This window comes from Callithrix jacchus, chromosome 14 (genome assembly GCF_049354715.1).
Source record: "Callithrix jacchus isolate 240 chromosome 14, calJac240_pri, whole genome shotgun sequence".
Taxonomy (NCBI): Eukaryota; Metazoa; Chordata; class Mammalia; order Primates; family Cebidae; genus Callithrix; species Callithrix jacchus.
Window position 1 is genome coordinate 36,750,993 of NC_133515.1, and position 288,358 is coordinate 37,039,350.

The 288,358-nt window shown below is 36.4% G+C and overlaps 1 protein-coding gene, 2 long non-coding RNA genes and 1 pseudogene across 4 annotated transcripts; 1 reads left to right on the forward strand and 3 right to left on the reverse strand.

Annotated features, from left to right (window-relative positions):
* Positions 1-16,414: 16,414 nt before the first annotated feature.
* Positions 16,415-17,019, reverse strand: LOC100412417 (ATP synthase F(0) complex subunit C2, mitochondrial). Its single transcript, XM_008980434.5, has one exon. It carries the CDS (start codon positions 16,996-16,998, stop codon positions 16,573-16,575), a length of 426 nt encoding a protein of 141 aa, XP_008978682.1. The 5' UTR covers positions 16,999-17,019; the 3' UTR covers positions 16,415-16,572.
* Positions 17,020-33,838: 16,819 nt separating this feature from the next.
* LOC108588125 (uncharacterized) lies at positions 33,839-42,962 on the reverse strand. Its single transcript, XR_001906935.4, has 3 exons — positions 41,289-42,962; positions 40,842-40,897; positions 33,839-34,898 (listed from the first exon to the last, which is right to left on the reverse strand). It is a non-coding gene; the product is annotated as an uncharacterized LOC108588125 (long non-coding RNA).
* A 45-nt stretch (positions 42,963-43,007) lies between these two features.
* LOC118147262 (uncharacterized) lies at positions 43,008-187,161 on the reverse strand. Of its 2 annotated transcripts, XR_004733472.3 has the most exons (6): positions 187,107-187,161; positions 165,876-165,966; positions 68,429-68,551; positions 57,579-57,654; positions 55,072-57,491; positions 43,008-53,627 (listed from the first exon to the last, which is right to left on the reverse strand). It is a non-coding gene; the product is annotated as an uncharacterized LOC118147262 (long non-coding RNA). The 2 variants fall into 2 exon arrangements; XR_013526073.1 differs by lacking the exons at positions 43,008-53,627; positions 55,072-57,491; positions 57,579-57,654 and adding an exon at positions 61,748-66,052.
* On the forward strand, positions 127,140-127,614 carry LOC128929599 (coiled-coil-helix-coiled-coil-helix domain-containing protein 2 pseudogene; annotated as a pseudogene).
* Positions 187,162-288,358: the final 101,197 nt, after the last annotated feature.

Below are 288,358 nucleotides of genomic sequence, written 5' to 3' on the forward strand. Positions count from 1 at the left end.
TCCAAGAGCTCTTCTTTGTTCTTTCATTGTTCAATATCCTTTTGGTTGGTCCTCTGAGGAAACTAATTAAGGAATATTAATGTTTATTTTTTTCAATTTCCTGAATTTTTTACCACACTCTCTGAGGTTTATGTTTTGTCCTTTTATAATTTTATTTTCAGTTGCAAGTTTTTTTTAAATGTTTGGTGATTCTTGCATATTGACTAATATTAATATTTGACACATATTTTAAATATTTGAAAACTTTGATTATATAGCTGAGACCTGTCATTTAGAAAACTTCAGGATGGTGTATTGGTCAGGGTTCCACCACAGAAACCAAACCTGAGAGACAGCTAGACACAAAGGATAAAATTGTCACATCAGAGACACAGAGAGAGAACGATTGCAAAGAATTGGCTTACACAGTTGTTGAGGCTGGCTATGCAAATCTGAAATGTGTAAGAGAGATCAACCAGAAGTATAAGCTAGAAACTCTCACACAGAAGAAGCTTCATTCCACTGATAAAATTTTCCCTTCTTCAGGGGAACCTCCATTCTGCTTTTAAATTTTTTAACCGATTGAACCAGGCTCACCTAGGTTATCAAAGATAACTCCCTTTTCCCCAAATCAACTGATTGTATATGTTAATCGCATCTACAAAATATCTTCACAGCAATACCTAGATTTATGATTGAATGAATAACTGGGGACTATAGCCTAAGGACAGTTTGGTTTGGATTACAGGGCACCCAGTTTGATGTCCACCTTTTTGGCTAGAGACTCAAATATTGCAGTAGTTAAGAACATGAAGTCTAGAGTCAAATTACCTAGGTTTAAATTCTAGTTATTCATGGTATTGGTTACAATGTGTAACTTGTTTGTGCTTCTGTTTCTGGAACTGTAGGAATATCTCATAATAATGCCTCCCTTAGAAGCATATGTGAAGATAAAATTTAACATATATAAAGCATTGGAATGTGACCTGTGTGGTCGGCAATACATGACACTTTGCTGCTGTCACTGATGTTGCCTTTCCTAGTGGCTTCTCAGGATTCTGTGGATGGTATGGAGAAGAGTGAAAAAGAGAATCAACTGTTCCATATATAAATTCTCAAATAACATCCACATAACACCAGTGCTTTCACAGTCCAAGTCTCCCTGACATTTTAGATGTAAAACTAGCCTTTGCTATAACTCATTCCACAGGTATCCTGTGTGTCAGAATCTCTGGTTCTTTCTCCACTCCACTATAAGTTTTCTGTCTTTCAGAAATGTACTTCTGTTCCTCATCTGAAGACAGCTCATCTCTGTTCACTTTGTTATTATCCATTTATCTGTATCTTAGAAATGGGAAAAGCCAACCAAATTGCTTTTCCTCCTCTCACTCACTTATCATACAGCACACTCTGACACCAGATTTATAGAGGTTTTTACCCAAACACCAAGAAATTTGCCTGTGGACACCAACTTGGTGCCCTGTAATCCAATTCAATTCGGACATTATGTACTTGGAGATAACATCAGAACACACAGGTTATGTACTCAGTCCCACCAGACTGCCCCCACTCAGCTGGCAATCACAAGCTCCAGCTTATGACCTTTGCTTCTGATCAATCCCCTATGAACTGGGGTTCTTGAGATCCCCTCAAGAAATTCAGTCAGCACTTACATTGACTGATTTATTACAAAGCATATTACGAAGGATACAGATTAACAGCCAGATGGAAGAGAAGCTTAGGGCCTGGTAAGAGCAGGGGTGGCAGAGCCTCATACCTTTTTCAGGTGTACCACCCTCTAAGAACTGCCACATGTTCAGCTATCAGGAAGCTCCCTGAATTCTCTCCTTTTAGGATATTATGGAGGCTTTATGACATAGGCATGATTGATTCATATCATTTGCCATCAGTGATTAATTCAACCTTCAGCCACTCTACACTCCCTGGAGGTTGGGACTGAATGTTCTAACCCTCTACTCACATGGTTGGTTCCCCTGACTAGCAACTTCTGTCCTGGTCCCATCCAGGAGTCTCCAGCCACCAAGTATCTCACTATCATACAAAAAAGTATCTCTTAACAGATACCAAAAGTTTTAGAAGGTAGGTTCCAGGAAATGGGGACAAGAGCAAATATTTTTAAAAAGATTCTCCTAGCATCCTATCTACAAGTATATTAGGAGCTCTGTCTCAGGAACGGGGGACTAAGAGCAAATACATATTTCACAGTATCACACTATGTTTTATGCCTTTTATATTGTTTTAATAAAATCACAGAGTAAGCTAAACACAAAGGATAAAACTGTCACATCATATTCACAAAAATCAGTTTACCCAGTATCAATCTTTACTAATAATTTAGGATATAGACAAACTAGAGGCAAACAAAGCAGCCAGAGAATTTCACAGCGTTTCGCAAATTCTTAGTTGTCACATCAGACACATTCTCTGTGTCTCAGAATAAAACATTAGGTTTTATAGGATTCCTCATATCCAAATGTTACTAGTGGAAGTTATCTGGGTTACTCCGAGTTACTGGTAGCATATCTGTATGCACCTGGAGCAACTTCATGTTTTGCCTCCTCAGAAGAAGGAACTGAAGTTGCTGTAGAACCACACAGTTGCATAAGGCAGAAGAAGAGACTGAAACAAGTCCCAGAGCAGGAGAGGAAGTTTATTTTAAAAGACTTTCACTCATAGGTGGGTATTGAACAATAAGAACACATGGATACAGGGAGGGGAGCGTCACACACTGGGGTCTGTCAAGGAGGGGAAATAGGGGAGGGACAGCGGGGGGCGGGGAGTTGGGGAAAGATAGCATGGGGAGAAATGCCAGATATAGGTGATGGGGAGGAAGGCAGCAAATCACACTGCCATGTGTGAACCTGTGCAACAATCTTGCATATTCTTCACATGTACCCCAAAACCTAAAATGCAATTTAAAGAAAATTATTTGGCATTCACAAAAATAAATAAATAAAAGAAAATAAAAAGTAAAAGGCTTTAGAAAAGTTAAGAAAGAAAAATTCACTATGAAGAGACCCATATGGGCGCCTGAGGTCAAATGCCTGAAAGTCAAGTTCCCTGTTTAACCCCAATCCAAAGACTTTATAGGTTCACCTCTTTCCCATGGTTCTTCCCTTAGGGTGAGCTTCCCATATGCACAGAATCCTCCTTGCCCTTGGGAAATGAGCATGCTGCAGCGTGTTCAGGAAGTTATAGTCCTGCCCACCTGAGGCTTTCTTCCGTTCCCATAGAATATTCCTGGAAGGTCATGCCTCGCCAACTTGTCTCTTAATGCTGTGTGCCCAGGAAGTTTCTTCTCCGTGGTATCTGCATTTAATTAACACTTTAATATTAATACCTGTGGATCATAAGGAGATTGTCTTTCCATGGCTTTAAAGAGGTAGTGTGATAATTGTCACACCTTTACCTGACATTCCTAGTGAGTGGGGGGATGAGCCCTCTCCTGCCCTGCCTATCCTATCTAACTGCCTGTAACGCAAGGAGCATTTAAGTGATAAAATACCTCCATTTTATAACCCAGATATTATATAGTTAATGTGACATTCAGAAGGAAAACATACTTCATAGATCCTCTACTTATTTACTATAGATAATCTTTTTTGCCAAAGCTATCCTGTTAAGGGCCCTTTGTGGATAAAGTGTTTTTCTCTCAACAAATATAGTTAATTTAGTTACTTGGAAATCCAGTTGACAAGATTAGATTGAATCATTTGTCTACTTTTCTTCCCCTAGTAAAGTGGTGATAAACAATATCAAAATACATAATAGCAAAAAATATTTACCATTATGACATGAACAAATATAGTTTATCATGACATCTCCTCAGAGTATAAAACCTTTCAGTTCAATTGGATACATTTTAAAAGAAAGACAATAGAATAAAAAATAATTTCCAAAAATATGTTTTTAGGAAAACAATGATAGAGTGGTATATACTTAATATGACAAAAAAGAACTATTTTATGTTAACCAGTAAACATCACTATTAACATCAAAACAACACTCCCATTAAAATCAGCCATAATAGAAAACTATCTTCTTATAAATATTTGATACTACTGCAAAATTATGTCAAAGTAAGTTTTTATCCTGTAATAGCATTATATGGGATTTGAAATATAGCACAATAGTTTAATATATGGCCTGACAAATTCATTTAAAAACAAGAAGGCGGCCGGGCGCGGTGGCTTAAGCCTGTAATCCCAGCACTTTGGGAGGCCGAGGCGGGTGGATCACAAGGTCAAGAGATCCAGACCATCCTGGTCAACATGGTGAAACCCCATCTCTACTAAAAATACAAACAATTAGCTGGGCATGGTGGCACATGCTTGTAATCCCAGCTACTCAGGAGGCTGAGGCAGGAGAATTGCCTGAACCCAGGAGGCGCAGGTTGCAGTGAGCCAAGATCACGCCATTGCACTTCAGCCTGGGTAACAAGAGCGAAACTCCATCTCAAATAAATAAATATGAATAAAATAAATAAAAATACAATAAAATAAAAACGAAGGTATATTTTGTTGATATATTTGGTAAAAATCTTTTAAAGCTAGTACACTGATATAATCATACTTAGATTGATAATGACTAAAACTTACTGGTTTGTCTTGTCTTTTTTATTTCCCTTTTCTTTATTGTATTTCATGCACTTTAAAAATTTCCATACAGAGAAATGTGCTCTTTTTATTGTAGTGTTCTCTGAATTTAGCCATGCATGTAATCAGGTAACTTAACACAATCAGCATAAACAAGAGTCTCATTATTTCTCCAATTCCCTAGTTTTGACCCAATGTAGTTAACCCCTTCCAGCATTTTAGCATCTGTTAACTACTCATCTGTTTTTGATACCCTAATTTTTGTCTTGCTAAAATGTCCTATAAATAAAATTATCTGTGTATAATTATAATTATGTATAATTATACATGTAATAAATATGTATCTTTTGAGCCTGACTTCTTTCATTTAGTATTATAACACATTTATAGTGCTACAGCTTTCATCAGTATACTCCATTTCATTGCTGAATGGTATTCATTATATGGATGTATCACAGTTTTCTTATCCTTTTCTAAGTTTAAAGGTATTTGGAATTTGGTTTTACTTTTTGTCATTACAAACAAAATCACTACTAATATTTACATAAAGGTTTTTGTGTGGCAGTAACTTCTCATTTCTCTTTAGTAATTACCAGGGTGCAGAATGGCTGGCTTAGTCATAGAGCAAGTGTATATTTAACTTTGTAAGAAACAGTCAAATGGTTTTCCAAAGTGGCTATACCATTTTGCATTCCCATCCATGATATATGAGGGTTGCAAATGCTCTACATCCTCAGCAGCACTTTGTATTGTCAGTTTCTTGTTTTGCTTAGTTCAGCCGTTCCAATGGGTATGCAGTGATATCTCATCGTAATTTTTTATTTGCATTTTCCTACTATTTGAGCATCTTTTCATGTGCTAGTTTGCCATTTGTATATCTTATTTGGTTAAGTGTCTGTTCAAACCAGTAGCCCATTTTCCAATCAGCTGTTTGTTTGAAAGAATTTGTATATATGTTCTCTTTGTAGCTTGTTTTTTATTCTCTCAGCAGCATCTTTCACAGAGAAGTTTTCTCAATTCTGAAGACCTTAAATGTTTCACTATTTTGTTTTAGAGGGCATGCTTAACTTTTTGGTTATATGGAATGTGTTTTGGCTCTATACCTATGAAACCTTTGCCTAACCCAGTGACTCAGATTTTCTTCTATGTTTTTATCCAATAGTTTTATAATTTTAAATCTTACATTTAGGTTTATGATCCAATTTGAGTTGATTATTGTTTAATGTTTGAAGTACAGGGAAAAGTTCAACTGTTTTTTAAATGTTCTAGCACCATTTCTTTGACTATCATTTATCTTTGCAATTTTGCCAAATATTATCTGATACAATTCATATAGGCCTTTCTCTGTGCCTACTATTCTCTTTTATTAATCTTAATTATATTAATTTTGATTTCTTCAAAAATACCAGTTTTGATTGCTGTAGTTTTATAGTGTTCAGAAATTACATATTATTAGCCTTCTAATCTTGTTCTTCTTGTTCAAAATCATTTTAGTTATTTTGTCTTTTTATATACATTTAAAAATCCGCTTGTCATTAAAATAGTTTTCTGTGGTTTTGATTGAATTCTGTTAAATTTATAGATTAATATGGGGAGAATTGACATTGTTAGCAATATTAAGTGTTCCAATTAATAAACACAGTATACCTTTCCATTTATAAAATTTTTATTTCATTTTTATCAGTGTTTTATAATTTTCAGCATGTATGTGCTGTTATTACTCTTATTCTATCAATAGTGTTTTTTTATTTCAATTTCCAATTAGTCATTGTACAGAGAAATACACTTGATTTTTTTATTGTTGGCCTTATGCATTTTGATACAGCTAGACTCACTTTTTGGTTCTAGGAGGTTTTTTGTAAATCCCTTGGGGTTTCTGTGAAGACAATCATATGCGTGAATGGGTGTTTAATTGCTTATTTTACAGTCAATATCCACTTATTTATTTATTTATTTTGCCTTCTTATACTGGCCAAGAGCTTCGTAAAAGGTGTCCAGTAAGAGGATAAGAGAGGAACTCATTTATCTTTTCCATTCTTATGGTAAAATAATTTAGTCTTTCAGCCTTAAGTATGATGGTAGATATGTGGTTTTCATACATGCCTTTATCAGATTGAAGAAGTAGCCTCTATTCTTAGTTTATTGAGGATTTTTATCATAAATAGATACTGAATTTTGTTGAAGGCTCTTTCTGTATCTCTTCAGATGATCATACAGTTTTTCCTTTTTTGGTCTGCTGAGATGATGAGATACATTGAGAGATTTTTGAATGCTATACTAGCTTTGCATTCCTGGGATAAATTTCACATTTTATTGATATATTATCCTTTTTATATATTGCTAGATTGTTTTCGCTGATATTTTGTTGAAATTTTTTGCATTTAGGTTTAAGAGAGCTCCCATCCTGTGGCTTTAATTTCTCAAATGCCTTCATCTGATTTAGGTATTACAATAAATCTGGTCTCACAATATAAACTAAGAAGCCTTTTCATTTTTTCTATTTTTTTAAGAAATATCTATTGAATTGATATTAATTCCTCCTTAAATATTTGTAAAATAAAACAGTAAAGTCATCCAGCCCTAGAGTGTTCTTTCTTGGAGACAGTGGGTGGGGAGGGGTGTGGGGTCAGGTTTGAATCAGACTAATTGTGCTAACTTTGACCAAGAGCCAAGAGGTTTCACAATGACTCAGTGGTAAATTAAGTGCTTTCAAATTGGTAGTTTATTGCCAGCCTTTCACATACTAAGAACCATGCAATACATTCAACACACACACACACACACACACACACACACACACACACACACGATAAGAGAAAAGAAGGAAAACACCATGGTGAATAACTTGGGAGACCAGACAGGTTTAGATTTCTCTGGAAACCACAGCCTATGTAAGAGGAGGCCTCAGAGTTTTCAAGGGCAGAGCTCCTGCAGGTGTCTTGACCTGGTAAGTTCCTCTGCTGCTTTTACACCCCTTCACAGGAGTGTCCATGGTGTTTCCCTCAGCCACCTTTTGGCTTCACTTGCTGTGGGGTCACGGGAGTACCTGGCCATAGCAAGTGTTATCAACTCAGTCCCTTATACATACGTTTATCACTTTGAGGGGTAAGCAGTTTCATTATGGACTGAGTCACTTGTCATAAGTGACTCTCATTTTGAGATATTTGGGATTACAAAATTATAAATGAGAGTTTTCAATAAAAATTCAACTTAGATAGATAAACAGATAGATGTGTGGATAGATACATAGAGATTGATAGGTTAAGAAGATATATTTATTCTCCTTTCTTCATTTTCCTTTTTTCTTATATTTCAATAATAAGAATGTATTGCTTTTCAAAAACAAAAGTAATGTTTAACTGTAATGCAAGTAAGGGAACCTAACTATATTCAAGGGTTCATCTGGACCAATAAAGGAATGAGAATAGTAAAACTCAAGAAATGTTTGAAAAACATAACGAGAAATACTTTTAAGAGTTACACTACAATAAAAATTAAAACAAGGTAGTAGTTCCACAGGAATTAACAGATCAATTAAGTAAAAGAAAAGTAAGAAATAAATGTATGTATGAGAAAGATTAAATTTAGATATGCTACAAAAACTAATGATTTAGATAAATGACATTTATAACAGTAAAGAAATTCTGGGTGGTTCAGCTACAGATATAGGGAAAAAAAATTAACTTCTTAACTAAGGCATTGCAAATAAGAATCAATCCTCAGGTAGATTAAATATTGAAATTTAAGATATTGAAGCCAAAACTGCTATTAGAATATACAAATGGATGTATGTGTGCTTTAGATTCAATCACGTTGAAACATTTATATGGTGAAGCCCTAACCCTAATGTGACTGCATTTGAAGATAAGGCTTTTAAAGCGTTAGCTTTACTTAAGGTTAAATGAGATCATATGGGTGGACCTTAATCTGCTAGGACTGGTGTCTTCATAAGAAAAGGAAGAAACACTCTGCACACAAAGGAAAGGCCATATGAGATCACAGCAAGGAGGCAGTCTCTACAAGACAGGAAAAGCAGTCTCACCAGAAACCAGCCCTACTGGTACCTCAGTGTGGAATTATCATCCTCCACAACTGTGGGAATATAAATTTCTGCTTCTGCTGGTTAATCCATCTGGTTGGTGGCATTTTGTTATGGCAGCCAAAGCAGACTAGTACAATGTGCAAGCGAAAGATGGAGGAAGCTAGCCTAAACCTATGCCCAAGCTTGCAGTCAGGTGAGAAATGGGAACCCCAAAAGTAAACAGCCAGATTTCACAAAAATAAAGTTTAAATATTGACTAGGTAAAACAAACAAACGAACGAAAACCTACCAAGAACATTAAAGACAGACAACATGCCCCAAAATATTAGCAACATATTCCTTAAGTAGAACAAACTGAAAACAAAAAACAAATTATGTAGTGATTGAACAGACAATTTCTGAAAGACCATAAACTACCAGCAAGCCTGTATAAAACTGTTCCATCTTGGCCAGGTGCAGAGGCTCATGCCTGCAACCCCAGAACTTTTGGAGGTCAAGGCAGGCAGATCACGAGGTCTGGAGATTGAGACCATCCTGGCTAACACAGTGAAACCCTGTCTCTACTAAAAATACAAAAAATTAGTCAGGCATGGTGGCATATGCCTATAGTCCCAGTTACTCAGGAGGCTGAGGCAGGGGAATTGCTTGAACCCAGGAGGTGGAGGTTGCAGTGAACCAGGATCGCACCACTGTACTCTAGCCTGAGAAACAGAGCAAGAATCTATCTAAAAAAAAAAGGAGGGGGTCCATCTCAAAAGCAATCAAATAAAAATTATGATAAGAAGAAAATTTCTTGATGGGGATAGCCCTGAATCTATAAATTAATTTGGGCAGTATGGCCATTTTTACAATATTGATTCTTCCTAACTACGAGCATGGAATATTTTACCATCTGTTTGTGTCCTCTCTGATTTCCTTGAGCAGTGGTTTGTGGTTCTCTTTGAAGAGGTCCTTTACATCCTTTGTTAGTTGTATTCCTTGGTATTTTATTCTCTCTGTAGCAATTGTGAATGGCAGTTTCCTGTTGATTTGGCTCTCTTTTAATCTGTTATTGGTGTATAAGAATGCTTGTGATTTCTGCATATTGATTTTGTAACCGGAGACTTTGCTGAAGTTGCTTATGAGTTTAAGGAGATTCTGGGATGAGATGAAGGGGTCTTCTAAATATACAATCATGTCATCTACAAATGGAGACAATTTGACTTCCCTCTTTCATATTTGAATACCCTTTATTTCTTTTCCTTCACTGATTTATCTGTCTAGAACTTCCAATATTATATTGAATAGGAGTGGTGAGGGAGGACATCCTTTTCTAGTGCCAGATTTCAAAGAGAATGGAAAAACCACCTTAAACTTCATATGGAACCAAAAGAGAGCCCACATAGCCAAGACAATCCTAAACCAAAAGAACAAAGCTGGAGGCATCATGCTACCTGACTTCAAACTATACTACAATACAGTCATCAAAACAGCATGGTACTGGTACCACAACAGAGATATAGACCAATAGAAGAGAACAGAGGCATTGGAGGCAATGCTACACATCTATGGCCATCTGATCTTTGACAAACCTGACAAAGGCAATGGGGAAAGGACTCCCTGTTTAATAAATGGTGTTGGGAAAACTGGCTAGCCATGTGCAGAAAGCAGAAACTGGACTCTTTCCTGACACCTTACACTAAAATTAACTACAGATGGATTAAAGATCTAAACATAAGACCTAACACCATAAAAACCCTAGAAGAAAACCTAGGCAAAACTATTCAGGACATGAGCATCGGCAAGGACTTCATGACTAAAACACAAAAAGCATTGGCAACAATAGACAAATGGGACCTAATTAAACTCCAGAGCTTCTGTACAGCAAAAGAAACAATCATTAGAGTGAATCAACAAGCAAAAGAATGAGAAAAAATTTTAGAAATCTGCCCATCTGACAAAAGGCTAATATCCATAATCTACAAATAACTAAAACAGATTTACAAGAAAAAACAAACAACCCCATTCAAAAGTGGGCAATGCATATGAACAGACACTTTTCAAAAGAAGACATATATGGGGCCAACAAACATGAAAAAATGCTCATCACTGGTCATTAGAGAAATGCAAATCAAAACCACATTGAGGTACCATTTTACGACAGTTAGAATGGGGATCATTAAAAAATCTGGAGACAACAGATGCTGGAGAGGATGTGGAGAAATAGGAACACTTTTACACTGTTGGTGGGAGTATAAATTAGCTCAACCATTGTGGAAGACAGTGTGGCAATTCCTCAAGGACCTAGAAATAGAGGAAAGTGACAGTATATAAAACAAATAAAATGTATAAAGCCAGAGGATATGTGTTTCAAAGAAAATTAAAGCAGTTTAAGGAAGACAGAGGGAAGCAGGGGCTGTGAATTGGCCCTGGTGGGGGTGGGGTGATGTGATTGGAGATGTGTCTCTGATGAAGGAAAGGACTGGGGAGTGAGCCTCATGAGAATCTGGGCAAAGTTCCCAAGCACAGGAAATGTAAATGCAATGCTTTTTGTTTAGCCTCTTCAAAAGTCAGCAAGGAGGCCTATGTAAGGACAGTAACAGACTGGAGAGAGAGGGAGAGAATAGGATGTGACCTAAAAGAGACAGATGGAGGGAAAGTAGACTACACTCTTGGACAAGATCATACATACTTTGTTTTTTTCACTGCAATAAAATAACTATCTTATCAGATGACTATATAATGATTAACTGGCAGTTTGAGGTGTAGTTTAAAATAAAGAAACTTAGTGATTTGTTTACTGCAAATGTAGAAGGCTCTATCAAAAAACTATTCTCAAATTCAAAAGTAAAATATGTGATTAAAATGTTAAGTATTTTTGAGAAAAATATAACAAATACAGATTAAAGGAATCTAGACAAGAATAAAAAATGTGCATGAGCAACAGAAAACTAAAGGCAATGCCATTTCACTTTACATTTCTTGGGAAGCACATGGTATTTTTGTATGATTTCTATAAAAATTTTGTGAGGAGCTTAGTATTCTACATCCTTAAACGTGCAATTTTATAACAATATATTTTATGTACCAGAAACACAGTGTAGAATGACAATAAACTTATCTAAAATAATTTTATTAAAAAATAGTTTTTCCTCACCAATTACTAGGCGAATAATTCTTGATGAAAAATCATACTATAGTTCTTAGGAGGATGCTTCTCCAAACACTTAAGCTATTTTACTTTACATAAATGGAAAATTTCAGAAAGCAGAGAATTTTGACAGAATTCACCTTTATGGGTCTCAACAAAGAATATTATTTTTCCTTTCCTTTAACTGTAAAACAAAATTCTGCTTTTTATTCCATGTGAAGCTTTATTTACTTATTTGTTCTTTTTCTGGATGGTTTGCTTGCCATGAGAAAAGAAAAACACAAAATAAAAAGAACTAACAAATAACTTTTCTCTTTTGTGGATTTGCATCTCCTGATACATTAAAAATAAAATAAAATAAAATACTTGACTTCGCCACCTTTTCTAGAACACAAAAGTATAAGTTAACTGGGAGGCAGAATTAATGAGGAGAAAATGAATGTATTTCAAATTGTTCTTTCACTGAAAAATATCACCTTGAGCAAAAGTGTTGTCAAAAGCAGTTAGTGCAAATAATAGTCTTTTGAACCTAATTTTTCATGCATATTTCTGCTATTTTTTCCTTTGTCATAACTGTTATTAAAAATTACTTTTTAAAACCTAAAATAAACTGTATTCCATTTATAATGTAATTTTATATCATATTAAAACATCAAGTTATAAAATTATAACCTGTGTTCCAAATCCACTCCATTGACATGCTGTAGAGGTACCACTTTGTAGCCAAATGTTCTACACTTGTCTGTATCCCCAAGGTACCACTTTGGATTATTCTTGTTCTGATTTTCTTGAGGCTTACTTTTACTTTTACAATATGATTTTCACAGATAGCTTGATTTCTTCTAATTAAACAATCTCTATTGACACCATGCTGTGCATAATGAAAAATCTGTCCTATACACCACCTCTACCTTTCTAAAATTTTAGATAGATGATGATGTTAATATTGATGCAGGATAGGCAAGCCCCCAAATTGAGGCTTAACTTTGGAGGGTTCTTGGTTTCATCTAGGAAAGAATTTGAGGATGAGATGGTGGTGTTAAACAGCAACTTTTATTGAAGTGGCAATGCACAGTAGAAGCAGATGTACTGCTCCTTGTGAGCAGGGATACTTCACAGGCAACATGCCCAGAATAGCAGCTTAGATGCAGTTCTGCATTCGGATTTATAACTACTTTTAACTATATGTAAATTAAGGAGTGGTTAATGTCTAGGATGAGGATGATAACTTCCAGGTCAACTGGTCATTGACATGGAAAGGGAAAGTAACTTTCAGATGTTGCCATGGAAATGGTAAACTGACATGGCACACTAGTAGGCATGTCTTATGGAAAGCTACATCCACCCCAGAATTGTTTTAGCTAGTCCTCAATTTGGTCTGGTGTCCCAGTCCCGCCTCTTACCTCAATATTGTAGATAGATATAGAGGTAGATATAAATAGTTGATAGATAGATAGACAGATGGACAGATAGATAGATGATAGATAGATAGATAGTTTTAATAAGTTACCAAAACATTTATGTCTTGATCCAACAATTTTAAACATTATTTCCCCCTGCACAATGAAATACAAACTCTATAATTTTCCCTATTCCTTTCTTTTCTTGATCTTTTACTCTCAAAATCTCTCAAATAGTTTTGCTTTTTTTATTGCCAAAGTTATATTTGCTTTTGTGTGTAACTATGACTTTTCCATGTTCTTTTTGGTTCGAAAACTGAAAACCAGTGTCATTTGCAGTCTTATAACAATAGAAATATTTCTACAAAGCCAAGAATTATGGTTGAATCCATACATAAGATGCTATCATCTAAAGTCACCAACCTTCTGACAATAAAAAGATAATATTCCAAGGCTCAAGATCAAATACAATCATAACATTATCTGAGTCAAATCACATTTTGTTTGCCTTCTATGTAGACTATGACCTTTCTCTCATTTGCTCATTCACTAGAGAATTACATTTGTCCTTTGTCATTCACGTTTGATTATGCTGTCTGTTGATGAATTTATTGTGTGGAGACCTCTTTGTGGGGATCGCTCCTGCGAAGGGCCCTTGACTGGACCCTCGCCATCTTGAGCTTGAGCCCGTACACGTTTCTCCTCTCCTGGAGGCTGTTGAGCTAAGGGAAAGGAGGAAGTCTAGTTGCACTGATTTTATAAACATCAATCTTTGCCTCTGACATTTGCAACAGAATGGCTGAGATCAAGCCTTATGGTCTAATGAGACATTGTATGGGTAGATATTGTGTGCATCCTAGTTCCTTCTCTGCACAATAACTGTATGACTTCATTTACCTCTGCTAACTCAATCATATTGTTTGCATATGATCCTATATGAATAGGCAAGGTTAGAATGACATTTAGAAAGGTCCAGCTATACCTTGTTAACAATCTTACTTGCTAGCTTAACTGATTTTAGAAAAACACATGTTTAGATTTATGATCCCCTTTTTTGCAAGCTTTATTGTCCCTTTGCTGTACACCCTTTGATTAAGAGTCATACTTTCTGTACCTCTTTTCTTGTAATTTTTGTTCTTGATTTTATTTCAAGATACAATGGAATGTACGTCACTCCTCAAACACTGAAAGGTATATAACCTGTAGTTTGCACAAATAAACTAGCTGTCTTGGCACTTCTTGCTCCGGCATTGCCTGGCAGTCCTCCAGACCCCGCTCTCTATCTATCTTTTCTTCCGCGCACTCCCTCTTCCAGGTTAAGAACACTTGAGTGGGGCTGAGGCTCTCCGCTGGTCGGAAGTCCCCCGGCAGACGTGCCAGACCCCCACACCTCTTCATAAGTCTTGATGGTTATGAAGAAATCCGAGTGTCTCTTGGATTTCTTTGTTATCTTTTATTTATTATTTATTTATTTATTTGAGACAGAGTCTCACCTTGTTGCCCAGGATGGAGTTCAGTGGCACAATCTCGGCTCACTGCAACCTCCACCTCCTGGGTTCAAGCAATTCTCCTGCCTCAGACTCCAGAGTAGCTGGGACTACAAATGCATGCCACCACACCCAGATAATTTTTGTATTTTTAGTAATACAAAAATACAGGGTTTCAGCATATTGGCCAGGCTGGTCTTGAACTCATGAGCTCAAGTGATTTGCCCATCTAGACCTCCCAAAGTGCTGGAATTAGAGGCATGAGCCTGGCCCAGATGCCTTTGTTATCTTAGAGTAAATGCCATTATTTTTCTGACCTCTTCCTTGGTAGATTGCGTTTTAGTTTTGTTGTGATCCAAAAATCATATCGTTGTTGGTTTTCTTTACTTATCCCAGTAAGACTGCTAGGGGGTAAAATTTCTATAATCCTCTATCTAAAAATTTAACTTTTGCCCTTACAATTTCAGTAGGTAAAAGATTACAGGCCTGGTGCAACAGCTCACACATAATCCCAACACTTTCGAAGGCCACGGCAGGCGGATAACTTGAAGTCAGGAGTTCAAAACCAGTCTGGTCAACATGGTGAAACCTTGTCTCTACTAAAAATACAAAAATTAGCTGGGCAAGGTGGCTCACTCTGGTAATCCCCACTACTCGTGAGGCTGAGGTGCAAGAATTGTTTGAACCCTGGAGGCTGAGGTTGCAGTGAGCCAAGATCAGGCTACTGCACTTTAGTCTGGGTGACAGAGCAAGACTGTCTCAAAAAAAAAAGCTGGGTGCAGTGGCTCATGCCTGTAATTCCAGCACTTTGGAAGTCCCAGGCTGGCGGATCGCCTAAGGTCAAGAGTTTGAGAACAGCCTGGCCAACATGGTGAAACCCTGTCTCTACTAAAAATACAAATATTAGCCAGGTTTGGGGGCAGGTGCCAATAATCCCAGCTACTAGGGAGACTGAGGCAGGAGAATCACTTGAACCTAGGAGGCAGAGGCTGCAATGAGCCAAGATCAAGCCATTACACTCCAGTCTGGGCAACAAGAGCAAAACTCCATCTCAAAATATTTTCCAGGTGCGACACTCAAAAATTGGAAGTCTTTGCTTCATTGAATTCTAGGTTTCAGAATCCCTGTCCAATGTCAATCTGATCCTGTTTCTTTGGAAATTTTTCATGACATATCTAGACAGGGTTCTTTAAATTTATCATTATTAGCACATAGTCTTTCCTCGGTTCTGGAAAATTTTATTTTTTATTTCTTCAATTATTTTTTCAATTCATGTAATTTTCTTCTAAAATTTATTTTTGAAAATGGTGATATTATTTGAGTATTTCTGTCTTAACGTTTTTCCTACTAGTAGTATGTATCACTATTCTCTTCTCCTTTTTTTAAAAACAAGTCTTGTTCTGTCTTCTGGGGTAGAGTGTAGTGGTGTGATCACAGCTCCTTGCAGCTCAAGCGATCCTCCCACCTCAGTCTCCCCCATAGCTAGGACTACAGGTTGTGTCACCATGCTCAGCTATGTTTTGTAATTTTTATAGAGGTGGAGTCTTGCCATGCTACCCAGGCTGATCTTGGAGTCCTGGGCTCAAGCAATCCATCTGCCTTGGCCTCTCGAAGTGCTGGGATTACAGGCATGAGCCACTGCAGCCAGCTAACCATGGTTCTTTTTAAGTGTGGCAAAATACACATAAGAAAATTTACCACTTTAATAATTTTTAAGCATTAAGTACATTTACGTCATGAACAATAATTAACATCACCCATTTTTTTTTTTCTTATTAATACAGTATTTATTTGTCTTTTCTCTGTCAAACTCTGAGCCAACCACGTTCCCCAGGGTACCTGGGGAGGTATAGGAAAAGGAACACACAGGGCTGACCATACATGGGAGAAGGAACTATGGGATATGGAGACGGCTCCTTCACATGGCGAAGAGGATGAGAAAGGCCACCATCAGGCAAAAGAGCCCCATGGCCTCCGAGAGGGCAAAGCCCAGAATGGCGTAGGAGAAGAGCTGTTGCTTCAGAGAAGGGTTCCTGGCATAACCAATGATGAGGCTCCCAAACACAGTCCCAATCCCAGCCCCAGAGCCGGCCACCCCAACTGTGGCAGCCCCAGCCCCAATGAACTTGGCTGCTGTGTCGATGTCCCTTGAAATGGTGCTGGTTTGGAAGCTGCGGCTAGAGACAAATGAGGTAAGGGGACGTGAGACTGCCAATCTGCTGGGGCTCTCATCTGTCAGTGTCTCTGGTCTTTTCAGCAAAACTGTAGATAGTGGACGGCTCAGCAGCTGTGAGGTGCTCTTGACCAAGGAGGAAGTGGAGATGAACTTGGAGCAGACAAACATTTTCAGAGGGTGAGGGGCTGTTTAATCTGTCCAGACTAAAACTCTATACCCACTAAACAGTAACACCCTATTTCCCTATCCCATCAGGCCTTGGCAACTACCATTCTACTTTCTGTTTTTATGATTTTAACTACTCAAGTATCTCATATAAGCGAAATCATAAAATAGTTGTTCTTTTTTGATAGCTTACATCACTTACCATAATGCTTTCAGGGAGCATACACATTAAGTATATGTCAGAATGTCCTTCCTTTCTAAGGCTGAACAATATTGCATTGTGTATAGATACTACATTTTGTTTATGCATTCATTCATCAATGGACACTTGATTTGCTTCCGTTTTTGACTATTGTGAGTAATGCTACACAAACATAGTTAGATAAATGTAGACTCATTTTCAAACTTCAATTCTTTTGGGTAAAAACCTTGAAGCAAAATAGCTGGATCTCTATCATGGTTTTTAGCCATACATTCTGAGAAAAACTTCAACAATTATTCCAGCCCTGTGGAATGTTATTTTAGCAATTATACTAAGTTTTAAAATGTCTGACAATTATCGCAATCTATCCTATCATGAATAGATTTAAAACAAAAATTAAATAAAGGCATTGTAGCAAAGCCAAAGCTGAAAGAAATCAAAAGACAGTATTAAAGGTCATAAAGAGAAAGTACTTCAGGCTAAAGGAAAATGACCTCACATGAAACCTTTGTAATTTTAAAAAGATGAAAGAAAAGAAAGAAGAAAGGGTAATAAAAGGACTGAATATATAGGGTAATTATAAGTGGATACACACTATACAAGACAGTTATAATAATACCTTGTGGGTTTAAACATACAGGGTATAAAAACACTCAGCAAACAATAGTAGTAAAAGTCAAAATCTGAGTAATTGGTGTTAATGGAATTAAGGGCCCTTTAATTGTTTGTGAAATGACATTCTAATTTACATTGGACTTTGAAAAGACACAGATCCATTATGTAATCTCTGGTAAATCCACTAAAACAACATAACTAATCAGTAAAAGGAAAACAGAATATTTAATGTTAAAAATTTTAAACAAGTAAAATAAAGCAACATAAACATAAAATAAGTGAGAGAATGATATTCATACCAGATTAAAGGATATTTTCTACTACACTCTATGTATAAGAGACATACTTGAAGCATAAGAATTTAGAAAAGTTGCAAATAAAAAAATGTAAAAAAGATGTACAGTACAAACAATAAAACAAGAAAGTTTGTTTCATCTAAAGTAGACGTTACAAAATGAAGCATTGATTACATTTACCTTTGTTTAATGATAAAAAGGTCAATTTTCCAAGAAGTTATACTTTTAGTAAATGTGAATTTATCTAACAATGTGGCCGTAAAACATTGATGCAGTCCTTATTTTGCATTGCTTTAATATGCACAAATTTTAGTTTTTACAGTTTCGTTAAATAACAGCATTCTCCCAAAATGACCCTTCAATTTTCAGTTACCATATTAACCGTGAGTAATTACATAAAGTGCAAACTTTGCTAGTACAGCTCTTTAGTCCAAGAATCACTGCTTAAATAGTCGCACATCATAATCAGTGAAAAATACATCACATCACTTTTTTGAAGGTCTGTTGATGACTGGTCAGCATGTATCTGGTTTTCAGTTTATGCACACAAAGCAGTGTGCAGTTGCATCACCTCCTTGTCCTCCAGTGATAAAGTTATGTGACATTTTACAAAAACAGATAGCTGAAGGAAAGAATTGGTCCACAAAGATGAAGTACAGCAAAGGAAGAAGAAGTGATAAGACTGAAGTAATATTTGAACGGACAGTAAATGGGGTTATAGAGGAAATGGCCAACTGTGGGAATGTTGGCACGCTTCTGTTTGAATCCAGATATTCAGCTACAGGAACTTAGTGAATGCCAACTTAACAGAGTAAGGAAAGTGGTCATGATTAAAGGAATGAAGCTATCCCAGAGAAGTAATAATAGCAACATACATTGAGTTGTTTTTCAACTTACACTTGGTTGAATTTTCAATAAATTGTTCTCGGTGATAGGGATGGTCATATGGAAAAATAAAGTAAATTTGGACCCTACCTTAACTGTATCCCACGATGAAGTCCAAATAGAATATAAATTTAAATATGAAGAGTAAAAATAAAGTTTATAGAAGATAAAATGGGAGGATACCTTTCTATATTTGACATAGGCAAAACCTTATTTAAGTAACACCTTTTAGGGTTGTACATAACCACACTAACCTTAAAGGAAAGATTATAAAGTACACTGCCCTGAAACTGAAAATGGTGTTCTCCAAAAGCACCATTAAAGAGAATGAAAAGACGTGCCACAGGATAAAAAAAAAAAGTTGTAATATGTATAATCAACAATTGGCTTATTCAAAGTATAAAAAATAAGCCACAAATGTGTAAGAAAATGACAATACCATAGAAAGATGGGTAAAATATTTGAACAGGAGCCTCACACAAGAATATATCCAAAGAGAGAAGTCAAAAAAAAAAAAAAAAGGTGTTCAACTTAAATAGTATTTAAAGAAAGGAAAAATAAAATTATACTAAGATACTACTAAGCACAGCTTTGGGTAGCTAAAATGAAAAAAAGATGAACAATAGTAATATTAACAAAGATATGGGCTAACTAACAATCTCAAATCCTCCTGGTAGGAGGATAAATTTTAAAAGCGTTTTAGAAAATTGTTTGGTAGTTTATACTAAGTTGAAGGTATTCAGTAGTCCCTATAACCTAGAAATCCTAGTACAATGACCCAAAAGATATGCATGCAGCCACGCAGAAAAACATATTTACAGTAATATGAATAGTAGCATCGTTTGCAATAGCTGATTACTGAAGACAGTTGAAATCTATTACTGGGAAAAATTGAAATGCCTGTCAACCGTAGGATAGATAAATAAATTGCTATATATTTAATCTCTAGACTATTACACAGCAAGAAAAATGAATAAACTCTTACTACATAAAACAACATGATGAGGAAAAAATTACACCCTAATACATAGAAACATATTGTGTGATGTTCTTTTTTTTTTTTTTGAGATGGAGTTTCACTCTTGTTACCCAGGCTGGAGTGCAATGGCACAATCTCAGCTCACTGCAACCTTCGCCTCCTGGGTTCAGGCAATTCTCCTGCCTCAGCCTCCCGAGTAGCTGGGATTATAGGCATGTGCCACCATGCCCAGCTAATTTTTTTTTTTTTTTTTGTATTTTTAGTAGAGACGGGGTTTCACCATGTTGACCAGGGTGGTCTCAATCTCTTGACCTCGTGATCCACCTGCCTTGGCCTCCCAAAGTGCTGGGATTACAGGCGTGAGCCACCACGCCCGGCCGTGATTTTCTTTAAGTTCAAATCAGGGCAAGTCTGGAGAGAAGGAGCTAGGGTTTGTTACTGAAGGCAGCACAAGCTGTATTTCTAGGCTATTGTAATTATTATTACTATTACTTTACCTGGGTGGTGACTACCCAAATATATTTACTTTGTGATAATTTTGAGTTATATACTTATCAGCGTACTCTTTTGTGTTTGTGTTACATTCAAGATAGTATTAACTGGCAGGTTAAACTCATCTTTTCAGGCCTCTAATCTGTTGGAATGAAGTTTCATGAGAAAATTATAAAACTCATAAGGATAGTAAATATTTTAAAAACATTTTAAACAAATTTGAAATTTATGTTTAAAACAATTTTAATATAAATCAACATTAGATGTAAAGGACTATCTAACCTATATTATATTATTATATTGTCTACTCATATTACCTCTTCTATTAGCACTGCTTTTATAAATATACATTTTCCTTTCTCTACTCTCATCTTGAGAGATTCTTATTAAAAGTGGAAGGTAAATATGAGTTTACTTCCATCTAAAAAACCACTTAGAACCTAAGTTCTCTTCTAGTTCTCTATGTTATTCATTTTGAATTGTTTTCTAGTGCTTATTAAATGTGGTGTTGCCATTTAAACTAGATTACAATAGCAACACTGCTTTTTATTTTCCTACTTCTAAAAATTTGCAGAGTTCCTTTCTGTTAGGACCTTCACTCTAAACATGTACTCTCCTCTGCCTGGAATGTTCCCTTCTCCCTCCCGCTAGCTGGGTGCTCATCAGTTTGCAGGTATCAATTTTTGCTTTATGCACCTTTAATACTCCTATGTATTTGTCTAAATATGCCTAAAATTATAAATAAGTTCTATTAATAATCATAACAAACATAGAGGCAAGCAAATTGCTTTGCACCTTGTAGACGCTCAAATATTTATTGAATACATGAATGTTGAGGAAGGTTATCAATTAGGACAGTGTTTACAGGTAAAGAATAAAAATGAGTTGTGGCTTAAACAGTTTCTCTTATCACATAAAAATGTCTGGGGTTAGACAACGTTGTACATGGTTTGGTGGCACAGTAGAGCTCTAAGGGTGTAGGTTTACACCACTTTTCCTCTCTGACATCCTTAGCCTTATAGATTTTATTCCTCATATGTGTCTCTTCACATAATATTTCGAGATATTTTCCACGAACTCACACATCATGCTGTTTTTACACATGGATGAGGACTGTATATAACCAGAAAAAAATAATTTTTTAGAAACTTACAGAAAATATCACGGTCCGGAACTGGATCATGTTATCACCCTTAGGTACAAAAGAAAAGAAAACGAGAAAGTCCCTGTTTCACTCTTCATACTGTATATTGTGTGAGATGGCCAAGAAAAATTAAAAGTGGGAATGCCTTTTGGGTAAACCTACAATCCTGGTCTTCTACAAAGTCCAAAATGTAGATTTCCATATATCAATGTGGATGTATAGTAGAGTTTAGTGAGTACATATCAGTGAATTGATAGATTTTCAGCACTTCTATTAACATTTATTCAAAACAGCATCAAACCTTCTTGAAATTCTTTAAAGACAAGATCACCATTGGACAACGTTCCAACCCATTTCATTACATGAATATATCTGAAATGGTGAACCATGAAGAAGGGATAACAATCTCTATGAAAATATAAATTAAAAAACAAAAGTAATAAAGCAGAGTATAGCAAACATATCCCATGATTTGTGCCTGGAATTCATTAACCTTGATAATTCTTTTTCTCTCTGATATACATATCATTCAATTTTTATTCAGCACAGGCAAACTGAGCTATCAGACATTAAATAACAACAATAATTTTAAATCACCTCATAGTTCACAACTTCAAAAGGTAATATTATGACAGAATCAAATTAATCTCTAGCTTTTTAAATAATAAGCCAGTCCATTTTTGTGTTTGTCTATTGCTGCACACATACTACCCTTTTATTTTGATAATATCCAGATTTCAAAAGTCTAGTCTTAAATAATTACGTGCATCACTCTGGAATTCAAGGTTAGACAAATTATTAAATAATTTGAGAGATTTCTGCATATTACGCCACTGGAATCCAATATGATTTTCTTGACATTGAAAGACCTCTGCTTAGAATTACTGAGAGTACTAATGCATTAGTTTAATAATTCAAAATTATACTACTGAATGACTCACTAATTTCAGCCTTGTCATCACTCTTTCGTAAAAATGAAGTGTAAAAAAAAAAAATCAAGGATATGTATATAGAATACATTTGCTGCCTAGATAATACTAGATTGTTAATAAGTAGTGACCCTGCCTATCTAAATATATATAATTAGCTTTTCAAAACACAAACAGTAAATTTAAAAACGAAGAAAATAAGTTTTTCAACTTTGGCTATTTACTATGCATTTATTGAGAAAAAATAAACCAACAGACTATATAGTTAATGAACAAACAAATCCGTAATTCCACCAGTGGTAGGCAATGCCAGGTAGGTTTTTGTCACAATCCTACAGCAATGTGTTTTCCAGAGCCATTTTCTGTTTCTGAAACTCTGTGTGTATGTGTGTTAAGGTCATATGTATACTAAACTGCTATTTCTATCTATATGAATAAAGACAATAATATATTTCTAAAAGTTATTTAATGAATGTATTATACAGTTATTATATAATTTATTTTATTTTCTAGGATTCATTTCCAAAATAAAAATGGCTTTAAACTATGTTGAATAATATTACCAAATTGCAGGCCAAGAAGTCTTTACCAAAATATGCTCCCACTGAGTGGCAACCACCTTTGGACTTTATGAGCTGTTCCTATTTGTTCCCAAATTCCATTTTTAAAAAAGAGGCATAGAATTGATATGATTTTGATATAATGGAATTTAGGTATGGCTAAAGATTTACACTTAAGGTTAGTGATTTAGTAAACTGCATCAGGTCAGGGAACCTGAGTGTATTCCGCTATGCATTTCACAATCCAAAACAGTGCAAAGCAAGTAGTGAACACTTAATACATATTTACTAAATAAATTATTAAATGCATAATTGAATTTGTTTTTCCTCTAATTGCTTATTTATATTCTAAGCCCACTCTGCTATTTTGAGATATTTATCAATGCTTTTTCTTTTTGAAATAAAATATGCTATTATATATTTCCAATCTATTCTTTTTATATGCTATAAATATTATAAACAGACTAATTGAGTTTTATATTATTTACATAATTTAATTCTAAGTTAGCGTAACATTTTCTAAGATTAAAGATAACAATGTAATTACAAAAATAAAACATTTGTGAACATTTGTATAACTTTAGTAAAGCGATGACCCAAGGACAGAAACAATAAAAGAATGTATTACTTGGTGTGACTATATTTTTAAAAAATGGGCAAAAAACGCCACCATAAACATGAGATAAAGTTTCAAAAGCAGAAAAGCATATTTTGAATACATAAGAAGATCATTGTTGCAGATTTTATATAAATGTATTTCTTAATTTTTTTTTAGAACAACCACTAAAAAAAGAGCATAGGATGAAAGAAGGACTTAGCAAAATATTTAATAGCCAATGAATTAGAAGATTTACTATTAAGTCAATAATTGCAACTGAAAGAGAGGTGTGATAAGTTCATTCCCAACAATCTTTCTCATTGCCAAAGTCTAAACGTGTTTCAAAATTACTATGGGTGTGGAGAAATAAAATGAACACACCGTTTCCTATTGCTGGAAGAAAAAGGCAGTAATAGCAAAGTTTGCTGATCACCTTATTTTAAATATATAGCCCAGAGGTGGTTGTAGTTGCGATACGTAAATAAGTAATTTGCCTTCACAGCAAACTCACACAAAGCTAGAGAAATGCATGTCTTGCATTAAGGTAAGGGGAAATGAAAGAACGTACATGAAACATATAATCCACAGGTAAGGGTAGATGAGAAAACTTTTGAGTTCTTCCTACAGGTATGAATCAGATATATCAACTGGGTTTTGTCTACTAAGCATCCAGCTCCTAACTATTAAGTTCCTAGGGACAAATAATAATTATCAAAAGAAAGTACAGTCATCCCATAGATGAAAGAAAACGTTTTCCTAATTAAGCAGTGGTTTGTAAGGCCATTCTGCTCACAGGAGAGACAGCAGTATACTACTCACTATACACAGAGCTCTAGTTTCTACTCCCCTGATAGAGGAAATAGAAAACTGTTGTTCCTCTTGACAACTACTCCCTTAGCTATCCAAACTGTGGAAGCTTGGAAATTACAATTTTCATGGGACTAATTAAGCTTTAAATACATCATCATCTGCCTCTGGAGCGGTGGATCTGAATTTTGGCTGTGCATTTGAATTCATCTGGGCAGCTCTTGCAAACTGGAATATCTAGGGCCCTCCTCAGACAACTGTGTCAGAATCTCTGGGAGTTGGAGGAGAGAGGCACCCAAGTTTTGTGTGTATGTTTTTTTTCAGTTCAGCAGGTAATAATGATACAAGATAGACATAAATAATATTTCTATATTGTAAAGGGAAGCAGCAATGTTCTTTAAGATTATCTACCTATGTTTATCTATCATCAATTTCCTTTCACTATCTAAACAACAGCAAAGCGTACTCATCATTTTTATCAGGAGATTGCAGTTGCCTTTCACTTCTTTTTAAATCTCTCTCCTATTTCAATCAGGATCTTGTTGATGCTGTCTAGCCAAAAACTACCTGTATTTGAACAAAGTTAATTTTATGGATTCATTGATATAGAGCAGAAAATATACCAGGAGAAGTCACGAAGCGTCTCAATAAGAAGGTATTAGGATATTGTGTTGCATCAGGATTTTGAAGAGTTTTTAAGGAAGCATGGCATTGTTCTAGGTCAGAAGCTATAAGAAAGTCCGGGTTGGTTCTACAATAGGGTAGCTAAATGATTCTTACCAAGGAGGCAGAAGCAACAAGACAGTGCAAAGTATAATGAGCAGAAAAGCAGCATATTAGCCAGGAAATAGGGATGTGGGCCATTGTTTTGTGAACTGGACAGTATTCTTTTTTATGATCTGTGATCAGGCATAATTACGGATGATCTTGTTTCTGTCTGGCTTCACTTATGGTCACAGAGTTACCGTGTTTGATGTTGGTTCTCCGTGAAATTGTTTATGATCAACAGAAGGACACTACAGCCTAGTGGTAAGTTCCAGGCCAGCTCCCACCTTTAGGAGAGCTCCCACTGATGATCTCATCTTTCCTCATTCCCTCAATCTCAGTATTCCAGTAAAACTGATACACTTGCTGGCCACTCAGCATGGAAAGTGTTCTTTCTCTCAAGGCCTTCCTTGTTATCACTCCTGCATGGGACATTACTTCATCAGACCTTTACATGACTGCCTATTCCCCACGTGATTGCAAGTCAAATATCACTTCTTTAGAGACACCTTCTCTGACTATCTTAGTGAAAGCATCGCTAACCCCAACCATCTCTATCTCAATTATTCAGTTTATTTTCTGCAGTGCTCTTAATTCAGACTGCAGCTTTGACAACAGCCCACATGTATTGATGTATAATAGAAAATTATCATTGTTTCTAAATGACCTTCATATAATAGATTTCCTCTAATTCAAGAGTTATTTCAGATAGTCTTGGCAAGAATTACCAGCATTAGCCCCATCGAATCTTCTTGACTCTGACTCCTTGCCTAATGTGCAACCAGAGATAATACAATATTCTGATGAGTTTAAGCCTGGACCACGTGGACTCTAAAGCCTACCTCCACTCATGCACCTAACTCCCTCCAGCTTAGGAGATAGTAATTCCACTGAACTATGTAAAGGAAGAATGACAAAATGATAGAAATACAAAATAATTATTAGAGAATGACTGGTGGAATATTTTAGTTAAAAGTAATATGATTTGTTGGATTTTTACATTGATGAAACATGCTTTAAACTATGACACAAATGAAATAGAAGTGATATTTTTACATCATTGGCAAGGTGACTGACTTAAAGCTGGCATTATGGTTGATTGTACAATCAATGCCATCTCTGCAAGTTTAAAAACTGTTTTTTCACCTCTTTTATAAACTCTCACACTCATTCTATTTACACACTGGTATAGAACTTTGTACATCTGATTGCCATTTGCCATTTTCTCCTTTCTTTTATGCGTTGAAATAAGCCCTGAATACAAATAAAACCAAGGTTAAATTCTATGTCACATTATGTTTCCTGGTGTTCTCTTTTTCTATTCTTGAAACAACAAAGGTCTCTTGATATTCTCTCATTCGTTTAAATTTCATGCCTCTTTGGGCGATCCTGGGGTAGAATGGATGCTCTCAGATCACTTTGCCTGACTCTAATCTCTCTCTTTCCCTATCTCTCTCTCTCTCTCTCTCTCTCTCTCTCTCTCTCTCTCTCTCTCTCTCTCTCTCCCCTTCTCTCTCTCTCTCTCTCTCTCTCTCATACACACACACACACACACACACACACTCTCTCTCTATCTCTTCATGAGGTATCATGATATTTCTGCATTTTCACAAGCAAAACACATGCATAGTCTCTTTATGTGCTTGGTTGATGTTTTGTTAGTAAATAATAAATCCTGGACACAGAAAATCTAACCTGATCAAGTCTGACATTTACTTTATTAGTCACAAGATGATATCTCTTTCCTCATCATCTTTACATGCCCAAATATGCCAAAACCCATCCTTTTTGTTTTCTAAACTATTGCTGATACTAATCATGCATTATTAAACAGAAGAATCCTATTTTTATAATGGAAAAACATCCTTTCTGAGGTTGAAAAGAACAGAAGAGAAGCTAATCATCACCCATAATTTATGTATTCACTGGATGTCTCGATGTTAATAGTATGGAGTCCAAACAAGAAGGAGATTTCTGTACATAGGTGTGACTTCCTCTATAGAGAAAGTACAGATTAATGGGAAATGGCTAAAAACCCAAGTTCTAGAACCAGATGTCAGTGTTTGAACACAGTCCCCACTATTAACAAATTCTGTTCCCTAATCTGTAAAACTGCAATGAAAACATTACCTGTCACATAGCATTAATGTATGGATTAAAAAATGTACATGCATACAAACATTTTGAATTTTTACTCAATAAATCTTGGCCATATTATCACCAGTTATTTATCACTGTGGCAGAAGGATGTGTGGAGTATTCTATATTTTCATATATTTAATTCTGGGATCTGCCCTCATTTGACATGAGCTGTGAATCTGCTCCATATTGGGCAGCTATCAAGCAAATGCTTATCTTTCAAATATTATAATTTCAGTCCAAATGCAATACAGAAAAACTTTGTTTCTCTCCTGTAACTTAATCACATTCTAGATAAATAGACCTCTGGAGCTTTTCTTCTATTGAAGGCTAGAAACTAGTGTGTGAAGGACAATTGAGCATAAACATTAATTTCAGGAAGTATACACTCTTCCACCCTATCCCACTCCCAGTTAAATATCTGGGGAGAGACATGTAACCAAAAAGAGTGTGGAGATCCTGCACCTATGGACTGCAGCCCAGAAAGCATCCAGCATGGCCCCTCACAGTGGAAACACAGCTGTATAAAGTACCTAGGCAAAGTGATCTGAGAGCATCCATTCTACCCCAGGATCCCCCAAAGAGGCATGAAATTTAAACGAATGAGAGAATATCAAGAGACCTTTGTTGTTTCAAGAATAGAAAAAGAGAACACCGGGAAACATAATGTGACATAGAATTTAACCTTGAATTAGAAGGAAGAGATATTTACATTTTAATGAACATCATCAGGATGGGAGAGACTACTCTAGAATGAAATGATGATTTCCCTAAAAAATGCTATAGGATGGTCATGCCTAAAGATAAAATGGGGTGACTCACATTTCAACAAAAAGCAGAATAGTTAACTTTGAAGAAGGAAGACTTATTCAAAGTAATCCCAGATAGGAAATAACTTCTATGTCCATCACCTGCTGAAAGGATAAACAAATTGTGGTTTATCTATACAAGGAAGTATTAATCAGCAATAACAATGAATGAGCAATTGTATATACAACATGTGAATGCATCTCTGCAAGGGCCATATAAACCTGGGTGACTCTGTGTCTTACAACATAAAGATATCTATAAGGCTCCAGGCCTAATTTTTCTTTGAAATGTCAGCACATAGCTCCAGAGTTAGGTAAATTCCTCTGGTGCTCTCACACTATCTATACAGCTGAATGTTAACTTCCCAAGCCGTGCTTCTAGCCAATGATTCCATGTTTTTAGAAAAATTTACTCAGTAAGTACAATTTTTCCATAAATAAAAATGTATGTTCTCTACATACCACAAAACTGTAGCCCATTATTCCACATGAACATAGACACAAAAATCTTTGAGGAAATATTTAAAAATTAAGTCTAGCAATATAGAGAGAGGATAATAGACAATGACCAAGAAAGGTTTATCTGAAGAATGCAAGGCTGGCTGAATATACAAAAACCAATCAATGTAATTCCATTATATTACCAGTTTAAAGAAGAAAAACTACTTGATTATCTCAATTATTTCAGAAAAAGCAGCTGACAAAATTCAACATCCATTCACAATTAAAACTCTGAGCAGATTACAAACAGAAAGTTATCTTCCTCAATATGATAAGGAGTGTCTCCAAAAAATCTACAGCTGATATTACATTTAATAGTGAAAAAGTGAATGCTTTACTCCTAAAATTGAGAATAAGGAAAGGATGTCTCACCACCACTATTGAATATAATATTGGAAGTTTTAGCCAGTGCAATAAGGCAATAAAAACAAAAACCATTAAAAAAGCATACAGATTAGAAAAGAAGAGATAAAATCATACCTATTCACAGATGACAAGATTTTGGACATAGGCAATCCAAAGAAATACATAAAACATCACCTATACTTAATAAATACATTTTGTAAAGGCATAGACTATAAGGTGAACTTTAAAAATGTATATACTAGCATTGAACAGTTAGAAAGTGAAATTTAAAACAAAGCAATAATAATTAATTACAGTAGCTCCTCCCCCAAAATAAATATGCAGGTATAAATTGAATAAAATGTGTAGTTTCTATCTGCTCAAGACTACAGAATGCATACTAAAGAAATCCAGGTATACCTAAAAAAAAAGGGACATACCCTACTTAAAATAAGAGTCAATAAGTAGAGATGTAAATTTTCCTTAAATTTATCTATATGCCTCATGCAATCCCAATCAAAATCCCAGCACAAGTTTTGTAGATACTGACAAGCTGATTTGATGATTTGCATAGAAAGGCAAAGAATCTAGAAGAGAAAAATCATTTTGAAAAAGGAAAATAAAGGTTGGAGAAGCCACACACTTTCTGATTTTAAGATTTACAAAAGAGTTGCTATAATCAAAATGTGGAAGTGCCACAAAAGTAGATGCAAAGATGAATGGTATAGCATAGAGTGATATGGTAAGGCTTTGTTCCCCTACCAAATCTCATCTTGAATTCTAATCCTCATAGTCACCATGTGTCACAGGAGAGACCAAGTGGAGGTAAGTGAATCATGAAGACAGTGTCCCCAGTTCCGTTCTCGTGATGGTGAGTGAATTCTCATGTGATCTGATGGTTTTATGAAGGGCTCTTCCCAATTCGCTCTGCACTTCTTTCTGTTGCCTTTGTGAAGAAGATGCCTTGTTTCTTCTTCACCTTCTGCCATGATTGTAAGTTTCCTCAGGCCTTTCCAGTCACACTGAACTGTGGATCAACTAAATGTCTTTCCTTCATAAATTACCCAGTCTTGGGCAGTTCTTTACTGCAGTATGAAAATGGACTAATACACAGAGTCTGAAGTAGAAGCACATAAAAATATCAGTTTATTTTGTACAAGTTAAAAGGCAAGTGATGATTCAACAGAGAAAGAATAATCCCAACAAAGATTAATAAAACACTTAAACATTCATATGACAAAAATAATTTTTTTAATTTTGAACTCAGTCTCATACCTTGCACACCACTTAATTAAAAATGAATCCTAGATCAAAATGTAAAATAACAACAATAAAACATTTAGAATAAAACACATTACCTGAGTTTAGGCAAAAATTATTAGATATAGCACATAAGAGCATAGAATAAAAACAAGTTAATTGAACATTGGCAAAATATAAGCTCTAGCTCTGCAAGAGACACAGTTAAGAAAATGAAAAGACAACACAATAATTGCCAAAAAACATTTGCAAGTTTCACATCTGATAGAGGATTTGTATTCAAGACATAATAATAACTCTATTCACAATTGCTTAAAACACACATAATCCAAATGTCCATCAGTGGATACACGGGTAAACAAACTGTGATACATCCATACAATGAAATATTACTCAGCCATTAAAAAGAACAAACTATTGACACACAACATGGATCTCAAATGTATTGATCTAAAAAGCCAGTCTTGAAAAGTTATACACTAGATGATTCCACTTAAATAAGATTCTAAAAAGCATAAAATTATAGTTATTGAACACAGATTATTTGTTCTTAAAGTTAGGAATGGTAGGAGGATGTGAATATAGAAGGATACCTTGAGAAATGGTTTTTCTAGGGTGATGTACCTGTTCTGTATCCTGATTGTGGCATTGCTTACACAAATCTATTCATGGATATTTTTATGCATTTAACATAAATAGTCAAAAAGTTAACTTAAAATCTTCTTACTCTTTTTAAGACGGTTCTCAAAACATTCATGACTTTAATGTCAATGCTTTGTGATTTCTCTCAAATTTCTACCCCTTTAAATATATTTTCAATTTATCAATCTACTCATAACATTATTAAATATCTATTTTGTGACAAGCACCTTTCTAGATTCTTGGTGATATTACCAGAGTGATGATCTCTTTGGACATGCTTTTTCCAATTGGTAACTTAGAAGCTCATTTTTATCACTTTGGCCTCTGGCAACAAGTCAAAATTCTTAGCTTTTTTTCCCTCTCTTTGGCATTTTTCTCTAAGACATTCTCCCAGTTAACTGACATACTGGCAGCAAATAAATTTGTATGTGCCTTCCTTCCATGCACTCCCTATTTCCCAAGTACTTTTGAGACTCCCTCTAACTTCATCTAATTCAATTCAATAGTTATTGGCAACCACTGGTTACATGAACTAACTGGGTTTAAAATGTTTCCACACTGCTGGAAAATAAATAAGCATTGCCTCATGAAATGGAAACGTCACAACTATATAATAAAATGTCAAGTTTTTCTTATTATGAGTATTTATTATTGAAACAGAGACATAAAGTTTAAGAGGTCACGGAAGAGGAAATCTTCCTTTCTTTCTTATTCTTTTAGTTTCTTTTTTTTCTTTCTTTCTTTCTTTCTTTCTTTCTTTCTTTCTTTCTTTCTTCCTTTCTTTCTTCTTTCTTTCCTTTCTTTCTTTTTTTGAGACGGAGTTTCACTCTTGTTACCCAGGCTGGAGTGCAATTGCATGATCCGGCTCACTGCAACCTCCGCCTCCTGGATTCAGGAAATTCTCCTGCCTCAGCCTCCTGCGTAGCTGGGAATACAGGCACGCACCACCATGCCCAGCTAATTTTTTTTTTGTATTTTTAGTAGAGACAGGGTTTCATCATGTTGACCAGTATGGTCTCGATCTCTTGACCTCGTGATCCACCCGCCTCGGCCTCCCAAAGTGCTGGGATTACAGGCGTGAGCCACCGGGCCCGCCCCCACCTCTTTTTTTTTTTTTTGAGACAGAGTCCACTCTGTCACCCAGGCTGGAGTGCAATGGCATGTCCTTGGCTCACTGCAGTCTCAACCTTTCAAACTCAATTGATCCAGCTCTGCTTCCCCAATAGCTGAGACAACAGGAGCATTACCACCATGCCTGGCTAATTTTCTTATTTTCTGTAAAGATGATGTCTCACTGTGTTGCTGGGCCCAAGTGATCCTCATGTCTTGGCCTCCCAAAGTGCTGGGAATACAGATGGGATCTGCTATGCCCAGCCTAATCCTTGTTTCTAAATGTCCATGGACTCTACTTCAGAATACAATACACTTCTTTTGTTTCCAACCATATTAACTAATATTTTATGACATTTAAAGAATTAATGTTCAGTTATTTAGGTGAGTCAATAGTATTGTGAGTTTTTAAAAATGTTTTATTGCTAAGATAGGCTGCTAAAATCTTTACTAATGAAATACAATAATATTTGAAATTTGCTTCAAAATTGTTAGTAAGAGGAGAGAAGTTGCAATGAGTGTAGATCCAACAGGAGTGGAAATGGGTTCTTGGAGATGATATATAAGATTCATAACACCATTTGAATCCACAATACCCACTTTTGTTTACAGTTGGTATTATCTATAATAAAAACATGTTTAAAAATGAATAAAGGAAAAAGTTAAAACTTTTCTTCTGTAAGAAAGCCTCTTTCACACCATATCAGAGTTACATTCAGCTTGCCAAAGCAGACCCAAATTTAATTCAGTTCAGCAAATACTTAATGTATGGTATTTTGTAGCCACTAAAGAGTTCTTGCTATGAGGAAGGAGATGCAAATAGCCTTGATCTCAGAATTGTATTTTATCCAGAGATAATCAACAGTTTAGACACACAGGATTTGAAGCAAACTGTGTCTTTACTGCTGCCATCCCTAAACCAAGCCTGTACAAAGCTGGTCTGCTATATGTTCCTTCTCATACCAAAGTCAACTCATAGAAAAGAGATTTCCTCACCCACAAAGTGTCAAAGGTACTGATCTGCTAGTGGACATAGGTCCCTAGACAGACTATTGTTCCCAGAATGATTGGTGGTCCTCATAGCATCACTTGATCTCCATAGGTATGTCTCTAGACCATCCAGACAAGCCACAAGTACATGGCTGTAAGGTGTCTCAAAAGGTATAAGAATAAGGTGATGTAACATGAGAGAAACACACAAAAATGTTTGAGCTATGACTACTTTATTTGAGTTCTAGGTGTAAATAAAAAGTCATAGTTACTTGGGCTTCTTTGAACTATGGAACCCCCCTACAAAGTACTTCATGGTAAAGCATTAGGTAAATGGCTTCTACAAGACATCTTGGACCACTTCTTTTAAGCCTTAGCATACATGCAATATCATTCCCTCTTTCAGTGCTCTTCCACTTAGCTGCAGCTTTAGCATTAATCGAAAGATGTTCTGTCTGATGTTTTAATTAAACATAAAGTTATTTAACTCATGTGAAAGTAAATAAAACAAGCACAAAGACACTTTTGATATTTTAATCTTTAGCTTTATATTTTGAGCCCAAAGCTTCCAATTTCAATATCTGAAAATATTTTGTTGGCATCATTCCTTCTGAAATGGAAGTCTGTGTCTTCCTAATTCCTTAAGCATTTATTGGGCAGTTCCTTTGTGTCAGGATCTGTTTTACATCCTTATAAACAAAACAGATGAGCCTCTGCCCGCATAGCTCTTATATTATAATTTAAATAATTGCAGAACTAACATAAGTAGGGGAGAAGCACAGTGATGTGAATGAAAAGCGGTGTGTGTGTGTGTGCATGTGTATGTGTATGTGCATGTGTGTATACAAAAAGAAAGAATACTAGCCTTTAAAAAGGGCTTTGAGGGAAACACTCTCCAAAAGACAAAGCTTTACCAAGACCCGAAATGTGAGAAGCCAGCCATGAGCAGCACTAAAGGACAAGCTCTCTAGATAGAGGAAACAGCATGCTCCAAAGTCCTAAGACAGTAAAGAGCTGCATTGTTCAAGGATCAGAAAAAAAGGCTTGTGTGGAAAGAGCTTAGTGACAATGGGGGACAGTCACAACAGGCCAGATCACAAGGGCCTCGTCGGCTACAGCAGTGAATCTGGATTTTATCTTTTGTGCCAAGGTAAGTTCTCAAAGGTGTTTAAGCAGGATTGTGAGGTCATACGGTTAAGGTTATATAAGATCACTCTGGCAGTGTCACCAGAAGGCATTACAGAGGGGCCACAGTGAACTCAGCAACACCCCAGTATGAAGCTATCAAAGAAGAAATAGGAGACAGGCTTGGATTAGGTGGGCACCAGACACAATGGAGGAGACAGGCTTGGATTAGGTGGGCACCAGACACAATGGAGGAGACAGGCTTGGATTAGGTGGGCACCAGACACAATGGAGAAGTTGAACCTAAAAGATATACTTTAGATATGGACAAGATTGCCAATTAATTGCGTGTGAGGAATTAAGAACTGGGAGGAATCAAAGATAACTTTTAGGTTTCTGATTACGACCGATAGTAATGCCAATGATATATGCTATATGTTCCTTCTCATACCAAAGTCAACTCATAGAAAAAAGATTCCCTCACCCACAAAGTGAGGGCATGGCAAGGTTTTGGGGAAAGGGACATTAAGGCTTACTAAGACTATAATGTAATGATTTGCAACTAGATATATTAATAGGATAGTTGTATATATACTTACATGTTATTGAGGTGAATCCAAGTGTAAAAATACAAAATAGTTGATCTTTAGCACACAAACAATTTTTAAAGTTATAGAAATGAATGCTGCCACTTAGAGAAATAGTAGAACCTGAAAAATAACAATTTTCAACAGAAAATTAGTACAGGAAAAAGACTCAGGAAAGACACTGAGGAGGTGACACCAGAGAGGTGGGAGGAAAGTGACATCGTGAAAACCAATGGGAAAGTGGTTCAGTTCAGGTCCAGAGAGTCACATGTTGCTTCATTTTTACTTGGCCAACAATGTCCTTGGATAATACATTGTTCACACAGAGGAAAATGAAATTTTGTCTTTGCCCCTCTTCTAAATCTCATTCAATAGAGTTTTCCATTGGCGTTCTTCTTAACACCATGCTATAGGAGTTCTCCGCTAGTTTGAGTTAGCCTCGCCATCTTCCTTTACTCCATAATGTTATTTCTATGGTTATTTCTTTCTTTCTTTTGGAGACAGGGTATCCTTCTGTCACTTCTGTCACCCAGGATGGAGTGCAGTGGTGCAATCATAGCTCACTGCAACCCCAAAGTCCTGTGCTCAAGTGATTCTCCTGCTTCACTCTCTTAAAAAAAAAATGGACATGCACTACCATGCATAGCTAATTTTTTATTTATTACTCCTTTTTTTTGAGAGATGGGATCTCACTGTGTTGTCCAGGCTAACTTTTTCTTATTTTTGTTCTTCTACTTGAAATTTCACTTCTACAACTTTTTAAACTTTGTTACATCTCAATCACTCCTTAATAAGTGCCCATTGACAAATTAGGATGCTTGGCTTTAAAAAAAACTGCTCTGAAATATTACTTTTTTAAAAGAGTGAATATTTCCAGGGAGCTCGTATCTCTGGCCCTCTGACTTTGTGTAATTCGGACACTGTCATTAAGGTACCAGCATTGCAGAGCTTCTGTGCTGGGAGAGCATACAGATCAATATCAACATCCCTGTGTTTCTCTCAAATAGACCATGTCATCTTTCATTAACTACCAATCTCATTACATTAGTAATCAACAGCCTAACCTTGAATACTCCTCTCAACACTAAACCCCACCTACATTCCTCTCTCATACCCAGATCATTACTCGTCAGATTACAAGTCACTATACTATCACATTCACTATCATTATCACAACCAGATCTTGTTCCTACCCACTCTCTAAGAGCATGTTCTTCTACTCTTGAAACTTGCCTCCTGTGCTCTGTTTCCCTGCCTATGAACAGGTGCATTCAGCTGGATGATTTCTAAGGTCCCTTCCAGCTCTGACATTCATGTGTGTAATTAGATCACTGCACTGTGACCTGTCTATAAATACCCCAGGAGTTCAGAGAGGGTTAGAGTAATTGAAGAAAGTTTCCTAGAGGAAATGTGGAGATTGAATAGGGTCTTGAGTAATGGGAAGAATTTAAACTGGCAAAAGGATTGTCCCATGTTGGAGAAATTGCATGACTCAAAGCAGAAAGGGGGCAAGAAAAGATGTGTGCGGAGTGACTGATGAGAGATAAACTCGACTGGTATAGCACTGTGTGGATTGCCGGATAGTGAAAAATGAACCTGAATCAAAAGCAAATAATAATAAAATAGAAAATAAACAAGCACCTGAAGGTGACTGAAATGAAATCTGAGTTCAGTAATGACAACAATATTCTGCCCTGTGCTTTTAAAAAGTGTTTGGAGGCTAAAGGAAAGTCCAGATTGGGGAATTTAAAATGAATTTGTAACTCTACTATAAACTCATTTTATGGCAGTGAAGAATCACTTTAGTGAGTTTCAATATACCTAACTATGAAGTATAGATAAAACAATTTATATAAATTGTTTTGGGGGCTTGACCCATACCTAGGAGATGACCCTTAACTGGTGGTGTTATGCCAGCAAAAGTACAAAAGTGGCACTATCATTCAATCATCATCGTTCTTATGCTAAAGGACCTGGAAACAAGCAGCCTTCCTTGTTTAGATCTTCCTTGCTTAAATCAGCTTAAATCTTTATCTAGACTGGTAAGCAGGTAGGAAAAAAGGGAGGAAGGAAGGAGAAAGGGAAGGAAAGAAAAAAGGAGAGAGGGATAGAGAGAGAGAAGACAGAAGGGAGGAAAGAAAAAGGAGGGAAAGAAAGGGACAGGAAAGAAATGGAAGGGGAAAGGAGGGGAGGAAAAGAAAAAGGAAAAAATCTTTCTTAGTCATGCCATACCCCTAAATCCTAACCATTTGTATCACAGAAATGTGACATGTTTAAAACTTGTAACTAAGTATAGAAAAATAAGACACTTTTAACCTAGATATCATCACCACATGAAATAACTGAATAAAATTTAAGAATGTGTATGCTTTCCTTAACTTGAAGAATGGAGATAAGTAATATCTAACGTGAACTATATGCATGGCACAGTTCTGGGTGTCTAACATCATACCTTTTGTACAACAAATCTCAGGAATGGGTATAGTACTCATAAACAAGAAAGCTGATGTTCAAAGAGTTTAAGTGATTTCCCAATGTATCATCAGTTGAAAAATGGCTGATCTGGGATATTAATTTTATGAGTACGGTCCTCTCTACCCTTTATGGCCATCAAACACACATGCACTCTCTACCCCATAACAGGCCAAGATAACTTCTTTACAGCAAAGCTGGACTTTTAAAGTATGGTCAGAAAACTACCTGCATCCAAATCACCTGGGAGGTTTCTTAAAACTAAGATCCCAGACCCTTCCTCGGACATACATTATTGTAACATGTTCTCCAAATGATTCTGGTGCACACTAAAACTTTGAAGCAATGCAAAAACCAAACTGCTTTCCATAGTTCAGATAATATAAATGCCACATGAACTTTTAAAACTAATTCTTCTAAACCACATTCTTGGTACTTGAGTCTCTATTTGTATCAAAACCTAATATCTCAGAATTTAAACTGAAGCCATTTGACCACTATATTTGACTTTCCAAAATGAGGTTTTAAAGGCAGGCCAAAATAGTATCTGTGAACTGAAAGACTGAGAGTGGCCAATAATAACTAAAGCAGCAAATAAATCAAAATTTCAAAAATGGAAAAGTTTTTAATTGTATGGGAGACTATGATGACATGACTAAGTCAGAAACGGGTGACTGAAGTCTAGGGCTGGTCAAGAAAGGACTTGGGTAACTCAAGCCATGAACATATTAATGTTTTTAAAAGCCAAATTTATTGAGGTATAATTTATATAGAAATAAAACAAATGCATATAAATGCAGAGTTTGATGACATTTGCCAATTGCAAACAGTCAGGCAATCCCAAATATAAACACTATATAGAATATTTCCACTACCCCAAAAGATTCTCTTAAGCCTCTTTGCAGGTAATACCCCTCACCCCTAGCTCCAAGCAACCACCAATCTGTTTAATCATGCCACTTCTAAAACATCATATGAATGAGATCAAACAGTATGTAAAATCTTTGAGTACAGCTTTCTTCTTAAGGCTTATTTTTGAGACACATTCATGATGTTACATATTTCAGTAATTTGTTCTTTTTCGCTGATGAATGTTTTGGGGCTCTTTTAACATGATAGTCGAGTGTCCACAAGACAGGCACAGGAAAAAAAATCCTTATACTCACAGGTCCTAGAGGGAGAGTCACTGCATCTCAAGTGGGGGCCACATGAGAGGGAACAGCAAAGGAGCAGGCTCAACCCAGCAGATAGAAAGCCGAGAGAGAATAAGGATGCATGGGCAAATGACCTCTATTGGAGGTCAGGGTGGAGAACACCAGCAAAATGTGTGAGGGGATTTGACTGGTGACTTTAATTATCACCAGATGTCAGTCAGGGGAAGGCAATTCGGAGAACTCGTGGTAGGTTCTGATCTCATCATACTTGTGTACCTGGTTACCTGGGAGGGGCATTGCTCATGGCTTATTTGTGGAGATGTTGAGGCAGCAAGAAAATGCAAAGTTTTAAAATGTATAATACAATGAGTAGTATTCCCTTGGAAGATACACCATAATTTATTCATCAGTTCAACTCTTGATGACTGGATATTTTTTTCAGTTTGGAGATATTATTAATAAAGCTTCTATGAGCATTTTAGTCAAAGTCTTTGACTTTGTATGGACATATATTTTCATTTCTTTTGGGCAAATTTATGGAATTGTTTTATGATGGGTGTATTTTTACTATATAAAAAACTGTCTAACTGCTTTCCAGAATGGTCTTACAATTTAACAATCCTATCAGAAATGTATGAGAATTCCTGTTGCTACAAATCTTCACCAACACTTGGCATTGTCATTATTTAATTATTCTAGTGGTTGTGTAGTGCCCATATTTTAATTTGTATTTCCTTGATGATTAATGATATTGAGTATTTCTATGTTCTTATTGGCCATTCATAAATTTCTTTTTTAGAAGTAAATGTTCAAAATGTTCACCATTTAAAAAATTGTCTTCTAATTATTGAAAGAGTTTTTAAAATAAAAAAATGTATATACTCTCCTTATCAAGCTTGTCTTGTAAATTATTTCTAGTCAATCACTTACCTTTTCATTTTCTTAATAGTTTCTTTCAAAGAGTTAAGGTTTTGATTTTCACAACTTACTAATTTTTTATGTTTTTTTTGCATCCTATGTAAGTAATTTTTGATTATGCGAATTGGTAAAGATTTTCTCCTGCTTTTTTTCTAAAAAAATTTTATTGCTAAGGATTCTACATTGGGATGGATCCTTTAACTGAGGAGATCAATAGAGCTGGAGCTCTGAACCAGCAATCCTTGTTTTTGTAACAGTGAGCAAATAATTGCAAACTAACACCAACATGCAAGTTTAAAGCCAAGTTTACTGAAGCACAGTAATCCACTCTCAGAAAGAGTGGGCTGATTTCACTTCATTTCCCTTCTGCTTTACAGAGCTCAGGGTGTGTTTATGGGGTTTGTGGAAAAGTTGAGGCTCGGGCTGCTTGATTAACAGGATGATGTCATTTGACTGGCAATTTGAGGTTATGTAACTGAAGTTAAACAGTGCATGTTTACCCATAATTTGTTAAGAAAAGCCCTCTGAGCTGGGGCGACAAAACCACATGTAAATTTTATTATAATGGCTTTATAAAGAGGATGAGATTTTCCAGGGTGATGGCCTAGATAGACTGGGCATGCCCTACGTTAGGGGATTTTTATCTGTGCCTCAGATTTTCTTTTTCCAGGATGTGCTAGTTACAAACTTTACCATAAACTCCATCTTTTAGGTGGAGTTAGGCATGTTAGGGCTGAACTTAGGTGGGTCAGGGTCTGTCTTAGTGACAGGCCTTCTGCTTTCTTCTCTCACCCTCTCCTTGCTGCTAATGTCTACCTACCTAACAGGCTTATTGTTTCTGTGTTTACATTAGGACTATGATCCATTTTAAGTGTAATGAATAGTATAAAGTAAGAGATACTTTTTCCCCCCCACATATATAGCCAGTTATTCAGCTAAATTTTTTGAAATTCTCTATTGAGTTTAACACATTTGTTAAATATATATATATATATATATAAATAGAATCAAATTTATAAGTAGCACTAATGCTGGACATTATCCTCTTCCATCGACCTACATATCTGTCCTATGATAAAATTGTTACCAACAAAGCTGATCTTCCAAAATATGAGATCTTTCCCTGTCAGAGCTGTCAGTGTTGTGAAGCCAATATGTGAAATGGAAAGAGAGTGTCAAGCAGCGCAGGCTTAATCAATGGCCATGGAACTGAGAAGCAAGAGTGTGACTCACAGGTCAACTTCTCAGCCTTGAGACCAGGAAGTTCACAGATACAGATCATCTTTCATGAAGGCGTTGGGCATTACAAGCAATGGGAGAAATATTCATGCATTTCCTGAGAATGGGTGGACAACTTGTTGGAACTGGAGTGCCACCTTCCTGTTTGCCTTTGTATGGTTTCTTCCAGTCATTGTCATGGTGACTGTCAACTGTCACGGTGCTGGTGAGAGTGTTATTTAGCACGGAAATTAGATAATAATGAAGTTAGTCATAGTTAAGTGAGCTGTCATCTTGGACTCACCAGTTTTCAGCCAATTTGGTCACGAAGAATAATTTCTGACCACAGTCATCCTGCGTCTTAAAGATAGATAAGCAGGGTTAAGGTGGAGTATAAATTTGTCTAGATCACATAGTAATTACACTGGATAAAAAAAATTACATTGCCTTGCTTAGTATGGATTTATAGTACATCTGAAAATCAGTTGAAGTAAAGCTCATTTTGTTCTTTTTCCTCAATTTTGTTTTGGTTATTCTAATTTTTTTCCATTTCAAAATATTGTAGAAAGATATTGGCAATATTTATGGAAAATATTTGCTAGAATTTTAGATTGAATTGCATCATACACTCTTTTTCTATGTGTTGGCATTTTAGTGATCACCTTTAATAATTTTATCTTAAATGTGCACACAAGACGTGCTACAGTAGAGGCAAATTATCATTATTTACTTTAAAGTAAGTAATAACTACCTGGCTTCCCACATTCCAACTCGCTTCCAGTAGAAGGTGTCCAAGTACTGACAGTGAATTCCAATGGGTCTGCAGCAACCTCAATTCATGCCTCCTCAGAAGATAGAATTCAACTGATGGGCATGAGGCAGAAAAAGAGACAGAGGCAAGTTTCAGAGAAGGCGTGGAAGATTATTTTAAAAAGCTTTAGAACAGGAAAACAAATAAGGTATGCTTGGGAGTGACCCAAGCAGGAAACCTGTAGAACAAATGTGGTGTTTAACCTTGATCCTAGGACTTTATAGGCTGGCCTCTTTCCCATGATTCTTCCCTTAGTGTGGGCTGCCTGAATGCACAGTGCCCTCCTTAACCTTGGGAAGTGAGCACAGCAGTAATTTTTGGGAAGTCGTAGGCATGCACATCTGAGACTTTCTTCCCTTTTTCCAGTGGAGCACCTCCAGAAGATCATACTCCACCATTTTGCCTTTTAATACGCATGCCAGGGCTCAACCGGCCAATTCCCAAGATTTTATTGGAAACCCCTTTTTTCTTCTCCCTGGCACCAAAATTCAATTAAAACTTCAATGAAACAGGTGTGGACCATCATTAAATGGCCTCTGCCTGGTGCCAGCTGCCAATTTATCACTTTTAGAGAAGCAATGTGATAGTTGATGAAACATCAGCTGACATTCCTAGTGGGTGGGGGATAGTCCTCTCCTTTACCGCTGGTGCCTAACTATCAGCAACAAATTCTTATCTCAGAACCAACTGGTTGAAATCCAGGTAAAATCTGCTATGCATATTAAGTCCGTATCTTAAATGCAAAACAGAAGAAAATTGATTTTCTTTCTTTTTAAATATACATATATCTTATGGAGAAAAAAACAGCTGCCTTTGTTTCCCTTATAAAAAGAGGGAGAACTTTTGCTTCCTGAAGATGCAATAGATCTTGGGTTCTCACTCGAACCTTTTGAAATATAAATACATCTTTCCAAGGGCCAGAATAAGCCCTACCCCATCCCCAACTTGCTGTCTTTTTGGATTTTACAACCTGGAAGGTGTTTCAAGGTCCTGTGCTTCATTTTTTTCTTAAAATGTAATAGCACATCTCCAGAATTAAGTTGATCTTTCTATCTATACAATTGTCTCATTATATATCCAGTTGTAAATTAATTACATAAGGGTTACTTTTAGCCCAGGATCCCAATTTACAGAAAAATTTGTTCATTAAGCCCTAACTCTGTAGAAACAGACACACGCACACGCACACGCACATGCACACACACACACACAGAAAGTTATCTACAGTCCACAAGTTTTACAAATCTTAAAATCTTCATCTGGTTTTTATATAAAGGTAATACTAGCCTTATGAAATGTTTTTAGGAGTATTCAATGCTAGGCCAGGTCTCGTGGCTCACACTTGTAATCCTAGCACTTTGGGAGGCTGAGGTGGGTAGACCGCTTGAGGCCAGGAGTTTGAGACCAGCCTGGCCAACATGGTGAAACCCCATCTCTACTAAAAATACAAAAATTAGCTGGGTGTGGTGGCACAGGCCTGCAATCCCAGCTATTTGGGAAGCTGAGGCATGAGAAACATTTGGACCTAGGAGGTGAAGGTTGCAGTGAGCCAAGATTATGCCACTACACTCCAGCCTGTACAACAAAGTGAGACCCTGTCTCAAAACAAACAGACAGACACGCAAAAAAAAAAAAAAACCAACACTATTTAATCCTCTATTAACCAAAAGATTGTGAAAAATTGGTCTTATTCTTGAAATATTTGGTTGGATTTGAGTGAAAATATCTGGGCCTGGAGATATTGTTTCCAGAATAGATTTTAAACATGATTTAATGTCATTAAAGGAAAACAGTGATCCAAACACTTGTTAAAAATGGTGAGTCAGACTTTATTAAGGGGGCCATGATGATAGATATAGGGACCACTGCAATGCAGTCTCACTGTAGGGAAGAGATATTGAAACCCACTTTGACTCCCAAGAGGGACAAGTGAGGATTTATAACCAAAGAGAAGAGAGGGGGCAGTAGATAGAAAATTACTAGGAGGAAACATCCAGCATAAGAGCTTCCTGGCTTAGGATTATTACTTAATAGGATTATTGCTGAAGGCAAGCCAGGGTGATAAGATAAGGGTGGTCAAATGTCAAGCCTGTGAGATCCTCTCTAAGCTGATTTAGCAGAATTCTTACTAAAACTGTATTCTATACAGAGAGGGAAGTCCAAGTTCACACACAGTTAAGCAGAGGACTCAGAGAAGGCTTACGAAAGTTCTAGTCAAAGGAGAGAGACTTTGTCAATATTTTCACAAGTTTTAGGACTCTTCAGGGTATCTATTTCAACCTGTGTGAGTTTTATTTGTGTGATTTTTAAGAAATTGATCCATTTTGAATAAATTTTCAATTGTATATGTGAATAGATTTTATAATATTCTCTTACCTTCTTAATGTCTGCTGGGTCCATAGTATTATCTCCTATTTCAATCCTAATATTGACAATTTGTATCTTCTCTAGTTTTATTCATCACCTCAAAAAATAAGCTTTTAGTTTCAAAGATTTTCTCCATGGTTTTCCTATTTTAATTTTCTTGAGCTCTGTGCTTATATTTATGATTTCCTCCCCTCTGCTTGCATTTGGTTTGTTGTTCTTTTCTATAGTTTCTTAAGTTGGAATTTAAGTTATTAGTCTGATACCTTAACTGTCTTTTAATATTAGCAATTAATGATATAAAGTTTCCTCTAGCGCTATTTTAGCTGCATTCCACATATGGCAGCTGTATTTTTATCCAGTTTAAAATATTTTCTAATTTCCCTTGAGACTATCTCTTTAATCCCAGTATTTTCTAGAAGTGTATTACTTGAAATCCAAGTGTTTGTGGATTTTCCTTTTATCTTTTATTGATTTCTACTTTAATTCCTTTAGGACCATGCACGAATTCAAATATTTAAATGAGTCTGTAATGTTACCCAGAATATGATCTATCTTGGTGTCTTTTCAATGTACACTTGAAATGAATATGCATTTTGCTATTGCTGAGCGGTGTACTCTATGCCAATTAGACCAAGTTGGTTAATGTTCTAGCTAACTTTTGATATATCCTTGCTGGTTTTATGCCTATCCATTGCTGAAATCAGTCCTGAATCTCTAATTATAATCCTGGATCTATTTCTCCTGTAAATTCTCTGTTTTTGCTTCATATATTTTGAGGCTCTCATATTACATACATACTCCTTTAGTATTGTCAACTCCCCTTGATAAATTTACCCTTATTTATTATGTAATAGCCTTCCTTATTTCTAGAAGTTTTTAAGTCTTTTGATATTTTTTAATTTAACCATTCCAACATTCATTTGATGTATGTTTTCTCACTAGATCTGCTTTTTTTGGAACAGGGTTTTGCTCTGTCACTCAGGCTGGAGTGCAGTGGTGGGATCATGGCTCACTACAAGCTCCACTTCCCAGGCTCAAGCGATTCTCCCACCTCAGCCTCCTGAGTAACTGGGACTACAGGCACATGCCAACACATCTGGCTAATTTTCTGTAGAGCATAGGTCTCTCCATGTATGTCTTTTTGTTACTGAAACACCAGGGATTCGGTCTAGGTCTTGCTGCTCACCACAAGGAAAGCCAGTCACTGAGACAACAATTGTCAGAAAAGAAGGCTTTAATCGAAGGCTGCAGCCAAGGAAACAAACAAACAAAAAAATCAGATGGATCACAAATCCATCTCCCTGGCTAACCAAATTAGGGGTTTATATAGCAGGGAAGAAATGTAACTATGTGCAGGAAAACAGGAACTCAGGAGGGCTAAGAAGGCAATGAGAATGAATAAGGGACCTAATGTCTCATTGTCTGGATGTGGTGGTCTGGTGTGTTTCAGTTCCTTGATATCTTTTGAGAGGGCTGGGGGGTTCTTTTCTTAGGAAAAAACTCAGATAAAACAAATATAATTTTCAAAATTTAAGACCAGGAGGGTAAATTTTTATGTTTATCCCCCCAAAAATTTGCCTATGAGACTACTGAGTCAGTTTCAGTGCCCCCTTTCTATATATCAACTCCTCAATCATGGGGAATCCAGTTGTCAATCTTTTTGTCTGCTTCATGCTGTAGAGGGACATAGTAGGCAGCTCTATAACATGGGCGACTACATGGCCATTCAGGAATCAAAGGTTAATCTAATACTATAGTTTTCTACTGAAACACAATCATTCTCTCTCCAGTCCCAGACTTCTACCAATGACAAATCACAGCAGGACCAATCTACCAGCAAAATAAGCTTCAGTCCTATATGCTTCGCCTGATTACCCACACAAAGTGCAGCAAGAATCACTGTCTACGTAGGCTGTCCTAAATTGCCCTTACTGGAACCTCTCACAAGGCTATTTCAATCAAAGCCCTGGGACAATAATCAGTTCCTCCAACTATGTCCCATTATAAATGAAGACAGATTCTTATTGAACTTACGTAAACAAACACATTGGCATGAATTAACACTATTTAGAAATAGTTTACAAATTCTGAAGAAATTAAGCAGAGAAAGAGAAATATGCCTTAAATTCCATTTATGAAAGTATACACTATTCATTATACTTAAAGTATACTTAAGAGCTGTACAGGCCAGGCGCGGTGGCTCACGCCTGTAATCCCAACTCTTTGGGAGGCTGAAGTGGGCAGATCACAAAGTCAGGAGTTAGAGACCAGCCTGGCCAAGATAGTAAAACGCCATCTCTACTAAAAACACAAAAAAATTAGCCAGGCATGGTGGTGCACACCTGTAGTCCCAGCTGCTCAGAGGCTGAGGCAGAAAAATCACCTGAACCCAGGAGGTGGAGGTTGCAGTGAGCCGAGATCATGCCACTGCACTCCAGCCTGGGCAAGAGAGTTAAAAAAAAAAAAAAAATGAAATATACATAGCTTAATAGAAAAAAAATCTCCAGACTAAAAAACAAAAAGAATCATCAATATTTCAAACAAAAAAAGGCATAAAAATTGTTTCAGTCCCCTGTTCGTCAGTTCATGCAATCAACTATTGCTCTGTTTCATATAAGGTTAGCAATCTTTATGAACATACCAGCGTTTCAATTAGTGCCCTGGAAGTTTTACCTCTAGTCCAATTGCACAATCTCCAAAATAATCACAAACTTGCATTTAGGAGTCATTTTTATGAAGTCCGTCAAAGAAACAATCCTGGACTGTGGCTGACTATAAGTCACATTTTGAGATGAAAGCAAAACGATTGTGGATGACAAAATTCTTAACACAGTCATAGCTGAAAACACAGTTGACAGGAAATTTGGTTATTTCTGTGGCATACAACAAGCTAACATAATAATGATAATTATTACTGACAACATATATTAAGACACAGCAGAATTTTAGGAATCTTATACAATCCTGGAACACATGTTAACAACACAACTATATAAATATAAACACAACTGAAAGGAAGCTGTATTGGTCCATTTTCATGCTGCTGATAAAGACATACCTGACACTGAGCAATTTACAAAAGAAGCGGTTTATTGGACTTACAGTTCCACATGGCTGGGGGGGGCTCACAATCATGGTGGAAGGCGAAAGGCATGTCTCACATGGCAGCAGAGAAAATAACAGAGCTTGTGCAGGGAAACTCCCAATTTTAAAACCATCAGATCTTGTGAAACTCATTCCCTACCATGAGAACTGCATAGGAAAGGCCAGTCCTGTAATCCAATCACATCACACTGGGTTTCTCCCACAGCATGTAGGAACTGTGGGAGTTACAGTTCAAGGTGAGATATGGATGGGAAAACAGCCAAACCATATCATTCCTCCCTGTTCCCTCTTAAATCTCAAGTCCTCACATTTCAAAACTAATCATGTCTTCCCAACAGTGCCCCAAAGTCTTAACTCATTTCAGCATTAACTCAAAAGTCCACAGTCCAATATCATATCTGACACAAGGCAAGTCCCTTCCATCTATGAATCAGTAAATCCAAAGCAAGTTAGTTACTTCCAAGCTACAATTGGGGCACAGGAATTGGGAAGATACAGCCACTTCAAATGGTCAAAACCAAGGGGCTACATGCAAAAAGTGCAAAAGCCAGTGGGGCAGTCAAATCTTAAAGTTTCAAAATGATCTCTTTGACTCCATGTCTTGCATCCAGGTCATGCTGATGCAAAAGATGGGTTCCCATGATCGTGGGCAGCTCCGCCCCTGTGTTTTTGCAGGGTGTAGTCTCCCTCCCAGCTGCTTTCATGGGCTTTTGTTGAAGGTCTGTGGCTTTTCCAGGCACACAGTGCAAGTTGTCAGTGGATCTACAATTCTGGGATCTGGAGGACGGTAGCCCTCTTCTCACAATCCCACTAGGCAGTTCCACAGTAGGGACTCTGTATGGGGTCTCCAACACCACATTTCCCTTCTTCACTGGAGCAGAGGTTCTCCATAAGAGCCCCACCCCTACAGCAAACTCACTACTGGACATCTAGGCATTTCCATACATTCTGTGAAATCTAGGTGGAGGTTCCCAAACCTCCATTCTTGACTTCTGTGCATTTGCAGGCTCAATACCATGTGGAAGCCGCCGACTTTGGGGCTCATACTCTCAGAGCCCAAGCTCTGTGTTGGCCCCTTTCAGCCATGGCTGGAGAGGCTAAGACACAGAGCACCAAGTCCCTAGGCTGCACACAGCACAGGGACACTGGGCCTGGCCCACAAAACCACTTTTTCCTCCTAGATCTTCAGGCCTGTGATGGGAGGGGCTGCCATGAAGACCTCTGGCATGCCCTGGAGACATTTTCCCCATTGTCTTGGGGATTAACATTTGGCTCCTCATTATTTATGCAAATTTCTGCAGCTGGCTTGAATTTCACCTCAGAAAATGGGATTTTCTTTTCCACTACATCATCAGGATGCAAATTTTCCAAACTTTTATTTTGTTTCCTTTTTAAAACTGAATGTCTATAACAGCAATCAAATCACTTCTTGAACGCTTTGCTACTTAAGAAATTTCTTCTGCCAGATACCCTAACTTATCTTTCTCAAATTCAAAGTTCCACAAATTTCTAGGGCAGGGGTAAAATGCTGCCAGTCTCCTTGCTAAAACATAACAGAAGTCATCTTTGCTCCAGTTCCCAGTAAGTTCTTCATCTCTATCTGAAATTACCTCAGCCTGGACCTTATTGCTCATATTGCTATTGGCATTTTTCTGAAAGCCAGTCAACAAGTCTCTAGGGAGTTCTGAACTTTTCCACATTTTCCTATCTTCCTGTGAGCCCTCCAAACTGTTCCAACTTCTGCCTGTCACCTACTTCCAAAGTTGCTTCCATATTTTCTGCCACACCTCACCGTACTGGTACCAATTTACTGTTTTAGTCTGTTTTTATGCTGCTAATAAAGGCACACCTGAGACTGGGCAATTTACAAAAGAAAAAGGTTTATGGAACTTATACTTCAATGTGCCTGGGGAGGCCTCACAGTGATGGTGGAAGGTGAAAGGCATGTCTGACATGGCAGCAGATTAAGAGAAGAGAGCTTATGCAGGGAATCTCCCCTTATTAAAACCATCAGACCTCGTGAGACTCATTCACTATCATAAGAACAGCACAGGAAGGACCCACCCCCATAATTCAATTACCTCACTCTGAGTTCCTCTCACAACACGTGGGAATTGTAGGATTTATGATTGAAGATGAGATTTGGATGGGGACACAGCCAAACCATATCAGAAGCTAAACACCACCTCAGATTTAACAATACTTTCTGCATAATCATAACATAACAAACAAGCCTAATAAGCCTAATATGTCTCTCTCAGACTTCAGAGACCCTAACATTCATAAAAGTTAGTTTGAGGTCAAAAAGACAGAAAGTACAACTTGAAATTTTGCTTTCAGGAAGTCTGTCAAATATCAAAGATTTAAGACACTTGGTATCATAAAATAGGATTACAAGTTACTATAGTCATTCATTTAGCCAAAATAAAAATACAAACATGTTTACCTTTGATAGTGAGGAGAATCAGTTTCTCAAACAGTAAGTCCTTATAAAAATAGTATGAGGCCAACTAAATCTGTCTCTCCAACTCCCCCTAGCCCACAAATTTTTTCATCTGTACTTTTAAACAAACAAAAAAAAACTCTTAACTCTTCCATAAAAAACAACTTCAAAACAGAAAACCAATACTACCTTTATAAGGTATAGTATTAATGTTAAAGATATTTTTTACAAAATTTTATAAACTAATTTATCTAGTTGTAATCAATTTGACCATAAAATTTTCATAAACATTTTATAAGCTTTTATAATTTTCTATTAAAGAAGAGAGAAGTCTGACACATGGGTTCAGATGCTAGCCTTGCATCGGTGTGCTTTTGATATTAATGTTTATAGAAAAACTCTGAACTAATCTTAACCCTCAAAATTGGCTCTTACAATCTCATGCACTCACCTCTTCTTCAATAGTACCTGTGTGACAAGATCCTTCCAGTGTTGCTTCATTAGCTGGAAACTTCTGTGGCCAGCAGCACCTCTGCTTGAGTTTTTCTCATGCCCGCTGGGCTCATTCTGCTCACTCAGCCTGGTAGGCTGTGCTTGGCTTGTGCTCCTGGTCCAGGTCCCACAACTGCCAAGGATAGGCCAGGTGTGGAGTGGTGAGAGGTGTATAGGCAAGCAAGTGTGGCATTCGGCCACTGTGCACAGACAGACATGCTGGCTATGGTGGGGAAAGCAACTCGAGGTGCCTGTATGGCTCCATACAAGGCTGCAGCTGGACCAGGCATACTCCAAATAGCTTCCACTGAGGGTGCTGATGTCTTGAAGAGAGACACACGATGGTGCCTAAAAACTTGGAGACACTAGTAACCATAGAGTCCCAGTGCAGGGGGCATGCTACAGATCTCTTATTCCTATCACTGCAGCAAGGTGAATGAGGAGGGTTTGTTTCATCTCTTTTAGTCCAACCACTTCCCTTTCTCCCATAGTTCCCAGGCTAGCCTAGCTCTGAAGCTGCTTCCCATCATATGGGGCAGTTGCCCAATGCTGGAAGAGGGTTGGATGGCTATAATGTCACAGTTGTGGTCAGGGGAATCTCAAGGTCTGGGTTCTCAGAACGTTACTACTCTTCACTCCTGCAATCTGGTGAACAGGAGCATGTCACAGCTTGGTGAGCTAGTTGGAAATATATTACAGATCCTTTTCCTCCCTCTCATAGTTCAGCACTCAGCAAGCTGGCTGGGAACATATTATAGCCCTTTTTATGCCTGCCATTTTGCAGGTCCTGAGTTCTTGTCCAGTGTCCAGGAAGAATGAAGGTACACGGACAACTGGAGGTTGAGCAAGGTGGAAAATAGTTTCACTGAGTTTTAATCAGCTCTCAGTGGAGAGGAGACCTGAAATGGGTAGTTCCTACCTGTGGACAGGTAGTCCTGACATGTGGCTGAGTCTGGGGTTTTTATGGACTCAGAACAGAGAAAGTGAATGCTAATTGGTTCATGGGTAGACCTGGGAAAAGTACCATTTGATGAACTGAAAGAGATCAAGGAACTTTACACTCCAGGTAGTGGATTCTACCTGGAGTGGCAGCTTGGTTTTCAGGCTTCAAGCTGTCACTAGCTTGAAGGTCGGGTTTCATCAGGGACCTGCCCCTAGCTGCCTAGGAATTTGTCTACTTCCTGCAACTATCACCTGGTCCTAGAGAAATTCTATAGTTTTAATTTCTGGCCCTGTGTCTCACAAAACAGTTTTTGATTATCACCAAAACTCATCTGAAGACAAGGCTTTGACTGGTATCAATGCTCAAGATTAAGCAGGACTTCGTGCCTTCCACAGAACCAGGAGTCAAAGCACTGTAACTTAACAGCACAAGGATGAGTTAATGAAATACTTATACTACAGAAAGTTCTACCATTCTCTCCAACATATCACAAATTAAAACACTGTGATTTGGTGTTTAGGAGTTACTTACTGAAGCACTTCAAACCACTGTATTAAAGTAGTTAGGTAACTCATTACATATGCCTAATTACAGGCATTCTAGGGACAAAATTGTGACCAAAAGCACAAAAACTGTGATAGGTCCTATGCCAAACTTACCAAACCAAAACAAAACAAAACCACTAATGTTTATCTCCATTATTAAAAAATCCCAAATCCTGAAGTCTTGGACACCTCCTGAAGAAAGTCATAGGACCTCCACTCCACAGCCTGAAGTTCCAGGAGACAACCCTCCATAGCCCTGTGAGCCATTAGAAGATCTACATCTGCTTTTCCAACAAGATCCTCAGGGAAGTAACCACTCATAAGTGTAATTTATATCCTGCCTTAACAGGGTTATAACCCTCAACTTTGATATCTCTCGAACTCCAAGTATCCTTTTCATAGTGGAAGGGAAACCTATCTCTTTCTAGGAAAAATGCTGCTACTTTGTAAACCAGTTAAGTATTGTTTTGAACATAAAACTGAAGAATCAATCAAACACAGGGCTAAAAATCTTTCAGAAACAGTATTGTAAGGCTTATTTAACAACTGGCTGTCCTGGCTCTGTTCTCCTAGGCTTGTTTATAACCATTGTATATTTGTTGGCCTCTGGGCCTGTCATCTTTAACCACATCGTCACATCATTTCTTATAGAACCATAAGGTCACAAATAATCCAGCCACCAGAACCCTGGATGTCCTTGGCTCATGAGCTCTATCACAGACCTCTAGATCAACCTGCACGCCTGAAAGACTTCCCTCTGGAGGAAACATCAACTGCAGGGCCCCTTCTATACCCCATTTCAGCAGGAAGTATCTAAAGAGCGATCAATGCCTGTGTTCCAACAGAAGTTGGGCTTTCCTATTCAGAGGGGGGAATGAGGAAATGTGTGCTCTTTCCGGGTCCACACGGAGGTCTAGTTTTAAGGGCAAGAACTTCCAGGCACCATGCCCCACTCTCATCTCTCTCCATCCGGGAGATTTAACAGTTTATGTTTAAATTTCACAGGTGTGGGATGAATCAAAAGTCAATCACTCCAGCAGAATTTCTAAGGAACTCTTTTCATTGGCCTGCGGGGCTTGGAGAAGAAGGGAATTTCTCCCAGGTTAAAAGTCCTTGTCCCCACACCCAGCTGGATTTCCCCTCTGGAGTCCCCTTCCACACTCTTCATGGAAGTTTTCTCTCTTCTCCTTTTTCTCTTTCTCTACCTAATAAAATCACTCTCTGTAAACTCTGTTTGGGGTCTGGTATTTTACTTTATGAGTGCACCTGCTATGGTAACCTCTCTCATTCTTGAGAGAACAGGAGACCAAAAACCTTGGAGAAACATCCTCTCAGAGGAACTGAGGGCTCCCCTGAACCCCAACACTACCTACCTATTTGCTTTATTTCTAATACCAAGTTTTGGTAACTTTTCTTAACTATGGAAGAAAGGTGTCTATGTTACTGGCTGGTTAAGAAACATAAGAAATTCTGCATAATCACATACAAGAAAGTCCAGAGTCTACAAAATTTTGAGCACATAAAGTGTGAGTATTTTCTAGTTATGCTGAGTAGCCATGGTAAGGGTTTGACTACACATCAGCTGTACCCACAGACACCTTAAGAGTCAGGGAAGATTGGATTCCACTTTTTACAACTACTGGAAATTCCAAGGCCTTTTATGAGATTTCTGAGAACTCTGAAAGAACTTGTATTATCATATCCTTCTCTGACTCTGAGCTCTTCCTTTTGCCGTATTTGTTCAATATAGGAGTTCTCTCATTTTCTTGCTATTATTGTCACCAGCAGAAAATGTGTCCCTTTTTTTTAATTTGCACAACACAAAAATAAGATAAAACCTACTCACATAGGCATTTATGTGGACTTCACTGGAAAGTTTGGGAAGATGAAAAAATTTACATTTCAAATGAAAACAACTTAGGCATTGGCAATTCCTGTTCCCAAAATGGTGCTTCTCCTTCTGTTCTCTTATCAGATTTTCCTCCTCTATTATTTTTTTTTATCTCTGATTGAACAACCTGTTTAATTACCTTTTTTAGAAAAATCATCAGGGTTACTGATAATGTAGATATTCAGAGTTTTATCTTCACATTAAGTGGTTTATTAAAAAGTGGTCATCAATAAAATTTGATCCTCCCTCTCAGAAAATGTCTAGTGCTAGCCAATAAAGGAAAATTTCATAGATTTTTATAAGAAAGAAATAAATTGTTTCCCTTCTGTCGCTCAAAACATTTTTCATTCTGCCCATGCTGTCATTTTCCAATGACTTAACCTGTTTCTCATCATGACAGGAGCCTCCTGCTGTTTCCACATGTCCTCACTTAGGAGATGCCGCAGTCAGGGTCAGCATCAGGATAAGACAAGAGATGCACTTTTTCTAGGCTCTAAAACCAAAGAGATCGCCAAGAAATTCACCGATCAAAATAAACAACATTTAAATGCATCATTTATTTGCAATATTTAATACACTAAATTGAGGCCAAAAAAGAAAATTTTATGAGGAATAAAGCATCAAAATTTCAAATAAAGATAGGACACATATTATTGATTATTGTTTTGCCTCCGTTTTTATTATTACTTCACAAAGCACTGTTATTTATTTTTAGTTTTGTTTAATTGTTTTCTATTTTATTTATCATTACCTTTTGCAATTAACTTTTATTTCAAAACTTGTTCTTCTAAATAGTATTAATTACTGAACATTACAATATACTCCCAAATTCCATAACCTGGGCAAGCTCTCCCCGCTTTCTACCTCAGGCCTCTAATCAAGGTGAAAAATAAGGTTGGGTTCTTTGTGAGAAATAAATACACATGTCATAAAAAGAGCAAGCTCTGCAAAATATTTAAAGAGGTTTAAATATTTTCAGAAGCCAAATATGAGTGACTAATGCTTGGGACACAGCCCCAGAAGGTCCTAAGAACATGTGCCCAAGATGGTTGGGTTACAGCTTGATTTTATACATTTTAAGAAGACAGAAGTTATAAGCAGCCATCAATCAATACATATAAGGTATACATTCATTCAGTCTGAAAAAGCAGGACAACTCAAAATGGGGTTTTTTCAGATCACAAGTTGATTCAAAGATTTTCTGATTGGCAATTGGTTGAAAGAGTTAAAGGATTATGGAAGAACCTGAACTCAATAGAAAGGAGTGTCTGGGTTGAGAAAAGGAGCTGTGGAGATCAAAGTTCTTATTATGCATCCCCAATGGTTTGCAGATGAAACCTCCAGGTAGTAGCCTCAGAAAGAACGGATGGTAAATGTCTCTAATCAGATCCAAAAAGGTGCCAGACTCTTAAGTAATCTCTCCTGGATCAAGGAAACACTTGTAAAGGGAAAAGGATTCTCTATAAAATGTAAATTTTCCCCACAAGAGATAGCTTCGCAGAGTATTTCAAAATATGTAAAAGAAATATATCTTGGAGTAAAATATTTCTTTCAAGGCCTGCAATCTGTCATGTGATGCTATACTATAGTCAGGTTGAAACTTGATATCTTATTGTTACAAAGAGTCTTAAGATATCTGTTTTAATCTTAATGCTGGTCACTTGTGCCTGAATTCCAAAGGGAAGAAGGTATAATGAAACGTGTCTGGTTCCCCTTTCCCATCACAGACTGCACTTGTTTTCCAGGTTTACTTTGGAATGCTCTTGGCCAAAAGGGGAATCCATTCAGTCATCTGGGGATCTTAGACTTTTATTTTTGGTTTATGCACAAATATAAGAGAAGTTTCTAAGAAACAGAAGAAGATAGAAAGTTGGAGTGGAACACAGGAATTAAAATTGGGTAAGCCCAGAAAACAACTGATAGGAAATACTACTCACAATCTAGGTGGCAGAGAAAGCTGATGGGGTAAAACCTGTTGAGCTTCAGTGTTCTTTTCTGAAAGCTAAGTGGGCAACACTTGATCAACTGTTCTTGTTCCTGGCTGGTGATGAGAATGTGTTATGGAAGTGAACAGGGGTCCACTTACTTGGAGCAGTAAGTAGCATGGATATCTGTATCCATGCTGACCTTTGCAGCAGGAAAAAGGAAAGTATTTATTTGCAGGGTACCAAGCAAATGGAATCAGGTAATTTAAACTTATGTTCCAACCTTCCCAATGGCTTGCAGACAAGGGATAAATCAAAGTCAGGGTAAATTTCAGGAAAGTGGAAGTTAGGGAAAAATTTAAAAATCAGTACGTGGAGGTTACACAGTGGTATTGGTCTAAAAATGTGGGATGACTTGAAGAGGGAACTTACAGGTCATAGGTAGATTAAGAGATTTTCTAATATGCAATAGGTTAAGGAAGAAAACTTTGTTTAAAAATTTGGAGTCTGCAGGCCGGGCATGGTGGCTCATGCCTATATTCTTAGCACTTTGGGAGGCCGAGGCGGGTAGATCACGAGGTCAAGAGATCGAGACCATCCTGGTCAACATGGTGAAACACTGTCTCTACTAAAAACACAAAAATTAGCTGGGCATGGTGGCACGCACTTATAGTCCCAGCTACTTGGGAGACTGAGGCAGGAGAATTGCTTGAACCCAGGAGGTAGAGGTTGTGGTGAGCCAGGATCGTGTCATTGCACTCCAGTCTGGGTAACGAGTGAAACTCTGTCTCAAAGAAAAAAAAAATTGGGGGTCTGCAAAGAAGAATGTTAGCTCTGGCTTGTGGAGATGAGATTCTCCAGGCCTGGTGGGAAGAAATTTATAACAAGGAGTGGTGGTCAGAGGTCAGTCTGCAATTCCTCCTTGTCAGAGGCCTACTTGTCGTGCTGGCAGATCCTCTTGGTTGGAATCCAGGTTTCTGAAAAACAACTCAGAAACATATGTTAAGATGTTATCGTTAGTTTCCATAGGAGAACCAAACATTCTGTGATTGTAGCTTCCGTGGCTATTATTTTAGGCTACTCTTTACTTGTGGCTTTATAAGTTGCTTATTTACTTATTAGAGATAGTTAGGTACCTAAAATTATCCTTAAAGGAACTCAAGATTTTCATTTATTTCCAGGCTTGGCAGGGGACAGGGGGCACTGGTCCCTAAGGGAATATCTCTGTCCTGTCCCAAATGGTCTGAGTAGATTCTTTTAAAACACTTGTTCCTGTAGCCCTACCCACAGATCATTACATTATAACCTCCAAGCTTGCAGCCCAGACACCAGCATTGTCAGCACTGCACACACCTCCTTGGAAACTGCCCATGTGATATCCATACAATTCAATTTCAAGGACCCACAGCCCCTTCTACATCCTCAAGAAGCCGTATATTGACCCTGAATTTAAAATACCTGATCTATGCCATGAGGTTTTGCTTTCGCTGTTACTTTATTTCTCAGTCCTAAAATTTATATTTGGATCTTCTTCACTTTGGCTCATATTCTACTTTGTTTCTAATATTTTCTCTAATTCTATTTATTTAAATTATGTCTGTGATTGCTTGCTGAAGCATCTTATAATCACTGATTTAAATTCTTTATCACAGAATTCCAACATCTATAACATCTTGGCTGTGCTGTCTGTTCAATGCCTTTTATCCTGCATGTAGAGACATTTTCTTAATTCTTTATATCCTCAATAATTAGGGCTTGTACCCTAGACATTTTGAATATTATGCTATGAAACCCTATGCCTTGTTTAAATGATACTTAATGTTGATATTTGTGTTTCAGCAGATTATCAGCATAGTTGGGTGTACAAAACAAATTTCAATTGGTTTTATGTTTATTGTGGTGTTAATTCAGTTCTATTGCCACTGCCTTTACCATTCAGATCTGTCCCATGTGTACACGGGCCAGTGGCCAGTCTGGGACCTAGGCAGTAGTCTTATCTCTTAGTTTAGTTTTCAAAAATATGGTATGTTGTTTAGTTTAGGATCCATGTATGATGAGGTCAAGGGTGAGCCCATGAGTTCATACACAGCTTTAAAAAGTCACAGTTCTGAGTTCTTCCCTATCTGGAATTATCCCTATACTTCTCAGTTTTCTGGGGCTTTCCTTTTTGGTCCTTTAACAAGAAAGCTGAAGGTTTATTTATCCTGCTGTGCCACACACTTCCTGTGAGTGTGACCACCTCTGGGATTAAGCCGGATGATGATAAACAGGGACCGAAATAGTGGCATTTATCCCACTTTCTTAGGACCCCAGCTGCCTCAACCGGAACAGAAAGCATGGCTCACTCTGAGGTTTAGGTGCCTGCAGGCCACCTTGCTTCTGCTGTGGATCTCTGCTCCTCTGCCATCTCTGCAAGTGGATCTGCCTGGGAACTGGATTGCATGAAAGAGAACTTTAAGTAGGAGGGAGAAAAGAAGTAGAAGAAGGAAAAAAAAAATTTAAAACAGGAGTTTTCCTACCATCTCAGAATGTGAGGAAATCACATTTCCATTCCTCAAGTCAGAACTGGTGGTCCTCTCCTGGAGTGTTTTCTGCCTACAAAAATATGCACATCCAGATTTTAGGCAACCTCAAGGTCAGGGAGGTGAAAAGGGGGGAAAATGTATAATTACCACAGCGTGGTAGAACTTTAACTTCTGGCCTTTCCAAATCTGCCTACCACAAATTACTTTTCTGTGTCCTCATAGAGCTTTGCCATGCATTCAATTCAGGTTGTGTAACTGTACTGAGTAAGAAAGATAACATACACTTTACCTTACCCAAAAACCAGTATCTGTTCAGGAACTTGAAATGCTTTTGAATAGCAATTGCTTAAATGGTTCTGCTTAAATATTTTTCAAATGGTTATTTGGTCAAAATAAGTTTTATTAAAATCTAATATTACTACTTTATCAGTAGTATGTCTGATTTTCTCATCATGATGGCTTTATATGTTTTATACCATATCTCCTGCCCTTTATTTAATTATAAAAATATCTAAAATTGAATTGCATAGTGAATCTCTACACTGAGATTGGTACTTTTAAAGCACTTTACATGTATTAACTTATTAGTCTACAGAATAAGCCTTTGAAATAACTATTGCTCCTGTTAAAAATTAACAGAGGCACAATAAAATTCTAAAGAGCTTATTTGAGCAAACAGCAATTCACAGGTGTTGTTTTGAGGCTCTGCCTGAGGAACTGGAGGGCAAGGCTCTTATAGGATTAACACAGAATTATAGCAAAAAAAAAAAATCTTTGATTGGTTACAGTTATGCAGTTGCCTCATTTGTCTATCCTGCTGTAAAGTGCTTAGTTACATAAATTGGTTGGTAGCTTCTGATAAACTAGCCTTAAGTCTTGTTTTCTTTAATGTGTGTGTTTATAAGAAATAGCTCAAGCTAAGTTTGCTTATGTTTGCAAACCAAAAAAGTTTAAGGTCAGTTATGAGGCCTACCTGTCTTTGTCTGCTCAGAAATTCTCCAGGTCTGGTATCATTTTAATTTACTTTAACACCCCAAATTTGTAGATAAGGGCTCTGAAGCGTAGAATGGTTAAAGATTAAAAAAGAAAGAAAGAAAACTTGCTGAGAGTAACTCAGCTAGGAAGCAGAGTCAGATCGAGGATTCAGATATTGGCAGGTGGATTCACAGCCTTTTCTCAACCAATAAACTATGCCACCTTTCATATATACAATAAGTAATAGGTGGTGTGAGCTGAATTATGTCTTCTTAAAATTTATATGTTGAAGTCTTATCCCCCAGTACTTCAGAATGTAACTGCACTTGGAGATAGGGTCTTTATAGAGTTAAAGTTGCAATGGGGTCACTAAGGTAAGTCCTGATCCAATGTGAATGATGTTCTCATAAAAAGAAGAAATTTGGACACAGATATGGACAATTGGAAGACAATGTGAAGACACAGGGGGAAATGGCCATGTGCAAAGAAAAAATCCTGGAACATATTCTTTCCTCGCAGCCCTTGGAAGAAACCAACACTGTTGGTGTCTTAACCTCTAATATCTAACTTCCAGAAATGTGAGAAAATGAATTTCTGTTGTTAGAGCCAACCACTCTGTAGTACTTTACTGTGAAAGCTCTAGCAAACTAATACAGTGGTAGAAACTTCATTCTCAAAGCACCTAACTGTACCTTAAATGTCAAAAGTACTGAATAAATATGTGTTTATCCATGAAGACTTGACTCATTTTAAAAAGTTGAGACTGTCAAATAGTTAATTCAATTTGTAGCTCCAGAAAGTATTTGCCAATGTAATTTTTATATCTCTAGTTTGAGCTAGTTTTCTAGCTTGTAGAAACCAAGATATGTAGATCTCAGTTTAGAACTCGTTTTTACAGAGAACTACATAAGAAGAAAACATTTAAAGAGAACAGATCCTACCAGAATAAGAAAAGAGACACAAGCTAAAGAGATAAAGGAACTGCAAAGACAAATTCTCAACATTTAAATTTGGGACAGAGCCATCATTTTTTCTCTGGCATTTAAACCATTTGTGCTGAAAATCCAAGTGCATGTTACAATATATTGATTTTTTTCCCCACAATTTAAACATACTGACATTTTGTTAGCACTTTTTACATAGTTTGTGATCTACTGCATTTGTCACTTAAAATTTAACTGATTTCTATAAAACTAAATGCTTCTAGTAACACTTTGGTGTGGCTGATTGCTCCTAAAAGACATGGCTAGGGGAAATGGGACATAAGATTGGGAATTTTAGAATAAATCTTTGAATTATTGACTGCTTTCAGTGAGTAACTGAAGCTCAAGGAGAACATTGGCTACATGGGATAAAGGTTAGCTCTGGATCCTTGCTTTAATGTGATGAAGCAAACCTTGCAAGCTTTGTATCTTTTTTCTTTTATATTTCTGTGACAAGTAGCTATTATTCAAGAAGATAATAAAAATAAAAAGACAAGGAAGCTCTGTAAAAGACAAAATCTTGAGCCTACCATCCCTATCACTATCATAGATGCTGACTGAAATCAACACAGAAACATAAACAGAGAGGGAACATGCATAACAAACATAGAAACTAGGAAATAGTGCCATCAAATATGTCAGTCGAAGAATTGTTATTGGATATAGTATATATAAAGACATATTAGAAGAAAATCCTGATAATAGATCTCAAAAGAAAAGAAAATTTTGCTTTCCTGAAGGAAAAAAAAGCAGCATGATGTTGTAATATTGCAAGAAGTGATCCAAAATGTAGCCCAGAAAGACAAAAATCCAGAGACTCAAGGTATGTAAGAAACATGGGAAGATCACAAAAGAAATGAACAGCACATAATGTTAAGCCACTTTGTCTGCTCAAGAAGAAGAGAACATGAATCCAGATGCTATAAAATGGCAATGGCAAGTGAGGTCACGCCAGTGGGGCAGCAGGTGCACAAGTGCCTCTGAATACAGCTGAGTTCTTCTCAGATGTAATGTACAGGGGTATAAAAAGGAACAGCTCATAGTCACTACTAATACTAGGAATCTGAAGTCTCTATAAACCAAAATTTAAAATGTGCATTCAATAAAAGAATAACATGAAAGAAAGAGAAGAAAATTTATCAAGAATGAATTCTTTTTTGAATACAGCTCAGGACTCGGGTTTTCTTCCTACAGCAATCCATCTCATTTTATTCCGAATGGATGGTCATATCAATAAACTGGTTATATAAAAGTCTACCTACACATCAGTTTAACCACAGAAGGAGAATTTCAAGAGCATCTTGGAAGAAAGATAGGGGACAAAATAAAAATCAGTTCACTCTATTTGAGAACATGCCAGTCACGAAAAGGATTTTCACTCAAAGAAGACATAATAAAAAAAAGATACCAATGACGGATCTGCTAAAACATTCTGAAAAAAAAATAGGGATATTATCACATAGGATGAAAGTCTGAAGAAGGCTTTTTTTTTTCTTTTTCTTGAGATGGAGTCTCGCTTATGTTGCCCAAGTTGGAGTGCAGTGGTGCTATCTTGGCTTGCTGCAACCTCTGCTTTCCAAATTTAAGAAATTCTCCACCTCAGCCTCCCAGATAGCTGGGATTACAGGCACGTGCAACCACACCTGGCTAATTTTTTGCAGTTTTAGTAAAGTCAGGGTTTCACTATCTTGGCCAGGCTGGTCTTGAACTCCTGACCTTGTGATCCACCCACCTCGGCCTCCCAAAGTTCTGGGATTACAGATGTGAGCAAACACGCCAGTTGGTGGTACTTTCTTAAAACAAAAATATGGTCGAAGGAATAAAAGTGAAGTATATAGACTATCTACTTTGTTTGACTTTACAAAATAAGATTCATAGGAATAGATAACACTACAAATACAATAGACAATTGTGTAAGACAGAAAATGTAATGCAATTAATAATGCATTGTTCAAAATTATTACAACAGAAACAGTAAAATAACTGACAAATTTAATTAAATTATGATCAGAAACATTGTCAACATTGATCAGAGATATAAAATATGAACAATGAATATTACTAAAGAAATTTCCAAAGAGATGAAAGAAATGCCAAAAAAAAAAAAAATTGTGAAGCCAATAAACCTGAGCTGAAGAATGGCCTGAAGATGATGCTCAGCAGAATAACATAAACTAGAAAAAAAGAAAGATAAGAGTCATTTAATTTTTACCCAGTAATTTTTATTTTAAAAAAAAATAAAGAATTCACTACGGACCCCAAAATAAGAGGCTGAAGCATAATTCTAATTCGTTAAATTTGCTTATCAATAGACAATTAAGTGTCTTGTCTTCTATCAGTTATTTGATGGTCCGTTCAGCACAGAGGATATTTGCTGAAGAAGACAGTTAGTACAGGTAAGAGAGCCAGGTACAGAAGGGGGCAACTAATTTTAGTGGCTACAACAAACACAGAGAACAAAATAAACAAGAAGTCTCATCGTGAACTAGCAATTAATTTCACTGAACTCCTTACTGTCATTAATTCCTTTGAATTATTCACTGAGACTGTCGACTCTTGCATATAGGTAGCAGCAAAAGCAATCCAGCAGTGGCTGGAAAAGCCTGCTGGGGAACAACTGATGGTAGTTAAATTAAAGAACTTAGGGAATCACACCAGGACCCTTCAATTAGAGAAGTAGCCACTGGATTCAGCCCAACTCTGAATGTGGCAGAATTTTTGTAGTGGCAGTGCTAATCTTGGAAACTGGCAGTCTTTGAGTGTCTTTGAAGAAGTCCCTTCCTTGACATCTGCTCTTGGCCTTTGAACTCCAGAGATAAGTTTGCCTATTGACAAAACCAAAACCGTTTATTCTCATGGGAGTGTCTTTTCCACGTGCCCCTATGTTAATTTATAATGCTCAGAATAAACGAGGGAAAGAAAGTTTCCATGAAAAATAAAATCTGGGTAACTGCTATACAGTAAGCACCACTAGTGACTTTTAAGAATTATGACTGCAAAGGGTATCTGGAGTTGAGTGAGTTGAATGGCAGTATTATCTGAAGAAGAAATATACATGCACTTTCACTACTAATGAAACCAGAGATACCCAAGATCCTGGAATATTATACCTTTGATTTCATGAGCTCATCCAGTGGCATTGCATAAATCCTTCCTTACATAAATTAGCATCAGTTTCTGCAGCTTCCAATCAAACCAATCTTGCATATCCTGAATAAAAGACATTGGTAACAGGTTCATAAGTGCAGATACTTGGTGTAGATGCTAGTGAATTACATTATCAACTGTGTCCATTTGTGACTATAGGGATAAAGAGGAAAGCTTCCCAGAAACGTGGAATTGTAGAACCATTAAAATATTTTTCTTTGATCTTTCATAGTATTGATTTGCAATTCTCTGCAAGTCCCTCTGAAAGGGTAAAATTGGTTCTTTCCTACCCTGATGCTGCATTTCAAATTTCAGATTATTTAAATTAAAGAACTTAGGGAATTTGAATCTTGGTGTTAGTGATTAAGGGACAATGTAAAATTGAAAATAAAATTTTTCATGTTTTTTGCAGTAATGATAGATAAAATAAGATGTGATAAAGTCACATCTAAAAATTATCAGCTAAATATGAAGAAAAATCTGAGAACTTGCATGACACAGCTGATTAAATTCTCTAGGATTCTTATAGGAACATTAAGCGCATTATAAGGAAAGATTTGGATCCTTCAAAATAAATAAAACAGTAATAACAAAGATAAGCCAGTAAATTTCAAGAATCAAATCCCCTAATAGCAGGTTTAAAATATGACACCTAAATCTTTTGACATTTCTTTTTTTCCTTTTTTTTTTCTTTTTTCTTTTTTTTGAGATAGAGTTTCACTCTTTTTGCCCAGGCTGGAGTTCAATGGCCCAATCTCAGCTCGGCAACCTCTGCCTCCCAGGTTCAAGTGATTTTCCTGCCTCAGCCTCCTTAGAATATGGGATTACAGGCACCTGACACCATGCCCAGCTAATTTTGTATTTTGTAGAGGCAGGGTTTCACCATGTTGGTCAGGCTGGTCTCTAACTCCTGATCTCAAGGGATCCACCCACCTTGGCTTTCCAAAATGCTGGGATTACAGATGTGAGACATTGCACCCTGGCTTTTTTGATATTTCTACCACTGAGACACGTAGGTCACCTATTCCCTTCCACTAATCAGGAGCTTGAAAATACCTAACTTGAATATGACAGAAGTTACACTATGTAAATTTCAAGGCTTCGGCCTCAAGAAACTTGTAGCTTCTGTTTCCACCCTCCCCTACTCCCCTTGGGATACTGATTCTGGAACACAACTACCACACCACAAGGAAGCCCAAACTAGCCCAAGTAAGAGCTAGCCATAGAATGGCCTTGTGTAGGTGTTCTGGCCCTAAGCTATCAACTCACAGACAAGTAAGTGAAGATAAATCCATGTGATTCCAACTCCAAAATGTTGAATCATTTCCAGCCTTCACTTTGCCCTGCTAAGACTTCAGAGACCACAAATCAGAGATGATGCGTCCTCACTATGACTTTTCCAATTTTCTAACCCACAGCATCTGTGAGTCTAATCAAGTGATTTTTTTTATGTCACAAAACTTTTGAGTGGTATGTTATTCAGCTAAAACCTTTTAGTGGTATGTTAACTGGCACATACCTACGAACATTTTTTATGTGGTATCCTCCTGCAATCTTACAATGAACATTCTGGCCATAAGTAACAATCCATTAGAAAATGTATATATTTGTTCATAGGTTATGAAAGCTCTCAAGACAATCTGAAAGTGTTTAATCAATAATAGCAAATTAGAAATGTGGAGCAGACAGAATTTGTTGCAATGAAATATTGTAATCTGTATGATAGTTTACCAACCAGCTACAAGTCTATGCTGAATTAACTATACAAACCTGATCTAGCAGTGGCCAAAGCTAGCTTACAATTAAAGGTCTAACAAATCCCTTGTCATTATGCAGAGGACAGGATTTAAAAACACTAGGAGGCATGAATTTTATGAATTCTGTGCTATGCATGTATTTTGCCTATCTACTGCTTCATGCTTCATTCTTGTATGATACTAAAATCCGCTAGACACTTTTTTTGTCCTTGTCAAGGGAATATGTTGGAATCTTCCAAAAGTGCTTTACCCTTTTTATTTCTTCATCAGCAAAGTTTGAATTTTCTAATTTAGCCTGAAAGGAAGACTGAAGGAACTAACAGAACAATTTTATATTACCATAAATATAATTGGGTAGTGGCCTTAATTATAACTATTGTTCCACTTATGCTCCTTGGCACTTGATATACAGTAATTGATCTAGCTAACACATTGTTCTCCCTTCTAGAACAGGAAGACACCCAAAGCCAACCTCTTGCATCTGGTATGAGAACTTCATACCAATAAGGCTCTGACACTTTGTTCTTGCCACAGTCTATAAACTGTAAAACAAGCTTGTCCAACCCACAGCCTGCAGGCTTCATGTAACCCAGGATGGCTTTGAGTGCAACCCAACACAAATTTGCAAAGTTTCTTAAAACATTATGAGGTACTTTGCAATTGTTTTTAACTTATCAGCTATCATCAGTGTTACTGTATATTATGTGTGGTTCAAGACAATTCTTCTTCTTCTTCTTCCAATGTGGCCCAGGGAAGCCAAAAGATTGGACACCCCTTCTCTAGAGTCTCTGGTCTTTTGAAGCCTACCAAGTCATCAGACTGGTTTATTACATGAATGATGAAATTCTGACAGGATCTGGTAGGTATAAGTAAGAAGTTCCCTACAAATGTGCAAAAATATGTGGATGATGGTGTATACGAGACAAATTTCACAACAAATACAGAATACTACAACCTCAGTGAAGTTCTTGAGAATATATTGGTCTGGACTGATCTGAGATTTGCGCTTCAAATTGAAGACACAGCCTATAACTTATTTGACTAAAGATATTTAATATCTGCTGTTCAATTTTACAGATGACATATGCCATATTTAAACACCCTTCTTCCATTCATCAGATGGACAAAAGTGTTTTATTCTTAAAGCGGAGGCCTTTCATAATAGCGTCTAAGATGGCTCCCAACGATTTCCTACCTCCCTGTATTCAAGTCCTTTTTAATTCCATTATCTTGAGTATGAAGTGGACCTACTGGTATTTGGCAAATAGAATATAGTGAAATTAAAGATATTTCACTTCTATAATAGAGTTACAATACAACACTCTGGCTTCCTTTATCCTTTCTCAACTGCTCACTCTGAAGAGGCCAACCATAATGTTATGAACTGTGGCATGAAAAGGTTTACATGTCAAAGGACTAAAGCAAGTCCCTGGCCAACAGTGAGGAAAAGAGCCAAGACCCTCGGCCCAGTAGTCTTCAAGGAACTGAATGTTGCCAACAGCCACATGAATGAGCTTGGAAGCAGATTCCACCTCTCTTCTCCATTGAAGCCTTCAAATAAGACATCAGCCTTGGCCAACACTTCAATTCAGGCCTATGAAAAAAACTGAACCAGAGGACTCAATTAAGCTGTGCCCAGATTCCTCATCCACAAAAACTGTAAAAGAATAAATATTTGTTTCAAATCACTAAGTTTTCAGGGTAATTTTTCTTTAATACAGAAATAGGTAACAAATACAACACTTAAGATGTGTTAAAGATCTGGTGCTTCCACGCCAAATTCCTTATTAGCAAGTTAATGTTCAATATATCTGCAGCAAACTGAAGTGATATGTGGTACGTGATGCAACCATATATAAGAGTAGTGGAATAGAGGATTCTTAGGTCAGGATCTATTTAGTGTGAAACCATTGTTTTGTTGAAGCTCCTGATTATAGCAAAGCATATAACCACTGGACTTGAATGGAAGTGTGAACCAGAAGATTTCCAATATTTCTAGCTAAGCACATGCAACAGCATTTCATCAGAGACTAGTTCCAAACAGAACTTGAAATCATAAATAGTTATACAACTACAGCTATGGTGCATCATCACTCATTATATAATGACTTTACAGTATAATGACTAGTTGATGAAGATGAAAAATGAGCCTGATTTAAAGAGACCGTCACACAACATAGCAGAACCAGCCAGATCCATTTTGGAGCAGTGTTAAAACTCTTCTAGGAGATTGTCAGATAACAAAGAAAAGAAATATTCCCATTGGCAGATCTTCAAAAAAGATACCTTGTTTTTCACTTTGCTTCAACGGGGTAGATGGCCTCAGGTCACAATACATACTAATTCTTAGACAGTGACAAATAGTCTGGTCATATATCTAATAAAGGAATATTAATATGAGAGGATTTTGTGGCAAGAAGTTTAGGTGAAAGAGTATGTGTCTAACGATCTAAGAATAGACTAAGAGCAGTTCTAGAAAATTGTTGGTTTGTGACAAATTAGATGTTTAAACAAACAACCCCACAAATCTTCCACAACAGATGTCCTCAAAAGTGCTGGCTTACAGTCTGAAAATATATGTATCCTATGGGAATATGCACCAGAAGACCACCATTGCAAAACAGTCTCTCATAATCAGAAGGACATGGTGAGCCTCTGTGGATGTCCATTAGCCTCCTTTCCCATCGAAGCCAGGGTTCATACAATGAGCTCAAGAAACAAAGTAGTTAAAGGGAAGACATGGGACAGATTCATGCATTTAACCATATGAAAATTTCCCTTATCGGCTTTGGCTTGGCTATTCCTCTTGCTGAGGCCAACTCCAAATCCATTATGTGACACCATGCATTAGTGGACCAGCCAGCTCTCTGATAGTAGGTTGATTACATGTGACCCCTTCTATCATGAAGGGGGCAAAGATTTGTCCGCACCAAATAGACACTTAATCTAGATTTCAAGTTACTTTCCCTGCTGCTGTCAATATCATTCATCCATGAAATTACTCAATGCTTTATACTCTGCATCCAACCAAGAAACCAATTCAAAATAAAAGAAATAAAGAGGGGGCTGTTTGTGAAACTCACTGACCTTATTTTCTATCAATCGGCTGTAAGTGATTGTTTCCCTAAACCATAGCAAAGTCCACTGAAAGCTGGGGAACAATGCATCTCAATGGTAAGATGCTGTTTCTCCCATAGAGATAATCTGTCACTTTATCATACAGATAAACCCAGTGCCATGAACAAAGGAGTAATGGTAGAGGAGTTAAACATGTCTGTCAGGACTGTAGCTAATAGCCCACTTTGAAAATTTTAACTTCTCTGAGTAGTATCAGCCTAGAGGGCTTATTGCAAGGGAATAGGCTTCTAATCATGGTTTCATTAAACCATAAACTGTATTTAAAAGCATAACCTTTATGAAAATCTTAATATAAATGGGGAAATTATGGAAAAGGATTTTTGTATTTTAGATTATTGGATCTGATCTTCCAGAACAAATATGATGGGTATTTAGGAGTATCCAGGAAAGAGAAATGGTTCTTGTTGGCTGCCTTTTATTCTGCCATCAATGTGGACAGGCTTTTTTTTTCTTAAGATTGAGAATTTTCCTTGCTTCTCCATGCGAGTAAAGGTGCAAAGTGAATTCAAGTAGAATATAGAAGAGGTAGGGGAAGAAGTAACTATATTTCAGTTGCAAATTCAAGGGCACTGGTCTCTCTATAATTTTACAGTTGCCATTATAATGTATTATGTATTTTAATATACATGTTTCTTTCACTCCTCTATCATACATAGGAAGTTTTTACAAGGGGAAAATAACTACTATTTTTCTCTAATAAATATAGAAAACTGAGATATGATAACACATATATAGAGGAAGAATAAGCATCACCAAGATATTTTGAGTTAGAAGTTAGCGAATAAATTAGAGTCCTTTGGGCTGCAAGTATAATCAAACTAAACTCAAACTATAAGTCACATACCTGAAAATTCAGAAGTAGAGCAGGCTTTGCTTCATTTTCCTCAGATTTTTTCTCATTTATTCTCTCTGCATTGTCTTGCTACTCGAGTAGAAGCCAGTGTTCTGGGCAGAATGGACCATGAATCTGGGCACAAAACATCCACAAGTCAAACAGACTATTTCTTGCTTCCTATTTCTCTTAAAAGACAGAATTTTTTTCCCAAGAAATCTCCAAAGCTGTTTTTCTCAAAACTCACTAGTCAGAATTAAGGTATAAGATTTGTTCTAAACAGTATCTGACAAGGGAGTGTTACTGCACTAAAACATTTGAAGCTGTGATGGTCATTCGTGAAGTATAAGTGTTTGTGAAGAGTGAAAATACATGAATGAAAATTGGAGTGATATTTAAAAAGGTGAAAGGGAGACAGATACCAAATAGGCCATCAACCATGTATACTACAACAGAGACCATGAAACTTGAATGCAGGAACTGGGAATAAAAATGTGTTATCTTGGCCAGGCACAGTGGCTCACACCTGTGATCCCAACACTTTGGGAGGCCAAGGCAGGTGGATCACGAGGTCAAGACCATCCTGGCCAACATGGTGAAATGTCTCTACTAAAAATACAAAAATTATCTGGGCATGGTGGTGCACATCTGTAGTCCCAGCCACTCGGGAGGCTGAGGCAGAAGAATCCCTTGAACCTGGGAGGTGGAGGTTGCAGTGAGCTGAGATCATGCCAGTGCTCTCCAGCCTGGTGACAGAGCGAGACTCTGTTTCAAAAAAAAAAAAGGTGTTGTCTCCTATTGGACAGAATGTGAGTGACTTTATGACAGTATTATGAAAATAGAAGGATCACACCAGAATTATATTAGATTGGGCATGTTTGAGTGTAGGGAATTATTAACAGTTTTGTTTGCATTTTCACAGGGGTGGATCTCCAAAGGTAAATCTGTGCTACAAGATTCTGTACCCTTGGTCAACAGCTGTATCACATAATGATAGACTTTTGACCCACTAGAGCCTACGTAGATTCTTTCTCTAGAATTTTATGTCTGAATGGAATAAACCAAAGACCAAAGATCCCTGAGGCTGTCATCCTCATTGCAGTAACAGGAACAAAAAAGATCTACAAACTCCAGCTACTAAGAATTTCCAAGCTTCCTTTATCCATGCCTCTCCTTCAGTTTGGTTATGTAGCTTCTATTAATGCTGTGATCAAATCGAATCACCAAGTAAAACCTAATTTTTGCTAAAGTTATCTGATTTCTGTTACTCACAGCCTTATATACCATTAAAAACTACAAGTATGCTGTCAAGTTGAAAAATACCGATATAGTTCAAACTTTTAAATTTAACAATGAAGAAAATGAATTCTAGAAAGTCTAAGTTGGTTTATACAAGGGCATTCAGTTTCTTAGAAATTTAACTGTAATCAGAATCACATCCCCTAATTCTGCCCATTGATTTTTAGGGATAAATATAAAAATTATGACAAGACAGCCACAGCTCTAGCTTAGAACATTTTTTAAAGAAAGTTTCTACCAGTGTTTTGTAGGCACCCTGGGAGATTGCTGACCTTACTGTAAGTGCTATGACCCACTTCCTGACATTTTCAGGGATTTAGTAGCCTCCTCTTCTTCTACTAGACACATTTTATTTTGAGACCTCCACCCTCTGCCATCAAAAGTTTTTTCCATTTTAACCTTGAGACATCTGAGGAATAAAGAAAAAAGTTACTGATTGTAAACCACATGGGTGAACTTCCTTTATGGTGTAGTCTTGTAATGTGTTGTAACAATAACTGTAAGTTTTTTTTCAGATATAGTTATGAAGGAAGCCTGAAAATACCCTTAAAGGCACACATAACACAACAAAAAGAATAAATAAGAGTATAGCTTGGGCATACATTTTTTACATTGTTTAGTAAAATAATCAGACTAATAGTTCTTAAAATGTAAGTTCAGTCCTGAATTATTAATAGTTTGGATTCTAATGGCATGCTGACCTTCAATCGATTTGTTTTATTTCCTTGAAATAACAGTATCTGATCTTTGTCAGGTCTCATTCTCTTCTGTTCACCTTGGCCGTAAAATATGTCAAACATTTAAGAAACGTAGTACGAATGTTGATGTCTGTTGTTCTTTTAGATTAAAGAATCTGAAGAAAAGTTTGTGCTCTTATTCTATCATTCCAATTCTCACCAAGGACACACATTTATAAATATAAGTTAAACTGTCTCAAAAGTACCAATATGATGTCTATTTCATAGGTAAATAATATATTTTGTGGGCCAATCATATTTCTGTTATCTGAAAAATGGAAATAATTTTTCAAATTACTAATAAAGCTGTAAAATATACTAATAAAGCTGTAAGAATTGTGGAAAAAACAGTTGCTCTATAAAACATTTTAAGAGTTTCAAGTAGTATTTAACTTTATCTAATAGATATGAATGAGACAGAGGGATTGATGTTCATGTGATCAGCAATTGCCCCCTAGATTACATAGAGTCTGTGTTACCTCCAGGCATGAGTTTTTAGCTGGTATTTCTCTTATGTTTTAAGCACTCACCTTTCACCTCTCTGTGCCCTAGAGGACACTTCTAAATACTTGACTATTCAGGGCTACTGTTCTACTGTATCCCAATTTTAAGCAATTTTCTTCATATACCTCTGAGTATTGGTAGTTCCTCTTGTCAATACTAAGAGTTGGATTGCAATGAAGCTAGCAGAGAACTTCATGCCAATGTGTTAACTGGCAAAGGGAAATTTTTGTGTCACCCAGGTCTTATAATGCCTGTTTTAACAGGTAGTTCCTAGTATAGTGCTTCAGGTCAAATAGGGTTTGAGATGATGCAAAGTTTTGGCCCTCAGAAGGCTCAAAAGTGTGCCCACAGTTCTTGACTCTCCTCTGGTCACATGCTGTGCTTTTGAGACACTCTGTGTGATTGATGAGAATGAGAGGGATAGCCCAATCAAAGCATGATATACAGGGTGAAGACTATATTAAATGAAGCATCTACATGCTTTAGTTCAGCCCATGTGTATATCACATTATCAATATCGCTGTGTCTTCATTTCTGAAAAAATGGGCAACAGACTAATTGAGTCTTTGAGAAAGAACTAGCCCTTTCTTAGATTCTTAAACTGTGGCAGCAAAAAGGGCAAACATTTGTCTGCCTACTATGATTCGGAGAATAATTGATTTGTGATCCTGAGCAATAAGCAGAGCACATTTCCTACAGGTATTTGGTAGGGAGAAAAAAGGTGTTTTATTGATGTGGTTGAACACTGATTGAGCTTGATCAACAATACAGAACAATCTGCTTTCTAGGTAATGGTCAGAGAAAATGGCTGCAGGCTCTGTGCCTGTCTGCCTTCTTAGTATCCTCTGGAGCAGATCATGTTCTCAGTCAAGGGAATTTAAAGAGTCATATTCAATAATTCTGACAACTCACAATAAACCTCTCTGATTTGTACCACTGCTCAGGCTATTAGGACCATGTGCATTTTTAATCAATCCCTGTTTTAAGTTCCAGTTATAATAACTGAATTCTTGTCCTATTTTCCCTGTTTCTGTCTTAATTCCCTGGAGTTTCATTGCAGTAGATCTAGTAGCTACAAGAGATAAACCCTAATCCAGAGACAAAATCTAGATCATCACTTGTCTTTGTAAACAAATTTTATTAAACAATCATGTCCATTTGTTTATGGATTGTCTGTGGCTACCATTATCTTACAATGGCAGAATTGAGTATTTACAGTGACTACATGGCCTGCAAAGCTAAAAATACATACTCACTGTCCCTTTACAGAAAACATTTCCCAATTCCTGACCAAAACCCCATTTGAGTTTTTGCCAATTCCCCTGGCATCAGTCTCAAAGTTTTCATCTTTATTCCATAACTTCATCTCTCTGATGTCTGCCTGAGTATCTTTCCTAATTTCTTTTCATTATTTCATTAAATAATTATTAATAAACTTTTTATATTAGAATAATTTTAGATCTACAGAAAAGTTACAATAATAGTACAGAATTCTTATACCTGCACTTATTTTCTTTTCATACCTTTGTTACAACTATTAAAGATATATTGATACACTAAGTAATGCTCATACTTTAGTCCAGTTTTCTTAGTTTTTGCCTAACATCCTTTTTCTGTTCTAGGATTTCATTGAGAATACTATGCTACATTTGGTCTACATGTCTTTTAGGTTCGTTCCTTTAGACTATAATTGTTTCTGAGACTTCATGTGGTTTTAATAATTCTTACTTTGTGATGACTTTGAACGTTTTGAGGAGTACTGGTCATGTATGTTATATAATATTTTTAAATTTGGGTTGTCTGATGTTTTTCTCATAGTTAGACAATGGTTAAGAGAAAGGCCACTACTCTGGTTTAAATGTGTCCCTTCCAAAATTTACATGTTAAAACTTAATGGATGATAGTATTGAAAGGTGAGGCCTTTAAGAGTTGATTAGGCCATGAGGGTTTCTCCCTTCATAAATGAAATTAAAGCCCTTATAAAAGAAGCTTCTCATAGATTTAGCCCTTTTTCAACCCTTCTGTACCTTCTGTCATGTGAAGAAACAGTGTTCTTTCCCTTCAGAGGATCAGCAAAGTACCAATTTGGAAGCAAAAGCCCTCAGCAGACAAGTGAACCTGCCAATGCCTTGATCTTGGAAATCCCTGCCTCCAGAACTATGAGAAAATTAATTTATCTTCTTTGTGAATTACTCAATCTATGGCATTTTGCTATAGCAGCACAAATGGATGAAGACAACCACAGAGGTAAGTGCCGTTCTCATCAGATCACATCAAGTGTATGTGTAATCAAGATGACTTATCCCTCTTGATGTTGACCTTCATTACTTGGATAAGGTAGTGTTTGCCAGATTTCTTCACTGTAAAATTGTACTCCCCCTTTTCATGCAGTACTCTTTAGAAGGAAATAATTATGCACCATCCTTTGCATTTTTAGCAGTTTCTCTGTAGCCACATACTATTTTTATACCTTGTCACTTCTAAAACCCTAGCTGATTTTTTGCTAATGCCTGCATAGGTTTGTGTTTATTTTCTGTCACCCTACACTGGATAGCATGCACTACCATCCCACAGTCCTCTGGCTCACACCTAAGTGCCCGTATCCACATGGTTGTCCCATTCTGCTGAACGTCTCCACTTACCGTATGCTATTTTTCTCTGCTTTAAATTATGATCTTGCCAACTATAGTTAATTATAGACAAATAAATTGAGGTATGAAAGTTGAAAGATATGAAAGAATATCTCTGAATTTTTACCACTAGCACTTATGACATGAAAAATCTGACAGTGATCCCAAATATGTTGAGTTGGTGGAGAGAGAAGGACATTAAAATTACTCTACTTAGCAAGCACATGAAAGCATATGACTGAAAGCCATTGAGAAAAGTAGGTTTTTACAATTCTTGAGAAAAGATAGGCTCTTAGGTCAGATAATGGATATTAATAGTGTATAATTACATATAAAATATAGCACAGGCATATGTTTATCTAATTTCAGAAAAGGTAAAAATTTAACAAAGCTTACAGCACATTGGGACAAGAGATGCTGTAAGGATGCATAAGCAGAGCATCAGGGACTATCTCACAAAAAACATGCTTTTTACCAATTTGAAATTGTAAGTTGATTGTCAAAAATAAAAAAGTGAAGATAAGTGAGGAATCTACGCAAATAAGAAAGCTACTTGATTCTGGACATGTTAGAATATAAGGTAAGTTTCATGAAAATCACATTGGGGATCAAGTATCTGCTCTTAAGAACTGGAGATTATAACAGTGCAGGAAAGCATTTTAGCTGCTACAGAGCTGAAGTTTGGAAATAAAAATACAGCCTGCCCTTGGATATATTCACAAAAATGGTAATGTTTATTAGTATGTGAGAGTCAGCCATTAGGTGTTACTGCTTTAATCTGTATAAAAAATGCATAAGAAATAATTGAATTGGGTATTCATTTCTCAAGTTAAAATTTTTTTCTTTTTCTAATTTGATCTTCAACCAATTTGAGATTCACGAACAATTTCTTTTTTGGTAGCTCAAGTCCATTAACTCAAACTTCTAACATACAAAGCATCTCAATTTTAGTGACTATATTTTTTTCTCAAATGTGTTTGTTAGTTTTGTGTGAAATTCTATTTAGAAAAAAAAACAAATTATGTTGATAAATACTGCAGTTAAGTGTGTTGAGGATTCCAGCTGTGTGTTTTCTCCTCTATGAAGAGGTTTGAGAAGGAAAGTTAACCTTGTTCTTTCTGTTGTTTGTGAGTGAAGCTCTTGCCTTTGGGATAAGTGATAATCAGAAAAAAGAGTGAGTATTTAACCAAGCACTGACTACATAATTTGATAGCCTTAGTTTTGTTTAGATTGCAAAAAGAATGTTTCAGTCTCCCTGAAAGCAGTGGACAGACTCCTCAAGCCTCCCTCGGGGAAGTTCTTTGGTAGGAACCTTGCCTAAGAAAGGACTGCAGAGTGGGCTTCACTGACACTGGTGGCATCCGGGGGATCGTGCAATGCCTGGGAAGGAAGGATGTGGCTTCTCTTGCTGTCAGATTTTGTTTTCATCTTCTGGCTTTGTCTCTGACTACATCCAGATTTTTTTTCTTCCATAAAACACAGTGTTTTTAACAAGAATTCAGAGTGAAAATCTAAGGCTATAATTTGCTTTAGTGAAATATACAAGATGAATGCCTAAAGTATTTCCTCAGAGGCAAGTCTGAATTCTTCTGCCTAAAATATTAGAAAGGATGGTTGGTACATATTATTTACCCGTCTGACTTAACTTTATTAAAAAAGGTACATTGATACATATATTTGCATATTTTATATTACCTGAATATTCACAACCTATGCTTATAGTTTTATTAATATAATTTATCTTTCACTGGTCTTTTAATTCTTGACTTCTACCACCTTTAACTTCTATATTATTGGCACATTTTATAGCTCTAGCCTTAGGGTCATGGTGTTCTCATAATTATCTATGTCATCAACTCCTTATTGATTGAGAAATAAGAGTATTGGAACACTGGTCATCCTTGTAAACAGCATGTTTCTTGGATTAATTTCAACTGATTTTTCATCAGACTAAAAAAAGTATACTAGATTGAAATGAAGATAATTCTCAAGCAAAATCATTCATTTATCATCATCTGTTTAAGAATTTGAAATACAAAGCATGAGGATACAAAGACACATACTTCATCTTAGTCTAAAAACCTTAGCTGTGTTTTCATTTGCATATGTTTTATTCCACCCACCTTTCCTCCCTCTACATCTCCTCCCCACCCATAGATTAATGATGCCATAATATGTATGCCTATACTTAGAATAGTGTTGCTGTGATGGATGGACACAGATATGTACTGCGCAGATTCTAGCTTGAAAGAATTACTTGTTACCTCAACTACTGGAAGATTTGTCAGCTCCTTTAGGGATTGCCATAGCTGTGGAAAGTATGATAACCTTGCTCAAGGGTGATTCACATCCAGTGGCTGACTGAGGCCAGGTTACAAAGGCCTGGTCATTTTGGCTTAGTGTGGCATAACACTGTTGAATTAGTTTTGCTCCAGCAGTGCCCAGCTGACTATGGAGAAAGCCGAGATGCACTGTGTCCTATATCACAGCTCTACTCCTCCTATTTAACCTTTCCTCTCCTTTTCCTCTCTCTTCCTACAACTAAACTCCATGTACTCCATGCTGGTGTCCAGCAAAGTAATAAATAGGCCTTTCCAAACAAGCATTCCAGGACTAGCTGTTATCTGTACTACTTAGAGATCTTACGTAGTACACTCCATGCAGATAGCACTACATATATCTTATGCACCTTAAAGAATGGTGACAATTCTAACATTCCCTTAAGATTTGTAGCACTTAAAAGATGACAACAAAGACAGAAGGTGTGACAATGTTGTGTAGTGGTAGAAGCAATAATTCATAATGCTTAACAAAAGAAGAAAGTCAAAACTAGAATTATTTTATTCCTTTGCTGTGATAAAAATCACGTTGCAAATATTCTTGGTATAAAACAAAAGGTTCCTAAGTACTGCAGAATAGTGAGAAGGTAGATGTGGTCATTGAGGGCTTCTCTGTACAGATGATGATTTAAGGAGGTGAAATAAAAATGATGTAAGACTATCAAGCTGTAGGAAACAGCTGCTTATTTCATCACTATTGAAGAATCAACACACTAAGATGATCTTGTAAAGACTGGGGAAAGGGTCTCTTGTTTATGTTAGAATCATCTGAAGTTTGAACCAACACCTAAAGGACTTCTTGAATTAAACTAGGCCTCAGCTATTCCTTTAGAGTTAAAATTGGAGCAAAAAAATTTTCTAGATACAAGTGTTTCAGATTTACTTCTAATGAGAAGACTAAGGTAAGATTTGCTACCAAAGCTGGAGAATGAAGAGATGTGTGACAAGAAATAACCCTGCTACTGCAGATACATCCTTCTCTGAGGCTTGGTTGGCCCACAAGCACAGGGCAATGATTGCAGAATACAGAGAGAGCTAAAAAGTGACAGGAAGGAGGACAGAATTTCAGACTTTCACCAGGAAACAATTTTATTTAAAAAATGAAAATGGTATTTATGATTTGCTCAATTAATATTAATTAAGAACATTTGCAGGGTTTTAAATTATAGAGTTATACAATTATAACAATAATAAGCCACTTATTCTAAACCTGAGACTGACAATTTATGTTAAAGTACTTTATAAATTTAAAGAAGAACAAAATGTTACTTAGCACCAACACACTCAACAAATATATTAATGGCATGGTGAGTGGAGCTACTGGAAACATTATCATTTTTATTAGTAGTAGTATGAAAAGGTCTTTTTGTCTTTGGTATATACCAGTTTTACGTGCAGTCATAAATATTATAATTAGGTATATATAAATACACATTTGTATGTGTATATGTTGATTTCTGAATCAATATTTCATACGTAATGTAGGCAAAATCATACTTCTGGTTAATCTCAAAAAAAAAGGAATGCTGTTTTCAGATATTCATTATAAAAATCTAGTCAAGAGCAATGGTTTATTTTATTATCTAATATTGTACAGAAAGCTATCAATTTACCACCTGCTTTTATAGTTGCTAAAGCATAAGGAAACTTGGAGAACATTTTTAAATCCTCAAACTAAATCTACTCGGTCTAATTTTAACTACTGCTGGATTTTAAGGGTTCTCTAACACAATCACTCTCCCAGAAGAAAGCCTCTCACCACCTCCAGTTTTAAACATAATTCTAAAAGTTAGCAGCATAGTAATACAATAACAAAAACAAAACACAAAATTTGTAGAATACATTTTGGTAAGATAGAAATTAAAAAATTTTATTGTTGCTAAAAATATGATAGTTTCTCCAGAGAATAACCTAAAGAAGAATTTAAATAAAAAATTTTAGTTAAGTGATCAATTACAAATTACAAACTAAGTATACAAACCAGTGTGACATGGTTTGACTGTGCCCCTATTCAAATCTCAGCTTGAATTGTATCTTCCAGAATTCCCACGTGTTGTAAGATGGACCCAGGGAAAGGTAATGGGATCACCAGTCTTCCCCTGCTATTCTCGTGATAGTGAGTAAGTCTCAGGAGATCTGATGGGTTTATCAGGGGTTTCTGCTTTTGGTTCTCCCTCATTTTCTCTTGCTGCCAACATGTAAGAAATGTCTTTGCCTACTGCCATTATTCTGAGACCTCTCCAGCCATGTGGAACTGTAAGTCCAATTAAAACTCTTTTTCTTCCCAGTCTCAGGTATATCTTTATCAGCAGCATGAAAACAGACTAATACACAGTGTTTCATACACATTAACAAAAATTACTTGACAGTATAATGAGGTAAAGTTTCTCCTCAAAAAAATAATTTTTATTTAATAAGAATTATACAAAAAAATTAATGGACAATATTTTAAAAGTTGCATAAATGAAAGGAACATATTTTTGTATGGTAGATTCCTAATTATTCTAACTAAGATGACTTTAGTGACTGTAAAAAAGATTTGTTGGAACTTGATACAATAATTTTATCATAGTAATTTATGAAGGTAGTAATGTAATAGGATTTGTTTTACTAGATGCTAAAATGTTTCAGAAAATTAGAATGTAAGAAACATACAATTTTTACACAAACAAATAGAATATGTACAGATATATTTATTATTAAAATGAAAAGTTAATGTCAACCCTATCATTTAACAAATAATGTAAAATGTACAAATTTAGATTTTCATATCACATATTACCCCAAAATAAGTTCTATATGAATAAAGATGTAAATAAAATTAATATTAGCTTGGACAACATGACAAAACCCCATCTCTGCTATAAATTCAAAAATTAGCCAGGCATGGTGGCAGGGGCCTGCAGTCCTAGCTAGGAGGTCAAGGCTGCAGTGAGCTGTGTTCACACTACTGCACTCCAGTGAAAATTCAACCTTTAAGCCCAGGACAGTCTAAAACCTGAAAATCAAGTTTCAAATTCAAAGTAAAATCTATGGATCAAATTCAGAATAAAATTCATGGACCAGATTGAGAACTTTCATTTCTGTTTGGTGCACTCTCTCCTGATTGGGCCTTATCCTTCACCTATTTACATAAACTCAACCTCCCCTGATTGGTCTTTTACACTGTCATCCTGAAAAATGCTTACACTATCTCTTTGAATGGTGCTTTTTCCAAGCCTACCCACAAACTAGTAAGCATGCACTTCCCCATGCCAAGCCCATAAAAACTCCTTGGCCTCAGCCTCATTTCTGGCAACCCACTTTCGGGTCCCCTCTTACTGCCAAGAGCTTTTCTGTCACTCAATAATTTCTACTCTGCCTTACCCATTCTTTGGTGTGTGCATATCTCATTCTTCTCAGTTGTGGGACAAGAATTCAGAACTCACAGAACTGCAAGAGTAAAAGAGCTTAACATTCCTATTTGCCAGACTATGAGAGTAAAAGAGCTGTAACAGTAGCTGGTCAAGTCCAAACGGTTTGTCCATCTATGAGAGGAGATACTATAGTTAATAAACCAGCAGAAAGATAATGCATATTTGTCCAGAATTTTTAAGAACAGATAGGGTCTCTTTTGGTTGGGACTGTTTATTCATAGATCCACTGGAAACAAGGAAATTGTACTTTCTTCATAGAATAGACCATGGAAGGCTGTTGATATTATTTTTATTCATGTATTGATATATTGCTTCATTTAATATGTATTGAGGATTATCCAAATACCTAAAATTGCACCAGCAACTACCAAAAATTTAAAATATATATATTAGAAATTACTTCTAGAGACTAAAAGCATTACTCAATATTAATGTGTCAAATTTCATTCCTGATCATTGTACTAATGGTTCTCTTCTCTAAAAGATTCAATTAACACAGAGGATTCATTTTATGTTTTTCTGATATAAGGCAGTGCAAATGTATATGTAGATGGATCCATTAAATTCAACCTCAGGCAAGAAAGACATCTTTTGTTCAAACAGCCCTTCTGACTGCTGCCTTGTGCCTCCCACTGCCCTATGATATGATATTCCTACAATTGTCTGGCTCCAGGTTATGGCTTTGCATCTTCCATCTTTGCTTCCTCACATAAACAAACACCATCCTCCTGAGCTATGTTCTTAACTAGTTCTGTTAAGTTCTATGCTGTTGAGTTCAATAAATGCCTCTCTACAAAGAAGCTGCAGTTGGGAAACATAATAAATCTAGTTTTTTAAAAAAATCAAGTTTACACATTCCAACAATCAAGTGGATCCAATCAATTATGTCACTTAGGCTGACAAAAATCTCAGGATCAACTGATTCAGTGGTTTATATATTAACATCGAAATGAACTGTCATTCCTTATTTATGACTTTTCTATTGACAAGCCACTTAATTGTTATGTATTACAGTCAAAAAATATATCACATTATTAAAAAAAAGTATTTTTCCGAAGTGAAGGGATAATAAAATTCAAAAAACACACTTGTGAAAAATCTGACACAACCATACAAGTAATTATTCTTGTTACTTCTTGTTTTCATTAATTTGCCTTATATCTTTTTCTTCAACTCTTGGCAATTAAGATGTATTTATCTTATATACTTTTGATTTTAATAAGAAAGTAGATAGAGGGGTGTGTGTGTGTATTTTAGCACCTGAGATTTTAATATAAATACAAGCTGTGTTTTCCAATAATGTTTAATTAATTGTTGGATTATAAAATATATGGAAAAGTTATTTATTATGAGTGACAACACTTTTTTTTTTTTGAGATGGAGTCTCACTCGGTTGCCAGGCTGGAGTGCAGTGATGCAATCTTGGCTCACTGCAATCTCTGCCTCCCGGGTTCAAGTGATTCTTCTGCGTCAGCCTCCAGAGTAGCTGGGACTAGAGGCACGTGCCACCATGCCCAGCTAATTTTTTGCATTTTTTAGTAGAGATGGGGTTTGGCCAGGATGGACTTGATCTCCTGACCTCGTGATCTGCCTGCCTCAGCCTCCCAAAGTGCTGGGATTACAGGCACGAGCCACCGCACCTGGCCTAGGATGGACAATACTTACTTTCTACTTGCCATGTTTCCGACTAGATTCTAAGATGATCTGTATCTCTTATATACCTCTTACACTTCCTCACAGAAAGTAAGTGAATAAGCAAACACTTAAAAGTCCACCTGTCTGCTTCTATTTCTCTGTCAATTGATTCCAAACTTGGGCAAACAAATAGACACACTATCTATCGATGTCTTATCACCTCAACAGTGTTAATAAACTATTTGTTGACTACTCATTCCCTGACTAACTGGAGCTAATGATTTCTAGTTTTATGTAGGGACAGCTCTGTGTAACTTCAGAACTACAAAGATCCATCCAGACAGGACACAAACAGCATCTATAAATAGGATGTTACTTCACTACTTTTGGAATCCAGAAGAACTAATTTACTTATACAGGATTTTTTCCCAAGGTTTCTTTGCCCCACTTACTGTTTTCAATTAGCTCCTTCTTCACACTATTAATTTTATTAATATTATTGTGCAATTTTTTCTTTATTTTTCTTTATTTTTTCTTTTTTGAGACAGGGTCTCACTCTGTTGCCCAGGCTGGAGTACTATGGTGTGATCTTGGCTCACTGCAACCTCTGCCTCCCCAGGTTCAAGCAATCCTCTTGCCTCAACCTTCCAAGTAGGTGGGATTACAGGCAATCACTATCACACCCAGCTAATTTTTGTATTTTTAGTAGAGACGGGGTTTTACCACATTGGTCGGGCTGGCTTCAAACTCTTAACCTTGTGATCCACCCACCTTGGCCTCCCAAAGTGCTGGGATTACAGGCATGAGCCATGGCACCCAACCTTTTCTTTATTTTTCTGCAAAGGTATCCAGGAATAACAACATGAGTCGTAGCTTCAGACATCCATTTTGTTTTCATTTTAAAAATTTCAATGGGATAATATTGTATAATTATAATATAAGTATAATTCCTTATAAGCATAATTCCTTAATAAACCCAAGTTTATTTTAGCCTGTGATCCAGTATTCTTCTTCAGTTACTTACCTGGTTTTGTCCACAATATAAATACAGCAAATAAAGCATATGGAAATGCTCAGAATTTTTATTTGACACCAATTTTACTGAGTGACCCTATATATGAGGTTGTTCAGCATGGAAAAATATAAAACATTTTGTAATGGCTAAAGTAAGTTTTTACTCTAAAATGATTGTTTTGCTATTTAGAGCACATCCTAAGACAAGTATTTTTCTAGGTCATTCTGTTTCTGTTTGTCACTCTTATTTTAAATTAGAATCAAATCTTTTATCAATATGGCACTGGTTCAAGTGTAGGACAATTGAGCTCAAAAAGTTCTGTCAATTGCAGTCCTCAAACTTATTTACCTGACAAAAAGAAACCAATTTATATCTGAAAGAAATATCAATTTCCTCTCACAAACAAACTAGGCAAGGTTGACCCTGCTGAATAAAGATAGAAATTACCAGATGAAGTCAGCTATTTGGACTTAAAGAGTTATCAGCAGCAGTAGAGAAAGTTTAGCAAATAGGAGAGTAGTAAAAGTTTTTTTGTTTTTTTATTCCACGAGGGATGTAATAAAATAAATCATTTGTTTTGTAAAACTGCTTAGTTTTTGAAAATTCTAGCACAATTCATAAGCCACAGCTGGCTTAAAGGAATTAAATCAGGATAACAAATGTTAAAATTGGTGAACAATATTATCTGTTATTCTATTGATAGATAGTTGATACATGTGTCACAAATAAAGGATAGATAGAAAGATACTCATAGACAGATAAGTATGTAGAGATATTTATTGGTATTTCTCTATAATGTTGTTTTTAATAGAGTATTCAGTTGCATTTAACAGAAGAAAAACTTGCAGTGAATCTCAAGTAAAATTGAATGATTTACAAATTCATTTTTCAAATGTCTTTTTCTCAAAACAATATTTCTTTGAAACTTGGGAAGATATTTTTGAAAACAGGAAAATTAGGTTACTTTTTGTGACAGTACATTAGATATTAACAAAGAAAATCACTTTTTCATAGAAACTTCTAATAGGCTAACATATCCCTTACTTCCCATATTTGTTATCTCATTATCCTGATTTAATTGCTTTAAGACATTTATCACCATGGAATATTATGCAGCAATCAGAAATGATGAGTTTGTGTCGTTTGCAGGGGCATGGATGAATCTGGAGAACATCATTATCAGCAAACTGACACAAGAACCAAAAATGAAATACTGCATATTCTCACTCATAGGCGGGTGATGAAAAATGAGAACACATGGACACAGGGAGGGGAGTACTAAACACTGGGGTCTATTGGGGGGAAAAGGGGAGGGCCAGTTGGGGGGGAGCTGGGGAGGGATAGCCTGGGGAGAAATGCCAAATGTGGGTGAAGGGGAGAAAGGAAGCAAAACACACTGCCATGTGTGTACCTATGCAACTGTCTTGCATGTTCTGCACATGTACCCCAAAACCTAAAATGCAATAAAAAATTAAAAAAAAATTTTTCAAATAAAATATTCCAACTGAAAAAAAAATCTTTATTGTGCTTTCTGTCTTTATTAACTAGAGTGTAATATTCATGAAGACAGCAACTTTACAGCACCATTTTTAGATGCAAGTATTTGTTGACTATATTCCATAAAGGATGAGGTCATCAGTACTCACATACTTCCTCTCACTTCTCCTCCCCTCCTGCCAAAATTTATTATTACATTCCTATTTTTACATTTTCAAGATATAATACAACTATATTTTGTTTCATAATCTTAACTCCCACATGTACTTAGTCTTAATTCTGCGTGTAAATTAGTTAAGTGCTCAACATCATCCTCCTTGCTGCCATTTCTCATTTTCAGGTCTTGGCATTCTGATTCAACTGAATTAGCAGCAACTGGCCACTGAGAAGATTTTCCAAGATGAGTGACTGAATGTTACTTCCCTGAATTCTGATGTTTGAGGCTCTCTGTCCATTGCCCTCATACTTGAAACTCATATCAGCTGGTATATTATTATTGAGTCACATTTATTTTCTGCACAACTGTACATGCATCATTTTTTTCTCTTTGGGAATTTATCTTGCAGGAGAAAAGTCTGTATCAGTCAAAACCCTTCACCCTTACGGATTATGTGTCTTTGTACCCAAATACATGAGTACTTCTCCTGGTGCTCTAGAAATTTAATAATTTGCCAGGCCATGTATTATTGTTGATCATTCCAGATTTTTTTTCAAGCACTCAGTGCTCTTTTCATCTTCAGATTATTATTATTATTATTATTGCTTTTTTCAAAAGAACTTTTCTTCATGACAACTTTGAATACATTTTTTTCTCTCCGATTAGTTGGCTTCTTCTCTACTTCAAGAAAACACATGACAGTTACATCTTCTTCATTGACCTCTCTTCACATTAAGTGTCTTTCACTTTGTTTCCAGCATGTCATCTATGATTTGTTAAGCCTTTCCCATACATTACATGGGAGATAGTCATTAAACAACACATAAATAAATATTATGAAATTATAACTTTTACTTACCAAATTGCAAATTTGGTAAGTGCTGCAAAGGAATAAATTCAGTCTTGATGGAATTACAGGGGTCCCCAATTTATATCAGGTAGTCAAGAAAGAGTTATCAGAAGTGACATTTAAGCTGTGACACAAAGGCTAAGTCAGAGTTCATCAGATGAAAAATTAGGAGAGAATCATTTCATTCAGCAAGAATAGCATGTGCAAATTCTCCCCATGAGAAACTGAGAAATCGTATGATATGCTTGACGAACTGAAAGATATAACCAAGATAGCTGAACTGCAGTGAATGCCAGCGATAAGTAAAATGATTTGAAATGATTTTTGAGAGATAGGAAATGTCATGTAGGATATGGTAAAGGGTTCTAATTTCAATCTATATCTGATTATGATCCAATCAAGTGTTTGTTTTAAAAGAGGGAGATGAGGAATGTGTAATGATAAAATATCACTTTGGCAATTGTATGGAATTTGAGAAGGACAAAAAACTGAATAAATAGATTAATAGTGGTGATATTTTGGCTGAGTGATGATGTTTACATAATGATGAGAGCAATGGACATTAAAAGGAATGGATAAATGTAAGACATCTTTTACAGTTAGTATTGACAAGATTTTCTAATGAGTTCAGTGTTGTATATGTGGAAAAGAAAAAGAATGGCAAGAAAAAAGTCTTTATGTTTCTGACTTATATAAGGATAGGTAAAGGCATCATTTACCAAGTCAGGGAAAATTAATAATGTTGTTTGTTTAGCACTGGAATTTGGAACATGAAAGTTTTTCTGTATATATGTTAAATTTGTAGTGTTAATTGGAAAGCAAAGTAAAATGTGAAGTGGCAGCTGTGTATGTGGGTTTACTGCTTAGTAGAGTGATCACAGCTGATAGACATAAGGCTAAAGCTCATCTTAAGTATGACTTAAAATGGTATTTAATTACATGGTATGATCACATAATACAATCATGGTTTGATTATATCCTATCATTCAGGGAATGTACAAAGAAGAGAGAAACATAGTAAAATATTTGCTAAATACTTATAAGCCAGACATTTTTTAAAACACTTTACTTGCATTAACTCAATTCTTCCAACAACCATGTGGAGTAGGCTACTCTTATCACTTCAGTTTTATTGATGAGCATTCTGAGATAAAGGAAAGTAATAACATGTTCAAGGTATAATTAATTACATTTCTGGAATAAAGAATATTAAAGGAAATAGCAGAGGAGAGGAAAGGTGAGAAGGTGTGAAAGAGCAGAAGATGAAGAGGAGAGGAGAGAAGAGGGAAGAGAAGAATAATACTTGAACAAGGAACACTCTCACTGTCAACAATAAAACATGATAAAGTGGCAGAAGAAAATTACAGCAGAGTTCCTTCAAAATAACTACAGTTAAATTGACCCATGACTTATTCAGAACAATTAAGTCAGGAAAATAAAGAGTAAGGTGGCCAGTGTGCTGAAAGGGAACTGTAAAACTAATATTTATATGAAGCAAATTATCCTTTAATAATGATAAGCAATGAAGATGTTCAGAGAAACACTTGCACATGGATATTCTGTAGCTATATTAGTAGTACACATGATAAATACTAAAGCAAAAAGTCTTTGTATAAATCTCATGATAATGATAAAAGAATAAATTCATCAGGAAGAAGATACAGCAATCCTGAATCTGTACATACCTAATTATGTGACTTCAAAATATACAGCAATAACTGACGGGCCTACAGAGGAACAGACAAATTCACCACCATAGTGAGACATGTAACACACCTCTCTTATTAGTTGATAGAACAGACAAAAATAATCAGCAAGGAGATAAATCGTTTGAACATCTCTAGTGGAAAATTAAACTCAGAGACATAGAATCCTGCTTTAAATTTCTGTAAAATACACATTCTCTCTAAGCTTGCACTAAAATTTATTTTTAAAAAGTGATCATATCAACTACATAGGAACCCATTAAGCAAAAATGCATTATTGTAATGAAGTACTTAGTTCAGCAAGCTGTTGAGAAGTGTCTAGAAGCTTTGAGATGACAGAAGATGCCGTCACATAAATTTTTTTACAAAGTGTGATATCAAAAATAACCAGAGGAAGATGGTATATTTCCAAAAGTAGTGAATTTTCAGTTTGCAGTCATGCAACTAAAACATAACTAGCTGTTTGCTTTTCTCCTTCGAACTCCAGCTTCTCTCCTGTAGGTTCAGAAAAGATGGATAGTTTGCATAAACTAGTCTGAGATTTGGCCAAGGAATAGGACAGAAGTATATAATACCCATTGCTTTAAATAATAATGGAATTGAAACTGATAAAGAGGAAAAGAGAGGATTGTAGGGAGTGATATATGATTAACTTATACTGGTGTTTAACATACACACACACACACACACACACAAATGAACAGAGCTACGCCTTGAAGAGGAGAGAAAGAAATAAATATTTTTGTCTAAGGATTCTTCTCATGCTTTATGGTCTTCTGATTCATCCCACATCATCTCTTACTGTATTAGGGTTCTCTAGAGGGACAGAACTGATAGGATATATGTATATTGTTATGGGAGTTAATTAAGGAGAATTGACTCACACCATCACAAAATTAAGTCCCTCAATAGGCCGTCTGCAATTTGAAGAGCAAGGAAGCCAGTGGTGGATTAGTCCGAATTCCAAAACCTCAAAAGTAGGGAAGCCGACAGTGCAGCCTTCAGTGTGTGGCCAAAGGTCCGGGAGCCCCTGGCAAAGCACGATGTAACTCCAGAGTCCAAAAGCTGAAGAACTTGGAATATGATGTTTGAGGGCAGGAAGTATTCAGCATGAGAGAAGGATGGAGGCTGGAAGTCTCAGCAAGTCTGCTTTTCCATATTCTCCTGCCTGCTTTATTCTAGCTGCATTGGTAGCTGATTAGATGGTAGCCCACCCAAATTTAGGGTGGGTCTGTCTCTTCCAGTCCACTGACTCAAATGTTAATCTCCTTTGGCAACACCCTCACAGACAAACCCAGGAATAATACTTTGCATTCTTCAGTACAATCAAGTTGACACTCAGTATTAACAATCACACCTGCATTCACCCACACATACCTATTATTCTCTGGGGAACACAAGGGAGACTTGAAAAAAAATACAAGTGGAACAAACTGGGTCATCTAAAACATGGAAAAAGATTTAATAAAAGAATTGGAGGAAAAGGGAAAAAAAACTTTTTTTGTCCCTTATATTTCAATCACTTAAAGCAGCTTCTGTTTATCCTTCTAGTTTTCAGATCATTAAATTGAAATTTATCAAAATATAATTTCATTATGGTATACACATTTAGCATCCAAAATAAAATGATGGAGAGAAGATATATTTTTCATCTTTACTTGGTTGCTATAAAGAGTCAATGTAGTCAGAAACTGTTAAAGGATTTTGTATAATATTCAATTCAATAGAACATGCACTTCAAATTAATGTGAAGAAAATAAATATTCTGTATCCTAAATGCACATAATTTCCTTCCCACATTCCAATAGAATCATTGATTTCAATAACCTAGATGCTTTCTACTTGGTACCTGTACCCAGATTTCCTATTTCCTTATTTTCTCTCCTTAGAGAATGTTCTTTCATGAAGCTATTCCACAGCGTCAACTTTAAACCAGCTACTTTGAGATTTACTATTTTCTCTCAAGTCTCTCTTTTCTGACTTTCATCAAAATGGTTTTAATAAACATCAAAGAATGAACGACATGTATGCCAGCAAAAAGACTTGTATTCAGAGTCCATCAAAAACCAGCAAATGATCTGAGGAGATACTTCATAAAAGAATACATACAAATGATCAATAAGCATTTGAATAGATACTGAACATTAGTAATCATTATGAAAATGCAAATTAAAACTGCATGATATACACCCATTGGAATAAAAAAGTTGACTTCGTGTTGGAAGGTTGTGGTCTAACTAGAATGCACATACATTGCTGGTAGAAATACAAAATGGCAAAGCCACTTTTGCTAACAGTTGGTTTCAAAATAAGCTAAACACACACATTCTCTACCACCCATTCATTACAATTCTAGATGCTTACCCAAAATAAAAAAATATATGTATATTGTACATATACATACATTATATATATCCACAAAAAGATTTGAACAAGAATGATTATAGAAATGTGGCTACATTTTGGGAAACAACTCAAATATCTTTCAATGGATGAATAACAAATTGTGGTATATCCATAATAGACTTACTATTTACTTACTACTTAGCTACAAAAAGGAACACACTACTTATACATGCAGTGGCATAAATAAGTCTCAAAATCATGCTGAGTGAAATAAAGAGTACACACTATGATGTCATTTATATAAAATTTTAGAAAAATGAAGCTAAACCATGTTGACAGTGAGCAGATCAGTGGTTGTCTAGGAGCGGGGTAGGGAGGAAAAGATGAATTGCCAAGGGGTACAAGTGTCCACTTTGGTGGTAATGGAAGTATTTATTATCTTGAATGTGTTAACACAAATGTATCAAAACTGATCAGATTGATGATCGAAATACATGCAACTGTTTTTCAATTATACCTCTTTCTGTGAAAAAAAGTCAAAGAATGCTCTTCTTTGCCTTATTTGTATTGTGAAAGCTATATGAAGCCTCCTTCCTAAATGTCCCACATACTTGGTTTTTCACCTTCTTTTCTGCAATTGCATAAATCTGCATTCACATCTGTCGTAGAAATCATCACAGAGACAAAACAGCTTTTGAATAATGTTTAAAGTTCTTGCATGGATATTGTCTATTAGAATTTACTACCTATTCCTGATTCAATATTTGTAATTGTATTAACATATCTGTTCCTCTTCTCCCACCAGGTTGTGAAATCCTTGAGAAAAATCATCCTTGACTTGTCAGCCGTTCCAGCACCCAGCACACAGACAGTCACACAGTAGGGTTGTAATCAGCACTTGCAGGCTGAATAGATAACATTTATAATATTTACAAGACATTTTGGTGGTTTTCTGATATGTTTTTAGGCTCTTGACTTTCCTATACCACTGAGATTGCTTTATAATTGAGGTGTTGATTTTAACAATTTTCTTAACTCATAGAATTTACAATTCCCTGGAAACATTTGGAGGAAATAATATCAGGGAGTTATTTCAATCAGCACCTTCAGTGTTTACATGATAGGTTTTATCTGCTGTGATGCCCATCTTCCATAAAGATAATCATTTCTTCTTAAGTTTTCTTTTTGTTTGTAAAAATCATCTTACTTCTGTTGTCCCCAATTGCAGTTATTTCTGATTCTGCCATCTGAACTGCAGCATTTGCACACATAATCTCTATTCAAAATAATATAGTACACTTTCTAAGCCATTATCTACCACTGGAGGTATGTTTGTTATTGCTTTCTGTGCCTCTATTGTCTCCTCAACTAGGAATCTATAACACAAAATCCTGCAAAGCTTTTGTCAGAAATGTCATAAAGGAATGTGTTACTACAGAAGATGTGAAAATTCCATTTGGGCTTATTTACCAATTGAGAGAGATATTCAACACAGGGACAATATTATCAGCAAAGACTACATTGCAAATAGTAACAGGAATTTTTTGTTGGTTCTTTCTTCAAAAAGAGAGAAATCTAATAGAAAACATTTTTGCAAGTGCATAAAAGTAACCAGTTTTGTGCTAGATTTTCCACTGCTATTACAATATTGCCCATTAACTGTATTTATAAAGTACTCAGTGACAAAAAAAATTGTTTGACAGACATATCCCACATGAGATTTTTTTCTGAGATTGTAGTTTTACTTCAAATAAAAGTCTGGAAATATCTATAACAATATTTCTAGATGAAAGGAGTGAATCTAAGGGAATTAATGGTGATTCATTTAACCTTTAACATCCCAAGAAGTAACAGCATTTTGGAGGGAAAAAAAGAAGAAAATTAATCCAAAATTAATGACCATTATCATTTAGAAATATACATACATAGAATTTTGGCAAATAGAGCATCCCAGAAGTTATTATGCTACCTGGCTAAAACCTTTAAAATTTCTTCATTCGTGGTAAATTTAAGTAAAGGCTTGAACATATCTATCTATCTATCTATCTATCTATCTATCTAGCCATCTCCTAAATCCTAAGTGAAATGACTAAAAGATATATAAAATAAGAGGAAATCTGTATCACACATTCAGTCAACTCCAGTCTAATCTGCCTCTACATCTCAAATAAAATTGAGCCTATCAAGGTCTCAAAGCACTTCCATGATTCTAGACTCAAGGTCTACAGTCTTTCTTTTCTAGTTCATCTATTCTGCAGTTTTAGACACAAATGTCTCCTCCTCTTACTGCCTGCTTACTCATTATGTTCTTTTCAGACTTCTTTGCAGGTACCTCTCTTCTTTAAATCTTATGTCAAAGTATCACTGGACTCAGTTCCTCCTTATTCATGTCTCCATGGGCACACACTTCTGATATGATTTTATACAGTCCCTTGGCTTTACATAAAATCTATTTGCTGATGAATTCCAAATCCATGACTTTAAATCTGACACCTTCCTTAAGCATTCCCAACTCTTTCTCACCTCTGACAGTCTACAGTGCTGAAATCTACTCTTGCAGTTTGGACTACTCTTCTGCCATACAGTTCTCAAATAAAATCTTACCTCTTCAAGAGGCTTTCTCTGACCACCTTATCTCAATTAAAAAACCCAATCCCTTTACTCTAGTATCAATCTATCCTCTATCATAGCAACATTACTCATACAATTAGTCGATCTTTTTTATATCTTATTAACCAGTTTATTATTTGATTCCAATACTGTAGCATAAATTCCAGGAGAACAAAACCATATTTTGTTATTGCTGCTGCTGTTCTCTCATACCAGCAATATAGTAAATATATTAAATATTTGTTAAATAAATGACATGATTTAAAAATAATATTTGCAGGATTTCTGCAGGTAAAACCAAGGTTAAGGAAGAAGCCAAAGACTAAGGAAGGGGAAGGAAGAAATCAAAAAACATCTTTGTGGTGAAAAAACGTATTTTATTAGGAAGTGGAGAATTCCGGCAGAAACCCAACAATATCATTGAGAGACGCTGGTTGAAGGTAAGAGATAGACATAGAAGGAAACAGAAAAACTACATGTAATTTACCTCTTCTACTTCTACATTATAATCATACAGAAAGAAATATATCCCATAATCTGGAGGATAAGTAAAGCCATTGAGAGTATTCTGTGCATTATAATTTTAATAACAAAAATACAATAAGGTATTAGTTAAAATTTTAGGAGAACTTTCTATTCTAAGCACTTAACTATATTAACTCAGTTCTAAAAATAACACTGCATTTTTCCTATTTTAGATTGCAAATCAAAAGTTAAAACTAATACCTATTTTTCATCTAAAATGAGACAGAAATAGCTCAGTTGGTTAAAGCATGGTGCTAATGAAATAAAAACAATGTTTTTAAGATCACATACATCTAGTAAGTAGTAGTACTAAAATTTGAAATGACATTTTCTGACTCAGCATCTTAAATACTGTTCTTTTCTCTATGATGTGTGTCCTTAAACATTGTCTTGTCTTGGATGTGATCTCAAGTTGGATCTGTTTAGTAACTTGGAAGAACATACGTGGACTGGGGGTGGAAAGAGCTTCTCTTTCTGCGCCACCAGTGTATCCCATTGCCTCCTACCAGGTTCCTCCCTCAACAAGGAGGGATTATAATTCAAAATGAAATTTGGGTGGGGACACAGAGCCAAACCATATCATTCTGCCCCTGGCTCCTCCCATGTCTCATGTCCTTTCCACATTTTAAAACCATCCCAATAGTCTGCCAAAGTCTTAACTCATTCCAGTATTAACTCAAAAGTCCAAGTCTAATGTCTTATCTGAGAAAAGGCAAGTCCCTTCAACCTATGAGGCTGTAACATTAAAAACAAGTTATTTACCTCCAAGATATGATGGAGGTGCAGCATTGGGTAAATGTTACCCTTCCAAGTGGGAGAAATTGGCCAAAACAAATAGGCCACAGACCTCATGTAAGTCACAAAACTGGCAGGGCAGTTATTAAATCTTAAAGCTCCATAATACTCTCCTTTGACTCCATGTCTCACATCCAGGAAATACTGATGCAAAAGGTGAGCTCCCAAGGCCTTGGGCAGCTCTGCCCCTGTGGCTTACAGGGTTCAGCCCCTGTGGCTGCTTTCATGGGCTGGCATTGTGTGCTGGTGGCCTTTCCAGGTACACAGTGCAAGCTGTTGGTGTATCTACCATTCTGGGGTCTGGAGGAGGATGGCTCTCTGCTCAAAGCTCCACCAGGCAGTGCCCCAGTGGGGACTTTGTGTGGGGCCTTCAACACCACATTTCTCCTTTGCACTGCCCTAGGAGAGGTTCTCCAAGAGGGTTCTGTCCCTATAGCAGACTTCTGCCTGGACATCCATGTGTTTCCATACATCCTCTGAAATCCAGGTGGGGGTTCTCTAACCTCAACTCTTGTCTTCTGCATATGCAAGCCACCTTGAAATCCAGGTGCATATGCAAGCCATCCTCTGAAATCCAGGTGGGGGTTCTCTAACCTCAACTCTTGTCTTCAACACCATATGCAAGCCACCAAGGCTTGGGGCTTACACCCTCTGAAGCGATAGCCTGAGGTGTGCCCTGGACCCTTTTAGCCATAACTGGAGTTGGAGGAACCGAGATGCAGGGTGCAATGTCCCAGGGCTGCACAGAGCATCAGGGCCCTGTGCTTGGCCCATTTTTCCCTCCTAGGCTTCCAGGCCTGTGATGGGAGGGGTTGCCAGGAAGGTCTCTGACAGGTCTTGGAGACATTTTCCCCATTGTCTTGGCTATTAACATTCTTGTTACTTATGCAAATTTCTGCAACCAGCTTGATTTCCTCCCCAGAAAATGGGTTTCTCTTTTCTACCACACGGTTAGGCTATACTTTTTCCACACTTTCTGCTTCCCTTTTAAATATAAGTTCCAATTTCAAACCATCTCTTTTGTGAATGCATATAACTGAAGGCCCTCAGAATCAGCCAGTTTATCTCTTGAATGCTTTTCTGCTTAAAAGTTTCTTCCCCAGATACCCTAAATCACCTCTCTCAAGTTTGAATTTCCACAGATCTCAAAGGCAAAGGCAAAATGCTGCCAGTCTTTTTGCTAAAGCATAGCATTAGCTACCTTTATTCCAGTTCCCAATAAGTGCCTCATCTCCAACTGAAACCACATCAGCCTGGACTTCCTTGCCTATATCAGTATCGGCATTTTGGTCAAAACCATTCAAAAGATCTCTAGAAATTCTAAACTTTCTCTCATCTTCCTGTGTTCTGAGTTCTCCAAGTTGTTCCAACCTCTGCTGGTTACCCAGTTCTAAAGTCATATCCACATTTTCAGGTTATCCTTACAGCAGTATCCCACTACTAGAACCAATTTCCTGTATTAGTCCATTTTCATACTGCTATAAGGATACTACATGAGACTGGGTAATTTATAGACAAAAGATGTTTAATTGACTCAGAGTTCCACATGGCTGGGGAGTCCCCAGGAAACTGATGATCATGGCCAAAGGGAAAGCAAGTCACATCTTACATGGTGGCAGAGAGAGAGAGAGATCACAGGGAAAACTGCCACTTTTAAACAATCAGATCTTGTGAGAACTCTCTCACTATCATAAGAACAGCATAGGGAAAACTGCCCATGATCCAATTACCTCCCACCAGGTCTATCCCTCAACATGCAGGGTTTACAACTTAAGATGAGATTTGGGTGAGGACACAGAGAAAACCATATCAACCAGCAACCCTCTAAGTTGGCTTAGAAGGCTCATTAACATCCTAAGGCATTGAGATAGTGCTTGTCCCCAAGACTCAGAAATATTTCAATGCTGTGGACAGTCAGTAGGTAATACGGTGGGTGTTGTTGATGGAATGTCTTTATTCAATGTCAGTGAGCAGAGGACTAACAGAGCTTTGTATCCTTAGTGATATAGGCTGCTCTTTTAAATAAAGACTAAAAAAAACACAGATGCAGACTTAAGTACTTGATGCAGACTACCACCACTTATCTCACACACACAGACACACACAGAAAGAGAGGCAGACAAAGATGAGAAAGAAAGGAGGGAAAGAGACACGCAGAGACAGAAAGACACAAAGACTACTTTTCCTTTACTTGTCAATCAATTTTTCATAAAGGATCGTAATAGCTTTAAGACGTTGAACACATTTTCTCAAGAGAGGTATTAAGGAATTGTCCATTTTTAAGTATTATTTTATTTCAATTTCTTTTTTCCAATTAAAAACTTAAGATTCATTTGGAAAAACTTCATTTATTCCCTACATTATGATTGATAATCTACTCTCACATGTTCATGTATTACTTATCTGTTTTATATCAAGATTATGTTAATTTCATAACATAAATGGAAAAGCCTTCCATTGCTTTCAAAACTCTGTAGCCATATATAAAGGAGGAAAATTTTGTGTTTCCTAAAAGTTTATGAAAAAAGAGACCCTAAAATCGTCTCAATCCAATTCTTTTCACTGAATTAATAATTTTCCCATTATAGTTTTTTATGCTTTTATATCCTTTGAAAACTTATATATTCCTAAAACGTCACACTTTACCTTTGGATTTTTATAGTAAAAAATTGACATTAGTTTTCTCTCATATTTAAAATCTGACCTACAATAATCCAACAAAGATATATTGAGGCCTATTATCTGCTGGACTGATCTGAGATCTGGATATATAACAGCAAATGAAATAAAAATTCTCACAGTTATGGGGCACAAATTTCAATGTAATTTAACTCTCATTGCTAATATTCATGATTTAGGTATTTCATTTTTAATTAGCTAAAATCAAGATTTGTCAGTGTTTATTGACATATTGATATGCTGAACCTTGTAAATAATTTATGGAGCCTTTCTGTTTCTAACTCATGAAGGTGTAATTGTTATTGATAATAACACATTCGTCTGTATACTTGAGCTTGTTCCATTGTTTCTTGTTTTCCTAACTGAAACAAAAGGCCAGTCCTTCCTTCCACCTTTCTCTTTTACTATTTTTCCTCTCTCTCTCTCTGGCTTCATTCTTTGCTTCCTTCTTGCTATATTTGTAGGTAAAAGCATACTAATGGCTTCTTATTTTCCTCTTACATTAAAAAAAATTATTATTTAAATAACAATTTGTTTCTTTAAAAAAAGGCTGTAGCAAAAATGACAAAGATGAACATCTATTAGTTAATAATGATGGCGGAGATTTAAATTATTTAGATCTTTAAATAAGAAAGATTTTTTTATTTAAAGATTTAAATAAGAAAATTTGAAAGAAAGATTATTTTTAAATAAGAAAGATTTAAAAAGAAAATAAGGAGGCCATTAGTATGCTTTTATATGCAAATATAGCTCTACTACAAATATTTTAACCTGGAGTTGTACCCATTAACTTGATATTTTAGAGTTTATAATTCACAATTTGTTTTCCCCCTTTCCCTCAAAATTTTGTTATGATTCATCTTGTTTTTGTGGGAGAAATATTTACAATTTTCTGAAGGATTAGATTTGTAAATTGCTGTTTCTAGCAGGGTCATTCTTTTTATATTTTATTGGCATTTTTCTAAGAAGATGTAATCTGTACTATTTTAACTCAGAATGTACTAAAGATTTTCATTGTGAATAAACCATAAACATATTAAAAGACTTTTATAAATTAAGAGTTTTCTATTATTTTTAAAAACGAAATCTTTATTTTTTTCCCTTGGATATTTTTAACATTGAGGGTTCGATGTAAAATTTGAGGATTTTCTCATATCTCTATTAACTTTTCTTTCCATCTTATATGCATTTTGTTTTGCAAAAAATCGCAAATATATATTATAGATTATATCTCAGTACTTCAATCTCTGCCATCATTATTAATTAATAGATGTTAATCTTCGTCATTTTTGCGAAAAGCCTTTTTTAAAGAAACAAAACACTTCAGTTAAGTGTGTTTTTCCATAAGGGAAATCCCCTTTAGGCACCTACCTGCGCCTTCACCTTCTCCCCACCCGCAAGGTCTCTTCTGCTGCTCTCTGAGTTAGTCAATCACTACTAACATATTGGTTGGTATACTTGTGGCCCATCTTTTTGTGTGTGCCTTGCAGACATATTTATGTAAACTTGGATTAATATTTTAAATTGACATAAATGCTGTCATACTCTATTATCATTCTGCACCTTGCTTTATTCACTTAATTTTATAATTTCTGAGTTTTATTTTTGTATACACATACACACACATCTCATTGTTTTAACTTTCTCTAGTATTTCCCAACTTTTTTCACATTCCCACTCTTATACTCAATTATCACATACCACTCTTTTTCAAATACCCAATGCTTTTTCTTTTTTTACTTGCTGAAAATTGAAATGAGAAAAGATTCCCCATAAGCTCTCACCACAGTTACCACACTATTAGCCCCTAAAACCTCTTAAAAGTAAAACCTTAGCCAAATTAAATTTAACACAGTTTAATTCAGCAAAGGATTTGCAAATCATGCACCCCCCACCCCCAGAGCCAGATTAGGCTCAGAGAGACCAGCACAGCCATGTGGTAGAAGACTTATGGACAGAAAAAGGAAAGTGACTTACAGAAAATGGAAGTGAGGAACAGAAACAGCTGGATTCCTTACAGCTTTGGCATTTGCCTTAAGGGAACATGATTGGAACAGTTACTCCCTTTGATTGGCCAAAACTTGGTGATTGGCACAAGAGTAGATTACATTTACTTTACACTATCACTTAGATTATAGTTCACTCTGTGCAGAGAAACTCTTAGGCCCAATTTAAAATACATGAGGAGGTAGCTTTAGGCTAAACTTGAGTTTTAGCAAGCTCTACACTCAGATTTCCCCCACATACAATGAATGAACTGCCCACAAGCCTCCTAAAGTCCAGAATCTCCACATATATACTAGATTGTATCTTTTTTCCCTTGTCAGAAACATTTTTTCCCACTATTTCCCTTTCTCTCTTGAATCACCTTGTTTATCCTTTATCAGTGGATTGTCCACATGAGTCTTCTTTTGATGCCATTTTACCTCCTGCTACCACTACATTGGTCTAATCCCCTTTCTGGTAGAATTCTAAACACCAGCGATGGACATTTTTGTATCCATTCATTGGTAAAGAGCCCTTTAGTTTATTCTTGCCTCTCTTGCAGTACATCTTGCATGTATTTTCCTTTCCTACAATTCTGGCACACCAGTGGCATACTTCTTTAGTTGCTTTCCAGGAAGGAAGCTTCGTGTTATTTCTAGACTTATTTGGGTCATATTTCAATGCTCAATTTATTATTAACATGAAGTTAAATAATATTTTGAAGAATACAAGGTGTATAAATGAAACAAGTAAGCTAATAACCTTGAAAAATTGAAATGGAAATGTGTTCTACTGTGTGTTGTTAATGCTTAGAATTTAGTGGCAAAGTCAAAGTATCAGTAGCAATTAATATAATGTGTTAGATGAAAGAGATATTTGGTTAAAGGCTTGATGACCACCCACTCATTATAAGCCAGAGGGAAACAAATGTTCTATTCAGTTTTCTTTCATCTCAGCTATTTGCTACAGTGTTCAAATCTCTAGAATAATTTGCCCAAGGCATAATTTTCATGAAGCACTGCTGGTAGTACAGAAAAATTACTTATAAAGTTAAATTAGATTTGCAGAACTTTAAATACTATAACTTCTCTTATTTTCTCTCTTTTCTGTCTGGCTACCTAGGAAACCTCTATCAGAAGGGTCTTATAACTTGGGATGATTGTTTCTGAGGTCCCATAGTATCCAAATTATAAGAAACTGTTGGTCAAAACAAAGAGAGATGAGAAAAAGCCTCCTAATGGGAAGAGAAACAGGCTTTTGTGCATTCAGAAACAAGACTTTCACTTGGATCAGAGAATTCTTGCTATTTGGCAATCTACTAACACAATCCTTTACCCTACTTCTTCTAACAGTATTCAGCTTACTTTTCTACTTTTACAAACATCACCATTTCTCCATTTCATTTTTTTGGAATATAATCTTTAAAAACGTTTCACCAGAAACTACGAAGTAAAGATGACTTTTCCAACTATCCAACATGTTCTTAATTCTATTAATAGTCCTCTCTCTTTCAATTCACTACAAACTGATTAATCCATAATCATTCAGCTGGATGGCTGCGCTGTAACAGGCACTGGGGTCTGGATTACACATCAGCTTTTCCTCGTGGAGTTTATGTTCCAGCATGAAAGAAATAATTAAAAATGTGAGGAGAGTTTATAAAAGGTCATATAATATGTAAGTGTATGGTAAGGAGGTCAAGGAATAATCTTGGGAAGCAAAATTTAAGCTGAGATTTAAAAAACATGTAAGAATTAGCCAAGCAGGGAGATTCAGGCACATTTGCTACAGAATCTGAAATGGAGCTAATGAAAGCAGCATATCTGGCTAGAGTATAAAAATACAAGTAGGAGGTATTTTTTACAAGTATAAAAAGGGAAGCAAGGCAATATTACAAATTCTATTTTCAACAATGTGTAAAGATGTAAATAATATATTATCTGATATAGTTTGGCTCTGTGTCCTCACCCAAATTTCATGTTGAATTGTGATCTTGAGTGTTGGGACTTGTGACGGGGGAATGGTGGGAGGTAAGGGATCTTGAGGGTAGTTTCTAATGGTTTAGCACCATGCCCCCGGTACTGTCTTATGAATGTGTTCTTACAAGATCTGATTGTTTAGAAGGAGGTAGCACTTCCCCTTAGCTCTTTTTCTCCTGGTACCATGTGAAGACATGTTGCTTCCCCTTTGCCTTCCACCATGCTTCCTGTACAACCTGCAGAACTGTGAGTCAGTTAAACCCCCTTCTCATAAACTGCCCCGTCTCAGGTGCTCTTTAGAGCAGAGTGAGAATGGACTAATACACTACCTCACTAGTACCAAAGTGCCTTCGGGAGAAAAAGAAAACACTATCTTTGTTCGGAGATGACCCTTGATTAGCCACTTGGTATAAAGATATAGTCACTGAAGGCAGAGGTGTTTGCAGTTCTGTTCCACCTGAGACTGGGAGAAAGTTGGGTAATTTTCTTTCTTTCTCTTTTCCATCTGGTCTCGAGGATAAGAGATTAGCAGGAAATGTGTAGAGAAATAATAAGGGACAGAGTGTCTTAATTTGCATTTCCCAAAGCATAGCTCTTTCTTCTCTCCGCTTTTGACATGATCTTAGACATAGAAGTTTATTTGGGAGGTGATCTCAGGAAGCAGAGTCAGGGCATCAGGAGGGAGAAACAGAAAAGAAAGAAAAGCCAATAAAGGGAGTGTTGTTGAGCTGGTAGCTATGATGGGTAATTATGTTCCATACTGCTGGAGACCTCTGAGAAACCTGGAAGACTCTGCTTCACACTGTCACTTTTAAAGCTTCACTCAGCCAGCCTTTGCCTGCTTCTGCACACAGGCTTGGCAGTCTCCTATGGTGCTGCAGACAGTCCTAAGGCAGAAGAGGTAACCACTTGAAATCAGGTGCCATGATGAAATGGGGCATAGAATACAAAGAATCACCAAATGATATAATGCTGGGTACTACAGGGGAATACAGTCATAAGAACCCTCAAGTGTAAAGTGGAGATACAACTTTTGATAATTCAGAAGCCTAATATACACCATCAGTTTGATTTGCTGCAATATAAACCTTGATCCACATCACACGTCTCAGATTTATTCATGAAAATCTTCATCTAGCTCTTACTCCCTCTTTCAAACACACATACATGTATACATACATCTCACACTCAACCTCATGTCCTATAATGGATAAATAGGATGCTTGGTAGAAATTAATAAAAGGCTTAATCTTTACATGTTGGTGTCCTGAAGTAAAGAAGATGACAGCCCCTGCCAGAGCTAGAGGCTAGAGTCCACTTGACTCTGACAGCATACACACATTCTCCAAACTGGGACGTTTTCAATAATCATAAAATGTTTGAATTCTCAGGGGGTAAAGAATTGTGATATGATCTCCAGATTCATTGGGGCAGGAGACTTCAAGTGCTATCAATTTTTTATATTGAAAAGCTGAACTTGCATTTTTTCATATGATTGTTGGCCTCATATATGTCTTCTTTCGTAAAGTATCTGTTCATATCCTTTGCCCACTTTTGAATGGGCTTGTTTGTTTTTTTCCTGTAAATCCGTTTGAGCTCATCATCACTGGTCATCAGAGAGATGCAAATCAAAACCACATTGAGATACCATCTCACGCCAGTTAGAATGGCGATCATTAAAAAATCTGGAAACAACAGATGCTGGAGAGGATGTGGAGAAAAAGGAACACTTTTACACTGTTGGTGGGAGTGTAAATTAGTTCAACCATTGTGGAAGACAGTGTGGCGATTCCTCAAGGCCTTAGAAATAGAAATTCCATTTGACCCAGCAATCCCATTACTGGGTATATATCCAAAGGACTATAAATCATTCTACTATAAGGACACATGCACACGAATGTTTATTGCAGCACTGTTTACAATAGCAAAGACCTGGAATCAACCCAAATGCCCATTTATAATAGACTGGATTGGAAAAATGTGGCACATATACACCATGGAATATTATGCAGCAATCAGAAATGATGAGGTTGTGTCGTTTGTAGGGACATGGATGAATCTGGAGAACATCATCCTCAGCAAACTGACACAAGAACAGAAAATGAAATACCGCATATTCTCACTCATAGGCGGGTGATGAAAAATGAGAACACATGGACACAGAAAGGGGAGTACTAAACACAGGGGTCTATTGGGGGGAAAAGGGGAGGGCCAGTGGGAGGGGGAGCTGGGGAGGGATAGCCTGGGAAGAAATGCCAAATGTGGGTGAAGGGGAGAAGAAAAGCAAAGCACACTGCCATGTGTGTATCTACGCAACTGTCTTGCATACTCTGCTCATGTACCCCAAAACCTAAAATCCAATAAAAAATAAAAAATAAAAAAAAGAAAAGCTGAACTTGCAAGTTCTTAATGGATTTTGAGGAAAAACACATAGGATCCAATTGGAATTTCTGGTTACAGGGTAGAGATTCAATTAAATGAGGTTAAAAGTAGGTATACGGAGAAAAATTAGCAAATACGTTGCCACAGTCTCACCAAGAGACAAAATCATTAAAGCCTGGCTATTGAAAGATAAGGGTACAAATGAGTGAAAATGGTAAGCATTTCAATTTGAAGAAATAGGAAATTAAGGTGCAATTTTTTAAAATTGGGAATACTGATGAATGAAACAGTTTTAGGGACTAGGTATATTTGATTTGGAGCATGTTTGAATACTTTGTGAAGGGAAAAAAATGAATCTATACATATCGAGTGAGATTTACAAATTTGAAATTCAAAAAAGACATTGGGTTAGAGATAATAATGTGGAATAATAATCACCTTCATAAACTATATCTAAAATTATGGGAGTGGGTAAGATCTTCCAGGATTAGACTGAGCTATGGAGAGAGAAAGACAGAGAAAGAAATAGAGGCAGAAAGTAAGAAGGAAAAACCCTAAAATTATAAATATATAAGGGCTGGGAGAGGAGGAGGAGACATTAAAGAAGACTAAGAAGGCATATTCAGATATATAGAAAAAGCAAGATAATAAGCTCACAAATTCAAAAGGAAAGGGTCTCTTCAGGAGATACTGAGTGCTACCGAGTGTTCAAACACAATAAAGATTGAAATATGTCCACTTATTTTAACACTCTGAAGGGCAGTGCGACTCTGGTGAAGAGTGTTTTAGAAATGTTAAATATAATAAAGAGTGGAATATATCCATTGACTTTCAACCTGGAGAACTGGGTGACCTTGGTGGGGAGAATTTCAGCGTAGTGGTGGGTTGAGACATATTGGAGTGAGTGAGAAATGAAGAAATGTAGACATCAAGGAGCAGCAACTGGTTTAAGGCATTTGGTTGAAGATGTTTAGTTTTCACAAAAAACAAAGGATGTAGGTATTATTCCTATCATCTTAGGGATGGCCAAACTGAGTTTTATAGAGGTTGCAATTTCAAAAGCCACATAGTAAACACCAGAGCAAAAATTCAAAGATCTGCTGCTTCATTCAAAGATCCAAAATCTATGCTAAATTTACTTAAATCCTTACACCATATCATCATGTCAGCTTAAAAATTTATACTGAAGACAATGTACGCTGAAGATGAAGCCATTTTATCACATGTAAATGATTTCTCAATAAAAATTAAATTAGCATTAAAATATACAGAAATAAACATGCAAACAATTAAGCCTCCCTAGTATCAAACAAAAGGTAATCAAAGCATTGAGTTTTTTATAACATATTACTTTGACATAGATGTAAAAAGATGTAAATTGGTTTAGCCATTATAAAAAACCGTATTGAAGTTTCCAAAGAAATTAAAAATAGTACTACCTTATGACCCAGTAATTCCTTTTCTTGTCATATACCCAAAGGAAATGAAATTATCATTTTATAAAAATATCTGCCCTCTCATGTTCTGATGTAGAAACAACCTAAGTGTCTGTTGATGGATCAATGAATAAAGAAACTGTGAAACAGATATTAGTGGATGTGCATACATACATATAAGAATGTATATGAATGTAGTTGACCATTGGACAACATGGGTTTGAACTGGTGGGGCGGGGAGTATACACAGGATTTTTTTTCAATAAAAGTGTGCCTTCCTCTCCTGCCTCCCCTTCTTCCACCTCCTCCACATCTTCAGCTCTGCCACCCCTCCCCATCTCATGCTCAACTTGAACACAATGATAATGAAAAGCTTAAAGGTTATCCAATTCCATTTAATGGATAGTAAATATATTTTCTCCTGCTTATGATTTTCTAATAACATTTCCTTTTCTCTAGCTTACTTGATTGTGATAATACAGTATACAATATGTGTAACATACAAAATATGTGTTATCAACAATTTTTTTCTTTGGTAAGGCTTCTGGTCAACAGTACTCTTTTATTAGTTCAGTTTTAGGGAGTCAAAAGCTATAAGTGGATTTTTGACTGCAAGGGGCATCAGTGCTCCTAATCCCCCGTTTGCTGAAGGGTCAACTGTATACACACACACACACACACACACACACACACTATACATTCAGGAATATCATTCAGCCTTTACAAAGAAGGAGATCCTGTGGCAACATGAATGAATCTGGAGGATATTATACTATGAGAAATAAGTCAGACACACAAGGAGGAATATTGTATAATCTCACTTATATGTGAAATATTAAAAGAAAAATCAAAAAGTGAAATATACAGATGTAGAGAATAAATCAGTGGTCACCCAGGGTTGGGGGGAGGGGAGAAAATGGAGAGCCATAGATCAACGTGCACAAAGTAGCAGGTATGAAAAACGAACAAGTCTAGAGATCTAATGTACAACATGAAGACTAGGTCATAAAATTGTGCTGTATTTGGCATTCCTATGAAATGAGTAGATTTTAGCTATTCTTGCCTCAAAAACAAAAATGAGTAACTATGTGAGATGATGGATATGCTAATTTGCTTCACTACAGTAACCATTTTATTGTCTCTATATATCCCATAACATCATATTGTATACCTTAAATATGCACAATAAACGTTTTTAAAAATGAATGGGTTAGAAAGGATGTTGTGAAGGATGGAATTTTTAATGTGCTTCTGGGAAAGCATTTGATATTCTCTCATGAGACTAAGCTCCTTTAGGGCAGTTTTCATGTCTTAATCATCTTTGTTTTCTGCTTCCTTTTACAATTTCTGAAACAATATTCCCTTATGAAATATTTATTGTCTTTTATTTTATTGAGCTGCACTGAATTGAATAAATAAGAATGTAAATTCTTGTTCTAAGATATGAATAATTGTAAAGCTATTTAAGAATACCTTGAGTATCATTCTGATTGTATGTGATTTACTTCTGAATTACTTCACTTCCAAGAAGCATATTTCTATTAACGAAAAACTTATGTGTATCGTGTGTCTGTGAGTGAGGTTATGAGTGTGTATTGTATGTGTTTTTGATTGATAGATCCAGTAAATTAAAAACCAGTCAATTATTCCTACGCCTTTGTAAATAGCATTTGATTATTAATAGCTCTTCGAGGAAAATTTTACCTGTTATTTCCCCATTAAAATTGGCTGGTTATAAACTGAGAGGTCAAAAATTACTCTAAAGCTTTAATTAGAGTGCCTGCTAAGCTGCTACAACAAAGAAACACAAAATTCTGGTAGCTCAAGCAAAATGGAAATTTGCCTCTCAGGTAAGAGTGGGCAGACTATGGAGGAGAGGTGGCTCTGCTTCATAAAGTCATCTAGAGTCATCATTCTACTTTGCTGCTCTGTTAAGCCCTAAAGAAGTAATTCTCAAACTTTGTGTGCATCAGAATCTTCTGAAGAGCGTGTCAAAACAGATTGCTGAATCTACCCTTGGAGTTCTGACTCAGTTGGTCTGGAATGGGGCCTGAAAACTTGCATTCTTAACAAATTTTCATGTGTTAGTGGGAATCAGCTGATGCTACCGAGCTAGGGACTACATTTTATAAACCACTGCCCTAAAATGTTGGCTTGCTCTGCCTGGTTCAAGCTAATCACCAGCATGATCCTTCATATTCAGTTTTGAAAAGGGATAAAAAGAAAGGGAGATCTGCCCAGTTATTTTAGTAGAATGGCTTAGAAAAAATACATATATTTTTTCTCCTAGCTCTTATTTGAGAACTTAGTCACAAGGCAGGAAAAAAAATAGCAATTGAACTTAATTGCCAAGAAAATGGTAAATGTATTCTCTAGCTGGGCATATATATGTCCAAATAAAACTCAAGAAGTTCTATTATCAAAAAAAAAAAAATATATATATATATCAATGCTAGGAGAACTTTAGCAGGCTTCACTATAGATAAGCATGTATAGAACTGCTAAGACCAAAAAGAAAATTATCTATATAAGGACATGAGAATAACAGCAGTAATAATAATAGCTAAGATTTCAGTGTTCATTTTATTCAATCTCTGTGCCAAACACTGTACATATGATATGTTCCTTATTTTTCATGGGTATTCTATGAGAAGATCATACAATGTCCTCCATCTCTCTAATTTTCAAGAAGAAATATTAATTTATTATTGTAACTTTATTAGTTATTTGATTTTGAGATTTGCCTAACAATGCTAAAATATACACAAAAGTTACTCAACTTCTTAAGCACAATATTGGCTTGGGTCAGTGTCTCACACCTGTAATCCTGGCACTTTAGGAGGCCTAAGCAATGGATCACATGAGACCAGGAGTTTGAGACAGCCTGTCCAACATGGTGAAAACCTGTCTCTACTAAATACAAAAATTAGCTGGGCATGGTGGCATATGTCTGTGGTCCCAGTCACTCGTGTGGCTGAGGTGTGAGAATTACTTGAATCTTGGAGGCTGAGATTGCAATGAGCAGAGATTTCACCACTGCACACCAGCCTGGGTGACAGAGTGAGACTCTGTCTCAAAACAGAAAAAAGTGCAATATTTAAAATTATTTCAGTTCTACTTTAAATATTTTGCAGTCTAGTTTACCTTTTATTCCTTTGCCAATTTATTATGTATAGATACCTTCACTTAAAAAACTTACCGATAATAATAGCTAACAAATATCAACTATTTATTACATGCCAGAACCTTTTCCAGTTTTTAAAAAATGTATTCACATCCATTATGGCAGACAGAAAACTGGACGAGATTGCAGCTCTGAGTCAGACGGACAGAGCAGCATGTGGAGGCCCACATCATGAACTTTTAGCTCCAGAACAACTGCAGTAATAAATCAGGAAACCCAAGATGACCCACAGACTCTCTGAAAGAAGCAGATTGCTCCAGCAGGACCTAAGAGACATCCCAAATACTCTGAGTGCCCAAGCTGCAGAAGTGGGAAAGGAGAGATCCTCTGCTCCGGAACACCACTGCCCCCAACCCCCCACCCCCACCCCGCACTGGGAAAACTGAAGGTCTAGTTTGCAGGAGAAGATTTCGACCTTACCCGGAGCTGAGTGAATTTAGAGAGCCCAGCAAAATACAGGGGTAGAGGAAGCAACAGGAAAGGACCTGTGAACTTGCCAGGTCCCAAGCAGGCCATTCCTGCCTGGCATCACAGGGTTCCTTTGGAAGGGCGGCCAGCAATGTGGGGAAAATGCCACAGGAGGAAGGAAGTCTCCAGCTGAACTTTGTAACAATTTGAACTCATTGAGAAGCCTCCTGGACAGAACTGGTAGGAGGGTGAGAATCTGACTTGCAGACTCCACAGGCCAGGGAACTAAAGGCAGGTATCTTGGGGCAAGTTCTCAACCCTGCTTGCACTCACCTGGAAAAAGACTCCGTGCTGTCAGAGGGGAGGGATATGGTGGGAGTGAGAATGGCCCTTCAGATTGCCTGGGAGCTGAGTGAGGCCTGTGACTGCCTGACTGCCTGCTTTCCCCTACTTCCCTGACAACCTACATGACTCAGCACAGGCAGCCATAATCCTCCTAGGTACATAACTCCAATGACCTGGGAATCTCATCCCCATCCCCCACAGCAGCCACAGCATGACCCAGTCAAAAAGAGTCTTAGTTCAGACACATCTAGTCCTGCCCCCACCTGACAGTCCTTCCCTACCCACCCTGGTAACTGACCACAAAGGGCATATACTCTTGGGAGTTCTAGGGTCCCTCCCACAGCTGATTACTCTCCAGACTACCACATCTGATGTTCTCTGGAAAGTGCCACCTCCTGGCAGGAGGCCAACCAGCACAAAACTTGTGTAGTAAACCACCAATGCTAGAACCCTCACAGAGTCCATTTCACCCCCTTGCCATCTCTACCAGCACTGGTGCTGGTATCCACACCTGGGAGATCCACAGATGGTTCAGATCACAGGACTCTGTGCAGACAACCCCCAGTACCAGCCAGAGCCTGGTAGACTTGCTGTGTGGCTAGATCCTGAAGAGAGAGAAAACAATCACTATAGCTCACCTCTCAGGAAGCCACATCCATAGGAAAAGGGGGAGAGTACTACATCAAGGTAACACCTCATGAGACAAAAGAGTCTGAACAGCAGCCTTCAGCTCTGGACCTTTCCTCTGACAAAGCCTACCAAAATGAAAAGAAACCAGTAAACCTATTCTAATATGATAAAACAAGGCTCTTTAACATCAACCCCCTCCCTCCGACACAAACCCTACTAGCTCACCAGCAATAGATCCAAATCAAGAAGAAATCCCTGATTAACCTGAAAAAGAATTCAGGAGGTTATTGGAGGTTAGCTAATCAGGGAGGTACCAGATAAAGGTGAAGCCCAAAGCAAGGAAAACCAAAAAACGATAGAAGAAGTAAAGGGAGAAATATTCAATTAAATAGATAACATAAACAAAAAACAATCACAACTTCAAGAAACACTGGACACACTTATAGAAATGCAAAATTATCTGGAAAATCCCAGTAATAGAATTAAACAAGAAAGAAATTCGGAGCTTGAAGGCAAGTCCTCTGAATTAACCCAATCCAGCAAAGACAAAGAAAAAGAATAAGAAAATATGAAAAAAACCCTCTAAGAAATCTAGGATTATGTTAAATGATCAAACCTAAGAATAGTTCCAGTTCTTGAGAAAGAAGAGAAATCTAAAAGTTTGAAAAACATAATTGGGGGAATAACTGAGGAACACTTTCCAGCCTTGCTGGTCTAGAAATGGTCTAGAGACCTAGACATTCAAATACAAGAAGCACACAGAACACCTGGGAAATTCATCGCAAAAATATTATTGCCCAGGCACATTGTCATCAGGTTATCTAAAGTTAAGCAAAGGAAGGAATGCTAAGAGCTGTGAGACAAAGCACCAGATAACCTATAAATATCTACTAAGCCACCACTAAAAGAACTGCTAAAAGGAGCTCTAAGTCTTGCAACAAATCCTGGAAAAATGTGAAAACAGAATGTCTTTAAACCACAAATCTCAAGGATCTATAAAACAAAAATACAATTTAATAAACAAATAAACCAAGGTACGCAGGCAACAAATAGCATGATGATATCTCACATCTCAATAATAACATTGAATGTAAATGGCCTAAATGCTCCACTTAAAAGATACAGAACCTCAAAATGGACGAGAATTTGCCAACCAACTACATGCTGCCTTTGAGAAACTGCTTAACACTTAAGGACTCGTAGAAACTTAAAGTAAAGGGGTGGAAAAAGGCATTTCATGCAAACAGACAGCAAAAGCGAGCAGGAGTAGCTATTCTTCTATCAGACAAAACAAACTTTAAAGAAACAACAGTTAAAATAGACAAAGAGGGACATCATATAGTGGTAAAGGGCCTTGTTCAACAGGAAAATACCACAATCCTAAGCATATATGCACCTAACACTGGAGCTCCCAAATTAATAGAACATTTACTAGTACACCTAAGAAATGAGATAGAAAGCAAGACAGTAATAGTAGGGGACTTCAGCAATCCACTGACAGAACTAGACAGATCATCAGAACAGAAAGTCAACAAAGAAATAATGGATTTAAACTACACCTTGGAACAAAGGGACTTAACAGAAGATACCTACAGAACATTCCATCCAACAATTGCAAAATACACATTCTATTCAACAGCACATGGAACTTTCTCCAGGATAGACCATATGATAGGCCATAAAACAAGCCTCGATAAATTTAAGAAAACTGAAACAATTTCAAGCACTCTCTCAGGCCACAGTGTAATAAAACTGGAAATCAACTCCAAAAAGAAACTTAAAAACCATTCAAATACATGGAAATTAAATAACCTGCTTCCAAATGATCATTGGGTCAAAAATGAAATCAAGATGGAAGTTAAACAATTCTTCGAACTGAATGACAATAATGACACAACCTTTCAAAACCTCTGGGATATAGCAAAGGTTATGCTAAGAGGAAAGTTCATAGCCCTAAATGCCTGCATCACAAAGACTGAAAGAGCAGAAACTGACAATTTAATGTCACACCTCAAGGAACTAGAGAAATAAGAAGAAACCAAACCAAAATCCAGCAGAGGAAAGGAAATAACCAAGATCAGAGTAGAACTAAATGAAATTAAAGCAAAAAAATACAAAAAATAAATAAAACAAAAAGCTATTTATTTGAAAAGATAAATAAAATTGATAGACCATTAGGAAGATTAACCAAGAAAAGATGAGAGAAAATCCAAATAACCTCAATAAGAAATGAAACATAAGATATTACAATTGACACCACTGAAATACAAATTATCATTCATTGCTACTATGAAGACCTTTACTCACATAAACTAGAAAACCTAAAAGAGATAGAAAAATTCCTGGAAAAATACAGCCCTCCTAGCTTAAATCAGGAATTAGATACCCTGAACAGACCAATAACAAGCAGCGAGATTAAAATGGTAATTTAAAAATTACCAACAAAAAAAGTCCAGGGCCAGATTCACAACAGAATTCTACCAGTCATTAAGAATTGGTACCAATACTATTAACACTAGTCCACAAGATAGAGAAAGAGAGAACTCTCCCTAATTCATTCTATAAAGCCAGCATTACCCTAATACCTAAACAAGAAAAGAACATAACCAAAAATGAAAACTACACATCAATATCCCTGATGAACCATAGATGCAAAAATCCTTAGCAAAATACTACCTAACTGGATCCAACCAAATATCAAAAAGATAATCCACCATGACCAAGTGGGTTTCATACCAGGGATGCAGGGATGGTTTAACATATGCAAGTCAATAAATGTGATACACCACATAAACAGAATTAAAAACAAAAATCACATGATCATCTCAATAGAGACAATTGCAAAATTCTGGAATCAACCCAAATGCCCATTAATCAATGAGTGGATAAAGAAACTGTGGTGTATATATACGATGGAATACTACTCAGTCATAAAAAGGAAGAATTAACAGCATTTGCAGTGGCCTGGATAAGACTGGAACCTATTATTCCAAGTGAAGTAACTTAGGAATGAAAAACCAAACATTGCATGTTCTCACTGATACGTGGGAGCTAAGCTATGAGGATGCATAAGAATGATATAATGGACTTTGGAGACTTGGGGGGAATAGTGGGAGGGGGACAAAGGATAAAAGACTACAAATATGGTGCTGTGTATACTACTTGGTGATGGGTACACCAAAATCTCAGAAATCACCACTAAAGAACTACTCATGTAACCGAATACCACCTTTACTGCAATAACCTATGGAAAATTTTAACAAAAAGTATTAACCTATTAATTTATGATATAATTGGGAAAACATACTATCAGTAGGCACTCTAATTATCTTCATTTATTTAATGAGATAATTTGGGAACAAACTTACTCAAGATCCCAGAGCTCACAGAAGCTGTTCTGTGCTCTTAACCACTATGAAATGAATCTATAAATAGTAAAGTGAATATTAAACTGCTGTAACTGGATAGTGAAGGAATGTTGCATAATTTTTCCACCATATAAAATACATAAAAAACATATTTTTCACTTTGGTAAGATTGTCATGAAATGTATATTTTCAGACATGTTACTAGGGAGTCATAATGGAGCTCAATGGAACTAAAATGGATCTTCAAATGAGTAGACAGCATCCATCTGGTCTGTTACCATTTCTAAAATGTCTGTGCTTTTGTTGCACATTAGCATAAGCCCACTAAGATCATTTGCACTGTAGTCATTGAAGTTTTAATGAAAGAACACATAGAACTCAAAAGCATTGTCTATATTCTCTGTGTCAGTTCCTTGCCTTTCATTCTCTCAATGTCTCTCTATGAGAGACAGTCATCCAGACTGAAATGCAATGTATCTTAGCTCAGTGCAACCACATCCTCCTGGGTTCATGTGAACCTTAGCAGCCTTCTGAATAGCTGGGATTAACAGGCGTGCACCACCACACCAGGGTAATTTTTGTATTTTTAGCAGAGATGGGTTTCATTATGCTGCCTAGGATGGTCTCAAACTCCTAGCCTCAAGTGATCCTCCTGCCTCAGCCTCCCAAAGTGCTGGGATTACAGGTGTGAGCCACCACGCCTGGCCTCTCATTCTCTCTTTATCTCACTCATTCCAGTAAGGCTTTCATTTTATTTTGTTTAACAAGGAATAACATTTAATAAAGAGACTGGACATAATAGGATTTTAGTTCATACTTAGTTATTCCAGAGCTATATGATTTTAACAGATTAACCTATTGAAATGTTGATTCCTTTATATGAGAAATAGTAACAGCAAAAATAGAAAAAGCACCTGTTATAAAATATGCATTGTCCTCAGCAATTAACAGAGATTAATTCACTTAATTCTCACAACAAACATATGGAGTAGGTTTGTTATGAATACATAAGGGTTAAATAAACTGATTGGGGTCCTGTAGTAGGTAAAAAGCAGAGCATGGACTTGAATCCAGCTGTTCTGCCTCAAGGGTCTTTTACCATTTTTTTCTTTTTAAATTATAGATGCACAGAACATTGCAATATTTGTACAAAGAGGTCCATTCACCCAGCTTCCCCCATGAATAAATAAAACCAGGAAACCTATCCTTATATTTACATGTTTAGATGTACATTTATATGTTTAAACTATGTATGTATATAATGCATATATGTCATTTTATTACACACATTTACATTGTCATTTCTGCAATATTGATAAATATTCCATCATCACAAAAATCATTTTTGTCACTCCTGTGTACTCAAACCGCTACATCTCTTGCCCCTTCCATTCAGGCTTTTGCTACACTGCACTGAGACTGTTCTTGTCAAGGTTACTCATAAATCCATTACCTAAGTCCTTATGTTATTCAGGCAGCCATCAGCATTGGACATGGTGAATCACTCCCTCTATTTTGAAGCCATTTTTTATCTTGTCTTCTGCCTCACTATTCTCTTGATTCTCTGCAAACCTCATATGCTGCTCCTTCTCAGTGTCTTTTGCTGGTTCCTCTTCCTCTGTTCTGAATCCTGACACCTGCATATTAACTCAGTTCTCAGACCTGTATTCTGAGAAAAAAAAAAAAATCTATTTTTTTTTTCTTGAAAGAAAGAAAGAGAAAGGGGGAGAGAGAAAAGGAGTCTTGCTCTATTGCCCAGGCTGGAATGCAATCTAAAAATAGGTATTAAACCTCTTTTATGCCAATAATTGTGCTTAACAGCGGAGACAGGAAGGAATAAGGAAAGAAAATAACAAACAGCCAACCAATATTTCATTTAAGTCTGTGAAACGCTATGCAAATGCTGAAGAGTGATTTACTTCCAATTATGTGGTCACTTTCAAAATAGGTGTAATGTGATACTGAGAAAAATGTATGTTTTGTGGACCTGGGGTGAAGAAGTCTATAAATATTCACTGAGTTTTCTTGTTCCAGGTCTGAATTCAAATCATAGATGTCCCTGTTAATTTTCTATCTCATTGATCCATTGAATATTAACAATGTGGTGTCAAAGTCTCCCGCTATTATTGTGCGGGAGTCCAAGTCTCTTTATAAGTCATTAAGAACTTGTCTTATGTATCTGAGTGTTCCTATACTGGGTGCATATATATTTATGATCATTGACTCCTGTTGTTGCATTGATCCTTTTACCATTACGTAATGTCCTTCTTTGTTTCTTTTAGTCTTTGTTACTGTTAAAGTCTATTTTGTCAGAGATGAAAGTTACAACTCCTGTTTTTTTTTTAATTTTGTTTTTGCTCTCCATTTGATTAGTAAGTCTCCCACCAACCCTTTGTTTTGAGTCTTTGTGTGTCCTTGCTTATGAGATGGATCTGGATACAGTGAACTGATGGGTTTTGACTTTTTATTCAATTTGCCTGTCTGTGTCTTTGGTTGGGGCATTTAATCCATTTAAATTTAGAATTAATATTGATATTTGTGAGTTTAATATTGTCATTTAATGTAGCTGGCTATTTTGCCCATTAATTGATATAGATTCTTCATTATGGAGATATTCTTTCCCTTTTGGTAAGTTTTTGGGATGACTGATACCGGTTATTCCTTTCTGTGTATAGTGCTTCTTTCAGAAGCTCTTGTAAAGCAGGCCTGGTGGTGATGAAATCTCTGAGTGCTTGCTTGTTCGTGAAAAATTTTATATTTCCTTCATTTATAAAACTTAATTTGGCTGGATATGAGATTCTGGGTTGAAAATTCTTTTCTTTGAGGATATTGAATATTGACCCCCACTCTCTTCTAGTTTGTAGGGTTTCAGCTGAGAGATCTGCTGTGAGTCTGATAGGCTTCCCTTTATGGGTAACCTGACCTATCTCTCTAGCTGCCCTTAGAATTTTATCCTTTATTTCAACCATGGTGAATCTAATGATTGTGTGTCTTGGGGTTGCCCTACTTGAGGAATATCTTTGTGGTGTTCTTTGTATTACCTGAAGTTGAGTATTGTCCTGCCTTACTAAGTTAGGAAAGTTTTCCTGAATACTATCCTGAAGAATATTTTCCAGCTTGGATTTATTCTCTTCATGAAAATCGGGTACACCTATCAAATATAAATTAGGTCTTTTCACATAGTCCCATATTTCTTGGAGACTTTGCTCATTCCTTTTTACTGTTTCTTCTCTAATCTTGTCTTCTCATTTCATTTCATTAAGTCGGTCTTTGACCTCTGATATTCTTTCTTCTGTTTCATCAATTTGATTGTTTAAACCTGTGCATACTTGGAGGAGTTCTCTTATTGTATTCTTCAGTTCCATTAATTCACTTATATTCCTCTCTAGATTGTCTATTCTCGTTAGGATTTCATCAAACCTTTTTTCAAGGTTCTTAGTTTCTTTACATTGGGCTAGAACATGTTCTTTTAACTCACAGAAGTTTCTTATTATCCACCTGCTGAAGCCTAAATCTGTTAATGGAATGCACTCGTTCTCCATCAGGCCTTGCTCCCTTGTTGAACTGTGATCCCCATGTAGAGGATCACAGGGGAGGCATTCTGATTTTGGGTATTCTCAGCCTTTTTACGCTGGTTTCTTCCCATCATTGTAAATTTATCCACCTGTTGTCTTTTTAATTACCGACGTTCAAATTCGGTCTCTGAATCCATTACCTAAGTCCTTATGTTATTCAGGCAGCCATCAGCATCGGACATGGTTAATCACTCCAACTTGTTGATTACCAGCACCAGAATCTGAGCAACTCTCTGCACTGGCTAAAACAGCTGAGTTAAGATTCGTGGTGTTTTTCTGCCTGGGAATCTCTGGTCTGGCTTCCTTCTTGAGTCCCTTTTTCAATAAGCTGAATAGGCAACTCTGCCTTCCCGGAGCTCCAAAGATCGGCCAAAAGGCCATAATCCCAGCTACCAGTCCCGTTTACTCTGCACCAAGAACTGCTACGTCAGGGCACGGGCAAAACTGCTGCACCAGTGACAAGAGTCACGCTGGCGACCTGTGGGGCTCCTCCTGGGAATCTCCTGGTCCGTGAGCAACAAAAATTCGTCTGAAAGTGTGGTGTCCTCTCATTCTCTGCACTTCCACTGGGAGCTACAATCCTGAGCTGCTAGTAATCAGCCATCTTGGATCTCTTTCTTAAGCACAATCTTAAATACAATACGATTCCAAATGTGTATCACTCATTTGAGGTTCTTCCAAAGACTTTATTCATTTTCCCAATTGTTCACTAGACAATTCACTTGAATTTAACATTCCATTATAAACTTAACATTTCCAGAAACAAATTCCTGATTTACCCTTCCCAAATCTATTTTTATGACATATTACTCATTTTAACTAATAAAGATTCTATCCTTCCAATGGTTTAACTCCAAAACATGTGCTTTTAATCACGTTCTGCAGTTATCATAAATCTCTTCCACAAAAACAAATAAGTACATAAGTAAATAAATAAATAGTGAGAGAATTATATTTAAACTGGTACCTTGATCTCGTTCTACTCCAAAAACTGACAATAAAGAAAAATGTATTTTGGTTGGGTGCTGTGGCTTATGCTGTAATCCCAGCACTTTGGGAGGCCAAAGAGTGTATTGCCTGAGCTCAGGAGTTAAAGACCAGCCTGGCAAAAATGGTGAAACCCCATCTCTACCAAATATGCAAAAAGATTAGCTGGCCGTGGTGGTGGGTGCCTGTAATCCCAGCTACTCAGGAGGCTGAAACACGAGAATAGCTTGAACTGGGAGGCAGAAGTTGCAGTGAGCCAACATAGCAACACTGCACTCCCGCCTGGGCAACAGAGAGACCTTGGCTCAAAATAATTAAATTAAATTTAATTAAAATATTCTATCTACATAAACCATTTCAAAGTAAACTCAATGTGCCAGTTAAACTCATGATTCAAAAACAATACTTTTGTGTCACAAAGCAAAGCAGGCCGGGCGCGGTGGCTCACGCCTGTAATCTCAGCACTTTGGGAGGCCGAGGCAGGTGGATCACGAGGTCAACAGATCGAGACCATCCTGGTCGACATGGTGAAACCGCGTCTCTACTAAAAAAAATACAAAAAATTAGCTGGGCATGGTGGCACGTGCCTGTAATCCCAGCTGCTCAGGAGGCTGAAGCAGCAGAATTGCCTGAACCCAGGAGGCGGAGGTTGCGGAGAGCCGAGATCGCGCCATTGCACTCCAGCCTGGGTAACAAGAGCGAAACTCCGTCTCAAAAAAAAAAAAGCAAAGCAGAACATGTAACCAGTTGTCTCAGGTTGACATTTCACATTTCAATCTATTTCCATAACAATGCAAGTTACTAAAAAGCAGAGACTGTGTTTTCCTCATATACAGATTATCAGCAGCTAGTAAAGCGTCTCACACATGACTGGTACAAAATAAGTGTTCATCAAATAAATAAAAAATAATTAGAACTAAAAGAAAATAGATTTGAGGGTAAGAAGAAGCAATGGTTAATGCCATATGCTACATAAATACATTAATAAATTTTATCTTATGAAATTGATATGCAGATAATATTTTAAATAATATAGAAATCAGCTTGCAATTTCTTAATTTAAATATAATGCATTAATAAATTAAATGTATTAATTTCCAGTATCTATTTTACCACTGTACAATTAATTGGATTAAAATAGTGCTACCACAAAATCTAACAACTTTAATGGAATGTTTTAGTGATAATTCAGTTGTGAGCTATTAGTAACAACCAAGTACATGCCACAACTCAACATCCACACATCGGAATTGATACCTCTTAATATGCATAAACAGCTGCTTTCTATGAGCTGATGGGAATTTGACTCTACAAAAAAAAAAAAAATCAGGGGAATAATACTTTTAGTTGTTTTTTTTTGTTTTTTGTTTTTTGTTTTTTTTTTTTTGTAGGTAAGAGTAAAGGCTTAAGGACAGAGAACCAGTTGTTTTGTTATTTTAATACACCTCTTGCCTTTCTCTTCACTGTTAATGGCAAACTTTGACACAGTCAATGTCAGGCTTTGGAATATTCTGCAGGTTTTCCCCACTGCCATATGTGACATAAAGTGCCCAACTTACGTGAGAGTTTTTCCCACTCAGCATCATGTTGAGTACTTTACAGATTCGCTGAGCTCAAAATGATTAAGGGTACATGCAAGTGAGCTGCAGATAGGAGGAATAATGCGGGTTCCACACAGTCATTGGCACTAACATATGTTGAATACATAGGAGCATCTTCATTGAAAACATGATGCTACTTGCTGAGTGTTTCAGTTGATTTACACAGACAGTACAACATACTGTTTTTGATGTCCAGTAGCATAAAAACAGTATGTATAAGCCTGAGTATATTTAGCTGTCTGTTAACTTATATATAAAAAATATTGGATTTTATTCAGGATCATCAAATGGGAAAATCAAAGTACAATCACCTTATTTTTTTCTGTAGGTTGAAAGTACTACAAATTAAATGACTCTTCCAAGTTCCCAACAGGAGGAGAGAAAAATATCAGCTTTGCTGTTTGTTGTTAAATGTCAGCAAAAGTCACATTTAAAAAATGTTTTTAAAAAAATTTTAAGCTTTAAGGTCAATGATCTCTTGTATTAATAAAGGATTTCATCCAGAGGAAAAGAGCAAAGATGAAATGTGCATGTGGATTCATAATCAACTTGAAACACCAAGGAAGCAACTCAATCCCAATTAAATAAAAAATATTTGCCCAATGCTTTCTTGAAGTTTTCCCAAATTCTTCTTAGTACAAGTTGTTCCTATGATAAGTACTTAAAATTGGATTCTCAATAATAAACCATAGACTAATGAAGCAAACTGACTTTGAAACTAATTTAACTATTGCCTAATTTGTTTTGCTGTTGCTCAGTTGGGTTTTTTTTTTATTATTATTATTTCATTAAAAAACATTCAGGTTCTAAACCTTTTTACTTTGCTAGCTTTGAAAATTCTCTCAGAGTCTCATGGCATTTTCTTGATAATAAAAAAAATAGGCTGTAATGTCAAAAATAAAAACCTAAACTGAATAGAGCTTATATCTATATACAAATTCTCAGAAAGGGGTATGCTTTGCTGAATTCATACTGATGCTTTTTTTGGGGTTCATGCTGCATTTTAAAAGTTTTCTTAAAGCCACAAACTTTTCATAAAAGAATACATCTAATATTTAGGGTGAAGTGTATGGAATTCTAGCTTGATCTTTTACCTCTTTCATGTGACAATCCCCTTTGTCTGGCTTATCATAGTTAATTAAAAATTAGCTCCTTTTTCTATGTCTCTTAAAATTGGTGGTGAAAGACTAAAGAAGTTAGACCTCATTAATGTTTTTATTCTGTTTTATTTCACATGCACTTATCATCATTCCATATCTATGTGCAGCTGTATTACAGTGAGTTAATATCAGAACTCAAATTTAACTTACAACTAGTACCAAGACAACTGAGCATCTATATTCCTTGCCTTCCTGTATTGTGCAGATGACCTTACATTGGATATACATCTCTCCCTTCCAGCACTTGGAGATTATAAACAAGGATAATATCAAGCAGGGAATCTTCTATAACAGCAGGAAAATCTAAGCATTCCTCTTGTGGCCTCTGCACACTGCCTTGTCCCGGATACATGAACCGCTTGCTGAGGCTTACACTGGTACCAGTGTCCCACTGGTCTCACATTCTGTCCCATACCTTTCAGGAAGTGTTCAAATATATTCTTGTCTCTAACTCTTCAAGAAACATTATTTTCCTTTTGTCTTCTTTTCTCAGAAATTTGTGAATCAATTTCTTGATTTCAAAGGAAATTTATCTTCACATGAATTTAGCAGCATCCATGCAAAGTGTAAGAACCAGTCTTTTGAAGATACTAAGACAAAACAAAATAAAAACAACAAAAAAGTACCCAACTATTGGCCACCTGTAGCTCTAAAAGACATAAAGAGAAAATTAAATGCTGTAGAATTTGGGGGATTTTTATTTCTGGATAATTTTTTCTAAAATTCTAAAAAGAACGAAGAATAATGGAATAACTACCCATATTTTACCACCCAACATCAACAGGTTAGGCTTTTGACAAATTTGCTAAACTACATTTCTGCATACTGCTACATTTTAAAATAATATCTATATAATATATAAATGTACTAGACTTTCTAGTTAGCTAGTTAAAAATGTGAACATAATGAGCAAAACTACAATTTTCCTTAACACACTATAATAAATTTATGACAACTCTTGTTTCTTATATGGATCAATCATAAGTATTAGTCACAGTAATTAAAAACTAAAAATATGTCATTAGAATGAAGAAAATAAATATTAAATAAGTTAGACTATTTATGCATATGAGTTAACAAGCCTCCTTATTATTAAGGAATTACTAAGTGTCAGTTATTGTAGATATGTATGTTTGTGTATATGACATACATATATATGTGTGTAATATATACATATACATATATACACACACATATATAGATATCTCATTACCACATTCACACTGGCTGAAGGCTATTTAGCACCTATTTTTCATTTGAGACAGCAGACCCATATAAGGTTAAATGACTCCACCAAAGGCGTATCAAGTGAAGGCGTGATTTCTTTAACCTGCCTGATGTTTAAACCTGTGTTACTGACTAAGCCACAGTTTATTCTGTCACCACATGTGAGTCTAAATTTGACACTTTTCCTGTATTAGTCAGAGTTCTCTTAGAGGGACAGAAATAATATGACATATAATTATTATATTAGTCAGGGTTCTCTTAGAGGGACAGAACTAATAGGAGATATAAAGATAGATAGATAGATATATAGACATAGATATAGATAGATATATATAGATATAGATATATAGAGAGATATAGATTATATATAGATATCTATATATAGATATATAAAATCAACCTACACAATCACAAGGTCCACAATAGGCTTTCTGCAAGCTGAGGAGCAAGGAGGGCCAGTCCAAGTTTCAAAACTGAAGAACTTGGAGTCAGATATTCGAGGGCAGGAAACATCTCGCATGGGAGAAAGATGTAGGCTGGGAGGCTGGGCCCATCTCTCACTTTTCACATTTCTCTGCCTGATTAATATTCACTGGCAGCTGATTAGATTGTGCCCACCAGATTAAGGGTAGATCTGCCTTCCCCAGCTCACTGATTCGAATGTTAGTCTCTTTTGGCAACATCCTCACAGATACACCCAGGATCAATGCTTTGCATCCTTCAATCCAATCAAGTTGACACTCAGTATTAACCATCACACTTCCTACCATGTTACCATGCAGATATTTTCCACAAATACTATGCCAGGTAGCAATCATTATAAATATAGCACTTTTTGTGGCACTATTTACTTTAAGAGAAAGTGTATATTTGACTCATTTTATTTAATAAGCTACAAATTAAATTTGAGACAGTTTGTATATTTTAACATTTAGATTGTAGTTTAAAATTTGACTGATACAGAAGCCGAGGTGGAATTTGGCTGATCAGTGTGAAAAGAAAATTTTTTGTAAATCAAAATGATTGTTTCAGCCCGATTCATTTTCATAAATATTCAAACCAATATTTACTGACCTAGGTTACTTCTCTCACATGGTGTATCTAAGTTAAGATATTAATTTTGGCAAGGGATTAGCTTATAACATGGCCTAATTGTTGTTTGGCGTTTCAAAGAAATTTGAAATATTGAAGTGCATGTTTTTTGTTTTTTTCTAAAAGGCAATAATGCCTTTAGCACCTGCATAGTAACTGTTGCTTAAAAAACATTGCAGGGTACTTATACTCAGCTAGGGCCCAAAGAAGCTTATGTTGCAATCATTCACTGGTGAAATTTCCCGTCGACTGATTTCCCAAACTAATCAGTCAGTATTATTTTTCCATGTAACTGGTTTATATCTAACACTTTATATGTATCACATCAATCATACATATTAAAACATGTAAACAACTAGCTGCAGATAATTATTTCTCCTCTTTATTTGCCAAAATATTTATTGGCATAAATGATATTGTAAGGAGAATTTATAACCAACTTAATCGAAGCAACCTACCTCACATATTTTTGTGTATTCATTTACAGATAAACAACTACATTTAATAAAACTTATATATTCCTTAATAATTTGCCTTAAATGATATAACTGTCTTTGGTTAATGTATGTAAAAACATACACATTTGTAAAAACAGTCCTTAACAGTATTTCTCTAAGCTTCAGTGAAACAAAAAGTGTAGGTTTTTAACAATGTTATTACTTCATTTATATTATTGTTGTTGTATAGTAAATGACAAAAAATAAAAAATCCTGTGTCTAAAAATCAGATTTCTAGCTCATCTCTATGTTTAAAACAAACTAAATAGCTCAAGACCACTCCACAATTGTTTGGGAAGTCTGACACGTTTCTTCCGATATCTGAGGATGGCTTCCAGGGTATGTAATGTGAAGGTTTACATTCTCCTGGTCATTTGTGCCTTTAGCTTCAGATATGTCTTCTCAGGTTGATTCCACTTCACCTTTTGCAGAGGCACTGGCCCCCTCCCTTAATTTTTTAAGCAAACATCAATCATGCAGTTGCAACATTTAGTGAACTTTTGCTTAGGTTTCAGGAATAAATTAGAGGCCTACTTTGCTGCTCAAAACAGAAAATAAACTTAAAATAAAATATTAGACTCCCCGTTTTTTAAGTAATTTGGACACCGTTCCACCAAAAATTTATACTGCTCATTTTTCTCCTTTCAGTTGAACCTGAGCTATATTTTGGGGGTCTTTTTCTCAGAATCACACACCCAGCTTTCATATTCTCTTCTGGTTAGGTCCCTCCACACTATCTTCCCGGCAGATTGCTGTTGATCCCTTGTATAAAACATAATATTGCTCTTACTTTAAACTTTTCTTATGTTTAGGTGAGTTTCTTAAATACTTTCATAATCGAAGGTTAATTCACAGGATTTTCTAATTTTTTAAGTCATCTAACTCAGTTATCTTAGCAAATATAAAAACAAAATATTTTAATTTTCCATTTGCCTGGTTTACTTATTTTTTATTGAGTTCTATTTATAACTTTTTTTAATAATCCATTTAAAATCATTTTGGAAGAATGTTTTATATAAACTATACTATATAAATTATTGATATGTGCACAGACACACACACATACACACAATATTTTACCTTCATTTTATTTTCCTCTTGGGTGATGCATCACGCATTAAAAAATCTGCTGAAAATCTAGATCGCATAGATCACATAAACAACTTAATTCAGGACAATAGTGTTTGTGTTTTACTGGGATAAGTTAAAGATTTTAAAATTACCTTTTAAAGTTTTAGAAATGACAATCCATTATTAAACTATATAAATGCAATGCCCTTTTCCAAGTGAATTTTCCTTGGAAATAATAGCAAAATTTACTTGCAATCTCTTTTTTATTCAGGGTCGATAGGGCACCGAATGCTGAATCTAGCACATGTAAAGCATAGTTCCTGCCCCAGAACTTTCACTGTATAAATGGCTAAAATAAAAATGCAATTATTCTGCACTGGTGTCTAATTGTACTAATTATCTCACTTATCTAGAAATATTCATTCCTCAGCTTTGACTTTCATTGCCTTAGAGAGCATTCTATTTATTTTTTTCCACCCTCACTATAAATGTATAATTCTTTGGGGAGGGAGGAGAGACCTTTTCACTACTGTATATTAAGCAATGCACTTTCCATAAAAATTACTTTTAAAGTCAACAAATATGTGACATTTATGGAATCAAAATATGAAGGAAGGATTGTGCAGGAGGATAATGACAGTACTTGCTGCTTTCCATAAAGTACTTTCCATGAGGAATTGATTAAAAAAGGCCAGGGGCAGATTTAAACAGATTTCCATGGATCTCATCCAGATAACATTTTACCAGCCTGTCTCAGGCAGTGCCAGGAAAACTGTAAATAAGTTACTGATCCTTCCTTAGAGCAGATACTCCCAGAAAGCTCACTTTTTTTAGCTTATAAGATAAAATATTTGTGTTTTATCACCAACATTATCATCAGCATCATCTAATGATCTCCTGCTAAATTCCAGATAAAGCTTGATGCTGAATGTTTTACAAACATTATCTGGATTACTCACACCAATATTGACAGTCGAATAATAGTATCTTCATTTAACAGATGAGAACATGGAAATTCAGCATGTCGGCAACTCCTTAGTGTCATGTTTATTTGCTTCTAAGACCAGTAGTAATTTTTCTTACAATGAGTGCTTTCCACAGTATAACATCACTATTATAAACCATATATAAGAAATTCTGCAATTTTAAAATTACTACACAACACAGAGATGATCAAGTAGAACGTTATAAACTGCAACATGCCTATAACCATGTGCATCATATCACAGAAAGTAATTAAGCATCATATTTTCCAAATGATCACTATTTTTTTAAATGTGTGGGGCCCATTTTGCTCTTCTATACATTCTCTTCTCTTCGACACCTTCTTCCACTAATAGTTTTATTCTTGAAAAGCACTGAAAAAATTCTGGATTTTTTTTTTCAGGATCACAGTCCTAGGCTGTGATCCTAAAGAAAAAAGAAATGAACAAAGAGCCTCAAAATTGCTCTACCACTCTGCCTGGGGTGTTTTGCTACCACTGACCCAGCAAAGAGCCAGAGTGTCTCCCAGAGCTAAAGTGGTAGAGAAAGAAGTTCTTAGATGTGGAAAGGGATGTAATTTGCCAGACAGGACACTGAAGAGAAGCTATGCAGAGTGGGAGTGGGAACAGACGTATGCAGGGATAGTCACTAGGTACTTAGCTGGGACTGAGTTGGGCATTTGAAAGGTAGAACTGCATGTGGCTTTGCAAAGATGCCTGCTAAGGAGCTGAGAGCCAGAAGGTGAGGATGAAGGTTGTGTAGTTCTGGAGAATTTTGGAATTAAAAAAGAATAGTGAAACCATATGATCACTTCAGCAAATTATAAAAGTTCTCAGCAAACTAAAAATAAACAAAAATTTTCTTAACATTATATATGCACAAACAAAAAGCTTACTACTAGAACTATATTTTATAGTGACTGAACACTCTTCTACTAATATTTGAATGACCTGAGTCATATTCACTCTCACCATTTCTGTTAAACATTTCACTAAAAGTACTGGCCTGTACAATAAAATGATGACCAAAGAAATAGTAAAAGGCATACAGTTTAAAAGAGAAGTAAAATCATTATTAATTGAAAATAACGTATTTGTTTACATGGAAAGCCTTAAGGAATCTACAGAAAACTAATATGTGGATTTACTAAGATAACAGGACACAAAATCAATGTATAAAATCAATTATGTTCCTATGGACTGGCAACAATCGGAAATACATTTTAGAAGAAAAAACAACCTTTTTATATCAAAAATATAATGTTAGAAATTAATAAAATATGTACTAAATATCTATATGGAAAACTAAAAAATATGGCTGAAAGAAATTAAAGAAGAATGAAAACTGTGTTGAAAGACTCAGTACTGCTAAGATGTTTATTCTCCTTAAATTCATATATAGAGTCAACGCAACCACTTTCAAAACTCCAGGAGGCTTTCTTAAACAGAAGAAAGACTAATTCTAAAATTTATGTAAAATTTTGAGAATATAGGATAGCCAAATAATCTTTAAAAAGAGAAACAAAGTTGGAGGACTCCCATTGTCTGAATTCAAGATTTACTCTAAAGCTACAGTAATCAACACCGTGTGTTGTTGACATTAGAATAGAAAACTCTATCATAAGAATAGAATACAGCCTAGAAATAGACCTCCTGTTCAACTGATTTTCAGCAAATGCACCAAGTAAATTCAATAAGGAAAGGAAAGTCTTTTAAACAAATGGTGATCTGACAACTGAGCAAATATATAGGGGGAAAATAAGTCTCAATTCCTACTTACTCTCAGCATACACAGGAAATAATTTAAGATACAATATCCACATAAGCAGGAAACTCAGACTATACAGTTGTTAGAAGAAAACACAGTAAAAAATCTTTCTGACCTTGAAATAGATGGTTTACTTAAAGAGGACATGAAACATACTGCCCATACAAAAAAATTGGACTTCATAAAAAATTAAAATACTCTGCTTATAAAAATACATTATTAAATAAATTAATACATAAACTACAAAATGAGAGACAACATTTATACTACATGTATATATATGTTTTATATATATCCAAAATATATATGAAGCCCCAAAAAGGCAAAAAAAAAAAAAGAGCAAGTAAAAAATTAAGTGAAAGAATTGAGCAGTTTTTTTAAAAGAAGATATGTGAATGAACAACAAGCACATGAAAAGATACTAAACGCCACTAGTCATCAGGGAAACACAAATTAAAATTTCAATGAGATACAACTTTAAAATCACAAAAAATGGCTAAGATTTCTTTTTAAGACTGGTAATATCAAATATTTGCTAGATTTTGGGAGTGACTAGAATTTCTACACATTGCTGCAGAGTGTAAAATGGTACAACCACATTGGAAAACTCTTTGGCAAATTATTTTAAAGTTAACCATACATCTGTCCTCTGACTCAGCAATTCCAATCTTAGGTGCATATGCAAGAGATATGAAAACTTACATCTACAAGAAATACATGTATAAGATTTATGGTACTCTTACTCATTATAGTCAAAATATTGGAAGCAGCCTAAATGAGCGTTAAGAGAGAATAAATAAATTTGATTTATATTCAACAATAAACAAATAATAGACTATTGTCTTTGAGTGGTAGAGATTGACTAGACAGAGGATAGGAGGAAGCTTTTTGCAGTCATCGGAATGTTCTGCATCTTGATTGGGATATTGGTTATATAGCTGCATGTATTTGTCAAAATCTACCATATTGTATACCTAACGTGTAGATTTCATTGTATATAAGCTTTACTGAAACAAAAAATATGAGGAAAAATTTGTGTGAGAAAACTAAGTTAGTTCTTTGCACTAAAGGAAGAAAGCTATTGACAAGTAGAAAATATGACAGTAAAAATGCTAATAAGTTTATCTCCCCTGGGAAATCCAACATGGCCAAAGATAGCACTGGAAATACTGGTAAGTGATACACTCTACAGAAAGATAATACAATACAACTTCTTTTCTTATGGATGTCTCAGATTATTGAATCTGTTTATTTTATTGTTGCTCTAAAATGAAAAAGACATTAAATTTTTAATTGTTTAATTACTTCTAAACCTCCTAAAGTATAAATCTTGGCAACAAATACACTACTTATCAAATATCTATCTGGAGGAACATTTATTCAATAAAATCGAAAGGCCATGAAGGCAGAGAGAATGAAGAATTTGAATTGAAGTAACAGTATGATCTTAATTATAATGATGAGATTAAACTACCATGTGGAATGTTTTTAATAAACACAACTCATCTGATTACCACTTCAATTAGCCAAAATTCCCTGCTTTCATATTTAGCATTTAGAATATTTAACAAAACAATTTACAATTGAAACAAATTAGTATTTCATATCCAGAAAGGTAGAAAGTGAGTAAATTGGTTTCTCTAGAGATAGCATAATGATACCCTCATTTGTAACCAAAACCATCAAATAAGAATAAACATTAATTACTCCTCAACAAATGGTTATTGAGGATCTGCCATATTCTGGGAATCGTGTACCGTCTGGAAATACCAAGCTGATAGCAAGAAAGTCACAATCTAGGCCACAGCCCTGAATGGAGATGTTCATTATAAATAATATAAGTATTTTAATAAGTCTGTGTTTTAAGATATATTAAATTGCTTTGATTTTCTTTAATTTAGAAAGGTTTGTAGAAAGACATTCAAAAGAAAAACATTCAATTAAAAATGGCTAAGAAATATTCATGCACATGGCTATATTCTAGTATCTACTGAGATATTGAAACCAGTGTCCAAATATAGTGACTGTTTAAATGAGTCTTGATACAGCTATATCGTGGAATAATATATAACAAACAACACACAGGTTACAAACATTCCTGACTTGGACTTCGGGCAAGACATTTTTATCTTTTTCTACATCTCAGTTTTCCCATTGAAAAAAAGCACAAAAAAATCTTCCGCACGTATATTTCAGGATCATTGGAATAATTAAAGACTACAGAGGGTCTTCCTGTTCTCTCAGAAGCTGCCGAGATCTTCCCTGGTTATTGCATGTCTAAAGCCGAGCAGCCCCGTAGCTAGGATGCCTCGTGGAAGCCGAAGCTGAAGCTGAAGCTGAAGCCGCACCTCCCGCATGGCCCCTCTGGCCAGCCGGTCCCCTTAGATGAGAGCTGTGCCCAGGCCAGCACCAGCCACTCAGCCACCAGCAGCGGCAACCCCCTCTGCAGTTGGCTCTCCTGCTGCTGCTGTCCCAGATAACAACCACTGCAGCTGGCATGGCTGTGGGCTCTTCTGTGGGGCACACACTGGGCCACGCCATTACTGGGGGCTTCAGTGGAGGAACTGATCCTGAGCATGCAAGGCCTGACATCACTTACCAGGAGCCTCAGGGAACCCAGCCGGCACAGCAACAACAGCCTTGGAGGGTACCCAGAACCAGGGTGACATCAAGCTCTGTGAGAGTTTCAGTGAGGTGCTGAAACAGTGCCTAATTGCACACGGATTGGCCTAATCAAGAAGTTCAAACTGGAGAAATGAAAAACCAGCTCTCATAACCAAGTTAACATAAAAATTTAATTAATAGTGAAGGTATAAAGTGTTGCCATCAGTTAAACCTCTCCTGTCATTCCTAGCTTCCTTGCTTCAGAATTGAAATGGAAGGGGATGTTCCTACTCTGTAGAATTTGGAGATGGTCAAATGTTTGTGTGGCCTCCTTAAACTAGCTGTTATGATTTTATTCTTTATGAGTTAATTAGAATAAAGTGATTTCCTTCCAAAAAAAAAAAGACTACAGAGTAAACATAAGCACTTAAAAATTGAAATATTAAAAAAATTAAAACACACTATTTGAATAAAATGAGAAGTAAGTGAATGTCACTTCCTCTTTATCATGGATATCTACATTCCTAGACTTAACAATAAACCTATTACTTTTATGAGTAGGAAACTGGTAAAAACAATACAGGAAAAAGAGCTCATTCTAATCCTGTGAGTTTTCCCTATGCTGACTGAAGTTTCAAACTGAAGTGGTTTTCATAAGCAATTTCAGTTCACCGCCATATAGATGCATAAAGTAGGGAGATATGTTATCCATTGCCCTCGTGTACACATAATGATTTTACATTTTTCTCATGAGGACACTTCAGATTCCATTTTCATTATCACATCCTTCATAATTCTTGTCTGAGCTCACATTATGAAAAAAGTGAATATACAAGTCTATTTCAATCTTACTTTAGTTTATGGAAAAAAGCACCCAAAGAAGCATAAATGCATAGTATATAGTACTTGCATACTTCTCTCCCCACAACTCTGGTTACTTCTTAATAAAATAGCAGAAGTGGGATTTATTCAGTCTTCAGATAGCAGAAAAATGAAAAGAATATTCTTAGGTAGATGTGAGTTCTCCATTGCATTCAGAATAGCCATTTTATTAGACAAGTCTTTGTTTCCCATCTCTTCTTTAAACCTTTGCCTATCACTGCTAGTATTGTGCCATGCTGCTACATGGAACAGGGGTCTCCCTTTTCCAGATGATTATCAAATGTCTTAGACTGTTTTGTGCTGCTGTAACAGAATATCACAGACTGGGTAATTTATAGCAAATAGAGCAAACAGAGTGTATTGGTTCACAGTTCAAGGTGCCACCCTCTGGCAAGAGTCATACTTATTGCATCATTACACGACACAAGTCATCACATAGTTCAAGAACAGAGAGCCAGAGAAGGTAAAAAGGGGGCAAACTGTTTAATAAAAACACCAATCCCAACTATGAGTGGAGCCCTTATAGTCCAGTCACCTTTTAAATGTCCCACCTTTTAATGTGGTTACAATGGCAATTACATTTCAACATGATTATGAAGGGGACAAACATTCAAATCATAGGAAATTACTTTTATTAGTCAATTAGTGAAATATCTATAAAGTAAAAAGATGTCCAGCAAAGTCTACTTAGTATTCCTTAAAATAATGTTATGCGATAATTAAATATCATTCCCACTCGGTGAGTCTGGACTCATATTTATCTAAGAAGAGTGCATTTTCCACCCCCATTTTAGATAAGGGTGACAGAGAAGTTTGTCTCAAATCAAGCTCTCCAAATTTGGTCAGTTTCACTGCTATTTTTGCTCTTTTATACAGAGATGATTGATAGAAATGACATCCAATGACCACTTTTCTCTTCCTTTCTGAGACCCTAAAAGATGGGTTTTTACTATTTTCTATTAGAAATATTATATAGTAGCAAGCAAATAGCAAATAAATATTCTCACTGGATACAAAATTTAGACCAAAGCCTATATCTTCTTTTATCTCAATCTTTGTTGTGGCTCAATAAATTATTTTTTGGGAAAAGAATAGTCTAAGCTTTGCTTTGTCGGTTAAACAAATCTGTACAATCCCCGACATAAAGTAAGCATTGAAACAGAGTAAATCAGAGGCAGTATCCTGGGCTTGCTACTAAAGGATTTTCTTAGTCTCCTAAGCCATTAGATTCACATGACCTACAGTTATGACAGCATGTTCTGTCACCCAAAAAGAAATTACAGATACTTCAGGCTCAGTGCTGTAATCTAGAAGATTGAATGTGAATACTTTCAAAACTCTGCCACTTTTCATTAAATAGTAGTACCTACCTATGTTTTTCTGCAAAGGCCATGGTCTTTGAAATAGTCAATTTCTTCCTCAGTCCACAAGTCCAATTAATCACCAGATTCTTTAGCATTTTATATGAACATATTTTAAATCCATCTACTCCTCAGGTGCCTCTTCCATTATCCTTGTTCAGTCTCTGATTATTACCCTGGCTGTTGAGATAAAGGATTCCTTGTTCTAATCTCAACCTCCTCTAAACCACTGTCCAATCACCAAGGTAAGCTGCCAGCCAGAGACTCACCATACCACAGAAACACTAGAAACCTACCTACCAGTGTCTACAGATTTCTCTCAGAACAAGGTCCTCATGCCTCATCATGGTACAACAAAACCATCCATGAAGTACAGGCAGAACTCTGGGATCACAAAGACTGCCTTCTATTTTCAGTTTTGCTATTCAGCTGGGGAAGATACTTTCCTTTCTCAGGCCCAGGCAGAGTAGGCAATCTCTGTCTCATAGGCTTGATATGAAGTTCTAGTTGAATACTAAATTTATGGCATTTTTTCACAGTAGCCAAATACAGAGTATACTTTCTAGAAATATTCATTATTACTTTTATTATTAATAATAATAAATGGATAAAATAATTCATGTGCTATTGCTGTAGTTGTTTATCTATTATTAATTTTTTCATTGCTTTCTCTGCCTATTGAAGGAACTTCAATGTTATTTTTTCTTCCTAGCCTGCACCATCCATCCCTTATGGTCATAGCTCTATGTCTACTCCCTCTAGGCAGGTAAGGTGGCTAGAAAAAGAATGATCTGGCCAGTCTCGCTGGCATAGGTCTGTGACTTCAAAAAAATGTATGTGCTGGGCGCAGTGGCTCAAGCCTGTAATCCCAGCACTTTGGGAGGCTGAGTCAGGTGGATCACGAGGTCAACAGATCGAGACCATCCTGGTCAACATGATGAAACCCCGTTTCTACTAAAAATACAAAAAAACTAGTTGGGCATGGTGGTGCGTGCCTGTAATCCCAGCTACTCAGGAGACTGAGGCAGGAGAATTGCCTGAACCCAAGAGGTGGAGGTTGTGGTGAGCTGAGATCGCGCCATTGCACTTCAGCCTAGGTAACAAGAGCGAAACTCAGTCTCAAAAAAAAAAAAATATATATGTGAAGGAAGCACCAAGAAACATGAGTGTCCCTGATAGTGTTAAACTAAATTCCATGTGAGCTAGCAGAGGGGAGTCAGAAGCAAAAGGGTTTACAGGGATTATGGGGCAGCAAGAAATTAACTCTGCTTTCTGTCTGCCTTCTGAAAAGCTAGCAACACCCAACACTTGATAAACCATTGCCCACAGCATGGAGGGAGATAAATGTTTCTTGTATGTGGTCAATAGTTATTGACTGTAATGTAACTGGCATGAGTTATTTGCAGCTGGTGGTATTGAAAATAGTCATAGAACTGGCCCCTGGCCCTGAGACAATTTCCTAGAGATCTGACATGGTTTGGCTGTGTCCCCACCCAAATCTTATCTTGAATTGTAGTTCCCATAATCCCCACATATCATGGGAGGGACCTGGTGAGAGGTAATTTAATCATGGGACAGCTACCCCCATGCTCTGTCCTTGTGATAGTGAGTTCTCACGATATCTGATGGTTTTATAAGGGGATTTTCCCGCTTTTGTTCAGTACTTCTCCTCCCTGACATCATATGAAGGACATGTTTGCTTCCCCTTCTACCATGACTATAAGTTTCCTGAAGTCTCCCCAGCCATATGGAACTGAGTCAATTAAACCTCTTTCCTTTACAAAGTAGCCAGTCTTAGACAGTCCTTCATAACCATGTGAGAATAGACTTATACAAGACCCTTAACCTTAATCCTTATTAATTATTTAATCAGATATTTCACTCAGTATCCATATCTTTCTCTGGAGTTCAATCTTCATAGATAATGAAACATTGAGGTAAACACTGCCACCGGGGAACAGGTGTTCCCATATTCCTAAATCACACTTACTTGGGACAAGATGAGCTTCCAAAAAAAGACTGCTATTTTAATGACACTCATCACAGTCATGACTGGCTCAGGGCTTTAAAATCTCCTCCCTCAACTGCAGCAAATTTAGAAAGCCTGCATTTTTTAAAGCATTCTAAAAGATTCAACAGTTTTCTCCATGTAATCAGAGACACTAATTATCAAGCTTATTTCAGATAAAGTAGTGGTTAATGCCAATTTATCAAGACAGGAAATGAATCTGATTTTATTTCTATTGCAACTGCCCAAAGGCAGGTGGCTTAAGGCAAGTATATTTAGTTTAATGAGACTCTAGGGGATAAACAGTCTAAGTTTGAGCACCCTCATTATGCATCAGCAAATACAGTGACCTGCCTGTTGCAGGAATTCAATTTTTATTTACATAAAACATGGCTGTAGCTAGTCTATTGATAGAAGCATAAGATATTACACTTCCCCTCCCTCAGACAGAATTTGTGCATTCCTGCTCCAATACTTGGATCTTAAACTTATTTGGGAAGTAATTTCTTACAGTCTAAATACTTTTATCTTTACCTGTTTTAAGCCTGTGCCCAAAGCTATTACTTTCTAATTTTCAGGTATAGTAAAGAGTGTAAAGCAACTTTTTGTACTGTATTCATTAACGTGTTCTCACTGTAAAATTATCAAGGACTTACCATCATGCAGATTAATAATTGCTCAATTGAGAGCTCCCAGTTTCCAAGGATGGATTTACACAAAGAAAACAATAACCCATAATTCCAGTGTCCAGAAGTAAACAATTGCCATATTTTAATGGGTTGCTCATCTATAGCTCTTTGGACTTAAATCAGTAGACTGAGATTAATCAAGAAACAAAGATCAGAATTAATAAAGACATTTGAAACACATTGTTGATGTTGTGTCTAGAAGAAGAGATGTGGCTAGGCATGGTGGCTCATGCCTGTAATCCCAGCACTTTGGGATGCTAAGCTGGGCAGGTCACTTGAGGTCAAGCAGTTCAAGACCAGCCCGGCCAACATGGTGAAACCCTGTCTGTACTAAAAAAAAAAAAAAAAAAAAAATGCACAATTTAGCCAGGAGTAGTGGTGCACACCCGTAGTACCAGCTACTTGTGGGGCTGAGGCAGGAGAATTGCTCAAACCTGGGAGGTGGAGTGCAGTGAGCCAAGATCACACTGCTGTACTCTAGCCTGGGTGATAGAGCCAGACTCCATCTCAAAATAATAATAATAATAAATAAAAGGAGAGATGTCATGACTAGTTTCCTAGAACTGAATTTGGGGCCAAAGTCCTGCATGCTTAGTACCTGCCTTTGCCATATCTACCCTGATTTATGACATACCACAATGGTTTAGCAGAATACAGACAGGAAAACACTACAAGAAAACATTCAGTCAAAACATTATATGTAGATAAATGATACACAGATCAAATGTGGAGTGGGGTGGCAAGAGAAAAAGAAATACAAGGGGAATGAATTTGAGAATTATAGTCCTATTCTCAGGCATAGAATTTATTTCACATCCTCATTCCCTTGAAGTTAAGTACAGCCATGCAATTTGCTTTGACCAGTGATGTGATGGGTAGTTATTTTTCTTTGCATTTGTCTGGGTAAGTTTAAGAGTGAGTGTGAATATGCCATGCACATCTTTTCTCCTGACTATAAATACTCCCAGTGTGACTTGACCACCAGCCTGGCTGCAGCGGTAATGACAGTGCAAAGGCGAGCCCCTGGCTGACCTGGGATGGGTATGTGGTACGAACAAGAAACAAACCTTTCTAATGTAGACTGTTAAAGCTGTTTATTACCACAGCATAACCTCATCTATCTTTACTGATATTAATAATGGGGTACAACTCAACGAAAGCTCTTACATTTGGGTAAGAGCTCAGGGATTGTCGTAAGAAAACTAATTGCATTACAGCTCAGGGATTTGTAGTAAGAAAACTAATACTGGAGGCTGAAAAGATGATTGACCAGGATACCGCAGGGATGGAACATTTGATAAAGTGTCTCCTGCAGTTTCTTGGAAAGCAGTGCATGTTCCTGACAAACTGGTATCTTTAAAAGAAAAGGAGAGAAAATGTTGGTAGTTTATGTGCTGGTTAGGGCAGGCTCTATTTGGAAAGGTAACACAACCAAAGGTTATTTCAGAAAACAATTTATCAGTTTGTAAGAAAATAATTAATGACAACTTAGAGTTTACTAATTCAGAGATCTGTGAAGTTCAAAGAGTCAAGTACTTCTCAACCCAAACTGAGTGTGATAGGGGGAGGCTGAGAATGATTTTGAATTCTGTTCCTATTAAAACCCAGGATCAAGTCAAGGTTGTGGCCACTACATCTTATTATTAACTCCTAATATATTAAGTTCACCCAATGTAACGGTCTAACAAAGGATGTGACACTAGTAAATCTCTTGGATTTGACAAAGTGGTTAAGAAAGGAGTGACTAAGAGAGGCACACTCTCTGAAGGATAACAAACTCAATGTATCCACAATTAAGTCACAAAACAGATAATGAAGAGTGAGAATGAAAAGATGCCTGGCAAATTTACAAGCTGTGTGCCTGAAAAATACTGTAGCTCTATCTGTGTGGTGTCTAGATCAAAAGGAACCAACCACCTTCAGACATGAGAAACAGACTATCCACTTTACTCAGAGATCCTAAACCTTGTGCCATATAGTGTGAAGGGATAGAACTTTTGAGTTCTGCCTTTTTGGGAGAAAACTGATACACAGCAGAGCAGAAACCCCAGATGACCTCACGTGGATAAATAGTGATGCATCAAATCACCTCTGGTGATTTTAAAACCTCAAGGCTTGTTGTGGTTGTTGTTGTTTTAAACCACAGAATAACTTAACTCATTCTAATTTAAACAGAAATACACATAAATATTTCTTAAAGTTAAAATATAAAAGTTTGCCTTTTAGCACATATGCATATTCTGCTCCTTTTTAAATGAGCATATATTATTCATGTAATAAAATACAAACTTTTAAAATGATTGCTTTTATAACAGCATTAAATATAAAATAACTTAGAATTAAAGATGGATATAAGAAGTTAACAGAAATAAATTATTTAGTAAATAGTAGTAGAATAATAGTGAACTATTTGAAAACAAAAGAAAAAATAATAAAACCTTACCTCTTGCCTACATGAAATAAATCCTTAAGTTCTGACATCAACCCAAGTAACTTCACTGTAACTTCTGTTATTCATTGGAATTTTGGTAATGGTAATGATAAAGGATAACGTAGCTCTTGCAAGAAGCAGAGGATCGTTCTCAGTGCCTGACATCTACTAACTTATTAATCCCAAGAACCCTATGTGGTGAGTTGTCACTATTATTATTCCTGTTTCATATGCAAGAAAACTGAGAAAACACAGAGGCTAAATAAATTATCCAAAATCACATAGCCACAAAGTGAATAATGAAAACTGGCTCCAGGCTCTATAATCTTAACTACTATGATGTCTAAATTGCCATTCAAGATCATTTGAGTTAATGATTCATTAGGCTAATATTCACTTGAAAAAGTGTCTTGTTTCTAAAATTGCTTGAGAATTCTCTTCTATAACATTTTGCTTTTATTTACTATTTTAATAAGGAAAATAGAAAAATGAATATGACGACAGTAATGAAAAGAAGCATATGAATTTAATACACGAGAAAAATATGGAAATCATTAAGTACTGCAAATTGTTAAATCCAAATCCTCAACTGGAGGCAAATTGGACTGTTGAATTTAAGCCAACCATCTGTGTGTTCAACTATAAAGAAAAACAACAGAATGAAAGAACATCTTGAAAATGCAAGAAACATTTTATTGTTGGTTGGATTTCAAAAAGAGATGTTAAAACTTCTGGAAAGATGGCAGAGGACATATGAATTTACATTATTCCTTCCCTGAAACATGCAAAATTAACAAAAGGATTCAAAAGGGAAGGATGAATAAAACTAAGGAATGGCTACAACATATATAAACTTGGAAAAATCTATGTAGAACTAAACTTTATTTGTATCTGGCAAAACCTCTGAAGTGTCAGACCTCCTAGATTTCTATCTGATGGCCTGTTGTGTGGCAGACCCTTATTGTAGCCCTTTATGTCCTTGATTACCAACTCCCCTCTTCCTCTCACAGACAGAAATCTCTAGTTCTACCTGGTCTTCTATGTGCTACTGCCTGGCACAGGGATATCTGTTACTGTTTGAACACCATGCCACTTCAGCCACAGATGCCCCTAATTTATGTAGCTGCACTTGTCCTGAGTTTTCCAGCACACACTCCATTCAATTCCTCCTTCATCTCTTCCAGGTATGGCTTGCTGCTTTGCTGGAAGAAATACCTGTTACAGTGCAGAGATGTCTCCAGAAACATCAGCTACTGTCAGAGATAATATTCTCCATTTTGTCTACTTGTCCACAATTGCAACCTGCAAACTACAGCTTGTGCATACAATGCAGAATCTTACTTCCCAGATGCCAATCTCCTTTCTTGGCAGGTGAGTTAATAATAATAATAACAATAGCAATAGTGTTACTAGAGGTAATATTGACCCTGGACGTCTTTAATCAGGAATAGATGCTCACTGGGCCCCAGACCCTCTGAATCATGTATCCACAATGTTATTGCCTCTATTGGTTAACAGGCCCACGTGCGGCCTATCAGGAAGAAATTACCCAAGTGTCTTTTACTTGTATAACAGCCTCCTCAGATTCCAGAAATCATACAGACTCTTCCATATTTCCAGTATTTCCTACACAAGAATTGAGGCAGGGAGTAAGTAAAAATTTAGTTCTCAGCTATCTTATTTACTGGAAGATTTCACTGGGCTTTGTTGATTTTAATGCCAAATATACATTTTTTATCTCTGTCTAGATTCAAACAAATCAAAAACTACGTATACTCTACAGTCATTCACATGGTATCTACATTCCTCAGACATTAGTCTTCTATTCATAATGTCTCTAAAATTTGTCACTCTGTAAGAATAAATTGCTCTCTAAAGGCCAAACAATGCAGAAAAAGGACTCCTCATAGCCGTTGGCCTTTTTAGAGGTTTTTTTAAAAATAACATTATTGAATTTCAAATATTTCCTGAGTATATTTATGTTAAAGGAAACAGAGGTGAAAAAATGCCATATTTGCATATAATGCAAAATATTTACATTATAATAGATAATAGATGGATGTGAATAAATAGAAATAATACCTGAGGTTTTCAGATCTCTTTGATACTGGGAACCATGGAGAGGTTACAAATACAGCTACCACTTAGTGTTCCACTGTGGTCAAGTTATTCTTTTTCATTTTTTCCATGTTCTGTGAAGTGTTTAACAAATTCTGATTTGTCAAGTTGAGGTAATCGCATTAAGAAAATGGTATTAGAGTTTTCTCTTAGGATCCACAAACAGAATGTGTACTGTACTATTTTCTCTTTACAAAGCCTTCATTTCTTCTAATGCAGCCAACAGACGTTATTCCTTCTCCCTATTTCTATTAATTAGCTACCATTTGGCATAGAGCTGTTAAAACACAAATACATCTAGAAAACACTTCTATATGTGGTTCTTTATTGAACATGTTGCCAAACATTCCTCTGGACACCTGCCCCGGTGGACAGCTGGACACAAACAGGGGAATCCGGTTGTCAGTTCCTCATTTCTTCAGGTGTGGTTAGTGCTTATGCAGAAGGGGACTGGTGATTTCAGAGAGTTCAATGGCAAAATCTGTGTGGTAGCAAATAAATGATTGGTCCCAGTTGTGACATTTAGTCTTAAAATTATCTACTTCAAAATATGTATTTAGTATATTAAAAATGCAGAAAATTTGTAAGATATAGAATTTTTCTGTTTTGTACACAGAATAGCCATTAATATCTTTTGGAAACATTAGCATAGACCTTGGTGTTTTTCAGTCTTTTTCAAATAATAATGTGTTGGGAGTCCTTTGAAATCCTCAGGAGGTAAAGCAGCATATAAATTGAAGTTGTTATTATCAAAGGCATTTTCATTTCAGACCAGTTTGTCAGGGACCATTGTTCTAATTTACATATGGCCAAAAGCCACAGATCTAGGCAGTGCTGTCTGTTGTTGCTCCCTCTGTGGTTAGTTTTACAGTGAGATTTCTATGGTTGGATTTATCACTGAAGTTGAAAGGCTAATGACAATGACTGAATGGGATAAGAGGAATTTCATCTGATGCATGGTAATGAGGGAATGTGCTCTCTTTCCAGCTCCATGACGGGGTGTAGTTTTAAGGGCAAGAATTTCCCAGCTCCGGGCCGGGCGCGGTGGCTCACGCCTGTAATCCCAGCACTTTGGGAGGCCCGAGGCGGGTGGATCACGAAGTCAACAGATCGAGACTATCCTGGTCAACATGGTGAAACCTCGTCTCCACTAAATATACAAAAAATTAGCTGGGCATGTGGCGTGTGCCTGTAATCCCAGCTACTCAGGAGGCTGAGGCAGGAGAATTGCCTGAATCCAGGAGGAAGAGGTTGCGGTGAGCGGAGATCTCGCCATTGCGCTCCAGCCTGGTTAACAAGAGCAAAACTCCGTCTCAAAAAAAAAAAAAAAAAAAAGAATTTCCCAGCTCCATGCCCCCCTCGCATCTCTCCCCATCCGGGATATTTAAACGTTTATGTTTGAATTTCACGGAGAAACTGAAAGTCAATCACCCCAGGGGAAGTTTAAAGGAACTCTTTTCATTGGCCAGAGAAACTTGGGAAGGTGGGAATTTCTCCCAGGATAAATTCCCCTGCTCTTTCACCCACGCAGGATTTCCAGCTTTCTGGAATCTCCTCCCACATGGTGGGAGCTCCCTTTCCCCTCCAGGATTTCCCCTCTGGAATCCTCTTCCACATTCTTCATGGAAGTCTTTCTCTTCTCTTTTCCTTCTCTTTTCTCTACTTAAATAAAATCACCTTTCTGCAACACTTCTTGGGTCCAATATTTACTTTTACGAGCATACGGCACACCCGCAGTGGTCCCATCGCTTATTCTTTAAGAGAGTGGAATCCAAGAACCCACAGCATTCTCTCAGGCGAGCTGTGCCTCACCAGCAGCCAAGAAAAAACCTGGTTACAGTAATAAAAATGAGTTACTATCTTATCTAATACTTTGTTAGAAATAAGAAACTTACATGTAAAAAAAAAATACTTTAAAAGAAGCAGAGAGAAAAAAAAGAATACAGGTTTAGTGTGGGTTCCAGATATTTTACTCTTCAAAGGATTACAATTTGTGTATTTGACTTTATTAAAAAATAAAATGTCAAAATATCAAAGTTTATTATAAATTCTACCATTTTATTAAAGCCATACTAATAGTTCTGTTCAATAATTGCAAAAATTAATTTCAATTTTTCTAAAGAGATCGTCTTACTAATTAAGGAAACTGGTATGACCCTGACAGATTTTTAAACTTTTAAAGTATTTTTAGAGGAAGTAAAGATAAGATTAATAAATAAACTTAACATTTGTATTTTTAATCACCCTTTGGAGTTCTTTGAACCCCTTCATTCCAAAAATATTTTCATGCAGTAAATATTCATAGGAAGCCTCTCTTCTGGGTAGACTTCTCTCCTTATGAGTGAAGTATAAATTACCCCAGAAGGAATTGAAATAGGATGTGGAAATATAAAGCAGATGCCTACCCAATCAAAACAGTTGTGAAAAGACAGAATGACTATAGACCCGCAGGATACATCTGTAACCAAATCTACTGACAAGTGGCAATCAGAATGTAGCCTGGTAAATATAGACACGTTGCAAACACCTTGGTCTTCTTTTGCTATCTCATGCTTTTTATATTTTGGGTTTTTTGTTTATTTCTCTTCTCTGTTTTTATTTATTATTATTATTTATGTATTAAATTTTCTTGTATTGAATGCATACACACACAAACAAAGTGGAATAATGACAGATACACAACAATTTATCCTATTATGGTCTACAGTTAATTTTTAAATATTAAAATTTTGTACCTATGCAACAATCCTGCAGGATGTGCACATATACCCCAGAGCCCAAAGTACAATAAAAAAAATTTTTTGAAGACTTACTTTTTCCACTTATAATTATTAAATAGTAAAAGAAGTAATTAAGAGAACAGAAAATGTAGGTAGGCCAGAAATTTGGGTCTATCTATAAATCTGGAGGACAGTACACTAAGTGAAATAAGCAAATTACAGGAGAATAAATACTGCATTTTTCCACTTATATGAGGTAAATAAAATAGTTAAACTCATAGAAACAGAAAGTAGAATGGTGGTTGCCAGGGACTAGAGGGGAGGGAAAAATGAAGAATTTCTGTTCAACAGATAGAAAATTTCAGTTATTAATGATGAATAAATTCCAGAAATCTGCCGTAAAATATTGTGCCTAGAGTTAATCATGCTGTATTGTACACTGAAAAAATTGTTAAGGGGGTTCAGATTTCATGTTAAATGCTTTTACCACAGTAAAAATAGAGAAGAAACTTCGATGTGCATACATAAAGGAAGAAAGTTAGAAAAAGCATAAATGAAGGTAAAACAGAATCTCTTTCATTTCTTATTCTTAATGTTTCTAATGGATAGCAGTTTGTTCAAAATATTAATAGCAACAGTGTTTTCAGTGATTATAATTCATGGATAAAGAATGATAGCAATGTTCAAGCAATAGAAGAGAGGAATTGGGGATACTCTGTTATAAGGTAACTTCACTTCCTATGAAGTAGTGTGGTATTATTTGAAAGGGGACTTAGATTTATTGTAAATGTATTGGCCAAAATCTAGGACAATTACTAATGAATTACAAAAGTTTACTTGATATGCTAAGACAGAAAAGTACACAGAATCATATAAAATGCTAAGTGGAAGCCAGAGAAGGAAGCAAAGAGTGTATGACAAAATAAAAAACAAAGATAAAGGCCAAAAAATAGAAATGAGTTGCAAATATATATAGCCTGAGTCCAGTATATCCAAAAGATCACAGGGAGACTATTTGAGAGGCAGCCATACAGCAGGGGCTGTACAGTGCCCCTCCCACTCAACTCTTTATGAGTATCTGGAATTTACCAGAGCAGCTTCCCCACATTATATTTTGTTGAATTACAGCCCTAAGTGTCACAGACATCACCTCACCTGTGTTGCCACATGCTCACAGTGAGAAGATATGTTCTACTTCAATTTTTTTAATTTAAAAATTAATAGTAAGTTCTTCATCTTATTAAAAAGTCAATTTTCAGTTTTTCTCACTTCTTCATAAATGTGTTGCTTGCATTTGAACAATGTGATATAAACCTAAATAAAGCTCCTGCATCGCATTGCTTGCTATGTCTCTCAAGTGTCTTCTAATCTATACACTTCCCCTCTCTTTTGTTTCCTAGTAATTTCTTTGCTGAGAAAACCAGGTTCATATATCCTTATCAAGATTTCCATAGGCTGGATTTTGTTGCTCACATCTTCATGTTATTTTGAAAAATATTCCTCTGTGATATAGTTTGGCTCTGTGTCCCCACTCAAATCTCACCTTGAATTGTAGTAATACCCATGTGTCTAGGGAGAGACCAGGTGGAGATAATTGTATCATGGAGGCAGTTTCCTCCATACTATTCATGCTATTTATGATAATGAGTTCTCATCAGATTTGATGGTTTTATAAGGGGCTTCCCCCTTCAATCAGCTCTCATTCTTCTCCTTCCTGTTGCAATGTGAAGAAGGTGTTTGCTTCCCCTTCCACCATAATTGTAAATTTTCTGAGGCCTCCCAGCCTGGTGAAACTGTGAGTCAATTAAAGCTCTTTTCTTTATAAATTACCCAGTCTCAGGTATTTCTTCACAACAGTGTGAGAATAAACTAATACAGTCTGTCTCCCTTATTTTGTATAAACTGGTAGTTAGATCTAAAAGAAGGATCAGATTAAGGTTTCATTTTTTTGGCAAGATCCCTATATAGATTTCTATCAGAAGTATGTTTTATCTACCTTTTTGGTACCCCTTTTTTAAGTTGGGCGCTGAGGTATATTTACTCATTTACCATACTTTGGATTTTTACTGTTCTTTACCCTAAAACAGAGACTTCTTTCCTGGTCTTAGAGCATCTACCCAAAGCCAAAAGTTCCTGTTCCCAAATATACCACCTCTCATTCACTGTTTAGGACAGATGATGACTTTACATTATGACTCAAATTTGAAGCTGAGAGCTCTGTGTCTTCCAATATTAAGATCCCGGAGTCCTAGAGTCCTAGAAATCCTGTGACATTTTGAACTAGCCCTTGAGTAAGAATGAAATCAAAATGTGAGTTCATCTGGGTTCTTCTTTAATATCACCTTTATAGATGCATCAGACATTGTGGGGGTGAGGCAGTGGTCATTACGAAAATTGAATAGGCCTGTAACCAAACGACCAGACCAGTTTAATCTCAACTCTTCTAATTTCTGTCTGTGCGACCTTGCAAAGGTCACTTAACTTTCCTGAGCATTTTTTACCTTCTCTGTAAAATGGTAGTAGCACTATATTTTCAGAATTGTGTTAGTTGCACAGCATATTAATTAAAGCATAAAGAACACTTAAAACTGTCAAGTAAAAGTTTATTAGTGTCCCTAAAGGACCTATCATATACCAATAGTAGGTTAACATAAATGAGATCCAGCCCACAAGAGGTGTGAGAGAGGAAAAGGATTAGACATTCTTTATTATGCACCAAAATTCTTCCTTTACTTCACGTAAAGGAAGAAAAATACTATTTCATACAATGTGCGTATTTGGTGGTTGCACTAACTCCTTAACTAAAATCAGATTCAACTATTAGTAAACTCTTGTACAGAATAATTCAATATGCTTTCTCTCCTTTAAGGCTCAGAAAAATTCTATAAGGTTATTATTATCTCATTATGAAGAAAAGAAAACTAAAATGCAGAGACAATATGAAAGTTGCCTGATGTTAGTTTTTAGTTCTGTCTTAGAAAAGACCATGTTGACTATTGAGATTCCTTTGTCATAACTACAAGAGGAAACGGTAGTGGTAGGCCAAGATTATAGAAATAGCAATGAATATTGTTGTCTTTATTGGTAAGGAAAAAAAGGTTTGAATAACCTGGTCTTCAAAAATCACCGATCATTATATGCTGGAAAAAGAAATAATCAGATTAGACAGAGGTGATGAGGTGACATGGGAACAGTACTAGGCACTTAGCTACTCCATAGGCAAGGTTAACAGAAAGGTAATTGCTAAATGTAAGTACGCTGGTAAGTTGTCTACATGCAATTTAAATCAACAAACAGTTTTAAATTTCTATGAACTCCATTAATGCTCATCCATTTCACCTACTTGGCACTTAGCTTGTGCTGCATTGCATTATGAATAAATTACAAATGTTCATCTTTCATCTCTAAAGCACATGAGGCCCTCCAACGAGTCAGCCTCTTTTCTGCCCAGAGGACTAACTCCTTAGGAAAGACTTGGCTTGAATCTGCTCCTTCTCCAGAGACATTGCCTCTCAGAAACCCCAACATGATTGACCAACAATGTTCCTGAATCCACACAGTCTTCCTCTGGCCGTCAAGATTTGCCTTTGCCATGCAGCAAAAGAAAGAGAAGGTGAGTTACCTTAGCGAGGAAGCTAAGTATCAGATGCAGTCTAGTCTTCAAGATTATAATAAATAAAAGAAACCCTGGGACTCTTATCAGGGTTCCTAATACGGACCCTAAGATGCAAGTGGGTGCTTCTTCTGCTACTTCATCATGAGTAGACATTGAACATTTTTTTTTTAGAGCTGTGTCTCTCTCTTGATCTATTCTTCTCTCTCTGGTAAGCACAATGTTCTCCCCTATCAAGCTTCCTGATCAGTGAGGACTGAGCTCTAAAGAAAACAACACAGTCCTATGAGATCCATCTATCTCTGGAAGTGCCACCCACATCATGCGAGCCACCACTGCCTCCACTGCTACCCTATAGATTTTTACCATCGCTTCTTAGGATGAAGGCCTCTGTAAAGTATGTCACTTTACAGAGTAAAGTATGTCATAACAGTCTTTTGGTGATCCAGGACAAGAAGAAAGCCACCCCGAATCAATCCTGACAAAAGCAAACCTGTCCTGTGTATGTACCCTGCATGGGGTGAAAATGGTCTGGCCTTGCTAGAATAACCTGCTCATTCCAATAAGGTTTATTAGTCTCCAGAGACCTTGAACCCTAAGAAATGACTGGAAATTAAATAATGTTCTAGTAACCCACAAGACAGTGAACACAAAGTATACTGTGATGTCTCAAGAGGCTGCTATGAGGCAATGGTTAGTAATATTCACAAAAACAAAGGGACAGATAAACACACATCTCTAGAAATAAGTCAGGGTAAAGCATTTAAAAATGTAGAAGTCAAGGCTTAACAGTGGTAGTACTAAGTAATCTAGTAAACTTAGTAGTTGAGTCAACTTAGCTATTTTAATAAGGCTGTAGAAGTAAATTAAGAGCTAAAATGTTATAGAAAGGTATGTAAGAAGCAGTATAGATAATTTTTTTTTAATTAGAATACACTCCTGTTGAAGGTTGGGCTTTTGATGCTGAGATGGAGATGAGTGCATAGGAAGATCATGAAGGGGTGCTCTTGGGATCAATAATCATGGAAGAGAAAGAAAATAAAAGCAAGATTTGACAGAGAGAGATGTAGAGCTCTAATGCAGTCACCATGAAAGCCCCAGATGACCCTACAGGGAGCGTGAAGCAGGGACAGCCTCCCAGATTTATTGGTTGTTGTGGAGAGGGCACTGGACCTTTATTCTCTTTCCACACTGATGGGGCAATGGACATACTCATCCTAGGGAGCAGGCATATCTGTGGGTGAACCAACTCTTCTCAGCCAAGGCCAAGAGACCTAAGAGCTGAGCGCTGCTGCTGACCGTACTCCCAGCAGCTGGAGGAGTCAGTCCCTTCTGCCTGAAGGGTGATCAGGGCAGCCTGTTACAGCATCCACCAAAATTTACCATTTCAGAGCTAATTTCTAAAAAATACATAAAATTCTCAAAATTCACTTAATAAAACACAGAAAATCTATTGTATCCCTGCTAAGCATTTTAATAATAAACTGACAAGCTCTACTTCAAACCTTGCAATGAACTGAGATTTTAGTGGTGAGTTCTGTTGAGACTGCAAAAAAATCAACAATAAAATTATAAACCAATCTCATTTAGGAATACAGTTGCCACAATGTAAATAAAACATTGACAAACAACCCAGCCCTGTGCTATACTAACATCATGCCCAAATATGGTTTATTTAAGTTATAGGGTATAACACAAGAGGATGTATGATTATCTTGATAGATGACCCTAAAAGGGCATTTAATTTGTGTGTGTGTGTGTGTGTGTGTGTGTGTGTGTGTGTGTGTGTGTCCAAATCCTCATTTAAAAAAAATGTTTAGCAAGCTGTGATCCAAAGGGCATTTTTTAAAACATGCTAAGGCTTATTAATCTCAACAGAGTAGTTGGCATCATACTTTTAAAATGTGAGCTGCTTTAGGATATTCCTAATTAAGAAAAAAAGAAAGAAAGATGCCCATTTTCTCTGTAGTTAGTCAACACTGTTTCCTAAGCTCCAGCTAATGCAAATAGCTTTCATCCACTGGCTTCCAACTCAGGCTTCCCGACCAATTCTTAATCTGGCATAATCAACAGAAAATAGAGTTCTAATCTCAATACTCTGTGATACCACAACAAATAACATTCAAACTAATATTCTTGCTCTGAACTTAGTCTCAGTTCTGTTGCCCAGTATTTTGTCTTTATTTCATCGCTTTTATCTGTATTTCTTGCCTGTACTTTTACCTGTTTTCTGTTTTCTAGGGTTTGTTTTTTTATAGAACAGGGTGGCAGGAGCTACTTTACTTAGCCTGCTTAGAATTGTTGTAGAATTGAAAATGAAATCAATTAGAAGGTTCAGCCTAGGAAAACCAAAGACTTATCTGGCTTCTTCACTGCAGTATTCCCAGTGCCTAATAAAGACACAAACAGAAGACACCTCATAAATATTTGTTGAATGCATAATAGTCAAATTTCAATTTTAAATCAGTAAGTGGTCATATTTAAAATAATGCTAATATGAGTGCTGTCAAGTTTAGACATACTATGCAAAACGAGAAAGATGGAGAGCAAGGAGAATTGCTGTTGGCAGTGCTATCAAAGGGCTCAGTGAACTTGTGAGCTCTGATATCATCAGGCTTTGGGTAAGAATAAAGGTATCTGGAGGACATTGGTGGTAATGAAGACAGAGCAAATGAGACAAATAAACTTGCTATATGGGCAATGAAAATATGCATTGGCATTTGGTATTTAAAAAAAAACTTCTTTTTCTACTGATAACTCCACAAAATTTTTGAAAAGCTCTTGTTTTTTCAAGAGTCTTGGATTTAGGTCCTAGCACATCATTCAAAATTGATATTATTCAAGTTACTATGCCCTCTTCCTACTTGAGATGTTTCTCATTTTTAAAATCAGGGTGCCATCCTCAAAGTGACTAGGATCTCTGTAAGATTTGGCATTTACTTATTCTGTAACACTGTAAGTAGTAGAGGCTTTATTTTCAATAACAAAGGCAATGCTCCTTGGGCACAAGAAATACCCTGGGATTTCTATCCTGGTTCATGGAACATCAAAATATATGGGGTAATTCTGGCCACTATCGATGAGACATATGCTGGCTCAATCTGGCCCATGGTGTCATCTGCCAGGCAGAGCAGTCATTGAAGATCTCTGCTGGGCAAATAATGCTTAGAAACAGCTGACCTTGACTTGAAAGTGGCATGAATATGTCCGGAATGTAGAGTCAGGTGACATTCAAGCCACTTAGGTATTTATTTGTATTGACCTGATTAAATAGAATCCAGGGCCCTCTTGGAGACAAAGACACAAATCTTGACCACTGTTGGAGTTTGTTATAAAGGATGGGGACAAGAAGGTGTGATGAAAGCCAGAACACAAAAAGGAAAAATAGCAGCTTTCAGATAATTTGTAATCAAAGTGAAAAGGCCAGAATAAAAAAAAGAATAATAATAAAAAAGGACTTAGTAAGACCAAAGATTGTAGGAGCCTGGCGCTTCTGAATAAGGTTTGTTGTGACCTTGGGAATACATTCCCACAGATGGTATATTTGTCCTTAAGAAGAAGGAAAGTTCTAAATTCTTAAAGTATAACAGTACAAGTTATCTGGTCCTGGGGCCTCTCCCATACTGCCCATTAAATAAAGATATATGGAAGGAATTTTTCTTTATAGTTTAGTAAGTAACTGTTTGGGTATCAAAGCCATAGTGTCCACACACCATGCCACTGGTTACACGGGAATTGTCCAAAGAAGCTTGCAAAAATTACAGATTTCTGGGTTCCTAGTACCAGAAATACTAATTCAGTAGGAACAGAGGCACAAAAGTCTATAGTATAAAACAAAGAAACAAAAACAAATAAACATCTGTGGTGATTAAATGCTGAGCAGTACAAAGACCACATTTTGTGAAATAGTGCTCTGATACCCTGACATTCACTGTGTGGTCCCTGGACCAGCAGCACCACATTGAGGGGTTATTAAGAGGGAAAAATCTCAAACCCCATCCCAGAACAGCTGAATCAGAATCTAGGTTTAACAGAATCCCTGATGAGACATATACAAATTCAAGTTCCAGACTCATTCTAAGATTTCAGAAGTTGTGCTTAATTTCAGGAAGCAATAACTCTGAATTGAATAGTGTAGCTACAATGTGCCCCCTTATCAACTAGTACCAAGCCTCTAGTAATGGTAGCAAAAGTCTCCAGCAACTAGCATGCATAACTTATGCAGACAGGATGGTAGAACTGATTGATGCACGTACTTAAGAAGATTTTGGAGATTCTAAACAAATAACTTGGGGATAAGTGCCTCTGCTGGGAACAGGACTCTATCTTCCAAAAGATGGAAGCTTAGAATGGTTAGATGAAGACTTAAATAGCAGTACATTTTTGTATTTACAGGCTGTTGAAGGATAGAACATTTACATTATGATACATAAAGATTAAAGTGGCATTAGAAATTTAGGGGTTCCTCTATGTGATGACTTTTCTTTTTCTGTTTCTTAAATTTTGAAATGAATACATGATGTAAAAGCTTTCTTTAAACTAAAAAGAAAAAAATCAGTATTTTTTCCCTAAATACTAAGGATGATTGTCCTCTGTATGCCTGACTTCAGTTGAGAAAATCTGGCATGTTCACTGATGTGGGCCCTTATTACCATCAAATCATGACCAGCTGTCCTCCATTTACTTATTTAAACACTGTCTCTTGTTTGTGGCTGCTGAGGTTATTTACAGAGTCTGTCATTTTCTGTGACTTTTCATTATCTGCCTAATTCTTTTTTTACAAAAAATAAAAAAGTGCTGCCAGGAATTGAGTCATGCCAGATGCATCCATCTATCCTGAGTAGCCAAGACTCTGGGCTACATTTCATTCCTCTATCTATCCATCCCCCCATTCATCCATCCATCCATCCATCCATCCATCCATCCACCTAAACTTCCTCTTTTCTGTTATTTTTCTTTGCCTATTTTCCCTCTCCATCTGTCTATTCAGTTCATTAAATCCCTCTTTTCTCTTCCTCTATATTGACTTTTTAATGTGTCATTTATGTATTTTAGCAAGACAGACAAATCAATTCAATTGGAATCAATTAAATGTTATTATCTTCTGTGCAAAGTGACAAAAATAGCACCTGGCAAATATAGGCATTTTATAAATGTTGGGCAGTCACCAAATATTTTTGATAGATGATTACATGAGTTGCATGTTGCTATGAAAAGTGTAGTATATAAACTATAATGCAGAGTTTTTGTTCATAATGGAGTTGGGGAGAATGACAAAGAAACTGCCTAAGCTGAGAATGGGTAAGTGGTTTGGAGGAATGCAAACTGTGGCTTGTTCACCAACGTGATTCCCTTTGCATGTTTGGCCCTATATGGGCCTGTTATGGCACAATACACTTTTTCAGACAAGAACAAGTTCACTTGTCATCTGTCTCCAGATCCAGCAACATAATTTGCTGGGCTCTATGACAGTTGATAACATAAAATTCTTTTAAAAATTATTAAGAATACCCAGATGGTGACAGCAGAGTGGGATCCTCTTGAGTGTGGGCACCAGTCACACACCCATTAAGCCATGGCAATCATGGTACCTTCAGCCAAATGTTCTTTTCAGATTGTCTGGCTCTGCTGCTGGTTTGGAAACAAAACTTTTAGCAAATACATATTCCATTTTCTTTCTGTTAATATAGAACCATCCATTAGAGTATATCCAATTATTTACCTCTAGCAGAACAAAGGTAATACATGAAAAGGGAAATAGTAGCAGAACTTAAGTATTATGAAAGAATGACCCTGACCAATAAATAATATTAATTGAAAAAAAATTTTATAATTATTTGTAATCTAGGTCCACTCACAACCTGTACAGGCATATATCAAAAACTACAGCATCTTTTTCTCCTCTCCTACAACTCTTGGAATTTGGAGACTAACAGGATGCCTTTCCTGGCTGAAAAAATGGGAACAATGAGCGATTAATACTGATGGAAATATGCAGTAGCTCCTTGGCATAATTTGAAAGCCAGTCCTTCAACTTTCACTACATGACTACAAAGAATCCTCTGATAATTCTCATTTACATATGCTTTCATAACACCCAGCACTCTGACCCTGTTCACAGAGTATCATGATTGTTTACCTATCTGTCTCCATCACTAGACTCTAATAATACTTCATAGATGGCCTGCTGTCTGTTTTTTATATGGCATGAGAATTTAAGATGGTTTTTACGTGTATAAATAATGGGGAAAAAAATAAAGAGAATATGTGATGACATACGAAAATTACGTAAAATTCAAATTTCAGAGTTGGAACACTGCCACACCCATTCCTTTATAAAACCAAAGCTCATGTATTATTCTAAAAAATCCTAGGATTTTTAAGAATAAAGAGTTCACTGGTACAATGAAGCCTGGATGACAATACATCTGTTTACAGTATAGTATAATTAATATCGTAAGCCCACTCTTGAGACCTACTGCTCAGAAAAGATTATTTTTTTCTGGTATGTTACCACTCTGACAATGCACCTTGTCACCCAAGAGGTTTAATGAAGATGTACAAGGAGATTACAGTTGTTTTCACGTTCGCTAACAAAATATTAATTCTACAGTCCACGGATCAGAATAATTTTTACTTTCAACCCTTATTATTTAAGAAATACATTTTATATGGCTACACCTGTCATAGTGATTCTTCTTATGGATATGGGCAAAGTAAATTAGAAGCCATCTGGAAAAGATTTACCATTCTAGAGGCCATTAAGGACATTCATGATTCTTGAGAGGAGGTCAAAATATCAACACTGATAGGAGTCTGGAAATAGTTGATTTCAACTCTCATGTATGACTTTGAGGGTTTCAATGCTTCAGCGTAGAAAGTAACTGCTGGTGTGCCAGAAATAGCAAGCAAACTAAAATTAGAAGTAGAACCTGCAAATGTGACTGAATGGCTGTGATCTCATTATCAGTATTGAATGGATGAGGCAAAGAAAGTGGTTTATTGAGATGGAATCTATTCTTGGTAAAGATACTATAAACATTGTTGAATTGATAACAGGATTTAGAATATACATAAACCTAGCCGATAAAGCAGTGGCAGGGTTTGAGAGAACTGACTCCAATTTTGAAAAAAGTTTCATTGAGGGTAATTTCGTACTTAAACAGTATTTCATGCTACAGAGCAATCTTTTGTGAAAGGATGAGTCAGTGAAAAAAACTTCATTTTTTTCTCATGTTAAGAGATTACCACAGCCACTGCAACCTTTAACCTACAGGAACTAACACTCTGATCAGTTAGCAGCCATCAACATTGAGGCAAAAGAGAAAGGTTGTGAGAAAAAAGTTTACGGCCCACTGAAGGCTCAGATGATCACCGGCATTTTTCAGCAATAAAATGTTTTAAATTGAAGTATGTATGTTGTTTTCTTACACATCATGTTATTGCACACTTAATGGACTATGATATAATGTAGGCAAAATTTTATATGCGCTGAGAAACCAAAAACATTGTGTGACTCATTTTACTCTGATATTCTCTTTATTGTGAAAATCACTGTATTGTGGTGGTCAGGAACTGAATCCACAATCTATCCAAAGTATGTCTGTATATATAATCTGTGACCATTTTGGCACAACAGAGTTTAGTAGTTGGGACAGAGACCATATAGATCATGAAGCCTAAAATATTTGCTCTCTGGACCTTTATAGAAAAGTTTGCTGACCCCTGCTGTGGGTTGATGCCTGTGTATTTTTCACTGATGTATTGCCTGAGCCTAGCACAGTATCTGCCTTATAGTATATGTTTCCTATGTTGAAAACAGCAGGAATAAAGAGGGGAAAATAGAAGGGAGGAGAGTCGGCTCCTTTTACATGACATTCTTCTGGGGCCCCTCTATCTCCCTGGGCTCTCTCCTGAATGAGCTCTAGTCTAGTTGATCTATACGGCTTTTAAATTATGATTTGCCTGTGTGGGTAACACACAAGTGTGCATCCTGTATTCTAGATTATATTATATGTAATTCTGATAATGAAGGAAGTCTTAGTGCTGAGATGTTGATGGTCATGTCACATTGTTGACTAAGATCCCTAAGGAGTCTAATACTGGCTGTTGATATCCAAGTCAGCAGTAATTGTAATTGCATAGAAATTACCATCAGAAATCGTATAGAGAAAGAATAGTTGTAGCAATTTACTCCTTATTCACCTACATTAATTTTTGAATCTCACATGTCTGTGGAATTTTCACATTTAGGAAAAATAATTCCAATGGACTCCAACTGAAGTATATATATATATCTTCATGGTCCTGCAAGAAATAAACATTTCATTCAATAGTGTCCTTTGCAACCACAAACTTTACCAAATTGCCTGTGATAAAAAGAATTGACTTTTTCAAAGATCAGTTTTTAATTGTTTATTTTAATAGTCCCAATCTCTCCAAAACATATGCTGAAGTAAATATTTTTATGTTCTAAACTAGGTGGTTTTATTATGTTAATTTAATCAGGCCTATTGACCTACATGATAGTGTGTTTTTCATTCCTCAGATTAAAAAGTTACCATAAAATTTCCTCTCATACTTTTTAAGGTAAAAATAGGTAGTGGTATATAAAAATAAAATGCATTTAAAGCCTCAGAGAAATATTGTACATTTTATAAATGTATTTTTTAATGTAGAGGATGTATTGGCTGTGTACCCTGTCTCAGTTAGGGTTTTTAAAGGCAAACAGAAGAAATGAAACACTCCCATTGACATTAAACAGAAATGGCAATGGAAAGACTGGAGAACCACGCACAGAACATTAAGAGAGACCAAGAGATGCGAAGCACTGATGAGGACACTGCTCCTGTGCCGTCTTCTCTAAACATGTGTCCCTTCAAAATTCATATGCTGAAGTTCTAACCTTCATACCTCAGAATTTGACCTTTTTTGGAAATAGGGTTGTTGCAGATGTAATAAGCTAAAATTAGGCCATAATGGAGTAGGGTGGACCACTCATCTAGTGTGACTGATGTCCTTATAAATGGCAAAATTTAGACTCGGGGACACACATAGGGAAAAAAATATCATGTGAGGATGAAGGCAGAAATTTGGACCATCTTCCTATGAGCAGAAGATGCCAAAGATTACCAGCAAACCACCAGAAGCTTGGGAGAGGCACAGAATAGATTCTTCTCCAAACAGCGTTCAGAAGGAACCAATCAATCCCAGCTGACACTTTGCTCTCAGGCTTCTGGCCTCCAAGACAATAAATTTCCTTTGCTTAAGATACTCATTGTGTGTATTTCACTTCTGCAGCCCTAGGAAACTCGTGCTATTGCTGACTTTACCCTGCAACATTACCAGTAGTCATGGTTCCAGTGTCTTTGCTCATCTATTGAAATTCAAAGTCCCAGGAAGAATCATTCAATTCAGCAAGCCCAGTCACACAAGCAAACCAGTTGCAGGGAGTTGAAGGCATATTTTACTTCTTTCAACTCCTGGAAATGGAAGCAAGGCTCTATCTCCTTCCGAGAGGGATCACTGGTGACTCCACAAATAGGAAGGTGCTGGGGTGCTATGTTGGCAAAATGTAACTAATACTGGCTGTGGTGTGGGTTAGCATCACTGAATCTCCAAGTTGGCTGAGACATCTACTGCATTCTGTAGTGGTTTGGAATTATTTTTGCCACCAATGACTTCTTTCTCATGTTAATCCCAGGCTAGGCACAGTAGCTCACACCTTTAATTCCCACACTTTGGGAGGCCAAGGTAGGAGGACCACTGGAGCCCAGAAGTTTGAGATCAACCTGATTAACAGAGTGAGACCCCATGTCTACAAAAACTCACTAGGTATTTTGGTGCGCACCTGTAGTCCCAGTTACTCAGAAGGCTGCGATAGGAGGATCACTTGAGCCCAAAAGGTCGAGGCTGCAGTGAGCCATGATTATGCCACTGCACTCCAACTTGGGTAACAGAATGAGACCTTGCCTCAAAAAAAAAAAAAAAAAAAAAAATCCAGCACTTTGGGAGGCTGAGGCAAAGGATCACTTAAGGTCAGGAGTTTGAGACTAGTCGGGCAACACAGTGAGAGACAACTCTGTCTCTACAAATAATAATAGTAAAAAAATTGTGAGAGCTCCCATATGTGAGTGACTTGTTCTTTGAGTATACATAATAAGCAATGTACTAATAACTTACAAATATTTTAATAAATAGATTTTTGTATTTATTAACCAGAGTTGAATAAACATTCATTGAGAGAAGATTTTACCTATCTGGGTAAGATGTTATTTATTGCATTAAGAGACCATGTTTATTTGATATATTGCTTGGCAGACCCCTTGTAATAACTTGCAGTAACCTCAGGTCTCCCTTGCCTATCCCCAGGGTTCTATAAACACAGGCTTGGAGCTGTTGTTTTCTCATGAAACTGATGTATTGGAAAAGATCACTTCTATGAGAGTATAAACATGAAATGCCTTTTTTTTTCCTCCAGTCCTTATTTTCACTCATGTTTTGTTGAATCATTCTTTTCCATCATTTAACAACTTGAGAAAACCCTATAATTTCATAGGCTTTTTCAGTTACAACAAGTTCAGTTTAATTTCCAACTTCAATCACAAATTAATTTAAATCTCATCTTTTCCCCTTCCCCCAGCAAAATTGTAGAGCCTGGCTCTAAGAAGCCATCTCCCACTCCTCTGCAAGGGCTAGCCTTCCTGGTGCTTTGATAATAGGGAAGAGGAAGGGGAAACAGGACAAGTGTTTTCATTTGTAGCTGGCCTGTCTCCAATGGCTGTCCCTGTGTCTAGGCAGCACTGACTAAGACAGCATTTGTCTCACTCAGTCTCACTCATTTGACTGAGACAAGTGCTGTCTCACTCGTGTGTGTGTGTGTGTGTGTGTGTGTGAGTCTTTCAGAGTCCCTGTGGGAGCTTCTTGCTTCACGGTTCCTTGCCTGGGACACTCAGTTGCAGTCTAACCTCTTCTTCTCCTCTGAGTTTCCACCATTGATGAGCTCCTCATTGCCCCTGCTGCTGAATTTCCTTGACTAGATGACAGCCCCCATGAATGAAGTTCAGTAAGACTGTTCAATTCTAGCTACTAAGTGTTATTAGCATTAGTATCCTTGCATACTAAGTGGTATAGTACACATCTCCACTCAGGCATCTCTTGACAATTCTTCTGCTCAAGCCAAGTCAGGAAGTTTGCTGTTTAACAATGCCTAGGAACTGTATCTTAACAGAAATTTGGGATTAACAGGGAGGTACATTGGTCAAAACACACTGAAGTGTGCAATTAACATCTGCATATTTCACTATGTATAAGTTACACACCAATTTAAAAGACGAATGCCTAAGAATGAAAAATGAATGAATGGGTGCAGTAGCTTATGCCTGTAATCCCAGCACTTTGGGAGGCCGGGATGAATGAATCATCTGAGATCCGGAGTTTGAGACCATCCTCACCAACATGGAGAAACCCTGTCTCTACCAAAAATACAAAAAATTAGCCGGGTGGTGCATGCCTGTAATCTCAGTTACTTGGGAGGCTATGGCAGAAGAATTGCTTGAACCCAGGAAATAGAGGTTGCAGTGAGCTGAGATTGTGCCACTGCACTCCAGCTGGTCAAAAGAGTGAAATTCCATATAAAAAAAAAGAAAGAAAGTAAAATGAATAATTAAGAGTTCTAGGAATTAAAAATAAATGTCCATTTTTTTTTCTTTTCTGGAAAGTACCCTCAGTTCATGGAGCCTTGTCTTTCTTGGCTTGGCTTTTGATGGGAGTACTCTTCACTCATGGAAGACAGGAGAAAAATCTCACTGTCCCATGAACACTGGATTCCCTATAAATCCAAGAATTAAATTGCTGTAACTCTTTATTTCTCTTTTGACTTACGTCTCCTGAATATTGACTGGGAAAGGTTCAGAAGGTTTGGTGTGGTAACTGGTGTTGTAAGGGCCAGATCTGTTACCTCTCTGTAAGTTCTTAAGGAAGTAGCTGGCCCAGGTATCTTCAAAGGTCACTTGATTAAAGTCCCCTAAATTTAACTGGGTCTTAGTGATGAATTGCCTGGCAACTTGCATCATCAACAACCTCTTACAAATAAATAAATAAGACACATATAAAGATGTATATAAAAAGGAAATTTTTAGGGAAAACCATGCCATGGGAATCAGAAAACTTATATCCCATCTCTGAATATGCCAGTCATTTATTTTATAAATAATTATTGAGCATTTACCACGTGCCAGGATCTTGCTATGCACCAAGGACCTAATGAAGGACAATTAATATCAACATACGAAGTTTTACAAATGGAGAAATATACAACTGTGAATGCATTCAAAGTAGTTCTATAGAAACACAGAGAAGAGATGCTGAACAAAGACCTGGGATGTTTAGTGAAGAATTTCTGGAAAACACACATTTAAGCAAAGGCCCAGTTTTAGTAGAGTTGGCCAAAACGAAAAGGACACATGTTATCCTAGGAAGGCGAATAGAGTGTCATTGTATTTACTTCTTTACGCTGCCACAATAAATTGCCACAAACTGAGTAACTTAAAACAAGATAAATTGATTCTGTCACATTTATGGAGAAATCAGACATTTATGTCTGAAATCAAGGTGTTGACAAACTTGGTTCCTTCTGAAGGCTCTGAAGAGAATCTGTCTCATCCTTTTCTCCTAGCTTCTGGCAGTTACTAACAAACCTTGGCATTTCCTTGCATGTAGATGCATCCAATCTCTGCATCCATAATCACCCCATGTCCCTGCCTGTCTGCCCTCTTCTCTCCTTTTTATAAGGGCATCAGTCATTGGATGTAGGGCCCAACCTAATCCAGGATGGTCTTACTCCAATTTAACTAATGACATATGTGAAGACTAGATTTCCAAACAAGGTCATATTCTGAGGTTCCAGGTGGGCATAAATATTTGGAGGACACTATTCAACCCATTATAGTCACTAAATGTCTGTGTGATATTTAGCAACGAATTGCCACGTTGCTTTCTCACTAAAATCTCTTACCTCTACAATTCAATTTTTCATATTTTATTGTAATTAATGAATTGAGAGTCCATTATCCCTCATAAGCACATTAGTTCCTTAAAGGAGAGAATTGAAACAACCTCAGCATCTACCCCAGAACCTAGACATTCAACAAATATCCCTTGAAAACTAATAATTTTTGAGACCTGTTTCTCATTCATAATTATATAGTGGTCTTTCTACTTAAAATATGATCTTTCTTTCTTTATCCAGGGGCTGTAAGTCAGAGTGTGTCTTGGTCTGGAATATAGCAATACATACAGAAAAAGTACGAGAGAAGGTGGTTTTAAAATGTGGTTGTGGGCTGTGTTCCTTCTACTACAACTCATTGCCACTGTTATGTTTATAACAGTGATTATGACAATGACTGGGCAACTGAGAAGGGATAATGATAGTTTATAGACATTGGAGACACGTATTTTGCTTTCCAGCACACTTGTGAAAAATCTCTTGAAAGACTAATTTTAGATATGTAGTAATATTTTGTTTGCAAACCTTGGTATCAGGTTTCTATTAAATCAGAAAGTTCTTCATTACTTTCATGCTAGAAATATGACAAATTAAGTAAAGGCATATAAAAACAGAAAATTATAAAAGATATCTATTGGCTTCCAATAACATGTTTTTCTATGTAACTGTCATTTTTAATGTGGTTTAACATATATCTCTTTGACCCTCACAAATGTCTCGTATCATAGAGCATGTTATTTGAGGTCCAGATTCCTAAAAGCAGAGCCTAAGATGGGAATTTTGTGCAGGTGACTTATTGAGGTAAGGCTCTGAGGAGAAATACAGAGCAAGTGAATGAATCAAGACATCCTAAGGGAAGAAGCCAAATGAAGATGTAGTTTTGGCTGAAGTTTCCTTTAGCCTAACCCCACAAGGAGTTCTAGAGTGTGAATAGCATCAGAGTTGTCCCACATTTAGACAAAGGGGCAGGCTTTTGTGCCTCTACATTAGTCAGTTATTGGCTGTGTGTCTGTCACTGGGAGCCACAGATGTAACCTTTCAGGCATTTTGGATGAGCTGGCTCCTGTCTGCCAGGACATTATCTGGAGAAAGGAGGGTTGTGGACAATTAGCACCCAACCCCTACAGGTGGCAGGGGCAGAGCCAGGTAAAAGGTATCTGGAGACAGTAGCAATAACATCTATGCCAGCGAGTGTCACAAATAATTACATTTTACAAAAGTAACAAGTAAGGCTTAAAGAGGTTCAGTCATTTTCCACGGCTACTCAGCCAATAAATGGCAGAATTAGAAAGTAAATGCAGGTCTTGCTTCGTAGACTATGTACTTCCTGCAGCCTCTGGAGAAGCTCCGTTCTGACCAACGTTTCACAACCACTTCTTTGATAAATTCTCTGCTGCTGTGGATGACCCCTCTGGGCAAAAATAGGAGGGCTCATTCTGGAAATTACTAAATGGTATTTTCTTCCTTGGAGCAAATTATGATAGTGATGGTTGCAGATTCCACATGTGTAGATGAACCAAATTATGTTTTTATCAACAATACCTTATGGTCTCTAATTTTTCTTATACACAAATCTTACTTTTCTCATTTTTTTTCAATGAAAGATCTTGTTCACACTATCACCTAAAGACTGTGAAAAGTTAAAAAGTTGACTTCAAATGAGCTCAAGGGCAAGCATTAAGATATTTTACAAGCTATTACTAAGAATAATCAGAAAATTACATTTTTACCAAATCACCACAGGCACAGTGCATTCTATCCTCATATTCCTTATCTCAGGAAGTGGAAAACATATTTGAATATCTGGCACTTTTATTAGAGCACCCGGCAATAATATTGAGCCATGAGACATCATTAAACCAAATCTAAATAGAGCAAGCCTGAGAAAAAGCATTATTTCTCAAAAACACCATAAAAAACCCATTTCATGCAATATTCTCATCCAGAGTAGCATGCAGGCTCATTCTGGTACTTTAGAAATGAAGCACTTGCTCTGATCATCTCATTCGGGAACCCGAGTAAATCATCCTGCCTCGGAGATGTTGCTAAAATACCAGAAAGAAAATTAACTTTCAAACATACTTACTCTAATCCTCTATGATACCTGCTTTGGATTAGATTAGATTAGAGATTTTATTTCCTTAATCAATTTTGTGAATGATATTCCATTCTTTAAGGTAACTAAGTGCATGTGTGTTACAAAGTCATCTCGGGGTCTTGCACAGCACGCATTATTTTAGTTGTAGCTGTACTCACTTCTTCATTAGGTTATCAATATTCAAGATATCATAGTCCTAACATTAAATTTTCCATCATCTGACTAAAAGCATATTTAAAGATGATTTATCACAGCATTTGTTTGTACACAGTCCTTTTCCCACCGCCGAATTACAAAAGTGATAGAAAAATTCTGGTGTCTGTGACCTGGCTAAAAGTCTTTGGTACCAATGTCCCCTATATATTTTATCAGGACATTGGATAAAATGCAAAAAAGTAGCTGTCTTAAAGTAAGCTAAAAGTAATCTAATTAAAATGACACATAAACTGTGTTTAAGAGGGAAGATGTGATTTAACTAAACAAATTTATGTAGAAAATTCACACTTAAAATCTACTCAAGATATAAGCGATTTTGACTTAATTTGGTACCTTAAAAGTGAACTGCTTAAAAAGAACAATTCAATTTTGTGCTAAAGAGATAACATGCCAATAAAGTAAGAAATTGCACGTATATGTGTATTTTAAATGAATATTGATGTCTATAGTTAAAAGAAAAGTGCCAATAAAATCTGGAGACAGTTAATTTTTGTCTGCAAGATAATGGGATTGTAGTAATCCTTACCTATACAGACTTGGTTAATTAATGTTTGCAGAGTTCTTTGAGTTCTTGTATAACCTCCATAGCTGGATGAAACAGACTGTTATGAATACCTGAACAAGCCACTTGGAAAAACTGTCATTAAAAACTCGGTCTTCAACCACTAAGAAGAAAATGATACATTAGTGTGTGTTATCATCAGAGGAGACTTCTGATCTACTACTCCCAAAGAAAAAAGAAATGAAATAAAAGAAATATTTCTTTCAGGACCATCTCATGCCCTCCTAGAGCCCAAGTTGCAACCCTAGCCATTTAGTTTTTGATCCATTCCAGGGAGGTCTCGAATTGAGAGAGGTGCTATATGATTAATATTATCTGTTACTGTCAGCTGGTTAATATTCATCATATGTAGTCTTTTCCCATAGGTGTCTGAGTTTAATAAGAGGGCTATTTGGGATGCATATAAAACATTCTTCAATACTCCTTTATTGGAAAAGATACTGATCTCTAGGTGTTATTATTTCACAAAATAGATAGTTTTGCCTTATTATCACTACCTGATTATTATGATTCTTGGATAAGATACTTACTGATGTTATGACAGGTTAGGTAGACGGAGGATTTGCTGATCTTTGACTGTCAGCTATATAACACGAAGATATTTTCCAAGCCAAAGTCTCTTATGCCATGTCATTATACTAACTTCAACTGTTTTTCTAAACCAGATTATTTCTATATGGAGAAAATATCTTGATAAAGAGAGCGTGTAGTGTGTAGGATTTAATAACAAGCAACTGTCTAGGAGCAGAGCCTTTTCTGACTATGTTTCGGATCTAGCCAAAATCACCAATTACTGGACTCTCTGGGGACCAGACCTTACAATGAGTTTTCTGACCTCATGAGGATTTAGATAAGCTCTGGGTAAGTTCTGTTCTGTGACATGAGCACTGAGTGGCTTAGCAGTAAAAATCTTTCTCCTCTCAAAAACCTCCATCAACATTTCCCCAGAATTTATGAGGATGCAACAGGAGGAGGATGCTGGGAGTCTCCGTGTGAGACTCACATTAGGGTCAAGATGTTAGGGTCATTTTCAACCCTTTCTGAATCCTTTTCTAAGTTCAAGTATGGAAGAAACCCTGCAAGTGGTTCTGCTCTTCCCTTCCTCCATTGATGTGGACAAAACAAGCCAGATAGGGCTTAGGAGAGGTAAGAGATCTTCTCAGAACCTAGAAGTGTTTGTCAGCCACATCTCCATAATGGAGAGGTAGTAGCTAAGGCAAGGAAACAATATAAAATCTTTAGGGGCCAATTTATGCACCAAATGTTCAGGTCGAGGCAATGTGGTTGTTAAAACCATGTTCTCTGAAGTGGGCCTGCCTAGGTTTAGGTCCCAACTCTGTCCTTTCTGATAACCAATCTGAAAATCTGCTCCCCATTTATATTATAAGGAATGATTTTGCAGAAGGTATCTAACGGGATATTGTGATGAGCAAACAGGAGAGCAGTTAAGAAGCCCAGAAGAGGAAGAACCACAATAAGTCTTAGCAAGTATGCAAATAAAAAAGGTATTGTTACTCCCATTTTATAGTTGAAAAAACTGGGGCTCAGAAAGGTTAAAAATTCTGATAACCAAGAACACACAAGTAGTTAATAAATGGAAGAGTTGAGATTGAGTCTGGGAATGGCCCCTTGCAGAGCCTTTTCCCCCATTCGCTCAGTTCCAGGTCATGCTAATGTTGTCAGTAGATTTCATTACCGATTACGGTGTAGAATCCAAGGGGATCCAGAAATGTTATAGTGCCCAGAAAGCCACAATTAGAGGTTCATGTTCTCAAAAAAAGAATTGTATTTCCCCCTCAGTCCTTTTCTACAAAGCACTTTTTCCTGGAAGGAGTATCACAATTAAGGGAACCATGAGAGACTTGGTATCAGGCTGAGCAGGTGCCACCTGCTGGGGACAGGGCTAGGAACTTTATATGTACCACTCATCTAACTTGCACAACGACATTCAGTGTTGGTGTTATTATCCTCATTTTGCAGATGAGGAAATGGAAGCACAGACAGATAAAGCATCTGTCCCAAGGTTAAGAGCTATTAATTGATGAAGCTGAAGCTCTCCCACAGCCAGTCCTGTTTTCCACTTTAAGCTTGCTTTCTGGCAGTACACTACTTAAATGTACCAATTTCTTAATGGACCTTAGATCAAATTGCTTTATCAACCATCTGGCAGTTACAATTTTAGCCAGACCTTGGGCTGCAGGCACCTTAATAGGGGACAGGCACAATGGGACTGTGGAAATGCGGAGAAGGGGATGAGAAGCTTGAGAAACAGGAAGCCACCAGCTCTTATCCTTACTCAGCAGGCATCAGAATACCAAAGGCCACTTGCCGTACTGGATACTGAAGTGGATTTAGAGTAACAAGCAGTTAAAAATGGATTTTGCCATTAATGCATTTCTGATTAATGCCTTTCACTCTGTTCAGAAGTAAAGCAAGTTCATTTTCTTTTCAGAAGACCCATACCTTGGAGATTCTATAAATATTGCTCTTAATTTAACTCCTGTGAAGGAATGGCAACATCCCTTTGAGTAAAATTACTACCTTTTAGAGGCACTATCTCTCCCTGGTTGCTGCTGCTTCCCTGAGCACTCATTAGCCTTCCTGTGGGTAGGAAATAGTTTTGTACAAGGCCCCGAAATGCTAAACGTCCTTAGGTTGAAGGGCATTTGTTCCCAAGCCTGTCTGACTCAGCAGTGATATATGTGCAGAGGAAATCTTTCTTTGCCTGTCTTAGCTTTGCTGTTGTTCCTCCTTCAATTGAAGGAATGTGATTTTTATTTTTCTATTCAAGTTCTATTCAGAAAGCAAAGGAATTGCATAATTGTTTGGTTGTCCCTTGCATCCTCTTGCAGCATATTTCACAAGAAATCTCATTACTAAAATAAGAATATTATTCCTAATTTATTAAAATACATGTGGGCTGGTCAAAAGCCATGGTGGGGGACGGTGAAATAAAAACTGCCTCTTACAGCAGAAAGGTCCACTTTATTGAGCTACAGTAAATAACATTTTGTCAATTGAATGATGACCAGAGCGATAAATTCTGGACATTCTTGAAAGTGTTTCTTATCACTCTTGGTTTGAAAGGCTTTCCTGGTGTTTCAGAGTTTTTTCTGTTTGCCTTGAACTGTTAAAGGAAATATCTAACAATGTTGGATGCAGATGCCAGATCCTACATTGAGGCCTCCCCAGTGGAGGCCTGAGGGGCCATGTCACAGAAGCTGTGTGGTTGAAAAATGTCACTACCACATAGCAAAGGTGCCTGGTACTGTGCAACTTCTTTTCCCCAGCCTTTGCAAAAGAAGGAAAAAGCAAGAACTCTAGCAACCTCACACCATATACACAGTATGATTCCGAAAGATCCAACTAAACGTGGGTTCAAAAAGCCACTGGCCTTCTTTGCAGATCTTGTACCCAAATAATTAAATCCACCATCAATCTCCATCTGTTTGGGCTCTCACCTAAAAGTTACAGTTGAATAACGATCAATGCCAGTCCCTCAATGACTCAGTGTCACAATATGACAAAATAATTTTGATCACAAAGACTTTGATTTTCCACAGAGAGGGGAAAAAAGCAATCAAAAAATCCTGACAGCTATGACTGTGGAAGCCAGGAACAATCATTTAGAGACAGAGATGCAGTTTTTTTCTGAAGATACCACTGGAAGAGATTTGCCTGATTTAAAACAAAATAAAGTGACGATGAGCATTTTTTCATATGATTGTTGGCCTCATATTGTGGCACATATACACCATGGAATATTATGCAGCAATCAGAAATGATGAGTTCGTGTCGTTTGTAGGGACATGGATGAATCTGGAGAACATCATCCTCAGCAAACTGACACAAGAACAGAAAATGAAACACCGCATATTCTCACTCATAGGTGGGTGATGAAAAATGAGAACACATGGACACAGAAAGGGGAGTACTAAACACTGGGGTCTATTGGGGGGAAAAGGGGAGGGCCAGTGGGAGGGGGAGGTGGGGAGGGATAGCCTGGGGAGAAATGCCAAATGTGGGTGAAGGGGAGAAGAAAAGCAAAGCACACTGCCATGTGTGTACCTACGCAACTGTCTTGCATGCTCTGCTCATGTACCCCAAAACCTATAATCCAATAAAAAATTTAAAAAAAAATAAAACAAAATAAAGTCAAACAAACAAATTACCTCCACAGCATAAGAGAAAGCTCACTGTTCATGAGCTGTTTGACTGGGAGTAAATTCTCCAACTTTGCAGTGCCCTGGTTTTCTTGTTGTGAGTGGGTATCAGAATAAATCTATACCACAGAACAGTTACGAGAATGAAATTGGTACTGAGAACAGTACCTGGAATATACCTGATATTTATTTGTTACCTGTTTCTATTAATTTTTCATGTAGTTTTCAACTACAGACATACACATGAATAGCAGCCCAAGAGTTCATACTCATACCTAACTCTCCAGGTCCCTCACCAACATTGTCGTATAAATCCACGCCTGACTTTCCCCACCTCTAGTAAGACTGGCCACACAATTTTCTATACACAGGGATGTGATAAAATGACCTCATTGACTATTGGCACAAGGCTCCGATGCTCCCTGGAGTGACTGATGTGAAAATGAGTTTGCTTGATTAAAAACCCAACGTGACATATATGCTGACTACAGCTCTTCCTGAAAATATTAAAGTTGGAGCATGAGGGAGTATCATTTTCAATATCATATTTTCATTGAGCTGTGGGTTCATGGATTTAAAAAAAAAAGTAAAAAGCCTGACCATAACAGGTCAGATTTTTGTGTGTGTGTTACTTGCTATTTTTGTTCCTTAAAAGTTTCTATTTCTGAGGATTTTTCTGTGCTTCAGGCGAAATAAATGTTAGCTTAGCCCCCATGTTCTAGTGCCTATCAAGGGATCAACTGAATGGCTTAGTGCCTCCAGCACAATGAAAATAATAATAATGTGAGTTTTCTGGGGATCTACTGTAGCCAAATAAGGCCATACATCAGAGGGCCCTATTTGAAGCTAAGTTAACCAGCTAAAGAATAGTGCTAGCAGGAAAGAATTTGACAAAGGATACAGATAGGGAAGGTCTGTGCCTGAATGGTCAGGGAGCAGAAGGTCAACACGTCAGGTCAGGCAGAGGAAAGAAATGTTCACCCTAAAGATACTCTTCTTTGTTCTAAATCACACCGCTGGAGATGGAATGAAAGGCGAGCCAGGGGAAGCAATCCCAGCTGCAGATACTTGTCAACAGTACTGGTACTAAGGGCCAAAGGGATTTAATATTAATTCAGAAAAGATTCACTCCAGACAGTCACTGTGTTTGCGGTTCTAAAGCCAAATGTTAATGGAATTTCATAGCAAGTATTTTGATAAATTCCAAAATACCCTCAGAATACCTGGCAAGTTGCTCTCTTCTAGTTTAAGGCTAGGTGATACTAAGTTACAGATTATTATTTTTTTTTTGGCTTAAACAATGCAAATGTATTTTCAACAGTTCTGAAGTCTAAGATCAAGGTGTCAGAAGGATCCATTTCTTCTGAGGCCTCTCTCTCTCTGACTTGCAGACTTTTTAAAAATTATTTTATTGCATTTTAGGTTTTGGGGTACATGTGAAGAACATGCAAGATTGTTGCATAGGTACACACGTGGCAGTGTGATTTGCTGCCTTCCTCCCCATCACCTATATCTGGCATTTCACCCATGCTATCTCTCCCCAACTCCCACCCCCCGCTGTCCCTCCCCTGTTTCCCTCTGACAGACCCCAGTGTGTGATGCTCCCCTCCCTGTGTCCATATGTTTCATTGTTCAACACCCACCTATGAGTGAGAACATGCGGTGTTTGATGTTCTGTTCTTCTGTCAGTTTGCTGAGAATGATGGTTTCCAGGTTCGTTACAGATTATTAAAATACATACACCTGTTATTTATATGTCAGTCATATAGCGTTACCAAGTGCCATGTCCTTCATCTTTCATAATTATGATTCTAGTTGCATGAGACTTAAGGAACAATGTTTAACCTTGTATACATACTTAGGTTATGGAGGTACAAATAACAATCTGATGCTACTAAGGCTAAGGACTTTGCAGCCAAGTACTGCAATAAATGCAATTTGATGAAGGAATTACTACATAGACTTGTCCTTTCTTTCCCCCTCATTTTCATTTAATGAGAAGTGCCTTAACCTGGACACGTAATGGCAACTGTGTTTGCGCAGTGGGATGGGGAAGGCTGATTGAGTAAGACCAGGCCTGGGGAAAATCGTGATGCTCATTGATTGTATTTATCTTTGCTGTCCTTTGTCTCCTTGTTCTCTAGAGCTCTTTGCTTGCCATTTCACTACTACACAATGCCCTTGTCCTCACTCCAATTTCCCCTTATCAAAACTTATGCTCAAAAAATAATCTGATACTCATCATATTAGAAATGAATAAAAGAAAAAAAAACCTCCACCGATGAGTCATTCTGTGAGGAATCAACATTTTGAAAGACATCAAAGCTTTAATATAAAGAGGAAAGGTCTAAGGTAAGATTAAATTTTATGAAATGTATTATTTCAGCAACCAATGCCTTCAATGTGTTCAAATTCATGCTATATGTTAATGGAAACAGAATAACAGGGAGCTTGCCCTGGCAGTATTTACAACCTAACAATAAACATGAACACAAGCACACCACCACATTGAGGTGTGAAGAATGATACAAGAGAAGCATAGAGACCTGAAGAAGAGTCAGTAACTCACTCTTTCCAGAGAAGTTGGAGACTGTCAGATTGTCGGTCTTAAAGGAAATACAGGTACTTTGCCAAGAGAAGGAAGATAAATGTTCATCCTGCTGAGGAAAGAGAATGTGAAAAGTGATTATGGCATGAAAAACATGTCATGCTGGAGACCTGGCCAGAAGAATTCCACAAGGCCTAATAATCACACATTGTAGGTGACTTTGTATGAGACCAGGCCTGTGAATGTGAGTATCTCTTGCAGGCAAGCAATTACATATTTTAAAGAAACCACTGTGGACCCCTTGTTCATCATCAGTTTACGGAAGTACTGCCCCAGTAAGAATAGTTGAGCATGTTTTTATGATATTCAAGGACAAGTATCAACTGCATTCCTGGTTGGCAGATTCCAGCATCTCACAAAACTTACTCTTAAGTGCTGGGGAGACTTGAAAAGAAGTATACAGATGTAAAAATTAAACAAGCAGTAGGCAAATACCCATGGCAGAAATAGAAACCTGCCCTTCCAGTTTGACATATTCTAGATGCTATCTGCCAGTAACTTTATCTCATTTGTTTCCCAGTATTTATTACTTGGGTTCTACTGATTTTAGTTTTTTTTGCCCAAACATTGTGTTTACACCTTGATACTCCTAGAATTCTCCATTCAGAATTTAAGTGTTAAGAACTTTGATAAAAGTTTTAATTACCAACACATTTAGTTGGCAACTGGGGGAATAAGAGGCATTGATGCTATGAGAAGATGTATTTTACTCTGAATTTGGTAAAATGTCAGTTTCAGAGATCAGAGTGCTAGTTATTATTCTGGTTCCTCTGCCTCCTCCTCTTCTTCATATTCTCCTTTTCCTTATTCTAATCTGGGGTTTAATTTAGCCTGGGCTTCTCTAGAAAGAGACAAACTTATCTTAGAAAAACAATTGCACTGCTCACTTTCTTAGTAGAGTTTCATGTTTGCTTTTCAGGTTACCTGGTGTGGACATTTCTGAAAGCTACGAATTTGCAGTTGCAAAACAGGTACTACATGTAATGTGCCCTGCACTATTTCTGTGTGGCCAGTACCACTCATAATCTCTCTGATCAGTTTGGTTACCATCCTAGGCATGGGCTGCAACATATTTGTGCTCTAGGGTTGCTGTTGCTGCCAGACAAGATGTTGCCTGCCCCACCACTCTTACAGGGAAAAATTAAAAATAAATGTGCAAACTCAGGAAAGGATTAGGTGTAAATGCAAAGAATTAAGAGAGTCGGTAGAGTGATGTCTATTTTTAAGACACTCAAAAGGTGGGTGATGAAGAGAATCCAAGAAGAATCAAGGACTTAAGCGCTGGGGAGAGTAGAAGGTGGTAAAGCATGGGTACATAGCAGTGTGGTCCAGCAGCACTGAGATCATAATTTAGAGAAAAGTCCATGAATTTTTATAGATTCAGGTCAGGATGTGAAAATTGAGAACACTGCCAAAGCTATCTCTTTTTTAAAAGTGAATGATCATAGATATTGCTGATATTTTTAAGAGTGTGAATTGAATTGATGGAGCAGATAATCTAAGACTAAGAAGAAAAGAGGTGAATTCTGAAATTTATTGACCATTGGGAAGAGTAAACAGGTCATTTTCCCCAAATATCAAAACACCAATGAATAAGAAATAATTGAACATGCTATCCAGTCAGGGAGCAGGGCACTTGCATCTAACATATCAAAGGTAAAGCTTCTCTGGATGACAAAATATGCTGATTATGGTCATGAAAGGATGTGACTTTGGTGGTTTAAATAGAGACAAAGACAAACTCTTTGGAGTAGACAAGGTCAAGAAATACATGTGTAATCAGGTAGCCATTAAAGTCACCAAAATAATTTTAGACCTTGCTTGGTGAGTAAGAAAAGAGCCAGAGAGCAAAGAGAGAGAAAACAAAAGGGTAATTTGCAGTTTGAGAATTTAGAAGAAAATGTAAAGTTTATTCTAAAATGCTTTTTTACTCTGTAGAAAATGAATTATATTTTGATAAATAAAATGCCTCGTCTTCTCATGATACACCAAGCAGGATCTCTTTATGGTGTCAAATATCACAAGTTCAGGAGCTCATACTGCAAATTCTTAATGGGAGTTATTGGAAAGGAGAGAGTATGAAGTAGATTTAAAGGAGCTAAATGTTGTTTTGAAGTCCCCCATCCCTTTTACTAAAGTTGAGAGTCATGTAGCTATACTTTTTATTAATCCAATAGTTTAGTGTTGTCATTAGCTCCAAGGTATAAAGCTTATCCCTGCTTGGAATCCTCCCATCTATTCTTTTCAAACATAATCAAGTTGGCTTAGTAATTAGAAGAAATCACCTAGTTTTTAGCATTCAGTGTGATTTCCAGTATTTTACAAAACTTAATTCTCAACAAACGCTATTAGTATTCAGAAAACAAATGCATCTTTTTTTCTCAGCATACATTTATTCCTTCAAAGTGAAGTGAATGGTAACTGCGCTAAAAAATTAATTTAAAAGCATATATTTGTTTCTTACTGTGAAGGATACACAAAAGCTAGAGACATAACCACTGTGATCCCAATCTTGGTAGCCAGAGAGGCTATCATTGTTTACATAACTAGTTGAAAAGAAAGCAGATGAATGAAATTAGATTTCAGGCACTGTGCTAAGTCCAAACTGTAAGATACTTGAGATGGTTAGCCTTTCCCACAAAATGAAGACATAGAATGTTCTTTGCAGAAATCTTTTCATTCTCATTCATAGGAAGGTGGCAAGAGAATCAATGTGACATTTGGGAATGCGGTGGCATTTGGGCCAGAGAGCAGTTGCACATCAGGATGACCACTTGAGAAATTTGGCATTCGTATATTAGCATCTGCCTTGGAAGCCCAGCAAAGTGCCAGATGTTGTTTGTGAAATAATCATTCTTATATGCCTGGCATTTTTTCCCTTACTATGCAAACGAACCTCATGAATGTTCACTGGCATAAGAACAGTGCCCACTATTAAGAAATATATGAGAGGAAAGAAGGATCGCCAGAAAATTATTGTATTATTGTAATTTAAAACTGTTTTTTGAATAATTCCTTCTTCTTTAATATGCCATTAAAGACTCAAAGGTTTCATTAAAGCAGTATTTTATTTATTTAATTAATAAGATGTCTTACAAGACAGCAGTTAGGTACAATTACGAAGATTTATTCTAATAATAATACTTAGTATCTACATACCATTTTGAATTTCACAGCCACTGTGCATTTATTAATTTATTTCACCTAACAAGCATTCCTGTGCATGTGAGACATGCAGTGATCTTGACTCATAGGATCAAGAGAGCTCATAGAGATCAGGAGAGGTCATAAGGGATAACAGAGGAGACCAGGCCATTCGCCGAGCCACCTAAGCAAATTCATGCCCTGCCAATAATACAACAGTTGTATGTGAACACAGTTCATCTTCACCCTAACTTCAAAAGTTACAAACTTGCCTAATGTGTAATGCCAAACTTTGAGACGAGATTTTCTTTTTCATTTACTATTGTAATCAAATGAAATGACAAATAGTTCCAAGTAAAAAGAGAAATACAAACCCAGCAAACCACATACACATCGTGAAATATGGTAAAAGCATGCAATACTGACTCAGAAAAGTTCTTTCTGGCTCCTTTGTGCATTTGGCATCCCACATACTCTATCACAAAAATAATTATTTTGGAAACTCTCAGAGCCTGTGGTCAGTGCTTGCTCTTATGGAGAGCCCTGGCATCACCCCGCAAGTTAGCCAACGCACATTATGGAAAGATCCAACTGAGTGCTCAGTAGTGAGTGCAGTTTTAAAAGAAATATAGTATAAATCTAAAATACGGCCTTAAGAGCTCGTAGATTAGTTGTGTAAAGAAGATTAACCCTGGTGGAAGGGGAAATATTAAAATAATATTTGATGAGAAGACCCAGGAACACTCAAATCCTATCCTCAGGTTGAAATTACTCATTACTATGTAAAAAACTATCCTAAAATTTAGTGGAGGAAAATAACACCATTCTATAATTCTCACACATTTTGTTAGGAAGTTAGATAGGGCACTGGATGGATGGTTTGCTTATGCTCCATAATGCCAGGAGTCTTGGCACTGAATGCTGGAGATGACTTAAATTGCTGGGGACTGGAATGATCTAAAGGTTTCTTCCTTCATGTCTGTGAATTATCTGGTTGGGATGACTCAAATGTTGGGCTTGCCTGGGCTCAACAGTCGGTCAGGTACACACATACACCCACACTTATACAATTGTGCTGAGTTGACCATCACTGCGTCTACACACAAATGCCTATTCCAGCTTACTCTTAGATAAGGCAATGCCCAAATCATATTGGCAAAAAGGAAGGTAATTTTTCGGGGTTTTTTTCCCGATAAAGAGGGAGAAACACATTGGAAACTGTAGAAAAGATAGAAGAAAACGGTATCACTAAAAGTTGGTCCAGAGAACAGAAATCACTCTAGGAAAGAATTCAGGACAGAGAATCTGGAGTCTTTCACAACCTTTATGGGGGATGGGGGAAGAGATATCAGGGAGGCCATTGCTGGCTTTCAGAAAATCAAAAACTTAGGAATCTTAAGGATGCCACTATCAATGATTTCAGCTCCCTATAGCACAAAATTAGGTGATTCACAAAAGGATTTCTTTTGAAAACATCAAACAAAACCTCAGGCTTGCTATCTGTCATCACCCACACAAGTAAGAATAAAGACTTCTCTTTTTTACCAAGTATCAAAGAGTACCCTTCGTTGGCAGAATTTAATATGAAATCTACTCATGATAGATTCTAGAAAATGCAGTTTTTACCCAAAATATAGAGACGAGTATGGAATGGGATACAGACAATGTTGAGTCGGTGACAATCAAGCAAAGTACAATTGTATATCTCATTTAACCTAAGGAAACATCAGTGGTAACACATATGGATTTGCAAGACATCAACTGCATAAAAAATGGCCAATGGTGTATGCAAGATGCTCTCCAATGTTAGAGATATCAAAATGTGAAAAATATACATATGGTAAAATTGATAAAATGTAGTACATTTAGAAATGTGTGCTGATAAACAGTGTTGATTGTTTAATCAAGCCCTCTTTCATCCTTGCCAATGGAGACCGTGGTTTTATTTAGGTGTTAATGTTTGAATCCTCAAAGTTGAACCAGAATTTGTCTAAATCAGCCTTGTTGAATCCATTCCTTATTGTCAGTGATTAATCTGGGGGTGTGCGTTTGTTCTGTTCTTTTATGTGATGGCCAGTCAGGTGAGGCCAGGGAGACATGGGAGAGGCATAAGAAAGCAAAGTTTATTATACTCATAGGTCTTATACATGACACTGGGGCCACATGGGAAGTGCCAGGCTTTGGTCAGGTGTCAGAAGACAGGAGCTAGAAGAGAGCTTAGGCCAAGGTCTAGCATGCAGAGTCAGCATGCAAAGAGATCACATGGTGGGAGAAGAAGCAAGAGAGAGAGGAGGGAGGTGCTGTGCCCTTTATAGAGCAAAATAACAGTGTAGGATTGGCTAGTTTGAATAATTTCTGTGGGCTACAAGCTAGAAAAGCAGTCTAGTTGCCTGAAACCTGGCCAGAGGATGATTAAAGCAGAAGAATATTGTCTCTTGGGTGTAATTCTGAGGCATAGGCATCCAATAGAGGAGGTGTGACTCTGGATTGGTCAGTTTGCATATCAAAGGCATGTTCTCAACTAAGCATCCCTAAGAATCCTCTAGTTACAGGACTGGAGGGTCTTCAGCCAGAAAGGTTTTTAAGATTTAAAAATTTTAAAACATTATAATATACAAAAAATCACACACATACTCTCTCTCTCTCTCTCTCTCTCTCTCTCTCTCTCTCTCTCTCTCTCTCTCCCCGCCCCACCTCCAGCATTTAACCTGGTTGCCAACCAAAAAATAAACATATGGTAAGGAACAGCAAGATGAGGAAGTCCCTTTGCTCACAGCTCCTTTTTCCTTACTGGGAGTGCTGTACTCTGAGAGTTGGATGCTTAGGGCAATGGTAATCATCTTATACCCTGGAGGGGAGACAGCCTCCACATGCCGAAGATGGAAAAACAAAGGGACTACGAGAATCTGGGTGCAGATGGCATTGTTGAGCTGGTATATCAATCCTCTAATGTTTTTTCTTTATATTTATTATTATGTCAGATGAATTCACCCTTATTTTTACTTAAGTATTCTGTTATTTACAGCTGCACTTATCCAAACTGAAACATACAAATGTCAACAGATTTCTGCGATAACAGCAAGTAATTTTTGGTTGGATTCATAGATCGAGAAGTTGTATACACAGAGGAAAGCAACATTCTCTGACTTTAGAAAGCTTAGTGCCACTATTTTGTGTCACGGTGATGTTATATCCTGTTCCCATCAATATATTTAGCAATAACCACCTGAACATGAGAAATACAAGATCCAGGTTACAATGTCTGCAAAGTTTTAGGTAGATTCATCCTATTCTGCACTTCAATGTTATTGAACCTACAAAGAAAAAGGAAAAGAAAAACTAATTTTTTTTATTGTCTAGCCTATGTGGTATAAAATGTGAATGCCCTGATATGATGAACTGAATGTTTATGTTACCCCTAAATTTATGTTGAAATCCTAATATCTAATGTGATAATATTAAGAAATAGGGCCTTTGGCAGGTAATTAGGTTATAAGTCTGAGCTCCCACAAATTTAATTAGTGCCCTAATTAAAGTATTCAAGAGAACTCTCTTGTCCTCTTTCCATTATGTCAGAATACAAAAGAAGATGGCAGTCTGTAACCTAGAACCTACCATGCTAGCACCCTGATCTCAGACTTGTAGCTTATAGACCTCTTGGAAATATATTTCTGTTGTTCATAAACCACCCAGTCCATGATATCTTGCTTATAGCATCCTGAATGAACTAAAACACCCTGGGTTTTTATTTTGCCATTCCAGTCACCCATGTGAAGGCAGAGTTCTCAGATTTCTTGGCCTTTCCCTATCTTGAATCTAAATTCCTGCAAAAGGGCCACTCTTTGATTGGGCATCCTCTGTTAACAGTCTGACTGGGAGGGGGCAGAACATCAGTGACAAATGACTGAAAATGGAGAGGGAAGGGTGAGCAGCAACTGATAAGATCTACCATTAAGGGAGCTCTTGGAGTTTGGCCAAAGATCACCTGGTAAGGGGACACTGTGGTTGGTCACCACAAGTAATGAGAAGAAGCAAACATAAGCATGACTCTCTTATGCTGTGCAATTCTAGAACAAGTGTTTTGGTTCATTTCTGTGTTACTATAAAGGAATACCTAAGGCTGGGTGATTTATAAAGAAAGTTACACAGCCTATACAAGAAGAATGGTGCCAGCATCTGCTTCTTTGGTGAGATCATCAGCCTGCTTCCACTCATGGTGGGAGGTGAAAAGGAGCCAGCATGCACAGAGGTCACGTGATGGAAGACGAAGCAAGAGAGAGAGGAGGGAGGTGCTGTGTCTTTTATAACGAACAGCACTCATGGGACCTCAGGTGAGAACTCACTCACCCCCTTCAAGAGTAGGCATTAATCTATTCATGAGGGATTTGCCCCCATGATCCAAACAACTCGCACAAAGCCCTACCTTCATCCTTGGTGACCAAATTTCAAATGATATTTGGAAGGGACAGATATCCAAACTATAGCAACAAGATACATGCTGTGGCATCAAGGGTACCAATACAAGAAAAATGAGGAAAATAAGAGTGCTCCCTGGAACACCCAGGACAAAAGTAGAAGACTGTGTTCTCCTCTCTAGCAGCATTTGGAATCTTGAACACAACTACTTGGAGCATGAATATTTCAATTATGGTAATATTGTATGATTTAGGATAGCTGGATGTTCTCTGACAAATTGCCCCTCTGCCCTCTGGCAGACATTATATTTCTTCAGCTTAAATCTTTATTCTCAGATTTAAATTCATGAGACAGCAAGTACTTTATACAAATATAAAACCATGCATATAGCTATATAACTTGTTTTCACAAATTAAAGTCTCTGGACCTCAGCTCCTGATTCAATAGGTGAGGATGAGTTGAGGTGCAGGAATCCAGCTGAATCTAATGCATATGGTCCAGGGACTACAGTTTAAGAAACATGGTTTTATATTCTTTAGTGTGAATGCAAGCACCAAGGGCAAGTCTGCTTAAGAAAGTTTCCCTAAGTTATGTAGTTCTAAAGAGTGAAATATAGAAGGGAGGGAGAGGAGTAAGAAGGGGAAAATAGCATAAAAAGTGATTGAGTTGCCAGGTATAGTTCACATGGCTAAATCCCAAACACAGATTTTCCTAAGTGAGTCAGGAAGGGTAGGATATTACATCCAGAGAAATTTTCTATTATAATTAGATTTGATCACTGGGAGGTAAATGAAGACCTGCCTTTATTAATTATTCAATATTTGATATCCTCAGTCACCTTTGCTATGAATTAAGAGAGGGACAGAAGCTCCACGATAGCCCTTTGTCCTATGCCCAGCCCCAAGGAATGCTTTCAAGTAAACTGAAGGGGGGGGGAAAAAACAACTCAAAGAGGATATGGAGACCAGCTGGGATTTATTTCAGTGTGTCAGCTTGACACAAACATGGGTGAAGGCCAGATATGGATTGGTGACTCATCCACATTTAGATGCAGTCTGTGTAAAATGTTTTCATTTCCGCATCATGGAAGCAAATCTGAAAGCTTTCATTCAAACAGTGGAATTTAATTTCTTGCAACGAAAAATGACCTACCTCCTATAATAGCTTTTAAAAGTCCCTCTTTGACTTCTCTTAGTTTCCAAATCTTATTTAATTACATTTTGTCTAATTTCAACAAAGAAACAACCAAAATCATGATATTTTGCCTCAAGGTAATCCTCTGCTTCTGCATGAATTGTTTTAAAATAAGTAGGAATTAAAGTTTGGCTAATCATTAGTACCACATAATCCTTTCAAAACAGACTTTAGATACTGCACATTCTTTTGAAAGGCACTGAAATTACAGCCAAAATGCCTGCATTATGGGGGTCAAAAAAGATCAGGAGAATCTGATAGCCTGTGTCTGTGGCGATTTACTCCTTGAATATTCATTTTGAAAAGAAGTATTACCATTTTTTTTGCAAGTTTTCAGGAAAAGGAAAAATTCTAATATAAATAATTTATCCCCTGCCTTCAGACTTTTTTGTACAAAATGGTCTTTTAATGCTTATGATAAAACCAGTAAAAAAAATTCTCCCTGACTGCAGTTGTAATGTGGACATTCCTGTGCATCTTACTATACATACCAAAGGAGGTCATCATAACACATAGATGTGAAGACCCAGGGATTCTTGATCACTGTCATAGCATCTGGATGACAAGAGATATGAATTTTGGTGGCAGATAGTTCAAAATTATTTATTGAGCAATTACTATGTGCCAGGCTTGAGATATATCTGTGAGACCAAAATCTACCCCATGACTTCTAATAATTCATATTCCATTTTAATCCCCAGATTTCCCATTAAGAAAAATGGAGAGAATTGAACGGGATCTCATATACAGTATAGCTTAGTTCTATAATTCAGTAGTCTCTTAAAGAGCTTGCAATCCTTGTGAACTGACAGCAAGGGCATGTTAGTGGGTACATGGTAATAAGAGCATTTAACAAAGGAAAGACTTCAAAGCGTCTTTTATCATGCTCTTTAATTACGGATGATTATCTTTTAATCCAGTTAATTAAAAAGGACACCCAGTCAGTTCTAGTGACAAATGTTGTTTTATTTCCTTGCATTGTTTTGTCAGGAATAAATGAAAACATTACTGTCTTAAAAAAAAAATAAATGTTTCCCTGGAGGACAGAGAAGAAATTCTTTTGCAGGTAAGCACAGGATCCCTAATGTCCCCAAACTAGGTAGTGCTAAGGAATAGTCACTGGTAAAATAAAGTTCTGTTTTATTTATTGTTTATTTATTTAGAGGCAGGCTCTGACTATCACTCAGGCTGGAGTGCAGTGGTGCAATGATAGCTCACTGCAGCCTCAATCTCCTCAAACCTTCCTTCTACCTCAGCCTCTTGAGTGGCTAAGATGACAGCCACCCTGCCTGGCTAATTTAATTTTTTTCTTTCTTTGTTTCCTTTTTTGTAGAGAGAAAATCTCATATATTTCCTAGGCTGGTTTAGAACTCCTAGAATCTAGTGAACCTCCTGCCTTGGTCTGCCAAAGTGCTGGGATTATGGGCATAAGCCACCATGTCTGGGCCAAAAATATCATTTTAATCTTTTGAGGAGATCAATGTGCTGAAATCTTAAGTTTATATTATCAATCAACAATATGATTATAGCTTTCCAAATTTAAAAAAATAATCAAGACAGGCTTTAAGACTTTGATGGCAATTTTAAAAGGAAAGGACAGAATCCTATAGTGTTTTTGCCAATCTTCAATGTTAAGGAAAAGAATATTTTCATAAATATCATTGATTAAGTATAGAAAATTTTTATATTATACTAAATTATGTTTTAATTATTTTCAAAGTTGCTTCTACTTTATTTAAATATAAACAAGCTATAATAGATGAATGGATAGATTCATATATCAATCAGATGACTAATTGATATAGACTGATAAGATAGAAATTTAGGTAAAATCCTGGAAAGAAATATTTATTTATAAAAGTGAAAATGAAAAATACACCTTTGGATTTCTGGCCATATTATACAACCAAAAATATTTTCTAAATAGTCATTATATTTTCCCTCAAGTTTAAAAAAAGTTTGTTTCTAGAATTAGTATAAATTAAATTAAAGTTTTTTAAAAAATTAAGGAAGCAAAATGTACATAAAATTGTTCTCTGGAGAAACCTGACCTATGAAGTGTTAGGAAACAGTTGTTCCTACATTCTCTGTGTCCCTCAGTTCTCCAAAATTACTCGTTCCTGTTTCTTCCTACCTTGTCAGATTACTTTGCCTCATTCTTTATAACACACATAGAAATCACAGATGGGAGCTCTTTAAATTCCCTCCATCGCATCTACAAAGCTGTATCCACTGTCTACTCCATCTCTTCTGGTGCACAAGAAGTTTCTCTCCTCACACCAAAGGCCAGTGTTCTTTATCACCCTCTCAGGGACCTCACTCAAATGAGGTCCTTGAGTGAGGACCTTCTATCTTCTGCCACCACCTCTTTAATCCTTCGAATTAGATATCAAATATCCTCTCTGTCTCTCATGTTAAAAACCTCTTTCCCTGAATCCTATAATCATCTCCAGCTATCTTTTAATATTGTGACTCTATTCCAGCATGAATCATACCTCAAGGAATATATGTGTAATATGATTTGATGTTTCCCACCCAAAACTCATCTTGAATTACAGTTCCCTTAATCCCATGTGTTGTGGGAGGTAACAGGTAGAGATAATTGAATCATGGGGGTGGTGTCCTCAATCTGGTTCTCATGATAGTGAGTGAGTTCTCATGATATCTGATAGTTTTATAAGGGGTTTCCTCCTTTGCTTAGCTCTCATTCTTCTTCCTGTTGCCATGTGAAGAAGGACATGTTTTCTTTGCCTTCTGCCATAATCGTAAGTTTCCTGAGGTCTCCCCAGCCCTGCAGTACTGTGAGTCAATTAAACCTCTTTCCTTTATAAATTACCCAGTCTTGAGTATTTCTTTATAACAGCATGAAAACTTGTATATACACCATGTATACTTGTCTCCACTTCCTACCAAACATATTGACCTACTTTGAACTTGCTAAGGCTGTTTTATTATGAAAATCAGTAACTTTCACACTACTAAAGGGAATGGGCCCTTGATAGTCTCCATCTTGTTAACTCAGTTGACCACGGTTTCTTGAAAAATTTGTTCTTTTTCAACCAGTCATTACACACTCTCCTGATTTCCTCTTACCACTGGCCATGCCTATCTCAGGACTCTGTGCTCATGTCTAGGCTGTTCTCATGCCGTACTTCTACACTCTCGTAATTCAGCTCATTTGTCTGACTCACCACAAGCCACTTATGCACCTCATTTCTGATGGTTAACCTTTACAATTACAAACACTTCCTATCTTAATGTCTCCACTCAGATGTCTCTAAAGCTTCTCAAACTAATTATGTTCAAAACTAAACCCTCTTAAAATTTTTCTCCCACATTAGTGTTTTCTACATTAGAAACTGATGCCGTTATCTGTCTCCTCATATGAGAACCACATGGAGAGACTCTTGATATGCCCCATTATCTCCCAAATCAGTCATCTCTCACCAGGGGAAAATGCTGATTCTATCTACCTCCAACATATATCTAAAATCTTTCAGCTTTTCTTTCTCTGTATTTCCACCACCTGAATACAAGACATCATACTCTCTTTCTGGTGTGTCAGCTCAGCTCCTACCAATTAGTCTTGTCTCCTCTCCATCCAGTGTATTCTCACAGCTATCACTTTCATGTTTTAAAATGTATCACCACAAAATGCTTCCACTTTAAGTGTGCATCAGAGGATTCTTTTGTTTGTGAAAGTCTAAAATCTTTAGCAGTCTGGCCCCTGCTCAGCTCTCCTCATTCTATTAACTGCAGCCAGTTTGAGCCTCCTTTAGTTCCTTCTTGCCATGACCTCCTACACAGTATTCACTCTGCCTGGAATCCATCCCTCACCAGTTCACCTCTGTCCATCTTTCAGGCTGTCTCAGCGAAAGAGTCATTCCCTCGTGGGAGCTTTCCTTGATCTTCCTCCACAAGTCTGGATCCCACTTATGTGCTTTTAGAATATCTCATACTTATCACTCTCTTATTCCAGCAAGAGCATATTGCCAGAAACATAATAGGCACTCTAAATAAAATTGTAAAATAAAGAAAATTGATGGAAGAAAATTTTTCAAAAATGATTTTCTAGAAGGCCAACATTTAAAGGACATAAACATTGAATAAGAAAGTCTTGGGCTCCTAGTTGAGTTTTTATCAATGCTTAATCCACGAGTTATTTCCACACTTGGTGCCCTCCATGTACAATTCCATAAAATTTGTCACTGACCGAAGGTAGAACATCCCAGAAGCAATGTGTCTAAGTTAGTTCAATTGTTGTTTACATGATATAAATAGTTTGACCATGAAACATTTTTGGAGTAATGCTAGCAGCCTAGAAAGGATTGGCCCATGAGAGCCAAAGCTTGAAATCTGGCACTGCTTGTGATTTTTACCCCTGAGGTTAATAAAGTCTATGAAACCTCCTGTACCGCTTGTAGAATGTATTTGGAAAAGGAACACTGATTATATTACATATTGTTTTCTCCCTGAGAGCCTGAGTATGTATTTGTGTGTCGGGGAGATGAATGTTGACCTCTCATTTTAGTAATATTTGTGCAGCTCTTGAATAAGTCATTGGTTTATGAGCCTTATAAACATAGTTATTTATGATAATTTTGTCTTTATGATGCCTACTAGAGTATAAAAACTCAAATTATTTACCCATTTCTAGGGCATGTGCATTCAGCCTGTGTTTTGATATTGATCTTACTCCTGGTTTTATCTTTTTTCCTACTAAGATTTTCATTTGGCTCACTTAACTTGCTTATTATAAACTTACTAATTATTATTCATGTGCTTACTATATGTATTGTATATGTCATTTTTACATTCACAATCCAAAATTATTTTTAAAATATAAATATGACTGATGAGATTGTGAAAGATCAAGAATATAGATTTTATATAAGCCACCAATAAAATAAAGTAAAATTAAAGTTTCAAGGGCAACAGAATGAAATAATCACTAAGATTTATCTTGGTAGAATCACAAGAAAATAAAGAGGTAATATAAGAGATGAAAAACACTAAAGACATTTACATTTTTAAATGTAAACAAAATAAGCAAAGGGTCTTTCACCTCTCAAATTGGCAATGGTGTTTTAAAATTCTAAGACCCAATACTTAAGAGGCAGAGAAACAGACACTCTTATATGCTGGTCCCAAGAAAGTGAGGTAACATAGAAATGGCATGGAACAATTTCTAAAGCAAATCAATAACCTTAAAAAAATCTCACACAATTTACCTGGAAATTTTTTTTCTAAGAATCCATTCTGAAGTAATATGCATGAAGGTTTACAAAGATTTAGTTTTAAGAATAGTCATTAAATAATTGTTTATGATATTAAAAATATATACAAACATCCCAGCTATCTAAGGAATTAACAACACATCATATCTAAATACTATGGAATATTAATTAACCATTAAAATTATTATTATAACATATTAGTGCCAAAGAATGAAAATAATTATATGGTAAGTGAAAATCAAGTTACAAATTAATAGATGCTAGCCCCTTTATGTTTAACATATTACTAAATATACATTTCAGATACACACACACATATATATGTGTGTGTGTGTGTGTGTGTGTGTGTGTGTGTGTGTATTTGTCACTGACTAAAGGTAGAACATCCCAGAAACAATGTGGCTAAGTTAGTTCAATTGTTGCTTACATGATATAAATAGTTTGACCATGAAACATTTTGGAGTAATGCTAGCAGCCTAGAAAGATATACAGATGTATATCAAAATTATCTCTGGATTGTGGTATAAGATTTTATTTTTCACTTTCTGTATCAACACTAAAGATAAACATTTTTAAGCAGCTGAAGAAGCTATAAAATAAGATTCCTGAAATTGAATATGTTCAAGGATAACTTATCCCACAGCCATTTCATTGAACTCCTAGACTATTTTTCGGCATCAGAGACACAGTTCTCTTCTCAGGAACCTATATTCTAAGGTAAATCCATTACATGTAACATCTCATATGGTATACATTCTTTTCAATAGTAAATTTTCTTTTAACCGAAATCAACCTCAGCTAAATTAGTAACAAATTAAAAAGTTTTGGGGTGCAAGGTGGGACCACACAGGTGACAGCAGTAGAACTGTCTGGGTAGCAACTAGAGCCAGCCTAGCTAGCCTCTCCTACTGCCTCAGTGAAGATGTGTCCCACCTTGGGGGCACCATGTCCAGGCCTCTGAGCCCCATTTGGCCAGTCCTGAGTGGAAGTCAGGGTATTCCATCTGCAGCCTGGGGCATACCCAGGCTGAACACATTTTTCTGACTTCTATTTCCCCAGTTGGGTCTTCCCATTAATTGCTTAAAAAAACTACAACCAGCTCAGGGAGAGATTAGGTCTAAATCTCAGGAACCCCTGCCCACCTCCCTCACCTGTGGATATGCTGCTGCCCCCCTGAATGAGCTTGAACAGATCCAGCTATCAGTAGAGCTGTCATTTGCATCCAAAAGGTGTGGCCTGAGGCAGGGGCATCCTCATGCCAAGGAGCTGGGGGCTGCATGGAGAGCCACCCTCATTATGGTTCAGCATAATCCTCCCACTTTTCAGTGCTTCCCTGCACCCCACCTCACCTTGCTCAGCATGTTTACAAATTTTCTATGTTTGAAATATCTTTCCCTGTGGTACTTGCCAAGCCCCCTGAGACTATCTATTTCATGAAAAGATGGCCACACACCACACTCTGCTTTATGCCTCCTTAAAAGTGAAGAAACATGAGCTTCTGGAATGCTGTGCTATGGGTCTGTATCAGTCAGAGTCCAGTCAAAAGACAAAGCCACTTAGTTATTTAACAAAGAGAGTTTAATAGGATTCAGCCTCCATCCTAGGGAAAAATTTCTCTTCCTAGGCAGAACAACAGGAAGAAATGGGAATTATTAAAACGTGGAACCTTGAAGGTGAGGTCCTGTGGGTTTGGGCTTCTGATTTCTGAAAAATAAGTGTTTCCTGGTAGATGATGGTGTCTCTGAAGTATACAAAATGAGGCTGGTTCTGTAAATTGATGGAGAAACTGCAAAGTGGAATCAAATGCTGTTATAGAAATGAGCTGCTGCAGCTGCAGAGGTGAAGCATTGCTAAGAGATACTCAAAGAAACAAGAATCAGATCGGAGAGCACAAGTCCTTCTTTGGGCTTTGAAGTCTCCCTTCAGTGCCTTTTATTGGCAGAGCCTAGAAGACAACAGGTAGAAAACCTGCAATATAGTTGGAACATCATAGAGAAGAGCATAAAACACTGGGTTGGGAGCAGAGAGAAAATATCTCAATAAGTGGAACAGAGTCTGAGCAGCCCTTGGTTTCTTCTGGACTTCTTATCTGCAGAGATTACTAGCAGGATATACCTGGAGAGGCTAAAACCAAGAGCTCGATAAAGCTTTGAGCTCATGGTCATTGTTCTGTGGCTTCATAAGTCCTGTGAGGCTGTGAATCTTACTTGTTTCCAAGCTGTCTTCCAGAATTATATCTCCTCGTCTCTAGAAAAAAGCTGGGAACATGCTTAAATTTTCAAAGTTCTTACTGGATAGCTACATCTAGAAATCAACCATTGAGACTACCAAATTCCTGTGATCCAGTCCTATCTCAAGCATCAATGAAGGATTTTGCTAAGCATGTGATAAGTCATAATTACTTGACCCAACATTAATCTGGAATGCAATGACATCAGGAATGTGACTCTATCAGTGCACTCGTTGCAAAGTTGCCTCTATTGCCAACCCTGTGAGTATTCCTTCTTAATCTTTGAGGGATATTTTGTGGCCTATCCCTGCCATCTCTAAGAAAATATTTACTTGAGTAAGATATTTATTTTGGATTGTTTCATCTTTTTCAAGAAAAAAGAGCTAGAGAATGCCCTGTGTGACTGATATCAATAAAAGACATGAAGTTTCAAAAAATTAATATGACAAAGATTGCTTCAAATCTTCATGCTCTAGTGCATCAGTTTCCTGGTGCTCCAATGAGAAGACTTCAGAAAGTGTGTATTTTCTACCGCAAAAACAAGCATATGTGTCTTCGCTAATAACAAACCTAAATAGAGCCTGGTGAACCAGCTTTCCAGCCACTATGGCAGTGTTCACTACAGCCACTGCATAGCTCACCAGATAGACTCTCTCTTTCAGAGAAAATCAGATGGCATCAGATGGAATATGTGATGTTTTTTCATTTGATAGAAGAACCACCCATGTGCCTGTGAAACTACCATTAAGTCCTGGACCCTATAAAACTCTTAGAATGCCTTTCAACCCCAAACTCCCCAAATTGATGTTTATGTTTGTGCCTTTTTGAGTGAGGATAGGATAGAGAGACTGGGTATTTTAAAAGTACCTTTCCACCTGAAAAACATTTTGTTTTTCAGCCTTGTTAGTATCTTGTTCCTATAAAAATCAAGTATAATAATACTTCCCACTCTTTCTAAATATGCATTTGACTACTGCATTTTAAGAAGACAATATTAAAAATTTTTTTTAAGTGACTATGGTGGCTGTTAGTAGTGGTTGAATTTATTTGGAAAAGATAGACTATTTGCTCTAACTTTTTTGCTACCTTCCTTCATTGCATTTAGGAATGAAAAATATGTTATGTTTCTAAATGCAATCGTGTCATAGATAATCCAGTATGAAAGTGTCCAATTACTGATTTTTCTAGTTTATCAACATAGTCTGTTTTTAAAGGGCTTAGTTTTTAGACTTCAATGCATTGAATTATTCTAATTTTAAATGATATATTGAAGCTCTTAATTTTATTATTCTCAAAACTCCATTACAGCGAGAGCAGTTTTTTAAAAAAGCACTTGCATAGCACAGAAAAAATTCCTTTTTCATTATGCCCTGAAAAGGATGCCTGTGTGTGTGTGTGTGTGTGTATGTGTGTGTGTGTGTGTGTGTCTGTTTGTGTATGTTTGGTTTTACTACCCATATTAATGACACTTCACTCATGTGGACGGTGTCTCCCAAAATGGTACCATTGCTAGGCATTTTTACAACCCCAAAACACACACACAATCAGACACATACCTACACAGACACCCACATACACACAGGGAAAGTTATTTTTACTACTGTAGACCTTTAACTAGATGAAATTTGAGCAGGGGGTAAAGCAATAAGGAAATGAGAGCTGTAAGAGATGGCACAGCTCCCTATCTGCCAGAGGCAAAGATGGGCGGATGAATGCCTAGAGTTCTGACTGGTACAGACTCAGCATCTTTGAGGCAGGAATAGATAGAAAGTGAGGCATAAAATGTCTATAGAAGTTTTAATATTTATATTGTCAATTCCATCAAGCCTCCTACATCTTTTCAGAAGGTGTCTATTTCTTGACTCAAAGTCAGAGAATATCATATGCCACACCTTTAAAAGTATTCCTCGTTACTGTTCCATCTACCTTATAATTAGTGACAATTCCTCCCAGATTCTGGCATCAGGCTGTCGGTCTTTGTTCCCATGTTGCTTTGAGTTTTTGCTTCTTTCTGTTACTTCAGGCATATTTTAATGAGAATTTAAGAACAGCCATATCAGTGGCTTCTATCAAATTCTATTTTGGATTAGCAATTTAATGGAAAACAATCCCAATCAAGAGAGCATTGATACCTTTTTAAATTCAGGTTAACACATAATTATAAATAACAAAACAAAAAATAAGAAAGAGGAGATAAAGCAAAATGTTACTAAGGGAATGTAAATGAAGAGATAAACCATACTCTTGATAAGAAAACTTTATATTGTTAAAAGTCTATTTTCCCCAAAATAATTGATAAATTGTTTCCAATCAGTTTTTTGAGATTTTTTTTTTTTTGGAACTTGAAACAATGAGTATAAAGTCATCTAGACACATTATTAAAAATTTTTCTTCAAAAAGAAAAATAGCTAAGTGAAATTTACACTAAAATATTAAGAGTTATACAATTACACAATTCTTAAGGTATAATAAAGGTAGATTAATAGGCAGAACAATGACTTAGAACACAGAGTTCAAACTAACTGTACCGACCAGACCCGGTGACCACAGGTCAGCTGAGGTCACCACAGGTCTGCTCAGTAGATCAAGCAGAAAAGAGCAGGTTCATTGAGAGGCTGTCAGCTGGAACATGGAAAATGGATACCTATATGAAGAATATTAGAGCACTGCAGAATGGCTTATGTCTCTCACCAAGTACTGAACACAGCACTCATTCTCCAGGTGGCCTTGGACAGATCCAATTCCTACCCTTTTCTCAGTTGTAATTCTCAAGTGACAGTGACCTGTGGGTCTGAATTAGGAGATCTGACTGACAAATTAATTCAGGCCCAAATCTTTGACCACAGAGAGATGCTCCACTTTTTCCAAAGTACAGTGCCAGGTCATGCTGGTCGACTGGTGATTGGGTTCCTGAATGGCACCGCCTGTGTGATGATGCAAGGCAGGTTTCTCTTGTATGATGGGTACTTGCTCTGGAACATGACATTTTTGCATGAGGGTTTTCCAGCTCCTGGGTGGGAACACTTTGGTGGCCACCAATGCAGGACACGCTCAACCCCAAGTCTGAGGTTGGAAAGATCATGGTTCTCTGTGATCACATCAAGCTACTTGGTCAGAACTCTCTTACAGGGCCCAATGATAAAAGGTTTGGAGTTCATTTTCCTGCCATGTCTGATGCCTACAACTGGACAATGAGGCAGAAGGCACCCAATTCCTAGATACAAATGGGGAAGCAGCGAGAGATACAGAAAGACACCTGTGTAATGGCAGTGGGTCACAACTTTGGAGACTGGCAGGGACTCATCTGATGCAGGAGCTGGAGATGGATGCTGTTTTGTGAGCACAGCATCAGAGTTAGAATTCCATGACACTGTGGACTTTGAGTCTTTGCCTTCTCACTCATCACTAACAAAAGTCATCATGGATTATGAAAGCCTGAAGAAGGCCAATCATGAGGAAGTATTAGAGTCTGGGACACAAGCTGCACAGAAATTGGAACAGTTTTTCTCCATTCTATGACCAGCCTTCCACTACCTGACAATGCCAGTTGATCAGCCCTGGAGTAGTCTGATATTTCCCACATTAGATCCAAGTAGCTGCTACTTACTTTTGTCCTTTGCTAGAATCACATGCCTCTGCTCTTATTTGGCAGCAGAACAAAGAGGAAGATTCCTATTTTTCACCTACCCTACCTTCTCCTACCAGACCCTTCTGCTTTTGCTTTGTTGTCAATTTCTCTTTTGCTTAGTTGTCTTATCAAACCAGTTTCTATCCCTGTTTTTTTCCCAAGAGCTGAAGCCCATGCCTTCCACACATCCATGGATATGCCCAGGATTTGACTCGGACTTTCAAGCTTTGCACAGTAGCTACTACTAGCTTTTTGAGATAATACTCTCGCATTCCTGGAGGCTCAGCTCTGCCTCACCTACAAGCACTAAAGACCAAACAAAGACTAGCTCTATATGTTCTGGACTTTATTTGACACCATAATTTGAGAATAAAGAGAAATATGAAATTAAAACAGAACATAGAATTCAGAAAGAATTTATAATTTGATAAATACAAAATTTCAATCCAACAGAAAAAATGTTAGATTATTTCAAAAAGTGTGAACTACAGAAAATTGTTAACCACAGGAAATCAAATAATAATATATTTGGTCATTAAGCCATACATTAAGAAAACTTCAAATTCATTGAAAGTGTAATGGATTACAGAAAACAATAAGAGTGCTAAAATAAAACATAGGTAAATATTTATATAGTTTTCAAGTGGAAAGCCCTTTTTAAACATACAAACAAAGCCAAATGCAATGAAAAACTTAATTATACAAAAATAATATTGTGCAGCATGAAACATCATGATCAAATAAAGAATAAATAAAAAACAAAGGGAATTTTTATTAAAAATATTACAGAGGCTGGGTGTGGTGGTTCATGCCTGTAATCCCAGCCCTTTGGGAAGCCGAGGTGGGCGGATCACCAGGTCAGGAGATCAAGAACATCCTGGCTAACATGGTGAAACCCCATCTCTAAAAAAAAAATAAAATAAAATAAAACAGAACGAAAGAAAGAAAGAAAAATATTACAGAATAATTCTCCAGGTAGCCTTGGACTGTCACAATTACTACCCTTTTCTCAGTTGTAATTCTCAAGAACGATTGCAGAATACTTTGGGAATGTAACATTCCATAAGGAGGAAGTAACCAGAACTGCCTTGGCTCTTTTCCTGTCCCTCTTAGAATAGGATATTCTTTAGCCCTTTAGCACAGAATGTTATAGTGACCCTGAGGTATAAAACCCAGGATGGATTGCTTTCTGGAGCTCCTCAGATGCAGTACAATGAGGGCATATGCAAACGAGATTCTATTTGCCCTGGGCAACTTTCTTGAGCCTTGGGCAAACAACTTGCCCTAAATCATAGACTTCTACGGTCCCTCTCTGCCTATTTGTAAGTAGTTAAGTTGCTTACCTTGTTATATGCAAGTGTTCTGACTCTTTGGACTTGTGCAAATGATAGAAACTGTATCCTAAAATTCAGTGGGCTGAAGTATTTAGACTCCCATTCCTTGCGGTTGGCATAGTGATGTTCTTTGCTATTTTCCATGCAGTGGGAGTCCACCCCTAGGATTAGCAATGAGCCAGCTTCACACATATGACGAACAAAGGGTTCATAACATTTTTTTATGACAGATTGCATAAAACGTTAATTAAAAATAAATACTCTATTGCCAAAAAGGGTAAAAGACATAAATTTAAACATCTTTATATAATAAATAAAGTGTGTCAAAAATTAGAGAAAAACTATTCAATTCTATTTATGAAAGAAACCGTGACAATTAAAAAAATAAAATGTCATGTTTTAAATAAAATATAAGAACAAAGTAATACTAACTAATTCAGAATGCTTGTCAAAACAGGGATTTCCTTAGTCTTGCTATAGATTATAAACTGATAATATAATCGGAGTTAAAAATATATATTAAAATTCTTTAAACTAGGCATATTCTTTGAATTTATCTTTTTATAATGTGTTCCAAAGAAATTATGGTATATGAGTATTTACAAATAAAGATGTTCTGCACTGTAGTGTTATAAAAATTAAAAGACACGTAGTTTGAAAGTTCAACAATGAAAAATGTGTTTAAATAAGCATGACACATTTAATCTGTGGTCTGAAATGAGTGCGTTTAAGAACTACATGCGAAAGTGTGTTAAAATGCAAACCATAAACATGGCATTTGTTTCTTTTGTTTCAGTCAAGACTCAGATTCCAATTCACCCATGTTTACATTGTAATTTTTAGTAAAAAAAATTATTTTAGGTAATTGTGTGTAACCTTCATTTTAAGAATTAGTGATATATTTCAGGAATAGTATTTAATCATTAAACTGGTGTTGCAAATGAATGCTTACTGACAGGAAATGATGTTCATAAGATTTTCAACTTTGAGCAAGATCATAGACTGAGCTGACATTAATTATCTTCTGATTCAAATAGCAATAGTCCACATTCTAGGTAAAATATAATACACAAAGAAAATAAGTTTACAATGAAATTCAAAGTTAAAAAGTAAACTCACTAGACAAGAAAAACACCAGAGTTCAAAGTCAATATAGCAAGCACAACATAGATGATACACTACCCCTGGGTTATCTGATGCCAGGTAGACTTTGGGCATGAAAGGACGATGCTTTCACACCCACATAGATGGTACAGAAAGACGTGGCCTCGTTAATACTTAGGACAGACATGAGAACTAAGATCTTACCTTAAGTCTGGTTGCTCCACAGCATGTTTCCCTTTCACAAGGGGAGTTAGAAAAAGTTCATCCTTAGCCAAAAAAGTAGTAAGAAAACTGCCTTAGCTCAGAACTTGGGTAGAGAAGGACAGTGGGATATTTCTCAAGAGAAATCAAAATCCCAAGCCTAGTCAAGCATGAGCTCAGGCTTGGAAGCTACGCCATGTAAATGTCATAAAACCTGTGACAGGATGTGAATATTAAAAAATGGCCTAAAGATGAACAAGATGCCTTAACCTAAGCAGAAACAAATGTAAAACTGTTCTGGAGTGATACTTCCAAAACTCTGGGTGAAAGGTCCTACTCTGGCGAAACAGGAAACAAAAACAACTAAATTTACAATAAAAAACACAAACCACACAAATAAATGATCCATTATGAAAGTGTAACATGACATTGATACAAAAAATAATTAGCACACATAGAATAGACAATATGAAAATCTAGACAATCTATCATATGATACATTTTAATAATTTAGTGGATTAAAAAATAGAAACCACCAAAAAGTAATAGGTCATTACGAAACAAGAACAGATATTTGAAAAGAGACAAACAACCTTCCAAAATACAAAATACTATCATTAATCATATACCCTCAGTGGACAGTTTAGACCATGCATTAGACACAATTAGTAATGTCGTGTATAGAAAATAAATCTAAAGCATTTATCAGAATGCACAACAAATCAACAATGAGATGAAAAGTAGGAAAGTAACTTTGAGAGATATAAAGATTTAAAACAAATATTTAACATATATTTAATATTATTATCATCAGATGATGAGAACAGAAAGCATGTGAAAGAAGCAATGTTTAGAAGATGGTGCTAGAAGTTTCTGGAATTTATAAAAGACACAAGGCCTCAAAAGCAATCTGAATTCTGAGCAGTATAAATAAACATAACTAATATCTAGATACATCATACCAAAATTTCTGAATATGAAAATCAAATATAGCATTTCCTAAACAATTACAGAAAGACTCAGATTTCCCACAGAGGAGGAATAATTAGACTGAAGGCATACTTCTCTTAAACATCAAGAGGACAAAGGAATATGGAATAATATCTTTAAAGTGTTGAAGAAAAATCAGCTGTCAACTTAGGCAGTTTAAAGAACTTGAGGGAAAAAGAAAAATGTCATTTTCAGACAGCCCAAGTTTGCCAGTCAGGATGAAAGGAATACAAAAAGAAATATTTTAATAAGAAGACTGGACTTAGAAACAAAGTATGAAACAGGAAGAAAATATGAGCAAAGTGATTTTTGTTCTACCTAAGAAAGTATTAACTTTAAAACAATACTTTCAGCTTTGTTGAGGTATATTTGATAAATAAAGATTGTATACAATAAGGTGCACAATGTGATGCTTTGATACACAGTGAAATAGTTACTACAGTCAAGCTAATTAACATATGCATTACTTCACAACTGCCTTTGTAAGCATGTGTGAGTGTGGTGAGAAATACTTATGATCACTTATCAAATGTACATTAGGTCTTTTCACTTAATCCTATATTTCTGGGAGGCTTTGCTCATTTCTTTCAACTCTTTAGGAAATTTTAAATGTATGTTTTTATATTTACATTAAGGTTACAGAACTTATTCACCTTATAACTGCAAGTTTGTACTCCCTGACCAGTATCTCCCATTACCCCCATGCCCCAAACCCTGGTAATCACCCTTCTACTTTCTATTTCTATAACTTCAACTTTTAAAAATATTTTATATATAAGTGAAATCATTTGTCTTTCTGTGTAGTATTTGTCTTTCTGTGTTGGGTTTATTTGGCTTAGCATAATGTCCTCCAGATTCATATATGTTACAAATACAAGACTTCATTCCTTTTAAAGTACAGTAATATTCCTGTGAGAGTGTGTGTGTGTGTGTGTTCATATATGTCATATTTTCTTTCCTTTAGTCACTCGTTGATGGACGTGTGGATCGTCTTCATATTTTGGCATTTGTGAATAATGCTATAATAAACATGACAGCAAGTACAGCTATCTCTTTGGCATACTGACTTCATTTCCTTTTGGTATACAGTAAGTCCTCACTTAATATTGTTGATAGGTTCTTGGAAACAGTGACTTTAAGACAATTGAGGTACAGTAGGTCTTTGAATAATGTTTTGTTAGACATTTTTTCATTATAATGCTGATGAGAAGAAAAAAATTATTTCATTATACCTCTCTTTGCTGAAAGTCAGTTTCCAAGAACCTATCGATGACATTGAGAACTTGCTATATACCTAGAAATGAAATTACTGGATCATATGGTAGCTCTGTTTATAATTTTTTGAGGACCCTTCATACTGTTTTCCATAATGGCTATTTCAATTTACATTTCCACCAACAAAGTAAAGAATTCCCTTTGTGGAACATCCTTATTAATATTTGTTACCTTGACTTTTTAATAAAAGCCATCCTAACAAGTATAAGGTGACATCCCCCTGTGGTTTTGATTCGCATTTTTCTTTTAGAATACTTAATAGCTAAAGCTGCCAGTATTGTCTTCAGAGGCAACTGCTGGGGTTTGTGTGGATGAACACTAAAGGGATTTCCTTTAAAAAAAGCTGCAGGAAGTCTCAGCTGCATCAGTGGCTGTTGAGGTCCTCACCAGCATTCTCAGTAGAGCAGGCCAACGGGGACGTTGGTGGCAGCTGCTGTGTGGCTGATATGTTCCAGGTATGCTGATCTCGCCAGTGATCTTTTCTGTGTTGTTGCTCTATTTGTTCTGCACTGTGTTGCTGTAAGTTCTTAATTGCGTATATGAACCCTCCCCAGACTATTGGCATCTGTGGACATTAATATCTGCCTACTTGTTTTTAGGGAAAATGAAAGCTAATATCTCCTATTCTGCCATATTATTGACATCCTAAAAATATTTACACAATGGGGAAGGTAAATATACAAATTGACATGAATACGTTTAACAGCAATCACATTGACCATTAGGGAGGGCAATGTGAATCAAACTTTTTAACGTTCTGTGTGTTGTGCAGAAGAAAGATATTGGTTAACTTTAAATGCTGTTAGGTCAAAATGTGCCTATTAACTTCTAAAATAATAGAACTATAATGTATGACTTCCAAATAAGTATGGTAAAGAGAGTATAAAAATACCTTAATATAAGTAGCCAAGATATAAACATATGAATGGAAAGGATATAAAACGTTGAGAAAATGTGAAATCACTGAATACAAAGTTTCACCTAATGTAGGAGAGTTCCTATCTCTGTTGACTGTGGAAAAGAAGTTGGGTGGGAAGTTGGGGAAAGACTATAAAGTCTGCCTGAAGCATTCTGTGTCCTGAAATCATGACATAAATGGGACCAAAATATTAGCATCGGTTTAATCTGAGTGATAAACACATGAGTTTCTATCATTTTATTTTCTGTATTATTTGATAAATCATAATAAAAACAGAAGAAAGGGAATATATTTCTAAAATATCGGGAATTTCAAATATATTAACTATAACACACTATAATCTCATTATTGAATTTATATTTGTGTGTGTTTATGTGTGCATTCTATTAACCATTGTGTAACTGTTATTAAGAACATCCATATCCTAAAGATAATATAAAGAAACAGTAGCTGTTTCCTTTCCTGGATAACAAAATCAAGTAATTTATCTTTACCAGTTCTCTGAAAAAGTTCTACTGATATTATTTATGAACACCTAGCAAAGCAGGCACACACACAAAAATACAAAATAAAAATGCATTGAATATAGAAGCATAGTAAACTTCTTTCAGTAAAATGTTTTATGTAGTTATTTGAGGCCGTGAACACACAATCTGTCATTCATTGTCTAGATTTTTTTAGAATCTCAATCATTGATTTTTCTGTCTGTTCAAGGTCACATGCTTAGTGGTGGTTACTTTTATGTATTAACTTGACTAGACTACAGGGTGGGCCAGATTAAATATTACTTATGGGTATGTCTGTGAGAGTGTTCCTGTTGAGATTAACATTTGAATAGATGAACTCAATAAAGCATATTGATGCCTTCCCAATGAGGGAAGCAGCATCTAATATGCTGAGGGCCTGAATAGACTAAAAGGTGAAGAAAGGAGAAATTCACCCCTTTTCTCTGTCTTGCTGCTTGACCTGGGACATCTCATCTAATCTCATCTTCTCTTGCTTTTGGACTGAAAGTTACACCATCAGCTCGTCTGGTTCTCAGTCCTTTGGACTCAAACTGAATTATGCCACCAGCTTTCTTTGGTCTATAGCTTGTGGACAACAAATCTTAGGACATGTCAGCCTCCATGATTGCATGAGCCAATTGGCTCACATGATTATGGATGCTGAGAAGTCCCATGATATATAGAAATATCTAACATCTAGTTAGTTGCAGAATTGAGATTACTATTAACTACATTACTAATTTCAACTATTTTTCTTTTTATTCTATGTTCATAAAGATAGTTTAATATTACTAAAGACAAAAGCAAAACAAGTAAAAAGATTAACTTTATTCAGAGTATTGAAATAGAACCTCTCAGATCCAAAGATCAGAGTATCAGGTAGACTGACTTTCCCTTGGACATTTTTATTGAGAAGTTACAGGTAGAAGGATTCAGAGGTAGGATTGTTTTGCAATCACAAAAAGTCTCAATAAGTTAGCTGAACAGGAAATATTTATCTCTGTGTCTATTAGTTTCAGAGGAAAACGGTCCCTATCTTAGCTATTCACACATGAGGCAAAGAACTGGAAGTTAGTTAGGGATGAAAGCTAAAGAGTCTGTGTCTGGCCTTGTCAGCAGCTTCAGACAAAAGGAGAAAGGACTTTATTTGGCTTTTCTCGTATAAAGGCATATGTCAAATACACATTTACTTATACTGTAGCAAAACAAGTATGACAATCTTGGACTTATGATGGTTTGACAATAATATTTCAACTTTATGATGGGTTTATCTTGACGTAACTTCATCATAAATCAATATTTGAACTCATGATGGTTGGCTTATAATTTTTCAAGTTTATGAATATTTACAGTCTATAAATAAACTTTAACTTATAATGTTACTAACTTACAATGGGTCTATCAAGACGTAACACCATCATAAGTCAAGAAGCATCTATATAACACTGTGGCTAAATATGCAGACTTAGATCTAAATTTCTCGGGTCAAATTCTCTGTTCTGCCAATTATATGACCTCTGAGAAGTTACTTAACCTCCATAAGCCTCCTGTAAAAGCATAATAATCACACTACTTATTGTTTCTCCTGATAATTAAAAAAAACAAGGTAAAATGCAAAGTAGTTATGAATATTAAAAATAAATTCAAAAACAAAATTTATATCTCATGATAAGAGAAATATTAAGTGCATAATCAAAGTCTTTTAATGTTAGTAAAGTTGTCATATATATTTTTATTTCAGACTATCTTAGTCAGTCAACAAATACATACTAAGCATTTAAAAATATATATATATAAATATTTTTTTTTTTTTTGACACAGTCTCACTCTGTCACTCAGGATGGAGTGCAGTGGCATGATCTCGGCTCACCACAACTTTGGCCTCCAGGATTCAAGCGATTCTGCTGCCTCAGGCTTCCTAGTAGCTGGGATTACAGACATCATGCCTAGCTAATTTTTTTTTTTTTTTTTTTTTTGTATTTTTAGTAATGATAGGGTTTCACCACGCTGGAAGGCTGGTCTTAAACTCCCGAACTCTGGTGATCCACCCACCTCGGCCTCCCGAAGTGCTGGAATTACAGGCTTGAGCACTAGCAACCAACCATCCTAAGCATTTTAAAGTGTCTATGTTTTCTATAGTTGTTTCAGTTTTTCTTTAGGTTTAGAAAATATCTAAAGGTTTAGATAAAGAAAAATTGAAATAACTATAAAGCGAACACCCATCTACCTACCCTAGATTCTGTAATTAATACATCACAAAATATGACTTATCACATGTCTATTTAACTATCCGTCCCCCAAAGCACATTATTCATTAAGTGCATTTCAATCGTGTTTCAGACATCAGTACATTTAACCCTTAAATCATTCCACATGCATATCATTAACTAGACTTCTTTATTTGTTTACATATCTTTTTCCATCTTCTGCTTTTAACATATAATGGTTTTCCTGAAAGATTTATAAATATAGGACCATCATGAATATGTGTTTGTTTTATTTTTCATGTATTTTATAATATTGAAATTTCTTGCTATCATCAACATTCAATTATTTTCTGAAATGACAATGACTTACACAGGTAAACCACTGCTGTCTGCCTATCAGCCCTGTCAGAAAGAAAGAAAACATGATTTTTCATCAAAAGATCATCAAGAGAATTGAGTAACACACCTCAAGCAAATATATCCCCAAATCCCAGCTTGGTTCTATTAAAATTAGATTTAGTTTTGGTTATGGTTGATTGAGAACTTTTTCCTTGGGGCATCTTTTTAAAAAATCAGATTCTAGAGCTTTGCAGCTGCTGAAGTAGGAGATAACACAGTTCCATTGTAATTGTATTTTTTTTAATGTAAGTTGAATAATGCATTTATTTTTATCAATTTAATGTTATTGAAACTGCCAAAATTTTTTGCTTTTAATATTTTTTCTTACTCAAGTAATAGATGTTCACTGTGAAACAGATTGAAAATACACATAAGTATTTTTATGAGTATATAATACTCATAATCTAACTGTCCAGAAATTAATATTAACATTTTTATATTCTTTTGGGTTTTAAACATATATACAATACAATTTATTTTTGTCTATTTGCCTATTATCACATCAAATAAAAATGCCGCGTGGATTGTCATCGAAAGTGAAGGATGTTAGAGATGGCCAGACTCAATATATAGGCTGTGTATATGGCATACTTAAATTTACTTCATGTACCCTAAGAAATAGCTGAAAAAACATGGAAAGCTATTTTCAAAGCCTATAAATTAGAAGCACACCAAGTGGCCCATAAGACTACAGCACAGGAAATGCATGATGTGCATATTAAGATACTGTGGACAGAGGAAACTGACCTTGGCTTCATAACTGAGCCCCAAGTAGAAAATCTAAAAGGTAGGCAATTAATTTTAAACTATTTTTCACAACAATTACCCTAAATTCTGTTTCAGTAAGTAACAGCAGGAACCTACTTGGCTAACTGTATTTGATAATGTTTTGAAATATTATCTGTGAAGCCTAATAATAGGTGTGTGTATGTGTTTTAATTTTCTTATTATAAAATTATTTTATAAACAAAAATATATATGAGATACTTCTTTGAATGCAATTTTTGTTTTTTGTTTTTTAGATAGAGTCTCACTCTGTTGCCTTGGCTGGAATACAGTGGCACAATCTTGGCTCACTCCAACCTCCTCCTCCTGAGTTCAAGCAATTCTCCTACCTCAGCCTCTCTAGTAGCTAGCCGGGATTACAGGCACACATCACTATGCTTGGATAATTTTTGTATGCGTTTATTCATTTATTTTAGTAGAGATGGAGTTTCCATGTTGGCCAGGCTGGTCTCAAACTCTTAACCTCAGGTGATCCACCTGCTTTGGCCTTCAAAGTGCTAGAATTACAGATGTGAGCTATGGGGACTGACCTGAAAATGATGATTGTTAATATATATTGTGGCTGCATGCTAAAGAAAAATTAAATTAACATTGGCCAAATTTACAATATTTGATACTGTCAAGCAAATAACCTCAAGTCTAGGACATGTTATACAGTGGATGCAAAGCTCCACCTATCACATCAGGATTCAAGCTAATAGAAAAAGGAGGGACAAGAGGGCAGTCCCTTCATTTAAAAATAATTTACAAAGAGTTGACTAACTTTCCAGTCAGCAAGATGGCTGACTAGAGATACCTGGCACTCATCTCTCTCACAAAGTAAGTACCAAGGCAATAAATAAACAGCTAGCATTCACTAAAGTGTTTGAGAAATAGTGCTTTAACAAGGGAGTGGTGAGGTCCCTGCAGGGCATGGAGGTCTAAGGATGGAAGCATAGAGAGGGAAGAGAATCACCCTGCCTCTGCCAAGCCATTTCTCTCATTTGGATCAGCTCAGAGCCAAAAGTGACTTCCCTTTGTGGGAAAAGGTAAGCAGAAGACTGCCACCATCCTCCACTGCCACCACAGACAGCTGCAGTTCTTACTACAGTGGAATAACACAGTCCTCATAATCCCCAAGCCCAGTTTGGGGGGCTGCCTGGAATTTACAAGGCTGCATTTCTCAGAATTAAGAGCACAAGCTGTACTGTCTAAATTCTACCATGAACCAAACTGTTGCAGCACAGCACCATCTTAAAAACAGAACCACAGCTGAAGTGTGCCCTGATCTGGGGGCCAGTTGCTACTGTGCCTCAGCAGCCTTGGGGCTCCAAGCCTACATGGATGGCTGCAATGCCATGACCCTGATAGTTCAGAGCCAGGGCCCAAGAACAGTCATGACTTTGATCCTGCAAAACAGGGAATCCAACCCCAGGCCAACTAAAGCACTGGGGAGCTATGTTTTAGCCAAAATATAGTCTGGCAGACATGCCCCAATGGACATGTCCCCAGGCTAACCTAGCCACCATATGCCCATGCCACTGATGCCACAAACTTCCACAACCAGGCAATCGGGGAACTTGCAAACATCACTAACATAAATTACAGCTAAATAAACTACACATAAAAAAAAGTCGACTGAGATTCAAGATGGTGCAGTGAGAACAACTCAGGATTGCAGCTCCCAATGAATGCTCAGAGGGTGAGTCAAAGCCTCATTTCCAGACGGATCTTTGTTGCCCACAGAACGGGGAAATTCCCAGGTGTAGGAAAGACATGGGACGCAAGCGCAGCTGTTTCGGCTGCTTAGGTCCGCGCTGCAGTGCAGGGGCACTCCACAACAATCCGCACAAAACACACTGGCCCGGGTGCCCTGCTAAACTGGCAATCTGAGATTTGGGAGGGCAGATTAGCATATCCATCTGATTAAACGGGACTTGGACAGTGAGCCAGACCAGGAGATTCCTGGGAAGTGGCGTTTGAGCCAGCACAGTGGCTAGCTGCACAGGAAATCACACAGATCCCGGTGCTCCAACAGCAGGCAACTGAAAGACCTGGGAGAGAGCCATCCGTTCAACTTTAAAAAAAAAGAAAAAGAAAGGTGCTCTGAGGCAGGGAGCCAGGCAAGCGGGCTCAGTGGGTTTCACCCCCACAGGGACAAACAAAATGGCAATTTGAAACACTCCAGGTGAAGAGCTTCACTGTGGGCACAGCTGAACCCAGGACGGTGCCGCTCAGTGGCGAAGGGGCGTTCACCATTACTGAGGCAATCCGCCCATACTGAGGTACACTCCCATTGCTGAAACAGCCTGCCATTGCCGGGGCAACCCACCATAACAGAGAGACTCCGCTGTAGGGTGGAGCTCGTGGCAGCAGGGCAGAACTTGTGGCGGAGCCCGCAGCTGCAGGGCAGAGCCCGCAGCAACAGGGTGGGCAACACATAAGCAGGGCGGAGCCTCGGCAGGCAAATAGTGACAGGACTGCTTCCTAGCTCGGCAGGATAGTGCAACAGATACTCATAAAGAAAGCCCCAACCCTCCAAGACAGAGCATCTGAGGAAAAAAAGGGGTTTTAAGAGTTCTGCGGCAGCAGACTTAAACGCACCTGCCTAACACCCCTAAATGAACAACAGAGCCCACAGCTCAGCACTTAACTTCCTATAAAGTACAGACTGTCTCCTCAAGCAGCTCCCTGACCCCTGTATATCCAGAGTCACCTCAAAAAGGACTGATCAGACTGACATTAGGTGGGCATCATTCTGGGACAAAGATAGCAGAAGAAGAAACTGGTAGCATCCCTGACCATTCTGCAGCTGCTACAGGTGTACCCCAGACAAGCAGGGCCAGGAGTGGACCTCAGCAGTTGTACAGCAGATGTCTAGACTGGTAGAAGGAAAACCAAGTAACAGAAATACTTCATCATCAACAATCTGGGAGTCCACTCAGAGACCCAATCGAAAAGTCAGCAACTACTCAGATGACAGGTGGACAAATCCACAAAGATACAAAGAAACCAGTGCAAAAAGGAGGAAAACACCAGAAACCAGAACACCTCGCCTCCTACAAGGGACCACAACTCCTCACCAGCAAGGAAATAAAGCTGGACGGAGAATGACTGTGACGAAATGACAGAATCAGACTTCAGAAGGTGGGTAATAAGAAACTTCTGTGAGCTAAAAGAACATGTTCTAAATCAATGCAAAGAAACTAAGACCCTTGAAAAAAGATTCGAGGAAATGATAACAAGAATGGATTACTTAGAGAGGAATATGAATGAATTGAAGGAGCTGAAAAACACAACACGAGAACTTCGTGAAGAATGCACAAGTTTCAACAGCCGAATTGACCAAGCAGAAGAAAGAATATCAGAAGTCGAAGATCAACTCAATGATATAAAACGAGAAACCAAGATTAGAGAAAAAAAACGCAAAAAGGAATGAACAAAGTCTCCAAGAAATGTGGGACTATGTGAAGAGACCTAACCTAAGTTTGATGGATGTACCAGAATGTGACGAAGAAAACGAATTCAAGCTGGAAAATACTCTTCAGGATATAATCCAGGATAATTTCGCAAACCTGGCAAGGCAGGCCAACAATCAAATCGAGGAAATACAGAGAACACCACAAAGATACTCCACAAGAAGAGCAATCCCAAGGCACATAATCGTCAGATTCACAAAGGTTTAAACGAAGGAGAAAATACTAAGGGCAGCCAGAGAGAAAGGTCGGGTCACCCACAAAGGGAAGCCCATCAGACTCACAGCAGATCTCTCGGCTGAAACTCTACAAGCAAGAAGAGAGTGGGGCCAATATTCAACATCCTTAAAGAAAAGAACTTTCAACCCAGAATTACATATCCAGCCAAACAGAGCTTCATAAGTGAAGGAAAAATAAAATCCTTTACAAACAAGCAAGTACTCAGATATTTTTCACCACCATGCCTACTTTATAAGAGCTCCTGAAAGAGGCACTACACATAGAAAGGAACAACCAGTCCCAGCCATCCCAAAAACACACTAAATGCTAAAGAGCATCAACAAAATGAAGAATCTTCATCAACTAATGGGCAAAACAGCTGGCTAGCATCAAAATGGCAGTATCAAATTCACACATAACAATATTAACCCTAAATGTAAATGGGCAAAATGCACAAATCAAAAGACACAGACTGGCAAATTGGATAAAAAATCAAAACCCATCAGTGTGCTGTATCCAGGAAACCCATCTCACATGCAAGGATACTCAAAGAAGATTTACCAAGCAAATGGAGAGCAAAAAAAGCAGGAGTTGCAATTCTCATCTCTGATAAAATAGACTTTAAAGCAACAAAGATCAAAAGAGACAAAGAAGGCTATTACATAATGGTAAAAGGATCAATACAACAAGAAGAGCTAACAATCCTAAACATATATGGACCCAATACAGGAGCACCCAGATATATAGGGCAAGTTCTTAATAACTTAAAAAGTGACTTAGACTCCCACACAATAATAGTGGGAGACTTTAACACTCCACTGTCAATATTAGACAGATCAACCAGACAGAAAATCAACAAGGATATCCAGGGTTTGAACTCAGACCTGAAACAAGCAAACCTGATAGACATCTACAGAACTCTCCACCCCAAATCCACAGAATATACATTCTTCTCAGCACCACATCACACCTACTCAAAAATTGACTACATAATTGGAAGTAAAGCACTCCTCAGCAAATGCAAAACAACTGAAATCATAACAAACAGTCTCTCAGATCATAGTGTAATCAAGTTAGAACTCAGAATTCAGAAACCAGCCCAGAACCGCACAGCTTCATGGAAACTGAACAACTGGCTCTTGAATGTTGACTGGATAAACAATGAAATGAAGGCGGAAATAAAGAAGTTCTTCGAAACCAATGAGAACGAAGACACAACATGCCAGAATCTCTGGAACACATTTAAAGCAGTCTCTAGAGGAAAATATATAGCAATAAGGGCCCATATGAGGAGAATGGAGAGATCCAAAATTGACACCCTATCGTCAAAATTGAGAGACCTAGAGGAGCAAGATCAAAAAAAACTCAAAACCCAGCAGAAGACAAGAAATAACTAAGATCAGAGCTGAAATGAAGGAGATTGAGACACGAAAAACCCTTCAAAAATTTAATAAATCCAAGAGCTGGTTTTTTGAAAAGATCAACAAAATAGACAGACCACTAGCCAGATTGATTAAAAAGAAAAGAGAGAACAACCAAATAGATGCACTAAAAAATGATAAAGGGGAAATCACCACAGACTCCACAGAAATTCAAACCATCATCAGAGAATATTACAAACAACTCTATGCACATAAACTAGTAAACCTGGAAGAAACGGATAAATTCCTAGACTCCTGTGTTCTCCCAAGCCTAAACCAGGAGGAAGCTGAAACTCTGAATAGACCAATAACAAGGTCAGAAGTCGAGGCAGCAATTAAGAGCCTACCACACAAAAAAAAGCCCAGGTGCAGATGGGTTCACAGCCGAATTCTACCAGACACACAAAGAGGAGCTGGTACCATTCCTCCTGAAACTATTCCAAATAATACAAAAAGAGGGAATCCTTCCCAAATCATTTTATGAGACCAACATCATCCTGATACCAAAACCCAGCAGAGACCCAACAAGAAAAGAAAACTTCAGGCCAATATCCATGATGAACATAGATGCAAAAATCTTCAATAAAATATTGGCAAGCCGATTGGAACAGCAAATCAAAGAACTTATCCATCATGATCAAGTAGGATTCATGCCGGGGATGCAAGGCTGGTTCAACATACGCAAGTCTATCAACGTAATTCACCACATAAACAGAACCAAAAACAAAAACCACATGATTATCTCAATTGACGCAGAGAAGGCATTTGACAAAAATTCAACAGCCCTTTATGCTAAAAACCCTCAATAAACTCGGTATCAATGGAACGTATCTCAAAGTAATAAAAGCTATTTATGACAAACCAACAGCCAATATCATACTGAATGGGCAAAAACTGGAAGCATTCCCTTTGAAATCCGGCACTAGACAAGGATGCCCTCTTTCACCACTCCTATTCAATATAGTACTGGAAGTTCTAGCCAGAGCAATCAGGCAAGAAAAAGAAATAAAGGGCATTGACATAGGAAAGGTAAACGCCAAATTGTCTCTATTTGCAGATGACATGATAGTATACCTAGAAGACCCCATTGCCTCAGCCCAAAAACTCCTGAAACTGATAAGCAACTTCAGCAAAGTCTCAGGATATAAAATCAATGTGCAAAAATCACAAGCATTCCTATACACCAATAACAGACTTAAAGAGAGCCAAATCAAGAACGAACTGCCATTCACAATTGCTACAAAAAGAATAAAATACCTTGGAATACAACTCACAAGGAATGGAAGGGAGCTCTTCAAGAAAAACTACAAACCACTGCTCAATGAAATAAGAGAGGACACAAACAGATGGAGAAGCATTCCATGTTCATGGTTAGGAAGAATTAATATTGTGAAAATGGCTATACTGCCCAAAGTAATTTACAGAATCAACGCTATCCCCATCAAGCTACCATTCACTTTCTTCACAGAACTGGTACAAACCACCATGAACTTCATATGGAACCAAAAGAGAGCCCGCATAGCCAAGTCAATTCTAAGCAAAAAGAACACAGCGGGGGGCATCACACTACCGGATTTCAAACTATACTACAAGGCTACAGTAATCAAAACAGCATGGTACTGGTACCAAAACAGAGATATAGACCAATGGAACAAAACAGAGGCACCGGAGGCAACACAACATACATAAAACTATACAATCTTTGATAAACCTGACAAAAACAAGCAATGGGGCAAGGATTCCATGTTTAACAAATGGTGTTGGGAAAACTGGCTAGCCATGTGCAGAAAGCAGAAACTGGACCCCTTCCTGACACCTTACACTAAAATCAACTCCAGATGGATTAAAGACTTAAACATAAGACCTGGCACCATAAAAACCCTAGAAGGAAATCTAGGCAAAACCATTCAGGACATAGGAGTAGGCAAGGACGTCATGAACAAAAGCACTGGCGACAAAAGCCAAAATAGACAAATGGGACCTAATCAAACCCCACAGCTTCTGCATGGCAAAAGAAACAGTCACTAGAGTGAATCGGCAACCAACAGAATGGGAAAAAATGTTTGCAGTTTACCCATCTGACAAAGGGCTGATATCCAGAATTTACAAAGAACTCAAACAGATTTACAGGAAAAAAACAAACAAGCTCATTCAAAAATGGGCAAAGGATATGAACAGACACTTTACGAAAGAAGACATATATGAGGCCAACAATCATATGAAAAAATGCTCATCATCACTGGTCATCAGAGAGATGCAAATCAAAACCACATTGAGATACCATCTCACGCCAGTTAGAATGGCGATCATTAAAACATCTGGAGACAACAGATGCTGGAGAGGATGTGGAGACAAAGGAACACTTTTACACTGTTGGTGGGAGTGTAAATTAGTTCAACCATTGTGGAAGACAGTGTGGCGATTCCTCGAGGCCTTAGAAATAGAAATTCCATTTGACACAGCCATCCCATTACTGGGTATATATCCAAAGGACTATAAATCATTCTACTATAAGGACACATGCACACGAATGTTCATTGCAGCACTGTTTACAATGGCAAAGACCTGGAACCAACCCAAATGCTCATCGATGATAGACTGGATTGGGAAAATGTGGCACATATACACCATGGAATATTATGCAGCAATCAGAAATGATGAGTTTGTGTCGTTTGTAGGGACATGGATGAATCTGGAGAACATCATTCTCAGCAAACTTACACAAGAACAGAAAATGAAATACCGCATATTCTCATTCATAGGTGGGTGATGAATAATGAAAACACATGGACACAGGGAGGGGAGTACTAAACACTGGGGTCTACTGGGGGGATAAGGGGAGAGCCAGCGGGGTGGGGGCTGGGGAGGGATAGCCTGGGGAGAAATGCCAAATGTGGGTGAAGGGGAGAAAGGAAGCAAAACACACTGCCATGTGTGTACCTATGCAACTGTCTTGCATGTTCTGCACATGTACCTCAAAACCCAAAATGCAATAAAAAATTAAAAATAAATAAATAAATAAATAAATAGGAAAAAAAAAGAAATGCTAAGCTTAAATTTTATTTGCTTCACATCAGAAAGAATATGTTCATAAGTGACAATTGGAATCCTGATTTATTTTCTATTAAAAGATGTTTGCAATGATAGTGTTAAATATATCAAAAGACCAAAAAGGAATATAAATATGCAATTGTAATTCAAATTATTGATGTAATTTAATTTGACACATGTTGATTACAGGTCAATAATTTCTGTAAAATGTTGGTTATGGGATGTAAAATAGTTAAATTCTATTGTTTGAAATTCGGTTCTCTGTGGGTGTTTTTTTCTAAAAGTAAAGTGCCTTGTCATCTTACTAAAGAGTTTTCTTTTTATTTCTCATTTTTATTTTATTATAAATCTATGCCATTAGGACTTTAGTTTTTGATAGTTTATTTACACAAATAGATTAACAGAAATTTAAAAACGTATTTTGCTGAACATTATTCAATTATACTTTTTATTTGACTTTATCAGCACCTTCATTTCCTTGACTTGTCAAATTTCTTTCTATGTGTCAGCCCTTGCCTATCTTATCACCTCCTGCAAAGTTTCATGCATCAAGCTATTTTGGCTATTCTCTTAATACTGCCTAGACTGTCTTATTCCATTGACCTTGTATCATAATTATCTGAAAATTCTTAAGAGGAAAATTGTCAAAAGATTATAGTAAATTCAAAAAAGGAAGTATAATGAAGTTTTTTTTAAAGCTACATCTATACATATTGATAATTCTCTTTATTTTTTTCTCTATAATTTTAAATATTATTCTTTATTCTTAGAATTTATACACTTGAATATGACAGGTCCAATTGCATGTCTCATTTTTTTGCTGCTCAGGAAATATTTTCAATTTGATGACACAAATTTTGTACTCAGCTCTAGAAGTTTCAGCTCTAACATAATCCAATTTTTCTTCATGTTATGTCCTTGCTCCAAGTATTTCTATCTTGTGATCTTAGATCTTGTAATTGTTTTCATTCTGTATTTTTACAAATTTTGCTGCTTGAACTGTTTTCCTTATCTTGTATTTTGAGTTTGAGATAGTTTTTTAAACATTTATTTTCTAACCAGCATTTTGTTCTTTATTCAGTTTACTACCTATTAACTTGCTTTTAAGTTTTATAATCATAGTTTTTAATCTGAGGAAAATCTTTCTAAATCTCAAGATTGTGTATTTTGTTTTGTATTTTCAAGTTTGTCCATTGGTGTGTATGCCTGACATATTTAACTCAATATAGATTTTCAAAAATATTACTATTCGCTGGAACATTTGTTTTCATGTCTTCTATTAATTCCTTCTTTTCAGTATATGTTTATTCTCAGAATGTAGTAATTTTATTTTTTTCATCCTTACAAAATATCATTTTTTTTTTACAAAAGTGGAATTGAACTGTGTTCTCTTTTAAGTCTTTATGTGCCCCTATTTAAAGTGTTCAGATCCAGATGAAAAGAGAAATAGGAACACACCCCTACTTTTGCCCTGCTTGGGAGGCTGAGAGGAAGCCATGTTTGGGTGAGCTCTGAAATCTGCTTTTCAGGAGAAGAGGTGGCATCAATAGTTGTTCCCCAACAACATCCCCACATTTCACTTTTGCTACACACCAAAGGCATTTTAAAATCTAATTTTAATCTCACTATACTATATTCCCTCCTATAAATGTAAAATATGAACATCAAGCTTTATCTACACAAGTAATCAATGACTACTGTCCCAAAGGAAGAAAATGGGTGTTCAAACAGACATGGAAAGGTAAATGTCTCATATCCACCTGCTACCCATTCTTTCTTTAGAGAGGCTACTGCCATCACTTTAGTCTAGATTATTCTAGATTAGTTCCTATTTTCTCTATTCTTTTCCCAAGTAATTTCATCCAAACATTTACATGCCACTGATGTCCAAATTTTATCCTCAGTTCTAACTTCTAAAATCCTTTAATTGTGCATGCAAATAAAAATATTCTAGAAAAATGTTTTGTACAAGATGGATGCTCAATAAATATTTTGAATGGGCTATACACACAGTATAATATACCAAGTATATATGTGTATATATATACACACAGAGAGAGAGAATACATACACCTATATTTTGTTCTCTGAAGTGTGTTTATACAAATGGTAGCATTCTTTGTGGATTTTTCATTTTATTTTCCATTTATCAATAAATTTTAAAAACTCCACTGTGTTAATATATAATGATCTTATCTTGTTATTCTTATCTATGCATAGTATTCCATTTTATACTTATTATTGCTAGACATTTGGTGGCCTTTTTTTTTTTTTTTTTTTGAGACGGAGTTTCGCTCTTGCTACCCAGGCTGGAGTGCAATGGCGCTATCTCGGCTCACCGCAGTCTCAGTCTCCTGGGTTCAGGCAATTCTCCTGCCTCAGCCTCCCGAGCAGCTGGGGTTACAGGCACGCACCACCGTGCCCAGCTAATTTTTTTTGTAATTATAGTAGAGACGGGGTTTCACCATGTTGACCAAGATGGTCTCGATCTGTTGACCTCGTGATCCACCCGCCTCGGCCTCCCAAAGTGCTGGGATTACAGGCTTGAGCCACCGCAGCCGGCCAGATTTTTTTTTCTTATTTATTTATTTATTTTTGAGACAGAGTTTCACTCTTGTTACCCAGGCTGGAGTGCAATGGCACAATCTCGGCTCACCGCAACCTCCGCCTCCTGTATTCAAGCAATTCTCCCTCCTCAGCCTCCTGAGTAGCAGGGATTACAGGCATGCACCACCATGCCCAGCTAATTTTTTGTATTTTTAGTAGAGACAGGGTTTCACCATGTTGACCAGGATGGTCTCAATCTCTTGACCTCCTGATCCACCCACCTCGGCCTCCCAAAGTGCTGGGATTACAGGCTTGAGCCACCGCGCCCAGCCTAGATGGTATCTCAATGTGGTTTTGATCTGCATTTCTTTAATAACCAGTGATGATGAGTATTTTTCATATGTTTGTTGTCGTCATAAATGTCTTCTTTTGAAAAGTGTCTGTTCATATCTTTCATCCACTTTTGAATGGGTTTGTTTGCTTTTGTTCTTGTAAATCTGCTTTAGTTCTTTGTAGATTCTGGATATTAGCCCTTGTCAGATGGGTAGATTGCAAAACTTTTTTTCCATTCTGGTGGTTTCCAGTTAACTCTAATGATAGTTTTTTGTTTTTGTTTTCTGTGCAGAAACTCTTAAGTTTAATTAGATCTCATTTGTCTATTTTGGCTTTTGTTGCCATTGCTTTTGGCGTTTTAGTCATGAAGTCCTTGCCTATGCCTATGTCCTGAATGGTGTTTCCTAAGTTTTCTTCTAGGGTTTTTATGATATTTGGTTTTATGTTTAAATCTTTAATCCATCTGGAGTTGATTTTAGTGTAAGGTGTAAGGAAGGGGTCCAGTTTTAGCTTTCTGCAAAAAGGACTTTTATATCCTTTATTAGTTGTATTCCTAGGTATTTTATTCTCTTTGTAGCAGTTGTGAATGGGAGTTTGCTCATGGTTAGCAAGTTTTCCCAGCATCATTTCTTAAACAGGGAATCCTTTTGTCAAAGATCAGATGGTTGCAGATGTGTGGCATTACTTCGGAGGCCTTGTTGATTTTCTGTCTCAGTGATCTGTCTAATATTTACAGAGGAGTGTTGAAGTCTCCCACTATTATTGTATAGTAGTCTAAGTCTCTTTGTGGGTTGTTAAGAACTTGTTTTATGAATCTTGGTGCTCCTGTATTGGGTGCGTATATATTTAGGATAGTTATCTCTTCTTGTTGCATTGATCATTTTATGTAATACCCTTCTTTGTCTCTTTTGATCTTTGTTGGTTTAAAGTCTGTTTTATCAGAGATTAGGAATGCAATCCATACTTTTTTTCTCTTCATTTGCTTGGTAAATCTTCTTTCATCCCTTTATTTTGAGTCTATGTATGTCTTTGCCCATGAGGTGGGTCTCCTGAATACAGTGTATCAATGGGTTTTGGCTTTTTATCCAGTTTGCCAGTCTGTCTTTTGATTGGGGCATTTAGGCCATTTATATTTAATGTTAATATTGTTATGTGTGAGCTTAATTCTGTCATTTTGTTACTGGCTGATTGTTTTGCCCGTTAGTTGATGCGGTTTCTTCATTGAATCATTGGTCTGTACCATTTGGTACACTTTTGCAGTAGCTGCTGCTGGTTGTTCCTTTCCATGTTTAGTGCTTCTTTCAGAAGCTCCTGTAAGGGAGGCCTAATGGTTATGAAATCTCTCAGTAATTGCTTGTCCATAAAGGATTTTATTTCTTCTTCACTTATGAAGCTTAATTTAGCTTGGTATGAGATTCTGAGTTGAAAGTTCTTTTAAGATTGTTGAATATTGGCCCCCACTCTCTTCTGGCTTGTACAGTTTCTGCTGAGAGAGTCGCTGTGAGTCTGATTAGCTTCCCTTTGTGGGTGATCCAACCATTCTCTCTCACTGCCCTTAGCATTTTTTCCTTCATTTCAACGCTGGTGAATCTGACAAATATGTGCCTTGCGATTGCTCTTCTTAAGGAATATCTCTGCGGTGTTCTCTGTATTTCCAGGATTTGAATGTTGGCCTGCCTTGCCAGGTTGGGAAAGTTTTGAATAATATCCTGAAGAGTGTTTTCCAGTTTGGATTCATTCTTCCTGTCACATTCAAGTACACGGATCAAGCATAGATTAGGTCTTCTCATATAATCCCATATTTCTTGGAGGCTTTGTTCATTTCTTTTCACTCCGTTTTCTCTAGTCTTACTTTCTCGTTTTATTTCATTGAGTTGATTGTCAATCTCTGATATTCTTTCTTCTGCTTGATCCATTTGGCTATTAAAACTTGCGTATGCTTCGCAAAGTTCTTGTGCTATGTTTTTCAGCTCCATTAAGTCATTTATTTTATTCTTTAAGCTGGTTATTCCAGTTAGCATTTCGTCTAACTTTTTTCCAAGGTTTTTATTTTCTTTGTGTTGGGTTAGAACATGTTCCTTTAGCTCAGAGTAGTTTGTTAATAGCCACCTTCTGCAGCCTTCTTCTGTCAATTCATCATACTCATTCTCCATCCTGTTTTGTTCCTTTGCTGGTGAGGAGTTGTGATCCCTTGGAGGAGGAGAGGCATTCTGGTCTTTGATGGTTTCATCATTTTTGCACTGGTTTCTTCCCATCTTCATGGATGTATCTAGTTTTGATCTCAGGGAGCTGCTTGAACAGGCTGTTTCTTGTCTGCCTGCAGAGGCACTGCTGAGCTGCCACGGGCTCAGTTGAGATGCTGATAAGTTTCCTGTGTCATTTGTTTACACAGGAAGATTAGACCCGCCTCTGCAATGGCGACTGCCCTTTCCTGCCCCAAGCTCCATCATTCTGGGTCGAGCTTGTACTGATGTGCTGGCTGTGAAACTCTCAAGGGAGAGGGCTTCAGTTTGCTGGGCTTTGTGAGGGAGGGGCCTGCCTAGCTGAATCTCCTGACTCCCTGCTTTCAGCTTCCCTTCTTCTGGCGGGGCGGGGGAGTAGCTCCGTCCTGCAGGCTTTCTCAGCATTAGCCAATACGTCCACTTAGATCTGTGCTGACAACCCACAGCACTGGCCAGGGTTGCTGCTCACCTGTGAGAAACCTGCAGGTTTCTCACAGGTGCTTTTCAGCCCAGCGAAAATCTCCTAGTCTGTGGGTTGCAGAGGGCTTGGGTGAAGAGCAATATCTGAACCATAATGCCAGAGGAGGAGAGCCCCCGACCCTCCAGTCAGAGGCACTTCCCGGGTGGGGCAGCGCCCGGCCCTGCCTTAGTTTGTCCTCTATGGGTTATACCCATTGTCCAACCAGTCCCTTTGAAATGAACATGGTACCTCATTTGGAAATGCAAAGATTACTCACTTTCTGCATATCTCTCACTGGGAACTGTACTCCAGAGCTGTTTCTGTTTGGCTGTCTTGCCTCTACTCTCTCTTAAAAACTTAGATTTTTAACTTGCTATCTGCTGATATGGAAGGGCAACAAATAGTAAACTGGCATTATAGAATTATAGTTTAAGAATTAGGGAAGTTAACTTAGGCAAAGTTATTAAGCCACAGCACATATAGTGATCAATGCTAGCCCTCATTCAAATTAGTGTCCACATGAACTTCTGCAAGTCACTTTGCCTTGTCTCTAACGTTCTTCATTTGCTAAGTGAGGTGAGGGCACTCTGATCTATAATTTATTGTCTAGTCCTTCATTCCATAACTCAATGTTCTTTAGAGTCAACAGAAGACTGTTGCTCAACTAATTTTTTCTGCAGCCTGAGTGCATTTAACATTTTTTTTTCTTGCCAAGAACAAATGCCTAAATGTGGCTTGTGTGTCTATAAATACAGTAAATTAGAGCAACAGTTAGGAAGAACAAATGGAAAGAGTATCAACAACCCCTTTCACTATCATTTCAGGTAACCAAGAATATTGTTGATACAGTTGATCTTATTCTTTGCTCTAGGCTTTTTTCCCTTCCCAAGTATTCATTAAAAACTTAATTTCAATGAAATAGGTGGGCTAAATCTTAAATGGTTAAAAACAGTGGAATTTGGACTTCAGTCACAAATGTGCCCATAACTTATTGCTTGCTAAATTCCATTTTTATCTCTATAATATATCTGGTTTTCAGTATGTCAGGCAAAATGAACTCTTCCACTACTCTAGCAAACATTCTTTATGTTCATTGAATATATTTTCCTTACAAAATTGATGGTGCCTTGAAAATATATAGAGCCTATGATTTTTCCTCTCCCACAAGAGTTCAATGTACATCTCTTAACTCTGGACTCATACTTTCCGTTTCTTTTTGTTGTTATTGTTGTTGTTGTTGTTGTTGTTAACAATTTCCAAGTAACTAGGTCTATCAGACATAAATTATACAGTTTCCTTTATGAGTTAAATGCTGAAAAATGTATATTTAAAAATATAGTTATCATAGCATCTTCACTAATGATATCACGAATTAATTACTGATTTTTAAAAGGTACATTTACTAATTCACTTTAAGGTTTGATGGCTCATAATGGTGTCTAAAAGACTATGTGCAAATGTGTATGCGTGTGTCTGTGTGTATGCGTGTGTGTGCATGTGTGTGTTATAGCCTGAAATAATACATAAACTGGGATACTTGAGCTGATAAGTCTTATGACTTTTGTAAGAAAAAATAAAAATTAGCATAAAAAATAAGACACTTAATTCTCACTGTTAAAAAGAAGAGAAGAAGAAACACCCCCCAAACTCCCTTCCCAGCTTTTTTTGAGTATTTACTTTAGAAAATATATAATTGTTAGTACTGTCTCCAGCTAAGGCTCTTGAAAACTACATAGGTTTTTTTTTTTGTTGCCTTTATATCCAAGAAAATCTTTCTGAAGAATGTGGAAGCCATCTTTTTGAAATGCAAGTACCGAGATACTACCCCTTTTCCCAGTTTCTCTGGAAAAGTAGGAGCCTAACTTCAGTTTCCTTGTTCCAAGTTGCAAAATTACCTCATCATAAATATAGGAGTTTGCGTTTTGTATTTTCCTCTGGATAGGGTCAATTAACTAATATAGATGGTCATCCAATTACCAAGTAAAGTGAGAATGGACTAAGTGTGTACAATGGTAGTATCATGTACTCTTCCCTGATGACTAGTTATTCTTTATATTTTGGTATCTATATAATTTTTATTTTATCTTTTACTTCATTTTTTATTTCAATAGGCTTTTGGGGAACAGATGGTGTTTGGTTACATGAATAAGTCCTTTGGTGGTGATTTCTCAGATTTTGATGCACCTATCACCCAAGCAGTGTACACTATACCCAATATGTAGTCGTTTACCCCTCACCACCCTCTACCCTTCCCCTCAAATCCCCAAAGTCTAAGGTATCATTCTTGTGCTTTGTGTCCTCATAGCTTAGCTCCCACATATGAGTTAGGACATACAATGTTTGGTTTTCCATTCCTGAGCTACTTTACTTAGAATAATAGTCTCTAATTTCATCCAGGTTTCTGTGAATGCCATTATTTCATTCCTTTTTATGGCTGAGTAGTATACCACACACACAAACACACATGCACATTTTATATATCTACTCATTGATTGATGGGCATTTGGGCTGGTTCCATATTTTTACAATTGCAAATTGTGCTGCTATAAACATGCATGTGCAAGTATCTTTTTTGTATAATAACTTCTTTTCTTTTCCTCCACACTTAGTAGTGGGATTGCTGGATCAGATGGTAGACCTACTTTCAGTTCTTTAAGGAATTTCTACAGTTTTCCATAGTGGTTGTACTTGTTTACATTCCCACCTACGGTATAAAAGTGTTCCATTTTCACCACATCCATGCCAACATCTATCATTTTTGAATTTTTTTAAAATTATGGCCATTCTTTCAAGAGTGAGGTGATATTGCATTATGGTTTTGATTTGCATTTCCCTGATACTTAGTGATGTTGAGCATTTTTCTATGTGTTTGCTGACTACTTGTATATCTTCTTTTGAGAATTGCCTATTCATGTCCTTAGCTCACTTTTTGATGGGATTGGCTTTCTTGCTGATTTTTTTTTTTTTTTTTTAGCTCTTTGTAGATTCTGGATACTAGTCCTCTATTGGATGGATAGATTGTGAAAACTTTCTTGCACTCTGTGGGTTGTCTGTTAACTCTGCTGATTAGTTCTCTTGCCGTGTAGAAGCTTTTTAGTTTAATTAAATACCATCTATTTATCTTTGTTTTTATTTTATTTGCTTTTTGGATCTTGGTCATGAAGTCTTTACCTAAGCAATGTCTAAAAGGGTTTTTCTTCTAGAATCTTTATGATTTCAGATCTTCAATTTAAGTCTTTGATCCATCTTGAGTTAATTTTTGTAGGTGAGAGATGAGAATCCAGTTCCCAAAGCATTTTCTTCTACACTGGCTCCATGTGTAGGGCCAGCACCTGTGACTCATGGTAGGCAGGTGGGCTCAGGTTGCCAGAACTACTTTGCCTACAGTCCCAAGAGCTAACTCTGAGGATGTAGATCTTCTCCAGGAGCAGCTATTAATCAATGACTGATGAGGGCAAAGGGTACACAAATCCCAGCTTCCTGTCCCTCTGATTAAAAAAATTCTGAGGTACAAGCTCCACTATTTGTGGAGCTCCCTAACATAATTAAATTGAGGAAATTTTGTTCAATATGGTACCCTTGGTTAGCCTCTTCCCTTTGGGCATTCCTGGTCCCACTTTCCGGCAATCATTTCGTGGGAACATTGCTATTGATAATGTCCACAGATCTTCATCTAACATCTTCTTAGGTTAGAGAATTCAATCTAAGAAATGCTCTCTACTTTCAATTCCAGTTTTAGCAGGGAGACAGATTACCTCTTGCCACACCCATTGCTAGCACCAATTTGAGGATTACTGATCCATCTGGAAATCGGAAGATAGCTGTCATCCCAGTGCTCAGTTTACTTTTCAGGTATGTGCTCAAAAAGAGCATCATTTTTCTAGAGATATTAAAAGAAAATGACCTAAGTGTTTAGTCAGTATGATCTCTGACTGAAATTGACATTGGATGACCCTGAAACAGAAAACGAACTTTAATAGAAAAATTGTTGAAATTCACATACATCCTGTAGTTTATTAACAATATTGTTCAACAGTTAATTAATTTTCTGGTTCTGATGATTATACTGCAATTATGTAAGATGGTGATATTAGTGGATGTGATGTGAGGGATATAAGAAAGCATTTTGTACTAAAATTAGTTTAAAATCAAAATTTTTAAAAATATATTTGAAATGTAAAAAGAAGCAGTAGGAAAAACATGTTTTATAGCTATTTAATAGCTTTTAAAGGAGTGAAAACTTGAAAACAACTATAGGGCAAACAGCGTTCAGAAACACATTCCTGATAGGCCTTTTAGTTATGCAAATGTAAGGCAGAGATTAGCATCAGAAAAGATATTTGAAGACTGTCTAGAAGAAGTACAATTGCTCAGAGCTATGATGTAAATGATTGTAGATGTTTTACCCAGAGTTGAAACTCTGCACACTATTTTTTCTTTAGAGAAAGGCTTCTTTTTAAACCACTAATTGAGGCTGCACTGTGCTGGAAGACTGAGATTTCTTTAGCTATAGGGCCGTCTGTGTGTGGAAATATGCCCACATGATTGCATGTATATGTTTATGTGACCTAATTTAACTAGTTCATTGCAAAAAAAATAAAAGGGAGGCTGAGAAGACTAAAGGAAAAACACAAGCTTGTCTACACTTTCCTGGAGAGACAGTTAAAACAAAAGAACTAGAACTGACAACGTAAAATTAAACCAGGAATATTCCATGCATGGCACAAAGGCTAACTATCACAGACTTTGAGAAATGGATTGAGGCTGGACTTCTTGGTTCTGATATCTCTTTCTTGCTGGGCCTGGATCCAGAAGAATAAAACATGCTGAAATCCTCAGTCTCTGAGTGAGATAAACTATCCTGGATGACAAGGAGACAAGATGGCATTTAGGAGGAAAAGCCCTATGAGGAGGAAGGAAAATATATTACAGGTGCCAGAGAACCATCATGCAATTTGAGACTTAAAGAGGTGCTGATGGCAGATGTTCATTCTTCCTTATGTTTATTATGCTTATGTGTTATTTCGAATTTTCACTAAAGTATCATCGAAGATTACAACCTTACCTCAGCTGTCTTGTAGGAATAGAGACTACCTGGAGGAGAGATAAAGGCTAGAGTCACCACATTCTGAGGACAGAATACTGGTCACGGTGCTGGCTTAAGAGAAGTTGATGGACTCAAAAGAAAAGGAGGTGATGGGCAGCAGAACTACCAGTGCTCACAGGCAGAAGGAGATGGGCCAATGGAAGCAAGATTCCATAGACTTCACTTTGGCAAAAACATGTAAACACTGAAGATATATGTTCACATCATCGACTTTTATTCAGGCTTCTTTTCTTGTCTCCTGAGTCTGCTATCACAGTGGAAAATTTTAGCACTCACATTGATGATAGCAACTGTTAAAGAAAAACTTCTGACTCTTCTAAGGAAGACTTTATTCAGGACTATTGCGATAGGTGTTGAGACTCTTGCAACTGGGGAGAGAAACTGGGCTCAACTCCAAACACAGCAAAGATGGCTGGGGTTTATAGTCAGTAAACAGAATAGGGGTTCGGTGGATAGAAAATTATCAGAAGAAGATATAAAGTATAGGGGGATTCTGGCTAATCTGACTTTATAGGATTCTTGCTAACTGCAGGTCAGGGTGATCAGATACAAAGGATGGGGTTAAGGAATTCAGTTGGATATGAGGTGTGATAAGATATCAAAACTGAGGAATCCTCCCAAAACAGACTTACCAGGATTCTTACAGCAAGGTGACTAAGCAGGACGGGGCCAAGGTTGGAACCAACTGGAGAAACTCAAAGGAGACTTACTAAAGTTTGGTCAAGGAGAAAGTCTTTGTAACCAATTATCTTAGCCCTGTAAAAATTGCCTGGCCCGTCTAAGCCACAGGTCAGTTATCTGACATAGAATGCAGGCAATAATCTCACCAATGAGATTATTCTTAATATTAAATAATAGTGTAAGAAAGAACTTTATAAGGGCTCAAATATTTTCTTTCTTTCCCTTTCCAGTTCAAAAATGAATATACGCAGTCCTTTTCCCTAGCAATCATCCTTTTATTTTGATTTTCCTCAGGCTTCCCACTTTTAATTAGCATTCTACTGTTAACCTAATTCAGTAAGAATCTGTTGCATGTCTGCTATGTGTCTAGCACTAATTAAAAATGCTTATCAGATTAGCATTCTAAATCCAGCCATTTACTATGAACATCAAATTTTCTAAATTGGATATTAGGGCACATGATCCCAGAGAAAGGATATAAACACACACACACACACATATATATATATGTATCTCTTTATATAAATTTATATACATTTAGGGTTATATAAATTTTTAAATTAATCTATATATAAGAACAGAGAACTTATATATATATATATATAAAATATATATTTTTAAATCTATTATATATTTTTTTAATTAATCTATTTATATAAAGACACCTCAAAGGTATATAAATTAAATAAAATGTTCCTACCTGTTAGTGAATTATTCTTTCCTTACTTAGTAAATAAAGTAAATAAATGCATACAACAAAATAACTTGAGCAGATGCCATATGCCAGAACTGAGCACTAGGGAGAAGTGAGGAACCATTAGAGCAGACACCATCATTGGTGCCCTGTCTGTGCCCTTCAGCCTCAGTTCCCATTTCTGCATGCCTACTCCTTGTGTTCTTTCTCTTACGCCTGTATGTGTGTCCACAAATCCTTTGCAGCACCACTATTTCTCTATTTTTTTTAAATCTGGCCTGGCCTTGGGACTTCTTTTTGTACAGTAGAATGTGGCAGATGTCATGCTACACATCTTCCAAGTCAAGACCTCCAGAATCATCTAGCTGCTTCTCTCACATTTTTGCTACCCTGAAATAGCCACATAAAGAAGCCTGAGCAATACTGGAGAAAAAAGACCAGGTGAGCAGAGATAATTTGCCTCCACTCAGGGGTCCTAAACCTTTCAGGCCCCAGCCAACGTGACTGGTGATTGCAGCTGCCTCAGTGGCCCAGGAGAGACAACAGAACAACTAATGGAGTCCAGTCCAAATTGCTGACCCACAGAGCCATGAGGTACAAAATGATTGTTTTAAGCACAAAGTGTGGGATAGTTTATTATGCAGACACACATGACTAGTATAACTCTTAAGAAGCCAACACCAGTGTCTTTTCCTCAGCAGACCACACTCAGGCTGCTGGATCCTACTTTAGCTGTGTGAATGATAGTCAAGAGTATCTCCTCCAATGCAGTCCTTAACCAATGACTGACAAGTGTGAGAAGGTGTGACCTACACTTTCTCCAGAGCTCCATTACAGGTCAACAATGAATTCACCCTCTACAGGAATTAGCTAAGTACTGCACCCCTGCTTGTTCTCTATCCCTTCCCAGTCTGTCTCACTCCCCTATTGATTTTACCTGGGGATGCTTCCTAAATATATATTTATACAAAAATATTTTGTCTTGGGGTCTATGTCTTAGAAATCAAGTATAATACAACTTCCTAGGAAGTAGTCCTAGGAAGCAGACCCTCAGAATGGGATTCTAAGTTAGATCACTCTCCAGTCAGATGCCAACATGGACCCCATTTTATTGATAAGGAAAGATGGATAACTTTTGACATAGTTTACATTTGCCAAGACTTTAACCTATGGTGAATTGGGATGAGATAAAGGTTGAAGGAGATAATTAAGAGATACGAGAAAAAAAAGTCATTATAAGGACTGTGGAGTTGATTGTTCTTAAGTGCCATACATGGCCAAAAAATGTAAATGGCAAGCTCTATAGATAAAAAGGCAAGAGTCATCAAGAGTGTTTTTTAGAAGATAAATAATGGAGTAAGTATGAGAACTTAAGGCTACAGTAACCAAAACAGCATGGTACTGGTTCCAAAACAGATATATAGACCAATGGAACAGAACAGAGAACTCAGAAATAACATCTACAACCATCTGATTTTTGATAGATCTGACAAAGGCAAGCAGTGGGGAAAAGATTCCCTACTTAATAAATGGTGCTGGCAAAACTGGCTAGGCATATGCAGAAAACTGAAACTGGACCCCTTCCTCACATCTTATACAAAAATTAACTCAAGATGGATTAAAGACTTAAATGTAAAACTCAAATCCATAAAAACCCTAGAAAAAAACCTAGGCAATACCATTCAGGACATAAGCATGGGCAAAGACTTCATGACAAAAGCACCAAAAGCAATTTCAACAAAAGCCAAAATTGACAAATGGGATCTAATTAAACTAAAGATCTTCTGCACAGCAAAAGAAACTAGCATCAGAGTGAACAGGCAACCTATAGAATGGGAGAAAAATTTTGCAATCTATCCATCTGACAAAGGAACTTACAAGGAACTTAAACATATTTAAATGAAAGAAAAAACAATCCCATTAAAAAGTAGGTAAAGGATATAAACAGGCACTTCTCAAAATAAGACATTTATGCACCAAACCAACCTATAAAAAAAAACTCAATATCACTGGACATTAGAGAAATGCAAATCAAAACCACAATGAGATACCATCTCATGCCCGTCAGAATGGTGATTATTAAAAAGTTAGTAAACAATAGATGCTAGTGAGGCTGTGGAGAAATCGGAACTCTTTTACACTGTTGGTGGGAGTGTAAATTAGTTCAACCATTGTGGAAGACAGTGTGACAATTTCTTAAGGATCTAGAACCAGAAATACCATTTGACCCAGCAATCCCATTACTGAGTACACACCCAAAGGATTGTAAATCATTCTACTATAAAGACAATTGCACATGTATGTTTATTGCGGCACTATTCACAATAGCAGAGACCTGGAACCAACCCAAATACCCATCAATGATAAACTGGATAGAGAAAATGTGTCACATATACACCATGGAATACCATGCAGCCATAAAAAAGAATGAGTTTATGTCCTTTGCAGGGACATGGACGAAACTGGAAACCATCATTCTCAGCAAACTAACACAGGATCAGAAAACCAAACACCACATGCTCTCACTAATAAGGGAAAGTAGAACAATGAAAACACATGGACACAGGGAGGGGAACATCACACACTGAGGCCTGATGGGTGTAGTGGGGAAAGGGAGGGAGAGCATTAGGACAAATACCTAATACATGTGGGGCTTAAAACCCAGATGATGGGTTAAAAGGTACAGCAAACCACCATGGCACATGTATACCTATGTAACAAACCTGCACATTCTGCACATGTATCCCAGAACTTAAAATAAAATAAAATAAATATGCAAACTGACGATCGCAAGTAAAAAAAAATAGCTTTTTTCTGCTGTCCAATAGACAGATTAAATTTGTTTTCAAAAAAGATATGTATGTTACAGTATCACTGTACTTGAGGATATTGACCAGTTTTGTATCACCTTCTGCCATTATATTCCAGCATTTTTAAATGACTCTTTATACTAATCTTCTAGCCTCCTTTTAATCAGCTTGACCATCGAATGGTTCCTTCAATAATGACTAAATAAAATTAGAATGTGCTTACTATAGGTTTGTATGGGAATCTTGTTTTTAAGTTAGAAAATTGTATGTTGACACTAGGTATATCCGAAGAACAATGAGGAGGCTAGTCTAGAGGGAGCTTAGAAATTAGGAAGTACAAAATAAGGGCAGAGAGTTATGGAGGGTGAATAGGGAACAGACTATGAAAGGCTTTGCTGGCTTTTGAAAGGACTTACATTTTTACTCCGAGGGATGTGGGAAGCATGAAAATGTTTTGAGTAAAAGAATATTAATGTCTGGCTTGGGTTTTATGGCATGGTCTGTATATGCAACAACCCAAATGCACAAACCATCAAAGAAAAAATATGTCACTTAAAATACATAAAAAATAAAGTCTTCAGAAAAGCTAAAATGTTATAAATGATAGTTGAAAACTAATAAAAAAAAACTTTGAGAAAATTATTGCACATATCTGACAAAAAAGTAACACAATTTTAGTAAAATTAAGAGCTGATTTTGTTAAAGTATTTGGGTCAGATCCCAAGATTCCAAACATTCAAATCGTATTCTATCATCTTGTTTCCTTATTCATTTTCAATAATATTGAACTGAGTATCAGCAAACATGATGCAGTAGAGGGTTTAAATGTGCTTGCACAATTTGGTTTACTCATCTGTTTTCCTGTGATCATCCTATAAGAGCACATCCTGGTCCCAGGTTCCAGAATGATGAAGCACATGGAGCAAATTTGAACCTGACCAGATTTCTGGAGACCAGCATAGCAGATTGCCAGCTGATACACAGATATGTAAATGAGGAAAATAAATATTTGCTATTTTAAGCATCTGAGATTTTGAAGCTGTTTGTAATACAGCTTAATTGAATCAAAAATCAATTGTAACAGACACAATCTAAGATCCTCAACGTTTAAAATAAAAGAGGAATACACTTGTATCTTCCAAAGCCCCCTCCTTAGTATCAGCAATCTCTCTTACTATTACAACCATATGCATAAAAAGAAAGAAGCAACCTCAAGACCTTGGACCTCCTGGGAAAAAAAAAAGAAAAGCTTTATCTTTATAACTGTGATCCAAAAAATGTCCTTTAATAATGATATTGGTTCATATCAATTTAGGACATACTATTTGCCAGTAGCTATTTTCAGCTCTTAACATACTATTTAAGAGAACAGACTCTAAAGCCATATAGGATCAAATTTCAGCTCTGTCACTCAATAGTCACAGTTAACCTCTCTACATTTCACCTTTCTCATTGATAAATTGTAGATGATATATTGTCCTTTCTATCCCATGGGACTGCCGCAAATATTAAATGTGTTAACATATATAGGGTACCTGGAACAGTGTCTAGCACATAGAATTATTATTATTATCACATTTATGAATTTATTTAATGACTGAAACAACTAGAGGTAGTTATGATTATGGTCATTGTATAATCCTTCAGCAAGGCAAGTTTGTAACATGGATCAAGAGACTTAAAGCTTAATAACCAAAAAAACCCATCAGCAATTTAATAAGTAGATAAATTTTGGTATAGGCATACAAAAGAATAACATTCAACAATAAAAAACAAAATTACCAAACATATGTATATATTACATATACATATACAGCATATATATGCACACACACACACATATACTCATATAGAGCTTGAAAACATGTTGATTAAAAAGCATACAGAAAGTCATATATCTTATATGATTTAATTTAAAGGTTCAGTGCAGGCAAATAAAAGCTATAGTGATAAAAATGAAAAGTGTTTTTTTTTTTCCTGGCAGGTTTAGCAGGAAGAGGGAGAATTGGCTGAAAAAAAAAGGGAATATTCTAGGGTGATAAAATATTCCATATTTTGACATATGTACTATTAATGTCCCCATTTTACAAATGAGGAATCTAGTGGTGGTTGCATGGGTATATTTCTCAAATCTTTTTTAATTGTACTCTTAATATTTTGGCATTTTACTGCATGTAAATTTAGCTAAAATTTAAAAGAAGCGGGCAGGAATTTTGAATGCATATAGCTTGCCTTAGTAATTTCAATATGTACTAGGAGTATATTTAAGTTAAAAGATACACACACACACACACACATACACACACACAAACAATTATTGAGTTAAACAAGTTGACCTTTCTGTCCTCATCTGTTTGGGTTGCTATAACAAAATATCATAACCAACCGAAATTTAATTTTTGTGGTTTTGGAGGCTAAGAAGTCCAAGATCGAGGCACTGTCAGATTTGGTGCCTGGTAAGGGCCTGTTCCTAACAAATGGAAACTTTTCACTGTGTCCTTACACAGTAGAAGGGGCAAGGCAGCTTTCTGAGGATTCATTTAAAAGTAAACTAATCTCATTCATAATGGCCCTGCCTCCCTAAGGTCCCATCCCTTAAGACCATCACCTTGGTGATTAGATTTTAATATATGAATTGGGGAGGGAGGCACAAACATTCAGATTATAGCAATTTCTAACAGCACATGACATGGTACTCACTCAAGCCAGGAAACGGGAATACCCTTTTCTCATTTCTAGACACATGTTTCAAAATATCCTAAAATAGATTAGCTCACATGAAGAAAATAATGGCTTAAAGATTTTTGGTTAGATTCTTTTCTCACTAATTGCTTTAGAATATCTCTGACACTTCTCCAACAGTTTTTTTTTTTTTCTTTTCTAAAGCACTGTAAAGCTCATTGATAGAATGCAGACCTTCTAGAATATATAAATTCAAATAGCTTAGCATCTTCAAAAGTAAAGTGCCCATTGAAACTACTCTGAATGATATTATAATGGTTAAGATATGTTCTAAGTTGGCCCAAATCCAGCCTTATGAGACTGGGCTAGAAATATGAATAACATGAGAGGTTGTAAGAGACTAAAAATTATCTCATGAACTCAAGATCATCCCCTGGGTCCCAGAATTAACAATAGAATATAGATAATGCTTCTGAGAAAACTGAAAGTAACTTCTTCATTTTGTGACCTGCCTTCTGTACGCATCTGATAATTTTGGTTTCCAAAACAGATTGTTACTAAGTAGCATAGATCATGTACATTGGGCAGAATGTGTGCTGAGACACCATCCTGGCTCCTGAGCTGCCAGGACCTTATCACATGTGGAGCTGCTTCTTGCTTGGACATCCCACCTGGGAGCTGTGGTGACAATGGCAGCATATGGTTCAGTTCTGCAATTGATGAAAACATGAAGAGGTGGTTGCCATTTTTCTTAAGAGTTTCTGGACTTCTCATGCAGCCATTTCTCATGTATTGTCCAAGAATCTCCTCTGAAGGAATAAAATAAACTGGGTGTAATGGTTAATTTTAGGTGTCAACTTGACTGGATTAAGGAATACCTAGAAACTTGGTAAAGTTACTTCTGGGTGTGTCTGTGACAGTGTTTCTAAAGGAGATTGGTGTGTGAGTCAGTGAACCAAGTGGATAAGATCCCTTTCTAAATGTGGGTGGATACCATCTGATCAGCTGAGAGCCCAGACAGAACAAAAAATGAGAGAAAAGAATATCCTCCTCTCTCTCTTGGAGCTGGGATACTCTACAGCCCTTGGACATAAAATCTTCAGGCTTTTTGGCTTTGGGATTCCAGGACTTACACCAGCAACTCCCTGGGTTCTCAGAGGTCTTTGGCTTTGGCCTGAAAGTTACACATTAGTTTTCACGGTTCCAAAGACTTCAGACTTGGACTGAGCCATGCTTCCAGCATTCCACGGTCTCCAGCTTGCAGATGGCTTACCATAGGACTTCTCAGCTTCCACAATCATTGTGTGGGCCAATTCTCCCAACAGATTTCCTCTCATCCATCCATCTATCATCTATCTTATCTATGTATGTATCTATCCAACCACCAATCCATCCTATTGGTTCTATCTTTCTGGAGAACCCTAATATACTAGGTAAATTTGAAAAATATAAAAGATTTTACTCTCCAGTTAAAATATATAAAAATAAAGTAATATATTTTTTACTTTAGTCTTCTGTTACAATAAAATATGCTTAATTACATTATTATCCACCAGGTGACAAGCTTTAAAGATCTTATTGTTGAAAAAATAAGATACAAAGCATTAACAAACCACCTTTACAAGAATATATAAATATTAATATATAAATATGAGTTCATTTATTTTTAGACCTTGATTCCTCTTAATGGTACTATATTAAGCATTACTAGTAAGATAGCAAAAAAAAAAAAAAATCCCAAACAATAATGACTTAAATTTTCTCTATTTTGGTCACAAGTTATATTTATAGTCCTTGAATAGTTGGTTTATTTTAGAAAATTTATTTTTACAAATATAATGAAAATACCTGTTTTCATCTCTTTAGGAGAAAAAAAAATCTCCCTTTCTCTACCGAATGAAAATTCATGCAGAACATTAAGTACACACAGATACACATACACAAATGTATAAAACCTGTAAAGTCAAAGATAAGAATGCGCATTCCCACTTGCTATCCTTAGATGGGGGCCCCTTCCCCTGGTAGCTCCTAAGATACTTCCACAGCCTCCTAGGGCTTTTTACAGGACTGTTAGAAAACTGCTCTCATAGATACTGTTGTTCAGTTTTCATTCATTTCTAGTATCAGAAAACATAGATGGTCCTTATGAACTTACATTATTTAAACCATATAATGTACATTGAAATACACTTTCTGTTCTTTGAAATTAGTTATTTAGTAACACAAATGTCACTTGAATTCAGATTTGTGGCCAGAGACAGAACAATACACTTTTCAGAAATAATTTATTAAACTTTTAAAATCTTTAAGGTTGTTGGTTTATTTCTATAAAATACAGTAGGGAATAAAATTCTGTTATTCTCTTTTGTCTTTCATGGTGCCTAAAGCTCCTCATGGCTCTGTGTGTTTGGGTGACTACGTGAAATAGCACAGCACAATATGAATTCTGTAGTTCTCACTTCTGCCAACTTCCTGGATTTACTTCACAGTTGCTCAGCTCTCAGGAACAAGCTGACTGGTCACACCTTATATATCTGCAGTCTCAAAGGCAAATAGCCATTAATGAGCATGATCTATGAGCCAGAAAGGTACATGTCTTTTCAATGAAGTTGACGCTGGCCCTTTTTCATTTTTGCTGTTTGGTGGATGGCCCCCTAGAATCTTTTGAATGATCTATCTAGTGACAAGGTATCTGAACTCCTGCAATTCTGAAAAAATAAATTAAATTAGATTTTCCTCTATAAGTATAGTGTGGAAATTTTTAATAGCACATTACTTTTTAATTATCTTTTCACTATTTTGCTAGAATAAAAATCTATAAAACTCTGTACCTTCTGGAGTATACAAGTCTATTTTTCCTCTCATTTGCCATTTTTAGGAAACCATGAACACAGGGTCAGGACCAACCTGATGGGTCAATCCATAACAAGACCACCCACCATTTAGCTTCTCAGAAGGGAGAAAGTTGGTAAATAGTTCTTGGCCAAAGATAAGTGAAGAGGCTAATTAGCAATGGCCACCGGCTGCCTTCTCTTGCATTCTTTATTGAAATGTCACTATTCTGTAACTAATGTTATAAGTCTTATCAGAAAAGGAGGTTAAATTATGTCAAAACTATTTTGCCATCTATCAAGGTTTTTTTTGCCCTTTCGAGTATTAAGATGAAAATTTATGCCATACATTTCAAGTGACTGACTCATTCTTTAATTCCTAAAATAAACCCTTGTTAGTGATAATGTGTTTTACTTTTGTTATAATCCTAGATTAGATTTCTTAAAACTTGATTTTGTACTCTTTAAATATGCATAGTCTGTTTCCCAGATTTTATTATTGGAATTATGCTAATTTTATAGTTAATTGAAAAGACTTCCTTGATTCTCTCTTTTCTAGAAAACTACAGAGTGAAGGAGTTATTGACACCTTAAAGGTTTCATTGGACTCACCTGTAATTATGGGGTACTATTCATTAGTTTTCCAATTTATGTTCTAGATAGAAGTTAGCTGGGATTTCTAATTTTTCTTCAGTGAATTGATATCTGTTTATCCTAGGTTTTCAAATAGAAGAACAGAAAGTAGAAAACACTAATATATCTGAGTGTTTCTCTCTTTTCAGTTCATAATGAATGAATTTTTCTATTCCTTTTTCTTTCACTTTGTTAGCCCTCCCTGGAATTTATCTATGTTATGAACCATAACATAGCATGAAACGATGGATTTATCAACATACTAATTATGCTCTATTCTGTTTCATAATTTCTGCTTTTATGTCTGAAGTTACCTTCCTGTTTTCCTTAGATTTATTTATTTTATTTTTCTCTTTTCATGTTTTTTGAAGTGAATTGTTAGGTTATTTGTTTCATATTGTTTTTATTTTTCATTAAGCATTTGGAAATTTTATTTTAGTTGAGTTCAGCTCACTTTCAGTTTATGTATTTGCAATGTCATTGCTTTCTAAGTAATTTATAACTATAATTTTCATTTCTTTAATGATTTTAGAATTTAGAAAAATCAATAGTCTAAGTCATTTATGTTTTTATTTATTGTTTTGTTTTTAAATTTCAGTTTTATTGCATTTTTTCAGGAATGTAGAGATAAATGTGGAAAATCACTTCAGAAACAAATATGAAAGCAGACATGGAGTAGAAGCTCTCATCTAATAAAATACTGTAAAGGGGGTAAGTGCTGAACAGTTTTATTTGTAATAATTAGATGAATTCATCAAATGAAGCACTGTCATTAAAAATTCAAACAACGTAAGATTGCAAGTATTCTGTGATTTAACATAAAAATGTTGATATTTTTTCATTAAAGAAAATAAAATCTAACACAAAAATAGTATCAGATGACACTTGGACACCATGAAAAGGACAAGTAATATCTGTTGATATGCCAAGAATGATGATACAAACCCTACTGCAAAGCAAAAGATGTGGTACTTAATATTATGGCCAACCTGCTACTATTTCAGTACACAGAGCTTACTGAAATTTTACCTTTTCCATCATGGGATCCAGTGTTAAACTCAACAATTAGCACTAAAGCCTTAAATGAGTGTAGCCAAAGGCCATCACTTAGTGCCTCTGATCAATTAAATGTAGAGGTTCATGAAAAGAACTGAGATTTTCAGATTTCAGAATATGTGCAAAAATTTGACTGCCTAGGTTAGTTCTCATTATGTTCTAATGAGGCTAAATATAAGGATTAAGATTTTATTACACTAAATGACTTATTTTAGATGATATTTTTTTCCTTTACCATCTCCTAATTTAAATACGTTATCACAATTGTCAATCCTAAAACAGTAAAAGGATATTTCTCATTAGAAGATGTATTGGTCAATTTCATCAGATATCCTTCACTCTGTTTCACTTATAGATGTGTACATCTTCAGACCAATCTATTTGTCTGTCATAATATGGCACAGGAGCTAAAAAAAAAGGAGGGGGGGTCTGGCTGATCAAATGCAACTTCCCATTTCAAGGGTTTATAATTTCATTATAAAAATTAACTTCTGGATGACTCTAGCTAGAGTTTCTCAAAGATAGGAAGACATTATTTCTGGGTATCTCTAATTTTAAATACACTAATTTTACGGAATTTCAACCTGACCAACTTCAGCATAATCGTTCATGTAATTTTAAAACTTGCTCCAATTAATATTCTTTCTGAATCCCTTTGCATAAGCATCCTCCCAGTGATGTGAAACATTGTTGTCCAGCTCAAGAAGGGATTAAGTAAGTGCTGAGGTAATGTAGAAGAAACAAGGATGGAGTCTGAGAAATTCTAAGGAAATAAGACAATTTTGTAAACTGGTAATGAAAAGAACAAAAAGAAAAAGAGCTCTTCAAGGAACATTAGCAATATAAATTCACAGCTTATACTTACATAGACACCAGTATAATGTAAGTATGAATACCAGTTAAAATTTTTAATCACCAAACACACAGTTAAATATTTTGGACTCAGAGGTATTTATGTCGACTTTAAGCTGATTATGATAGTCTTGTTAGTTTTGACTGGGGGTTGACTTAGTAATGCACATGTGATAAAAGTGACCAATGACATGGGAGGCTATCCGTTGGAGAGATTCTGAGAGGGTTTTCCTAACTCTTAAAAGGAGAAATAAAGTACATTATAATCACTTTTACTTGTAAGATTTCCACCTCCTGGTGATAACTGGAATTGCAGCATCAATGTCGAAACCCTGAAGGGAGCCTCCTACGCTAACATGCTAAGGACCACAGAGAAAAAATAGAAACAGACAAAAAAAACCTTGACATCCCTGAGCTATTGAGTTAAACATACCTGGACCCGCTGTCCTATGTGAACCTAGAAGGGTGGCTGTTAGATGAGATAAAACATGTCCTTAAGTCAATTAAAATTTTTCTCCCAGCATTTGTTGTTGTCGTTTTTCAGTGAAAGAAAATAGATACATGGGGTAATAGTGGTAGAAGAATGTGAGGTGGAATTATCATACATAGTTTCAGGGCCTCAGAACCTTAGAAGCTGGGTCTCAGCGTCCCTCATGGGGTTGCAGTCAAGCTGTTAGGGCTAGTCTCCAAAGACTTAAGTGAGGCTGGAGGTCCTACTTCCATGCTCACAAACATAGCTTTACCAGGAGGCTTGAGTTCCTCACCATATGGATGTCTCCATAGACTGCTGGTGATGCGACTTCCCCCAAGCAAATGATTCAAGAGAAAGAGAGAGTCTGCCAGTGTGAGAGGGAGCACGCATTCAACATGGAAGACGCAGTCGTTTTATAATGTAATCTCGGAAGTGACATACCATCACTTTTGCTGTATTCTATTTTTTTTGAAATAAGTTGCTAAATTTAGCATATGTTCAAGGTGGAAGAAACTAACCTCCACTCTGAAGGGAGGAGTATTAAAAAAAATGTGGACATATGTTTTGGAACCATCTGAGTTTTATTTTCAGTATGAAGAGATTTGAAAATATTTAAATGCTGCTAGGAAGCACCCAAGAGAGATAAAGTGGAAGATGTGTTTGTTATTGGCATCTATTTTCTCAACGTGTTAGGGAGTGAAATCATTTACTGAAGGTATTTTGATAGATGGTAGGTTTAGAGGTGCAAGAAACTGGAAATATATAGCCATTTAGGGTATCAACTCTAGAGATGTAGATAAAAATGTGTTAAAAGCTATAAAAGAATTCTATATTATTTAGATAATGTAATGTAGTTCTATATAAAATACCTTGGTGAAATGGATATGTTTCTATGAAAATAAAGCTTACCATAGTTGTCTCTAGAAAAATTAGAAATCTTAATTTTAACTGGAACATATTAAAAGCAATGAAAATTTTTTTTAAGTTTTCCAGGAATAAATTCTCTTTCTCTCTCTCTCTCTCTCTCTCTCTCTCTCTCACACACACACACACGAGTACTGCATACCAATAGTTTGACTAAATAATTTTTCCAAACATTTATAAAACCATAAAATTTATCTTATACACAAGCTTATTTCAGAGCTTATTTATAAGCTTATTTCAGAGCTTATAAAAATAAAAAATAACTGATTTTATATTAGTATTTCACTTGTATAAATAAAATAATTGAATTATTTAACAAATGGAAACAGATATTTAAACTCTGTGACTTCTCTGATGCTTTCATTTGTTCATCTTCCACAAGAAGTGTGCTATTAAAATAATAGAGCTAATACAAATAATGATTTTCTAGAAAGGCAAAAATGTCTTAGTACTGGGAAATGTATTAATATCATTTAACACACCAATTGATCCAAGATGGTAGTGGGGGAGTATTGGTGGTCTTGATAGATATCAGAAAACATTGTGATATAATTCAACATCACTGCTGTCAAAAACCACCTTAGCATAACAAAAGTATTAATTTCAAAGCAATAGCTTATTTTATAATTAATGGTTAAAAATAATTAGACAACACATGAAAGTAAGAAGCAAGACAATTATAAATGGAAGAATAACCATTTTCCAATGACTGCCCCATTCTTAAAAGACATGTTTTAGAATCTGATCTAGCCCAAATTAAAGAAAATTTGTGATTTCCCTCTTGGCAGTACATTGCATTGCTAATAGTGGAGAAACTGGAAGATGATACTTTATTGAAATTAACTTTTTAGTGCATATTTTTGGTACACACAAAACTACGCAAGTAACTCAACATTTTTTACCAAGCAAACATGTATTTGAAGCCTTCCCTGCTTTGGAAGAGTGGAAAAATATGTAGGAGTTCTGGGAGCACATGAGTGAAAAGTATAAAAGAAAACTGTGGAACAAGCTCTTTATAAAATGCATAAGAGGCAGCCGGGTGCGGTGGCTCAAGCCTGTAATCCCAGCACTTTGGGAGGCCGAGGCAGGTGGATCACAAGGTCAAGAGATCAAGACCATCCTGGTCAACATAGTGAAACCCCGTCTCTACTAAAAATACAAAAAAATTAGCTGGGCATGGTGGTGCATGCTTGTAATCCTACTTGGGAGGCTGAGGCGGGAGAATTGCCAGAACCCAGGAGGCGGAGGTTGCGGTGAGCCGAGATCGCGCCATTGCACTCCAGCCTGTGTAACAAGAGTGAAACTACGTCTCAAAAAAAAAAAATGTATAAGAGGCACAGCATCTTGGTAATACATAGCAAGCTGAAGACAGCAAGACAACCTGGGTGATAACTCTATACCGGCATTACAGAGCCAGGTCCACATTTTCTTTAAATTCCCTCTCTTCTGTAATTGGTGTCTAATACAATATTGCATCATGACCAGTTTGGGATATGGAAGATGGAGAATAGTCACAAAAGCAAAGTCTATGATGATGTATTTAGATTATATCAGATCCAATTTAGAATGAGTACTTTAGAAATGAGATGAGATCACCATGAGAATGTAGGATCTAGATTCCTCAGAAACACTGCAGCAGGAGCTGGAATTCTCCCATAATTTGGAATGGAAGCCTCAGCTCTTTAATTTGGAAATTAAAGAAAATGGTCTCTTGAAGACGGAGGGTTTCACAAAGATACCCAGTATCACTGAGATTATTTAACTTTGCTTGTTTTTACATTTTTATTCAATGCAACCATACAAGGAAAAGGAATACAACATCTGAATATTACAAGAGACATTGCAAAAATATTTTTATTTACCAAAGATTGGTTTTCTTCTACTATTAATAACCAGTTTTGAAGACTGGACAAAAGGATACCATTTACTATAGCAACCAGAGTATGTTTGCTATATTCACCAGATAAAAATCTGGGCTATCCAGTTACACTTGAATTTCAGATACACAATGAATAATGTGTTTAGTGTAAGCATGCCACATGTAATATTTGAGACACACTTGTGCTATGAAATTACTCATTGTGTAACTGAAAATCAAATATAATGGCATTCTGAATTTGATCTAGCCAGCCTAGATCAGAAATATCCAGTGTCATTTGAAAATGCAGGGTGCAGATTATAGAGCTGATTATACTTCTACCATGTAGGTATATTCCCTAGCTTCAACACTTAATATTGATTTTTATTATAGTCAGCATTTTAAACCTTTAAAGTCCTTTCAAAGTTAAAACTCAACCATGGAACATACCTTTCAATAATTAAAATAAGTTTTAATTCTAGTAAAAAAAAAATGTCTACCATATTTTTGGCCCAGTGAAGGCTTTGCACATCTGGTTGGATTTTCCAGGCCCCTTATTTCAAATTACTAGCAGTTATCTTCATCTTCAGGAATGGGCTCTTTCCTCCCCCACCTCAAACAAATGTCCACCTGCTTCAGTCACATAGCCTTGGCTGCCATGTGCCCACTCTTCAGCAAAGCCTGTCTGCTGTTCACATCAGCAGCACATTCTGCTCTCCCATATGGACTTGGAGGGCCCTCGGGGGGTGCTTAGGCCACACTTTGGAGAAATCCATTGCAACGCATTAAACATTGACCATGGCAAAAGGAAAGAAACCAGCTGTCATGATGGAAAATCCCAGAATCAGAGTTAGCAAAGTTTTTTTAAAAAGGGGAGTTGTTAGCAACTGATGAGCCACGTTTCCCTGAAGGGTGCAGTGTTCTTGGGAGGCAGTCATTCCAGGATTTCAAAGATTAAGTTATAACTGAACAATGTATGAGGATGTATAAAAAGTAATTTACCATTTTATAATTACTTTTAATTAACCATTTTATAATTACTTCCTCCATGGTAATGCCTCTGGGCCTGATTGTGAAAACAATTATAGGCTGGGAATTTGCATACCAGTAATAAGCCCTAACATAAACGCCATAAATGTAGCTATTTCTTGATACTTATTTGGCATATCATGAAATCACAGCTCTAACTATATATTATTCACCCCCAGCCTTTTTCTAAACTGGAAGGAAAAATAAAAGGAGAATATGTTTTTTTCAAAAAAATGTTAGAAATAATTACAGATCATTTTATTTCATAGTCACTTACATGTTCCAAGGTTATCAACTTACTAAAACAAAAAGTAAAATGTTTTCTTCTTGGCCTTAAAAGTGTTCTCCAGATCCCATACTCACTCAGTTACATCTAACTCTCACCAAGGTCAATGAGGTGTCATCACACACATACAAAATGGCTGTATTTAAAAACCACAGTATGCTCTTTTGCTATCTTTTGTAACTGATGATTAATAACACAATATTATCAATTAGATCCACTGCACTGCTTGAAATAAAAGTAATGAATTTTTAAATGTCAGAACAGAGACCAGTAGAATCACCCAAGGATTCACAATAAACCATGTTTTTTTTAAAAAAAAATGCAGAATGTCCTTTGTTGCTTTGAAGCTGGCTGTTTCTTTCTCAGCTTCAGCATGGATTATGATCCCAAACTTCCTTTCACATCTGAGTTAGGAAAATTAACTGAAGGGTGGGTGACCTTTGTCTGTATGTGCTGGCCACCAACTAGCACATTATGGTTTCTTGGAAGAGATTAATGGGGAAAGTATTAATAACTAAGGGAAGTTTATTTTTCTCTATTAGCCAGACACTGATGTAGCAGCTCCGACCTAATGCCAAAATAAATATAATAGGAAAGACAGGTGCTTTGGTCAAGCAAGCCTGTCCTTCAGGGAGTCCTCTCTAGTTTAGTATAGTCCTTATGCCACTGCACTTTGCTCTTACCAAGTATGAATAAAGGAGTCATCGTCGCATACAAAATGCCAGGATTTTTAAATCATTCTAAAAGCCATTAGTCATCTATTACTCAATGTTCTTATTATAAATTCCTCCAGGGAGAAGGAAAGAAAAAGTGTGACTCTCATTGTGACATAAAAAGAATACTTTATCATTTGTGCTTTCCTTATGTTTCTTGGGTTCTAAGAAGCCCAGAGCTCAATTTTTTTTTTTGGCAAGCAGAAACTTTTTTGGGTAGAAAGTGCACATCTCTTTTTTAACTTTGGATATTGCCTTTTAGTAGTGTTCATAGGTGTTGGTCCCTCATCATATCTGCGTAATGGAAATTTCTTTTGGAATGACTAGATAAGATTACTTAAGTACAAATAAATATAATTATTTCATGTGATGTTTCTCACCTTTCTACCCAGTACCACTGGGATAACCCTCTGTTTGCTTGTCTGCCTTCTGATTTTTCTCATGGAAATCCCTTCAGCATGCATACCCTCAATATTTCCCTACATTTATCCTTCCCCACATTTATCCTTCCCCTAACCTTTGCAGCTCAGCACTTACCTTTTCATCAGCCATTGAGCTTTCTATCCCCAATGGATTTTCTGAACACCAAAGCTCTTGGTACAGATGCTTTCATTATTTTTTCTTTTGAGTCAGTGTTAGGCTTTATCTCTTTAGAGCAATAGTAAGCTTTATGAGATCAGTGTCCAAGTTCTTGCACTTAAGTCAAGGCTTGAGAAATATTTTTTTATTGACAAATTTTAATCATTTTAAAAATGTAATTTCCTTTAGCTTGATTATTACTAGTAACACACTATGGCTAGGCTAACTGTACAAAACTAATTCAGTCAAATTACATTTAGTGTGTGTTTGTTTGTTTGTTTGTTTTTAGATTCCATTAACCAGTTTTTTGACCAAAGCACCTGAATCTCCTTCTTGTATTATTTTGACTCTACATCAAGTCTGCTGTCTGTGGTTGCAACAATTAGAGAACAATATTATTCTCATAGTTATTTATAAGCTCCTTAGTCTCTCCGAAGGACCTGTAATGTGCTAGTTATTATACAAAATATGAAGATAAGACTCACACACTCTTTAGTTAATTTCTCTAGTAAAGTTCAGAAAGTAACTACGTCTTCTAAGCCACACTGAGGCTCATGAGCAAGGGAAATTTAAACTCAAAGCAATTGAGAGCATTCTGTTTTTTTATTCTTTTTCTCTTTTTAACTTTTCTTTTTTCATTGTGATTGCTTTAAAGATTCTACTGGTATATAGTCAGACCTTTATAAAAAATTCATTGCTTTTATTTCAAGCAGCACATTTGCTCTGGTTGATAATATTGTGATATTGTATCATCTGCTACAAAAGAATGCAAAACAGCACATCCAAAAAGTTGTACTCAAAATATACATATAGTAGGTACACCATAAATGCTAGTAGATTATTAAATAATCCTGAATTCCTACAGGATGTAATGTAAATTAAAGTATTGTTAAATTCTGTGATCATCTGGGACAAATAGATTAACATCAAAAACCAGAAATTATTCTGTCAGAACTATTAGGTGACTATCATAGATAAATAATTGAAAAATAAAAGAGCTATTGAGTTATTTAAAAAATAAACCCAAAAGCCACAAGCAAAACAGAAGAAAGAAAAAGAAAAATTATCATGCAACAAAATAGCCTATTTAGCTTGTCCCTAGGAGCTTCAAGAAAAAGTGAGAATTTGAAAACCAATTTTTCCTCAATATAAGATGCATGAAATGACATGTAGATTATTATGTGTGGTATGCAAATTAAATTCAAAAGCTATAAATCAGTTAGCTCAGACTTGGAAAGTACGGAATAGTTAAGAAAGATGGAAATGCTAGAGGAGTGATCTTTCTATGCAAACTTGAGTGGTTGCAGTTTTCTTTCTTTTTTTTTTTTTAATTTTTATTGGATTTTAGGTTTTGGGGTACATGAGCAGAGCATGCAAGACAGTTGCGTAGGTACACACATGGCAGTGTGCTTTGCTTTTCTTCTCCCCTTCACCCACATTTGGCATTGCTCCCCAGGCTATCCCTCCCCACCTCCCCCTCCCACTGGCCCTCCCCTTTTCCCCCCAATAGACCCCAGTGTTTAGTACTCCCCTTTCTGTGTCCACGTGTTCTCATTTTTCATCACCCACCTATGAGTGAGAATATGCGGTGTTTCATTTTCTGTTCTTGTGTCAGTTTGCTGAGGATGATGTTTTCCAGATTCATCCATGTCCCTACAAACGACACAAACTCATCATTTCTGATTGCTGCATAATATTCCATGGTGTATACGTGCCACATTTTTCCAATCTAGTCTATTATCAATGGGCATTTGGGTTGATTCCAGGTCTTTGCTATTGTAAACAGTGCTGCAATGAACATTCGTGTACATGTGTCCTTATACTAGAACGATTTACAGACTTTTGGATATATACCCAGTAATGGGATTGCTGGGTCAAATGGAATTTCTATTTCTAAGGCCTTGAGGAATCGCCACACTGTCTTCCACAATGGTTGAACTAATTTACACTCCCACCAACAGTGTAAAAGTGTTCCTTTTTCTCCACATCCTCTCCAGCATCTGTTGTCTCCAGATTTTTTAATGATCGCCATTCTAACTGGCGTGAGATGGTATCTCAATGTGGTTTTGATTTGCATCTCTCTGATGACCAGTGACGATGAGCATTTTTTCATATGATTGTTGGCCTCATATATGTCTTCTTTCGTAAAGTATCTGTTCATATCCTTTGCCCACTTTTAAATGGGCTTGTTTGTTTTTTTCCTGTAAATCTGTTTGAGTTCTTTGTAAATTCTGGATATCAGCCCTTTGTCAGATGGGTAGACTGCGAAAATTTTTTCCCATTCGGTTGGTTGCCGATCCACTCTAGTGACTGTTTCTTTTGTCGTACAGAACCTGTGGAGTTTGATTAGGTCCCATTTGTCTATTTTGGCTTTTGTTGCCAATGCTCTTGGTGTTTTGTTTATGAAGTCCTTGCCTACTCCTATGTCCTGGATAGTTTTGCCTAGATTTCCTTCTAGGGTTTTTATGGTTCCAGGACTTATGTTTAAGTCTTTAATCCATCTGGAGTTAATTTTAGTGTAAGGTGTCAGGAAGGGGTCCAGTTTCTGCTTTCTGCACATGGCTAGCCAGTTTTCCCAACACCATTTGTTAAACAGGGAATCCTTTCCCCATTGCTTGTTTTTGTCAGGTTTATCAAAGATTGTATAGTTGTATGTATTTTGTGTTGCCTCCGGTGCCTCTGTTTTGTTCCATTGGTCTATATCTCTGTTTTGGTACCAGTACCATGCTGTTTTGATTACTGTAGCCTTGTAGTATAGTTTGAAATCCGGTAGGGTGATGCCCCCCGCTGTGTTCTTTTTGCTTAGAATTGACTTGGCTATGTGGGCTCTCTTTTGGTTCCATATGAAGTTCATGGTGGTTTTTTCCAGTTCTGTGAAGAAAGTCGATGGTAGCTTGATGGGGATAGCGTTGATTCTGTAAATTACTTTGGGCAGTATAGCCATTTTCACGATATTAATTCTTCCTAACCATGAACATGGAATGTTTCTCCATCTGTTTGTGTCCTCTCTGATTTCGTCGAGCAGTGGTTTGTAGTTCTCCTTGAAGAGGTCTCTTACGTTCCTTGTGAGTTGTATTCCAAGGTATTTTATTCTTTTTGTAGCAATTGCGAATTGCAGTTCGCTCTTGATTTGGCTTTCTTTAAGTCTGTTATTGGTGTAGATGAATGTTTGTGATTTTTGCACATTGATTTTATATCCTGAGACTTTGCTGAAGTTGCTTATCAGTTTCAGGAGTTTTTGGGCAGAGGCAATGGGGTCTTCTAGGTATACTATCATGTCGTCTGCAAATAGAGACAATTTGGCTTCCACCTTTCCTATTTGAATACCCTTTATTTCTTTTTCTTGCCTGATTGCTCTGGCTAGAACTTCCAGTACTATATTGAATAGGAGTGGTGAGAGAAGGCATCCTTGTCTAGTGCCTGATTTCAAAGGGAATGCTTCCAGTTTTTGCCCATTCAGTATGATATTGGCTGTTGGTTTGTCGTAAATAGCTTTTATTACTTTGAGATACGTTCCATCGATACCGAGTTTATTGAGGGTTTTTAGCATAAAGGGCTGTTGAATTTTGTCAAATGCCTTCTCTGCGTCAATTGAGATAATCATGTGGTTTTTGTTTTTGGTTCTGTTTATGTGGTGAATTACGTTGATAGACTTGCATATGTTAAACCAGCCTTGCATCCCTGGGATGAATCCTACTTGATCATGATGAATAAGTTTTTTGATTTACTGTTGCAATCGGCTTGCCAATATTTTATTGAAGATTTTTGCATCTATGTTCATCATGGATATTGGCCTGAAGTTTTCTTTTCTCGTTGGGTCTCTGCCGGGTTTTGGTATCAGGATGATGTTGGTCTCATAAGATGATTTGGGAAGGATTCCCTCTTTTTGGATTGTTTGGAATAGTTTCAGGAGGAATGGTACCAGCTCCTCTTTGTGTGTCTGGTAGAATTCGGCTGTGAACCCGTCTGGACCTGGGCTTTTTTTGTGTGGTAGGCTCTTAATTGCTGCCTCAACCTCAGACCTTGTTATTGGTCTATTCAGAGATTCAGCTTCCTCCTGGTTTAGGCTTGGGAGGACACAGGAGTCCAGGAATTTATCCATTTCTTCCAGGTTTACTAGTTTATGTGCATAGAGTTGTTTGTAATATTCTCTGATGATGGTTTGAATTTCTGTGGAATCTGTGGTTATTTCCCCTTTATCATTTTTTATTGCATCTATTTGGTTGTTCTCTCTTTTCTTTTTAATCAATCTGGCTAGTGGTCTGTCTATTTTGTTGATCTTTTCAAAAAACCAGCTCTTGGATTTATTGATTTTTTGAAGGGTTTTTCGTGTCTCAATCTCCTTCAGCTCAGCTCTGATCTTAGTTATTTCTTGTCTTCTGCTGGGTTTTGAGTTTTTTTGATCTTGCTCCTCTAGCTCTTTCAATTTTGACGATAGGGTGTCAATTTTGGATCTCTCCATTCTCCTAATATGGGCACTTATTGCTATATACTTTCCTCTAGAGACTGCTTTAAATGTGTCCCAGAGGTTCTGGCACGTTGTGTCTTCGTTCTCACTGGTTTCGAAGAACTTCTTTATTTCTGCCTTCATTTCGTTGTTTACCCAGTCAACATTCAAGAGCCAGTTGTTCAGTTTCCATGAAGCTGTGCGGTTCTGGGTCGGTTTCTGAATTCTGAGTTCTAACTTGATTGCACTATGGTCTGAGAGGCTGTTTGTTATGATTTCAGTTGTTTTGCATTTGTTGAGCAGTGCTTTACTTCCAATTATGTGGTCAATTTTAGAGTAGGTGTGATGTAGTGCTGAGAAGAATGTGTATTCTGTGGATTTGGAGTGGAGAGTTCTGTAAATGTCTATCAGGTTTCCTTCTCCAGGTCTGAGTTCAAGCCCTGGATATCCTTGTTGATTTTCTGTCTGGTTGATCTGTCTAGTATTGACAGTGGAGTGTTAAAGTCTCCCACTATTATTTTGTGGGAGTCTAAGTCTCTTTGTAAGTCATTAAGAACTTGCCTTATGTATCTGGGTGCTCCTGCATTGGGTCCATATATGTTTAGGATCATTAGCTCTTCTTGTTGTATCGATCCTTTTACCATTATGTAATGGCCTTCTTTGTCTCTTTTGATCTTTGTTGCTTTAAATCTATTTTATCAGAGATGAGATTTGCAACTCCTGCTTTTTTTTTTGCTTTCCATTAGCTTGGTAAATCTTCCTCCATCCCTTTATTTTGAGCCTTTGTGTATCCTTGCATGTGAGATGGGTTTCCTGGATACAGCACACTGATGGGTTTTGGCTTTTTATCCAATTTGCCAGTCTGTGTCTTTTGATTGGTGCATTTAGTCCATTTACATTTAGGGTTAATATTGTTATGTGTGAATTTGATACTGCCATTTTGATGCTAAGTGGCTGTTTTGCCTGTTAGTTGTTGTAGATTCTTCATTATGTTGATGCTCTTTAGCATTCTGTGTGATTTTGGAATGGCTGGTACTGGTTGATCCTTTCTATGTGTAGTGCCTCTTTTAGGAGCTCTTGTAAAGCAGGCCTGGTGGTGACAAAATCTCTGAGTACTTGCTTGTTTGCAAAGGATTTTATTTTTCCTTCACTTCTGAAACTCAGTTTGGCTGGATATGAAATTCTGGGTTGAAAGTTCTTTTCTTTAAGAATGTTGAATATTGGCCCACACTCTCTTCTGGCTTGTAGTGTTTCTGCTGAGAGATCTGCTGTGAGTCTGATGGGCTTCCCTTTGTGGGTGACCTGACCTTTCTCTCTGGCTGCCCTTAGTATTCTCTCCTTTATTTCAACCCTGTTGAATCTGACGATTATGTGCCTTGGGGTTGCTCTTCTTGTGGAATATCTTTGTGGTGTTCTTTGTATTTCCTGCAATTGAGTGTTGGCCTGTCTTGCTAGGTGGGGAAAATTTTCCTGGATGATGTCCTGAAGAGTATTTTCCAGCTTGGATTCGTTCTCTTCGTCCCCTTCTGGTACACCTATCAAACGTAGGTTAGGTCTTTTCACATAGTCCCACATTTCTTGGAGACTTTGTTTATTCCTTTTTGTGCTTTTTTTCTCTAATCTTGGTTTCTCGTTTTATTTCATTGAGTTGGTCTTTGACTTCAGATATTCTTTCTTCTGCTTGGTCAATTCGGCTATTGAAACTTGTGTTTGCTTCGCGAAGTTCTCGTATTGTGTTTTTCAGCTCCTTTAACTCATTCATATTCCTCGCTAAGTTATCCATTCTTGTTATCATTTCCTCAAATCTTTTTTCAAATCTTTTTTCAAGGTTCTTAGTTTCTTTGCATTGATTTAATACATGATCTTTTAGCTCACAAAAGTTTCTCATTATCCATCTTCTGAAGTCTAATTCCGTCATTTCGTCACAGTCATTCTCCGTTCAGCTTTGTTCCCTTGTTGGTGAGGAGTTATGGTCCTTTCTAGGAGGCGAGGTGTTCTGGTTTTGGGTGTTTTCCTCCTTTTTTCGCTGGTTTCTTCCCATCTTTGTGGATTTGTCTGCTGGTCGTCTGCGTAGTTGCTGACTTTTCAATTGGGTCTCTGAGTGGACACCCAGAATGTTGATGATGAAGTATTTCTGTTGCTTGGTTTTCCTTCTACCAGTCTAGCCCCTTCGGTGTATGACTGCTGAGGTCCGCTCCAGACCCTGCTTGTCTGGGGTGCACCTCTAGCAGCTGTGGCACAGCGAGGGATGCTACCTGTTTCTTTTTCTGCTATCTTAGTCCCAGGATGATACCTGCCTAATGTCAATCTTTTGGATATAGAAGGGTCAGGGAGCTGCTTGAGGAGACAGTTTGTACTTTATAGGGGCTTAATTGCTGAGCTGTGAGCTCTGTTGTTCATTCAGGCCTATTAGGCTGCTATGTTTGATTCTGCAGCAACAGAGCTCATTAAAAAACCCTTTTTTTTTCTCAAATGCTCTGTGTTGAGGGGTTTGGGCTTTATTTTTGGATGTCCATTGAGGCCCTGCCCAGCTAGGACGCAAACAGCTACTGTTTGGCTGCCGAGGCTCTGCCCTGCTGTTGTGTGATTCGCCCTGTTCCTGCAGGCTCTGCTGTGGTCTCCGCCACACCCTGCGGTGGAGTCTCTCTGTTGTAGCGGGTTGCCTCGGCAACGGCAGGCTGCGTCAGCAGTGGGCGTGTATCTCAGTAGGGATGGGTTGCCTCGGTAATGGTGGATGCCCCTCCCCCTCAGAGCGTCTCGGGCTGTCTGCCCGGGGCTTGTTTGAAATCGCGGTTTTGTTCGTCCCACTGGGCCAACCCTAACGCTCTGTCCCTGCGATCCCCTGGCTGGCCCACTGTCCAAGTCTAGCTCAGTCTCAAGTCCAGCCCTCTCACGTCTCCTGTTGCCGGTTCAACGGGGCACCCAGACAAGCGCGCCCTGTGGGGAGTGCTGGGTAGGGCCGGCCGCCACCACCCCAGCTGCCGGCTTCACCAGGCGGAGGTTCTGCCTGGCGTCCCGTGTCTCCTCTTCACTTGGGAATTTCCCCATTCCGTGGGCAACAAAGATCAGTCTGGAAATGCAGCTCAGACTCACCTTTCCGCGGACACAACGCGAGCTCCATTCCTGGGTTGTTCTCACAGCACCATCTTGAGTCCTCCCCAGTTGCAGTTTTCTAGATGTTAGGACGCCCCTGTTCAAGATTAATTAGTATTGAATTTCCCATGCTGCAGGAAAGAAAGTAAAGCCCGTCTGGTACGCATTTGTGTTAAGGCAGTAGTGAAACTTACCAAAAATGTGAAAGTAAGAAGTATATGATTCTGTCAAAGGATTGACATTATCTAGAAAAAAAACTGCAAAATATACATATGAACCATGCTTTTGTTTTGCAAATTTTCTATTTTGAAACTTCCATTGTAACTGATCTTTGTTTTACTATTATTTGCATGTAGATTTTTTCTATTATAAAACAGGCTCATTACATGGAAAGACACATACTATAAAAAATATATGAACCGAGACTTTTAAAAATATATAAAATAATTTATAATTTCATGTCTCGGAAAAATAATTATATTATTTTGTCGTACAGCCTCCACTAATTATTTTTCTATTCACAAAATAAACATAGAATTTTTAAACTAAACAATTTTGTACATGATGTTTTGTTACTTCACATTTTCTCAAATAATAGAATATTGTTAATTCCTTTAAATACTCATTGTGTTAGGCAGAGTAATGTTCCCTCTCCGCAGAACAATCCCATTCTAATCTCTGAAACCTTTGGGTATGCTACCTTACATGGTAAAAAGGAATTGAGGTCGCAGATGATATTAAGGTTGCTCACCTCAAGTTGACCTTGAGATGAGGAGATTATCCTGGGTTAAGTATTTGGACAAATGTAATCACAGAGATCCTTAGAAGTAGAAGAAGACATAAGAGAAAAAACCAGAAAGATGATAGAATGAGAAAGACTACACCAGCCCCTGCTAGCTTTGAAGATAGCAAGAAAAAGCCACATGCCAAGGAACACAGATGGCCTCTAAAAGCTGGAAAAGACAAGGAAACAGATTCTATCCCAGAGCCTCCAGAAGGAACACAGCCTTCTGACACATTGGTTTTTGCTCAGTTAGACCTTTGTTGGACTTCTAACCTCCAGAACTATCAGATAATAAATTTGTGTTATTTTGAGATATTACATTTGTGGTAATTTTTTCATAAAAGCAATACAAAACAAACATATACATGGATGCCAATTATTTTAATACCTCATAAAATATTAAATTAGAATGAATCATAATTTATATAACCAATCCAGCAGTTGACAGGCTTTTTCTTAAAAGGCCTGATAGTAAATATTTTTGGCTCTATTTGATATATCATCTTCATTAACTACTCAGCTCTACCATTTTAGTAAAAAAAGCATCCATAGACAACATGTAAAGAAACAAAGTTGGCTGTGTTCCAATAAAATGTATTTATAAAACAGACAGAAATTTGCTGACCTTCGAACTAATCCCCTATTCATGGACATTTAATTGTCTCCAAGTACGTGATTTGCTTTTGTGATTTTCTAATCAATACATGTCAAAAGGAAAAAAGCACAAATGGCTTTTCTAACTCTGACATATTTTCTTAAATATTCCAATCTTTCAACTTGGCTTTTAAATTTTAAACCAACTAGAAGTACTCATTTACTTTGTCCTCAAATTCAAAAGTTTGAATGTAAAATGTTAAATGTTGGATTTTACTTAATTAATTATAGTTTCATTCTTAAAGGAAAAAAAAATGGATCTTTAATGCAAAAAAATAAATTTCCAGGCCTCAAGAGATGACAAAAATGGCATTGATTCATATGGCCATTTTTATTTAAATGGCAATTTTAAATTGTGCAATATACCTGGTAATAGGCAGCTGAGGCAGACAAAGAAAATTCAGGGCACAGATTCCAAAGCAAATTTCTCACTGCCTCCATCTCCCACAACTTCCTAGGTCAGGTTGTATCTTAATGGTAAACAGCAAGCAGTAGAGAAAAATCTGAGATTTTGACTTTTCAATGCACAAAAACATAGCTGTATTTTTAAGGACTGTCAGGATTACGAGTCCAAAAAAAGAGAGAGAGAATGATATTTCTAAATTAACCATAGGGATTTAGATAAGCTAAGATTTTTTTCTGGAGGGAGTGGTAAATATGGGCATAAATACAAATAAAACAAACAATCCTCTGATTACACGATTCACAAAGCCCACAGGAAGTAAAGAACTGCTGATGAGTGGGTTTTGTAAATGTGTCTCATCCTCCTTCCAACGTGTATCGGCATCAGAGACTAGCAGACGCTCCTCTCCTGACTAATGCACTGACCCAAACTGAAGGAAAGATGCAGGTGGCAGAGAGAATCAGAGCAATGGATATTGTATTATTCACATCTGTGATTTCCCAAAGAATTCAAGACTTGCTGTGTGCTTCAAAAGCAGATATTTCACTTTAACTGTTGCAAATTCATCACCCTACATTTTCACCGAAACTTTTCTTGTTCTTGGTGCTGATTAAATCAGAATGCATAATGTGCTTTTCTCTATTGCCTTCCTGTGTTGTGTAGAGACACTCTAATCTTATCTTCTCCTTCTACACTTCTTTCCAAATATTCTCTAAAACTTGATAACTGAACTCAGAGAAATAAACAAACAAACTAAACCTAAGATGTACTCTAGACCTTTTGGAGCTCCTGGATATGAAAACTGAGGCACAGAGTAGAACCTAGCAGACAAATGTTTTTACTTTATTTGTGTTTTCTTAAGTGATTTCAGTATATTTCAGTTAGCCTTAATAAAAATGTGACTTAAAGAGAAAAGAAAAATTTTAGATTCTGAGTAAATATTGGTCACTCAAAAATGTCATCCTCCTTCTCTAAATACACAGAAATTCTGGTGAAAATAGTATTTTAAGAAGAATAAACAGAAACAAAAAAAGGAATTCACAGTGCTGAGGATAACCTGAACTACCAAGTCATAGGGCAAGAGCAAGACCTGAGATTTTAATGTACATGCAGAGTAGAAGTCAGTACCCAGCCCATGGCTCTGGCCAGATGTTCTCACTAGGATCCCCAAGAAGCCAAGGTCTGGGAGCACCCTATTTGCTTGAAAAGTGAAACCTGTAAATCTCCCCTACCAGTCCTTGTTTATTTTTCTTTTCTTTTTAAAATTAAATGTATGTTTATTTATTTTTTTAGTTGACAAATAAAAAATCATGTATATTTTTGATGTATAGTGTGATGTTTTGATGTCTTTTGGTACATTATGGAATGATTCCAGTACCTGAGCTGACAGATGCCAGCTCCTTTGCTCTGGGCTACTGGTAGAAGCTGACTCACCAGTGGAAAATCATAGCCAGTGCCGTAGATTCATTCCTCCTTTCCATCCTATGAGTAAACTCCAAACCAAGGCACTCACATATAAACAGGCTCAGAGTTGGGAAATGTGTAGAAGATGGATTGACATGAGCACGGAATGGCCTCTACAGTGAGGATTACACAGACCAGGAAATGTGTCAAACAAAAATCCATGTAAGTTAATGCCCATGTAAAATTAGCATGTGGATATTACCCATTATCATAGTACAGAACATCTGAGGAGAATTCAATGCCAAGAAAGTCAGTTTACAAAACACAAAATTGAGAGAATTCACATCAGAGGAATTAAATCTACTGATAAAATCTGAGCTGCATTATAATGTAGAATCATTTAAAATGTTCAAAGAAACTAAGGAAATAATAAATTCCATACAATCAAGAATGAGAGAATTACATAGCATGAAACTATGTATGCATACTTACATATTTGCAAGTTTATTTTGTACACAGATCTCTTAATATTCTGACACTTTGCATCTGTTGTCTAGATGATGATGTCAAAGGTTTTACTTCCTTTCTGCTACAAATACCTCATTTAGTTTTTGTTTTATTGCATCATCTAAAAAGTCCACAGCATAATTTGACAAATATGAATATTTATGAGGATCCTTTTTTATCATTTTAATGAAAAAATTTATCATTTTAATAAAATGGCTTTTTTTTTTTTTGAGACGGAGTTTCGCTCTTGTTACTTAGGCTGGAGTGCAATGGCGCGATCTCAGCTCACTGCAACCTCCACCTCCTGGGTTCAGACAATTCTCCTGTCTCAGCCTCCTGAGTAGCTGAGATTACAGGCACACGCCACCATGCCCAGCTAACTTTTTGTATTTTTAGTAGAGACGGGGTTTCACCATGTTGACCAGGATGGTCTCGATCTGTTGACCTCGTGATCCACCCGCCTCGGCCTCCCAAAGTGCTGGGATTACAGGCTTGAGCCACCGCGCCTGGCCTGAAATGGCTTTTAAGATTGTACAATTGAAGGTAATGCTGGACCCTCTATTTTGTATTTTTCAGAAGGATGTTCTGAAAAATACACTTATTCCTGATTTAACATGATACTCTTGAATAATATCAAATGCTCTTTTAAATGATAAATCAAATCTTCATTTTAAGTAATATTAATTAAGAAATTCTAAATATTAAAGAACACTTATATTTTTAGTATAGTTCCTAATTAGTCATGTGTGTATGTTTTATGATACTTTGGGATGTCTGTAGCCCTAGAAAGCTTTCTTCTATTATATTATTAATGACTACTCTTGTTATATGTGTTTTGATGCCTTCTTTAAAATGACCAAATATTTATAAGTAAGTTTGTGTTCTTTTTTTATACAATCTCCTGATTTGTAATAAGGTTTATGCATTTTTTCCCTGTATTCTGGGAGATATTATTAAATTTCCCCTAGATACCCTGATACCATGATTCCGTGTTCCACAGCATAACTTTTCCATTTAATTCTTTACATACAGATTTAAATTGTGCAATTGGTTTTTATTTTTCTAGGACTATTTCCTTTCCTTATCATCTTTTATATTATCTATCTATCATCTTCTTCTCTCAAACTATTGCCTTTTTTTAATCTCAGGTGGTTCTCTTAATATGACTTCTAGTTTCTATTTTAAAATGTGCTCATTTTTTATTTTATTTTATTGACCTAACAGTGCCTGAAAATTTTGTCCTGAGGTAATTGCTGTTTTTTTAGAAGTGAATTCTTCCTCTAGTCTTACAACTATTATTCCCTTTCCATGATTTTGTTTGTTTTTCTCAAGTCAATTGTTTTTCTTTTTCTTGTTTTTAAAATGATTACTTATCACCAGTAAAGCAGGATCATGTGTTTGCCAGCCAAAAAGAATTTGAATCTTTCTTCACCTAATGGTGGTTTCATTGTGTTAAGGGAATCTTATCCTCAGATTTAGTGCTAGACAGACTGATTCCTCTTCCATTTCTGAATGTTACCACAATCTAAGATATTTTTCTTCATCATTATGTTTTACCTTATCTATCCTCACTGCCAGGCCAAAAGATTCTCTAAAGTAGTAAATCACTAAAAATAATAATAATAACAGAATCCCATGGTTATGCTTCTTTCAAAGCTCTTCATTCCGACCGTAGAGCTTTTCATGTAGGTACTTTATCTTGAAGAAAGAAAACATAAGCCTCCAGAAGACAGGCTAGCATACAACCACAGGTGAACTAAAGCCAGGTTATTCTATTATACAAAAAAATATGTATGATAATTGGGGGAGCAATAAAAATGGCAGAGGACATATGGGATCTCACATCATCCTAAAGGTTATACACAGCCTGAGAAGAACAAATTGTGATACCACTCAATCAAAAAGCCATGAGATTGCTTTAGATTCTGAAAATTATGGAAAACAAAATTGAGGAATGGGTTTGTGAGACATAGACCATGAGCATTTCTTGTTAGAAATTTAAGGTATGTTTCCTATTAAAATGTTTCATCTTACACAGTACTAAAATTTCTGAATGGAACTAAGTGAATTATTGATAAAAAATATATCGAGGTGATAGATATAGATTAGATAGATGAATTATTGATGATAAATGAGGTTTCAAGGAAGCATCTAGGGACTAGAGATGCCACTCATAATTATTTTATTTTCTCAGAGGAAAAACATTTAACATGCCAGGTTTCTCTGGCAGGAATTCATATGAATAACACAGGAACATTTGAGACCCAGCATATCTTCCCATGGGCTATGTAACTATGCGACTTTCCTTTCCCACATGTGGCAGAAAACACGTTAACTCTGGAGAGAATGATTGGGGAAAAACTTGGAGGTAGCTGAGGGTGGTGATTAAACATCTTCCTGAAGAGAAGGGAATTAAGTAAATCTATGCATACTAAAGATATGGAATCCCATCTCCTTTATCTGATCAACTCACAACTGCTGTCAACTGAGTCATGGTCCTCCATGTTTGACTCTGGAGAACGACTCTATAAGAATCTGGTTAGCATAGGAGAAAACACCTATACATACTAATATTGGGAGATGCTATAATGCAGCTCCCTGCCTTATGCACAGATGGCAAAGTCTGCAAGTCAATGATGCACAGCAATTCTAATCAGGGTATTGGTTTCTTGGTCTTAAATATAAAAGGAAACCGAGGAATCATCAGATATTAAGGAAAATAACTACGGTGAAATTACATGCCCAAACAAACTAGAAAGAAAATGTCCTAGAGGAAAAATATTGGGATCAGAAGAATCTGTGCTTGTGCTTTGAAACATACCCAAACTCACATGTACATAGATTGTGTTCTGAAAAAGTTCAAGTTATTCTTTACTAGGGAAGTAGGCAATTCAGGTGCTAGATTTAGTCACGTGAACTACAGACAGACTCCAGAAAAATTAAGCTTTATACCTTAGTCTACTTCAATGGTTTTAAGCCAATATAAACATTCCCTGGGAGGCTTTTTAAAACACATATTTCTGGGTGCTACTCCAGTGTTTGATTAAATAGGTGTGGTATGAGTCAGAGAATTTGCGTTTCTAAAAAGCTCCTAGGAGATCTGGCTGATGAGAGTCTAGGGACACACTGAAAATCTGTGGTCTAGATTTAGCATCTCTTTTCATCCAAATATTTTCAGAAAATTATCTTAAGAAAATCACTGGACAAATGTTTGTGGGGGATTTTTTTCAAACAATGAATATTAAAAAAAACACACCTCACAAATATCATATCTGAATTAAAAATTTATATATATATGGAAGAATCTAGAAGATTATACACCCAAATATTAATACTGCTATTTGTGTGTTTAGCTTCAAATGATAGATATGTATGTTTTTGTTTATTTTTGATTTTGTGGCTCCTAAATGTCATACATAGAATATAAATTACTTGTGTAACAATCTGAATACATTCTATTTTCAAAAGCTATGGCTCAACTTTTAAGCTTATTCTAAACACATTTGGAAATAAAATGTCTAATTAAGTCCACCATATCCACATATTCCCAATAAATGAGTGCAGGCATATAATCCCATGCATGTATATATATGCAAACACACTCTCTCATTCATACACGTTAAAATTAGCTACAAACTTGGATACCAGTTGAAATTTAAAACACTCAGTGGTTTGAAAGAAAGGGAGAAACCTCCAAGAAAGTACTAAGACAGTTCTTTTAGAAGAATTTTACATTGATTTTTAACATCATGATCAATTGAGACTTCCATTCTAATTGAATGATATCAGAAGGCTAAATTCTGCATCTTGCCCGATTTATACCTCATAATTTTATCTAACCACATGGTTCTTCACCAAGCTTTGTAAAATAATACTCTTTTTTTCTTTTATTCTTCTGTGAAATAGATTTCTAAATATAGTACATATAGCTTTCTCACTATCATTTTTTTAACAAAAGCATCACGCACTCCAAAGCTTTGTTTTTGTTATTGAAAGAAAGAAAGAGATATGTTGAATATAAATAAAATTTGACCTAGGAAACTCTGTTTGACTACCTTTGAGGAAAAACAAATAATAACTTAAAAAGAAAAGTCAGATCCTACCCTTGTTTTGCTTTTTCCTTTAGACCTAGGGAAGAAATTATTGTATACACCCAATCACATCTTGAGCAGTCAGTCAATATGAGCCAAAGGCAAGGGAGATCATATATATGAAATGTTTGCAGTGCAACATTATTTCAATCTGGGTTATTAGTTTTCTATTTCCATGTAAAGTTATGATAATGTTAACTGACAAGAGATATATAGATGAATGTTCAAATATTATAGAATTGCCAGATTGTCATCCTCAACTTGTGGAACTCAGATACCTAGGAAGATTCAAAAATTCAAGTGCACTTAAGGTCTTGTCTATAGAATGAATAATGTCTTGTACAGACACACAACCACATACACACAGATGCTTTTTTGTCAAATTATTATAGACATAATTGTGAGAAATAAAATACAAAGTATTCTAAAGGTGAATCCATATTGTATTTCAACACTCACTGAATATTTAAATTCAACAATTGATAATTAGTGTGCTTACCATTTTTTAACTAGGAAGGAGTTATTTTTACTCTTTAGAAAGTTAAAATACCATCAATAGAAGTTTTAGACTTTGTTCAGTGAGAATTACAATGAAGTGACAAGAAAGGATGGACATAGGAATATAGAAAATAAAGAGCATAGAAAAATGGGACAAAATTGCCTGAGCTTATATACAGATTTCATTTGCAGGCTATCTGATATTGGGACTGTTACTCTCTGTTCCTCAATTTGCTCCTTTGTAACATAGGTGAAAGTAGTGTGCAGTACCTACCTTTTCGGTTTCTTATGAGAATAAAATGAGTGGTTATGTGTAAAAGCTTAGAACAAGGTCTAATAATTAATTAGATTACATAATTATTTATCAAATGTTTCTCTTTCCCTCACACCATGCAAAGAATGTATATCGGCCCCATTTATGCTGATATTGGCTATGTGACTTGTTTTGACCAATAGAATGTGGGTGAAAGTAGCAGCATGTCTGTTCTTAAGGACCACTGCCTATTTCCACTTGACCCTTCTGTACTTCTAGTTTACCCAGGTGAGAAAGAAATGACACAAGAGGATGACTGGCCTTTTTCCTGGCCTCAGAATGTGCTGCCAAGTTTCTCCAGTCAACCCACAGCCACACGAGCAAGAATAAATAATTACTATTATATCATGCTGTGCTCTTAAGTAGATTTTTACACAATAATAACTAATCAATAAACAAAAAAATCAAATCCTATGAAAATTAAACATAACTACAAAACATGTATAGCAATCTACCTTTTCATGCAAAGTTATTAATAGTCATTAGGGCTCTCCACAAATATTTTGTTCATGTTGCTTCTAATACATTGCATGCTTACACTTTCTCTGCCTAATATAATTCAGTCATAGCCTGGTAAGTTGCCTTTGGTCAACATGAGCAAAATCAAGGTATATTATTTCCAGGTCAAAGCTTCAAGAATGTAATAGAACACTCTATTGCATTCTCTTTTCTCGCATAGTGACCCATCATAGCTCCCTATAGCATCTCTACATTAATCAGAGTGAGGATAGTGATGAAACAGATCAGAAACTTCAGACAATGTATAATCAACATATAGCATAAGTTTAAGATAAATGTTTTCATGAGCCACGGAGATTCTGGAGTTGTTTGTTACCAAAGTATAACAGCCTATAATGATTGCTAAAAGAAAACTGGCATAGGAATGATGTCAGCAGATGGTGAAGCAGAAAATCTCCCAGCATCACTATCTCTACAAAAATATAACTAGAAACTATTCAAGATGTAACTATCACCATAAATTCACCAGAAATTAGAGGGAAGTGGAGAAACCTTCTACACCTTCATAAACAAGAGAAACTGTGACCAGTAGAAACAATTATTTTATACTGGGCCACTCCCTTCCCAAAGGTAGCATAATGTCACTCACAGAAAATTTCCTTAGACACACAGCTTCCAAGGTAGAAGGAAAAAATTGGAGGTTGACTTTCAATATCCCCACTGATCTAGGAATCTTCATGGGAAGTCTACCATTGTCCTGTCTTATGTGAATGATTGCATGTGCCAGGAGCCTTGAAACACTTGGGGTGAATTGGGAACCAAAAGTGGAGGTGCTGATAGCAGTGAGTGGCACTCAGTGCTACTCTGCACTCCTATAAGTGGGGATGCTTTGCTGAGGAGACTGGGTGGCACCTTAGTCCTACGGGGGCAAAATTTGTGGGAAGGCCTGAATCCCTGGCTATATTTCCCACAAAGCCCAGTTGTCCTTGTCCTGAGCAGGTAACAATGAAAAGGTCAGTGATTCAGTTCCAGTGCTTGCTTGAGTCTATCCAATATTAGAAAACAATTACAGAGCAGTGATTTAATTCTAGTACAGTGTGTTGTTTTCAGTGCTCAATATAAGTCCTCCCTAGACTTGGGAATGAGTCCTCCCTAGAATGAGAAGCAACAACAGACCAGCAATTAATTCTGATAATAGATAGTAAAAGTCTAACACTATCTGCAAAGAACACCTGCAAAAGCTGGAAAAGATGGTTATGTTCTCAAATATACAGCCATCAATGTAAAAACACAAAGATTGTGAAACCTCAGGAAAAGAAGACATCACCAAAAGAAAATGACAAGGCTACCTCAGGAAAATAAGACATCACCAAAAGAAAATGACAAGAATTGAAGACCTATGAAATGCTTGATCAAATATTCAGAATAATTATCTTAAATAAGTTCAGAAATCACAAGAAAATATGAATATGAAATTAAATAAAATTTGGAAAACAATTCAGGAACAAAATAAGAAACTTGACAGAAAATAGAAACATTCATAAAAACTAAATAGAAATACAAGATACAAATAATACAATAACTAAAATGAAAGACTTATTAGAAAGCTTCAACAAGACTTAACAAAACAGAGGAAAGAATTAGCAAGCTTGAAGACAAAACATATGAAATCCAATCAGAGGAGTAAAGAGAAAAATAAATAATTGAAAAGAGTGAAAAAGGCCTGAGAGAATTATGGGACACCATCAAATAAACTAATCTTTACGTGATAGAAATTCCTGAGAAAAACAAGAGGGAAAACAAGGACTAAAAAGCATATTTAAGAAAATAATGGTTAATTTTTTTTAATTCAGAGAAAGATGACAACATCTAGATATAGGAATCTCAGAGCTGATTGATCAAATTCAACTCAAATACAATTTTCTTAAATCACATAACAAATTATGGAAATCAAAGCCAAAGTAAGATATTATGAAAAATCAAAGGCAAAGTAAGATACTCAAAGCAGCAAGAAAATAAAACATACCAGTCCACGGACTAATATAGTTTTCCATGGATTTATCAGCAGAAACCCAACAGGTAAGGAGAGAGTGGAATGATACTTTCAATGCAAGGAAAAAATTGGAAGCCAAAGATACCATACTCAGAAAAACTATCCTTCATATACAAAAGAGTGATAAAGACTCCCAAACAAAAGCTGAGAGTATTGATCAGTGCTATATCTTTCTCACAAGAAATGCTGCAAGTGGTTCTTCAATCCAAAATAAAAGAACCCTAATGTGTAAAAAAAAAAAAAATCTGATTGTATGAAGCTTGCAGGTAAAAGTAAGAATAAATACAAATTTAGAATACTCTAATTGTGGTATGTAAATGTGCTTTTATCTTAAGTATAAAGACTAAAAGACAAAACTACTAAAGACATTAACTACTATAAGTAGTTGAGGGATAGGCAATATAAAAAGTTTTAAATGAAAACATCAAAAATGTGTTGGGAAAATTGTGTTAATATGTGGAGTATAATTTATTTTTATTTTCTTTGCAATCGAAGTTAAGTTGTTGTCAATTTAAATAACCTGTTATAACAAGAAGATTATTTGTAAGTTTCATGGTAACCACAAAACAGAAACCTGTAGTTGATACAATAAAAATATATACCACAGAATTAAAACATGCTGCTAAAAACAATTATTTAACCACAAAGAAGACAGGAAGAAAGTAAGACAGTAAGAGAGAAAAGCAAAAAGAAAGGATCTACAAAACAACCTGAAAACAAAGATGGCGGCATCATACTACCTGACTTCAAATTATACATTAAAGCTATAATACCCAAAACAACATGGTACTGGCATAAAAGCAGATACACAGACCAACAGAACAGAATAGAGAGTGCAGAAATAAATCCATGCATTTATAACAAACCGATATTTGTCAAAGATGTCAAGAACATGTATTCAGGAAAAGACAGTCTCTTCATTAATAGAAGCTGGGAAAATAAAATTTGGAAAACAACACAGGAACAAAATGAGAAACTTGACAGAAAATGGAAACATTATTAAAAACCAAATATAAATCCAAGAAATAAATAATACAATAACTGAACTGAAAGACTTATTAGAAAGCTTCAACAAGACTTAATCAAACAGAGGAAAACATCAGCAAGCTTGAAGACAAAACATATGAAATTATCCAAACAGAGGAGTAAGGAGGAAAAAAAATAATTAAAAGGAGTGAAGCAGCCCTGAGAGAATTATGGGACACCATCAAGTGAACTAATCTTCACATATATATCCACATGAAGAAAAATGAAACTAGATCCTATTTCTTACCTTATACAAAAAATCAACTCAAAAATAAATTAGAGACTTAAATCTAAGATCCAAACTATGAAACTATGAGAAGAAAGCAGAGAAAAAACACTTCATAATATTTTTTGAGGCAAGGAATTGTGGAGTAAGATCTCAAAAACACAAGCAATAAAACAAAAAAATGGACAAATGATTTTGCATCAAACTAAACAGCTTTTACTCAGCAAAGAAAATAATCAACAGAGTAAAAAGACAACCCACAGAATGGAAGAAAATATTTCTAAATTATGCATTCAACCAGGGGTTAATATTCAGAATATATAGAAAAATCAATACAATGGTATAAAAAAAAAAATTAATTGAAAAAGTCGGCAAAAGACCTGAATAGACATTTCTGTAAAGAAGACATACAAATGGCCCATAGGTAAATAAAAACTGCTTAACATCACTAATGATCAGGAAAATTCACAATGAGGTAATAACTTTGCTCCAATTAGAATGGCTATAACAAAAAAAAATAACAAATGATTGCAAATATGTGAAGAAAGGGGTACTTGTATACACTTTTGCTGTGAATGCATATTAGTAGAGCCATTATGGAAAACAATATAGAATTTACTCAAAAAACTAAAAATAGAACTACCATATGATCCAATAATTCCACTACTATGTAAAGGGAATTTAAATTGGTATATTGAAATGATATCTGTGCTCTCATGTCTATTGCAGCACCATTAACATTAGCCAAGTGATAGATCAACCTAAATGTTCATCAACAGATAAATGGATAAAGGAAATGAGGTATGTATACACACACTCACAATGGAGTACTATTCAGCTGTAAGCTATAAAAAATAATAAATTCCTGGGCCGGGCGCAGTGGCTAACGCCTGTAATCCCAGCACTTTGGGAGGCTGAGGCGGGTGGATCACGAGGTCAACAGATTGAGGTCAACATGGTGAAACCCTGTCTCTACTAAAAATACAAAAAATTAGCTGGGCATGGTGGCGTGTGTCTGTAATCCCAGCTACTCAGGAGACTGAGGCAGGAGAATTGCCTGAACCCAGGAGGCAGAGGTTGCGGTGAGCTGAGATCACGCCATTGCACTCCAGCCTGGGTAAACAAGAGCGAAACTCTGTCTCAAAAAAAAAAAAAAGAATAAATTCCTGTCATGTTGAGCAACATGGGTGAACCTGGAGGTCATAATATAAAGTAAAATAAGCCAGGCACAGGAAGATAAATACTGCATGATCTTTTTTAATATGTGGAATCTAAAAGAGTTGATCTCATAGAAGTAAGTAGACTAGAATAGTAATTCTCAGATGTTGGGAAAGGGTACGGGGAGGGGAAATGGGGAGACATTTGTCAATGGGTGCGAAGTCACAATTAAAAAGGAAGAATAAGTTCTAATGTTCTATTACATACTTAATTGACTACAGCTAATAACCATGTATTATATATTTCAAGATATCTAGAAAAGAGGATCTTGAAAGTTAACAGGAATAAATAATAAAGGTTTGAGGTGATGGGCATGCTATTTTAATTTGATCACTATACAATGTATACATGCATTGAAACATCACACTGTATTCGGTAAATATGTGCAATTATTATGTGCCAATTAAAGAAAAAATATATACAAACATGGCATTCTGCCATGTTTTAAAAATGTTTGTTTATAAATAATTCTCCAAACATGAAACTCACTTTTTAAAAGTGCATATTTCAGTGGTTTTTAGCATAATCAAAGAAACATGCAACCACCACTAATATCGAATTTTAGAACATTTTTATTACTCTTAAAAGAAACTTATACTTCTTAGTAATCACAGCCCATTTCCCTCTCAACTCTTAACAACCACTAATCTACATTCTGTCTCTATAAGTGTGCCCATTCTGGACATTTATAAATGGAATCATAAAACGTGGTCTTTTAGGACTGGAGTATTTCACTTACCATAATGTTTTGTTTCATTTTGTTTTTTAGAGACAAACTCTAGCTCTGTCACCCAAGCTGGAGTGCAACAGCGCAATTTCGGCTCACTGAAACTTCCACCTCCCAGGTTCAAGTTATTCTCCTGACTCAGCCTCCTAAGTAGCTGCAATTACAGGCATGTGCCACCATGCCTGGCTAATTTTTTATTTTTAGTAGAGACAGGGTTTCACCATGTTGGCCAGGATGGTCTCAAACACCTGACCTTATGATCCACTGGCCTCGGTCTCCCAGAGTGCTGGGATGATGGGCATGAGCCACTGCACTGGCCACATAATGTTTTTAAGATATATCAATGTGATAGCATACATTAGTATTTCATTTTTTCCCCAAATATTTTTTAATTGAATGGATTTACCTATTTTGTTTATCTGTTTATCAGTTTACGTATATTTTGGTTGTTTTCACTTTTTGTTTATCATTAATAACACTGCAAAGATTGTTCTTTTTTTATGTGAATATATATTTTAAATTTGTTTGGATATATACCTAGGAGTGGAATGGCTGGGTCATATGGTGACCCAATGTTTACATTTTTAAGGAACTGCCAAACCATATTCAGAGTTGCCACATTATTTTTTATTCTTACCATAAATATATGAGTTTCAATTTCTCTACATTCTTGCCAACATTTGTAATGCTATGTCTTTTTTATTCTAGTCATCCTAGTGGATAAGAACTAGTATCACATTGTAGTTTTGAAGTTTTGATTGCATTTCTCACTACAAATCTTGTATTGTTTTCTTTTGTACTGCATTCTGTTGAGAAGCATGTACCTTTTCCAGCACTGTAAGACCTTGTCTTAGTCTACTTGGGATGCTATGACAAAATACCAGAAACTAGGTGGCTTAAACACAATAGAAATTTATTTCTGACAGCTCTAGAGGTTGTGAAGTCTCAGATTAAGGTGCTATTTTATTCCATTTCTGGTGAGATATCTCTTCCTGGCTTGTGGATGACTGCCTTCTCACCGTATCCTCATATGGCAGAGAGACAGAAAGCAAGCTTGCTGGTGTCTCTTCTTACAAGGGACAGTCCTCATCTCATCATGAGGACTCCTACCTCATGATCTCATTTAACCCTAATTATTTCCCAAAAGCCCCATCTCCAAATACTAACACTAATACCATGAGAGTGTCATCAGGTTAAGATGAAGTCATACTGGTTTAGGATAAAGCCTAATCCAAACACTGATAACTTAATAAGATGATAGAAATTTGGACACAGACACAGAAACACCAGGGAGGATCCCATATGAAAATGAAGGCAAAGATTTGAGTAATATGGGCCAAGTAATATCAAAGATTGCCAGCAATCACCAGAAACCAGGAGAGAGAAACACAGAAGAGATTTTCCTTCTGAGCATGCAAGAAGGAACTAACCCTGCTAACACCTTGGCTTTGGACATCTGGCCTCCAGAACTGTACAAGAATAAATGTCTGTTGTTTTATGCCACCAGGTCTGAGGTTGCTACAGTGACCCTACAGAACTAATACAAAAGTTATACTGCTCGACATCCTCTAGCCTGGACTAAAAGAGAATGACTTTTCAAACACTAAAATGACCCCTAAGCCTGCAATCTTCACAAGCAGGAAGAAGGCTAAGAAATCTCTCTAGCACCCAACAGGTCATTTTCCCCAATGCCTTCTTCAAATGTATCTTAAAAAAATAGGAGTAGGAAGAAACTCTCAAAAATATAAAGCAGTCTTAAGAGGGAAATTTATAGCACCAAATTCTCAATAAGAAAGCTAGAAAGATCTCAAATTGACACTCTAACAGCATAATAAAAAGAGCTAAAGAAACAAGAGCAAAGTAGCAAAGTAATCCAAAAGCTAGCAGAAGACAAAAAAATAACTAAGATCAGAGAAGAATTGAAGAAGATAGAGACATGAAAAATCCTCCAAAAAAATCAATGAATCCAGGAGCTGACTTTTTGAAAAAAATTAACAAAATAGACCACTAGGTAGACTACTAAAGAAGAAAAGAGAGAAGAATCAAGTAGACACAATAAAAAATGATAAAGGGGTTATCACCACTGACCCTACAGAAATACAAACTACTATCAGGGAATATTACAAACACCTCTATGCAAATAAACTAGAAAATGTAGAAGAAATGGATAAATTCCTGAACACATATACCCTACCAAGAGTAAACCAGGGAGAAGCCAAATCCCTGAATACACCAATAACAAGTTCTGAAATTAAAGCACTAATTAATAGCCTACAAACCAAAAAAATCCCAGGACCGGATGGATAAATTCTACCAGAAACAGAAAAAGGAGCTAAACCAGACAGATGAATTCTACCAGAAATACAAAGAGGAGTTGGCATCATTTCTTCTGAAACTATTCCAAATAATTGAAAAGGAGGGACTCAAGCAACTGTGAAAGGATGTCTTACTCAGCAAATGGTGCTGGGAAAACTGGCTAGCCATATGCAGAAAACAAACTGGACCCCTTCCTTACATCTTACACAAAAATTAACTCAGGATAGATTAAGACTTAAATGTAAAACCCAAAACCGTAAAAAACTCTAGAAGAAAACCTAGGCAATACTACTCAGGACATAGGCATGGGCAAAGACTTCATGACACATGTGCCAAAAGCAATTACAACAAACACTAAAATTGACAAATGGGATCTAATTAAACTAAAGAGCTTCTGCACAACAAAAGAAACCATCATCAGAGTAAACAGGCAATCTACAGAACGGTAGAAAATTTTTGAAATCTACTGATCTTACAAAGGCCTAATATCTAGATTTTACAAGGAACTTAAATATATTTACATGAAAAAAAAAAATTCCATCAAAAAGTGGGAAAAGGACATGAACAGACACTTCTCAAAAGAAGACATTTACATAGCCAACAAACATATGAAAAGAAGCTCAACATCACTGATCTTCAGAGAAATGCTTATGAAAACCAGAATGAGATACCATCTCACATCAGTTAGAATGGTGATTATTAAAAAGTCAGAAAACAATAGATGCTGGCAAGGCTGTGGAGAAATAGGAATGCTTTATACTGTTGGTGAATTAGTTCAACCATTGTGGAAGACAGTGTGGCAATTCCTCAAGGATCCAGAACCAGAAATACCATTTGACCCAGCAATCCCATTAGTGGATATATATCTAAAGGAATATAAATCCTTCCACTATAAAGACACATGCACATGTATGCTTATTACAGCACTATTTACAATAGCAAGACATGGAACCAATTCAAATGCCCATCAATGATAGACTGGATAAAGAAAATGTGGTACATATATACCATGGACTACTATGCAGCCATAAAAAAGAGTGAGATCATGTCATTTGCAGGGACATGGATAAAGCTGGAAGCCATCATCCTCAGTAAACTAACACAGGAACAGAATATCAAACACTACATGTTCTCACTCATAAGTGGGTGTTGAACATTGAGAACACAAGGGTACAGAGAGGAAAACAGCACACACCAGGGCCTGTTGGGGGTGGAGGGTGAGAAGAGGGAACTTAAAGGATGGGTCATAGGTACAGCAAACCACCATGGCACATGTATACCTACATAAACAACCTGCAGGTTCTGCACATGTATTGTTTTTTTCTTTAGAAGGAATAAAGAAAAATATATAGAATAAAAATAAAAAGTAAAATCAAAGCCTACTAAGAACAAACTTCTAGGCTGCCACAGCCAGAGAAGAAATCAGAACCTCACTGAGGAATATTGCCCACTCCAGAGTAAGTAAAGTCAGGGTTGGCTTCTTGGTTGTGTGATTTGTACAGCTATACAGTGCCTCAAGTTCAGAAGGACCCCATACTTGGTTTAATGCTCTGCTAATTTTTTTTTTGAAAAAGAGGGTTTGCATTTTTATTTTACACTGAGTTCTGCAGGAGCTGAACAGAACCCCCTTATAATGTCTGCACAGTGAGATTTCAAAATTTGTTGTAAACCAGTGACTACTTTATGTCTCCCACTCTTAATGGAAGTTCTTATAGCTATTGTCCTGTTCCCATTCCTCCTCTGAATATTATCTGTGATAGAAAGATAACTTGTTTTTTTAATTCACTCCTCTCTTGAACAAAAGGAGTTATCTTCAGACCAGATGGGAAGAATGCCAGCCATCACTCAGAGAACCTAGCCTTGGAGCTTGCTTCTGTGGTTAACACCCTAGGGAAGACATAATAGTTTCTGTACAAGGGATAACGTATTTTTCATATACAAAAGAACAGATATTTGGTGACGAGTAGAATGGGCTTTGGTAGTGGTTTGATGTCCACAATATCTGGTTCTCTGTACTAGAATTATATTTCCCTACTCTGTGGAACTCAGACACAGGTGTGTGACTTGTTTTGTTTAATGCAATCTGAGCAAAGTTATGTGTTACACTTTTAACAAGGAGCATTAGTATGTATTTCCTCATACTTCTTGAGGAGTTTGGTGGCTGCCCCAATAGCCAGGTCCTAGGTCATGGACTACAGTGATGCAGACCAGAACATCCAAGCTCACTTCCAATGAACAATGGTTCTGATGAGAAAGCCATTGACCTTTAATGCTACTGACTTCAGGGTTGCTTATTATTACTGCATAATTTTCCTACCTTCCTTGATCAAGGGTAAGCAAATCTAAATGTTCAGTCATTCCAAGAATAAAAATTGATAACCCTTGCAGAGACTATATGTCAAACATGGTTAGATACTGCCATACAAATTGCATGTGCACAAACATGCATGCATGTACATATACACTCATTTGGAATAAAAGCAAGAGTATTTTGGCTTAGTTATATAATAACCTTCTTAAAACAAGATTTGTTGCATGTTAACATGGTTCATTTGAGATTGTCCTATTTGAAATGCTACAGCTATAACAAAATACTATAAACTGAGTAGCTTATGAACAACAGAAATTTATTCTTACAGTTTTGGAGCATGGGATGTCTAAGAATGAAGGCGCGGGCAGATTTGGTGTCTAATAAGGACTTGTTTTTTATAGATGACACTTTCTAGCTGTATCCTCACAAGGTGGAAAGGGCAAGGCAGCTATTTGTGGCCTCTTTTTAAAGGAGACTAATTCCATTTATGAGGACTCTGCCTTCTGAACTATTCACCTCCCAAAGGCCCCACCCTCAAATGCCATCAACTTGGTGATTAGATTTCAATGTGTGAATTTGTGGGGGTTGCAAACATTCAGACAATAGCAGAGTAGCTACAGACACTCTAACTGGAGGACTACATAAACATAATATACTCTCATCTGAATGGAACTATATGATTGTGCTTTAATCCTGCCTGACATTCTTGGGTAAGATTTTGCAAAGAGAAGTGTTAGAGTCTGTTTACACCTTCCTACTATGAAGCTGTGACAGATTGGATCTGTGACACACATACACACACACACACACATATACATACACACACATACAGATTCACAAATGCATAAAGAGAAGAGTTTGACAAAAATAGTTCTTGAAAATTAAAACAAGTAGGTCTAACATTAAGAATGTTACCACCTTATATTTGGAAATACTACAACAACCCTGGTTATATATACAAAGATGAGACAAATAGCTTCTTCTCGACATTAAGCAGCTTATTTACTATATATCTCTAAAATTTTCCAAACGACAGCTATGGTTATCTTACCATATTCTAACAGCTACCAAGGATTGGCCCATGATGGCGTAAAATATAAACCATCTGCTCCCAGTGGGAAGACTGATTATTCAGGAAGCATGGTGCTTTCACATTACTTATAGGCCCACATGGTATTTAGCTGTATAGGAACATGGATAAATGGGGCATTCCTTAGGAAAGCAGGTGCCATCCTGAAGGGTTTGAAAGAAGCATAAAATTGATCCAAACGTCACACTTCTGGAGCATAAGGATATGCCATTTTTCTCCCTGCAGGAGTTGATACATCAGCGGAAACATGCTGAATAAAATATCCCCTGAGAAAAGGCTCAAGAATGAAACCAAAAAAATTAAGATACTCTTAGCTAAAATGAATGTGTACCAGAATGATAATAATTAAATTTCATTAGTCTGTTTTAAGAGTCAATAATCTAAGTACCATAGATTTCCTTTTAAGTCCTTTTCAAGTGATTTAATCTTTCTGGCCTTCAGTTTCCTCATAAGCCTAACTAGTTTACAATATCTTTTCTATCAGACTCATTATATTTGTATAAAATGCACATGATATAATATTAAACATTTTTAAAGAGATGAGACATAAAATGTCAAATGCAGTTATTATTATGGATCCTGACCAATGGCTCAAACACCTTCACTTATGTGGACTAAATACATTCTTGGCAACAAGCACCAAACTGAATAAAATAATTTATAACATTTTTCCCATGAAGATGAAGAACATGGCAGAGACTGCTGGTTTCCTACACACATTCATTTTTCTTTCTTTGTTCAGAAGAAAAGGCTGAGAAACTGAGCAGAGATCAGTAGCTGAGACTAAGAAGACAGAGCTTTTGAGAGCTCATAGAAAAGGAGAAAAAAAAATTGAGTCCTGTGTTGTCTAAGAGTAGAGACTCTCACAAGTATTGGAGGACTTTACTGGGAATTTCTAAAAAGGTATACTTTAAGAGTAATGGTAAACAAGATCATCCCTTATAAACACTAAAGTCAGGTTAGAATCAGAACAATACCAATATGGATTGAGATGATCTCTCATTACACTAATGCTCACAAAAAGCTAATGTTCTTCTTCAGGAAGATAAACTCATTTAGAGGAAGAAAACCTCATTATGAGTCTGAAACTATCCTTAAAAATATCCATGTGTAATGTCCAGGAATTCAATTAAAATAATCAAGTACGTAAAAAGAAAAGTGACTGAAAATAAAGAGAAAAAAACATATTATAAAAATAAGCTCACAGAAGAGGCAAATATTGGAGTCATGAGACACTGACTTCAGAGTATTTGTAATAAATATTACAAATAAGATAAAAGACGGTGAATTGCAGGAAAAACTGGAAACTATAAATAGACCTTCTAGAATGTAAAACATGACTGATACTAACAACTCAATAGAATGGCTTAATAAAGAATAGAAAATTGATTCAACAAACTAAAAAGAAAATATTAACATTGAAGCAAAGAGAAATAATATTATATATGTATATGTGTATACATACTTGTATATTATATATGCATATGTAATAGACATATGTTATAGATATACATACATATATTGTGCATATGCATATGTATATATTATATATGCATATATAATACATGCATATTATACATATATTATGTTATTATTACATATATGAGTCTCCAGAAGGAAATATAAAAAGACTGTGGCAGAAGTGGAAGTGATATTTAAGAGACAATAACCAAGAATTTTCCAAAATAAAGGACTTGAAGCCATAGTTTCAAGAAGCACTGCAAACCTCAAGCAGAATGAATACAAAAAAAAAAAAAAATTGTTAAATGGCTGAAACTCAAAAATCAAGAGAAAAAATTATGAAATTGGCCAGAAAAAGGAATACATTTATTTTTAAGGAAATAATAATACTTTGACTCTCAACACAATTAATGAAAGATAAAAATAATAGAATGATATCTTCATAGTGCTGGAAAATCAAACAGCAAAAACCACACAGAAAAACCTGCTAAACTAGGATTCCAGAATTAACCAAAAAAAAAAAAAAATACTATTCAATAAAGTCTAAGAAAATTAATAATTAGCAATTATTTACTAAAGAAAACATTAAATAAGTAGTTTTTAGGAAAAAATATATACAAGATGGATGCCTAGAAATGAATAAAAAATGAAGAAGAAAGGAAAGGAGGAATATAGCAGCAATATCTAAATAAATTTTTACTTCATGGGAAATTATTAACAATGTTGATATGGCTTAAAATATTGAGAAAATTAAAATTAATACAACAGCAGTGCAAAAGACAGGGGGTTGGTAAACGAAATGTATCTGTCCTAAGTTTTTACATTATGTGGAAAGATGTAAACTGACATATTTTATGTTAGACTTAAGAATGAATATTGTAATCTATAGTTCAACTAATGAAAAAAGAACAAACCGAGAAAAGAAAATGGAGTAAAACACATTTACTTACTCTGAAAGTAGTCGAGAGAAGTAAGAAGGAAAGGCATAGAACAGGTGAGAAAGTTGAAAATAAATTAGAAACATAAGGTAATTAGATTGGAAGTATGTCAGAAATTACATTGAATGTAAATTAAATAATCCAGGAAACATATAAGATTCTCCAACAGGAGTTAAATACACACACACACACACACACACACACCACTCACACACACACACAGGCACACACACAGAGAAAGCAGATACTTTGTGTTAGTTTCCTATTATTGTGTAACAAATTATCAGAAACTTTGTATCTTAGAATAACACCCATTTAGTAGCTCACAGTTCTATGCCAGAAGCTGGTGCAGACTAGACAGGATTCTTTGATAGGATCTCAGAGGGCTGAAATCAAGGCATCATCCAACTTTCATTTGCATCTGGGAAATCTGAGAAAATTTGTTTCAATGCTTATTAAGATTATTGAGAGTCTCCAACATCTTGCCACTGAAGAACTGAGGTCTCCATTTCCTACCAGATGTTGCCTTGGATGTTCTCTCAGCTCCTAAAGGATGCTTTTGAATCCTTTCCAACTGGCCTCCTTTAACATCAGAGCTATTGATGGAATATTTATTTTGCTTTTATCTTTCTCATGCTTTGATTCTCTCTGACATCCCCTCTGCTACTCACCTGTAAATTATTTAGGGGATTATGTGGTTAGATTAGCCCCCCTGGATAATAACTCTTTTGATTAACACAAAGTCAACTGATAAATAATTCTAACTATATCCGTAAAATCATTTTTGCCATATAGCATAACATTATGAGAATGATATTGCCTGATATTTACATTTTCACTTTTACTCAAGGGGAGGAAATTATGCAAAGGTGAAAGTCAGATTATCATCTTAGAGCTTTGCTGACCATATTGCATACAAGAGAAAATCTTTAAATGTGTAACTATATAAACTTGATAGTAAAAGGGAGGAAAAAGTATACTACACAGACCCTAATCAAGACACAAACTGTATATCCATATAAATATCAAACAAAATGCATAATTAAGAAATATTAAGAAAGATAAAGAGACACTTCATAAGGACAAAAGGTCAATCTGCTAAGAAGGTAGAGCAATGCTAAATTTCTGGGCACTAAAGATTTAGCCATAAGCTAAACAATAGAAGAACTAAGAGGAGGAATCAATAATGGGAGATCTTAAGAGATTTTTCTCAATGACTAATGGAACAAGTTAAAGGAAATTAAGTACATACACACAAAATTGAGGCGACATTATTAACAGAATTGATCTAATTGATGTATCCAGAATATTGAACTCAACAATTACATAATACATATTATTTTTAAGTATATATGAACCATTGACCACAATTGACTATATGCTGTGTCTTAAAGCAAATCTCAACAAATTTCCAAGGACCAAAAGAGCAACAAAAGTGATTTTTAATCACAGCAGAATTAAGCTAAAAATTAATGATAAATATATTGATAGAAATTAAGAAACATAAATAAATGAAGCTATATAAAATAAGCATCACTAGAAAAATGAATATTTTAAAAATATCTGAACATATCTGTTGATATTATATTAATGTAAAAATTACTATATTTTTGGTAGAAATTGATGAGTTGATTTCAAAATGTATATGGAAATAGAAAGGGTCAGGTATAGGCATGATAACTGTTGAAGAACAAAATTGGGGGACTTAAGTCAATAGATGCCAACAAGCTATTTATTCTGATAAAGTTATTTATAAAGCTATTTATTCTGATAACAAACTCTCCTCATTGGCTCTATTTTTTTCACTTTAAATGGCTGATAGCTGTTCACCTAATGTTTCATTGATTTTATCTGAAAGAAATATTCTATGTCTTTCCAGTCAGCTATGCATTACTATAGCTGATCCCACACTACTATAGCTGATGCACACACACCCACACACTCTAATATGTATATATTTAATTCAGTATATATATATATATATATATATATATATATATATATATATAGAATGTCAAGTGCTATGAATTAAAGTGACAGAGACAGATAAATAGATCAAAATAGCAGAATAGTGAGTCACGAAGTAGATCATTCATAATGTTCACTTATTGTCACTTCATTTGTAAGAAAGCTACTGTAGAACAGTGAAAATAGGACAATCTTTTTATTAAATTGTGCATCCTCTGGATGGATGAAAAAGAAAAAGAAAAAATAAGTTTGACCCTTATCTCACACCATACATGTAATTCAATTTCAGACTGACTGGGATCGAGTTCTAGACGTAAACATTATGCTTCTAGAAAATAAAAGTAAATTATTTATACATTTTAGATGAACAAACGTTTGTTAACTACTTAACCATTTAGGAAAAGATTAATCAAGTAGGATACATGAAAAATTAAGAGTTCATTAAGAAAGTCAGAACATCAAATGGAAGAAGATATTTGCAATAAACATAGTTGACAAAAACCTCAAACCAGAAATTATAAAGACCTCCTGTAAGTTAACAAGACCAAGAAAAATAATTCAACAGAATAAAATGGGCAAAGTGATTTATATTAGCAATTTTACAAAAGAAGAAATCCAAAATACTGCGGGAGTGGAAAATGGTGCTCAACCTTATTAGTTATTATGAAAATGTGATATGAAAACAATTGAGAGATCACCACCTATTCAAAAGCTACAATTTAAAAATGACATAATGCCAAACTTTAGCTAGGTTTTAGGGCAACTGCAGCTTCTCATTACAGCTGATGGGAATATCTAGTGGTACAAGGACTGTGGAAAACTGTCAATAACTACTTAAGTTCAACAAGTACATAACCTATAACCATGCAACCCCACTCCTAAGTATCTGCTTAAAGAAGTGCATATTACACAAATCAGAAGACAGACATAATAATGGCCACACCAGTACTATCTGTATAGCCAGTGTTATCTATAATTGTCTGTCAGTAGTCTAATGGACAAATTTTGCTTACCTCATGCAATAGAACATGGCTATGAAATTTAATAAATGATTGCTACATACAACACAAAAGCATCTCACAACATACACTACAAAACCTGTCACACGAATTTCAAACAATGCTGAATGACAGAACCCTGACACAAAGAAATGTAGATTTTATGGTTGCCATATAAACTTCAAAAGTAGGCAAAAATAGTTGATCATATCAGTAGGTTAAAAGTTATATCTGGAAAGGAATGTAAGTTTAGTGGCAGGAGAGGTGTTTCTAGGGTACTGATAAAATTATATTCTTAAAATCTGGGTAGTAGCCAAATATGTGCTCATTTTGTAATAATTCATCTAGCTATACTGTTATTTGTTGCACTGTTGTGTTTGCATATTATACTTTATTATTAAACATATCAAAGGAATCAAAAATAATGCTTGAGAGGTAATATTATTACATACATATTAGATATTTTTATGAGTATTTTGGTATAGTTTCCAAATAAGCAATTCCTAGCCCCAGAGCATGCTATACTCTAAAAACATAACTATTTTTTCCATTGTGTTGAATATAAATATAATCTAAAGAAAAAGGAAGTATATTTTGTTCAATGCTGCTATCACATACTCCGTGTAAGCCTCACCCACCTTGGGGAGGTAGGTAGGTAGCTACTGATGATAGAACTGAGTTGCTAAAAATTTAAATACTTTGAGTAAGATTGCATGTCTAACATCTGTTAAAGCAGAAGCTGAAACTTGGGTCTGAATCAAAATCCTGTTTCTTTTTTATTGACCAAAATATGCAAGAGATGAGTCTAGAAAAAGAAAGAAGAAAGAAAGAAAGAAAGAAAGAAAGAAAGAAAGAAAGAAAGAAAGAAAGAAATTGGCATAAGACTGCATCATTTTATGAGCAGTGAATTCACACAACTAAAATTCCAAGCCCCAGCTCCAGGATATGGACCATTTGTGCACATCATCTTTGTGGCAAAACAAACTGAATTTTCTTATATAAACGGAGGAAACAAATAGAACTATTGGAATAATAGAAGAATTTGTAACCTATTCCCAAAGCTGACAGAGGAGGAGCAAACATCCCAAGATGTTTTTACTAAATCTGGTTCCTAAGGATTTTCAGAGTTTATAAAGTTCCAATAATGAAGTTACCTTGGTGGCTCTGAATTTTATTTCCACCCTAAATGCCTAACATTTGCACCTAATGTTTAATTAAAATAACTAACCCAATAGTCCTCCCAGGCAGCTATGCATTACTGCTGCTGACATATATTTACTACTTCACTCAGCACAAATAGTTGGCATGCCCATTGTGTGCCAGGTGCTATGCTAAGACGTGGAAATAGGACAAAATATAGGCTCTGTCTTCAAAAAACAGTCTGACTAGAAGAGAGATGAAAGAAGTCACCAGGCATTTACAACCCAGAGAAGGAGATTCTACGAAAACTCTTAGTATCCAATGCAAGACAAAAGGGAGCCAGAGAAGCTTAGAAAGAAATATGAATGTATCAGGAAGGGACTGTGAGTGACACCAAGCAAAGGCAGTTTAGGAGAGCTCTCAGAGAGCAATCCCTGGGAGAGGAAGGAGCATGGAATTGAGAAAGTAGGGTTTTCATAAAATTAAACCTAGTTGAGTAAAATTTGAGTATTGAGTGTGAAAAGTGTGTGTGTTTCAAGAGATGAGTCACAATAAATCAGCAGAAGGCATATTACAAATGTCTTTGAGATTCAATTTAAGAAAGAGACTCCTTATGAAGATAATGCAAAGCCATTGAAGCATTCTGAGGTTAGGTTTTGTTTTTTAAAGCTGTCACTTTGGGTACAAGTGGTGTACAGACAGAAATTGGACAAAATTGGAGTTAGGAAGAGAAAACATGCACCAAGGATAACCAGGCAAGAGATGAAGATGACCTAAATCCCAGTAGAATTAAAATCATGGTGTAATGTATACAGTAGGAAGATATTAAGAGGAAACAATAGACGGAATTTGGTTTGGGATTAAGAAAAAAAGGAGAAGTCAGGGTGACACCCAGCTTTCTCACTGGGTGTGTGGTAGCACCCTCTGGTAACATAGGGACTAATGGGGGAGGAGCAGATGTATAGGGAAGTTGTTAGGTTAAGTTCTATATCTGTTGAATTGAAGGCACCATTGGGGCAGTCACACTAATACTCTAGTAGGCAGTTGAATACATAGGACCAAAACTCAAAAAATAAATCTGGCTGGAAGTGGAACGTGGGGTCATCAGGTCATAGTGATTATTGAAGCCAGTCGTGAGGACAAGATCACAGGAGAGGAGGGTGAGACTGTGAACAGGCCAATAGGCATCCTTGGTCACTGGGATTTTGAAGACAGAAGCATGTCCTCTTCTATCCCTTCCACATTTTTCCTTCTCTCTTATGTTGGTACCTGTGCCAGAGCAGCCACCAACCAGTTTAAAAACCAGTGCAATAAGTAAAGAAGACCTGCTTCAGAGAACAAGGCCAAGACGATTTTACTGACACCTAGATTTCACTATTGCAATGAATGCTGCCAGGTGAGCTTAAGAATCACCTACATCTTCTATCTTCATCTAGGAAAGCAAAATAATGAATTCCCTGTGTGAATTTAGCCCTCTTATGGCATCTGAAAGAATAGATTAAATTTCTTACATCAGCAAAGTTTCCCTTCTCACAGATTTTGCTATTAAAAAATTAGGTCTACTTAATGGCGTCTTATATTTACAAAATATTTTATAGTTTTCAAAACACTTTCACATGTTGTTTTATTTGAGTCTTATGTGATTCACAAGATTCACTATTATTCCCATTTCATTGACAAGAGGAAAGGTGGATGCTTACAGTTTATTACTTATTAGTGCTTATCATTCAGTTTTCCTTCTTTCCTTTTTTGTTTTTTTTTTAAGACAGCTTTACTCTGTCACCAAAGCTGGAGTGCAGTGGCATGTTCACAGCTCACTCCAGCCTCGATCTCTTGAGCTCAAGAAATTCTCCTGACTCAGCTTCCCAAAAGCTGCAATTACAGGCTCGCAACAACATACCTGGCTATCTTTTTGGACATTTTTTTAGAGATGGGAGTCTCACTATGTTGCCCAGGCTGGTCTTGAACTACTGGACTCAAGTCATCGTCCTGCCTTGGCTTCCCAAAGTACTGGGATTACAAGCATGAACCACCGTGCCATGCCATAATTCAGTTTTCATTAAGTGAAAATCAAATATCCTGGTTGGACTGATACAACCTCCTAACAGTTGTCATTTATGACAATTCCTTGTTTGCTTTGGTCTGCATTTTCATTTTGTTAAAAGAAAGGGAGCAGTGTTATACTCAAAAGCACACTTGAGATTAGATCTGCATTCCAATTTCAGCTCTATCCAGTCCATTCATTTGTGTGTGCCCTAGCCTTCCCATTTACAAAATAAGGATAGCAGCACTTGTCTCGCAGGACTGCCATTGATTTGGGGATGAATAGAACAGCACAGTGTCAAATGGCAACTGCAATGCAGCATGCACAGTGGACAGCAGTGGTTTGTACACTTCCACATGCATCAGTATCATCCAGGGAGCTTTTTTAAAATGCTAAAGTCACTTTGGGAGGCCAAGGGGGGCAGATCGCCTGAGGACAGGAGCTCGAGACCAGCTTGGCCAACATGGTGAAACCCTATCTCTACTAAAAATACAAAAACTTAGCTGGGCATGGTAATGGGCACCTGTCATCCCAGCTATTCAAGAGGCTGAGGCAGGAGAATTGCTTGAATCCAGGAGGCGGAGGTTGCAATGAGCCAAGATCGAGCCACTGCACTCCAGCCTGGACGACAGAGTAAGACTCTGTCTCAAAACAAGCAAACAATCAAACAAACGACAACAACAAAACAGTGCTAAAATCTGGGTCCCAAAATTCCTGGGAGTGGGTTCATTACATCTGTATTTTTAAAAATAAAATTGACAAACACTCATTTAGGTGTCAAGAACTTTACAATTACAGTGAGGCAGCAAAGAAAGACTGCTTATGAGCATATGGTCAGAATTCAGATGTCCGTAAGCAAAACCATAGCTCCTCCACTCACTGGCTTTGTGATCTAAGCAGTGTTTCACCCTGTGATCCTTAGTTGCCGCCTATCTAAAATGAAAGTAGCTGATCATTATACTAATTAAAGGCATATAAATTCTTTGCCACAGCACCTTATGCAGAAAAACCTTCAAAATAGTCACTGTTGCAATAAATATTAATGCATGCCTTCATATTTCACAAGCTCAGTGAGTCACTGACCATGGAGTTTCTACCTTCAGCATCACAGTCCTGGCTTCTGTGAGGTAGTCAAGTTATTATCTCAGAGTGGAGACTGAAAGCAGTGAGAGCTCAGCCAGCACTAACTCTGAAACTTCCCTTGTTTCTGCAAACCTCTTTCCAGGACCCCAGAAAGCTGCAAAAAGAGTTTGACTATGAAGCTTAGAGAATTACTGGAGACAGATCTACTGAAAATCATAAAAGCCAACTTTGAAAAATGTGTTCTAAAATGTCCTGCAGAGAAAAAGCTTAAATCTTGACTTTTGTTTGCCTCTGCCTCCCTGCCCATTTAGGAGGGACAGGACAAGCAATCTCCCATCTGAGATGAAGCCACTGAGTAGGAAGAGGTTCTGCATGAATGTGACCAATTCATTCATGTGAATGTCTGCACTGACTCTTCATTCATACTCAGCTGCGAAGTGGGGGTAGGATCCCACTTAAAGAGGAGAAAATTTCACCCTGGAGAATTAGAGACACACTGAACCAGGCCAGCATATTTTTAAAAAAATCACTCTCCTTAATAATTCTGTCAGTATGATTCAATGCCTCCTGAGGTTTTATTCTTTCATTTGAGGCAACAGCTCTATAGCATAGTTCCTCACTACTCAATGTATGATGAAGTACTGTCATTAGTATCTCCTACGACTTTGTTAGAAATGGACATTGACTTCTCTGTCCAGCCAAATACTTACAGTAGTATCAATTTCACATTACTTTGATTACTTCTTCTAAAGTACTACATTTGAGGGAAAGTTACTGGCAAACAGATTGGTCTTTAAGTCTTCTCAAAGGAAAAGAGAACCCCAAATCAGCCCAGCAAGAGCTCTGACATTAGTGCACTGATTATGCATACAACACTAGGTAATCAACCTGAGAAGTTTATTGCCCACCCACTTGAGAGTTTAGTGTTATTAGCTAATTAAAGAGAGGATCTGTCCTCTTTTATATATTGCACTTAATGAATAAGATAATCCGAGCATAGTTACCATGGTATACTATTTATAAAGTCATGCCATTTGGTTGTAATTTTTCAACTGATTAGAGCTTAATTTCTCTTGTAAATTGCCTACAAGTAACAAATAAACCATAGCGGGGTGTCCAGGTTTATGGCAAAGTAAAATTTATCTGATTGGGCTTCTTTCCTTCTGAAGTAAAACACAGCACTGGGGCTTTCATTTCCTTTATATCCAGATTCATCTGAACCAGTAAGACAGATGAACTGACTGTAATCGAAATGAAAATACACAACTGTAATGAAAGAGAAACAGTGGTTTTTTTCTTTAAATATATTATGTTCTCTTGTTGCCTTATTTGTGTCTTTCTGGAATGACAAGACATTTGTATAGAAATAAAGAGGAGATACCTGGGCATATTTGAATCATTTCTTTTTTCACTCAAAGCCTTTAAATAAAGCAGTTCGTATTATGTTCTTCTCTCTCCCTCTGCCTCTACCACCCTCTGTCTCAAATGCATCCACCTCATTACAACAAGCGTCACTCATTTTTAGATTCCAATTTGCCACCATCCCACACAGACCTGCTGTTCCATCTCTTCATGTTAATTCCCATAAATAACTGATATCAAAATGCAGTCCTGTAGATACACTTCAGAAAACTTCTTGTGTTGAGAAACTAGAAACTAGAAAGCTATTCAAGGCATTGGAAGTTGCTAGAGATTTGTTTAATCCTTCTCTGAGGTTTCAGCAACACATTAATAGCAGAAGGTTAGCACTGTCCATCATAAAATTGCAGTAATATATAAAGCATAGCAAATGTAGTTTTTAAAAATTTCAAGAGCAACTTCCAAGTAACCCATATGTTCATAGGCTGCTTATATAGATGCAGGATAATTTATGTACCAAACACATATGTGATTCCTAGGACATATTTAGGAGTGTACAGTGTTTTAAAGGTTTTCAAGTTGAGATCATCTATTTGTATATATGACATGATGATGGGTGTCTATACTATGCACTTAAGTCATCCCATTATCTAAAAGGAATACACTGCAGCTTAAGTTTTCTGAATTGTTCTGTAAACTTGATGCCTAACTTCTAAAGTTCATGAAAAGCGAATTTAAAAGAAATCTAAGCAATCAGTTTATTCTTTTTCCTTGGTTGGGGGGGGTTCAAAATAATTTTTAGATTCCAAAGTGAAACCATGGATAGAACTAGTCAGGATTAATTTCCCTGGCTACAAAATCTTTGTAGAATTATCAGCTATATCCAAAAGATAGTGAGTTTTCACAATTACATTTTCAGTGCAACTGAAAAGATCAAAGTATGTTCTTATTGTGAGAATTTTCATTTATTTCTCCAGAACTTTTCTTTAATATATTTATGACACCACGTCTTGGCATTTCTTTCTAATGAGTAGTCGGATGCTCTGGTAATTAAATGCCATGTATAGTATCTGAGAGGAACAAAATTTAACCTGGATTATAATTCAGCATTTTTATAATTGTGTTTCTTAGAATCCCAGATTCACTAAACAGTGAATGGGAAACCACAGAATCTTTGGGGCTCTTGTCTCTGTCCCTCCTACAACAAAATTATCTTCATCCCATAAACTTTAGGAGTAACGGTTTCTATACCATATTTCATTTCAAGAAATGGCTTTGCTATATATAATAGTGCTGAAAACTACTATTCTAATATATTAGAGTACTCAAAGGTGACTAGAGAGCTTAATACTTCGGAAATATGCTATGACATATAGATCTGGTGACCAAATACCCTACTTTACTAATTACTGAAGTGCAATTTGGGTGGAAAAGAGGTATTTAACTGGATTTCTATCTATACCGTATCCCAGAGGTTAGTAATCATCTCACCTTACACCAGTTGTCCCAATGGTCCCTTCTAAAAAAGTCTTACTTGGGGGCCGGGCGCAGTGGCTCATGCCTGTAATCCCAGCACTTTGGGAGGCCGAGGCGGGTGGATCACGAGGTCAAGAGATCAAGACCATCCTGGTCAACATGGTGAAACCCCGTCTCTACTAAAAATACAAAAAATTATCTGGGCATGGTGGTACGTGCCTGTAATCCCAGCCTGTAATCAGGAGGCTGAGGCAGGAGAATTGCCTGAACCCAGGAGGCAGAGGTTGCGGTGAGCCGAGATTGCGCCATTGCACTCCAGCCTGGGTAATAAGAGCGAAACTCCGTCTCAAAAAAAAAAAAGTCTCACTTGAAATTATAAATTATATAGCCACTCCACATTTAAAACCTCAACATTTAGAAAACAAAGAACCAGTAATATAATATGCAATGAAATTCTGTACAAGGCAATTCTGAGTTCTAGAGTATGATTCCTCTACATGAAGAAAAAGACAACTTTATTTTTAACAGATCTGAGAATCCATCATGGATGATAATGTTGTGTCCTAAATAAACTTCAGTTTTGTCTCACAATTTGGAAATACGTTCATTTATCCTATAATAGTCATGACTTTTCTATAATAATCATTATTTAATACAATAAATCATTTTACTTTTTCATTAAAGTTCCAGACAGTAAATATTTTAGCTTATGCAAGCTTTATGGTCTTTGCTACAACTACTCAATTCTGTCATTATAGCACAAAAGCAGCCACAGGCAATATGTAAATGAATAAATGTGAGGATTTCCAATAAAGCTTTATTTCTAAAAATAAGCATTGGGCCAGAATTGGCATCTGGGCCATAGTTTTTCAGCCCCTGGAATAGAGAGTAAACAGTAACCCAGTTAAATATCCTTCTCCCCATACAATTGATGCATCAGTAATTCATCAGGTGAGGATACAAAAAATAATTCCCTCCATGTGATGTCTTGTCAAGGTCTTCTGCTGAGTTATAATTAAGATGACTTATTAACAGTAGATTAGAAAGGACCTATTGTCCTAGGTATTTCAAATTTGTATTACAGCCATTCAAATGAATTGTCTGCCTGCATGTATTTTGTCTTAAGCATGGAAAACCTTGACATAACAATCCAACCAGGGCTCTAATCAACCTAATTAAGCAGTAACAGCAAGGAAACAAGCACACCCTTAATTAAATTAATATTTCTTTCATAAGAAGTCATGAAAAGAATATGGGTTTACAACAGCATCTGAACCATGCAAAATACATTTATTTAACTGCTAAGTGGGAGAGAGTCACTGAGACCCTTCCACAAAGTAAAATATTTTCTATCTAAAAACTAGCTATGGAATATACCTACTCACAAGTAAGCATTCTGAATGCTTTCCACAGGCATGTATGAACAGGGTCACACAGATCTATAAAAGCCGTGACTATAAAAATTAGTGATTTTTCTAAGGAGACAATGTGTCAGGAGAGCTCCAGTGTTTGAAAGACAATTACAGAGTTCATAGTCATGAAAGCTGGATACAAATTCTGACTAGCCCCATTCATGGCTTCATTTTGAAAAGGTCACTTCACTCTTGAGTCTTATGTTTCCTGTAAACAAAATGAGTGTTTTGAATTAGATAGCATGCAAAGCTTCACCCTGTAGCCACTACAGCAGAAAAACAGGAGGCCTGGGTTCATTCCTTGCTCCACCAGCTTAGTAACCATCAACAAGTCACTCAATTTCTCAAAGCTTTTAAAGTGGAACTAAAAATAATGGTGACTGACTTTTCTGTAGGAATGTTGTAGGTAATAATAAGCTAATGTGCAAAAAAACTCTTAGCTTTATATGCCTGATATAATGTAAATATTATTTGTTTTTGATATTTGGTAGATAGATATCCAGTAATGAGGTTGAAAGTAACTACTCTTTAAACCCTGCAAAACCAAAAGCTGGATACATAAAACTAGGGCCCAGCATAACAGTTCCTTAAAAAGATGATAGATAATTATATACTATAGATGATTAATAGATAAGCAGAAAGATGGTAGATGCACATGAAAATATGTGTTCCTCTCTTCTTTGTGGGTCTATAAATAAAATGTGTCAAATAACAATTAATTAAAAAATTCTCCCAGAAGGATGAGAAGTTTCAAAAAAAAAAAAATCCACCCACCCTAATAGTGGGAAGGAACCTTGTTTGATAGCCTCTTCTCATTTATCTCAAAGACAACTAAATTTTCTAAAGAAGAAATTCATTTAAAAATCAAACAAAGAAAATATAAAAAATTACAAAATCAAGGCAAGTCTTCAAAGAGCTTAATAAGTATCAATGTTACAACGAAGAAGTTTGCAGCAACCAAGGGTAAGAGGAAGACAGACAAAGAAGGCAGGTCAAGGCTGAAGAAAGGCTACCTGTGGACAGCTCATGCTAAGGAATGACTTACATCAACTAGGAAGAAACTCCATGGTCTGCTTAACAGAAGCGGCCGAAACAAGGGGCCAGATGGTAAATATTTTAGCCTCTGTGTACCATATGACCTCTGGGGCAAATATGTTCATATTTTTTAGTGTGTAAGCAAATAATGATAGTAAATAAACTAAAGAGTATGACTGTTTTTCAATAAAACTTTATGAATCAGACAATTTCATGCCCTGTGTGTTAGTATATATTCCACTTCAGACCTTGATTGTGTTTTGGGGTGGTGAAGAGACCACTAGTATGTGGGTCCAATTTCCCATTGTATGCAAGAGGTAGCATGAAATGGATCCTTTTCTCAGGTTATCTTATCTGCAACAGAACATGTGTATTTCCCTTTTTTGTATTAATTAGGAATCTCCTTTAATTAGTTTATGTTTTACTTAGGGTATTTCATGATAATTGTGACTCAGTTTTATGGACACAAAAAAGTATTTATAATGGAGGAGTGAGCCTTGTGACGACATTAGATCCCTTCCACCATGGAGGGAACAGTAATTTGTCCTGTGGGATATTGATTTGCCTTTCCTGTAAGCAATGTTTCTGCCAAAACTGCCACCTATGATCTAATACAAAGTCATCTTCACCCCTTAGAATTCTGCCAACATTGCCTCCAAACAAACAAACAAAAATTTTAGAATGAAAGAGGTGGTGTAATGGGCTTACCCTCACAGACGGTATTATTCTTAGCACATATTGTATCACCTAAAAATAATTGGCCTTATAGAAGAGTAGAAAAAGTGGACTGGCTCACTGAAGGCCAATGTCTAGATCAGTAATCAATAGTTACAGAACAAGTCACTCCCAAAATTTGAATTAAAACAATTTATTTTCTCGTATTTCAGTAGGTTGAATAGGCAATTCTAATCATTTTGCTTGGGCTCCTCCTTATTTGACTGCAGTAGCTGAACATTATGTTTAGGCTATACGGTCCAATTTGACACCTTGCTAGTGTCTGGGGTCTCACCTGGGCTGGATTGAATGATTGTGAAACCAGGCCTCTTTCTCATTCCAGCCTGTTTTACACAATGTTAGAAACATTCTTAGAGCAAGGCATGAAGGACAAGCACTGGTCAAGACCCTTCTTGTGCTAATGCTGCACAATGACAAAGTATTCAGATGGCTAAACCCATACACTACACAAGAAAGGGTGCATTAACATAATCTACCACAGTTGACCACACTGAGCTTTTTGAGATTTTTTCCATGACAAATTTTGTTAAACATGCACATCAGGTGGTAGTTCCTTTTAAGTGGCTGAACAGATGTCCCACAAACAAGATAGGGAAATGAGGCAGAATGTGCCATGTTGAATGCTAGCTTTGTTTTATCTTGAAAAATCACCTTTCAAATGTGGTGTATAATAGATAACCTAATCTTTACAATCTTCTGAAGTTGGATGTCAGGTCTTATTGATAGACTTACTAGTGAGAGTTTATGGCAAATCAGTAATTTATAGTTTTCTGAAGTTCCTGAAATTTAAAAAAATAATCTTATAAAAATGATTCATTTGAATAATGTAAATTTGTTTTTACCTTTATTTTGAAGATATTTTAAAGTGATTTTGTAAATTTCTTTTATTTACTGCATGATAGACACACAAAAATGCTACCTGAAAAGTCATCAAGGGACTTAATATAAATTTTCACAGTGAATTCTTAGAACATGATGAAAATTATTACTACATGTGCTTTTTGATCAATGTAATCAATTCTCCTGATAATAATAATTATGGATATAATTCACCATTTATTACCTGTCACCATTGAGCAAATAGCAAAAAAGAAATTAACCTTTGAGCAGAATTAAATGAACATGAAAGAGCTCAATGCTGTAGGAGTGAAAATATTTATAGAAATGCTAATTGAGTATCTGGCATTTAAGTTAAATGGCATAAAATAACTTTTCTCAGGCAAGAAGGAAAAAGGACCATTGAATTTGTAAAATATTTCTTATTTTTAATAAGGCTCGGCAATGAGTGAAGTTTATGTCTCAGGACCTGCGTTTACATATGACTATAGTTTAAAACTAACTTCACAATAATGGCTGTCAAAGAAGCTCAACAATATTTTCAGCCAAAATATTCAAAGTTTTGCTTTCTCAGTATGTTTCAATAATACCAAAGCAACTCTGATTTGTTTTATGAAAATGCCAATCTGATCCTGTTGAATTAAAAAAATATTGTTAATATTTTTTCCAACCATTTCTATTGGTGTTAAACAGAAATACTTAAATTGAAAATGATGTCCATAGGACTGATTGATTGGAAATATATAAACAAAATGTAAAAACCCATATGTAAACAAAGTAATGTTACTTCATTTTCCTAATTTCTCTTGATATAGGTAATTGGCTTACATACAAATACATCTAACCCTTGAGGTAGTAAGCTTTTGGAAGGAAGGCTGGTCATGGGTAGTAATTAGGGTTAGGCTCAGATACAAGTAACAGAGATCCAAAAATTTGGACTTAAATAAAATAGGGCCATTTCTCTCTCACGACCAACTCTAGGTTTAGGCAATCTAGGGTAGATATGGTGGCTTTGCATTCCTCTGAATCTAACCTGCTTCCAGTTTTGGTCTCTTTCTTTCTAGGTTGCTTTATCCTCATCATATGAGATGGAAATCCAGACATCACTCTACAACCCAAACCTTGTTTGGAGATGTAAGGGAGAGACCAAGGGGGAAAGAACCCCCTCAAGCTTTCTTTTAAAGAAGTGTGTTAGAATTTGTCACCTATCACTTCAATATATCACATTGACCAGAACATAGGAACATGGCCATGCCTGGATGAAGAGGAGGCTAGGGAATAGAAACTGTATTTACATTTTCTCAACTTAAAATTTATATTTCTATGGAAGAAGAGAAAACAGATGTTTGAAGGAAACTAGCCACAGATTCTTTTCTTGACCTTCACATTCCCTGAACCTTTCCTAGTACTTAACAAAATTGACTTTAGGTAAATTCTTGTTGAGTAAATTAATAAGGAAAGAATGAGTGGATGAAGCAAAGCAATGCATTTCAACTGGAGTATTAATTAATGTAATTGAAGCTTCTAAAATAACATCATCCTAATCAATTTCTCAATCTTTATAAGAAATATGTGGAGACAGAAGTCAACACTAAAATCAAAACTGTCATTTTACCTATGACACTTGTAGAAAAAGAATCTTGTATAAATGCACCAGTAAGCTGTAAATAAATGGTCATATCCTAGCTATTAAGAATTATAATTTGGACAGTGAATAGATCCCATTTTTTGAGGACTGACCACATACTTGGAACCCTGTGTAGTACACTACAGACATCATCTCGTTTGATTCTCAAATCTATTTTGTACAACGGGTAAAACTATCCCAGATGAGAAACTAAAATCCACAGAAGTTAGGTTGGTTTCTCATGGTCACAGGAAGTAAGAAGCAGAATTCAGACATAGAGCTGGCTGCTTCCCAAACCTTTCTTCACTATGAGAATGTCAGATACCAAATTAGGAAATGAGATTGGATTGGCAGCCTAGAGCCAGATTATGGATAGCCTTGAATTCAGGCCAGCAAATTCTGTTTTATTCTGACACAAATTGAAAATTGTTAGAAATGTTGAAGAATGTGATAAATATGAAGTCTTAGGAATATTATCCTGAGAGTGTTGTACGGGATGAAATGGAAGGTAAAGAAGGAGCAGAGAGGCCAATTCAACACTTGCCAGAGTGCTGATTTCTAGACTAGAATTGTAGTCTAAGAATTCTCCAGGAGTAAGTTGAATCCTAGACTAGAATTGTAGCTCCAGAATTTGAAACATGGCTACAGATGCAGGTACATTACAAAGAAAAACAGAAAGAGAAGAATTTGGAAGACACAGGTGTGTGCTAAAGTTCTATATGTCTTCCAGGTTTCAACTGACAGTGTAGAGGCTATAAAACAGAGTCCAGAATCCCATTTCCTGTCTTTAGAGGCCAGAATCCCATTCCCTGTCTTTGGTTTTCCACAGCCCCACATGCCCGTAGGTGGGTTCATCCTTACCCAAGTTGTAGACTTCTCCATACAGTGGAGTAGGAGATGCATATACACCTGCATACCACTGTCTGGTAGAGCTGAGCATTCCAGGTCTTAGAACCCGCACTTCCCCAAAGTCCCAGTACTTATTTTTTCAGTCAGGACTAGAACAGGGTGCTTTGCTGGCAATCGCTATAAATCCATGGTAACTAAAGTTTTCTCCAATCCTTTCTTCTTGCTGTGAGTCTTTCCTAAGGATGAAATTTTAATCCCAAAAATGTTACCACTGTACTGATAACCTGCTTTGTGAGACTCACTGGTCTTATCAGTTTTGATATACCAGCCACAGGGTCTTCCTGCTCCTAGGCTCCACTTATGTTTTGGGCATCCCCATTTGGAAGTTCAGTTCCAATATCTAAACCTGTTTTAACTCTTGGACCTGGGGCTTCCCAAACAAATTACTTACTCAATTGCTTACTCAAATTCAGAGGACTTAGATTAGGTCCTAAAATAGTATCTCTTTTTCCTGCCCTTACATACTTCATGACATGGATCGGAGTGGCGCCATATAATCAAAAAATTTATGAGTCATTGTTGAAGGTATTGGATTTTAGGTGTAGGTGAGTTAAAAATATCAAGCAGTCCTTTTGGAAGATGGAGATAAAGAATCTGAACTCTGCAAGAAGTAAAGCCTATAAGTTCAGACCTGAGAGTCATCCTCATTTGAAGTTAGGTCACAGAAACAGTTGGCTAAAATGAAGCACTAGAAAAGAAAGACGGAAGGGAAGCATTAAACTCATATGAAAACCTCCAAGGGTATAAAATTAATTTATTACAACAACAGATAATATGGATTGACATAACATTAAGCTAAAATTGGACTCTGTCATGGAAATTGTGGTGGATGCAAGTTTTGTAATTTTTTTAATTGATTAAAATATCAATATGACCTGAAGAGATCAGGGAGAAAAGGGGCTGGTGAAGGTGAGTAACCTTCAGGAGTGGAGTCAATATAGAAGAGTGGAAGAATAGATTATAAAGACTTAATAAGGAAAGACACAAAAAAATATGAAAGTAGAAGATTCATAAAAGCTGGAAAAACGGGAAGAAGATCTGGGGAAATTACAGAGGAAAAGATTTTACTTATTTTTAGGTAAAATAAAGTTTTGGTTTTCAAGTAAGAGCATCTGTAGTAGACTTGCCTCAAGGGTGTAGAAGATGCCCTCTCTGAATTTTTTAAACTACTTTCTTCAGTCATGGGCAAACATTTACTGAATATTGATTATATGCAATCAAGAGGATGAGTACATGATTCTCTGGTTCTAGATTCATCAAGCTATGGACTTTTTTTCCATGTTAGTTATTCAGTAGTTTCTCCAGATAAAATCACTTTTCTGTTTGGTTTTGTTTTATGTGAGCATCTAGCCTCATATAATTGTATGGTTTCTTTATCTACTATTCTTGTATGGCCTACATAAGAGCCACAAATATTTCTTTTACCACTCTTTCTGAACAACTTTATTGAGATATAGTTCACATATTATACAGTTCACTCATTTACAATGTATAATTTAATGCTGCTTCTTATATCCAGAGTTGCACCAAAAGAAGTTTTAGAATTATTTTTATTACCCTGAAAAGAAACTTTACATCATTTGAAGGTGACCCTCTAATATTCTTCTCTCTCCCCACTCCCAGATCTAGGTGGCCACCAATATGCTTTCTATCTCTATAGATTTTTCTACTCTATGTTTTTAATGTAAATTGAATCATATAATATATTATCCCTTGTGATTGGTTCCTTCCATTTAGCACAGTGTTCTCAAGATTCATCAGTATTGTAACATGTATCAGCACATTCATTTTATTGGCAAATAATAGCACATCATATGGATATTACATATTTGTTTTATCTATTTACCAATTGATGGACATTGGAATGTTTCCATGTTTTTGCTATTATAAATAATGATACTATAAACATTCACACACAATTTTTGTGCATATATATATGTTTATTACTCAGGAATATATTTGGGATTAAATTACTATATCATATGTCACTGCATGTTTAAACATTTGAGGAACTGCTAGATTGCTTTATAAAGCATAGTAAAATAGATTTATTAAAAATTAGTTAAGGAACACATGAAAAACATAGAAGCAGAAGATCTAGAACATTCATGAAAACAGAAAATGAGAAAAACAATTTGGAGCAAGAATAGAGAAGAGAACTGGGTAAAATGAAGTTTCGGTTTTCAAGTAAGTGTGCACACACTCACTCTTGAAGTTTTGGTTTTCAAATCGCTGCACTATTTTGCATTCTCACCATCAGTGTATAAGAATTCAAATTACTCTACATACTGTCAGTATTTGTGTTTATCTGTCTTTTTTTTTATCACCATCTTAGCTGGTGTGAAATGATATATCATTATGGTTTTGATGTCAATTTTTCAGATGAGTAATAATGTTGTGTATCTTTTCTCCTGTTTATTAGCCATTTATATATCTTTAGAAACTGTCTATTCAGATCCTTTGCCAAGTTTTTACTTGGTTTATCCTTTTACTATTGAGTTATAGAGTTCTTTAATTTGTTATATATTCTTGATACAAGGCCCTTACCAGATATATTATTTGCAAATATCTTCCCATGTTGTGGATGGTCTTTTCACTTTCTTGACAGTGCCTTTTAAAACTCAAAAGTTCTGAACTTTGATGATATCCAGTTTTCCTATTTTTTCTTTATTGTGTGGGCTCTTGGTGTCATATCTGAAAAAGTATTGCCTAATCCAATGTCATGAAGATTTACATCTATGTTTTCTTATAATAGGTTTAGAGTTTTAGCTCTTACTTTTACTTATTATATCAATTTTGAGTCAATTTTTGTATGTGGAGTATGGCAGAGATACAATTCATTCTTTTGCATGTAAATATCTAGTTGTCCCTGCATCGTTCATGGAAAATACATTTCCCTATTGATTTATTTTGGTGTCTTTGTTAAAGTTCAACATACTGTAATCTATAGGGGACTGCTATAATTATAAGAGTTTGATTAAGATTCCCAATTCTATTCCATTGATCTATCCATCTAGCTTTATGCCAGTGACACACCATTTTGTTTACTGTAGCTTTATGATAAGTTTTGAAATCAGGAAGTGAGTCTTTCAACTTTGTTCTTACGTTTCAAGATTGTTCTGGTTATTCTGGCTCCCTTGAATTTCCATTTGAATTTTGAAATCAAATCGACAATTTCTACAAAGAACTCACTGGGATTTGATAAAGGGCCAGTTCTTAAGGCCGAAAAGCAGATCCTTTTAAAACTTCCAATGTTCATATTCAAAAGATTGGCCATGTCAGACACTTTTCTTCAGTAAGTACAGTATGTGAGTACAGTCCAGGACCTGGATAAATTAAACTGGTGGTTTACTTCGCCACAACATACCTTCTTAAGTTATCATTACAATCTTCCTACCTTACATTATGTGATTACTTAAAATTTCCAAAGAGCAATTTTAACAACATATCCCTAATCATGTCAGAAGTAGAAAAGGCATCACAGCTGAAATACCAATTTTTAATATCATGCTGACTGCAAGCTATTTCCTATTATTAGCCCTTCCTTGCTAATTATCCTAATTGCTTTGAAGCTTTGACCCCAAACTCTCAAAGTGTCCATTTCCACCCTGAATGAATGACCTCACTTCATGCATTATAGATTAAATAATATAAGCAACGTCTTCACCGTCCTGTATCTGTCTCTATATTCATCATCTCCTTCATTTCTATTACTGTGATGAAGGTGTTATTCCTCTAAACACAGGAAGAACTTCTGTGTTCTGCCTCCCTTCTCCCTTGCCTTCTAAAGATTTAAATTCTCAGTCACCCTTTTGTCTCTCATCTGTCTTCTTTTGTCTGTCTTCTTTTACTGAATCATTTCCAAGAGCACACAAACATACTCCAATTTCTTCCTGCCATATTTAAAAATATACCCCCTTTAATACCACTTTCTCCTCTAGCTACCATTCCACATACCTATTTTATTTCTTACCCAAATTCCTGAGAGGAGCTGCTGCATACTATCTCCACTTCCTTATTTCCACACCACTCTAGTATGACTTCTCTTTCCATTACACTGATATTACTCTAAATTAAGATTAGTGGGTCCGGGCACGGTGGCTCAAGCCTGTAATCCCAGCACTTTGGGAGGCCTAGGCGGGTGGATCACGAGGTCAACAGATAGAGACCATCCTGGTCAACATGGTGAAACCCCGTCTCTACTAGAAATGCAAAAAAATTAGCTGGGCATGGTGGCGCATGCCTGTAATCCCAGCTACTCAGGAGGCTGAGGCAGGAGAATTGCCTGAACCCAGGAGGCAGAGGTTGCGGTGAGCCGAGATCGCGCCATTGCACTCCAGCGTGGGTAACAGGAGCGAAACACCGTTTCAAAAAAAAAAAAAAAAAAAAAAGATTAGTGATCATCCAGTTGAAAAATTCAATAGCCACACATCTTTCTTTATCTTATTTGATATATTGAAAGTATTCAAAACAACCAACCAATTTCTTTTTTTGTGAAATGGTCTTTCCTTTCAGTTACTAGAAGAACCCCCATTCGAGTTTCATCTACCTCACTTGCTGCTCCTGTGAAGTCTCTTATGCTATTGCTTCTCCTCTATTATGCCTCTAAATGTTGTCATGTTTTTAGAGCTCTCTCTTTTCTTTTTATATTCTCTTCTTGAGTGATCCCATTTATCTCAATGGATTTACATTCCACGCTGGTGCTGTTTCTCAAGAATATCTGTATTATTCTTAATTGCATCCTCCTTGATTGCATCCTCCTTCTCAAAGGAGGATGCAATTAAGAATAACACAGATATTCAATGCCAATTATTCAATAATGCATTGAATAATTTCCTAGCTTTGATCCTTAATGCCTTCATTTTTAGCTGGGAGAAATTTTCAATTGACCAACTATTCAATGCCTCACTTTCCCTAATGATAAAATTGTAATAATAGAATTACTTAGCTCATAAGAGTACTGTGAAAATTAAATGAGTGAAGTTATGAGAACCATAAGCTGTTACAAGCAGCTAGCTATTGGCTGCGTGCTGTAGCCCATCACTGTAATTCCACCACTTTCGAAGTGGGCAGATCCCTTAAACCTAGGAGTTCAAGACCAGCCTGGGCAACATGGCAAACCCCTGTCACTACAAAAGTACAAAAAATTAGCTGCATGTGGTGGCATGCACCTGTATTCCCAGCTACCTGGGAGGCTGAGGTGGGAAGATTACCAGAGGCCAGGAGGTTGAGGCTGCAGTAAGCTGTGATAGTGCCACTGTACTCCAGCCTGGGTGACAAGAGAAAGATCATGTCTCAAAAAATAAACAAAATAAGAAGGTAGTTATCATTATAGCTTTTTATTATTATATTATAGCCTTATTGTCATTATTATTGCCACTTAATATAAGTGTACTTAATGGTTTAAAACATACTTTAACAGAGGAAATGTCAAATTCCAATACTGAGGTAATATTAGAGACAGAAGCTGAGGCAGTAAAGCAGGGAAGAGGAGATGAGACTTAAAGACAGGGACCAGAGATGTTCCTGAGCCACTGAAGGTTCTGTTGAGAAAGGTGATGAAGTCACTCCAGCTCTCTGGGCTGCCCACCTGATGAAAGGGCCTTCTGGACCTCTTTGCCTTCATAGATATATAATAGCCCCCTCACCTTAGATAACCTGAGTATGTCTCTTCCTTGCAATCTAAAACAGCCTAATATTGCCTAGCTTTTTCAATAATTTTTAAATTATTTAGTTAGAGTAAATTCCCAGGAGAACAATGACTGGGTCAAAAAAATTAATCTTTTTTATGTTTCTTGACAGAATATTTATGTATATTTTCTGTAACTACTGAACCAATTCACATTGCTGCCAGCAAAGGGTGTGCATCTGCAGCCTTACCCACACTGGGTATCAGCAAAGATAAAATATTTATTATATGTTAATTGTGCCTTATGAGGCGGCTATAAACTATATTCTCTGTTGGGGTTAAAAGTGGCAGAGCAAAAGGGAAGTACTCTGTCTCAGCCCTTAGGGTTGTCCTGCAAGCACCCTTTGTAGGATTTGGAAACCCTTTCATATAAATGATTTAGAAAATCAATTTAATGCAAAATTCCTGAGTTTTAACACTGTGGATAAACAGTGAATAAACATGCATGGTTAAATGATTATGTGTGCTAATATTTAGTGAATAATTTACATATATGGCAACCTTTTGCTGAATTTACAAACTTACTCTGAAATTATACAGAGTTTTATTTTATATGTGGTTTTATTAATAGAACTGAGTTACTAACGATTTAGTAGAAAGAACATGTTCTTAACTTCAGACAGACTTCAAGGGAAGCTTCATCATTTCCCAGTATTTTGACTTTGAACAGTTTTCTAACATTAGAGTAGAATAATAATGGCTTTTCTATAATGTAATGTGGCAATTAAATAAAATATTTGCAAGTGTTTGATACATTCTTGTTCATTGATAGCTTTGGAAATTTTCTGCCTTGGTGAACTCTCTCTTTTCAAAAAATTGCTGTTAGTCATTTGCTCATATGCATATCCTGGCTTTGTCTCCAGGTAAGTGGGAAAATAAGGATCATAAACTTTTCTTATTTCAAGTTGGCAAAGCAAAACTCTACTGTCCTTGTATTTACATATAGAAGGTTGTCAGCTATGCAATTTGTCAGCAAACTTTCTATGATCCAGTATCTTAGGTTAAATGTATTTATTTAACTGAAACAGATTTATAGCCCATGAAAAATCCATCAATGATAATTTTTTTAGACAGAGGAAAAGGAAAACATGGGTGTCTCGGGAATAGTAATTTAAAAACAACCTTAGTGAAAAATAAGAAAAGGGACCAGGAAATAATTAAATATATCTTTTTCCTTCACTCCATTTAATACATTCCAATCCATTACAGATCATATTGACTTCAAAACAATTTTTCTTCCCTTTCAAACCTAATGGTCTCTTTCTCCTTTGAACATTCCCATTCTTATAATATGTATCATTCATGAAGTTTTAATGAAGAGCTAAGCTGGACTAGTTTTCTAAATCTATGCTTCATTTCTCCAAATTATGTTGCCTGGAGGACAGGGATCACTCATTTTCATATTTTGAATTCCCTGTAGCAACTACCAAGTGACCTGTAGTAAGAATACAAGTTTTATTGACCACTATGATTACAACTCAAACCTAACATTTCATTAATATTTTGTACAACTGGACAATGCTATTTCTATAATTATTGTTCATTGTTAAATTTGGAGTCCAAGCAAAGATTAATATTGAAGAAACAGTAATCATGGGTTATTCATATATGCAGTACAATTATTCAAAATTAGGTTTCAAAAATGTGTAATAATGTGAGAAAGGCTTGCAACATAATGCTAAAAGAGGCAATGCATCAAAACTTATATTCATTATGCACCCCAATTAGTTTGAGGAAAAATACAAAAAAAATAAGTTGGGGACTTCTAATTCAGGCTATGACAAATTGGCTAGTAGCAGACCTTCCCACCAAGACAAATAAAAATCTGGCTTAAAAAAAAAAATCTATGTGAAGGCATTGGAGAGCTACCACAGCAGCCCCGATTTGAGTATCCAATAAGCTGAGAAAAAAAGAAAAAACACTTTGATGTGAGCCTGACATTTCATGATGCTTTTAGCTCAAAGTCTTTCTTTATTCTTAAGAATAGCAGGATCAAGTATTCACAGTGCTGAGCCAAAGGCAGTAGTTAGGAAACAAAAAGGCAAACCAAATCTTATTAGTTGTTCACATCAGGAAAGACAAATAGAGCTCAGAGCTACCACAACAGCCAGACTGAGAGGGCCAACATCTGAGAAAGAAGAAAGTAGAGTGAAAACATGACATTTGGTACGATTTTACAGCTTGAAGTATTTGCTGAATTGTAAGTTGCACAAATCCCCAAAACTAAATCAACAGAGAGTAGTAACTAACAAGTTAAAAATCAAAGAAGAGCTCTGTGAAGACTGACAGTGATATCATGACAAAAAATGGGAGTTCACCACATTTTGGGAGGCTGAGATGGGTGGATCACATGGGTCCAGAGTCTGTGACCAGCCTGGCCAACATGGTGAAACCCCGTCTCTACAAAAAAATACAAAAATTAGCTGATGGTAGTGATGGTCCCCTGTAGACCCAGCTACTGGGAAGGCTGAGACAGAATTACTTGAGCCCAGGAGGTGGAGGTTGCAGTGAGCCACAGTTGTGCCACTGCACTCCAGCCTGGGGAACAAAGGGAGGCTCAATCTCAGAGAGAAAAATGGAGATCAGGCTTTGCCAATGAGGAGAAAAACTGTTTAAAACCCCAAGATCTCAGTTGAAACTGCAAAGGTATCAACTCAGTTTGAAATAATTAAATATCACAATCCTAGAAAGGATTAAAGTGATCTATTCTGACTACCTAAACTGACTGCCAAAACCAAAAATAAGTGAGCTTTGGAGGAGATATCCTCTGGATTGACAAAAATTTGTTACAATGAAGTCCAACATTGAATTAAACACAAAAACACACACAGGCAATCCAAGATAAAAGGAGAGGAAAAGATAACAGAAATAGATCAACAAGATATCCAGATATAAGAGTTATTAGGCTCAGAACTTTAAAACTTTTGGTTATCATGTCCAGAGTATAGTATCTATTTTTGATTATTTTTGTTCAAAAACATAGAGAAAAATGGAAAATTTCTCCCATAGAAATGGAATTGAGAAAACATTTATATAAAAACTTTACAGAAATAAGACCCTCTATTAAAACTTAATACTTATATTTAACCTCAAGTAAGAGAAAGCAGAGAGAATTAGGAAACTGGGATCAGGTAAAAGGAAACTATGTAGGCTGAAAAATGAATACCAAAAAACGATAAGTAATATATTTAAAAATGAGAGATACAGGAGGTATAGAAAAGTTTATCATATGTGTAATTAGAGTTCTGGAAGGAAAGAAGAGAGAAAAGAGGAGAAAAATGTTACTTTCAAACATCTGAAGTTTATATGCAAATGTACACTTTCATCAACTGGGTAGTAGAGGTCTAGTTTCTTCACATGCCTGTCAACACTTTGTCAGTGTTTTTCATTTTACCCATTAGCCATTCTGGTGGATATATAATGGCACCATATTCTGGCTTTAATTTGTATGTTTAGTACTGTTGAACATAATTTGATATAATTTAACACCATTCCTATCAAGTGTGGGGGTTTGGCACGTCTGCCGGGGGGCTTCTGACCAGCGGAGAGCCTCAGCCCCACTCAAGTGTTCTTAACCTGGAAGAGGGAGTGCACGGAAGAAAAGATAGATAGAGAGTGGGGTCTGGAG

Excerpts from the sequence above, each read along its gene's own strand:
- LOC100412417 (XM_008980434.5), bottom strand. The coding sequence starts at position 16,998 with ATGTTTGTCTGCTCCAAGTTCATCTCCACTTCCTCCTTGGTCAAGAGC.